General features: G+C 52.2%; 4 protein-coding genes across 7 annotated transcripts; 3 read left to right on the plus strand and 1 right to left on the minus strand.

The window, feature by feature from the left end:
• Positions 1-101302: 101302 nt before the first annotated feature.
• LKAAEAR1 (LKAAEAR motif containing 1) lies at positions 101303-116795 on the plus strand. Its single transcript, XM_090065285.1, has 4 exons — positions 101303-101362; positions 110391-110726; positions 113389-113511; positions 116155-116795. Exons 1-4 carry the CDS (start codon positions 101348-101350, stop codon positions 116215-116217), a joined length of 537 nt encoding a protein of 178 aa, XP_089921411.1. The 5' UTR covers positions 101303-101347; the 3' UTR covers positions 116218-116795.
• Positions 116796-122232: 5437 nt separating this feature from the next.
• RGS19 (regulator of G protein signaling 19) lies at positions 122233-163552 on the plus strand. Of its 2 annotated transcripts, XM_090064293.1 has the most exons (7): positions 122292-122383; positions 138959-139068; positions 145841-145987; positions 146257-146393; positions 151796-151870; positions 155063-155297; positions 156996-163552. In XM_090064293.1, the coding sequence occupies exons 3-7, from the start codon at positions 145958-145960 to the stop codon at positions 157182-157184; spliced, it is 666 nt and encodes a 221-aa protein (XP_089920419.1). In that variant the 5' UTR covers positions 122292-122383; positions 138959-139068; positions 145841-145957; the 3' UTR covers positions 157185-163552. The 2 variants fall into 2 exon arrangements, with proteins under 2 accessions (XP_089920417.1, XP_089920419.1); XM_090064291.1 differs by lacking the exon at positions 138959-139068 and having other exon boundaries at positions 122233-122383.
• Positions 163553-163686: 134 nt separating this feature from the next.
• TCEA2 (transcription elongation factor A2) lies at positions 163687-221404 on the minus strand. Of its 3 annotated transcripts, none has more exons than XM_090064288.1 (10): positions 221330-221404; positions 177746-177808; positions 176558-176663; positions 175092-175182; positions 167605-167738; positions 166299-166355; positions 165555-165709; positions 164962-165108; positions 164483-164554; positions 163687-164026 (listed from the first exon to the last, which is right to left on the minus strand). In XM_090064288.1, exons 2-10 carry the CDS (start codon positions 177797-177799, stop codon positions 163997-163999), a joined length of 846 nt encoding a protein of 281 aa, XP_089920414.1. In that variant the 5' UTR covers positions 177800-177808; positions 221330-221404; the 3' UTR covers positions 163687-163996. The 3 variants fall into 3 exon arrangements, with proteins under 3 accessions (XP_089920414.1, XP_089920415.1, XP_089920416.1); XM_090064289.1 differs by having other exon boundaries at positions 163687-163986; positions 221330-221398; XM_090064290.1 differs by lacking the exon at positions 221330-221404 and adding an exon at positions 180311-180474.
• On the plus strand, positions 213082-216593 carry SOX18 (SRY-box transcription factor 18). The gene is made up of 2 exons (XM_090020622.1): positions 213082-213494; positions 214468-216593. Exons 1-2 carry the CDS (start codon positions 213164-213166, stop codon positions 215316-215318), a joined length of 1182 nt encoding a protein of 393 aa, XP_089876748.1. The 5' UTR covers positions 213082-213163; the 3' UTR covers positions 215319-216593.
• Positions 221405-251575: the final 30171 nt, after the last annotated feature.

The raw sequence follows: 251575 nt of genomic DNA on the forward strand, positions 1-251575 counted from the left end.
AAGCTGCAACATCCATCAAAGTGTGTACAGAAAATTGTAAAAAGCTCAAAATCAAACAGGTGTGTTATCCAGTCCCAGCCAAAAATATGTACTCGTTATTTTATTTTATTTTATTTGGAACTGCCAGTCAAATGCAGATTAATACATTATTCACACAGCTGTAATCATTTGTAACAATGCCCTAGCGGAGCTCAGTCTTTTTTAATCACGACTGGTCTTGGTGTTATGCAAACAGAATCCAGTAAAAGCCTTCTTGATATGTACTTAATCTATCCTATTTTCTTTTTCTATAGCAAGCCATACTATAAACAGACCTCTTCGCCTCTCCTCATTGCAGTAACCATAGCTGCATCCTGAAAAGCTAGTTAGCCTTGGACTCTGCAGGCCTTATGACACGAGTAATAAGTGCCTGAGCCATTAATAGATCAGCCATCTCACAGTTTTGTCTCCACTGTGCAAACACTTTCCATCGGCTTAAGACACAAACCTAATATTCAGAAAGTATGTCCTTTGTGTAATCATCTCTCAGTATGACATTAGTTTCTCAGGAAAAACCCCAACGCACAGCAGAAAGGAAGGAATATCTTGGGTACAAAGAAAATGGCCTAATAAAAAGGCATGACTAGAAGCTGAAGGTAGACAGATTCAACCAGCAGATAAGGTACTTTTTATTTCATATGGAGGGCCACCGACCACTTGCCAGACAATGCAGTGGATTCTCCAGTGATTGAAACCCTTGCACCTTGAGTAGCTTCCCGAAGGAAATGCTCTATTTTCACCAAACGTTATTGGACTAGATGCAGAAATGTTCCTGAGTGAAGTTTCTTGGCCTGTATTATACGGGAGGTTGGACCACAGGATCAGAATGGTTCCTTTTGGCCTTTAATCCATGCATGTCTCCTGGAGCTATTACTCAGTGGGCACGTCTACACGTGCACATTTACTGTGCAGTAACTGAAAATTACTGCGCAGTACGGGCAGCGTCTACACATGCATGCCTGTACTGTGCTGTAAATATGATGACTTACACCGATTTGGGTGTAAATTAGATATCCGCACTATGCAGGCATCAAATGTATGCGCAGTTAGTTACTGCACAGTAGCGCATGTGAAGATGCCTTAGTGCGCAGTAACACTATATGTGTGGACTGACTTGGGACTAACTTTAGTCCCAAGTCAGTTCACACAGCATTACTGCACTTTAAACGCCTGCACATATAGACGCCAGCCTAAACCCACTTACTGCAATGTGTAGTAAATTTAATGCACAGTAAATGCACATGTAGACATGCCCAGTTATATAGATCTAGTCTACATATGCATCATCCAGTAAAGAGTTATTTAGATGTCCAGTTGTGATGCTATGGTGGGACACTACTGCTCCTTGAGCTATGCTTCACACAACCCGTGCACGAGAACTTCTCTGACAGTGGAGCAGCACGTCATGTCCACCAGCATGGTGCCACCTCTTCTAGGGTGGGCTTGACAGTTGAGTCATGGGAAAGGTTAGAAGGATGGGAGAAAAAAGGTGGGTATCAGCTTCGCAGATACAAATTCCAACAACGAGCAATTCTGTCTACTGGCAAGGGTCCTGGCTGATTGGGTTCAGAAGTGCGGTGCCGAGGGGGTTGGTGTGTCTGTGTAAGACCCTGTGTCTAGCGTTCCTTGCTTCTGTGGCTGGGTTGCATTATCTAGCAGACCCAAGGAGATTTAGCAGCGTGTTTCCTGTTTCCTTTACCAAAGGCAGTGTGGTGAAATGCCCGATCAATTCCGGGCTCCTGGTTTTCTCCGATTTAAAAAAAATCCCAATTTTTGGTTAAAAAAAAAGTAGCCCCAAGTCCTCATTTTTCTGTGACTTAAATGAAACACCACTACTATATAAATATATGGGCAGGGGCATTTTATTTTAAGAATGGAAAAATGTTGATTTGGGGTTACGGAAAAGTGGGGATTTTTTTTTAATCAGAGAAAACCAGGATCCCTGCTGATCATGCTGTAGAGCGAGCATTGAACAGCTGAGTATCCTTCCTGGGGGAATGTCCTGAGACCCCTTGGTCTATACATCAGACCTGTCCTCCGGCCGCTTTCTTGTGCTTTCCCGTTTAATTAGGGAGGCTGGAAACTGGTTTGTTTTTAAATGAAAGTGGTAATAACATCAGTCTCCAGGGCCTTAGGTGAAAGGCCAGCATTGTCTCAGTTGAGGGTTTGTAGCTGGCCTGACCCCCCATGAGCCTCGACGCTATGCAGAGGGAGACACAGACCTTCAGATCCCAAATGCCCTCACATGGATCTGAGCCCTGGAAGTGGAAAATGGCCTTTTCTGGGGTTTGGAGTCAAGCCAAGGCTGGTCAGAGCCATGGGGCTGGCCATGGTGAGGCTGTTCACAGATGGAAAAATGCTGAGCACAAATCAACCCCTCAGCTGGTGCAAAAGGAGAGCTAAACTGTTTTCACGGATGGATGTTATTTATCATAAGAAGATGGGCTCTTCATCATCTTTACGCTCCTGTCTCCCCTGAACATCACTTCAGCAAAATTCTAGCCAGAGCTTCCCAGAAGTGATTATTCTGGTGGGGTAATTATGTTTATGTTAAACTCATTAATCTCCTATGTGCTCGCCAAACTTTAAATAAAAGCAACTCAAAGTGCTTCATCATGATGGTGCATCCAGCCAGCCCTCCATTTCAAATGACAAGCAGTGCTCCAGTACCCGGCGGCAACTCATATAGCACTGAAAGTGTGTTTTTTTCCTCCAATTTCTTCTTTACTATGTCGAACACAGGAGGACTTTGTCTTCAGACCGCAGTGTTTCTGACCTGCTGGTAGGTCTGCTGCAGCCTGAAGCTTTCGTACATTTGGTGATGCAAGAATAATAAAGATATGCACTCCTGGCTGCATCTCCCCTGCCCGCACAGCCCTCCGTGAAATCAGCCCAGCCCTGACTCATTTTGTGTTGATGCCATCAGGGTCTGCCACTCCTCTGGACTTGATCCTGCACTATTCATTTTCATAGATTTCATAGACATCAGGGCTGGAAGAGACCTCAGAAGATCATCAAGTCCATCCCCTGCCCCAGGGGCAGGAAGTCAGCTGGGGTCATAGGATCCCAGCAAGATAAGCATCCAATTTGCTCTTGAAGGTGTTCAATGTAGGTGCTTGAACCACCTCCGGTGGCAGGCTGTTCCAGACCTTGGGGGCTCGGACAGTAAAGAAATTCTTCCTTTTATCCAGTCTGAAATGTTCTTGTAGTAGTTTATGACCATTCGACCTCGTCATCCCTTGGGGCGCTCTGGTGAACAGACGTTCCCCCAGATCCCGGTGGTCACCCTGATAAACTTATAGGTGGCCACCAGATCACCCCTGAGCCTGCGCTTTTCCAGGCTAAAGAGCCCCATGGCTCTCAGCCTGTCATCGTAAGGTCTGTTCTCCTGACCTCTGATCATGCGCGTGGCTCTCCTCTGGACTCTCTCAAGCTTCTCCACATCCTTTTTGAATTGTGGAGCCCAAAACTGGACGCAGTACTCCAGCTGCGGCCTCACCAAGGCTGAGTACAAGGGGAGAATGACGTCCCGGGATTTGCTTCAGAAGCATCTATGGATGCAAGCCAGCAGTTTGGTCCCTTTACTAGACGCAGCATCACATTGCAGGCTCGTGTACATCTTGTGGTCAGTGATGACCCCAGGTCTCTTTCTTCCGTAGTGCTAACCAGCGTAGCACTGCCGAGCCTATAAGGATGCTGCAGGTTTTTCTTCCCCAGGTGAGGACCCTTGCATTTTTCAGTGTTAAACACCATCAGGTTCTCGTCTGCCCAGGTCAGCCTGGATCACCCACCTGTCTTCTGGAGTGGATGCTTTGCCCCAACATTTGGACAGAGCCTTGGGGGACCCCACTGGTCACAGGGCACCACGATGAGTGACTGCCATCAATTACAATCCTCTGGTTCTGACCACGGAGCCAGTTTCCCAGCCTTCTTCCAGTCTTCGGGCACTACACCAGAGCGCCAGGAGTTTTCCAAGACCCGTGCCAGGGGCTGGGCTATGACGCTCACCAGCTCCTTGAGTGCCCTGGCTTGTAGATTGTCAGGGCTGGCTGAATCCAGCCTCTCAAGGTGTTCCTTCATGAGGTCAGCTTTGATGGAGGGCAGGGGACCTCCCCCACCCGGACCTCCCTGTCCCATAGCGGGCATGGGCGTCCCATGGGACTGATGGAAGACCGACGCAAAGTACCCATTTAATAGGTTGGCTATTTCCTGGGCGTGAGCTGTCAGTTGCCCCATCTGGTTCAACAGGGGTCCAATGTTGCCCTTGCTTTTCCTCCAGCTCCCCACATATCTGAAAAAGGACTTTTTATTGTCCTTGATGCTCGAAGCTAGTTGGAGTTCAGTTGCAGCCTTGACTTTCCTGGTTTGCTCCCTGCAGGACTGAACTAGTGCAGAATAATCCTCCTTGGAGGTGAATCCCATCCTCCATCCTTTGTAGGCCTTTCTTTTTAGCCTCAGGAGGTCTGCTAAATCCCTGGAGAGCCAGGGGGGCTGCTGTGCCCTCTTGTTGCCTTTCCTCCAAGATGGAATAGACTTAGCTTGTGCATTGAGGATCGCTCCCTTGAGGAACAACCACTCTTCTTGAACTCCCCTCTCCCTGGGGTCATGGTCCCTTAGGGCCTGACTGACAAGCCTCCTGAGCTTGTCAAAGTCGGCTTTCCTGAAGTCAAGGACTTCTGTGTTGCTGACTGACTTGCCAGCTTTACGGTGGATGGTGAAGGTGATCAGCTCGTGGTCGCTGTCACCCAGCTTCCCATCGATCACAAGGTTGCTGATTAGGTCATCCCCAATAGCCAGTACCAGGTTGAACCGCGCTTTGGCTCTTGTTGGCCCATAGACTTCTTGAGTCAGGTAGAGGTCATCCATGCATGAGAGGAAGCTTTGTGACCGCTCGGATTTTGCTGAGTGATCCTCCCACGAGATGTCCGGGTAATTGAGGTCACCCACGCAACCACGGTCCTAGAGCATGCAGCCTCAGACAGTTCCCGAGCGAACTCCTGGTCAAGCTCAGGACTTGGGTGGGAGGTCTGTAGTAGACTCCCACCTTTGTGTCCCCTGTGCCATGTTCCCCATGGATTTTGGAAGGGGACGGCCAAGAAAACAAGGTCTGAGATCCAAGATCCTCAACCCTCTCTAAGAGCTTAACTCTTCCTTACCTACAATCCAGACACTTCATTAGGTAGTTCAAAGCCAATAGGTTGTTTTATCCATTCATCAACCTGTCGGTCCCAGGTGGTTGACTTCGAGCACCCATCCCTGGATACATCGAAGCCATAGAACTAGGGGAATCATGGGGTTGGAAGAGACTTCAAGGCCTGGATCATCCAGCACCCTGCAGGAGGCCAGATCTGCTGGTCCTAAACCCCACTGGGAAGCTGCCAGTCCAACCTCTTCTTGGAGCTTCCAATAGAGAAGATCCCACAGCTTCCCTAGGCAGCTCGTGCCACCATCCAACTGTTCCTACAGAAAGGAGGGTTATCCTGATAGTTAACCTTGGCAAACTTTGTCCTGCGTTAGCCTGCCGTGTTTAAAGGTGATTGTTTTCTCCAGGCCCCTATCAAGCCAGAAAATTTGCATGGGCAAGGGTAATGGATAAGCCCCTCCAAGTGAATTAGATCTTCCAGGTATGTCCAGTGAGCATTTTTTACCCATAATCTTCAGCGTCATCTTCTCCTTTCTTTAGTGACGAGCCACATTCTGGAAATCTAAGTGATACAAACAGATAAAAAGTAATTTCAGACAACACCACCCTTCTCCATCGTCTCTGCCAAACTTCTTGGACTCGTTACCCCATTGCAGCATTGACCTAAGCATGCCACCATTCCCCTCCCTTTTTGTGCAAGACCCAGCCACACTGTGTCACCGGCTCATTATCTGACAAATTCTTTCGGAGAAGTGGTAACATCAATGCCAAAAAACACAGGGAAGCTGGGAAAAAACAGAGGCGATATTTTTCTCCCAAATTTCTTTCCAAGTTCCTTTTACAACTGGCAGGCAAATATTTCCCAAATAGAAATAGGGATTTTTTTTCAGGGGATTTTTCTTTTTTAGTATTCTTTTCAGTTTTAAAACCAGGCCTGTTTTTTCCTGCCAGAAATTCTTGAAGGGAAGAGATCAATATGGGGTTTCATCTCCGACTCCCTCCCTACTTAGTCTTTTGTAGCTTGTGCATCTCCCGGTCCTGACAGTGCCGAAAATTAGATCTCTCTATTGCTGTGCTGGTCCTCGGACTTTGCAACTGATTGCTCAGTTTTCTCCATGAGGTCTCCCCCATCCTCTCCAACAGAAGAAAACAATTTTCCATCATTTTGTTTCTTTATTTCAGGCTCTTTTTTATTGCTTTGTGCTTCCCCCTACCATGCCTGACACATTTGTGATGCTACTTCATTGCTGGGGATCTTTTCTACCAGACACACTAACTGGCTTTGGAGACGTCTTGTGGTGTGGGATAATTCCCTGGAGAAAACACACAATTCCCTTCTCACAGGGATGAGCATCTATTTGAAGATTGGATCTAGTCTACGGTCTTTTTACTTTCCCCTCAGCACAGGGCTATTCCTGCAGTGTGTCTACAGGAACACAGCCTTTGTTTTTAATGCAAAAAAACCCTTTTTACTTCATCTATCAGAGAAATAGTACCTTGAATATTATTGCTGTTGTTTTTCTACTTTTTTAGAAAAGAAATATGAAATCATTTTCTTTAGAAAAACATCTTTTTTGTTATTCCAAAACAGTGGTGAAAAACATGGAACCTCTTGGGTTTTTAATGTTTCTACCTTATTTTCCCATGGGAAGGCTCGCTCTCCTCCCTTATTCCCCACTGGGGAATTCTGCAAGAAAAGAAAAGAACCAAAGAATGAGGAAATCATAGACCGGTTTGTTTGCAGGTCCACCAGAAGCATTTGATCCTTTAAAGGGCTGAAAGGGCACTTAGCACCTTGCAGGATTGAGTCTCAAGGCAGGGTTAGTCATAACACTATTAGTTCTCCATCCCTATTCAAATCTCCTGTGAAGGCTTCTCTTGCCCAAACCCTTTCATCTTTTCCTCCCACTGCTCTAATTCAGTTCCAGAAATGTTCTGGCACTCCTTAGTGAATAAAAAATAAAGCCGTGCTGCATTTTCCCTGTTTACTTGGGATGTTGCCCCATGCGAAGTATAACATGCACAAGTATAAATTGTGGGTAAAGGCATAGAAGGGTTAGATCAGGTTCATAAAGACCTGGCTGGAAGTGAGACTTGGTTGATCTGACATGCTGGTGTTCCAAATCAGCTGGGTTTTAAGCCTTTCTCTTCATTTAAATTAATAGTCCTCGACACTGCTACAGACGCTTTCAGCCAAGGGCTTCAAGCTGTTTTGTAAATATTAGTTAATTAGGCCTCGTGACACCACATTGGAAGAGGCAGCATTGAAAAGAAACACCAAGGCAAAGGAATTCGCCCAGGGTCGTGCAGTAGGTCAGCGGAAGAGATGGAATTGAGCCCAGACGTCCTGACCCCCGGGCTTGGGCGATGTTAAGTGCCACACAGGATCCACTGCAGCTGCAGCTGTATTGATAGTATCCATCTTTTCCTCATGTGCTGAGCCCCAAAATAAGCCAAGAATTCGCAGCATTTAGCAACATCTTTCTACCTTTCCATAGGCTGGTGTTTTTTAAAGGCACTTCCATCTCCAAAACTGGATTATTAATTTTTCCTGAGACAAATCCATGCCACAAGAGCTAAAGCTGCTATTATTGAAGCCCTTGAGTGTTAATCATGGCTAAATGGCTTGTAGCTTTTGTTCAGTCCTAGGTTTTCTCAGACAGTAATAATTCTTATCACTTATGTGCGAACCTCAGGCAATGTTATTCTAATATCTTAAAATTTTCACTTTATTACTAAATGATGTACATCCACAAATATGCAGAAAAGATTAAATGAAGTAGAAGATGGTATTAGAATACTAAATGGTCTATTTCAGCAGAGGCCAACTTTTTCAGCAGGTGAGCTACAAATTAGCCCTACACCCTTCCAGAGTGGCACTCGGATCCCCTTCCCAATCGGCTGCTCTGCTTTCTCCCTTCTGCCCTGTGCTCTCTGTCCAATCGGCTGCTCTCTTTTCTACTCCTGCCCTATCCGTCACTCTGCCATTTGTCCCTTCCCTGATCTGCCCTGTGCCATACACAGAGTCGGCCTGTGCCACATGTGGTACACATGCCTCAGGCTGGTGCAGAAGTTTCCTCCCCTCCCCTTCTAACCAAAGATCAAATATACTTTCAAATGGAAAAAAAAAAAGAATCAGGGAGTAAGAAATTCAGACCTGAGCCTTACCTCACCTTGAAATTCCCACAGATCTTCATATCTGTGATTATTTTACATGTTACCAGTGCCAAAGAACGTGTGTGAGCTGAGAAATTTAGACTAAAGGTTCAGAAGAACTTTTGAACTCTGGGGGCGCGTCTACACATTCATTAATGTGCTTTAGTTACTGCACATTCTGTTTAGCACTTGCCTAACGAAGTACTAACTAAATACACAATAACTAGAGTTACCGCACAGTAGTGCTGGCACTCAGTTATTGTGTGATGCTTACTGCACATTAGCCTAATTACACTGTGCAAGAGGCTGTTAGCACGGTTTTTGACCAGCACACTATTATGCAGTGTTATTAGGCTAATGCACAGTAAGTGTCTCATGTAGATGCACCCTGAAGGTAGTTAAGCACGGAAACAGATTTCTTGGGGAAGTTAGGGAGTCTCCAGCACTGGAATATTTTAAGTGACAGAGAAACATTTGTCTGGACTCCTTTAAATGGGGATGATCCTGTCTAGAGCAGGGAGTTAGCTTTGATCAGTGATTCCCAGTATGGTTCCCGCAAGTGCCATGGCATTCCCCCGGGGTTTATTCAGACGCCCACATGCATTTTCATGATCAATAAAAGTCATTATTCCAACAAATATTTTTTACCTAAATAATTTTGTAAGAAAAGGGAAGCTGCATTTTGAAGTTGTGGATCTAATGCAATTTTAAGTAATGGATAAGATGCTTGGATTGATCTAAATTCTAAACTTTAATATACATATTGGTGCCCGCTGCTTTTTCTTTTATGTGCCCCTGGGCATGTAAATGCTGGGAACCCCTGGTTTAGATGATCTGTACAGGGTCACTTCTAGCCCAGTGTTTCTATGTCACTTCTAGCCCATGTATCATCTGCCCAGAGGTATGCTTTGGTATGTAGGAATTGCCAGACTGTATTAGATCCATGGCCCATCCATTCCAGAGACGTTGGCTAGTACCAGCTGATTCAAGAGACCCTATATACCCTGTGTGTGTGCGTGTGTGTGTATGTATACACACACATATATACACATCCCTCTCTCTCTGTATACAACATATCTGCCATGAAATTTCAGAGCTCTACAAGCAATAGATAAGGAAACTGAATACATTTATTTAAACAGTCATCTCTGAATAATCTGAACTATAATCAGACTAGTGCACTGGAGCTGGGAAACAACAAAGCACAGCAGTATGGGCAGATGCTGGGGCTGCTTAACATGCTCCAGGTAAGCAGTGAGTCACAAAGCCAAAAGCCAGGCAATCCCAGCTCCCCGAGAAGGCCTGTTATCAACCTGATCCAATTTATTTTGATACAGCCCCTTTTATACACCGTTGCTCAGAATGATTCACAGGACAAGAGACAAAAGCAACTGGAGGGGGGACTGAATTGCTTCTAACTGGCTTCCTAGAAGGATGGCATTGCTTTTGTAAAACGTCTCCAGTTCCATTTTTATAATGACTGGCTCATAGATCATGACCAGAGTGGTTTTGCAAGACAACTGGATAGGCAGAAGCCCAGCACTTCAGTCAGGCGACGTGCCTTGGCACTGCAGCACGTGAATGGTAACCTCCCCGAATGAAACCTGGTGGCAGTTCATTTTATACACACAGATTGAGCGCCTATAAGCCAAGAGGGTCTTTCCATCTCATTACCAAATGTGCTGTCACTGAAAACAGCAAGCCGTCGGGCTCTGCGAGTAGGCAGGCACTTGTGTGTCTTTATGGATGCAGAACTCTGTAGATCAAGGTTTCAAACAGCATGGCCAGGCTAAATCTCTGGGAGAAATCAGAGCAGGGCAGGATGCAGAAGCACAGCTCAGCACTCAGGGTCAGATGTTGCAGAGACAGCCTCCACCTTTCTCTGTCTCACCTAAAAAAACCCTTTTTTGTTAAAGAGATGAGCGGTGTCAGCGTTCACTTTTAGGGCTCACCTTTCAAAGAGATGGCTGAAGACGCCTCCATCATCATCATCAACATCACCAGAGCTGGCTTTTTTCTCTCGAGGGCTTAGCAGGGGTGAGTCGTTGTCCTCTGTAAGAAGCAGCAGCACGAGGGGGCGACAGCTGGGAACACAGAGGGTTGTGCACAGACGTGAATGCTCACAAGCTCCAGATGGGAGTCTCAAGACAGAATATCTTGCCTGAAGATAAGCTAAGAGATGCAGCGCAGTATGGGTAGGCTGGCTAATACCACCACCGGTGGCAGATGTGCTTGCTAGGCAGAATCCGAAAGCTTCCTTCAGTTCTCCTCTCCGATGCTCTTTCCCCTCCATGTCCTTCTCCACCTGGCAGGACGTGCCCCAGCGCCCACCTCAATCCGGCCTCCTCGGCTCTCAGCAACTTTCCTCACACCCCGTCATTCCCCGATGTCATCACATCTGTGTCTTTCTCTCAGCAAAATGCCCATCTTCCACCTTTGCATCAGTGTCCTTCCATCCCTCCTTCCTTCTCGGTGCCTAAGTCTCCACACCATATGGTCGTATCAGTCACAGCAGGCCTCTCCTTTCAATGTCATTGGCCTCTTTGTTCTGTACCTACCAAAAGTGTCTTTCCATTTTTCCCATCCTGTTTCCACCTTCTCTGACTTTGGCTCCACAGCAGCTTTTGTCATTGAATGCAGACTGCAAATCCTCAAAATCTCTGTGCCTACCATAGGGTATTCACTTTCCTAACCTTTATTGCTATGTCTTCCCGGCCACCTCCACCACTCGCCATTGCATCTGTTCCACCAGGGTTTATAGTTTTAGGGTGCTTTTCTCTAGAGGCCTCTGATGATCCCTATATCTTTCCCCCACCATCCCTGCCATGACAAGATGATGAGCTGCAGATATGGGGGTCCCAAGGTAAGCTTCACTCACTGTAATGAAGAGAAGCGGGCTTTGCACCGAGCCATGCCCAACAAGAGATGTCTGTAGAGGCCATCCTCAGAGTTGGCCAAGCTCACGATCCCCTGCCCTCCTCCCTTCACAGAGAGGGCCACCTACAAAGGACCCCTAGCCCTCTAGCTTGTTCACGTTGCTTTAAGATCAATCCCTCCAGACCTGCCCATTCAATTTGGGGGATTTTTTTTTATTTTAAACTGGCATAGTGCTCCTTCTTCCCATCCCTTCCCCCTCACCAGAGAGCCTGCAGGGCTTCTCTGGTCAATGGCTTTTTAATAACATTCTCGGCCCTGCCTTCCCAAGGGCTCTGGGTAGAAAACAATCATAATAAAATTAAACAAAACAAAATAAAATACAATAAAATAAAATAAAGGAGCAGGGGGAGAGTGAAGCAAAGCTAATGCCTTCTTCCCAGGCTTTTTACATTCTTTAATGACTCCAGACAGCAAAAGGCACTGCAGAAAAGAGGCCTGAACTACCACCATCAATTATGTCCTTGCTATCTTTTTAATAAGTCAAAAAAAAATGAGGGCATTTCTGGGAACTGGCTGTAAACAGCTTTAATTGTTATTTTTCTTTTAATTAAGTGCATTTATTCTTTTATTACTATTGTTATTCAGTAAGTACAAGGACTCCACTAGTTCAGGAACAACCTTTAAAAGATCCCAACGCATGTTGTGTTGCTCCTTTCATTTGCCTTTGCTGGTTTTCTTGTTAAAGATCATAGCAGGAAAACCCCATTAGAGTGCTCTGACTCCCAAATAAATCAAGATCATAAGGTTTATCTTGGTGTTGTTCATGAAGGGGACCTAACATATCTAGCCTTCCACAGGAGGGTGAAAGTCTTGAGTAAAAGTCTGCACAAGCCCATCGATGACGGACAGTGGATGTCTAACTGCATGCATGACTGCTGTGGGAATTGGGATGGATGGATGGATGGATGTTATAACTGACCCAGTGTGCCGCTACATGCCTACATGGTACACAGGATGGCATATAGGAGGGTTGGCATCTCAATCCAGAAACAGACCAAAAAGAAATGCTGAAATTTCACCATTACTCTGCAAACCTATTTCTTTCACCGAGACCTAGACTGTCCCTACAGGTCCAGCCTGGCAAGGGGGCAGGCAAGAACCCCGGTCACAACTTGGGGGAGACAAAAGATCCCAGCACTGTTTGCTGGAAGTTGAACTCAACCCAGTTGACCCTTGGTTCATCAGAAACCCAGGCCAATGATGCAGGCACACAGCTAGGAAATCCAGCAGGGAGCTGAGTAAGTGCAAGGCTGTTACAGCGCAGATCAATGGGAGATCTGGTTACAAGTCCATTTCAGCGGCACGGTTATTGTTATCAGCCTCCTGGCAGAAGTCAACAGGTGTGAAATGCTCTTTGCTTCCTTGCGTTTCCCTCCGCACTGCTCTCTGCTTTCCTGTTTCATTCAGAGCCAGCTCCTCTGCCCTTGTCTGGGACCCGCTTTGACAGCAGCAGCAATGGATGCACAGATCCACACAAACGGGTTCCCCTTTTCTTCCCAAAGGACAGTGATGCACAAGCCTGTGGCTGGCTCACACATATTGCTCACACTGATGGCTGGGCCAGTTTCACAGCCTTTGCACACTCAGAATTAGCTGCCTTCCCTAACCCCACCCCATGGCCTTATCCATAATATTCCCCCGTCATGCACGCAGCATCCGTTTGGCTCCATCTCAGACTGGGATGAAGGAAGACCATCTGGGATGGAGGAGAGCAATGTGAAAGGCCCCCTCAGGCTGCATTTGTATAATATGGATCTTTCCTGACTCCTGGGAGCTTCGAGATCCATCATTGGCAGGGGAAAGACCCCAAAGAGAGCCATGGGATGTTATGGGCATCACTCAGTGAGCTGAGCGGCAGGTTTCTAGGCAAAGAAATGCCCTGAGGTTCACAGGTTGAATAGGAGGGGTACACTGTTTAACCTCTCTGCGGGCAGGAAGAAGCCTGCACTTCTTGACACCACCATGGTGGTGATCACAATAACACGGAGAAAAGAGCCCAGCTCTGAACACGGACTCTGCAAGTGCTCAGATGTTACATCCTCTTTCCAGTCCCCTGGAGATGCCCACTCAGCTGATGGCCCCTGCAACCAGCAAGAAACAAGCAGGAGGAGCATCAGCCCCCCAACGCACTTGGCCAGAGAGCCATCTTTCATGGAAGTCCAGATTCCCAGGAAAGGAAAAGCAGGCTGGGTCCTATTCAGAGGCGGCAACACAAGAACGGCCAGCCGGTGAGATCTGCCCTTCTGACAGCACACGGGCTCCCTGACCCTTCCTGGAAACCTCACCCTGGGTCAGGGCTTGGGGCGTGAAGCATTCACCTTATTTCACCTTAGACCTGAACACGACTCTCTGTTTTTCAGGGCTACCTTCTTGTGAGAGGCATTGGTAGAGGAGATCCCAGCTCTTGAGGGAAATAGCTAGCGCATGTGTGTGCAGAATGCATTGAATAGGGCTCAGTATTTAGCTGCGTCTTCTGCAGCTGGGTCCTAACAGCTTATTATCTCAATGGCTTGTTGTTTGATCAGCTGCCCCTGAAGAGATGCTGTATATCACAATGCACATGGGCTCTGGGATAAGGTTGATTACTGCAACGGCTGCTTAATAAGCTAATGTTTAAGGGGACACCAACAGCTTCTACTGATGTATTTTGCAGTTTCCGCTCAGAAAGAAATCTCCCTCTTCACATCCTGCTAATGGCCTTCTCCCTGTTTATAGCTGGCACAATGGAAGCTCGTGGCATTTTTCTCCCAGCTGGGCCCACGTGGTGTGCCAGCTTCATCTGCAAGGGGATTAGCATGTGATCCAAGAACCATGTGTGTTCGCACCTCCAGGGTCATGTAGACACAAAAGGAGACATCACAGCCCAGCCGGACACTAAAGTGAGGACTTCAGCTCTTCCTTCTGCTCCTTCATCATGAACTTTCCCTGTGCATTTGTTCCAAGCACGTTAGCACTGCGCCCCCAAACCAGCAGGTTACCTGGTGCACACACTTGACTTGACCATGAGCAAGTCCGGAGGTTTCTGCTTCTCACAAATTCATGAGAAATTTGGGCAGGGCACTGAAAGCCTGACAGAAGACCACAGCTTTGCATTGCTCCTCTTTCGTCCTGTGACTCTAGGACCTGAAGTCAGTTTTATCCCCATGACAATGATACAGTCTTAATTTCTCCATGCCTGCGTGAGTTATTGGCCCAAGACAAATGCAGCGCAGGTCTCACGTGCCAAAATCCCACATCACAAGCAATTCCGCTGTTCATTTTGTCCGACAGGTTTGAAAAGAGACAACTCTTCCCTCCCCAGTCACATCAACAGCATCTACTTAGCTGCCTTCTACAAGGTGCCTTGGGCAAAGTGACGGGTGGAGAAAACCTGCGATTCAGTGAAGTCTCCAACACCTCCTGCAGCTACATGGAGGCCTGGAGGTCTCTTTGCAGGAGAAGCAGGTTGCCCTTGTCACCACCCCAGTCCCTCCGTGTATCTCCTATCAAAAAAGATTTTCCATTTTATCCAGCTTTCAAAAAATATCCGTAGGAGGATGAGATTAGCTGAAGCAGAAGGCATTGCCTCTCTCCGATTACCAGACCTCCCCTTTCACTCCTGTCTGGTTGATTCTCTGCTAATCTAAATCCCTTCCTTTTCCTGCACACCCTCGCATTGTGATTTAAATGCCTCTCACATAATGCATTCACACTGGTGCCATCTCAAACGAGCTTCCTTGGTTGGCTGCCTTGAAGTATAGCTGCTGGCATGTCAGAGGAGAAGGGCAGGAAGGTCACCAATGCTCTGGACCCTCTTCTTGCCAAATTTTCCAGTTAAAATACAAATAAATCACCTGATTTGGATAGATGGGAATTAAAAGAGGGTCATGCTAACAGATACAGGCCTCAAAGAGAATAACAAGCAGGAATTGAAATTCAAGTGGATCAAGTAGCCCAAAGCATCCGTAATGAAAGCACTTTAATGTTCTTTCTCTCTTCCTTTTTATTACTCCCCATGGTTGGCCTCAGACAAGTGAGAGGCTTGGCTTCCTCCAGTTTACTGCTAAGTCTCATTGACACCATCGTGCAATTGCAAATCAGCAGACTGTGGCTTTCTCTGATTTATTCATACATTTTTTTCCTCTTAATTTGCATTCACTTTAATAATTTTTAAACTCAATGGTGTTATCAAGGACAGAGAAGGATCTAACTGGCAGGAAGACAGAGGATTATGCTCATGAGGGTGGGGTTTTCAGGAACTCAAGTCAAAAACTGCCCTGCAAGCTCTCATCCCTTTCCATTCTCTATTACAATTTGAATACAGTGGGTTTTTATTAATCCTGCATGCTACACAGACTTCCTCTAGGGTCCTTCCATTCCGAGTTCTTCTTCATGAGACTCCAAGTCAAGGCCAAGCCAGTTCGGAAGATAAATTATTTTCTGGGCTCCTACCAAAGGCAGCAAGGAGGTGCCAAGAAGGGAGAAAAACAAACTTACTCAGTGGCACTGATGTGAACAAACACGAATTCCCCAGAAGCCTGGGTGTGAAAAGCTTTTGAGCTGAATATTTTTAAGTGACCAAGTCCAGTTTTAAGGCATTCAGGCTGCTTATTGGCAACCCCCAGCTGTAACTTCCAAATTCCCCTTAGGGAACAGCTCAGAGCTGTGAGTAACTTTCTCCTCCGACTTCCTTGCACTTTTTTTTTCTACATCCCAATGTGAAGGACAATTTTGCACCCAATAAAGGCATATACAGGCAATTAATGCAAGAGAACATTAAAGACACTGAATGCTTTTTGGGCAGCATTTCAGCCCAAAGACCTACATCAGTTTAAAACTGATGGTGGGGACGGGGCAGGGGTGGGATTGAAACTATTGCAGATCCATTGCTTCATACCACATTTTCTCTGCGAAGACCATGTAGCTCTTTAGACATTAAGTTTAAAACACTTGGTTTCACTCTTTATGACAGTGAAAATTCAGAAAACATATGCTATTCTCAGCAACCCGCTTTGTGGGACCTCTTCTGGCAGCATTAAATATTCAAGAAGTTGCAACTGTAGCAAGGTTCCCTGCAGTCAGAAATGGGAATACGAGGGATAATGAAGAAGAAAAGGCAGTTTATTGAAAAATGCCCTGTTAAATTTCTTTGGCAAGGCATTACATGTCATTTGGGTACAGCGGAGCAAGCAAAGCATGGTCCTACTTAGATCTTTTAAGAAAATTAAAACTCTATTGCTGCCCAACGTATAACTCCACTGCTCTGAAAGCCCAACCAATTATTTTTCGATATGTTTGGAGAGTTTCATAAATTCATTACAACTCCTTCAGCATTTGGATGCTGCCTATAGCTTGTGATGCTGTTGCCCCACAGCAGCATTTTGGTTAAAGCAAAGCTGTAAAGTTAAATTAAAATTGAGTTAAAGCCCAGAAATATGTTCCATTTTACTCCTTTGGGTTACAGGTGGTAATCAGAACATTTCAATTTTCCTGTTTCAATATCTTTCTCTTCTGCCAAATCCCTTGAAAAGTCCTGATCTTATCCCAGAATGGAAGCTGTGAGGTTCTGGGGGCAGATTTTGGCTTTGTATTTGGCATGTGAAAAATGTACATGCATATCTGGCTTCCCTGAGCAGTATGAACTGATCCAGTCTTTCTTCCATGGCAGTGATGGAACTAAAGAAAGTTACTATCTAGGATGCTCAAAGTCCTGCTCCACTTCAACGAGACAGATTCAATACCTGTTGCAATATGCTGATTTCTGTCCCCTGAACAAAACTTATCTGAGATGCAAGATAAGGCCTCCGGGGTTACGGTGGACAAGAAGGTGAATGAGCCAGCAGTGTGCCCTTGTTGCTAAGAAGGCTACCGGCATCCTGGGCTGCATTGGTAGGAGCGGTGCCAGCAGATGGAGGGCAGTGATTCTTCCCCTGTATTCAGCACTGGGGAGGCCACATCTGGAGTCCTGTGCCCAGCAGTGGACCCCCCGACAGCAGAAAGGGTGTGGACAAATTGGAGAGAGTCCAGTGGAGAGCAATGAAAATGTTTAGGAGGCTGGGACATATGACTTGTGAAAGGAGGCTGGGGGAACTGGTTTATATAGTCTGGGGAAGAGAAAACTGAGGGTGGATTGACTAGCAGCCTTCACCTCCCTGAAGGGGGCTGCAAAGAGGATGGAGCTGGGCTGTTCTCAGTGGGGGCAGATGACAGAAGGAGCAATGGGCTCAAGTTGCAACAAGGGAAGTTGAGGTTGGATATTAGGAAAAAACTCTCTCACTAGGAGGGTGGTGAAGCACCGGGAGAGGTGGTAGAGTCTCCATCCTTGGAGGTGTTTAAGCCTGGACTAGACAAAGTCTTGGCTTGGATGAGATAGTTGGGGATAGTCCTGCTTGGAGCAGGGGGTTGCACTAGATGTGACCCCTGAGGTCCCTTCAACCCTCATTTTCTGTGATTCTCAGACACAAAGAATCCTAAAAGTCCTGATGGAAAGGCCACTGAAACCAACAGGAGTCTTTTTCTAGATGTCATTGGGCTTTGGATCAAGCTGGAAGGGGTAATGAGTGGTTTCAATGGCATCTTTCATAGGTATATAAATATCACTGAGGACAAACTCTTGGTGGCAAGGAGTTCAGAAGGAAATTATTCTCTGCAGGGGGTCTCTCTATTCAGAATAAGCTTTTGCTTCTACTCTTTCTCCCAATTAGATGTGCCTCATGTTACTGGTCTAATGACCTTTCTAATAGATGCAGCCCTCGTGGCATAAGACACAGACATGCATTGAAACCTTTAGCTCCTGTTCTCTTGTCTCTTTTATGATGATGAGAGGCCAAACAACTTAGCAAGGGCAACTCCTTCTCTGCCTGTTGTAGATGAGGAAAATGTCATTCCACTGGAGTTTTACTGACTTGTTTTTCAGTTGTTGCTCCCCTCCCCTCACCCCAACACCCCCACACACTGCACTGATCATGAGGAGAAAAACCTAGGGTGGATATTATCCTCTGAGAGGATAAGAATAAAAATCTGGGGATGATTGCACAGACAACCACTAGATCTCTTGTTTCTCAGTGTAGTGAAAGGTCATGAGTCACTCTAGGGACACAGGACTTACGAAATGTTCATGGAGCTGAATTTGGTTTGCAACAGTGGGATCTACCACATAAGCCTCTCTCAGCTCAGCATTCACAGCAGCTCACTATCAGCTGGAGAGATGGCCAAGGAATATTTCCCTTCCCATTTTAAGATGAAACAAGAGCACATCCAAAGTCAGGCACCAGAACTGAGAGCAGAGAGACCCTTTTTCTGCACTTTCAAGTGAACTTCCCACTAGGCCCAAGCCATGTGAGGGAGGAAGCTGGCTGATGTGAATGCAGAAGGGAGGAGGGGGGTATTGGGGCAACAAGAAATCTGGGGACAGAGATGGAGACTGGTAATTGGATAGGTAGGAGAGACTGAGTCAAGGAGTAGAGGGACATACAGGGGGAACTCGGATCCAACAAAGAGCCTAGGAAGGGAAATTGGGAGTGGAAACAACCAATGCTGTCCAAAAAGAAGCAAAGCTTCTCAATCATCTGAGGCCAGCCACAATGAGTAATAAAAAGGAAGAGAGAGAGAACAGTGAAGTGCTTTCATTATGGATGCTTTGGGCTACTTGTGTCAGCCTCTGATCCACTTGAATTTCAATTCCTGCTCATTATTCTCTTTGATGCCAGTATCTATTAGCATGACCCTCTTAATTCCAATTGGAAGTGGGAAGCACTGATGGCAAGGCTCGTGTGCATCGGCATGTGTCTATCAGCATCTCACTGCCTGGTGGGGGGATACAGCTTTCCAATCCCACCATACTTCTTGTTTTCATCAGGCCTTAAAAAAACTTGAAGTGCCAAGGTAAACTGGGCAAATTTACCAGGCTGGCCCTAGAAAACTGCTTAATGCTCCATTCCCCTGGCTGTCAGCTCCATCTGTGATTGAGATGCCAACAAGGCACTCAATTAAATGAGGAGCCAACCCTCTTTGCTATTCTTCTAGACTTCCACTAAGGATCATTTGAATGGAATAAACTCCAAATGGATGACTGAAGCACTGGAGAATATAATCACAGCCTTTTGAATGGAGAATGCTATGCTGGAATGAGAAAAGAGGAGATGAAGAAGTCCCTAAGACATCCCTGAAGAGCAGGAACTGGGGGCAGAAGAAGATAAAAGTAGTAGAATTTGTCAAGCATTTGACTTATAGAAATAATTAATCTGCCTCCTGGGAAATGAGGTAACCTGAGCTGAAGTATCCTGGTGATACAAAGACTCTCTGTAGAAGTCCTCTAGGAATGGATAGAAAGGACTGTATGTTGTTTTCTTAAGGTACCCAACAGACTGTGACCAACACCAAATATTATGCTCATTCTGGCATTCCTTGGACTATAGAAAAGATCACTGGATATACTGAGCGCTCAGCTTGGAGTGTCACTTGTGTAGAAATCTATTTGGATTGCCCTTAGGAAGGGTTTTCATGGACCTTTTGGCCAAACAGACACAGAAAGTAAGCCAAAATGGCAGCTCATTGATTCACTGCAATGCAGTTGTGGTATAAGATCACAGCCCTACTCGTTACAGTAAATAGAGGGATAAAAGCTATCAGTGTACATGGTATGCGTGATTCTACTACTCAGCGATGTAGTGGCTCCAGCCAACGTCCTGGACACCAGTTTCATGGTAAATCTTTCTAGGGATAGCAAAGGATCTACAGTCTCCTTGCTCCCAGAAGATAAGGAGGGCACCCATGATAATGCTTGTTCTCCTCCCCCACACACCAGTGTGGCTGCTGGGGGTTTTACCCGCCAGTGATCGAACCCCATTGTGTTCCTTGCCTTATTTCATTCATGTTACTAAGCTCTATGGGATACCTCTGTTGCTAACAATATGAATTACATTTCTGGCAGTAAATTATTACAAAAAATGAGGGAGTCCTGCCAGTCTTGAGCCATTCAGACCCCAGTGTAGCACCATGGACAGCATCTTTTGCTCAGGGCAGAGAGGCTGCAGGGCAGCAACGTAGCTGGGCTACAAGCAGCCTGGAAGATAGAGCATGTCTTAGGACCCAGTCTAAATCCCACTTATAGTAAGTCAATGGGAATCTCTCTGTTGACTCCCCTGGGCTTTGGGTCGGACCACTTTCTTCAAGCAAAATCCTTTTTTAGTGCCACTGAAGAAAGACGCGCCTCCAAGATGTTTTTCTGACACTGTGAAAGACGACGTAGGGAAGAATTTATTATACCAAACATCAACAAAACCCATAGAAATTCTTCTGGCAGCCTTAAAAACTGAGAAGGCTCTGAGACTATCAAGAAGGAGAGCATGTGCCCTATGGCACAGGCTGCAAATAGAAAGTAGGAACGGTTCAGATGAAATGCAAAGCCAATGTGGCTAAGATGAGGATGAGGGGATACTCCTGAGAGGCAATCTCACAGCTACAAAAGAGCCAGCCCTTAAGTTTTCTGGGCTTTTTATGTTCCTAGATACAGACCTCACCTGCCATTTTGGCTTTGCACGCCTGCAGCTTGTAACAGAAGAAGCACATACACTGTGCTCTCCCTAAGAGACACTTTACTTCCTTTCTAATATTGGTCTCTCCAGTCTAATATTAACACCCAAAAAATCATTTGAGATGGAAACCTTTATGTTTCCTGTGTGGAAATAACACAGGGGGCAGGATTGATGCAGGACCAATGTGAGTGTGACTGGATGTAGGGAGAGCAAGCATGCACAATTAAAAGAGCCCAGTCTCTCTTATCAGGCATGCCGGCTGCTGCTAACTCCAGCTGGGACTTTGTAGCCCTTGTGCTTGCTCATGATGCATTGCCTCTGAAAGGTCATTTTTTTAGACTTGACACTATTTCCTGCTCCACACAAAAACAGGTCCAGAAAGAAATGCAAGAGCCACATCCCGGAGCAACGTTTTCAGTCATAGACATAAATGATTCGAAAAGAAGATTGTGTAATAAAAATATACTACATTCCTAAAATGCACGGACATGGATTTCTCACCGTTCTTTATGTTCTGCCTATTATTATTAACCATGTTTTCTAAATCCTCCCCCATTCGGTGCTGTCAATGGCTCTTCAGGTTCCAGTATTAAGTAAGGCAATAGCTTCTCTTTCAATCCACCCTTCTTGTTAGATATGGCTGAAGAGGATGTGGCTAAAACAGAGACTGTGCTAGTGTTGAATGCTTCCCGTGATTAGGTTTTGACCCCAATTGCTTTTCTCTGAAGAAAAGATGGCAGACAGACTCCATTCAATAAGCCATAGACAAAGCTTTGCTCCAAAGTGCACACACTGTTCAGCTCCATACCTTTAGCCCAGCTAAAAACAACACCATTTATTAAAAACAATGACTGGTTTCAGCTTTCATAGTAGCCAATTAGTGAACAATGATAAAGGCACTTGATCAAGCCCCCGCTATGCACCTGCTGTTCATTACAGCCTGGTCCAGCTGCTCTGAAATAGGTGGCTATGAAAGGAAAAGGGTAAAAAGAATGGGGTGAGATTTTTTTTCCCCCCTCTTTTGAAATCATGAGCACTTATCATCCAGATCCATTGCATCCAAACATGAATCTGCCATCTGAAATTCAAATCAGTTGGAACAATTATTCCAGCCCAGTTGGCCACCATCCTGTTTCTGCATAAATACAAAACTCCCAGCTTCGATGGCAACTGCATACTTGTATACAAAGGCAAAATTTGGCCCTGTGGACTACATTCACTCCCTGTCAGCTGGGTTTCTTTATACTAATCTGGTTTTACAGCCCCTTGGGATGTCCGCCCTTCCCTCACCTCACCCTGAATCAACTTTTTGCTGTTCCTATTACTCGGGAATCGTAGCAATGTTCTGCCCCCGTCTCCACTCCAGCATGCACAGTAAGATAAGGTCAAGGTCAAATATCCATGAAGGCCTTTTTTTCCCTTACCCTACGAGCCAACACTAAATCTGCAATCTCCCTAATAAAGACACCAGGCTTCCTTCTGTGTATCATACATGGAATAAGATGAATAGTTACCGCATGAATGATTGGGCCAGGTAATATTCAATGCAATGGTTCATTGCAAAGAATCCATTGATTTCAATGGATCAGGCCTACTGCAGCGTCCCCTAAGCATAACTTCTGCCTCCATAAGGGAAAACCCGAGGACGAGGCATTTGGGATCCAAACGGTACCCCTAATCTTAGCATTGTTCCTACTTGCACTGCCCCGAACTGCACAGCGCAAACATAGAGATGGAGCCTGCCCATGCTCCACGTGTGTCCTTCCCGCCAGCAGGTGCAAAAGCACCAAAGCAGCAGAAATCCTTTCAAGCAGCTCCAGGTTTTGGAGGGGTGGGGGGGCTGAGACCAGCATTCAACCCTCTGCAGAAAAGCTGAGAAGCTGATGCTGTGAAAACGGTTCTCCAGAGAGCACAACATGGGAAGCGCTTTCTATAAATAACTCCTAATTGGGTTATCCCAAGACACTCACTGGAGACCGCGTGCCTGCCAGGAGCTGGTGAGACACAACCCTGCTAAAACAGGTTTCCTCCCAGCGGTGAGCAGAGGCCCCAGGGAGGGTAGGGAGCAAACGGTGACAGCGGCGAAGAGATACGTGGCAGCTTCATCCCCAGGAAAGGAAACCAGGGCAGGCGGTTTTCTGATCTTTTGTCACTGCTTCCTCAGCCCACGCTCCGCACTTATGCTTAGTTTGACCAGAGGCCTTTATTAGTCATGCCTCTTGCTAATTAGCCCGGGCGTATTAGAGCTGGGCTTATGCAGCAAGAGGTCAGGGGGTTAGATTCAGACACATCTCTAATTAGCTCGGTCTAGCTCCACCGAGCTCAGTGGAAGTTTGGCTGACTTCAAAAAAGCCCCCCAACCTCATGAAATGCAGTGGATGGAGCCCCAAACAGGTCATGCTGGGAGTCTGAAGCTCAAACTGAGCAACACTACCTGCCGGAGAGTAAATTTGTCCAAAAATGATGGCTCAGAGGGGCTGAAACTACTCACAAAACCAACAGGGTTGAGTAGCCCCAAAACAAAACCAGACGTCTCATGGGTCAAACTCAATACACTGGGTTGGCGCCAAAGGGTTTCAGCCTGTAGTCCAGTTAGTCTCTAAGGTGCAGTTCTACCCTGCCTTTCATTGAATAAAATCTCATTTTATTCTACCTGAATCATGTGTTTTGGTTTAACTATGGAGACAAGGAAACCATCATCCCCAGCTCCATTTATAACCCCCAGTTCAAGTAGCATGGGATTGAACCGGAGCAGAAACCCATCTGGTCTTGCATGCTGCGTGTGACAGGACGCAATCCCAGATGTTTCTGAGGAAGGGGAGTGACGTCTTGCAGTGGGCAGAGATGGGATAACCTGGATGCCCCTAGATCTTAGGCAATGCCTGGAAGTGGGGAGGGGGTTGCTTCTGTGTCCCATGGTCCCCGGTCATTTTCCCACGGTCCCCGGGCTCCCCGCTGCACCCCACAAGGCCGTGTGTGCAGTGAGAGGCATGGCTGTGTTGGGCCTTTCCCTGCCACTGCCTGGACCTGTCTTTGGTTTCTAAAAAGACACTTGTGAAAAGCCTGGGCAGAGGGAACATATCATCTTGCACCAAACAGCAGGGAGGTTTTAAACGGGATCTCCCACGGAGGATGGCTCAGTCCCTGCCTCCCAGGTCTTTATTCTGTCTATCATGACCTCCTTCCCCCTGCATATTATTCAGCCCAAAGCCTGGTGGGAAGCCCTGCGAGAGAAGCCACCTGTTGTAAAGATTATTACACTAAAATGCTGTTCTGCCGCAGGCCCTGGGGGATTGTTTGTCTGTTGTCTTACAGCGCTCAGCTTCATTGGCATTTGCCTCCTGCCTGGGTTAAATTCAGAGAAAATATACTCCTTTGTAAAGGCAATGTTGGCTCCAATCCAGCGTGTGGCACACTGGACGTGATGCCTAACAAAAAACAGGTCCTGCTGCTGCGGCATCCTTTGCAGGATTGTTCTTATTTCCCGGTTAGACTCAGCTGATACAACTAATGAACCAGAAATGAGCCTCTGTGCCTTCCCCAAAGACCTCACAGCACTTGGGTAATATTAATCGTTGACATTTGGCTAATAATAATCAGGGATCCTTGATGATCTGAAAAGCAGGTCCAGCTTCTCTCTGTTCATAAAGGGAAGGAAACCAAAGCAGAAAAAAAGTGAGGGTGACTCTTCCAGGGTCACATCATCAGTGGTCACAAAGCTAGAGACAGACCCCATCACACATATCGACTAAAACCCTTTGTCTGACTACTAGACAGCACATGGCAAATATACTCAGTGGGTATATTAGTTTTCATGGACTCCGAAGGGCAGAAACCACAGGGTCTGTAGCCCTGCCTAGCACAGGGATTTCTGCTCTGAAGTCTGTAATAGGTGGACATGCCTGTGAAACCAGTATTTATTCTTATCATTACTCTGGTGCCTACATCTTGCCTGCAAGACTCAAGGTCTAGCTATCAGCACGGAGCAACAGGTGGGCGGCATGCACAGCTGCAACACACCCATGCCCAAGACAGGTGGACACAAGAGCCTGTCTCCTTTCCCAGGCACCAGAATTTTAGAAAATTAGGACTTCCCCTGTCCCATCTGAGCCGTTAACTTTTTTTTTGTATCCCTCAGGTTAACGTCCTGATGTCTTTGCGACCAGAAGGACACGCATGCTGCAGACTGCTCCCAGCTGCTAACAGCTGGGTCTTCATATCTCAGCTCATCCTGTTAATGCCATATGTTTCAGCGAGGCACAGCCTGCCTGCAACAGGACCCTCTGGCTTATGTGGGTGAATCATATTAACTGGATTTGTTGACCCCCGTGCCACAAAACTGGGCAGTGGGGAATAATTTGCTAAAATAGTAAACATGCTGCCTTCACAGAGGGGTTACCCAGAAGTAACCACAGCCCTCCCAATGCTGCAAAGAGCGGTGGAAGTCCCTATTCCCTCCAGCTCCACACTGCGCCACAACGGGGGAAGGAAGTCAGCATCACATCGTCGTCTAACACCAAGGTCCTGGCCTCACGTGGCCATTTAAGATCCTGCTTCCCTTCTTTTAATTTTGCCAAAGAAGTGATTCTACCACCCAAAGCTTTACCAGTCTGAACAGGACTGCATAGACTCCCTCGTGTCCACTCCCAGACTGCAGGATGGTGATGCTGCCTGCTCATGAACAGCTGCCATATTTCCTGCAAAGTTTCACCACTGAGCAGAACAGCTAGTTGCCTGGACCCCAGCAGCAGCCTGGCAGGCAGTTTGGGACCCTGAGAGATGAGCCAACGAGCCTCCATTATTATTTTAATGTGCAAAATGCCTTTCCAACGAGAAACGGAGTGGAAAAAAAATGTCAACATGGACTTCTGCCAGACTCACCTGGCTGCAAGGACCACAGAGGGCAAGGGTGTTTTGCAGTCTTGTGACAGATAAAGGCAGGTTTCAAGAAGTCTCCGTGGGGCAGATTTAGCAGCACACATGCACGCACGCTGGAGAACGAAGACATGTGTCCAACAGCTGTAAAACAATTGCCCCAAGGGAGCCAGCTGGGTCTCCCTGCTGTCTGCGCTCTCTGAAAATGCCAGAAAAGGAGACTAGATTCAGAACTCATGGTAGATATTTGCAACAACAAAAAAAGTGCTTTATTTGCAAGCTTTTGGGCACACTCACCCTTCTTCAGGCATAGGAGAATGCAAAGATTGTAAAATTTCTCCCTGAACTACTTTTGTCACGTTCCATTTACATGAAAAAAGAGCCAGCGAGGGACTGTGTGCAAGTGCCACTGCACAGATTCACCTGAAATGGGTTTGGGTTTTTTTTCCCTTTCCTAATGTGAAAGTCTTAATTATGTTGTTACACTTGGCCAGTAGAGTCAACAGAGATACATAGCTTTATACCAGCTGAGGCCCTGCCTTCATCTGGGTCTTCACGATTCATCAAGGTGGGAGTTTTACTGAACTTGGATGCAGGCCAGTGAAAGATGGGCGATCAGGACCTGGGAGGTGGACAAGATTCGTCTAACAGCACCGGGGGACGACAAGGCCACTTTCCCACAAATCCAGCTCATTCTCCCAACCAGTGCTGCATGTCATTGAAGAAGTAAATGCCATCGTGAGGTCAGTCAGGGAAAGGCCCCGGCTCAGAGACGAGATTCTGGGGGTGGGAGGTGCAGGAAACTGGTAGCTCTGGGAGTGGGGTGCAAAGGGTTAACATCTTCAGCAACCCTTTGCATTACCCCTGTGTAGTAGAAGCCATGCTCCTTGCTAATTAGAAGTAAGATAATTAGGAAAAAAGCATGACTCCTGGACTCGGGGACCAAATGGAGGCTGCCATCCTGGCATGTCACTGTGACCCCCTCCTGTAAAACCTCTGCATGGGGTCCTGCCTGGATGTCTGGGGGTGGGGGCAGGCTTGTAAAGGGATGTGTATGTACCTCACTCCCCTTAAAAGCAAAGGGAAGTTAGGCACTGTGAAGCCTTTAAACATTTCAGCCTTTGGGATCCTGAACTGCTGTCATGAGAGTATGTTGCAGCATGGAGGAACTTAAGACATAGCAGCGTATTATTAAATAAAGCGGGCAGCCTTCTTTTGCAGTCTAAGCCATTGCTGGGACCCACAGCAGACCCAGAAAGTCCCATGAATGAGGAGCGGAAAAGAGAAAGCTTATTAGCCAGGGAACTATCCCAGGTAGCTTTCCAAGCTCCTTTGGTGTCCAGAAAGCATGGACACTCATGCCAGATGCTGCCCACCATTTCGAAAGCAGCAGCTGCAAGAGCTGCAGGGAGCCCAGGGTGACCCCAGCCAGGCAGACCTGAGGAGCAGGTGGCAGGGGGAGAAACTATGAGGGACAGAAAGGGCAGAAGGTAAGGGACTGAGATACAATGGGACCAGCAGAGGAGGGGTCAAGGAAGTCCTTGAAGGTTGTTAAGATCTGGCTAGATAAAGCCTTGGCTGGGATGATGTAGCTGGGGCTGGGGCTGGTCCTGCTTGGAGCAGGGGGTTGGACTGGATGTGACCTCCTGCAGTCCCTTCTACCCTCATGCTCTGTAAATCTAAGCACCTGCCCTCTGATAGAAACATTTCTGAAGGGGATGAGTCAATTAGTCAGGAGATGGCCAGGTGTCAGCAGTGCTTGCTGGAAACCCACCCAGGCACAGCCACAGTTAGAAAATAATTGGCCTTTGCAACCAAAGCTAAAGGCCCTCCCCAGTCACTACCCCTGTGGTTCATAGCATAAGGGAGCAGGTCCCTGGAAATAGTTGCTGCTGCATTGTGGCTAACTGGTAGCAGGAGTGGGAAAAAAATCAAGGTGGCAGTAGGCTGGGGATCTGCCAGCACCATGTCTTTAGGGAGCAATACCCCGTCAGAGCCAGCAATCATTCAAATTGCTGCTTTCATCTGTCTCTGAATAGGCTGGGCATTTCAATAAGGCGCTTTACCCTGCTGCTGAGCTGGTATCAAACTGCATCTCAATTCTGTGGCACGCAGAGAGATGCTGAGGGAAGATTAAGGTGGGACTGGAAGCCGAAGCCTGTCAGGGCAAAAGCAGCCACTACACAACCCGCCTCGCTTGCCTGATCATTATTCTGCAGTGTCTAAACATTGCAACGTCCGTGCAAATGCAAGAATTGCAGGCTGTAGGGGCAAGAGAGGGAGTTAGCCGTGTTAGTCCGAAGTCAGGCAGGTCGCAGGGTAGACGTGCAGACTAACTGGACTTACAGGCTGAAGAGGTGGAAAATGCCTCTATACTTTGCATCGGTCCAAATGCATTGGGTCATCCATGGTTTTCCTAGACTGCAGTCTGAGACACCAGCGGCCTCCACATTGGTCCGACCGAGTCCTGCATAATATGGAGCCCTTCTGGTGCAGCCTTTGGAAGGAGACAGGTGCACAAATGGTGAGAGTCTGAGGGTCTTTTTGCAGCTAGCAAGGTTCATTCACCCCCTCCACTCCAGATGTCTTGTGTCCTCATCCTGGGCAAGCCCCTGAGGATATGCCTACATTGCAATCCGGAGGAGTGGCTGCTGTTTATGCAGAGCGACCCGAGTGAGCTTTTCACCAGCTAGTTCAGGTACTGTTAAAACTGTAGCAGCAGGAGCCTGGAGCTCAGTGCAAAATGCAAACCCTGCCCAAATAGCTCAGTATATCCTGGGGCAGGGGAACTGGCAGTAAGCATCCCACTGCCGTGACTACGCTACCAGCAGCACTGGAGCAGGCTCACTGGAAGCGTGTTGCATGCATGCCTCTGCAACTCAACGCAGACAAGCCCTGAGTCTCTCTGCATCTGCTTCCCCATCTCTAGGATACTGGCACCTCCCTACTGCAGGATGGCGTCCTCGGGAAAAATGCCTTTGAGACCATGCTTGCAGAAAAGGACAGTTTTCTTGCCATTTTCCAGTTGGTCTAATAAAAGGTATCATTTTGGGACCAAGAGTTCTACTTTTTGTATGTCTTTTTGTCTCAGACCAACACAGCTACCAAGTACACCCCTGAAACATGAAAGATGATGAATTTTAGCTGATTTGGGGTTTTAAACGTCATTGCAGAACAAGGAAGGTTTTTTTTACCTCCCTGCCTGCCACCTGCCACCTCCAGGGAAGGATTTCAACCTGATCAACTCATCAAAGAGCGACTCAACACAGCTCACAAAGACTCTCTCGTGGATCCAGAGGGACAGGCTTCCATCTTCAGCTCCCTCTGTGCAAAAATGAAGTTTATTTCCTACCTATAGGGACTTTTTACCATCTTGTACCATCTATACTTTTCCCAGAGCCTGACAGAGGGACTTTGACCCCGAAAACTTGAAAAAAAGGACAACTTTCTTGCCATTTTCCAGCTGGTCTAATAAAAGGTATCATTTTGGAACCGAGAGTTCTAGTTTTCTGTATGTCTTTGAGACCATGAGACACTCAGGTACAGCAGAGAGGACTGAGTCCTATTCCCCACAGGTCCCCAAATATACTGGGTGGGTATACTGTCCCCAGTATACCCACCCAGCTCTCACCAATAAGCAGACCACCTCTCACACTGTGGAAGCCTCCATCCAATATAAATATTGCACGTATGCAGACTTTCAGTTCCCCCTGCCGGCACAGTTAGGGCGGAAAGAAGCTAACAGACAACAGCGTGTCACCCTTCTTCTTTCTGATGTTTTCTTCAGAAGCACAGCGGTAATAAGGGGGAAAGGGTCCAAAACACAGAGTAAGTTGCTTGAGAGTCAAAAGCCCCCGACTCATTTCTTTGCTTTGCTGCAGGTGGCCTGTGTGACCTTGGCCAAGGCGCTCCATCTCCCTGTGCCTCCGTTCCTCATCCAGCAAGCAAGGATAAGGCCACTGCCCTCCCTCCTGGGACGATAACTCCACTTATGATTTTAAATGCCCCATAGCTGGGAGCCAGTGCAATCCCTAACATGGACAGAAGAACTGTATGTGCCCTGGCTGATTCCTTTCTTCGTGCATCCCAGTGCTGGAAAGGAAGCTGGGAGTTGCACTGAATCTATGAGGCAGGCACTTACAAAGGGACCAAACGTTTGCCAGTCCCTCTGGGGCAAAGGCTGCACCAACACAACCAGTCCCTTGATTATGGAGGGGCCCATTTTTGCACGGCTGTTGCTCCTGTTCAGAGCCAAGTAACGCCCCCATCCATCGCCCCTTCCTAGGTTTCACTAGGCATCTCCTCTTGGCCCTGTTGTGGGGTGCTGCCCCTTTGTCAAAACTGATATGCATCCATGATTCACCTGCTCTTCTCGTCCTCGGTGATTTTATAACAAGGCTTTATTCATTCTTTCTCCATTGATAGCTATTCAAACGTCCCCCACCCAGACACACGGGGAATAGCAGGGCAAGAGAGGATTCAACACAGGCATGACTACCGAGGCTTCGCCGCGCTCTGTCTGTGTCCTGGCTGCAGTCACGGAAGAGGATTCAGTAAATCTCTGGCCATAAACCTGCCCTCCCTTCTCTCATCAACACGTTCCCTAGATGTTTAAAGTATCGTCCATTAGAAACATCTGAGCAACCTGCTTGCTGTTCAAATGGAAACGTGAGGTTGGCGTGATTGCTTTTGTTCTCACTGAGCCTTAGCTCGTGCCCCATAGCTGTGTTCATAGATTAATGTGCAAATAAATGATGTGAAGGTCCAGGAGGGAGGTTACTCACAGGCTCAGCTGCTTTTATGCATGACTTGTGGGGGAAATATGCCCTTTGCAGTGCACCAGAGCAAGACCCTTTAAGTCCCACGTGTATGTTAGTCCTGCTGGTTTCAGTGAGATTTCACCTGGAAATCAGCCTATCATTCTTTATGAAAACCAAATGAATAATGTCCTCACCTGCAGGCAACAGCAGCTAAGGAACCACGTTGTTTGGTCAGGGTCGCACTGAGGGCATCTGGCTTCATCTTTCTTAACGAAGAAGTCCCTCCCCTGGGGCAGCCCGCGCCACACCACGCTGGAAGAGGTCTGAGCTGCTACCAATATTTGCAGGAAGTCATAACGCAGGAGAGAAGCCCTGACTGATGTCCAGCTAGCTCTGTCCCGTGCCGGTGCTTTCTGCTATAAACTGCCTGTGCCGGTGGGCGAAGGGAAGGATGGGTGAGCTTCCAAGTTCATGCTGAGTTCTCCGACACTCCATCTGCCAGGCTGAACACAGGGTCCTGGAGCTCAGAAAACAATTTAAGAAGCCAAGAAGGGGTAGAAACTGGATTATCAGAGGCCCTGGCAGCTATGCCAGGTCACCCTAGGTAAAGTTCTGGTTGAAATTACTTGAAAGGTATGTTAACAGTCCTCCCAACTGCCTGAGCACGCTTCAGCAGAGGCCCAGACAGCCCTCATCCAAGCCAGCACATTCAACATGCCACATCTCTGCAGCCCTTCTTCCTGGGACCCAAAGTATTGCACGCATACACCGTAATGGATTTAGCCTTGTCCGTACCCTACTAGGGGCATATTTAAGCAACAGCACAAGAAGATTGCATCCAGATAACAGGGGTCTAGATTGTAGCTGGGTTGGTCTAAGGACATGGGCAGACAAGGCTCTCTGGGTAAATCTGACCTCTGATTAGACTAACTCAAATAGTTTGAAAAATTCTTAGCAATCCTGCAGATATGAATACACTTCATCAGGCTGAGAAAACATCCAGATAATGCAGTTGAGAGGAAGGGAGCCTAAAGCGTCTGTCTCATGCTCCTTTACTAGGAAGTGCTGCAGTGAAGAGAAGGGCCTGATGTCTTGGGCAACAGGCCCTGCAGACTGGTCATTGTTTCCTTTATTGCCTGTACCAACTTCTTGTCTAATAGCCACTCCTCAACCCATTCCTTGGCATTAAAGTAATTTGCCCAGACTGCTTCATTATATCCAGCCCCCTTTTTGCATGGTTTCCGTCTGTTCCTCATCTCACAAACCGCACTGCGTGTTTCTGGTGACGGGCACTGTCCTTCCATTTGGGATGTGTCCCGTGAAGTCCATACTCTTCACTGGTGGCCTACAAATCGACAGCGATACAGGCAATAATAGTAAGAGTACAGCAGCATTTAGCACACATCCTCTCTCTTTCTTCCACCTCCTGATCAGTGATGAGAACATCCCACTCTTTCTATGGCAGATCTCACTGGGAGCACGTGCCAGAGCTCGCCTTTGGGGAATATTCGATATTTAGTAATCTCATCTCACTAGAGACAAGACTTGGGAGTTATACAGCAAAGGTTTCTTTAGTCTGTCTATCTCGTAGAGCAAGAAAATGATGGAGAAATGGAGGGATTTTGTGGGGTTAGCCCAGGTCTGCTGTGGTGGTGATTTTTTTGTTAATTGGATAAATTATCGTACCCATTTGGAGCAAGTTCTCATAGCACCATGAGCGGCCTATGTGCTAAACATTAATGCTGGAACATTGCTGGGATGAAGGAGCATGGACCCATCACCCAGATTTCCAGTCCTTCTCAGGGTGACGGACCCAGCCACACCCCAGCACATGCAGAAAAATATTGTGTGAGATGCTCGGCACTGGGAGAATTGCCTAGTGCTCAGTCCTGGTCACCCACAGATGAATCCACCCATGCAATTGGATCCAGACACCCCATCTTTTGTGCAGGTGCTTAGGAAAAACCTCATTGTCCCTCATGTGATTCTGTTAGCATGGGAAGAAGGAAAAGGTCAAAACAGCATTTGAGGAATGAATGCATGTGACTTGGCTTAGGTTCTGCTTGGAAGAGAAATAGCTGCATGGAGGTGTACTAATTTGATTTATTCAGATGCAGTGGAGAAAAATGTTGTGTCCCTCACTGGTTTCCTCATTTCAGCTCCAGGTATAAGAGGGATTCAAAGACATAAGATTGCAATGGATGTGGCTGCTGAACAAAACCTCTCCTCTATCAGAATAGCCCCGATATCAATAATGAAAGTCAAGTGTGAATGACTCGTAGGCTAGGGACAGAAATTACACACAAATCTCTATAAGTGATTGGAGACGAGTTCAAATGTGTAACGCAACAGAAGTTCAATGCACATAAACCACTTTCAAAATGGCCCAAACTGGGTTAAGATAAACCTGGACGGATGTAGTATGAGACTGAAATGATTTAGGTAAAATCGGTTTATTGAACTTCCGTTCCAGATCCCCTCCAAGTTCAAGTTAACTTACAGTCCTCCAGCATCCCAGGATGCTTTGCACCTCCCCTGCAACCCCATCCTCGCAGGGTGGGCGGACTAGCCTTGGCCCTAGCTGTCTGCTCCAGTTGAGTAGGGAGGTGTGCTCTAGCGCCCCCCAGCTTCTGGCCCGGGCCACTGCAGGCATGTGGCTGCATTTCAAGAATCAAAGGTGAATGTCTGTTCACTTGCTTATCGGTTCAGTCTACACTGCTTAGACTAACCTGCAAAGACTAATTTGATTCAGCCTCAGGCTTTGTGCCTGTCTGTTGCTTAGGACCATGCAGAACTCCTCCAGCTGTAAGAGGTCCTTTCAATGCCCCTTGGGCATATCAATCATAATGCAATAACATTTATTTTTTATTGCTGAACGGTCACTTGGCTTTCTACCCGGAGCAACATGTACATCAACCAATCAGGTCTGATATATCCTAATGCCTCAGCAGAGCCAAAGAGCTGGTTAACACTACCAGACTGAAAGCATTCATATCCCTGGAGGATAACACCTATAGATACAGCTGAGAAGAATTTAAAACTCAGAAACACACAGCATGCAGGGCCAGAGCGGCGCTAGACAGAAGTCCAAGCTGCTAACTCAGCCTGCAGGTGACCTTGTTGCATAGCGTCTAAGTATACAGACAATAGAGGTTCAGGGAAAGCATCTGCCCCATCTGCCAGCTCAGCCTCCATCAGCAACAAAACGCTTGCCCTTCTAACCAAAGTCCCAAGCTCTAGGTCTATAAAGAAGGCATCGCTTGCAAAGCTGCTGCAATGCATGCCAAAGAGCTATACACAGGTACGTGCGTCCTTGGAGCCTGATTATGGGTGTGCTGGAGAGCATTTCCCTGCCCAAGAGACACAGAGTAATAAGCCAGAGTCTCAGAAAGGCCTGGGATGGACTTTGTTTCCTTGTGAAAAAGCAGTGGAAATGCAAAAGTTGCCCCATCCTCCCAGAAGGAAGCAGACGAGGCATGAGAGACAATTAAAAAAGAACGTCAGAAAAGTAAATGCCTCCTCAAACACTCCACCTCTCCGGGGACAAATTAACTGCTCTCAAGGCCCACCAAGATTAAATGTATCGCACGGCACCATGAGTTACAGCAGGAAGCTAATCGCACAGAGCAGCTGGTCTTCACGCAGCGCTGCAATGCTACAGACAGCCCGATCTGTCTTTTGGGAGCAGACTGCAATGCCGCTGCTGTGCACGCCAACACGGCCTTCGCATATGTCTGAGAGATACCCATGGAGAAACCAGCAGCAGAGCCACCAAAACCAGAGCAAAGATCAAGGATGGTGCTGTCATCTACGTGTAGTTGGCAACCGCTGATCCTCTGGAGGCACGCATAAGAGATCGAGGCAGGTGCCTGATGCAGCTGCTTGTACAGAGTCCTATGAACATCACACTGAGACCTTTGATACATAAACCTAGGCAAGAGTATGGGGGAGGGCCCTAGCCCTCCATTCCTCCTGTAGACCATCGAGACAGGATCCAAAGGCCAGACTGAGTCCAGACGTTCAGTGCCTCGATGATTGTATCTTGTCAGAGAGCAACAGGTAAGAATTGCTGCCGACTGCCTGATGCCGCAGCGAGGACACGTTTCTGTCCCTGAGCCCTTCTCCAACCAAGGAGTACCCACCAGGCAATGGGTGTCTACAAATGTTTCATAAAACCCACGGAGCAGCAGTTCAGAGATGCAAAAGAGCGGGTGGTCTATATGCATATGAAGTTGAATTCTGCTCTTCACCTGTTCGTGAAGAAATCCCCCCCCGGGCAAAGGGTCTGGATGTGGGTGGGGGGAGCTGTCTGCATGTTCAGTCTCACAGATGTAACTACGCTCCTTCTAGCCTTCAGGATAATCTCTCCCATTTCCCAACCCTATGCCTGACGTGTGCATTTTCCTTCCGCATCGTGTGGCAACGACACGCCTCGCTGCTGTACAAAATAGGATTAATCAGCTCGTCTTGTAGAACATCTCAAAATAGGAATTACTTGATTACTTAGCATGAGGTGCCGCCAGTACAAACAAGGAAGCATTAAGACACCACTGTCGCAGGCCCGGGTGAGACCTCATCTGACATACTGTGTGCAATTCCAGCTACGCATGTTCAAGGGAGATGAATTGAAGTAGGGGCAGAAGAGGCCTGCTAGGATGACCTGCGGAGCATCCTCATAGCAGAGGACATTAAAAGCACTTGGCTTGCTCAGCTGAGCCAAATGAGGGCTGAGAGGAGACCCGACTGCTGTCTGCAAATGCATCAGGCATGCAAACACCAGGGAGGAAGGAGGACTGGAGGACAACGTTGGCACAAGGACAGATGACCATGCCCTGGCCACGAGCAAATTCAGCACTGGCACCTGTTGTCTCTGTGGCTGGCTGAGCACTGGTACCCGTTGTCCTTGTGATTACACCACATTTCATCACACATTTCCAGATGCAGATACACGAGCTCCTCCCTCAACAAACTCCCCCTGAAATATTGAGAACGCCTGGCCTGATTTTTAATGGCCTGACTCCCTTCTGGTGCTCTGTCAAGAGTACCCAGCATGATGGAGGTGTGTTTAATCTTGACAGAAAGTCCATTTTGATGGGGGATTTTCAGCTTCTAGCCAAGGTCTCCATTTCAAAAAGAGAGGTTCATTACAGTTACCATTTCAAAGGGCACCGTGAGGATCTTACTCTTTTGATCTGAGCTACATGCAAAAGGGGGAATTAGCTATACTGATAGGAAGGCAGATTGGCATTTTGGTGTTGGACAAGAGCTTTCCCCTAAAATTCAATTCTAATCAGAATGCCTTTGAAATCCCATCGGTGATATCTTTTATTAAGACCAACAAGATTCTTGCAAAAAAATTCTTTAATTGCAAGCTTTCGGGAACAAACACCCTTCATCAGGCATCGGAGAAAAGACTGTAAATTGTAAAAAGATTTGAAATTCAGGGCAGGCACTCCTTGTGCAACAGTATGTAGCCCATTCACTTAGCCACCTCAGGAATGACTCACCATTTGCACCTCCCGGGGCACCCGTATTTTCTTCCAGCAACACCATATAAAATGCTGAGGGAGGATGGATGAGTGGGAAAAAAAAACCCCAAAGTATCAGATCTGAAGGCCGTAAAGTTCAAGTCAAGGTTGTTCTTTTGTGTTCCTCCCTGCACACAGACAAGGCAGGAAAATAACATCACGCCTACCTTTTTGCATGACATTTCTCCATACACGAGGCGCTGAAAACAATATCTAAAAATCAGCCAAAGTCAGGCTGAAGTTCTGTTATTTGGTATAAAAGGGCCAAAGCCTGGAGTATACTTCTGAAATGATGCTGCAGACGGAAGAGAAAACCTGGTGGCTGGGCGGGATTTTCAAAAGCAGTCCAATGGCGAGCACTTTTCATCCTTCTGGTTTCATGGCTGGGGTCTCCAGGGGGTGCACGTGCACCCATGTGCACCCCCTACACATCGCCACTGGCTGGGAGTATCCGCCATGAAGCATGAAAAAGAAATGTGCCTTGGAGTGGATTCCAGCAAGCTTCTTGAGCCTTGTTTTTTAAATGCCCGGGGTTAGCAGTACTGCCCGTGGCCTTGGTCATCTTCCAGCAGTGAGGTCAGCAGGACTCTTCATGCACGGGCTTAATGCTTGCAAGACATGGGCTGAGGCTTTTGCAAGTCTCGAGGTGGTAGGTGGCTGAAAGGGAGATGGGGCAGAGGGGTGAAGGCACAATGCCACCCTACCCTGTGCAGCTAGCTGGGTTCAGGGGACTGGTGGGGCACAGGCTTCTAGCTTGGCATGGCAGGCCTTTTGGCACAAACTGCACATGCTTAGGAGCTCCCCTGTGACTCAGAGGGCAGGGGCCAGCCTGAAAACCCACCCTGACTGCAGCGATCCTTCCTCAAACCCAGATCCCTCTACTCAGGGGACTGCACCTCTGACTGCAGGTGGATGTCTACCCATCCACACTCAGGGCACTTCCAAGGGCAAGCTCTTATTCTCATTGTCTGCCTAAAGGACTAGTATTAAAGCCACCCCAACCTTGCATGAGTCCAGCTTCCTGGCCCCACCTCATATGCTCTTTAATCTTTCCTAAAAGCAGAGACATCTGCTCTTCTGCCCCCCTTGCGGGGTGCAGGCACCTCCTCGATGCCCTTCCCCTACTTGCAGCATGCTTGCATCACAGGCCTGAAGCAGCCCCTTCCCCTGCCTGTAGCCATCTCAGCCTGTTGGAGCTGGGGCCTTTTATGCCAGCCGGGGCCAAGCCCTTCCTGAGCTGCAGCTGGGGAAGTGCATGGTCTGCTCATTGACCCCTTTGGGGCTACCCAGCCCATCCCAATTTCCCGTGTAGGGTCTGAGCCCCTTCTAGTGACGGGTTTTCCCCTTGACTCGGCAGATGCTACCCGAGGCCCATTCATCCCAGCTGCTGCAGCCACGGATGAGGCTGCCACCGGCTCCGTTTGCTGCTAACCGTGCGCTGGTGCTTTAGGCAAATTCTCCGCTTTCCTCCCGTTGTTTACCAGCTTCCACGAGCAACACCCGCGTGTGGATCCCTGTTCCCCACAATCTGGCTGCCACTGCAGACCTATTAGCATCCTCCTCCAGCGTGGCATGTCGTTTTCTATAATGATGTATGTATTTAAAGAAAATGATACCTCGGGCAGAGCATTTCTGGGTGATTACCGCGCAGGGCAGGCAGTGTCATTAGACATGACTCAACTGGCATTAATTGCGTTTGCATTTGGCTGCTCACTTGGACGCTCTTTGTGCTCTCGTGATGTCTTTGAGTCGCACGTCTTCCAGGGCGCTGTCAGGTGGAGAAAGCAGGTCGACGTGTTAGGAAAAGGTCGTTGGAATAAGGGTTTCTTCTGGATGCAAAGAAGTAATGACTCGCAGCATAAATTGAGGACAGTCACCCAAAAGTGCAGCCTTGGTATGGACTGAGCTGCTATTTATTGAATCACTTGTGTGAGGCTTTTATTTCTCATATAGATGCAGTTGCAGTTGAACTTGTTCAATGACCGTGAACATGTTTATTGTGGGTGGGGTATTCAGTAGCATAATTAAGGGGGGCTGAGCAAGGTACCAGCCCTGACTCTTGACTTGGAAGGGGCACGCTACTGCTAGCCCTGCCCAGGGTTCAAAATTGCCCAGCTATGCCTCTGGGTGTTTTACATTTAAATGATTAAATCTGCAGGACCCCGGAAGTGAAGTCCGTGAATCGTTTCCCTCCTCTCACCCCAAAAACAGGAAGAGAAAGAAGGCAAATGTTAAAAGTCTAACACAAATATAAATTAAATGCACTAGTCCAACCCCAGACAGAGTTTGAGTCCAATAAGGGAGAAATGCCAGAAACCCCTGGAAGTCCATCAGGACTTTGCTGTTGCTATTGATTTTATGTGAAAAGCACTCAGCTGCTCCAGTGATGAGCAGCAATAAAAAAACCCAAAACCTGAGGGTACATAGACATGATTTACTTGCTTCCTCTCAGAGCTGTTTGCTGTAGAGCAAATTCTCTGGTAAGAGCATCAATTGCCCTAAATCTATGTCATTAGCTTCTTACCTAAAATCTATATGAAAAGGGGAAATACAGATTTGACTCCTCATAAAAGTTACATTTTTTTTCGTGGTTGCTGCATTTTTAGCAGAGGCTTTGCCTGCTGTATGGGAAACCCAAGCACCGAAGCAACAAATCAGAAGCAGTAGCTGACAAAAAACAAACAAGATGTTTTTATTGCCACAAATGAGCAGAAATGCGGAAAATCCAGCAAGGAGCACGACTGCTTTAAAATAAGGCACTGGCTGCCAAGTCCTATTTCAGTTCCAGTCACTTCAGGAGTTCGTGAGAACACAAGCAAGGCCATTTGCAGTGTTGCATAATCTCAAGCTATTTTTGCAAACTGGGAGGTGTCCTGGTTTGCTCAACTCTCCAGATCTTTTTGGCTTGTGCTTGAGGGAGACTTCAACCCCCATTAAAAAAAAGGGAAGTTCCTATGCCTTTGCATTGCAAAGGAAGACTGGAAAATATGACCAGATTGCACCCAACGGCTTGGGGAAAGGAGGCAGGTCAAGCAAACCTCATTTTTTAAATCTCCTGTTTTTTAAACTACTCCCTCTCTTTCAGAGTCTGGCTGCTGGCTCATCAGTGCTTCAGGCTGGTTCAACAGTCCTTCCACAAGAATCCATTGGTTTAACACCCATAATGCACACCCGCCTCTGTAGTGAACCACACTCAAGGGAGCCAGTGTGACATCCAGGCACCTGCGCCTCTCCAGCCTGACTAGGTGCAAGTGGTCAGCCCACTTATACCTGGATCAATGCAAGCAACTTTTGCACGAACTCAAGACTAAGGCTCCAACTCCCACCAACAGAGCCACTGTCGGAGACCTTATGGCTGCACGTCTCTTCGGGCTGACAGCACTGCCTCTATTATGTGCAACACACCGGCAGGGAGCAGGAAGTGAGGAGAGCGTGCCATGTCTTTCATGAAACTCCAGGAAAAATTGAGATACCGCATTTTCTGCTCCCCGACGTGCCTGCCGCTCACCTTCCCTTTGAGTTATTATAAGCTGCCTCGTCGATGACTGTTGAGCAAGAGCAATTTATTATCATCTGTCTCCATGCTCAGACACCGGTGTGCATGATCCCTTGCATAGGAATGGAAATGCGCGCTCTGAAATGCAGGGGCACCTGGTGGGTGCAGTGCAAGCTATGCCAAGGAGCTGCACAGAGATTAACGGAGCATGACAAACACAAAGAATTGAGATGAGGGCTGGAGCATGAGGATTGTACATAAAACCTTGGAACCAGATCCTGCCCTGGTATAAATCACAACGCTCGGCCAAAACCAAAGGAGTCGATCCACACCCACTCAAGGATTTGTCTTGGGAGCCTATACCCAATAAAAATCAAAGTACATTAGCTTCACAGAAAATAAGGGCTGGAAAGGAGGATGGGGAGGGAAGCACTGAATAGAGAAGCAGGAAGGACCGTGCTCGGTAAGGACAATAAAAAGTTACAAGGAATAAGAGAAAATTGAAGGGGTTAAAGTTCAGCTCAGGTTCTTAAATTGGCCAAGGGAAAAGGGGACTGGAGATGGTGTGATGCAAGTAATTCACCTGTGAATAGATCACGACTGACAGCTTTCTAGCATGCATCCAGGGTCCCTTTCTTTTTCCCCTTGCATTTCTTTGGATACTTTAAAAGGCACGCTGCATTATAAATCCAGGCAGATAAGCTTAGGCTCATGTATACTGAAGATGGAGAAAGCCTTTGTACTTTATCTAGTCCATCCTTTGCCAACGCAGGACAATCCCCTGTGTATTCTCTGCGGTTTCATCCAGTCCAGTTCAAAATGAATGTCACCGTCTAGTGCTTCAGAATAATGGTTTTGCTTATCTACCGCTCGTAAAAAAAAAAAAGGGCAATAAAAGGCTGAGACTCCGGCGCATCTTGAGACCATAACAAGATACAAAAGGATGGGGTCATTTGTCACCATGCTAGTTCTTCTGGTGACAGTCCATGCCTTTAGGGAAGTTATTCCTGATTTGCATGGTTTAAGTGAGCCCTGTGGGTAGCAACAAATCCTGGGCTGTATTTGTCTGTTAAATCTCAGGAGCATTTTCAAACCAAAGTCTCCAATGCAAAGATCAAAGGTTTGTATCCAGGCACGCATGCAATAGCGGTTTGCTTACATCACTCCCAGCCTGCACCCACTCGGCCTCCCCTCCGCCTGCCTAGATCTTGCTGAGCATGACAACATTAACAGATCATCATTTACATTTAGATGAACTAATATCACCATTAGGAAATGCTTCCTGTAATTCAGGCTTGCTTTGTTCTTTGCTCAGGCTCATCCCACCTGCTCTACATAATGACTCATTTGTGCCACCTCATAAAATCATAGGAAATGAGGGTGGGAAGGGAACTCAGGAGGTCACATCCAGTCCAGCCCCCTGCTCCAGGCAGGACCAGCCCCAACTACATCATCCCAGCCAAAGCTTTGTCTACCTGGGTCTTAACCTCCAAGGATGGAGACTGCACCACCCCTCTGGGAAGCCTGTTCCGGTGTTTTACTACCCTCCTAGCGAGACAGTTTTTCCTAATATCCAACCTCAGCTTCCCTTGCTGCAACCTGAGCCCATTGCTCCTTGTCCTGTCATCTGCTACCATCAGTGACAGGCATTGAAAGATGAAGGGCAACTCCACCATCCAAGCGTAGCCTGGCAGCCTTTGCAGAACTAAGAACCAGGTGTCCCTGCCTGATGGGCTGTAATGGCTCCCAGCTCCTGGCCAAAAGAGTTATTTTTAACTCTAAGCATAGGGAGTGTTTCTCTTTTCCCCTCTGCCTACCCTCCAAAGGCTGCCAACACACACACACACACACACAAACTCTGCCTCTCCATCATTGCCTGAAGGTGCACGGTCTCTCCGTCGCAGAGTCTGTGCCTGAGCAGAGTCCTCTGCTATCAAAGGCAACACACTTCACACAACCCCATTCATATCAAACTCCATCCTAAATCCTCCATCAAAGGTATCAAGGTGCATCCTAATGCTCTCATCCCTGGGAGAAGGATGTCCCAGAGCCTTCCTGAACCCTTCTGAATTGCAGCCTACGCTGATCTCGATGGCTGGTGCGTACTCCTCTCTGGCCACAGGTCAGCAAAATGTGCAAATGTTTCCCCCGCCACCCATTGCCACTGGGTCCCCTCATCAGCAACACCTGGTGGGAGGGGAATCAGCAGTGGCTTAAGTAGGGGGGGGTGCCTGCTGTGGTGGGTTGTTAACCCACAAAGTTTGGGGGACGTTGCCTTAACCCACATGCAGCAATGCTGCAGAAAGACTTGAGGGAAGAGAGCAGCCAAACCTGGTTGTGCTTTCCTTCCACTCAGCCCTTGAAGGGTCATTTTGGATGGGGCTGCCAGCACTGAAATCCCTGACACAAAAAGCCTCCTGAAGAAACCATCTAGGATACAACAGGAGCTATAATCAGATCATCTGTTCCTTTCTGAGGTCCCAACTCCGCACCGTCTACGGATTTGCTGGTGCACAGAAACAGCTGGATTTCTAATACGAGGCACTGTTAGCCCACTACGGCTCCCACTCATCTGCTGGAAATGGCAGGTACCTGCCTATTGCCATCAGTTGCAATATCTTTAATGATTTCTTAGGTCCTAACCCAGCCATTTCAGTGGGTTTTTTCCCCCTCTGAGTCCAGGAAGAATTTTTCGAATCTGGCTTTATGTCTCAGACTCTGATCCACAGAAGGAAAGGGGTAGGGGAAGAGATAAATGTACTGCAGATATATTCAGTCACACAGAGAGAGATATTAGTGCAGGCATGGTGAGTAAAACACAAGGGCAGAAATGCAGATTATTCTTGCTTCTAAAACTATCCATGCTATCGCCCTCCCTAATGGCAGAGACCGCTCTAAGCCGCTCCGTGGCTGTATTTATTTCAGCAACGTGCGCATAAAATAGATGATGGGTAGGACCATCAAAAGTGTCCCTGGTTGGCCCTAATCCAGCCTGCTGAAGTCAATATTTTCCTTAGTAACGCATCCAGGTCTGCAAGCAGTTCTTTGTATTTTAGGCCCCTCGCCACTGAGACATTACTGCTGTGGGTTATTGTGGTGGGTGGTGATACATCCAACGTGTCGCACAAACCCTTACCGTGAGCTCCCCCCCTACGGTGATGCAGCAGACGGGTCCCCGCCTCTGACGCAGTGACTGACTGTGTATCAGAAGAATATAATCACACTGCAGAGCACGGGCGGCTCCTTCTCGCAACTCGGAAAACTCCCCGGGAACCTGGGTTCGGGACTCGACCGAGGTCCGATACAAGTCAGGCCTGAAGTCTGGCAACGGAGCCATGCAGAAGAATTAAAGTCAGGGCTGTGACCCCTTCGTGTCAGAGCAATCCAGACCATTCCCCTAGAGACGCTTCATTTCTTTTGATTTACCCAAGTGCGGGAATCCTTTACTTACTTGAAAGGAGCAAAAGCATCTCTTCTGACTCTTTATTGGTGACAGGCTGAAATGGCAGCTCTGGCCCAGAAAGAAAGATTTCCGCCCACCTGGGTGCTAATTTTAAGAAACATTTTTGCAATGCTGAAACATGCAAAAAAGGACTGGTTTTCAACAAAAGGCCATGGTTAAAAATGTCCTCTCTTCTTCCTAGAGACTAGTACCATAGAAAACCCCGCCTGGATCCTGTTCGTCACCGTCCCGAGCAGATGGTCATGACATAAATCTGCTCACATTCTCACCACAGATGTGTTTTGGGTTGCCAGAAACCTCTTTCAACACCCGAGGGATCCCTTTATGGGGCTGAAACAGGGGATCAGTTGGGGGGGCATGTTGCATGGATAAAGAGCCGCGCTCGGGATTACCGGGTGTCTGTGTGTTCCCAGGGATGTATTTGGTAGCTGTGTTGGTCTGAGACAAAAAGAAATGCAAAAATCTAGACCTCTTGGTTCAGAGCTGATGCCTTTTCAGAAACCAAGTGAGAAACTGTAAAAATAAATAAAAAAAGAATGATCTTTTTCTGCAAGGTCTCGAGCTCTCATGCCCTTCATCAGGCTCAGGGAAAGTTAAAGATGGTAAAAAGCCCCTGTGGTAGGAAATGTGTTTTCGGGGCATTTCAGTTCTGGCACAACACAAACGACATGTGTGTTGGGTAAAAAATAAACCCCTTAGAAATGCAATCCTAAATCAAACCTGCTTCCTTGCACACTGCTAGGACTTATATCTGACTCCGAGCTGGGGCTGTATTCTGTGATGCTCTCCCTGGACTCTGCTCAGGCGTCCTCCTTTGCACGGTGTTTTTCCCTCGCTGGTCCCTCGAGGAGTGCAAGTCCTAGTTTGCTTTAAAAAAAACCAAAAAAACCTCCAGCCAGCTTTTCCAATTTGCCCACTGGCACTTGGTCTCTTGCTTTGCAGCTTTCTGGAAGCTTTACTGCTCATTGCACCAGTATTCATGAGTGCGACAACCCGGCGCTACTGCAGACTTGCAAAATCCCAGGGAAATTTGGTTTCTTTCTGGAAACAGCAGGAAAAAAACCCAACTTGCAAGTGATGATAAATGCCTTCGAGTGCTGGAGTGACTGACAAGCCCGGCTCCCAGCAGGGAGTTTCAGACAAAGGGAGGCACAGCCCTCCTTCCAGGAGCAGCAACATGCATTTTGCGAGTTAAATTGGGCTGATCTGATTGAAGTCAACATGGCTATGTGTTTTTATTTAGCGACCCACCGCTCCAAATTATACACCTGATGTGTCGGAAATGCCTAAATTACTCACCTATTAGAAATGAGAGTCTAAGACTGGCAAACAATCAGCAGGGTGACATCCGGGTAATTTGCTGTCACCCCCTTCAATAATTAGGAGCTTGGCAGAAAAGCAGTAAAGGACGGGATATGAAAAAAAAGGCAGAATATGGATGTATGCATATCCCAAGTAAGTCTGCTTCAGCCAGTGGAAAAGACAACCCTTTCCACAGACCTCCCTCCTCACACCAGCATGTCTGGGCAGCACATTGTCTCTTCGGCTTGCACAAAACGCGACAAGCCCTAGTGCAAGCATGAAGGCCAGGTGGAAAATCCCAGCCCCGGCCTCTCCAAAGCCTCTCCGAGCTCCCCGTATCCGACTGCGGAGCAGAGATGGAAGAAAATTGCAGTCAACTCAAATTTTCCGGCTCTTAAATGACATGGCGAGAAGTCCCCTGGAGGCCTGACCCAGAGAAAACCTCTCCGTGCTGCAGCATTTACTGGACTGCTGCCATTAGCAGGGCTCTCCCTGTGCTGGGCAGGTGGGGCTGGCTGCCTGCGGACAGGAAAAACCTCCATATCCAAGCCCTGATCGGGGAGGGGATGTGAAGGCATTCCTCTCAAGACCCAGGTGCCAGCCTGGCACTGCTCTTTGCCCCTTTCCCAGATGTGCATTGTGCTCTGCTGGCCTTTGCCCATCTCCCTATAAACACTGATGCCAATCCACTCTCCTTCCAGGCATATTTTGGCACGTCTGGGGTATCAAGCAGCATACAGATAGCCGTTCGGACCACCTCAGCCACAGTGGGTTGCTCCTGCCATGTCCAAGAGGCAGCTGACAGGCAGTGGACCATTAAACAGGCTGAGGCAGAGGTGCAACAGCTGTGCGGAGGAAGGCCTTGTATTCCCTTCTCTGGACTGGCTTCTTACCGGCATGCCAGAGAAAGCAATTTAAATGGAGACGCTTCTGGGATGATTTTGCAATGGTGTAATGGCTGGAGGGACTCACTATTCCTGCCAGGTCATTCCAGGTGTAATTCAAGCGCACACCGCCTCCAACTGTGCGTGCGACAGAGGAACCAGTGAATGCACACCTGGTGTGCACCATTGCAGATCCCACTTGGTTTAGAAGCCAGCTGAAAATGAACGTCTCTACTCTGTTCCCTGGATCCTGTTTTTCCCCTAGTTGGAAAGACTCATGCCCAGGGGCTGCACTCCTGAAGCTCCTGCTCTTTTTGCCTGCAGAGACTACTGGTTGGATCCCCTGAGTCCAAAGCCCAGTGCCCCTTTCTCTTCAAAGGAGTTTGCTCACCGAGGGCAAAGAGGAAACCTTCAGGATCTGCTGCCCGGCTTCAGAGGAAGTCTCCTGTAGACAAAAAAGCCATGCAAAGGAGAAGCATTTAGCAGAGTCCCAAGTGATCCACGTTACCATAAGCAAAAGAGCACAAGGCGCTTTCATCCCTGCTTTTTGCACAGGGCGGCAAGCTGGCAGGAAGACAGAGCTGCAAATTGGCAGTGGCATTCAAGACAGCAGTGGGAAAGACTGCAGGGATCACATTAGTGGAAGCACAGACATCTACCAAACCACGTTACATCTGCCAAAAGCGCCTGCTAGGGATCGCCAGCCTGCAGGGGCTCCTCACGGCTTCATCCTCCCAACACGAGGCCGCTCTTTCCTCCTCCTCGCTCTCCCCGCATCCAGTTCTCCTTCTCCCTCTCTTTTCCCTTCCCTCCTCTGCTCCAGTGTGCAGGCAAATTCCCTTCACCCTCGTATCGTGGCTGCAACTAATGACACAACACGGTTCCTACGGCTGTGCCTCCAAGGAGGCTAGGTATGGCGCTCTAGCATCCCACTGACAGTGGGTCAGTGCAGATTTGTGTGCAAATGCTTGCCCCATGACAGCTCTGCCAGGGGATCTCATCCTTTCATCTTTTCTATCCTTCACTGCTCTCATCAGTCCCACCATTTCTACCCATCTTGAGGCCCCTCCTGCTCCCATCTTCACGTCTCTCCTAGATCCCCAACCCTGGAACAGCTGAGCTTTCACTGTGTTTTTTGAAATAACGGCTCAGATTTGTCATTTAATTCCAAATTAAGTAGCATGAGGTCACCCTGATTTGAGGGGAACCAGGGCAGAGGGAATCATTCACGGAGGGGAAGACTTGTCCGTGCAAATCTGACATTGGCTTTACCATAAGCCAACCCGCCTTGCTCAGTCGTTACATGAGGAAACACAGCAAGGGAGATGGGATGGTGGATGTTGACATCCCCATCAACTGTGAATCAATGTGTAAGGACGTTTTACCCCCAGCATTCATCCAACTCTTAAAATAATGCCAGAACAAGCCAAGCCAACCTAGTAATGGCTAACCCAGCCCAGAAATGAGATGAGAGTGATCCAGCCAGCAAGGGGAACAGTATGGAGAAAGAAGAAGACACTAGGATTGCAGATGAAGACACAAAGGACCTATTCCACCCACTCAGCTCTCCTCAAGACACCCGGTATGGTCCACCCTTTCAAATCCCCTTGATTTTTCCTTCCTTACTCAACAATAAGAAGAATAGTCAGCACAAGCACCAATCAATCCCCATGTCATCTCTGACCCTACAGTCAGTCAACCAGGATTTAGTGGGTCACACTGTTACTGGGCACTGGTCTCTACTGGTTTCAAACTAGGCAGGGTCCCTGTGCTGTAAACCTATATACCAACAGGGCCTTTGCAATGACAACACATGCGCTGGTGGACAAGTTCAAACCAGGTCCCACGCTGTTGACTCATGTCCATTTACTCTGCTACCCAGCGGCCTTCAAGCTCTTCACGCTGGTGATGACGTTGCCTTCAGATGGCTGAACCAATATACCGAGACCATATAAGCTAAATCAATAAATAAATTAAGATTGTGTGTGGCCTGGGCTCTTGACATTTGCTGTCCTCTGCCATCTTCTTCTGTACATTGTCAGCCATGGCCGGGCAGCTCTAAGATTACTGTCCTTTGCTTCGAGGGGCATTCAAAGCACAAGAAGTCTTTTATTTCACCACTTCCATCACTGCCCGCAAAGGCTTCAACAGCAATGATTGCAGGAGTTGGTGACTTCCAAAACTATCCCTTTTAGGCATGCTGCTCCTTTACTGCTTCTGTGTTGTTCGGTCTGCTGCAGGGCTGAAGCCCTCCTGGGTCTCTCTCCTGGTCTGATTTTGATCCCAGGTACAGTGGTTTCTCCAGTGGTGCAGCTCCATTGATCTCCCTTGCACCATTCCTCATTAACATCATTCAAACTGATGACAGGGTCATTCGCTGCAAGTTCCAAAATGGCCTAATGCATTTGATGTCTCATTGCACATGGGAGATGTGGAGCTTTGCAATTCTCAGCCTCCCTATGCCAGCTGTCACGGCAAAGTAGGCTGGTATAATTGACTTTGAACCTTACCATTGCCAGAGCCATCAGCCTTTGGAAACCTCAGGTATCATCCAAGGAGAAAAAAAAACACTCACGATGATCCCACCTTGAAATCCAACACTTTCCACCCTTCAAGCGAATGCTGTGGTTGCATTCAAACACGTTTTTAAATAGAGAGGCAGGGTCAGACAGCAGGGCAGCAAAAAGCCACTTGAATATTATTTCGTATGAATTGAGAGAGTGCATCCCGAGTCTGGGCAAACTAGGAATAAAAACCAAACAAGCCAGCTGGGTTGGAAGCATCCTAAACAATGATTTAACAGATGTCTGAACTTGGCCATGAAGCTGCAGAAGTGTCAGGCAACAAATACCTCAATCAGCAGCCATTAAGGCGATGCAGAGAGAGGCTATTTGCAAATGCTTGCAGATAATTGGTGTGCTATGATTTTAATCAGGGGGGACAGCCAGGTTAATCATTAACCTGGAATTAAAGAGAGAGCAAGGACTGGTGGGAAAAATGGGAAAACAATCTATTTAAAAAGCTCCTGCTATAACCTGCCTGTTATTCTTCACTTTGTTCCTTCGTTCTTCCTCACGGAGAAGACTGGCAGGCTCCTTTTTGCCTTCGCTTTCACCCATCACCCCTCTTTGCCTTGGCAGTCTCTCTGCAAGGCATGACACCAAGTAGCTGGCGTGTGCAGCGTTGTGGTCTGCAGCTGCAGTATAATACTGCCTCCAAACTGCCTGCAGAAAGAGAAGCCAAGCCGGAGATTAGCTACAAACACTGCTCCAGAAGCCAAGTTGCTAAAAGGTGGCCTAGTGCTAGCCAGGTGTTACCTAGCAGGAAACAGAGCTGTTCGCTCGCGCTGAAGTTTATGATGCTATGAGCAGGTCAGCCCTTGGTTTCAGGGATGAGACCGCTTCTGAATCGTATGCAAGGACTTTTTAAACACACAAACAGTCCCTGCATCAGGGCTCTGCCATAGGTGACCTCTCCAGGACAGAGAAACCAGCTGTGGCAGGCTGGCTTGCATTTCCTGGCCTCCCTAGCGGTTACAATGGTCTATAAATCCCTGCCCTTGTTTACCGGGCTGTAACTCATTTGCGTGCCCATGCCCTTAGACAGTAGCAATCAATCAGATGCTATAATAGCCTGGTTAGCTAATCAGCTCACCTATTAGTCTGCCATGCTGATTTAATATCTGGCTCCCCACTGTGTGTCTGCTCTGATACATCTCAAGATCTGGGCATCCCCTGAGCCCTGCCCTGCCCCATGCAAATGTCCTCGAGATGTCTTTCTTCGTTTCAGTTTCCTGCCAGTGCAAAAATCATAACACAAGGCATAAAAAACATGGAGCATGCACGTAAATCATCTGCCTCCTCTCATCTTGAGCAAAGGTAACAGGCGTCTCTGAACGGGGGGCTGTGGGCTTTTAGAGGCTCCTGCCAACGTTGTCATCCATAGACATGAAGCCAGCTTGTTGCTTTAGATATGGAGGCTAGCTCTGTAAGGGGGTGATATATGGGGACCATTGCCGTATCCACCCCCTGGAATAATTGTTCCCATTACCTTTGCTGAGGCACTTGTGGAGGCAAAAAAACGTACTTGGGCAGAATAATGTGATCTCCTTATGTGGTACATGAATTGCACAAGCTGCCACCTGTCTGGATATGGAGACCATCATGGAGGATGTTATGCAGACGCTCATTTTCCTCTTTGGAGAGCAGGGCTTTGGAGGGGGCTGTTGATCCTTTGATGGGTTCACCAAGCAGCAAATGGTTTTGGTTTGGATGGAGAAGAGAAACAAGCAGAGAGTGCAGGGGAAGTACAAGATCAACTCTGCACAATAATGTAAGGTGCAAGGGCCCCCAAGAGCTCATTAGCACTGAGCTACGGTTACAGGCATGGCTAGAAGATAAAGAGCCCAGAAAGTGCCAGCAGCTTCCCTGACTCTCAGCATAAAACTGAGACCAGGAAAAACAGCCAGATCCTTGGACCAGCGCCCCTAGAACCTCCTAGGAAGAGGGGACAGTATCCAGTGGTTCCTAAATATTACCTAACCCTTCAAACAGTGCATGGAGATCATTACAGGGTTCCCACCTGCACACAGCAGCTGCTCAAATAATGCCAAGAAAAACAATGCTGCTGCGATTCCCCTGGCACATCCAACTCAAGGGCAGCACAGATGCTTTATCAAAATGACTTTCAAACAAGGCCTGAATTCTCTCCTGCTTTCCCCTTGTCCAGCCACGGACACCCTTAAGCAAATCAGCACCGGCTACGATGGAGCAGAGAGGTCTGGCATGCAGCTATCAGCTGCCTTTGTGTCGTCACTTGTGCCTGATCAAAATGCATTCAAAGGGCATGGGAGAAGGAAGTGTAGGAACTGCATTGGGTTGAGGTTTTGCTGCAAAGGTGGGTCATGAAACCACTCCACGGATTCAGAGTCGGGACATCGCCCAGCAAGTCAGCACGTAAAACGTGGAGGGTGAGAGCGAGAATGCACAGCTGCCTCTGGGAAAGAGAAGGTGCATTTATCAAATGGGCCCAATGATCCCGACTGCTGTTGCCAACTGAGTCTCTGCCACGGAGCAGAGAATCGGTGCCCAAGGAGCCCCTTTAAGGGGAGCAATCTGCTCACTCAACCACATAATCCCCGCTGGGCTGCATCAGTAACTCAGCTCTGGAAGCAGTGGCGGCCTTTGGGGAGGGCAAAGCAGGTGACCGCCCAGGGCCCCAAAATTTTGCAACAAATATCCGACTTGCTTATAGATCATTACAATTAAGCCTTTAAGGGGCCTCAAATGACTCTCTTGCGCAGGGCCCCAACAACCCTAAGGCCACCACTGCTGGGAGCATCTACCGGTGAGGTCCAGATCTCCCCAGAAAACTCACCTTGCCAGAGCTGGTGGCTGGGGACCAGCTGGACAATGGGATCCTTCTCCACCTCTGCCCTGACCTCAGTGCACTGGCCCTGACCTGACACAGGCACGTGTCCTATAGTCCTTGAACGGCCTCTTGTGCAAGCAATACCTCCAAGTCTGGTGCCGGCTTCACTCAATGGTGGTATTAAAGTCCTCTTTCACCAAAGGGGATCGAGGAACAGGGACTTGAGCCCACCCTGCTCCATTGGGTCCCAATCCAGGGCCCAGAAACATTATGAAGGCCAAGAAACTTCTCAGAGCAGATAGTTTCTGGACCCTTTTCTACCTAACTCCTCTGGAAGCCATCATCTTCTCCTGCCATTAGCCACCGTTCCTCCAGCCACTCTGGGCTTTGCCCCAGGAAAACTCCTCCCCAAGCCAGGTCTGCAAGTCCCAAAGATGGAGCTGGAAATTGTGAGGTTTCCAAGTCAGGAAGAGCTTGTGAGGGCTGCTTCATGGGACTTTCTCCACCACTCCCACGTGGGGTTCCCCAGCTCCATCGCAGCCGTCTCGCTGGGGTGGGTGGCGTATGTGTACGTCTAGCTCCCTCTGTTTCCTCATTTATCCCGGTATCAGCCATCACATTCAAATGACTCAATCTGGCAATTTCCTTGAGAGACATTTCCTTTCCTCCTCACTGTTTCTAAGTACAATACCAGCTGTCATTTAGTCAATGAGAAAATAACCTGGTTTCACGTCTCCCCGTGCAATTAGCAGATGTCAGATTCTGAATGCCGCACATCCAGGAGGAGGAGACCAAATACGGGTGCTAATCAGACGTAGGCAGCTGGCAGCACAGGGGAGCAAAGCGTGTTCTACTGAAGAGGCAACAAGGGCCAAGATATGATACCCCCATTAGCAAATGTTAGCTGGATCCATGAAGAGATGATTCATCCTATTTGCAAAGTTCTCCGTCAGCCAAAGGGAGGTGGTTAAGGTGTCTCTGCAGCTCCAGCGGCAGGAGTTTTGCCCCCGTTTTGGACTCCTCTAGTCCACTCTGGTTGCTGTGAGAAGAGAGTTTAATACATGCTTCCTTGTGTGCTGTGGCTATAAGAGTTGGCATGGCTTCACCATGCCTCCCAGACCAGTCCCTAGGCTGGAGGGACCTTTGCTCTTGCCAAACCCTGAGGTCCTGAATCTTCACTTGCTCCCCCCAGCCTCAGGCAAACTCATTCAACTCGACAAATGTTCACACGTAATTAAAAGGACAAAGAAACTATCCAAGTGTGCAGCACCCAGGGCCCCTCTATTAGGTGCTGTGCATACACCTGCAGAGAGACAGTCCCTGTCCCAAGGGGTTTGCCATCTATGGAGATCAGAGGAGGAAATAGCACAAGGAAAAGGGAGGTATGGAGCAAGGACAGGATTGGCCTGGGGTCAGCCAACAAGTTAACAGCAGAGTCAGGAGTACAACCCAGGGCTCCTCTTACCCACTCCAAACTCCGAAACTTTCTCCCAAGCAGAAACACACAACAGAGCTGGGTTTTGAGTTGTTTTTTGTTTGTTTTGGAAAAATATTATATATATTTCTATAGATAGATAGATTACAATGTGTGTATCTCTAGATATATCTCTCTCTCCATAAATACACAAATCTCTAGAGATACACAAATTGTCGATTGCTCAAATCACGAGCGAGACTTTATAAAGGGGGTTGTGATTTATTGATTACATGAGTTAGACACAGAGGTTCAGACACACTATTCAGAAAAACACACACAAATCATCATGCACATCACGCCCACACAGGCATACACATACACAAAACAACCATTTCATCCACACATACGCCAGATATCGTTACCAGCAATAGTTGCTCAATACCAGCCTGGGGTGGCCAGCCTAGGCTTATTGAGTAGATGCTGATGATTTGAAGACAGCAGATTTGAAGATAACAGCTGGAGCGGGGTGAACAGATGCATCTGTGCTCCGATGAAACAGCAGTAGAGAAGGAGACTTATGCAACTTGGCATTTTCAAAGTGTTCTTTTATAGGGATTGGCATCCTTTGTTTTAGTGCTTTGGGGGTTTTCCATACCCAGCTTCTGTTTTTGCAGTTGTTCTTCTTTTGTCTTCAGCTTATCTTAGCCTTGGAGTGTTTTTGCTGCTCATGTGGCAGCATTTCTCCTTCTGTTATCTCCTTCGTGCCCTCAAGCTTCAAAGGGATTCTTCAGCCATTTGTTAGTTAGTTACTGGCTGGTGAGTCACACATCTGGCGCCTTGTTGCATACATAACCAGTTACATCTTCTTCTCCCGTCTCTATGCCATTCTCTCACCATTCACCCTTTTACACGCACTCGTGCATAAAGGCTATGCAGAGTTTATTCACTTATGTCAAGCAGAAGGATACAAAATGGAGTTTTCAAGTTGCTTACAGGACAAGAGTAACATGGTTATATTTCACTTATTCCACTCTGTGTTAACTTCAGCTACATCAGTCCAGTTCATGGTACATAGATATAGATATAGATATAGATATAGATATAGATATAGATATAGATATATAAAACCGGCTGGTAACATGGTGAGTGTTGGAGGTGGAGTTATAGATGTATATCTGTATATTTATCTATAAATGTATATAGATATATATCTATAACTCCACCTCCAACACTTGTCACATGGCCCCAGGGCTGATTTGAACAAGCAGATGATGGAAGCTGCTCTCATCAGATGATGGAAGCTGCTCTCATCAGCCAGCCATAGATAGGAGCTGACCTATCTATATGGACTGAGTGACAATGCATAGGGGCCTTGGGAGTAAAGACAAGGAGTTTATGTATGTACAGCAGTGCTGCCCGTCCCAGCGTGAAGACTGACGGCCAGACCCAGAGGCAGAGCTGCAGCAATACCATCTGTTGGGATCAGCAATGCCATTCCAAAGCAACTGGATCCACATGGACTCCACAAGAGATTCACATTCAGTACTTATCCTCACACCACTAAGGAGCAGAAACCACTGCCGTACAGAGCTCCCCCGGGGGCTGCACAAGGGTCCCCCCACTCCACCCTGTGCTCAAAGACAGCACACACAGGCCTCCTCTGGCCCCATGGATGTGTCCTCAGGATTTAGAGTCCATGCACTGCACTCAACATAGCCTGGAGAAATGAGAGCATTGCACATCCCTTTGGGCAAGCACGTGCATTGGGTTCCAGAGAGCAGATTTACTACCTGCTGGGAACAGCCGATCTATCAAGAATTATGTTTGACATATGTTTGTACAGCACCAAGCACCACAGTTCTCAGGCAATTAGCTCCAATTCCTAATCAATGAGGCCCAGTCCTTGCACTTCAGACAGATTTCCCACTGCAGGCTATTTCAAGCACCACGCATTTTTATAGCTGAGCCCGTCCCTAGGTATGGGAACCCTCCACTTTTGATTACATCCATGTGTTGTAATTAATGCCTGCTGGAGAAGGTGAATGCAACCTCTGGCCTGAGCAAAACCCATTCTAAAAGACATCAGTTGAGCTTGCCTGGAAATCTATAACCCACTAAATGCTACCAGGGTCTTTGTGCAACAAAGAGGGCTGTAACAAATGATCTGTGTCAAATAGAAAGTTTCTTCTTACAAGGCCATAACTATCAATAGCCTCGGCACCTTGCAGATACATTGTGTGTGCTATCGATTCCCAGAGCCTGAAGAAAAAACAAGACATTAGTTATCCAGACATGTAAAAGGCACTGCTCCTTTAGCAAGGACAAAAAAAGCAGGGCATCCTCAGGCTAGAAGGAGAGCAAGGGGACGTATGTGGAGCGTCTGAGCCTCCCATCCTGGGAGCTTGGGGGCCTCAAGTCCCCTAGATCAAATCCTCTCCATGTTGCTTCCTGTAATTTAGGCCCACTTGTTTATGGTAATTTTTTTAAGCCTGCATGAAGCATTAAGGCTAGAAGAAATCACCATCCCACACACATCCTGCTGGGCAGCAACCAGCCGGGAAGTGACAGATGATGTAGATACAAGCATAGTTATGTCGAATTTCCCCTCATCTCCTCCCTTCCTTTCTTTGTTTTTCCTTCTCTGCTTCATTTCACACATATTTCCTTACTTTTTGCCCAGGAGATTTTTCTCCATCCTTCTTTATTGCTTTTTTTTTTTTTTTTTGGTTGTTCCTACAAGGCTGATAATATTCAGGCACCGGTGAAAAATTCCAGCCCACTGCTGTCCGGCGGCTTCAGAAATAAGTCAAAGAAGTGACCTGGCCTCATGAAAGAATATCTTTACAGCGCTGTAGAGTGGGAGCGCGGGGAAGAGACCTGGAGCCCATCTAGCCCTGCACCGATGCGAGATGCACTGCTCCGAACCTGTCCCAGAAAGAGGCCTCCTCCAGGCTCTCGGGTAAATCCTCCGTGCTATTTATTACATAGCAATAACGATCCTGATGGGTTCTCCATCAGCGAGATCAAAAGCCACGATGCGTGTGTATGTGCATGTGTCAGAGAAAGGATGTCTCCCATTATTGATCTTCCACAGCTCAGTAAACGAGGTGCGTGCCGTTTCTAAACCTGAAGCCAATAAACCGATGCATCTCCCGGCAAAGTGGGCAAGTGCCGGGAAGGCAAAAAACATGAACAATTATCGCCAATCATTTGGCTTTTTTCAGGGCTGGAGGATACAGGCCTCTCGGTGTACGCACACTTCGTCACTGGGCTGCTTTGAGAGCCGCGGCGGATATGTTGCAGCACAAAGGCTGTGGATCTGGCCTGGCAAGAATGAGGATTAGAAACTTCAGCTCAGCTTAACTTGATTAACTTGAGTTAATAACCAGCTCCTTCTCTCAAACCTTTTGTTTAGTGTTCCCGTTACAACTCTGGACCGCCTTGCTCCTTCTCCAACAGGCCAGTCTCTCTTCGCATAATTTGAAGTCCACAACCTCATCAACATCACCCTCCATGGGCTAATTACTGGCGGAGTGGATAAGTGTTTTCTGTGATGGGCTTTGAATACAGTCTCTCTCGTGTTTCACTGCCCCTCTGTTATGAGCGTTAGTCATGTCGGTCTGAAGCCAGGCAGAAAACAAGGTAGACTTGCACTGCATAGACTAACTCAATCAGCTACTGCTTACAAAAGCTGTGCATCGCTGACTTAGTTAGGCAAGGGTGAACCAAAGCTCTCAACGGGCTTACATACTGTTCTAGCATCACCTCTTACCCAGTCGGAGATACACAAACCCAACCTTTCCAACTTCTTTTCATCTTCGGGGTTTTTCCAGGATCCTTAATCACCCTCACCATCCTCCTCTGCCCCCTTTTTCATCTTTTTCATCACCTTTTCAGAGATTTTTGACCAGTGTTACACAGAGCTAGAGAGACATTTTCTGATAACAGATGGCTCCTTAATGCACTAAAAAAAGGATATAATGAGGTGCCGAGAAGACAAATTCAAAGCAGAAATAGGGTACAAATCTTTAATAGCAGGAGTAATTTACTGGCCAGGCAACTTATAGATGAGATGTGGTGGATTTACTTTTCACTCAGTCTTTAAATCAAGATTTAAAGTCTTTCTGATGAATGACTGAGCTCAAGCAGAAGTGAAGGTGCTTCAGGTAGAAGTTACTGGGTGAGGTTTTGGCTTTTGTCACCCAGGAAACCAGAATAAATGATTGAATCAGTGCCTTACCCCTGTGAATCAGTATAAATGAGTTAACCCTGCTGGCAAAAGTTAGCAGGGAACATAGTTAAATTAACCCAAGATCAACCAGTTTGACATCAAATAAAGAGCGTCCACACAACATTTGTCCTCAATGTTATTCAACAGCAAATGAAAACCTCCCCCTTTAACTAACCCAGGGCCCTCAGTGCATCAGCTTGGCCTTCATGTGTGCCTGGATTTGGATGCTTGCTCGCTCAGACAGATTTGCCTGCTTCCAGCTATTCTGCAGTGCACTTTGTTACACCTGTCGCAGAAGACCAGAGGCCGTAGCCAAAGCACAGTGCCTCTCGGACCTGCCGACTGGACTCCACGGACTTTGGAGAAGTTAGCAGTCGGTGTCAGGTCTGCTGACTAATGGAGAAAGTGCAACGTGGGACTGGAAAAGGGACTTGGAGTGAAAATCATGAAATAAGCATCAGCCCAGCAGCCTCTGAAGAGGAGATGCAAGCGTTTTCACCGTGAAAAGTCCCATGCCTGACAGTGGTGCTGGCTGCCCCTGCACCAGGTGTCATCGCCCCTGCACAAGGCAGCAGGGGCCCTGCAGGCAGAGTTGGCGGTAAGGGTGCTGGAAGGAAACCTATTTTCATAGGGTGCTTTTAATGTCATCTCTCATGCCAGGATCAAAAGCGCTGAATACTTTCACATGGGAAGCCCCTTCCCTTTCCTGATCTGCTGCTCTGCTTTCTGCTCCCTGCCCTATCTGTTGCTCTGCTGCCCTCCCCAGTCTGCCACATGCCACACACAGAGGCTGCCCCTGCCACAGATGGGTCCCCTTTACACTAGCACGCTGGAGGATGCATTGGCTTTGGGGCAATGGGGGCCGGCAGGGCTTCCCTTAGGCCTATACCCCAGATGTGCAAGTCTTCCAGCCTGCTCCATGGGAGAGATGCCTAGTAGGGGATGCGCCCTGTGGTCCAACCGGGAGCGGACCCGTGACCCCCTTTTCCCTGCCCCAGCTCTCCCCATTAGGTTTCTCTTCGCCGGTAAGCAGGTTCCTCCCTGTGTGACGAGATCATCGCCGAGTTCTTAATTTCCCTCGATGTTCCCCGAGCAAACCGTCGGGGAGGCATTCTCCGGTTCGCGCTGCTCTGCAGCTCCAGCTCCATAATTGCAAAAGAGTTCTTAATTTGCAGGAATGACAGGATATTAGACTAATATATTCTCTCTGGTATTAAGCCGACGAGCTGAAACCCTCAAAGCAATGAAGAAAGATGCCTTTTGCAGTCATGCATACCGAGGCAGTCACTTGCTCCGAAAGACTTGCTCGTTCATCTCGGCAGTCTCGATCGCGTTTGCGGTGACAGTTAAATGGATGAAGAAGCATGGCATGAAAAAAAACACAGGTTCAGCTTGAGTACTTATTGAGCTCCCCTTTGATCTGCTTTTACTCTTCTTCACCTAGAGCAGCTTTTCTTTGTTGTTGTTGTGATTGGTGTGAAGCCAGAGCCCGAAGGAGCCGACCAAGAGGAAGGCCCCGTCGTTGCCCGGGACGCTGGTCGGACAGAGGGATGCTCAGAACAACAGACCTCCGTGTAGGATAGAGACAGTCAAACGAGTTCATTTGCATCCAGTTCAAGTATCTCCATGCTAGGCTGTAGGATGCAATGTGCAGAGTCTCGACTCTGTGAAAAAAAACGAAGTGCAAAAAAACCCAGGTACAACACGGAAGAAAGCAAATGCCAACATCCCCATATCGCCGGTAGGAAAGTGAGGCACAGAGTAATGATGTGACTCATCCAGATTCACAGAGCCTGCAATTTCTGACCTCCATTTCTTGGGCTCCATGAGCCCATCATCCCATTGAGCTACCCCCACGTAATGCTGTCTTTGCATAACTGCAAGGGAGGGAGATTGACTGAAAAATATCAATTAGTTCCAGCAATCTGGTCTAATCATGAAGGCCTGGGACATACCCCAAGGTACAGTGTTTTTTATCTCACCAGAGGTGCAGCTTGGGATTATCCATGGAGAGAAGTCAGTAAAAATGACTATTGCATTCCCCAGCTGGGCTAGCTCCCTGCATGGACCCTGTATCCCCTAATAATTAGTGTGCTTTCAAAACGGAGAGGAAACTGGGAAGGAGACACAGCATGTTAACATAACGAGTGCCTTGGGACAGTATTTCGCAGACCCCAGTGGTCCCTGGAACCAAAGAAATCATGGTTTGCTTGGGAAATAATGTTTGTTCGGTGAATTAGTCTTTCAAGGCACAACTACCAACTGCTTCGCCCCCGCTTTCTGCCTCTCTCCCTGGATTTTAATGTCTTGTCAGCACAATACAATGAAAAATTATATTCCCTTTCTTGGACATATAACAGACCCTCACCCTAGATGCTGTTAATCATTCTGCAGCAGCATGGGAAGGACTGGAACAGATTTGCCCTGCCGGACCAGGCAATGAGCCTACCGAGGCTGGTATTCTCTCTTATTGTTTCAGGGAATTAAAAGCACCAACCTACTTTACGTAGCCCCTTGTGCAGTCATATACAGGGAGGGAGATGGAAGAGGGTTTCTTCCTGGAATTCATAAACCTATAAGCCTGAGGCTTGGTTAGCCATGATTTAGCACAGGGAAAGAGGAGAGGACAGTCCTTTAGCTCAGTCCTGGAAGATACAGGCTTCTCTTGTGTAGTCTCTCCACCTTTGATCTTGAGGTTAAGAAAGGGCCAGAAATACGGCCCTTCTTGATGGGTGTCTTAATTGGCCACACTGTAAAACTGGGGAGGAAATCTGTCCTTTCCACTTTTTTTCTAGATCTGCCGTGTTGAGGCATTTTGAATGAACCCAGCAATGCATTGGGTCCGTGCCAATAGCAACTGTTGGATGACATGCCCAGAGAGAAGATGACAGGAGCTGGGGGGTAATGAGTGTGGGTGGGCGAGTGTGCACGGGGGGGTGTAAAATAGAGAGAGAGAAACAGCACAAGGTATTCTGCAGGGCTTTAAATGAACCAAATGGAGCAAAATGTTCTTTTCCAGCTTATGAAAAAGATTGCTACCATTGTTCTATATTAAAGGATAAAAAATAATGTAGGGTCGGGTCAGTCCGAGGGTCAGGTCATTCAGGAATCCCGGGGAATGGCTTTATGAGTGGAGCTGAAAGGAGCCAGCCTGGGGCTTGACACGACCTCTCTCTAATGCACCAGATGTGCCTGCCCTAGGCTGGAAAACATCCTGCCACTGTTGCACGGTGGGGGGACAGAGACTGAGTCTTTCAAAGGTAGGGAGGGGATTTAGGCACCTAATTCCCCATGGAAAAAGTGCACACGAGTCCCCTGGGAAAACTCAACCCAGGTATCTAAGCGGCACTAATGAACAACCATGGCCAACCTCCTTTCTTGCAGTGCTGTCCCGGCCCCCTAAGAAGTGGTAAGTAAAGGTGGTTTTTTCTTGTGCGTTCTTCTCACTGGGGCTTATTCCATTTAACAGCTATTATTTCTGGACTGCCTCCCAATTTTCAAAGTCCCTATTTTCCAGCTCAAAAGACAAACCATCCCTTTAATAGCAACCAGGCGTGGGTAGGTATGAAGCATGTGAGAGTGATCTCCTCCCGGAGAAGTTGTGGGTCTCCGATCATCTCAACTAGCAGTGTCATTCCCAGTTTGCAATGCCACCCCTGGACTATGTGAGCAGGGCTGTATTCACCCAGCTCCTTCTGCAGGGTTTGAATTGCTTCTTTCCCACTCCAAGCTGTTTTCAGGTCTCTTAACAGATGAACAATTTGAGGAACACAACCGCTTAGAGTTAAAACATAGCCTTCAAGAAACATTTTTCTGTCTTTGACAATGGAAAAAATACCTGGTCTATGGGATTTATCCCCCTCCCCTACTGAAGGGTTAAGGGCAGTCACAGAAATTGGTTTGCTTCTAGGTAATTACCAAGGTAAAAAATTACAGAGTTGAGCAATGCCATTTAAACGAAGCTCACCAAAATTGTCCCCTGAGTGTACTATTGCTACACAGTAGTAATTACTGCTGAGTCCTGCCACTGCTGCAGAGCTGCAGATTCCCAGCACGGTCAAGAGCAGAGCAAAGCCTCTCGGCCCCAGCTGTGCTGGAAAATGTTCAAGTTTCGGGACAGACACGAAGAGCTGAAGCAAAACCCAAGAGGAGAGGCAACCCATTATCCATGCCCACAACAGGAAGAATGGATCTAGGGCCTGTGATTATAGCCCAAAATGCTTAGGACAGGACATATAGTCATGACACTTGGATATCCAGCCTATGCAAAGTGATAACAGGAGGTCCACAGTGGTGATCTTGTCTTTTGAGGACACGTGGGGTGTGCCTACATGTGCACTTCAATGCATATTCGCCTATTTTGATGCACATTAAAGCATCACTAAAAACCTTCTTTAGTTAATGCACATTAAGAGAAGCTAATGTGCCTTAAAGCGTCACTAAAAAACATGTTCTTTAGTTAATGCACATTAAGAGAGGCTAAGGTGCATTTTCCTAGTACCCCACAATGGAAGTACCAGATTTAATGTGCAGTAACTAAAGCTTGTTAATGCATGTGTAGATGCATCCATGGAGTTTGCTGGGGTTCTTCACCTTAAACACAATAAAGGTTGCCACTAGGGACAGCATTAAGGTTACACTTAAATCAAGTGTGCTGGAGCTACACACAAACACTGTTGCTGCTCCCCCAATCAAACTACAGCCATGGTTCAAAGTTAAAATGAGGTCCGAGCATCAAATTTACTTGAAGTCAGATCTCGGTTCTATCTAAATGCATTGCATCGGCCATCCTTTTTTACAGCGCTTCTGTTTAACCGAAATGTTCTTGGTTACACAATGGAGACGTTTTCCAGCAACGTGAATTAACTGTAATGATCTTTAATGGCAAAAAATTCTGTTTGGCTCAGCCAAAGTGGATTGCTTGAAAACACTTAAGTGGTAATGAGACATATCTGATCTTTGTGACCTTGGAGGCTTTTGCCTGCCTTCAGTGAATCCCAGCTACAGTTGATTCAAGCAAAAGCTGCCTTCCAAATATTATTTCCAGCTAAGTCCTTGCTGCCTGGCAGGATCACCAGATTTCTCTGTTACTTGTAGATACCGGATTTTCCCAGAAGCAACTCTGCTCTGTGATATTTTCTTCTGTGCTGGCATCTTTAATCCAGGGAGCACAGTGCATTATGTACATTGAATTAAGTCTTTTGCTGGCCCTATTAAGCTGGTAAGGGACCCTTACCAAATCTCAGAGGCCCTTGCTAGAGGAAGATCCATTGTGAGAGCTAGTAATATAAATCATAAATCTGGAGAATTCATTTGCAATGTAGTCAGCAAAGCTTCAACGATATGCAGCAACACAACAAAACTACCTGTACTTTAATAAATTGCAGAAAAAACTGAGTTGGCCCAGTATGGTAGGTTTGCTCCATGGGTCCCTGAGCCCACTGTAAACTGGGCAGATGCTTTTATCTCCACCTTTATCCACAAGCGAACTGAAGCCAGGCAGTTGTCTACACATTGCTCATGTTCTGCTGTCCTCTGAAGTTTAAGCTTCAATTTGGGTTGCCAAATTTTCAACACCCAGCAAAGACCCTGAGCACCCAAAACTGATTCACTTTCTCTGGTCGGTCAAAATCCCTGAAATTCATGTTGTGGGTGTGTAAGGCTGGCTCCGCTTCAACTGAGACCCCCTCTTCTGAATCAGAAGAGAGACACCGAAGAAAGTTTGGCCAATGGTGGAAGGCCACGGCTGTGTATTTTGGGAATAAATGGTCTCCATTTGTCAGTGTGAAATGCTCCATTTTCCCAGAATTATTTTACATTAACTGATCTGTCTTCTTCAGATTTCCTTCTGTGGAGACTTCTGAAACTTGCTGCTCTAAATCCCAGTCAAAGCAAAGCTACATTTGAAACTGCAACTCCTTTAGAAAATGGCATTTCCACTCACTATAAGATAACAGGCAGAAAGACAGATAGCAATTCCATCAACTCTGAGTCTCATCCTCCTTCTAGCACAGCCGCGTTGCCCCCGACTGAAACATCATAGCAGGTTGGCAGAACATAATTAAAGGAATTGGAAGGAGGCCAAGACACTGAGATTAATGATTTTACCTGATCTGTTTAATGACCACAAATGGTCTAGACCTCAGCTTTCCATAGCGCCCATGCACGCCCTGACGTAAGAAACCCCGAGAGCCATGAAGGGGGCATTTTGCCAAGGTGACTCAGAGTAGGAAGCCACGGTACAAGGCGTTTGTGTTAACCCTGTGGAGAGAAGCCACATACCCGTGCAGAGGGTATTTGTCACACGTGCATGATGAGTGCATACGTGTCCCTTGCAAGCGGCAGGCAGTGCTGGGTAAATAAACTGTGGCAGCTGAAAAGTATGTCTGTGTGATAAAAGTGCTTCCTGAAGGCTTTATGAAGATTAGACCAAGTGTTTTTTTGTATTTGTTTAGCTATTAAGCTATAAGTTGTTGCTAAAAGCCTAATTACAGTTTAAGATGTAGTGAGGCCTTGTATAAAGTAAGGCTTAGTAAATTTAGCAAAGCCTAGAAGTAGTAAGGCTTTGTGGCTCAGTTAAAATTATTTTATCAAAGGAATGCAAGGCTTGTATTGCTATTGGTTAGTTTATGGACAGTTAAAGAAAAAGGAATCTAAGTGGTTGTATGTTATCAGTGTCCTTCAGAAGCTATAAATTATCTAAAATATCTGGAAACCATTCAGAAGAAAGATGCAGCTCTGTGAAAAGGATTAGTTAGCTGTTGCCTGGATCAGTGGGCCCGTGGACCTCGAGGAGCCCCAAAACTGCATACCAGGGTCCTTCCCGGCACCCCTCAGACAGCGATGCTCAGGGACGCCTGACCTCGCTGAACTTTGTGGAAAGAGAAGCTTGCTGTGTATCGGGCAGCAGAGGGACTGCCGATAAGTTGCCGACGCAAATTGCTTTTGTCTGTCATCGTTTGTCTTCTTATTATGCGTAGCTGTGGTTTTTTTAAGTCAATAAATCTTTCTAACCTTTCTACCCCCAACCACACTCTCAATCTAAACCCCCCGCAGGTGACTAAAACAATAAACCCCTCCAGGTATTCCTCCTTTTGTAGGCACGGGCCATTTGAGGCAGACTTACACAGAAAATCCCCCCACCCATAGATCCCCATTACTCCGCTTTCTCATTCAGAGGAATCACGTAAAAATGATTGCTCAATCATTGTACGCTCACAGCAGCTGCTTTCTTTCAAGGGCACGGCTCTGCTTGTTTGGTATCAGTGCTGCTTGCACTTGGAAAGCGTTGCTGAGCCTTTGGCTAGGATGATCTAGTTGGGGATAGTCCTGCTTGGAGCAGGGGGTTGGACTCGATGTGACCTCCTGAGCTCCCTTCCACCCTCATTTTCGGTGATTTTGTGATTCTAAGATGAATTGAATGACAGCTTTGCTTCTACATGCATCGACATGGGGTTTAATGCAGGTTAATTACTTTAAGTTCACACGCTCAGCGGATGCAGAAAGATTTTTCTTTGTGCCCCCATCTAGAACAGATAAATTGGCCTTGGGTCCTTCAGCGAGACAAGGCTTGCCAGGGCTGGGCTTGGCTGGGTATGGAATAGGGGGGAATAGCATTTGCTGCCAGAAGCCTGGCTTCAGCAAACACAGCCTGACTTGGAACAAGCTTGAGATCTCATAGACCTAAGCCAAGGCTTTGCTCTGGCCCTAAAAGTCAGCACTGCTGGAACAAGTAGGCCATCGGTGCCAGCTGTCAGATACCCACAGGTGTTTGCCATGGTCCCTGCAACCGCGCCGCGGCTCTTCGGGGATGCAGGACACCTGCAGCGCTTGCCTGCCAGGCCGCGGCTCTGGAGATCCCCTTTGTGAGTGCCCTTGTTCTCAAGAGCCCCTTTGCCAGCCCGTCATCCCCGAGCATCCTCGCTCTCTCTCAGGCACGTGCCTTGCCAGCAGTGCTAGCACGGCAGCCAGCCGCATTCAGCACCGGGGCCCTGCTGGCTATGAACGCCGGCGGCACGCTTCGGGGCAGCTTGCCCCATCCTCCTCCTCTCCTGTTGAGTGCTGTGACCAGACACGCTCTTCTCCGACAGACCAGAAGCACTGTTCCTGAAAAGCCGCTGCTTTAGGTCAGCGCAGCGTTTCCAAGAAAACAATCGACTCCTGAGTGCCGATTCTCTCAGCATTGCTTGCAAATGGGCAGCTCTGCTGAAGCCGGGGATTGCCGTTGCAAAGCGGGACAGACAGCGCTGAGCTCGTTTCTGCCAGGCCCCCCATGAGCTCTCTGTGCCCAGGAAGTCAGCGGAGCAAAACATCTGCCCTAACAGCATCCGGCCGCCGCAAGGCTGGGAGTCACGAGAAGGAGATGCCGTTCTGGTTCTGCTTGAAGAACGACAGGATGAGAAGAGGCCAGGAGCCTGGCACCGACGAGGGTTTGCTCAGCTTGTTGGCGATGGAGGTGCGCCTTGCATTTTGGAAACAGCCAAGCTGTCCTGCTCGCTTCGTACAAATGGCACCGTATGGAGACACGAGGGATGCTGTGACCTTCTCATTCCCACCATGAGCCCTCTGCTGCCTTCAGCATCCAGCCCCCGGCTGGACTCCACTCAGCAACCCTCTGCTTACTGGTTTGGACTGGGGATTACCTCCTCCCACACAGCTGTCTGAAACCAGGGCGACCAAGCTGCTGGGAAGGGCCCTTTTCCTTTTTAATCTCTCTCCAGCCTGTCCTCGGATGCTTCCCAATGGGCTATTTCAACAGCTCCCACCGCTGCAATGCTCGCGGGGAACGGGGAAGTGTTTGCTGTCTGGGGATCGTGCAGCCAGCCAGGGTGAAATCTCACATTTGCTCTTTCTCTGCTTGCAGAAGTGTCATTAAGCCTCACCTAGGGCTCGGGCTGCTTCGGACCCTGAGGGGTTTCCTGGCTTATCAGGGTTTTCTCCACACCCGGGGCCAGCCCTGCAGCCCTTCTGGCCCTTCCCCTGCCACCTCCTGTCTCCCAGCTCTGTCGAGGCATTGCAGGCTCATCCTCCTCTCCCTTCTCCAGACCTGTATGTCCACCCCACTATCAGCGCAGTAGAGGACAAAGCTACAGCCCTTCCGATCCAGCCCCACGGGCTGCTCTTCCCCTTGCTCCAAGCTCCTGCCTGCCAGCCGGATCCCAGTGCCCACCCAGCAGACTTCAATCCTGACAGGCAATACTCATTATCTGGGCTTCTCCTTGAGCAACGGCTGCTACGCACGCTGAACTCTGCGGTGGGAAAAAACACCCAGGCGACCAGGCAATTATGATCGAGTTGGGAAGCAAACAGCTGCAAAGAACAAGGAGGTCATGGCTGGGAGCGTAGGGAGGAGGGCAAGCGAGTGACTAGCATGACTTGATGTGCCTCTAGAGAGCACTGCTGCTTTCTCTTCCCTCCCAGAGACAGGAGAAGAAAAGCCTCTGCTAAGATCAGGGAGTGCAAGCGTTCGCTATGCTGCTGCGGTATAGAGAGATCCTTTAAAAAAGAAAATCTTTTCTGGGCTTTGCTGTGCAGCAGAGTCTTGTAGGGAGGCCACAGGGACCTCCAGAGTCAGCTCGTGCTCAGGCCTCACTTTGCATCTAACTGCCCCTTGTAAATCACTCTGCTTCGGGGAAGTGTCCCTCCTCGAGGCAAATGTTGCCCCCCAGAAGCAGCCGCACTTCAGAATGGAGCAAGCTGCCCAAAAATCAAGACCAGGCAGGAAGAGAAGGAGAAGATACAGTCTCTGGCTGAAACGACCGGGGGGGTTAAAGTGGAACCACTCCACTCAGCCCAGCAAAGCTCCACGTGCCTTCGTCTGCTGGCCCGCACACGGCCGACCGCAGGACCGAGGGATCAGTTTGGAGCCTGGGGCTCGCTCGCCTGCTTTTGCAAGGAGCCAAAACTCCCCTGAGCTTTGTAATGAGCATTTGTGCCGGACATCAGAAAAATGAGACAGGCCACCAACTCAACACTCCCGGCTGTGTCACCGGCACCAAAATCTCAGCCCGTTTTCCACCACCCTGCCTCGAGCGTGCAATGCATGTGGTGATGTGGGAAGACAGGGGGGTGAACTCGATCAAAAATATAGCAGGTGCCCAGCAAGTACCGTACGTTTTAAAATGGCCCAAGCTGATCGTGGTATTTAGATTGGAAGGAACAGGACCTGTTTGTACTGCTCCAAGCACCCTGCGGTTGTAGTCCCGGGCCGGGGCTCCTTGGAGCAATTGCATGAAAAAGAACGGAAAACTAGACTTAAATGTAATTATTTTGCAACCGGCTCTGGTGGCAGCGAGCGGCGCAGGGCAGTGCCGAGGAGGAATGGTGCACGATGATCAGCTCCGTGTGTTGTCTCTGTGAAGTGTAACGCTCCATCACCGCGAAGGACTGCAGTCGCAGTCACACCTACATTATCGGGGGCACACAAGGGCCCAGGGAGGGGTACTCCACAGCACCCAGGATTTAGCTGTCAGCCTCTCCTCCTCTATCCTTCCCTTTCCCCCCTCTCCGCAGCCCATCCATCCATCCCATAATAAGGCAAGCCCATTATCCAGTCTGTTATTGGAAAAGAAAATCATTACTGTAGAGGATCAAAAAAAAATAAAATAAAATAGATTATTACTGGTCCAATTTGCCATTGCCGGAATAATTAGCTACTCCTACACAATCGTGAGTCAAGCTGCAGTGTATCGGGGCTATTGGACTGCGGAGGCACGAGCCGATGTCTGATGGTAATTGGAGGCCGATCCATTTGGAGGCCGGGGTACGGGGAGGATTGAGCATACGAGGGCGGGGAGTAAAGAGCTAGCATCCGGGGGCTTCTCCCAGCAGTGGCAGGGATGCTTTCAAGGCAGGTATTTTTTCACCAGCAGGATGATCGTTTTAAAGGAATGCAATAAAAAAAAGGAATTGTCTCCTTAGCAGCGGGAGTGGAGGGCAGGGGAGCGGACGTGACTCCCAACCGAGCGGGAAAGGGCAGGGAAAGGAGTACAGAAGGCAACAGGAGAAAAGCCCTGTTGATTTGGGGTTGAAAAGCGCATCAGCAGCTGCACCTCTCTGAGGAAGGTGCTATGGAGTGGGAAGAACATGGACCCAGGCAGGTCAGAGGCAACTGGGCTGCCACAAGGAGCCACGAGGCTCAGCGTGAGGGTCCGTCTGCTCCAGTCCGAGACATGAGCAGAGGGCTCTCGCGCGCAGATGCCAGGGGAGCTGGGCTTCCAGTAGCTGCCTGCTGGCTGTGCAATGGGCAGGGGACACCCGGTCCAAGCGCCAGGCACTGGGCAAAGGACTGTCTGCTCCTGCAGGCCTGTCCTGGGCAGGGGAAGAAGAAGAAGAAGCATCAAATGCCCTGGAGACATTCTCCAACGTCTCCTCCTGGCAGGGCAAACCCCAGGAAGCACATCCTGGCCAAAGACCAAGGCAGCTTTGTGCTCATTAGCAGGTGTAGCACAAGGGGATGGGTTTGGTTTGCAGGTGCCGGCAGACTCAAGGAGCCCCTTTGCTCCCAGAAGAGATGAAGGCTGCTGGGATCCCTAGGGTAACAGTCCCCTGTACGTCACTGCCACAAAGGATGCCTTCCCCTCTGGATCTCACTGCTCCTCCAGGGCCGACTCAGGATACCGCTGGAGGGAGCTCAGCGTCATCACCTTGCCCACGAGCCCCTCTGGCATTGCTCGCAGCCAAGCTCATTCGATGCATTTTGATGGGAGAGCAGAGCACAGGATTGCTTATAGCACATTACGTGCTCAGTGCTGTTCCCGGTGGACCCGTCAAAGTCAGAGGTCACTGATTTAGCAGCTGGGGGAATGCGTTCTCTGCATTGTTTTAATCTGAAAGGGGGCCCCAGAGACCACCTGCTGGATGCCTCCATGACACCAGCCCATTAACACTGCGATTCTTTGGATGGCTTTAATTTTAATGGAAATTGGATAGCCAAATCCTCTAGGCAACTTTGAAAATCTTAGCCTAGATCAATACATGTTCTCCCTCTGACGCACCCACGCTGCAAGATATAGATTAGGGTTTGCTCAAGTCAGTCTTTAAATTTCTCTTGCCTCTCTTTTTTCCAATCCACCGAATTGATTTATTTGCCCACCGTGGTTCAAAATACTGAATGCAAGCAAGACACTGAGATTCCACCAGCACAATTAAAGAGTCTTCTCCTCTAAGAGGATAGAGGGCTGTCATGGTTGGTCTTAATTACTGAGCTGGGGAGGGGGTGGCTTGTTTCCTGTGCTGCTGCTTCAGTCCCCCATCGTCTCCCCCTGCCCTGCTGTGGAGGCTGGTGATCTATGGCAGCAATCCTTATGATTAAGGGCCTGCCAGCACTTCTCTTATCAACCTCTCTTTGCCTGGATTCATAACTCATCTGCAAAAACACCCAGAGCACAATGTGCTGTATCAATCTGTTCCATCATATTTGAATTCAAAAGTGACAAAGGATCAGACGGGTTTTTTTTTCTTTTCCTGGATGCAGTTTGTTCTGAAAACCTGGCCGATATTCAACTGTTGTAAATCGACAGTGACTTCAAAGAACCTAAGCTCGTTTGCAAAATCCAGCCGTTGTGTTTCTTTAGCTCCAGCCATGTTCAGGCCTTTGGTCCATCAGGCAGACTATTGATTATTGGAAGATCTGAAGCTCACGGGGAGCATAAGGCAAGATCCTCAACTTGCAATACAGAGGTTGCATCAAATGTGGGGAGGGGGTGGGGGGATATCAAATGGATTTCTTAAAAGTGAAGCATAGCTAGATTGTAGCCATATTGGTCTAGAGGCAAAAGGAATTAAAGAATTTTTTTTTTTGCAAAAAACAAGTTGGTCTAATAAAAGATATCACCTCTACCATGAGTTCTGATTCCTTAGAAGTGAAGCATCTTTTATTTCATTAGCAAAGCAATTCCCATGCGTAGAGATTGACGGAGGAAAATATTAGTGCTAGCACCCAGCCAGGAGCGGCAAAGCCTGGGAATGGAAGAGTCGGTGCTGAATTGCAAATCTCTTTGTTTTGGTAGGCTTCAAACTTGTGAAACTTTACTACAGCCTCTTAGAGATACTGCTGGCCACTCCTTGGACCTCTCAGACTCCCTCCACACCAACCACCCTGACCAGGTATTCCTCTTCCTCCAGTTTTAAGAGCAGATTTGGTTAATTTGCACCAAGAGGCATGACTCCAACACCAAAGGCAAGTGGAACGAGAGGCCCTGAATCCAGATGGTATAGGAGCAGGAGGCAGCATAATAGAGCGGGGAGGTGCAAAAAAATGCTCTATGAATGTAACAGCCTGGCAGTTCAGGGAGATTCGCCCAGACCCTGCAGCATCATTCGTTTTCATCTTCCCCCTTCATGATAAAAACTATTAGGAGTCATTTAACCTAAACTGGATTTCCACTCCAAGGCAATCACAGTGAATCTCATAGAAAGGACAAGAAAGGGCAAAAACCGTGACGTGTACACATGCCCATAGAAGCTTCTTCATCTAGCCAGCAAGGCAGAAAATGTAGCTGCCTCATCTGCTTAGAACAAGTCACCCCTGGGACTTATTACCAGGGGTTGTTCCCCCCCTGAATAAACCAACAGGGATATGATGTGAATGAAACATGCCACACAAGCTGCTCCATCCCTTGACAGAGTGATGCTGCCTCCCCTGCTGCATCTGGAGCCCTGATGGAGGTGTTCAATGTACTTTTAACCAGAAAAAAAAGGGATTGGCTCTGGCTGCAGCCTGGGATGGGACCTGTGTGGTGGTGGGAACTGTGTTCTGGTAACTGGGATCACACCTGAAAGGTGTGTGGCGGGGTATGGCATAAAGCGTCGGGGTGTTGTGCTATTTTAGACTCCTAAAAGGCCTCATAGCACAGCAAGGAGGAAACCCCTCCTTGTCTTGAAAAAAAAACAAAAAAACCCAGAACTTTTAAGTATCCCTTAATGCCAGTGAAGTGAGCCCTCAAGATAAGACTCCTGCTTTTCCCCCACAATCACACAGCAGTCATCCTAACCCAATGAACCAAAGGAGAAAGAACAAAATAGCTTATAATTGATGTAAACACTGGAGGAGAGGAGCTGAAAGCAGCTAAGCACCTCCAGCTCCTATTAAAGTCGATGGCGATGGAAGATGCTCAAAGTTGCTCTCTGAATTGGGCCCATCAGTGTCATGACGGCTGCTGAGCGGAGATGGTTCCTTGAAAGGAATTAACGTGCAGTCATGCACCTAATAGGGCTGGCGGAGTCCATCAAAACCGGGGTATTAATGGAGCTCCTTGCAGGGACGACAAACCCCTTCTGCACTTCCCTCCCTTGTGTTGACCTGTGGTGGGTGATGCAGACAATTAGGCCACTTTGCAAATGGATACATTAGCTGTCAGGAATGATTCACTCTGGCTCTGTGTTGTAAATGGAAGCGCCAAGGGGCCAGCCACTTCCCGACCGCAGGAGATGCCGACTCTTCGGTGCTACGTGCTCTCCGTGCCGAAAGCTGGAAGATACACCCCTGTTGCAAACCAGCCCACGGGACATTTCCAGGGGAAGCTTGTCCCCTTTCCCACCCATCCCTGCTTGTGTTTTCCAAACCAACTTCTAAACCCCTGGGCCTGGGCTGTTTCTGCACTTGAGAAGCACCACACTTGCGTGCACAAATTCTCAGAGACTTGCACTCACCAATGGCTACATCTGCGTGTGCATATGTACTACAGAGGCCTCGGCTTCTGGTGCCCACACACCACCTGGCAGAAGCCAGCACGCACCTGTCCTCCCCTTTGGGCACACGCCGTATGAACAAGCCCGTGCTACTTGCACGGCACCGACCTTGCCCCAGCTTGGGTAACAGTGAGAGTGCTCTGAGCACCTTGCACAGGCTTAAATATTGGAAATGACCTTGGAAGTTGGCCCTCCAGCTAGACTTAGTATTGTACCTTCTCCAAACTTTTTTGTTTCTAAGGCAAACCCCAGCTACTTGCTCTCCTAAGACGCAGGACACTGCCAATCTGCAAGATGCACTGACTCGTATCATACGTTTCCTGTCTTGTCCTTGGCGGCCAACAATGTGCAGAGCTGATTCTTCAAGCCCTTCCTGCTATTCATTTTACCTGCACAACTTACAAGCTAATAGATCCCTTTTTTCTATCAGCCAGCCACTGGCATAAAGCACAGGACAGAGAACCCATTAAAACAAGGCAGCAGGAAGGCAATATTTTCATGCCCCTCTTGTGACACAGGCCGTGTAATAGAGAAGAACGCTTTCCGAGTGGAGAGGTTAATCGCAGCTGTAAACCAGAGGAAACTTGATGGGGGGAAGAAAAGCACTGGAGCAACTTGAAGTGGATTCACTGGATTTTTAAATTATTCACCAGTCTTGAAGGCAATCAAGACTTCTTTCCTGGTGGTATTGTTCCACCCCTCACCATGTCTTAGAAAGGGGGAAAAGGACTGGACTGAACGTTTATGCATCAGTTTATTCCACCGTGGGGCTTCCTTAAGCCCTAAACTTATGAGACAAGGAGTCAGTGCCTCCTGCAGCAATTAGCAATGTCCTGAGGCCGCCTACCTGGACCAAGAAGACACCGGATTTGCAACAATGCTGTCAAAACACAAGTGCTGCTTTCTGCCTTTATTAATCGCAGTGGCTCTTACAAACACTCAAGATCAGCAGAGGCCAAATTATATCAGTGTCTAATCCTGGCCTGTCCTCAGCACTTGACTAACACCAAGTTCCTGGCAAAGTAGATGCTGGGGTCAGGGATTTTTTAAGGGCCTGGGCTGTATTTGCATGAGATCAACCATCTCCATTTCTCACCCTTCAGTGAGGTCTGTCCTTCTTTGTAAAGAGACGCAGTCATCCAAACTGAGGATGCAAACAGTGCCATGTGACTATTGACACAGAGCATAATTCAGGGCCCATCCATTGGCTGGTTTGTAATTTGTGATGGGTTGCTACACCTCTGCCAAAATGAACTGACTTGGGAAGGCAGCGATGGGTTCAGGGGGGAAACAAAAGGCCCAGCCTCTGCTCACCCAGCTTTGGGGCTGTCTCTTGTGGCTACAGGAGCTAATTGCCCCTTTGCAGCGTTCACAGATCCAGCAGAAGCTGCAGCCGTGGTGTACAAGGATGTCTCTTGTAATATGTGGTAGCTTTGTAATAAAGACACTCTTATTGCTTTGTCTTCCAGGCTGCACTGCGCACCTCTGCGGGTCCTCATCTTTATGACTCAGAGTCTGAGCCCTTGTGACAGCTTCATTGCTTTTCCTTAGGCCCTTTCAAATGCAACCCGGGTTACTTTCTGTAAAGGGAAAGGAAGAGCAAAGATCCAGATCGCCGGCCAGTGTAAACTGGAGTCACTCTGCTGCAGTGGTACTCCATTTACACTAGCTGAGAGCCTCTACTTGGCCAACCAAGACTTGATGGTCGTTGGCAACTTCAGTGTAACAGCCACAGACCTTCTGTATCCTACAGTTCATCTTGAAACAAGCCCCCGGGCAACCTTACTGAAATGGCAATTATTGTGCAGGCCCACAAATCGCTGCTGCATGGCAAAACGTGACCAGGAAAACGAGCTCGTAGGCTGTTTCCTTTGGCCATGTGCACGTGTGCATGAATGTGTGCGTGTGCACGTGTGCATGAATGTGTGTATGGGGAGGGAGGGGTGCATGCACAAATATATGTCTATATGTGCGTGTGCATGAATGTGTGTGTGGGTGTGTGCATGCACAAACATATGTGTGTGTGGGGGTTTTAAATGGCTGTTCCCTAAATGCTCCACAGCAGGCCCAGCTCCTGGCTTTTGCTCTAGGGTTAGGACTTTGATTTACTGAGCAAGGCTGAGAAGCAGGCTGCAGAAGCGAAGCCTCCCCATTCCCAGCCAGCTGAATTTCACTGACTCCACAAATGATGGCCATAAATGTCCCACTCCAGAGAAGCCGGTGAGCTTGTGACCCCGTTGGCCCCTTACCTGAAAACATGCAGGAACCAGTATTTTCTGATGGCTTTTAAATGACCACGTTGGATACAATGAATCAGAAACCTCCAGCCTGGATGGAAAATGCCTTGTCATGCCCTAGAACAAGGTTATTTTTAACCAGAGAACAGATCCCTATGGGACGTTTGTACATTGGGTAACTTGGTCCACACCAGCAGTGAAAGCACTGCGACACCAGCACTGGCAGGGGAGCAAGTAGAAGAGAAAACGAAAGCTTGGAATTAAAGATTTTTTTTAATATGTTTTATTTTTTTGCAAAAAAATCTAGTTGGTCTAAGAAAAGTGATCACCTCGACCACAAGTCCTGATTGCTGTTGCCTCTGGACCCATACGGCTACAACCTGGATACCTTGTCCTGCCTCTGCCTGTGATGCTGGAGCAGCCAGTATGTGACGGTGGGGCAGGCGCTCAGCTCTCAGACCCACACGCACCAAGCTGTATTCCCTCACTGAGGAAAGTACGTCAAGACATCAATTGCTTGGATAACTGCACTGCAGCAGACAGAGAGGCGAACTCCGTGATACATCAGGTTGTTGGCCGGAAACCAAATGCAAACAAAAATGGCTTTTAAAAGGAAAAAAAAAACAATTATACACAAAACACCTTTCAGTTTTCCAGGTGTGTTTGCAAAATAGCCTTCCCTGTCCTTCGTTCTCCCCTCTGTGCCAACGTTTCTGCAAACCACGGGGGACTTTTGCTCAGAGTTTGGTACCGCGGCTTTGTGGCATTCTTTTTGGCACGCTTTGCAAACGCAACGAGTCAGAGAAAGGGGGAAATTATATTAATATGGCTCCAGAAAAAGCTTATGGGCATTCTGCTTATTAGATCTGACCTTTCAGCATGGCATGTTCCCTCTCTGCCTGCCATTTCGAAGGAGGGACACAAAATCTTTGATGGCTTGCTTCCTTAATGCCCCTTTCAGCAGTGGATTTCCAGGCAATGGGAATCGGGCAATTGTTCAAATCAGGCACAGATTTTGGAGTCTATTCTCAACGCCGCCACATTACCCAAAAGCTTGAGCTGCAAGCGGTCTGGGTGACGCGGGCACGGGAGCTGTATGTTAAGAGGTGGCAGGTCACATATTTAGGGTGTGCCCCTAAAGGATTGTGTATCAAGGGGAAGTGTGATCACTAGTATCCCGGGGCCAGCTTGTGAGCATGAAAAAGTGCTTCGGAGCACTGTCTCACCATCTCCCCCATCCCTACATCTCCCATCTTGTCAGGGAAATAAATGCGGCCAGTTTCCAGCTGAATGACGTGATTCACAATGGGCCTGGACTGTCTGTCCTAATGGGCAAAGCAGGACATGTGGATTTTGACAGCCCAGTAGACTGAGGGAGGCCAACATGCCAAGAGTGGCTTGAGCATATTTGTCTGTGTGATTTTCCAGGCAGGCTCAGAGCAGCTTTGCTATCCATCTGCAGAGGCAGCAAAATATCTGAACAGATCAAAAAACAGCCTGACTCGGGTGGAGGGTGCGGGGAGACGCACCAGGGAACCATCACAGTTAATCATCAGCTTTAATGGCCTCACATCTGCAGCTGCTTGCACTGAAAACCTCGAGGCAGAACGAAATACAGTGATTTCCTTCCCAGCCCTCATACAGCCAGCTGCCTCCCCCTCTTCTGTAGCTGCGTGATTCTGTTAACATGCTAATAATAATAGTTCACTGCTGCACACAGAATGATCTGGATAGACTGACATTGCATCTTTTGGTCTATGCAGCATTTCCACTGATAGCTTTGCCCTTAGGTCACCTCTGGTCCAAAACGAAGCAGTGTCCGCGCTCCGTTTGAACCAGGGCCTTCATACGTAGACATCTCCAGCCACAAGTGCGGGAAAGAGGAGGGCCAGACTGGCAGACACTGAATATATTGATATTCTTACAAAAGTACAGGAAACCAAAGGGAGAAATCATTCACGACAGTAATAACAGCACAGAAAATCCAGTGACGCTCATGAAGGACATTGAACACACACACACACACACAGAGAGAGAGAGAGAGATACATATATACACGCACATATATATATACATACATGTATGCATATATATATTTGTATATGTGTGGGGGGTTGGGGGGTGGGTAGGCAGGTGTGTGTACATACACACACACTGGATATATATAGATATATAGATATCTATATTATATAGATGTATCTATCTAACTATATTAGATATATCTATCTATACATATCTACCTATATGTCTATATATATCTATATATTTGTATATCTATACATATATCTATATAGGTCTATAGATATATAGATCTAGCTCTATCTATATCTATAGAGATATCTATCTATCTGTCTCAGATAGATAGATAGATAGATAGATATGAAACAAAGTAAAGCTATACCTGCATTGGCATGAGCAGATTCAACAGAAAGTAACTTTCAATTCACATGTGGACATTCAAGACATAGCACATGTCTCACAGCTCACAGTCTGGGGTGCTAGCAGGAACAGTGTGGATAGCACTGGATTTTCTGAGCTGTTATTACTATCACAGACAATTTCTCCCTCTGGTCTCTTGTACTTTTGTAAGATTTTGCTGGGGGACAGATTTGCCACTAAAAGGAAGAGAGGCTTGTGCTGCTTTTCCCTCAGCTACCCTTCTGTTTCCGAATGCAAATGGCATTGGCTGGTAAGGGACTGGCATCAGAGGTTACAGGTGCAAACAGCTGGTGCATTATATAGGGCCATGAACCCACACCCCTGCAAAGCCCATAGGTTTCCAGAAGAGACACTGCTGTGCTTCACCTCCTGCACTCCAGTGGCTATGGGCTGAAATGCTATGGCCTGCGTTACATAGAACAGACCACATGACTACACCAGTCTTTTCAGTCTTTAAAATCAAATAACCCATAAATCCACCACGCTGCCACCAGGGTCCATGTGCTTGAGTCAGTATTTTTAGGAAAGACAGAGATGGCTGCCTAGTTATCTTTGCCCTTTAATGCAGCCTTTCCCAAAGCTTCTGATCCCAAGGGATCATTGTCAACCCTTGAAAAAGTTCCTTGTAGACAAGCTATCACACTTAACGTTGAAAACTCCCAGGCAATAAGGTGGAAAAGTTCAGTGGGCCGTATCCAGCCTGAGGGCTGTGCATTTAACTACCCTGCTTTAGCACAAATGCAAGTAGGCGGCTAATTTGCTTGGCTTTGGGGAGGATAGGAGAAGAGGGGTTATTCCTTCCTGCCCAGCCAGCCAGACTTGGGTTTCTCCTCTGCCGCTGCAGGCCTCTGAATTCTCTGCCAAGCTCGTTTGTAGGCCAAAGGGAAATGGGTGCGAAACATCAGAATTGGAAGGTGACAGTGGAAGTTCAAATCTGATTGTGAGTCCAGATCCAAATTCTCCAGATAGCCCCATCTCCATGCTGGGCTGAACTTACCCAGCCCAAAGGATGGATTCAGAAAGCAGAGCTGGATGGGAGTTTGATGGCTTGGGCTCGTCTTTAATAGGTGGAGGAAAGAAGGGGCCCTGCTCACCTCCGGTGCAAGCAGCTGCAATCCATTGTGATGGTGCAGAATGGACTAAAAAAGAAGTAGCAAGTTGCTGTCACACCATCCCTTCTCTCTTTCCACCCATCCCTGGACTTGGGCAGAGGAAGAGGAGCTGCCTTGTCTATTCAGCACAAGCTGGTTTCTTTGTCCTTGGTGCATCTTAGTTACTCAAGCTCCGCTGGACCAGAATGAGCTACGCTCTCACAACAAGCAGCCATGGCAAGGCTGTCCAAGCAAATCATTGGTTTCTGGGTACAGAAAAATGAAGGCACAATTGTAGCATGTGCTCCCCGGCAAAATACCACTGTGGCCATCTTGGGACTCACTGACTGTGGTGAAATGAAGAAACAAGATTTGCAAAAGTAATTGCATTTGGCAAATGGTCCTGGAATAAATTATTCGCAGAATCCCATTCCATCATCTGCAGAGCCGGCGTGGGCATTTCACATGGTCGTGATACATCAGAAGAAACAATCCAAACACGTGTAAGTTATTCACAATGAGTAATTCAACCACCTAAATTCTACTGGAGCAGAGAGCGGGGCTATTGAAGGCAGGTAAGGGGCTTGGCAAAAAACAAAGCCCTTTGCTATGAGTTTTGCAATCTTTAGATATTACTGTTTACTCTACCAATGAATGACTATAGCAAAGATGCATATTGATTTGCCTGAAAGGGCATGAATTATATTTAAACAACATTTTGGCAAAACCGGGCAACGTTCCATACACTTTTTATGCGAGGAAAGAAAGAACATTTCATTTATCAGTTTATCTTGCACAAAACAAACAAAAAGTCTAGCTGTTAGAGATCCTTGTAATGCTAAAGGGACATTAAAGAAAAACCTGAGGTACAACCTGGGCTAATTTTCTGGACCATTTAATTTTTATGAATACTAATGACAGTGATTTTTTTTTCTTCGACCTTTAAGAGCAGAGAACGTGTTGTAATGACACTTGTAGACACTGCCGTGACTTACAACAGTTGCCCTTTGCAATGTTGTATGGCAGGGGTTTACCATCATGCTTCCGGTTGCAGGGCTGACTCCTCAAATTACTGCTAAATGAATACCGGCACTACAAGCAAGGAACGGACGTCGCTCAAGAGCTACCATTGAGATCGCTGCTGGGTTTGTTTGCTTGGTTGCGTTTTTTCCTTGCTCAGCTAGTATGAAGACGCTTCTTCTTCTCTGGTTTGCACGAGTACAACACGAGGGGCTTCACAAAGCTAAGCCTGCTCTTCCCCTTGCACAGAGGGAAGGGAGGGACAGAGAGGTGCAACGACTTCCCGAAGTCGCCGGGCAGCCCAGGCCAGGATGGAGCCTTCTGTTCTGTGCCGCGGTGCTTCACGCCGGCGTGTCAGGTACTGAGCACCGGGGAAAGGCATTATGCTCTCGTGCAAGGGACCGTTCAGTGCCAGCTGAAGAGGTCAGGGCCCAGCCAGCTCGTGGTTCCCCAATGCATGCAGCTCCTGGAGCTGCTGTACAGGAGGCTAGGGGTGTCTGTAGCTGGGGGGGATGCATCTGGGCGCTCTGCAGCCTGAAAAACAAGTTCTCTCTCTTCTCTGTGCTCTCCCCAGCACACGGCAGCCCCATTATCCTGGACGAGAAACCAGTATCAGGCCTTCATGTGCCATGTCCTGCAGCTTCACCTGCTAAGGCAGCAGCACTAACCACGGGAGCTTTGTCTTCCTGACTTACGGAGTTAATAAGTGCACGCAAGGTGTTGATACAGATCTCTGGGGTTTACAGAGAATTGCCAGGCTCTTTGCTAGCAGTACGTTGGTCCCTCTCCCTGTGTTATGCGCCGTGCCTGCTACCTCTTTGGGGCAGAGACTGGCTTGCTACTCCCTGTCCATACAGCACCAAGCACCACTTGTGCCTGGCAGTCCTGCAACAACAGGTTTCTTTTAAGCATCATGATTGTTAGCAATGCCCCACCTTGGATTTCTCTCCCTGGAGGTCAGGCTCTCGCTTCTTTTCTGTCTGGGGTGGATTAAGGAGTCCCCAGGATTTCGCCCTAGAGTCCCAAAGGGGTGGGTCTAAAGTGGCCTCAGCCTTAGAGCCACATAGGCAGACAAGTGAAAGTATTAAGTCCTGCTACCCTGCAGGTTTCTTCATCTGCTTCCTCCCCAGGGAACCCAAGGAAGGAAATTAAATGTATAAAAAGATTTGCTAACCTGGAGCTAGAAAGTTATTTATTGACATCAAGGTGTTGAGAAGGATTGGGGGATCTGGGAGCAATGGGGAAATAAGAGTCCTGAAAGCCGGCTGAAGAAAGCTTTTTTCTGAAGTGCTGTAGAAGGGACCCCTGGGATTTCAGCTTCTTTAATCAACCCTTATTACAGATTTAATTAGGCGTAATACATACAGATAGCTAGATAGCACACGTTTGGAAAATGACAGCAAAATAAAGTCAATGAACTAAGCCTGGCTTAGCTGACAACTCGGCTATGTAGTGGAACTGAACTTCCAGAGAGGATACTTAACGCATGATATGATATTGCTTTCCGCGGATAAAACAAAGAGTTGTATATAGTGACAGCAAGTGATAGATGGCAGCTTTACCACACCAAATACCAATAGATTTCTTTGTCCATGTAGCTTAAATTGAAAAAGAAAGCCCCTTGCAGCAGAGTAATGGCTGATTTACAGCTGTGCGGTGCCCAATCTATTACATTTCGGTTCATATTTCAGCAGAGTTTCTTTATCCCTGGAAATATTGAGGGCTTTTTCAATGAGGATGGATAGCCAGACTCCATTTCTTCCTGGGGAATTCCTATGTGGACCAGATGAGGCATAAAAGAAAGAAACCTGTGCTGAAATCCAGCCTTCCCCACAGCTAGCAGAGCTACCGGCAGAAGGGAGCTGCTGAATACAGACGGGACCCAGGGCTCTGTATCAGGGTATTTCAGTTGGCTTCCACCAGGGAATTGAACTCACAGACCCAGATGTGTTCACAGGAGCCTCCGGGCATGGACCCCAGCCACGAAACAGCTGAGGAAACCCTGCTGTGCTCCAGAGAGCACTAACAGGAAGCTCAGCTTTTATTTTGTTTCAGCATCCGCAGGAAACCCATGTTGATCTGCAGAAAGGACGATCACCTGGGCCAGGTAGACTGTCCGTGGGCAAGCCATGCTGCTCTGGGTCAGACCAGAACGGTCATCCAGCCTGGCATAAGGAAAGGTGGGCATATGCCATCCACCCATCGTCATCAGACCAACCCTGCAGGTTCATCAATGACCTGGAAGATGGCATCGAGTGCACCTTCAGCAAGTTTGCAGCTCTGGGCAGATACGCTGGAGGGTTGGGCGAGGATTCAGAGAGACCTCGACAAATTGGAGGATTGGACCAAAAGAAATCTCATGGGGTTCAACAAGGACAAGTGCAAAGTCCTGCACTGAGGAGGGGGCAATCCCATGCACAGGGACAGGCCAGGGGCTGACTGGCTGTGCAGCAGCTCTGCAGAAAAGGACCTGGGGGTGGCAGGGGACAATAAGATGGATATAAGCCAGCAGTGTGCCCTTGGCGCCAAGAAGGCTACCGGCATCCTGGGCTGCATCGGTAGGAGCGTTGCCAGGAGGTTGAGGGCAGCGATTCTTCCCCTCTATTCAGCACTGGCGAGGCCACATCTGGAGTCCTGTGTCCAGCTGTGGGCCCCCACTGCAGAAAGGATGTGGACACATTGGAGAGAGTCCAGTGGAGGGAAATGAAAATGGTTCAGGGGCTGGAGTACATGACTTGAGGGAGAGGCTGGGGGAACTGGGCTGATTTTGTCTGGAGAAGAGAAGACTGAGGGGGATTGAATAGCAGCCTTCACCTCCCTGCAAGGGGGCTGTGAAGAGGATGGAGCTGGGCTGGTCTCAGTGGGGGCAGATGACAGAAGGAGCAATGGGCTCAAGCTGCAGCAAGGGAAGTTGAGGTTGGATATTAGGAAAAATTTTCTCACGAGCATGGTGAAACACTGGAACAGGCTCCCCAGAGAGGTGGTGGCATCTCCATCCTTGGAGGTGTTTAATACAAAGCCTTGGCTGGGATGATGTGGCTGGGGCTGGGGCTGGGGCTGGGGCTGGGGCTGGGGCTGGTCCTGCTTGGAGCAGGGGGTTGGACTGGATGTGACCTCCTGAGCTCCCTTCAACCCTCATCGTCTGTGGTTCTGGGCATCTCAATCCACACGTGCTGCTTCCAGTGATGCGTAGCCAAGCTACACTCCCAGGTTTGAGGGAAGAGAGGACTGGAGAAAGAGGTCTATTTATGAAGCGACAGGTTAAATAGCAGCCTGGCAGGAAGGGCTATGTAGCAAGTGGCCTCAGAACCTGACTCAGAGGACGCTTTAACTCAGACACAGAGACCTCTGCCCATCTATGACACAGCTGCATTCATTTGAAGGCCAGAAGGTGCATTTTGATGCTCTAGTCTGCCAGTCAAATCTGCCCCCGCCTCAGGCCAATGAACTGGTGCCTTGTCATCTCTTGGCCTTGCCATCCATGGGTCTCGAGCAAAAATAAGCTTCAAATGGCACTCATGCAAAGGTTAGCACCCAGTCCCACGTGCAATGCACCTAGCTGATCAACTTCAGCTCACCGTTGACATGAATTCACAGGCAAAGAGGTCACTGAACTTGAAACAGCTGCAGGTTTATGAGCACTAGCTTTATCTTTTTTTTCCCTCGTGATGCCATTTCCCAGGGGTATTACAAGAAGAGATATTCTGGGTCCAGAAATCCAGCCTCCGTCTCATCATAAAATCCTTTCCATCAAAAAGCAGCAAATGGAGGGGGTGTGGGGGCATTACACAGATTATGCCAACTTTCCACAGACAGTTTCTGAGAAGGCCTGATCTAGCAAAAGAAAATAAAGACACACAGAGGACAGCCAACGTTGCCCAAAGAACAGACCCAACAGAAGTGGAAACAGCTTTATTTCCCCCACCAAAAAAAAGGCTTCTGAAATAATTACTCCCAGAGCTCATCATCTGGGTAGCACAAAGGATTTTACCAGCAGTGCTTCCATTAAAGAGCGCTGTAACACATGGAAATGAGGAAGCTAGACCATTTCGCTTTCACAGCCTCAAGCTACCCTCAACGGTGGATTCATTGCTCTCGAGAGTAATCAAAGGACACGCATGTTGGGTAGTTCTTCACTCTCGCTCTTCGATAGATCCAATTAAGAGGGAATATATGTGATTTCTTTAAAGACTACAGTCTCTGGCTGGCCGTGAGCTGCTGGACAAATGGACAGCCAGTTGGTTTTCTCTGTCACTAGCTCACTCTTTGCTGGTTCACCGCCTTCCTGAGCTCAGCTCCAGCATCTCCACCCCATTGCAAACCCCTGTTTCTCGTGGATGTGAAGTCTGATGGATATGTTGGGATATCTCCAAGCAGACTGCTCTGATCAGCTTGAGGAATCCTCCGTACCCCAGGCAAGAGCCCTGGCACTGTTCATGCCCCTGCCAAGGGCCTGACATGGACACAGACCCAAGGTGCCAGGGGGCCGCTCAGTGCAAAGCTAGGCAGACACCTTCCTTCTTTATCAGGGCTGAAAGGAAAACTGGAGCAGCACGAAGCAGCCAGGTAACTGCATCCAGGTGTGATCATAGGGGCCTTGTGCACCATGTACTGACGGGGATGTCAGGAGGCAGGAAGGCAATGCAGGTACCCCCCACGATACCAGAAAGACATCGACCCAGCATGCAGGAAGGGCACTGGTGTTTCCCAAGAGAGGACCTGAAGCCCAGGAATTCACGTCCCAAAATTGCAGAAAGCAGCCAGATAAAGCCCCTCCATGCCCCCTGCTCTGCATATTCGCCGCGGCCGCTCTGCGGATGTCAGACCTGGCATCTCAGCTCTGGGCAGCACCTTCCTTCCCAAGCCCTCCAGGAAGGGTCCCGTTTGGAGAAATCGGGTTTGCAAAGAGCTCCACGTGCCAGCTGCTTTGCAGAGAAGCTGCATGTGAACGCTCCTGTTAGGCATATGGCAGCAGCACTGAGGACACCTAATAGCGATGCCCTGCACATGCATGACTGCCAAAAAGCCTGTGCTGTGAGCTGGAGCGAGGCCTGATCCTCCCTGCCTCACCCACAGCACCAACACTGGCAGCTGCACTGGCACATGTGAAGTACAAGCATTTGGCTCCGGTAGCATCCTCCCCTCCCATCTCACACAAGCCTGATAATAGGGCTGAAGGGGCACGGCCGCAGCTTCACGCCCAGCCAGTGCTTATGCCTTCTGGCCTGTCCATACCATGGTGCTCTTAGCTAGATTTAATTAAACCAGTGCCAGCTCCCATGAGGGCATGCTGGTTTCTGTTCAAAAGTCAATTATTTTGGTTCGCTTGCATTGATTCCCCCTCAAACCCAGCCCAACTGCAAATCAGATTAGTTTGCATGGAAGGAAAGAGGCTACCTCCTTGAGTCTGCAACTGGATAAATCAGTGCCGCTCCCTTGTCAGCCCAAGTCCACGGTGCCTCTGCCGCTCCCCCCGGCCTTCCTGCATTTGTGCGTGGACGCATTTTAGCTCCTGCAGCCGTCATCCCCAGCAGAGATGCAACACTTCTGCTCCAGGACACAGTCCGTGTGCAACACTGGCGTGCACCCTGAAGTGAGAAATCATAGGCGGACATGCACAACCCTTTGTCGCCCAGCCAGCGGGCTGAGCTCAGCCTCCAAGGCTTGACCCCGAGTCTATGAAGAGCAATCACCTCCCAGCCCATCGCGGGTGAAGCTCCACCCTAGCAGGATGGGCATGAGCTGCCAGGCTTCATACCCTAATGATGATGGGAGACAGAGCTGACGTTCCCCCTGCACACACCTGCCACCACAGCTGAGGAGACCTGGGGAAGAGGAGATGTGACACCCAGATGGGGCCACCCCGACCTGTACAGAGATGTTGTTCAAATCCCCGGGACTTCTGGTGCATTTTCCCTCCGCTCCGACTTCCCACCCATTCACAGAGCACAGCACTGGCTTCTCTACTATTGATTAAACCTGGCCTGTGCTTTCAGCCCACACAGCCCTGCCCATCTCTCCCCCCTCCTTTCCCTTCCTTCTCATGCTATGTCAAATTTAATTAAAATTCCTAAATCATCTAATTCTTTTGCTGAGTGCATTATCCTCAGCCTGCCCTTCTGCCTGCTTCTTTTCAAGCTCATTTCATTAAAAGCCTTCCTACCAATTAATGGATCCACATTTTGGATGCGTTACCACGCCACGCTGCTGTTTGTGCAGGCCCAGCCATGCGTGCATCCAGCCGACACAAGGCATATGCCCCAGGCAGGCCAGACTCTCAAGGTATAAATAGGGTCTCTGGCATGAGAGGCGCTTTCTGTCTGCTCTCTGGCCTGTATTTCTCTGAGCATGGTGGCTTGATTGTAATGAGAACGGGAAGACTGAGGCCTCGGTGTGCAATGCTGCAGGCATGTCCGCGGCTCTCTTGAAAGCATGCGTGTTGTGCTAACGACCCTGGTGCCCTAGCACCGTGCTGGGACGGGGGGTCTGCTGGTGGGGACAGGTCTTTAAGTGGGTGTAAACTGGCTCCACCAGTGACCTCCGGGGAAGCAGAAGCTGCTTCCCCCCAAAGGCATGAGGCGGTCATCTCTGCCTGGCAAATCTGGCTGCTTGCGGACAGGGGCACAGGAAGGTGGACCAGCCAGGTGAGCCTGCATTAGACGTGACAGCTGCCTGAAGAGCCAGCGCTGGAGAGCAGAGCAAGCCTGTGCTGATCCGAGCCAAACCAAGGGTGCATTTGAGCTGAGTTCACTTGAAGAGGTGATTTTGCATAGACCTAGGTGTGGCGGAGGTCAGGATCAGGACCCTGTCTCTGGCAGCTCTCTTCCACCCCCTTGGCTGCAGCTTCTGGCATTTCTTTCCCGACAGAAAGAAACCAAACCTTGCTTTTCCCACCCCGCCGGGGAGATGCAATGGGAAGGTGTTGCCTCCTGCAGACGCCCAGGCGTACTGCAGGGAGCTGGGCTGATCGTCTGGGCAAACGCAGAGGCTCTGGCAGCAAGAGGCATCTCTGTGCAAACGTGCAAAGCCTTTCTCTAGGGTGACCGTGCAAGAGCCAGCGCTGTACAGAGAAGCACCAGAAGCCTGGCCTCATCCCAGGCAGTCGGCAGGCAGCAAGCTTCATGACAACCAGGCGCTGGCAGAGCGCGGCGATGGAGAGCAGCTCCTGAACGCAGGATGTGCGCACTATTGAGCCCAGCCCCATCGGGTGATGGCCAGCAGAGTCGGGCACAGGCGTCTAGCTGTCAAATAAAACACTCCCTGCTTTCGTGCAGCCTCGAAGGCAAAACACGCTGGGCACTTTCATTACAGAGAAACAAAAATTAAAAAGATAAATAAAGTGGGGGAAGGAGGGGGGATTTTCATGGCAAGGGAAAGGGTTTGCATTCTGGGAGCAGGAATTTTCCATTTATAGGCACAGACTATCAAGCCAAGCTTTCCCACAGCTACCAATGCTCTCGGTCAGAGGTGAGGTGCACTGTTTGCTTCGCTGGACCGTGCATTTTCTCCCTGAATTGCAGCTGATCTCAGCCCTGGGGCCTGCAGGTCCATCTATCTGGCACAACTCAGCCCCACAGAGAGGGCTCAGCTAATGCTGAACCCGTTAGCATCTGAACCACAAGCAGCTTGACTGCTGGACTGATTAGTGGAGCATGGGGCTAACAGCATATTCCCATGGAGCCAGGAAGTCACCGTCCAGTGCTGAGCCGTCACGGGCCCCACGCGTCCTCCAGAACGGAGCAAACGCTCGCGGAAAAATAGCAGGAAAACCGCGCGCTGCGAGACGGAGACGTGACGCCGCACCTGAGCCGAATACTGTGCAGGGTGGGAGCTTGGCAGATGGGCTCAGACAGCTTCAGCCAGGAGAAGCGGAGGGGGAAAGAACTGAAAACGTTGCTGTCAGTTGGGTTAAATGCCAAAATGCTTCCATTAGACTTTTTAAACCGGAAACGTTGGATTATCCCCAGAAAGGCCATTTTTTAAATAAAAAATTGACTATTTTTTTCATAGTTTCTAGGGTCGGAAGGGACCTGAGCAAAACATCTAGTCCGACCTTTCAAAGAAAAGGGTTTGATTTAAGAAAAGGAAACGGTGAAGTAACCCCAGAGCACAAGAAACCAACTCCCCTCCAGGCAAGAACTTGGGCTGCCCCAAAATGAGTTTTTTCCTTTTGTCCCTTTTGCAAATTCTCCCACTTCATCCCAAAGGGAAATTTTTTTCCTGGTGTTTCAGCTCAAAACCCCATTATTGACTCTGATGGACTGAGCAGAGGTGTTGAGCACACGGCCTGTCTTGGACAGAGGTGCTCCAGGTTAGGAGGGCAGCGATGGGTGCAGACTTGGGACTGCACGTGCAGGGGGCTGCGGCGGGCGGGCAGGGACCAACCTCATCCTGCAGAAGCAAAGCAAGCCCTGGATGTGCTGCGGCACTGCATCCGAAATCAGACACATCAAACCTCCCTGAGCCACAAGAAAGCCCCACAACACTTGCACCGGCCTTTTGCTGTGCTCTGAAGGCCACTGGGGAAGGCATATGGGGATACAGGGCTGGGGGCAGAGCCAGGCAGCAAAATCCAAGTGTAAATATCCACCCTACGTACAACCCCACACGCCGCTGCCTGCAGACGACTCTGCTGCTCCAGAAACACCAGCCGACAGCTTTGCTGGCAAGAGCCGCTGGCTCAGCAGCTGGAAGAGCTTGGGGAGCGAGCGCGTTTCCTGCGGCCACTGCGTCATGTTCAGCGCGTTGTGACAGCTCCTCGGGATCCGACCGGAGCCACCCGTGACCGGATGAGCCTGGACTACACAGACCACCAGCACCTCCCTGCTGGTGGGCCACGGCCCCGCTGCGTTGCTCGCCTGACAGCAGCCCTAGCTGGGCGTCGGGCCAGAAGGCAACGGCAAAGCCTGGAAGCCGAGGGATTGAACGAGAAAGGCAGAAACCTGGATGCTGCCTGCTGCTCCCTCCGGGCCAGCCTGATCCTTAAAGAGAAGCAAAGCCCCTGATGATGGTGGGGAGCAGCACAGCTTACCGCAACGTCACTCTTCCACCTTCAGCGGTTGTCCCCGTGGGGACATGGGAGACCCCCCCTACACCTCCCCAGGCCGGCTACCTGCCCCTACGCAGACCCCAGCCCAGTCTGCACTTGTTTGAAGCAGAGCATGGTTAACTACCAGCACTGACCCAGTGCCTTCAGTAGCTTTGACCGCCTGTTGCTTTTTCCCCCCATCGCCCATTCCCATAGATTTAGAGATGTCCTCATTTATTCCTCAGCACTCAGAGGTTTGTTCTCTCCAGCACGCTCCAAGCCAGAATACAAGGCCATGCTCTTAAGTCTTTTCTCTTCCATCACCCCCTGTTTCATCGTCATTGAAATATGGCCACTGAATCAGCACACAGCATTGCAAAGCCCGTTGCGTTCCCTGCGGACAGAGAGTGAACTTGAACTCTCAGAAGAGCGCCTAGATACATTTTTGCTGCCAGTTGCTTTCCATTTATTGCTTTCTGTTTATTTTTTCAAGCTAAAATAAGCAGAGGGGAAAACAGACCTATAAACCAGCCCGTCAGGCAGTGGATTCCCATAAAGCCTCCCCGGGGAGTACGCTACGGCCGAGACAACAAGACATGCTGTGTGTCCAGCACCAACAGCACAAACCCGCTACCACTTCCCTACCCACTTACAGCTACCATTAGCAGTCTGGTGGACTAGGCAAAATAAGGAAAGGTGATACCCCCACACCGTCAACTTCTTATGCCCACCAGATCTAGCGTAGCAGAAAAGCTCCCAGCAGAGGTGGTGCATGCGACTTTTTCTGAAGGGGATCTTTATGAGCGCCGGTGATGTTCAGGGTCCATGGACGTGGTGCTGTGCCTTCAGGGTACGATTGCCTGACGTGGGCTCCGAGGATGGAGCACCGCTTCATTTTCATCTTTAGCACCAGATCCTCATTATTTTTGCATTTCATCCATATTTTCGAGCAGGTCAGCTGGACCGCTGTCATGGCTTTTTGTGCAAATCAGCACACCTAGGGAAAATGCATGCAGTTGCAGCAAGCATGCACACATTTAGACAGGGGTACGTCTGAAGATCTAGCCCCCAAATCTCTCTTTTAGCACTGGGCTTCGCTGTATGTCTCCCACCGGCCAAGATACCTTTCCAGATATGCTGCCTTTTGGGTTTGAGAGATGTTTCCTATTTATATAGGAGCATAATCTCATCCTGAACCTAAAGCAAATGTAACAGCCACCGCCACTCTTTCACCTGCCTATTTGTTCCTAAATATCCAACAGTCACAGGCACAAGAAACCAAAGCATCCTAGCAAATGCCTGCATGATGAATGAATGGCAAAGGTCCTCTGTTACCTCGCTCGCCCTTCATAGAAGGATTTTAAGCATGGGCCGAAGCACATCACACCAAACTCCTGCCTCTAGTTACGGCTGACGTTCAGTCAAAGGAGGGTGGGGAAAAAACCAGAGGTGTTCATAGGGGAGAAACAATTCTGATACTCAAGCAAAGGGTCAAAGAGGAAAAGCTTCTGCATCCAAGGCTGTAAAGGGGTCCATGTGCAATTTCCTCAGGAAAAGGGAAAATCTGGAAAGAGCCACCTGTGTTGCACGCATCCCGGCACCCATCTGCGACAGGGCAAGCCCCCGTGCCTCACACACCACCACCCTCCCCGCAAGGCTTTGGGACCTGCAGCTGCAGGGGCTCCAGGGGATTTTCTGGCTGTTACACATCAGGCGCGGTGTTCACAGCGAGGGCTGGAACAGCTGCGAGAGCCACGGTCAGTTTATTTAAGCTTAGCAATGCGTGCACGGCAGGCTGGCGTCTCCCAGCAACTGCGTCATCGTGCAAGCAGCACCGCGCAGCGCCCAGGCGGGGCCTGAGCAGGGTTTGCACAGTCATAGATAGCGAGGGTTGGGAGGGACCTCAGGAGGTCACACCTAGTGCAACCCCCTGCTCCAAGCAGGACCAGCCCCAACTACATCATCCCAGCCAGGGCTTGGTCTACCTGGGTCTTAAACACCTCCAAGGATGGAGACTGCACCACCTCTCCGGGTAACCTGTTCCAGTGCTTCACTACCCTCCTAGTGAGAGAGTTTTTCCTAATATCTAACCTCAACTTTCCTTGCTGCAACTTGAGCCCATTGCTCCTTGTCCTGTCACCTGCCGCCACTGAGAGCAGTCCAGCTCCATCCCCTTTGCAGCCCCCCTGCAGGGAGTTGAAGGCTGCTATCAAATCCCTCTTCAGTCTTCTCTTCTTCAGACTAAATCAGCCCAGTTCCCTCAGCCTCTCCTCACCAGTCCTGCCCCCCAGCCCCACAACCATTTTCACTGCCCTCCACTGGGCTCTCTCCAATTTGCCCACATCCTTTCTGCACTGGGAGGCCCAAAACTGGACACAGGACTCCAGATATGGTCTCGCCAGTGCCAAGACGTGGTCTCACTAGCGCTGAATAGAGGGAAAAGCAGTCAGTGTGGTAGAGGCGATATCTTTTATTAGACCAACTAGACAGTTGCAAAAAAAAAAAAATCTTTATTTGCAAGCGTTTGGGCTCATGCACCCTTCCTCAGGCAAAGAAAAATTTTCCACCAGCAAAGTTCTCCTTTGCCCGAGGAAGGGCACGTGAGCCCAAAAGCTTGCAAATAAAGAAAAAATGTTTGCAACGGTCTAGTTGGTCTAATAAAAGATATCACCTCTACCACACTGACTGCTTTTATTTCTAGACCAACATGGCTACAACTTTTATCCCTGAACAGAGGGAAAGAATCTCTTCCTTTGATCTGCTGGCTACACTCCTACTAATGCAGCCCAGGTTGCTGTTTGCTTCTTGGCACTCTTTGCAACAAGGGCACGCAGTGCTGTGTTCACCCCAGTGCTGGGTCCATTCTCTAGACGCATTCCTAGGTGGGATAAATGGATGGCCTGTCTACTGTTATGCTGCAACTTGGATCCACGCAGCTGGGCAGGAGAAGAGATTGGGCTCTGAGCCCTGCTGCCAGGATCTGAGCAGCTGTGTGCGAGAAGTTTGGGGGTTTGTGTAGTTTGGAAGTGGAGAGCGGAGGAAGGTAATATCCCTCACACATGCAGGGTGCAAATACTAAGGCAGGCCGAGCTGAGAGCTATCCTGGCAGCCGCCCAGGGGATTTACCTCCCAGAAGAAAGTCAGCACCCAGTTTGTGCCTCCCTTGCTCAGCTGCCATCAGAGAGGTCGGTGCAGGGCTGCTTGTGTGGGCACCGGGGGTAAGTTGGATGCCCTCCCCCTGGCACACAATCAAGCCCATGGGGAAGTGCTCTCAGTTGCACATCAGCATTTTGTGCACTTTTGGGGAAGAGGATAGATGGTAATAGCAGAGCTCCAGGCACAGCGCTGTACTGTCAGGCTGTTTAGCTGGAGCTGCAGGGCAGTCCCAGGCTCTCTGCCGTCTTTGGCAGGACATCAGATCATACTGGACCTTCACTATAAGGTGACAGACTGGCAGCACGTATCACGTACCAGGCTGTTGCAACCTCCCTTGAGTTAATCTACGGCTTTTTCTGCATCGCGTCTCCTGCAGCCAGCCGGGGCGAGCAGACTATCAGCAACAGGAGAGGCTTTGCCCTATCCCAGGACCATCAGATCATGGTAGTTGAAGACCCCTGTTTTCTTCAGCAAGAGCCTATTTAAAGGATAAACCGTAATCTTTTTGCAGGTTATTTTGCTTATTTTGCATCTGCAGAGGCAGCAAGACAATCACACAGGAAACCTGGGTGCCCTTCTTTAGAGTGGGACCCTTCACCTTTCCTGAAAGGAGCCTCTTGCTGACTCTTCTGCCAAATTCATGGCAAAAGACAGCTATGTGCCGCTCGCCTCCTTGGTGTCAGACCGAAAGTGCGACCATGCCCCTCAGGCCACTTAAGGCTCATGATAGATAAAGGGAATGAAATTTCTTTGGACTGTGATCAGACACATGGTAGGTCCCCAACCTCATCATTAGCACCGAGCAAACAAATCCACCGTGGAGAAGCTCAAATTGCTGCTGTCTTGCTGACAACCTTCCTGCAGTTTTGCAGTCAAGCAGAAATGGCTTAACTGGGAGAGCATCAGAGATTTCTCAGGATCCTACGCTGCCCTGAGTAAAGAGTTTATCTGAAGGCTAGCTCAGGAGAGGAGCAGGGGATAAAGGACTGCCCCCCCCCCCGGAAAATTGGGGATTGGGGGAAGGTCTGAGATGGAAATGAAGAGAGGAATGGCAGGCCGTGCGTTCAAGGAGCACCGCGACGAGAAGGCCAGGGGAGAAGGGGCAGCTGATGGAGAGGCAGGTGGATCAAGGGTGCTAGGTTTAAGGATGGGAGCACCAGGAGCCAGGGGAGCAGACAGACGAGCCCCAAGTTGGCCCTGATTGTTGCCTGCATGGCTGGGTCGCGCCCAGGATGGAGAGCAACTGAGGCGTGCTTGCATTGTGAGGGGGAAGAGCCAGAGGAGAGGGAAGCTAAGGGAACAAGTGAGGGAGGGGGATGAACGTGGGCATGAGAGACCTTAGTTCAGGGTCGAGTGGGAGCGTCAGGAGAGCAGAAGCCTCTGCATCTGGGGCTGCAAATGGGACGTAAGCCACGGCTGGCCCAGCCTGCTTATATCGGCCGCCTGCAAAAGTGCAGACTCACCCGTGGGCCGCGGCTGGCAAAAAACAGGGCAGCCCTACCAGCCAGGCTGGGCCTTAGGAACAAGAAATGAGCCACAGGACTGCCACGCATTGGCTTTCCTTGCTGGCATCACTGGGGAAGGACACTCCAGCACTGCTTAGGACACCTGAGCTCAGCTCACTCCCTCAAGCACAAGGTATTTAGGGACAAAAGATGCACGGAGCTGCCTAAACACCTGCATATGCCTATGTGGTTTCTCAGTTCCCAAGTGGGGGGGGACAGCGCTTCCCGAATGCCTCGGGTGCTGTGAAGGGAAGTACATGGAGGATTGTGAGGAGCTCATGATGGGGTCCATGGATGCTGCATCAGCACCGAGAAGGGAGCAGGGAAATGATGGGGTCCATGGATGCTGCATCAGCACCGAGAAGGGAGCAGGGAAATGATGGGGTCCATGGATGCTGCATCAGCACCGAGAAGGGAGCAGGGAAATGATGGGGTCCATGGATGCTGGATGCTGGAGCAGCACCGAGAAGGGGGCACGGAGACGATGGTGGATAGAAGCTGCTTGAGCGCTGCTTCTCAGGGCACACCCCACAAGCAGCAGCCACAGCCCCTGGGTTTCTTTGAGCAGGGAGGGGGGACATTTCCATGGCCAAGCACTATTTAATTAAGGGCCCGGATGACCAGCAGATGGCAGGCCAAACTCGCTTATGGGTGGCTCCCTCCCTCCAGCATCTGACACGGTGAATAAATAACTGGGAACATGAATCCTAACCTATCACCTCCAAAGGAAGCCAAAGCATCTGTGCATTTGGAGGACGAGAAGAACAGAGACCCTTTGTGCTTCTCCACGAAGCAGCTCGGAAAGCCGTTTCTGCCATCAAGGCCGATGCATATCACATACATGCAGGCGCACTTGACTCCTGCACCGGGGGAACGACAGGGCTGGGCTTGTAGACAACCATTTTGCTGTGCTATCCTGTCCAATAAAACCGTGAGCGTGCAGAGAAACAGCGCAGACAGCATTTCTGATCATCCCCCATAGTGCTCCAGGCCCTGGGAGATAGCTTGAAATATTGTGCCGGCTATAATTAGAAGTTAGGCTTGCTTTCCAGGAGGGTTGTGTCTTCTTCCCTAAGAATATTCAGACTGGCTTGTGGTTACATATTTTCAACACGACGTACAGGGAGTTTGCCAGGCAACACCCACTAACTGCTCAAGGGAGTGATATGCTCATTCCCACTTCCATGGGAACTGGAGGGACTAGTTGCTACCTGATCGCATCAGCCTTTCTCAGCATAAAGCCACAGGCACGGAGAGGATGCAGAAATTTCAAGGCCAGCAGAGACCATTACAGTCGTCTCATCTGACCACCTGTGTAGCACCCACCAGTTCCTCTACCTTGCAATTATCCCATGGCTCCACGCTCTCCCTAAAAGCGACTCAATCCGCTGAATTGAAATCCTGAAATCCCAAGGACCTCATGAATTTCTTTGCTGAAGCTTTCGACAGAGCTCCAAGTCAAGCAAGCTCCAAGTGAGTCCATACAAGGAAACATTTGCAAAACACAACAAAAATAGCCTGCATCACTACACGTTAGCATCACATTGAGGAGTGTCCAGGCCCTGCAATAATAAATAAAGCCCTCCTGCTATACCACAGCATTTGTCCAAGGCACTACACAAATGCCGATTAATCCTCACAACACCCGAGGATGCCTCAACGGACCCCGTTCTTGCAAATGGAGGCAGCAAAAAAATGACATGACTGAGGTCTCACAGTGAGTCAGTAGCAGAGCTTGGATTATAACCCCAGTCTAACCCCTCTGCTCATTTCTCCAGTAATTTCAAGGTCCAGTAAAACATAGATTTTAGAGTCACTGGAGCCTTAGACCAATGTGTCTAATCCAAGGGTCTTCTTAACACAGAATTGCACTTATTTCCTTTACATAAAATATCTTCTGTCTTGGCTTCCTCCAAGAATCTGCCGCTCCTCAATCTTTTAAATCTAGCTTTAGTGGCCAGAAGTCTTGGGACAGTTTTGCTTATTGCTTAGACCTCCTCAGGGACAGCGTATGATGGAGGCTACTGCATCACTAGCATTACATAGGTGTGTATCCTGCCCTGCCCGGTCACTGTAGGGGATGGTCTTCCATAGGAGCCATGCCTTTGCACAAGACAGCCTCTCCCCATCCTGTATAGTTGAGCTGGAACTATTTGATGAAGGAGGAGTTTTTAGCTGACTGAGCAATCCTTTAAGTTTCCACAGTAGGGAATAAAAACAGAATAGGATCACCAGCAGATACAACCCCAGACTGCTTTTTAAAGAAGCTCCTTGGCTTCTGCAAATGTCACCATCACCCCTAAATACATACCATGGGCATTTCCAGCCTGATCCTGCAGAAAACTGGATCCTGCACATTTCTATGCTCCTTCTGATTTAAGAAGCTGCCTAAAATTCTGCAAGATCCAGGCCTGTTCACTAACCTGCAGGTTTGCTTTTCCGTCGATGTTATATTCAGGCGCGAAATGCAATCGCACGCATGCAAAGACACATAGACCGTAAACTTCCGTATTTCCCCATGGGTTGAAGGAGCCCAAGTGTGGATGCTCCATAAAAACGTGGCAAATATTCAAAGCAGCGGCTGGTAAAACTAAATAGCCCATGCTGGACCCTAGTTTTTTAATCTGTAACGACACGAGAGCGCTCCGCATTTGTGCTCTCGTGGAATTACCCTGCCAAGAGCGAGCGCCGTCTGGCAATCAACGTGCTGTCAAACAGATGTCGAGCTAGGTTCTGATCTCAGGAAAGCTGCAGTGAACCTGGTGGATCTCCAGAGCTTTTGCCCCAGCAGAATGGAGATCAGAAACCAACCAGTGAGTTTGCAGTACCTCTATCCTGTTTCACAGCACTACCCGAACTACAAAGTGAGAGGCTGATACCACGGCAGCTCATCGCATACCAGAAAAGTCATTTGATCAACACATCATGGGGTCTCAGCAATCGGAGGCTCTGCTAGAGAGGCAGAGGGTTATATCCCCCAAATTGAGGCCTTTCAGCTGGGAGAGTGCTGCTTCCAAACCTGGAGAGAGCCATTCCCAGGCCCAGTGGCAGGAACGCCCCAGCCAGTTGTGACACCGCGTCCAGTCGGAGCTGGCTATGCAGACAACACCGTGGGTGCATACACACGTACTGAGTCAACTTAAAATAAGGCATCTTAGCTAAGTTGACTTAACTAAGTCAATTTAAGTTAAGCCATATTGGAGCATACACACATACAGCTCCTTGACACAGTGGCAACTATCTTCTGAGCTAAGTTGATTTAACTAATGGGACTCAAAATAATACACCTCAGAGGCGTATTATTTTGAACCACCTTTAAGTCAATTCTGCCGGGTGTGTATACGCTCTGACAGTTAAGTCGACTTAGAAAAAGTTAAGTCAGCTTAACTGTCAGAAAGTTAATATATGGGTATACACCCAGTGGCAAATATATTGTCCTTTGCAGGCACTAAGAATCAAATGGGGAATCAGTGCAGAGCCCTAAACCAGGGTGATGCATTCAGCATGGCAGCAAATGCATTCTGCACCAGCAAGGACCTGCAAATCATCCGTCGGCCAGCCCCGAGATACGTGACAAAGACCCACAGGAGCATTCAGTTATTTAATTTCCACCTGAACACTTAACACTGCACTTCAAATCAGGCCTGGTTTATGTCAGAGCAGAAGCTCTCCATTGCAAGCCCTGAGCCCATAACCCTTTGGCCCAAAGACAGCATTGCAAAAGCATTACCAAATGAGCCATAGCAACAGCTGGAAAATGATTACCCCCTCCATCATTTTTATGAACTTGGTGCACTGCTGTGCTCCACTCCCAAAGAATGAGGATGGAGACGGGGTCCGGTTCTACAAGGCAGGGCGGGGGGCACGCGGGCCTTAAAGGGCCACTGTCACCATTTTATCTCTCTAACTGATTTACCTCCTGTGCTATCCTCTAGTGGAGAAAGAGGTTTCTGTCTTCGAAATATGTACTTTAATCTTTTAAAGCTTATCATGTTCCCTAATTAATTTCTTTCAATTGCTCCTATTTTTGGAAGATCGTGTTTCATGCTCCCTCTGCTGGCTTTGCGGTAACACTCAGCTAGCAAAACAGACTCCGATAAGGAGGAAAATCCTGGGGGAAATCACGTGATCCGGCCATGAGTTTCTACAGGGTAAGTCCAAGGTGCAAAATAAATAACGGTAACCAGTCAGATCACAGATGAAGGATTGCAGCTGAAGAATAATAGTCGCTTCTTTGTTTGCTGGATTCTGCATTTAAAAAGAAACTTTTTTTTGGTACTAAGGCGACTTTTTTTTAATTTCAGAAGGAAAAGCAGCACGCCCAGAATCCAAGTCCATGATAAAGGGATTTCTGTTTATTTTCGATGATGGCTGTGAGCTGTCGTCGGACGAGCAGTCTCGGTTTGCCCTCTGATGTCTCAGTAGTCAAGTGGCGCGCTGATAATTGCAGCCGCCACAAACTGTGGACAGTAAGCTTTGAATGGCTCATTCAGTCATTGCCTCCAAAACAGATGCAATCACAGACACTGACGTTTCAGTGAATGTCAACGTTTATTGCAGAAAAATTCAAAAGGCAGGAAAAAAACTCCTTTGGTCTCCTATATCCTTACCGCTGCCGTTTCTCCAGGCCACCGTGTTCTGGAACGGTGGACCGCTTTCTGCCATCTCGAGCCAGTGGGGCCAGACAAGCCTAACCAAGAGTTTAAACTAATTTGAAAAGTTTCTTGACGTGCATCAGGAAACAAGAAGGTGAAGTGGAAATCACGACGTGCCACATGCGGTCACAAAAATAATGGTCCATTTTTGTCCCCTGGTTTGTGCTCCCATCTGTTGATTGGGCCCAGCTGGCTGAGGAGGTGCAGCGCTGGTCTGGCACTCCAGAGCCCTTGATGCCACTCCTGGGCCTGCCGCTGCCCCTTGGCCAGGTCACCTGGCCACCTATAACAAAGGGAATAACAGAGCTGAAACCCTTTGCAGCGCCCCTTGCAGCTGTTGGTGAAAAGCAGCAGATCAGCGTCAGACATTAGGATTAACAGCTCTCTCTCTCTCCTCAGGAAGGATCTGGGAGCGCTGCACTCTTTCTTGGCATAAGGACCACATCACGCCGCAACCCTCCGTAATACTTTCTAACCTCTCGAGTTAATCCTTCTGTAGTTTCAATTAGATCAGTTCGTCTTTGCCTCCTGATCTAAACCATTGTGCAATGATCATTGGCATCCTATGAGCATCCTCTCCCCTCCCTCCCCTGGGGATGGCTGTATCTCTCTAGCGAGCAAAACAATCTCCATGTGGGATCATTCATTACATTTAGGGTGAAATAATCATCCTCCCCTGAAGTCATTGGGAAAGCTCACCTTGATTTCAGCGGGGCCAGGACCTGCCCGGTATTGTGCAAAGCTTCCAGGGGGCTGGTGCTTACTATCATAGGATGGGAAGGCTGGAAGGGACCGCCCCAAGCATCCAGTCCAGCTCCCTGACTCCAAGCAGGGTCAGCTGTGACTATACTATCCCAGCAAAGTGCCTGTCCAAACTACGCCTGAAAACTTCCAAGGATGGAGATACCACAACTTCTCCAGGCAGCCCGTTCCAATGCTTGACCACCCTCCGAGTCAGAAAGCTCCTCCTCATCTCCCACCTAAATCTCCTCTGCTAGCTCCTTGTCCTGTCTCCTGGGGCCACAAGGGAAAAACCCATCTCCATCTCTTCTATAATCACCCAAGGAGAAGATGCAAGACAAGCGTAAACAGGTCACCCAGAGAGGTGGTGGAGTCTCCGTCCTTGAAGGTGTTTAAGACCCAGGTAGACAAAGCCTTGGCTGGGATGATGGAGTTGGGGCTGGTCCTGCTTTGAGCAGGGGGTTGCACTAGATGTGCCCCCAAGGTCCCTTCCAGCTCTCCTTTTCTCTGACTGTATTATTACTATAACCCAGAGGCATTGATGCATGAAGGCAAACCTGGAGGCCAAGACCTCAGACTTCAACTGTAGGGAAGAATGAAAAAACTAGGGCAGACAGACATGGTAAAGCCATTTATTGTGCTAAGAGGCCGTTCCTGCCAGCAGCTGGTAATTTATGCATCTGTGCAGATCCTGTGCTATTTGTACTTCCATCAAGAGTCGTAGTCATTCTAGATGCCATAATAAATGCCTGTCAGTTTTAGGCAATTGTTTAAAAAAGTGGATGTTTTCACACTGCACATAAATTATCTAGCAAGAACAAGCAGCGCTGATCTAGCTCCTTGGGAAACTATGTAGAGCTCGAATTCCTCGCCGCGCGGCCGAATGCTTCGGTGAAACGGCCTTTTGGAAACCCTCCCCTCCGCGAGCCGCTTGCCCGAGTGACAGGCACCATGCAGCGCAGAAAGGAAGCCCTTTCCAGGGGTGTTCATTTAGTTGGGCACCCAGGTAAACTGGAAGGGTGGAGCGAGAACCAGTGTTTCAGCAATGCCTTCACGGGATAAAACAACATCTCTTTGCTGCCAGGCACAATCCAGGGGCAATCCTGCTCACACTTCCCCTTTGCCATTAGGTCCGAATGCTAATGGGGAAACCACCATTCGCTCTGGCTCACCTCTAATGCACTGTTGGCTGCCACCTCCTGCTTCATTCGTAGCTGCTGTAACTCCCCGATTTCAGGGGCAGCATGCACATAGGCTCCATTTCCGGGGCCTCCACGGAAACACAAGCCCCAGCTTTGCAAGCACTTCTGTTTGCGTGCAAAGACAGGTCTTCGTTTGGCCTCCGTGTTTTGCTGGGGGCTTTTGGAAATGAGGCCTTCCCTGTTTACTAGCTGCAAAAAAATAATCCGGTATAAAGATATCAAGTGTCCCTTTTACCGTCTTTAATTTTCCCTGAGCCTGATGAAGGGCACACAAGCCAAAAAGCTTGCAAAAAAAAGACTTTCTTTTTTTTTTTTTTTGCAATTTCTTAGCTGGTCTAATAAAAGGCATCGTCTCTGAACCAAGAGTGCTAGATTTTTGCATTCCTCTGCATGTATCGCATTTGGCCTGCCGTGCCAGGTTACCGAGTGGAGAGAAGGCACGTGAGAGCAGAAATTGAGCCAGGGAGGCACATGTCACTGGCGTCCTTCAGATTTATGCCAGGAGTTGCTGAGAGCAGCATGGCCCTGGCGTTAGGAGCATTCAATAAACCTCCGCATCTCTCTTATGGCACACACCTGCCAGGTAAGTCATATCACAATGGCTAGAAGAGCTCTCGAAGGCAAGGGAAAGCGCTGGGAGTTTCCATCTGTGCAAACACAATGCCTGGGGAACAAAGAGGGGCAGTGAGTGAAAGGATGGGCCCTTGTAAGCATTCTTGCTGCAAGCACTTCCAGCACAAGACATTGAGAGAGGGCTTTGAAGCATCCCTAATCACATAAGGGGCAGGGAAGAACCACAGCTCCCTTCTCACACACGGCATCAGGAAACCTGGTATTAAACACAGAATTATGAGGTCCCCTTTTGGCTGGGATTTTTAGTTCACCGGTCCATGCTCACAATAAAAATATTAACAAGCCTTGGGGCACAGGGCCGGTTGCTTACCGCAGCCTTAAATCACACATACAAGTGTCCCTTTGCTGACATGCGACATCCAGCCCCTCGTTGCATACTATTGTGACCTGCACCCGTCACGTACTCAGCACTATGGACTTCTCCGTTTCAGATGCTGGAAGCGTCTTATAGAGCCCATATTCAACACACCAGCGGAGCAATGGGCTGAAGTGGGGTCAAAGTCAGTGCAACCCTCTGACAACCCTCCGCTCTCAAACTGTGCTGTCCTAAATGCAGTAAGACCACATGCAGCAATTCCTTTGTGCTCACAAGACAAAGAACAAGCTTTGTCTTGTGAACACAAAGACATAAGTGTTTCTATGTGCTCATTAGGCCATAGGAAAGTAGGGTTGGAAGGGACCTCAGCAGGTCATCCAGCTCTCTGCTCCAGGCGGGATCGGCCCAGACTAAACCATCCCAGCCACGTACCTGTCCAGCCTGCCCTTGAAAAAGTTTCCAAGCATGGAAAATCCACTTCTCCAGGTAATCTCTTGCAATGCCTGGCCACCGTCATAAAAACTCCTCCTCATCTCCCACCTAGCTTTCCCCGGCTGCAACTTCAAGCTGTTGCTCCTCATTGTATCTCCTACAGCCAGAGAAAAGCTGTATCCCCTCCATAATCGCCCTTCAGGTATTTGCAAACTGTTATCCAGCCTTCTTTTCTCTAAATTAAATAAACCTCATTCTTACAGCCTCTCCTAATCCCCTAATCATCTTTGTCGCCTTGTGCTGGACTCATCCCAAACCATTTGCAACTTTCTTGAAGTGCAGGGCCCAAAACCGGACACAGTTCTCCAGCTGAAGCCTCCCCTGTGTTCCCTTGGGTCACCTTTTCGGTGACATTTTTACTCAATGCTGGGGTAGGAAAATTCCTCGTGAAACAAGATCCCAGATGAGGGTTTATTTTAAATTAATGGAAGGGATGCTACTGAGACATACAAGGTACCCTCTTAAGTATCATCCTAGCAATAATCAAGAGAAATCTTTCGACTGGTATTAATATGACAAAATAGGCAAGTCATTAACATAGAAGGGGACGAAATTAAGTGACTCAGCAGGATGTTATGAAAACTATTAAAATACTCTCAAAAAATCAATGGAATAAAAGAAAAATGTTCTCCTATACGGGCATTTTCCTGCTAAAAACTATTAATAAACATAGCACACTGCATCCACCTCTCAAGGTCAAACCAATCTTTTGACTAATGGAAGCACTTATGAGATTCTCCAGAAATGCATTTTACACCTAAATGTGCCCTTTAATAAGTGCTCTTTTACATCTGCTCAGATAACACTGGTAGTTGTACATTTGCCTTCTCCAGAGTTTATTACAGACTTTTGGGCATTTAGCCGAAGGCTAAAAAAGGAGCGGGGACGTTAAGGGAGTACGAACAGAGTTTCTGAAAGTATTTGTCCTTCTGGAAAAAAAAAAACCCTGGACTCAAGGAGGAGTGTTCTGCATCACTTGGTTGCTGAAATTTCAGTCTTGCTTTTCCTAGTATGGGAAGCACTTCGCTGACATAAAAAAAAATTGTAATTCCCAGGTAATACGAGTCATTTGCCTGAAACTGCAACACGCAAAGGAAAATGAAATGGCTGGGAGTGGCTCAAAGGGAACCCAAGCTCTGATGAGTACAGGCAAGCTTATTACTCGGATAACTTCATTGATGTTAATGGAGAAAGATATACAGTCGGTCCCCTGTCCTCATCAGATAGCCAGAAATACCACCTGCAGCCAAACCCTACACACGGGAGCCACTAATGGATCCTAGAAGACTAATAGATGGCCGTAGACCAAAGTGGATTATATCCCTAACCGTGGAGGAGATGGATTTTGAGCAACAATTAAAATAACCCTGGCCGTGTGAAAGTAACCCTGGGTTGGACTGCTGCAGGGAGAGGCCCTTGCGCCAGGGGCAGATCCAGGGGTGCCCTGGTGCACCTGCATTGCCCTTGGATGCCTGCTCCGCCCAAAATTCAGCCAAATTCAACCTGGCAGTCAGGCAGCACTGACTTCAAGCCTCATTATAATCTACCTTCACCCCACGGGTGTGGGCAACCCTCCTTCTTTCTAATGGTCTTGATGCAAACTGCCCTTCGCTCCGTGGCTGTGCTCTCTGCTAGTCGCTCCTGGTCACACGGCTCCTACTTCACAACCCGGCAGACGGGTTTTTAACTCCTTCCAGTGACATTGCATCTGCTTCTGCTTGCACCTGGACCTGGAGAGTTTTTAAACGGGGGGGGGGGGGTGATGATGTGCCTCCGCAGGGGCACCTCCAGCCAAGGGGCCGTCATGCAGCCAGCGGGGGGGGGAAGGCTCTGGGAAGGAGGGCGGCAGAGCTGGGCCCCGAGCCCCCGAAACCGGCTGCGCCGCCCCCACCCGCGATGCAGAGCCCGAGCGCCCGCAGAGCGCATGCTCGGCAGGGAAGGGGGCGGGGCTTCCCGGCCAGGGTTGCCCGGCAGCGCGGTAGCCACGGCAACGTTGGTACACAGCGCGGCGCGAGGGAGACGGGGATGCTGCAAGGGCGGGTAAGAGCGTCCCCCACCCCCGGGGCCAGGACCCGCTGCACCCCGCTGCTGCACCCCTGAAGGCTGCTGCACCCCAGGGCTGCTATTGCACCCCCATGGGACCCTGCTGCACCCCCCTGCTGCACCCCTGAAGGCTGCTGCACCCCCAGGGCTCCTATTGCACCCCCATGGGACCCTGCTGCACCCCCCTGCTGCACCCCTGAAGGCTGCTGCACCCCCAGGGCTCCTATTGCACCCCCATGGGACCCTGCTGCACCCCCCTGCTGCACCCCTGAAGGCTGCTGCACCCCCAGGGCTCCTATTGCACCCCCATGGGACCCTGCTGCACCCCCCGCTGCACCCCCCTGCTGCACCCCTGAAGGCTGCTGCACCCCCTGGGCTCCAATTGCACCCCCATGGGACCCTGCTGCACCCCCCTGCTGCGCCCCTGAAGGCTGCTGCACCCCCAGGGCTCCTATTGCACCCCCATGGGACCCTGCTGCACCCCCCGCTGCACCCCCCTGAAGGCTGCTGCACCCCCAGGGCTCCTATTGCACCCACATGGGACCCTGCTGCACCCCCCCAAGGCTCCTGCTGCACCTCCCATATGACCCCCTGCTGCACCCCCCGGCCCCGGGCCTCTACTGCAGCTCTCCCCACAACCCGACTCTGCCCCCTTGCAGGGCTCTCCCAAGGCTGGGCCCAGAGGCCACCAAGATGGGCAGGGCACGCATCAGGAGCTAGGCGGGCAGGGCACTGCTTTGGCAGTGGTGTCTCCACCTGCCAGCCTTGTCTTCTGCTTCCCTGGAGCCCCCCTTGCAAGCTGTCCCGGCTGGGGCAGCCCAGCAGACTTGCATGGGGGCCGGTGGCTCAGCTTGCTGGTGAGAACGGCTTCCTGTGGAGCCAGGGGCAAGGCGCAAAGCAGGAAAAGGAAAAAGGCAGGGGGAGAAGAGTCCCAAAGTCACTTTTCCTCTTCCTTTTGGAAGCAAAGTGTGTTTTGATTAGCTCCGGGCAAGACTTCTCCCAAGATGGGTCTCTGGGACTTAGATCCAAGGTGCCGCATGCACCAGGTTCAAGAGAGCCGTAGTTTGCAGTGCACGCCCCACTGGGGTTTTTCTTGGGGTGAACAGCTGAAGTTATGTATAGCATCCTAGAAACCAAAGGGACTCCAAACTTCATAGGATGAGGGGGAGAAGGAGGAGAGACAGAGGAACTAGCTCCACTGGTGCCTGCATTTTAAAAGCTCAGACAGCACAGCTGAACACTGGCAATGTGGGCAGCTTTCCACCAAGCTGCAGGTCCTGGAATCATGTCATTGCCTGAGTCACAGCTTGCATTTAAAGTAAGTCCATAACCCTCATAAGTTGAAGGCTTAAAGAAAACGTGAACAGCAAAGGGCTGCAAAGCAGATGGCGAGTAGAAGGAATTCAAAACCTGGGAGCTACAGCTAAACAAGGGCACAAGAAGCCTGCCCGAGGAAAACTGCAGGGAAAGATGCCCGTGGGGGGAAAGGATGTCTTTCCAGGGAATGTCTCACCAGGGGAAGTTGAATCTTGGGGAGTGAGGAGTTAAATGGAGATTCCCCCAAGCTACTCCTGAAGCTGCTACGTTTTGCCCGGCACATCCCTCTCTCAGGGGTTGGCTCTCTTTAAAAGCAGTTGCATTTTAAGCCAGTCTCTGGAGCGTGGCGGGACCGGACTCGTGAATGCTAGGAACTGGCGGTTGTGTCTCAAGGTGAAGCTAGTGCCTTTAGAAACGACACGTGAGCCCTCTAAAACCGTACTCTCCAGTCCACCAAACTGGGTTCAGTCCCAGCGATTTTTCACCGGGTGCTATAGCACTGCACAAAAGAAATGTCCCTACCTGTTTCATCCAACAGCTGGGCTCATCCTTACAGGTTCCCTGTGCTAAGGAAGGGTCTTTGGCTACGTGCAGCCCCGAGGGCGCCATCAGATCATCTGAAAGCTCACTTCTAATTCTGTGCTCCTATATATTACTACTGATTAATGCCCCTCAAAACTTGGGTGCCGACGTGGGTTGGCCAACTCTATTTGAATCTATTCCGGGAGGTTTCATCACATGATGTAATGACACTAATGACTTCACATCAGGAAGGCAAACGCACATGACTATTACACTTTAAAAGCCCGCTGGACAACTGTATAAATCTGATTCAATGTTTAATATTTATTTTAATGAATGCCCTGTCATTTATCTCCCGGGTGACTCTCAGCGGTCTCCTGGAGATTTATCTCTAATTCCTGGAGACTCCAGGGCAATCCTGGAGAGTTGGCAACCCTATGCCTGCACAGAGGATGAGCTCATTGGAAAAACTAACCCTAGGTGGGGCCAGATTTAGTGAAGTTGCTGAGGCACAGAGCTCCCACAAAGCCAGCAGTGCTGCAAAGGCCGGGTTGTGGAAGTGTGTTTTCGCTGCAGTGGACCCAGGTGAGGGCACTTGCAGGTGGGTGCTTGGTTTAGTGAAGTGCAACTACACTTGTGCATGCTACAGAGCTGCTCTGTGGCCGAACTGGTGTAGCACCATCCACGCGGAGTCTGCAGGAACCCAAGCCGGGCAATGGGAATTCTGGTTGTCTATCATGGTCCTTATCCTGGCACTAAATGTTTCTGCCCTAAAACTGTTTTGTGGTGTCTGGGGGGGCGAACTGCACTGTCCTTCCTGAGTCCGCAAGTAGAAGCATTCCCAACTTGCCAGCCGAGCAGACCCCCCACAACCCACCCACGCACCCCTTGATCCTCCCTTCTGTCCATCCCATCCATTAGGGCAGGGGTGGGCAAAATGCGGCCTGGGGGGCAGATGTGGCCCACCAAGCCATTTTATCCAGTCCATGGGGCCCCTAAAAAAAATTAGAAAATTAATATTTATCTGCCCTGAGCTGCCTGTCATGCAGTCCTCGATGGCTTGCTGAAACTCCCTCTGCCCAAAATAATTGCCCACCCCTGCATTAGGGGCATGGATCCAGGTCAGGAGAAAATCTTGTAGAAATCACTTCAGCCAAAGAGCTTCCTGTTCCCCTCCAGTCTGAGGCCTCCAAGTGATGCTTTTTTACCTGCAGAATGGCAGCTTGCTGTTTGATTTTTACCAACAGGAAAACCAATGTTCTTTTATCCAGGACCACAGGCGTACACACTAGTGACCTTCTCTAAAGAAAGTGGCCACACATTCAACCTCACGGTGTGGCCATTACATAGGGAGAGAAGCATATACTTTAAACCTCAGTGGGCCTATTTCTGCCACCAAGTCAAAACCAGAAAATTAAAATGCAGAATTGCAGACTGTGCTTGTATACTAAGCTCTGTTGCCTTTCTTTATTTGGTCATAGTTTATTAGGAGTTCAAAGGGCCTACAGAGCAGGCTTAGGAAATGCACTGCTATCGTTGCTATTATTTGTGCCGTCCATCCTATTGCCTAAGTATTTTATCCTCCTGAATTTTCAAAGCGCTTCCTTGCTAACCTACATATATACATGCATGCACATACATACACATTATATATAGATATATAGAGAGATATACATACATAATATATCTATATCTAGCTATCTAGATAGCTAGATATAGATAGATATAGATATATCTAGATAGATAGATACACACACACATTGGTGGCAGCATTCCCCGAAGTCAAGGATGACATCCGTCAGGTTTGATGGCCCCTGAAGTGACTGAGGAGCCCGATTCTGGATGCATACGTTCTTCGGCAATGGGGGCATGTTGTTGCATGGAGGAGTGGGCTTCGCAGCCCTGGGCTGGTCTCCTTCTCCTTCCTCTGCTGCCGCCGTTCTGCCTTGGATTCAAGTCATTGGGCCTCGAAGTGGTGCACGCCTTGGTGGACCAGGTGGTGCCACGATAAACGGTCAGCAGCTTGCTCCTCCCAGCCACTGGTGTCAATGCCTCCGTGCTTGAGGGCGACCTTGAGCGTATCTTTGTACCGTTTCCTTTGGCCGCCCTTTGAGTGCTGGCCAACAGAGAGCTGGGAGAAGAAAATCTGGCGAGGGAGGTGGTTCTTGGACATCCAGACACAGCGGCCCATCCACTGGAGTTGATTTCTCAAGAGCAAGGCTGCAATGCTGGTGGATGCAGCTTCATGGAGGACGCTCACGCTGGTCCGGCAGTCCTCCCGTTGGATCCCCAGGTTTCGATGCAAGCACTGCTGGTAAAAGCCCTTGAGGGTCTTAATGTGGCATCAGCAGGTGGTCCAGGTTTCATTGCGGTAGAGGAGGGTGGTCAGCACACCCGCCTTGTAAATGAGGACCTTCCTCGACTTCCAAAGGCCTCTGTTTTCAAAGACCAATAGCACTACTTTTCTAAAAAGAATAATACAGTCTTTTGGGCCATTAACTTGAGGACTCTCAGGGTGAAAGTTGATTTTTTATTTGATCCTATGACACATTCCTCCAGCATACAGGTGGTTCTTAAATGAAGGCAAACGTTGAGCACCCCTATGTATTGCTGTGATTGGCCCAAGAAAATACCAAAACAAATTGGTCCACATGAAATCTAGGTAAAAGATGTTATATTTCCCATATTTCTGCTTGATGGCATCTCAGCAGCCTGGAGATGAAAGCCTTTGTTTCATTGCACATCTCTTAGACCCCACTACTCCTACCCCCGACCCATGATCATAGCATTTGAACTAACAGTTTATGCATCATCCTTGAACTTTCAGGGTAATTCATTCTCTAAAAAAATGAGTGCGCTTTAATTCAAAGGTATTAAAGCAAACTAGTTTTTTTCCAGTTTAAAAATAGTTAATAGTTAAAGTGGGTTTGAATAACCACGAACACTAATGCCATGCATTAAAACTGTTTGGATTAAACAGCTCTGTAAACAACTAGGTGCATGTAAAGCTTAATTAGCCTCATATCAGAACAAACCTAGGAAACAACATTCAGAATTAGACCTCAGTCTTTTGATTAAAAACAGACACAGGTACATTTTGTGAACTCCCTGCACACAACAGATATGCAAATATATATGCAAAATACATGTGGGCCTCTGCATGCATAATCGGTATGCACAGTTACCGGGACTGTCGCTACAACTGTACTAACTGACTATGCAAATGGTCTGTTGGAAACTGAAAGTGATTGTACATCCAGAAACAGGTTTTACATATGCAGTCAGTGGAACTGCAGCTATGTGCGTGTGAAACCTCATAACCTAGCCCGCAACGTTTAAAAAAACATATTCAGTGAGGCATAGAGGTTTAGCCACGTGACTTCCACGAAGGCAAAACGGTTCTGTGCAACCATGGCTGAGCCTGCACGCCACCACGACAATGTAGGGCAAAGAAACAAGCCTCGTTGAACCTTGTTACGTGCCACTGGTTGGGCAAGCGAAAGGCTTGAATTCTGCAGGACTTGCTTATTCCCCCAGCTCTACCTGCTTGTTTTTCAAGCATTGCACCAGTGAGTCAAAGAGGACTCAGAGTGGGTGGGTACTTTACCAAATTGCTTGGTAAGGCTTCAAAAGTTTCAGTTCCTGCACAGGGTTTTGTAAGAACAAACACCCTGAAGCAATGAGTTACAAGGCAGTTTGCTCGTCTTTGGGCACGAGCCATAAAGACTTCCAATAACAGCTGCGCAAACAGTTTATCGTAACGCACCCGGCTCCTCTGGCACCAGAAGCTAAATCTAGTGCTGGGAGCAAATGACATATGAACAGGAAAAAGACATGGGTCTGTACGTGTCTGAAATCCCAGTTGCAGCATCCACTGCGATCCTGAAATAATACCACTTCCTCTTTCTCATCGGTGGCATCCTGAGCGATTTCCTGCCAGGGTTTTGTAAGAGCAGCAGCAAATAAAAGCAACCGTCTCTGAGACAAAGCCATGCTCTGCATTTGCTTAGGCCCTTCTCTTTACCATCTGGTTCAAAACCACAAGGTAAACAATCAGACATTTTCAAAGCCGTTTCCCTTGAAGTCAGGGTAGTTTATCTCAGTAGTCCAGATCTCTCCCCGCAATTTCTTTTTCTTGTATGACTACAGTCACTATAAACAGAGCACAAGCTCTCTAGCCAAAAAACACAATGTCCCTGTGGCAGCATATATGTAACAGCACACATATAGCTGTTAGCCAAAATGTTCCTGCACCCACCGCAGCTAATTTTCCAGCTGAAATAATTCAGTAAGTCTAATGACTTCAAACAAGTCCTATTTACATCTTCATGGGCTGGGTTTTCTTGCATGCACACCAGCCTCTGGCTTCTTCACTATTCAGTCCATCCAGGAAGCGCACACAGCAACTGCAGATGCTTCCTCAGCCTGACGAAGGGCGTTTATACCCGGCAGCTGGCAAAGAAGAATTGTTCCAACTATTTGAGTTGGTTTAATCAAAGAGATCACATTTACCCAAAGGGCCTCGTCCGCCTATGTCCTTAGACCACCACGGCTACAACCTGCGCCCGTTCAAACAAGATGGGTGTTTCCTACCATGGGATTGCCTTTCACCTTTGGCTGTTGTGAAGTCCCCCACACCAAAGTCACTGCCAACTGCAAATGAATACAGTGTAATTTTCCACACCCCATATAACTCTCCTACTACCGCAGATATGCAAGCCCTTGCTTCTTCAGGGTTTATAGCCAAAGTGAGAAGGGATGCTAAATGGCTTCTGGGGTTCAAGAAACTGAAATCTGCCTAGCTTGTCTGCTTTTGACTCCCAGACTCTCCCAAACAGACTCCCTTAAACTCAGATTCTCTTTCATATTTAAATTGTCACCCATCTGCTGTGCATGGGGCTGCTCAGCGCACAGCTGAATTTAGCCCACTTAGCAGGACTGTGCTGAGCCTTTTCTTGGAAGAACGAGATCTGTCCACTCATGAGCCTGCCGCGGCATCTCCACCTGCCTTGCCACAGCTCGAGACAAGCAAAGCAATAATAGCAGGAAGAAAAATAGCCCCTACCCTACTACAGCCCTAATCCTTCTCCCATGCCCGTTTGCATGCATGTGGAATCAGGTGAAATTCCTCACTTGCACTTCAGTTTCTTGGCAGAGAGCAACCTAAAACGAGCCCCGCTGACCCCAGCGCGTCGCCTATGTGCTATTTAATAGCTCTGCTCTTTGAGTAGCGGCTTAGTTTCCTGCCTGTTTAATTCAAAGCAAACTGTACCGAGTCTCTTTATCGACCATATTTCTTATTGAATCAGCCTGCAGCTCTGCAAGCAGGAGGGGAAGCCGGGGGGGTGTTAGCCGAGGCAGCGCTGTGGGGCCCCGAGCCAGGCTTGCTCCTGACCAACATTGTTTCCTGTGGTAAGGAGAGTTTCTGGTTACCGCAGACTGGCATGTATCAGTGCAGAAATCCCGGGCCCGGAGAAAGAAATGGGCACTGAGCAGCATTGCCTTTGCTTAAGTGTCCCAGAGCTGTGTGAAACGCACCGGTTTACATTCGCACGGGTTGCTAAAAGCCTTTTGCACCACTGGCTCGCACGAGAGTTGATGCCGGCTCCTTCCTCCGTCTCACTACTTCCCTTTATATGCTGCGTTCCCAGCAGCATCCACATTTTGCCTGCTTGTGGATAAAATCCCTGCCTGGAGTTGCCTTCCCACCCTGACATCCTGTACAGGTCCAGCTGGGCTCTGGACCGAATTAGACTAAACGTGACACCAGTTGTGCTCTGGCTTGACCATGAAGCGTTTGCACAAGCAGTGCTTCACTTTGGGACGGGCTGGGTTCACAGCACCGTTCAAGAGCTGTCATTTTACTCCGAGGTTGGTGAAACAGCCCAGCTTTGAATGTCTTTGGTGGCGACAGCACATGAAATGTGAGGACCTGGGGTTTAGAGCAGAGAGTCTCTGCACCAGCCTCCCCACCTGCTCTGCTAATGCTATGGATATCCATCAGCAATGACAAGTGGTTAACGCAGACACAGCCGCATTTTAATCCCAGCTCCATCCCTCGTCATCTCAAGCAAGTCAATTAACCTTTCTAGGCCTCTGTGAAATGGGGATCGTGACACCTGCCTACCTCACAGTGGTGTTTAAGGATCAATTAGTTAATGTTTGCAGACTGGGTTGAATGAACACGGTGCTTTATGAGCGATAGATTTCTTCCCAGTTAACGTCCCTAAATTCATAGCAGACCACAGTCCTTTCACCTTACAAAGGCTTCCCTTCGCGGCATGAAAGCCATCATCCTTAGCCAAGGAAGGATCTCAGAAGGACGTGAGCCTCGGGTGTGCTGCAAAGCTCCTTGGGCCTCCCATATATCCAAGCTGAGCACAGCCCCAGGCCCTTGAGGCCAGGACTGGTCTGAAAACATGCTTTTGATAGCACATTACACTGCACTTAAAAACTGAGCTTCAAATAGTTGATGCTGGAAAACAATCGTCTGAGCATTTCTAAACAGCACCCCAAATAGGCTTTTAAGAGCCTCCAAGGAAAACCGGCATCAGGCGAGATGGCTTTCTATTAGCAAGGAGGAGGTTTCTAAGACATGCTTTGGATCAAAGCACTGGACATTTTACTCTGCAAGTGCCCACCACTAACTTAGAGCGGCCAACACCATGTCTGAATCTTCTCCCTGGGTTTGGAGGACAGCAATACAGCACTACACTAACACCGATTGTGCAAAGATGTGTGCAAAGGAGGACTGGAGCTTTATTACCATGATTTATATTGCAGTGGGCCCCACCAGGATGCACCTGACATGAGGGCTGCATTTCATTAAGTGCAGGGCAGTCACATGAAGAGAAGCAGTCCTTGTCACCAAGACCTTGGAGAAGACAGACATAGGATAAGTGGGGAGACGGAGGCACAGGGAGGTGATGGGAAGATACTAGGGGCAAGGAGCAAATCAGCAGCAGACCCAGCTCTCCCGAAGGTCAGTGCTGTGTTCAATGGGCCATGCTAGGTGTCCCATTGATAGCTCTACATGGTACCAGCTAAGAAACTGGTGCCCGAGTCCTGCACTCAGCCTAACCCACCCTGGGCCGGACGGGACTTTCAGTCCCTTCCTCACATGCATAAGGTATCCCAAAGCACTCCTGCCCGTACACACTCTTACAGCTGTTTTCTCTTTCTTTAGACAGCATCAGACGGAGCGAGGATGACCGCAAAGGGCGCAGATGCTCACAAAAAGAAAATTCCCCCTGCCCCCAGGAAGAATTTGCTCCCATTTGATGCAACCGGCATGTCCCCGCAGCAGCGCTCATGGTACCTGGCTTTCGTGGAGCCCACCGAGGAAATAGTGAAATCCATACTGGCCTCTCCTGTCACTGCAATGGAGAAAATGGCCCCAGAGTACATCAAGCGTAGCGGCGACGTAGAGCAAAAAAAGCAGGCCGGGGTCATCGGACTGCTCAAGGCCGCAGAGGCCAGGAACCGCCTCCGAAACCTGAGGCTCCGGTTTCAGGACTTGAGAGTAAGTTCACTTCAGGGCATTCACCATCCGAGCTGGCTGGACTGGGATGCCACAGCTCCCTTCTGCACCCTACACCAACTTGGCCCATTGCATAGGGGTGGAAGGGACCTCAGGAAGTCACATCTAGTCCAACCCCCCACTCTCTACTGTAGCGCTCTGACTGTGCCTATGTGCCCATTCCCCCCCCTCACCCCCCCCCCCCCCCCGTCATCCCTGCATTATCCCATTAGATTCAAGAAAAGGAATCCGTGCATTTAGGACCCATGGGTAAAACAAAGAAGTCCAAATCCTTTTGCTAAACGTTGGCTAGGAGCTGCACCGTTGTGTGCATGTGCACTGGTGCGTCTAACGTTAAAAGACAGCTACCCCAGTGGTGTGTGTGGCTGTCAAAGTGGTACGTGCAAATCACCCGTGATGGATCCGTAGCTGGCAATTTGCTTCTGCAATTACTACAGCTTAGTGCACGCAGAGGTGGTAATTGGCTGCACAAATCTTTTGGAACCCTCTTGCTAATTCTCATCAGAGGATTCGAATCCTGGAAGGAGGAAAGGGTGCGCGTTTCTCTACATTACCCAATTCGGGGTGAAAAACATCACGTCTCTAAGGACAGGTTCTCATAGTGCTGAAAATCATGAGGGCTTCAGGCTCCTGGATCCCTTAAACGCTTAGCAAACCCCATCCTAAAACCCTGTCATACCTGCCGGCACGTTTCTTCTCATGGCATTTACTACAGTAGCCCTTCCTGCTTACAGCTGCCGACGGGAGTTTCTCTGCTCATTCCCTGGGAGAAAAGCAACTCTGGAAAAGTTACTTATTTTAGACCCTACAGCTTCAAGGGAGATATTTTTCCCTAATCCCAAACTAAATGATATCATACTTGGCTAGGCCTGTAACCATGGCACTGGAGTTATTTATGACTCTGGGATTAATGCTATAGTTAGCAACCTTGGAACAGGGTTTCTTCTATGCTACTGTCCAACTGCTTCCCTCCCCCAGCCCAGGGCTACTCAGGAAAGCAGGACAGCATGTCTCCAGGGGGTCTTGAACTTGCAGTAAACAGCATCAGCCTCTGCTGGTTTCCAGTGCCTGTGTACAGAGGCACATCTTCTAGCACAACAAAGGCCTTGGCACTGAGTCTGATGGATCTAATGTTGTTGGGCAGCTTGTTTTTTGTTGAATTTTTTTTAAGTGAATGTTAGTGGCCATGAGTGGGCCTGGATTAATGGTTCAGCTTCCCCACACGCCGCTCCCCGGCCCTGACCTCAGGAGACCAGCTCCCGGGCAGAGAGTGGAGTTCAGTCTTTGTGTTTTGGACACACTGCTAAGGCTGCTTCAAGGGAGTCTCTTGGTAGTGATGGCTTGTCTGGGAACTAGACTGACAGTCCCCATACAGAGCCCTCAGTGGAGATGCCAAAGGGACCCCAGCCAAGCAGACAAGAGCAGAGGCTGATGAGAAAGCCGCTTGATGCTAAATCCAACGTTGGACGTGTGCTCATGATGCCACGGTGCTAAATGCAACATTGGATGTGTGCTCACAATGCCGCATGATGCTAAATCCAACAGTGGATGTGTGCTCATGATGCTAAAGCCAATGTTGGACATATGCTCACAATGCCGCATGATGCTAAATCCAACATGATGGGTGCTCATGATGTCAGTGATGCTAAATCCAACAGTGGATGTGTGCTCATGATGCTAAATCCAACATTGGACGTGTTTTCACGATGTCACATGAAGGTAATTCCAACAGTGGATGTGTGCTGACGATGCCGTGTGATGCTAAATCCAACGTTGGACGTGTGCTCACAATGTCACATGATGCTAAATCCAATGTTGGATGTGTGCTACAAGTGTTAGTGAAGTGTCAGGTCTCTCCCTTCTCCCTCAGTCATCTCTAAGGCTTGAAGCCACAGAGCAAGGCTGGGATGATCTAGTTGGGGCTGGTCTTGCTTTGAGCAGGGCATGGGATTAAATGTCCTCCTGAGGCCCCTTCCAACCTAACTTTGCAATGACATTTTCTGTGATGCTATGAAAAGCAGGAAAAGGCCAGCCAAAAAGACATTTAAAATAGAATGAGAACAGAGAGAACCCAAAGTGAAAACACAGAGGCAAGGACAAGCAATCGAGAGCAAGGAGGACAGAAACTAGACAGGACGAGGGTAACACCATGGGCCACCAGACCAGAGCACTGATTCAAGGTGCCCAAAGGCTGCCTGTCCATCTGAAGAGATGGTTTGAGCAGTCCGAGGGATCGAGTGGTTGGAGGACACGTTTGGGATAGCAGTGGGATTGTCTGGCCGTGGGAGGTGACTTTCCCTTCCCCGCATCACTTGCATGCTCTCACTCCAGGTAAAATGCCATCATGTCAGTTCAATTCCACAGCATGGGTCAACTCATTCAGGCCTAAAAGGCCTCAAACCCAACCTGCACAGCAGACAGGTCCTGCAACCCCATTTGGTTCCCTGACCCCAGGAATAACATCAGACTCTGCCTGATTAATTTAAAGAACAGCGGGACCAACGGACAGGGGAGGGATAGTGCAACTCCTGTTGGGAAAAGAGCAGGAAGGGGGTTGCACTGGGGACATGCTAGACCCACCTTGCTACAACCAACACAATTGCGTACATCCTCGTTTTGCCTTGCTTTGTTTTTTTGAACACAGGCACAGGAGATCAATCACCTGATATCCTGCCAGAAAACTGCCCGCGGGGCACTGAGGCTGGAGGCGTTTCTCCCGCCCCGCAAGAACATGCAGAAACTCGCCGATTGCTTGGACACGGTTCAGGTATGTCCAGGCGTGTGCCAGCACCTCCACTATTGTATCCCTCCATTTCTAATTGAAGGGGTGGAGACTTATCTGGCAAGTTCCTCTCCAAATACCTCTGGTGAGCCGTGGGCAACTGAATTGAAGACTGTAAGTAGGAAGAACCAGAGGGCTTGATGCAAGATTTAGCTAAGCATCAGGCCTAATGGGTTATATTGGTCCAGGGCAGGGAATCTGCTCCCAGTTTTGCCCCCGACTCACCTGGTGACCTTGGGCCCATCACTTAACCTGTCTTTGCTGCAGGTTGTTGTGTTACCTATGGCACGTCCGTGTGCTTCACCATCCACATCTTTCCCATGAAGCATGAGAATCACAGTATCATAGAAAATGGGGGTTGGTAGGGACCTCGAGAGGTCACATCTAGTGCAGCCCCCTGCTCCAAGCAGGATCAGCCCCAACTGCATCATCCCAGCCAAAGCTTTGTCTACCCAGGTCTTAAAAACCTCCAAGGATGGAGAATCTACCACCCCTCTGGCTAGCCTGTCCCAGTGCTTTACTACCCTCCTAGTGAAAAAGTTTTTCCTAATATCTAACCTCAACTTCCCTTGCTGCCACTTGAGCCCATTGCTCCTTCTGTCATCTGCCCCCACTGAGAGCAGTCCAGCTCCATCCTCTTTGCAGCCCCCCTGCAGGGAGTTGAAGGCTGCTATCAAATCCCCCCTCGGTCTTCTCTTCTCCAGACTAAATAAACCCAGTTCCCTCAGTCTCTTCTCACCAGGGATGTGCCCCAGACCCCCAAACCATTCCCACAGCCCTCTGCTGGACTCTCTCTCAAACTTGTCCACCTACTTTCTGTAGTGGGGGGCCCACAACTGGACACAGGACTCCAGACGTGGCCTCCCCAGTGCTGAATAGAGGGGAAGAATCACTTCCTTCGATCTGCTGGCAATGCTCCTCCCAGTGCAACCCAGGATGCCAGTAGCCTTCCTGGCGACAAGGGTACGTTGCCAGCTCATTCAGCTTATTTTCCACTTTAACCCCCAGGTCCTTTTCTGCAGAGCTGCTGCTTAGCCAGTTGGCAAGCCATAAAGCTGTGGTGTCCTATGGTCTTTTGACACTAAGGCTCCCCAGAAACTTCCCACAAGGCTCTCCCCCATCTCTCAGGCACTAGGTTTTTAACATGCAAAACCACTTACTCCCCTGAACCGTCAACACCCCCCTAGCAGTGACTGCAGCATAGCTGGTGTACAGTATATGGCTAGTGAGAAAAGGTTCTTTCGGTAGATGTGAGCTCTTTTATTAGACTGACTAAATAGTTGGGAAAATTGTTCTTTGCAAGCTTTTGGGCACAAACACCCTTCTCCAGGCATAGGAAGAGTCTGTTCAACAGTCCTATGGCTAGGGCGGCATTTGGGAGCCCCTTGGCAGAGAAAAGTACCATTAACATCACTGTTTCCAGAGTGAGGGTGCCCAGTATGGCTCAAATGAGCTAGCAGACTAATCCATGATAAAGCATCTTTTCCAATTCCCCACCTAATTATGGCAGCAGAAGCAAGGAGGCCCTGCATGAAGCCTCTTTGCTGCTAGCAGCCTGTTCCTTCCTCCTTATTCAAGACCATTTCCTTGACAGTGACAGCTAGCATACAAGGCTGTGAGGCTGGGCTCCTCTGACTTCCCTGCCTGGGCTCCCTCCCCCTCCGCCAGCATTTGTAAACACGTCTTTCTGCTTCACTCCTGACTGCCGGGAGCAGATTCCTGAGATGCAGATACAGGCGAAGCCTTGGAGCACCGGGGAAGGCAGATAGGCTCCCAGCTGTAACAAGATGCAACTGGATTACTGTGCAGACAGCATGCAAACACTGGGGAATGGCGCTACTAGCAAAGCAGCCCCTTGCCTTTTCAGGCACCGGTACCAATTTCTCCATCTCGGGCCATCTCAGTGGTCCCAAGGGGCTCTTCCCTCCTCCGATTCATTTGCAAGCAGTGCCCTGCAGTGTACAGTGCAAGCTCTGTAGGGTTCACACCTCAAGTGATGCACAAAAAGGGTCTCTAGAAATGCTCCTTCCAGACATGGGATGAGGCACGGTGGAGAAAGAGAGAGAGGAAGCGCTCATCTCCGCTGTGCTCTGCTTTGGTGCATAAGGCAATGTGTAGGGCTGCCACTGTGACATCTTCCCCCCATGCTACCAGCATTACCAAGCGAAGCAGAGTGATGTCCCATGGTTACATCTACATTCAGCTGCCATCAGTGTGGGCACCTCTATAGCTCCAGCTGTGCTGCCAGGGGTGACATGCACACTGGAAAGGCACCAGCTGCTGAACGGACCATGCCAGATGTGCAACTCCTCTCCGTGCCCCGCACCAGTCACCGGGGTGGTAGCAAGAGCCCCAGTGTGCTCAGCACAGGTGGAATAACAGCCAGCAGAAAGGAGGGCTCTGCTACTGGAGAGGGGCTTGGCGTACACGTTCAAAGCTTTGCTGGCAAACCTGGATTTCCGCCAGCCGAACTTTGCCGTGGAGTCTCAGCCTGCGGCCATTTTCATTTCTTCCCCGGCAACTAACCTCTCCCTTGCTTGCAAATGGGACAGGTGGGACCCCAACGGTTCTGCAGGAAGCACCGTGCTGTGGTGCCACCTGTTTTTGCTTGTTCTCTTTGTTTTTCAGAGAAGCAGGGTGGAGGAAATACTAGAAGATAAAACTGGGGAAATATTCATTCGCAGACCTTGAAACTTGGAAGGACCGCGTGAGGAGGTGGCTGAGCAGGGAACGGGCCCTGAAGGGGGGAGGCAGTCATCTCAGCTGCTGGTAACTGCTACCTAATAAACTATTTTGGTTTCTTCTCATGTGCATCCAAAACATGCAACGTGTGGCGTGCTTGGGAATGAGGGGGTTCAGCGCCGGAGGCCGGTTTCCAGGCTCTTTTCGCACAGGTGTCAATCCAAACCTATCCCGCTGAATTTGATCCGGCTGTGTGTGGGTGTCGCTGAGGTTAGACCCCGACACTGTGACTTCCCCTGCCCTGAGGTGCTCACATGAGCAGTTGCAACAGGAGACCCTTTAGTGTGAAGCCAAGTGCTGCTTGACGCACTGATTCGCCACTTTTCCTGCTCCTGGGTGAGAAACCTCAAAACCACATGCAGCCATTTCATGCAACAGCTGCTGGGCTTCATCGTCATATGTGTACAACATCGTACAACTTCGTGCCACACCGCTGCTGGCTCTCCCTGCTGGACTTGACCTTGCCCTCAGCCTCCCTGGCCAGTAGAAGGGACAAGACTCGTAGGTATGCTTAGATCTCTCCCCAGAACGCCCTGTAGAAATCAGTATTTCAAATAAAAGATGAGAGAGACAACAAAAGCATTGTGGCTTTATTCTTATTGCTCCTTTTGAGAAGGCTCCTGCGAGCTTAGGAGCATCTTGCTGCCTCCATCATACTTGCCACCCACAAGAGTTGGGGCATTTGAGGAAACAGTGGATTTAGCGACATGATCAGAGCAAGGGAAATAATGGGGAGAGATTGCCTTTTTTATTGAAATAGGGCTGAAAACAAAATGAAAGTGCATTGTGACAAAGCTGTGCTTCAACTGGCTTGTGCAACCAGCATTACTTTTCCCTCCCTGCTTGCACCAAAGATTTCCTTCCCTTGACATGCGTCATGAGTTCCCCTCCCTAACCCCAGGGAAGACATTCACTGCTGCAGAGAGATCCCCCATCACATCCCAGCTCCCAGTTGCTCCCTACAGCCCCACTGGGGCCACTTGGAGGCACTTGGACAGAGATGGACCAAAAACATGCTGCTGTCTGGGTGATGAGACTCCCTGCGTTGGTCTTCAGATATGCCACTGTCAGGGTGTGTTGGCCACCAAGGTGGCCCATCACAGCTGAATTTAGGCCAAATTGATCTTTATTGAGCAAAGTCCAATAAGCCACCTTTCCCAAAAAGGCATGGTTGCTTACTAGCCCCAAAATGAATGGGTCTACCATCCCCATCCTCATCTTCGTCACTGCCCATGGACCTGACTTCCAGCTCCTCTGCAGCTTTGTACGCAGCACTGGAAGTGTTCGCTATTCGGCTACCACTGGCAGTAAAAGCCATCACAGCCTGAAAAATAACACCGGGACGTGAGACGGCCTTTCTCCTATCTGTATTCCTGACATCCACTGTCCAGTGCTATTTCCAGCTGATTTGCGTTTTGCAAACAGCCTATCATTTTGGTAACTCCTCAGTCTGGATGGCAATTCTTCGGCAAGTGACACTGTAGTAGTAATTCCTGTGAGATCGTATGGCGGTGTTGGTTGTGTTACTGCTCAGCAATGACCATAAACTTCAGTTGTATCTGCTAGGGGGATGTTCCTGCAATGCCACATGCAGGATTTGAGGGCCACAGCCTCATGCTATGTTCTTAGCCTCCTTGTTCATATGCCAATGACCAGTCTTTCTTTCCAGGACTTTTACTACACCTATTTTTTTTGCGAGGCTCAGTCAGCATTGGAAGGGAAAAAAATTGTTTAGTGCTTGCAAAGCTCTGCTAGACATAATAGAGAGGCCTCTGGGGACAGATTTATCCTGCCTTTAGCTAGGCAACCACCCTGTTTAATCCCCTCCGCACTATCACTGCTTTGAGATCCACACTCCAGATCCTCCAGCTGTTCCTTTCTTTACAAGTCTGAGGGCCTGAGGATAAATCCTGGACCAGTAGTTAGTGTCATTCATCCTGGGAAAAGGGGTGAATTGCCCTCCTCTATTCAAAGGAGGCTAAAAATAGGGATGAAACTGGAGTGAAAAATGGGTGAACTCATCAAATATCCCAGCCAGTAGTATCACACCTTTGGGAGCAGATCCCAAACACAGAAACAGGGTAGCGAGTCTGGATTTTACTCTACCATCTAAAGCCGCTGATAAAAATCAGCACTGTTGCTTCCATTTGGGTTGCATTCATGTATGGTGATTACCAGCAGAAGGCCAAATCCGAAAGCCTTGGTTCCATTTTTCACCCAAATTTAACTCAACTCAAGATCCTTTGGCTTCAGTGAGTGCTTTACCTGAGAGAGGAGGGAGAGGGCATTGCCTGAGTGAAGGGCCCTTTTTTCCAAAAGGGGCAGGATCTTTCACCCTTGGCAAGCAAGCAATCATCAGGATGAACCGTGAGCAACTCCACAGGGGACGTGGAGTTTAACTCTGCAAATAAACAGTGCAGAGAGCAGACGAAGTGTCCTTTGTAATTATTAAGTTGCTTCTTCCCTTGGACAGTGCACAGCCCAGACCCGGAGAGCTCTTGGAGGGGCACATCCATCAGCAGTTCGGGGGCCTGCTTCTCCACCAAATGCCGGCTTGCAGATGCAATGGAGAAAAGGACTGGAAAGCACTGAAAGGGGCTTCCCTCCCCCATGAGATCCTGCCAGGAGGCAGTCAGATTCCTCCTACATACAGAGGGGCTTGCGGGTGCTTTCACTGTATGGGGACAGTCCATGGGCAGATCTGGGATTTTGAGAAGGGAGAGACACACATGGCATGGGACATCATCGTGCATCATAAAAAACACATTTTTCTCCTGTTAAAATGAAACTAGACACTTTACTCATATGCCAGGGGGCTAGGACTACATTATTCCGTTTATCAAAGCAAAAACAAATATAATGATCGGTATGTGCATTCATTTGCTAGTTTAAAGGTTGGGGTTTTTTTTTAAAAATGCCACAAATTAGGCAAAACATAGTCAAACTACCAGTTTCAAGAGATATTTCCTCATTAGTCCTGTAGTCATTATGGTTAGATGTACATCTCTACTTCAGGTTCATAAAGCAAAATCTAGCCGTCTTGAGCATGTGAACAGTGCCTCCATAATTCACCATCAGTCATTTCCACACCTGAGTGAATATGACCACCCCTGAGTTAAGGTTTTTAGGGAGAGCTAAAAACAATCTGCAGGGCTGTGAAATAAGAGAGACGTTTCCAGGAGCGGCCAACAGACAGCCAAGTTGCAGAAGAAAGGCTAGCTGGCAAAAGGAAACACCAAGACCATTAAAAAGGAGGCGAGGTCATTCCCACCCATGGAGTGGAGAGAGATTAGGAGGAATCAAGGAGGTGATAATGAGCCATGAAGTCAAGAAAGCCACACGATGCTAAATCCAAGGTGGACATGTGCTTGTGATGCCGCACGATGACTCTCTCAGCACTGTTTGAATAGAAATGCCGTTGCCTCTCCCAGGCACTTGGTTTTAAAGTTTGGGAAAACAGGAATGAAAGGGCAGGGAGGGCGACTGCGCCCGCCCCTGCTTGCAGCACCTCTCTCTGCAGCTCTCAAAGCATCCCCAAAAGTATGGTAGCGTAGTTTCCCCCCTCAGCTACACTCAGAGTGATGCCATAGGGACTCCGTTGACACAAATACATACAAGTAACAGGCTCAGATCTAGTCTCAGGCCTCACAGCATGCAAGCTCCTCCAGGCATGCACTTTCTGCTGCCTCCCTCACGTTCAGGAGGGAAACCCAAAATGGATCGGGCTCTATCCTTGGCCCCAGACACCTCTGGGAACCCCCACACAGTAGCCCTGGTCATCAGTCAACTTTCCCCAGGCACCCCTGGAAAGCCATGGCCTTTCCCTAACCAGGGGCTTGGATAGCATCAGGCCCTGCCCACAAGAGGGTCGAAGCCAAACAACACCATGAGCAACCTATGTCAGGAGCATATCAAGGCTGATTTGGACTCTGGTTTAAGCATCTTAGCATTTACACCTTGGCAGCTGCTGGCTCCACTCAGGGACCTGGGCATTCAGTTCAATCCCGGCTGGCACAGGTGATAACGCCGTTGTCAACTCCGGCTGCTGCAGCTGTCTCCAAAACGTGGCACATGGGCAGAAACCATCCGGCGTTGCTAGAGGGCATGGGGAAGTTTGCGTCCCACGAATGCATTTCACCAGGGCAACAAGGTTCTTGGGGTCAATCCCACCTCGTTTATTAGACCGACTAAAATTTTGATCGGTCCAGTACAAGATACGGGATGTATTCACCTGAAGAACCTTGTCTGCCTGTGTGCTTAGACCAGCACGGCTACAACCCACACCCATTTCGCCAGGGAAGGCGCAGCAGGGTGTTGCCTGCCATGCCCAGGACCATGCCCAGAGGCCAGGAACCATGGACCACCATGGGATGAGCAACCGCCCTCAAGGTTCGGCCTCTTACAAGAGGCCCAAGAAAGCAAGGCTCTTCTACTGGTGGAGTTGGGTGACACCTTCCGGATGCAGGCAATATTGCAAGCCAAGGCAATCCGACCAGGTGATGCCTTCTCCATCAGTAGTTAGGATGTTGTGGGGGATGGGATGGGATGGGAGGAGGATGGGTTCCAGTTGCTGTGCAGATCCTCACCTCAACCCCCGTTCAGCCGGATGCACGGGGCAACGGGACAGCACAGCTATGGCCGAGTCCTGCTCTGCTCCAAATAAGCAGGGATCCGAAACCAGGACTGTGCCAGTGGCATGCATTTAATAACATGGAAATTCCCGGCAAACATCACCTATCGCATGCGGGGATCTCCAAACTCCTTCATACCTTTTAAGTGGAGAGAAATATGGAGACTAAACAGGGAAGTTGGGAAGATTTGGATAAGAGAGGGATGAAAGGGTGCGGGATTTCTTTTCAAGGTTTACCAAGGAGTTGTGTAAAATCAGGATTAAAGGTGGCCTGTTTCTAAACGGTCCGGTGATCACTCCAGAGATGCCACCGATGATTCCCGGAGTCGTGAGGCATGGCTCATGTGTAATAAAACCGTTTGCAGACAGCAAGATTGTCGCGTCCCTCCTTGATCCTTTTCCAGAGCACGCTGAGATTAAGTTTGGCTTTTCCCAGAAGTTACTACCAGCTGTCCAAATGGGCCGGGGCTTTTTATGGGAGGGCAGAGGGTGTGGGGAAAGAGCCTGGCGAAACATCAAAGCCAAATCCGATCAGGCCTCCTGGTTATTCAACGTGGCATTTGTAATTGCTACAGAGATGTGTCTCCTCCTGCAAACTATAGATGTTTAAAGGAGGAGATAATAAGGACAAGCTGTCTGTGGCATGCAGGGGGCAGATGGAGCGGAGAGTTATTCATCCGTAGTGCTACTTGGTGTGTCAGCTGGAAGCTAATGCCCCTGCCTGCATCTTGCTCTGTCTTTTTTTTGAAAGGAGACGGTTTAAAAAGGAGTCAAACAACAGCGGTCCGCATCCTTTGTAGCAATATTTGGAGCGCTGCATCCGATCGGGGCTACCCGGAGCGGGAAGGCGCAGGCCCGGGGGCTTGGAGGAGATAACAGACATTTCCTGGAGATGTTGAAGACATTTCAGACCTCCCAGCTAAATTCAGTCCTACAGCAAATCCCGGGACTTGAGTCCTGACTGAATTGCGGGGGGGAAGGGACAAGACTGACATCTGCCCCGCCGAGACAGAGCCGGCGTCACAGATTTGAGGGGAAGTTTCGATGGCCGAGGCCTCGTCCTGCACCTCCACGCGCCGGCCCGCGGGCGACGGGGTCCTGCGGGAAGAAACACGCTCGTGTGTGCAAAGCGGGGGGAGCCCCTAGGTGGGAACCACCCGGCAACGCGCAGCGGGGCAGGGACGGGGCTGGGGCGGCCGCCTGTCCTCGAGCCCGAGGGACGCGGCGTGTGTTGCAAGCGCAACGCCGGGGACCGGCTCCCAAGCCCCGGACGTCTCCTGACCCCGCGGGCCGGGGCGCCCCCGGGGCCGGCGGGAGCCGCAGCGGCTCGGGGCCGGGGGACGCGTGCGCAGCGCCGCCCCTGCTCGCCTGCTCCGCGCCTCCCTCCCTGCCGGGGCGCCGGAGCGCCGGAGCCGGAGCGGAGCGGAGCCGGCGGAGCCTGGGGCCCGGAGCCCGCCGCGGGGTCGCAACTCGGATGCGCGGCTCGTGAGTGGCGGGCGGCGGGGCCGGGCATCGCCCGCCCCCGCCGGGGAGGATGCCCCGGGCTGCGGGCGGCAGAGGCGGGAGCCCCCCGAGGCGCGGGCAAGGGGCGGCCGGGCGGGGCGCCGCGCGCGGGGCCTGGGGTGCCCACCTCACGGGGCGCGCCGGGGGGACTCCCTCGGGCAGCTCCCCGGCCTTGGCGCGGCGCCACGGCCCGATCTCAGACGCGGCGGGCGAGGGGAGGGAGCCCCGTGCCCATCCCGCTGACCGGCGGCGTGGCCTGGGCGTGGGGGGCGCGGGCATCCCCGCCCGGGCCGTCTCCCCGGCAATGCCTCCACGCCGGCGCGGGATACAAGGCGTCGTGGGTGGGGGTCCCGTGTTGCCGGAGCCCGGGGCACGGCCTGCGGACGTCGAGGGGGTAGGCCACGTCCCGGGCGACACGTGCCTGTCCGTCCCCGCGTGGCCTCTCGTGACACCTGCGCTCTCGCGTGGGTCTGGGGGCGCTTGTCCAGCGGGACCGGGTGGACAGCCGGGGCCGCTGAGACCCGCCGCGTTGGGTGGCAAAACAGCCTCTAAAACCCACCTTGGAGAGGGGGGCTCTTGGAACAAGAGCCGGTCTCTCCTGCGCCTAGAGCCAGGGCTCCGGCAGGTTTCGGAGGTGCCTCGCCTGTGTGCACCCACCCCGATCCCTCCCTCCTCTCTCCGCGCCAGCCTGCCACGGCCCTGTCAGCCTTCTCGTGGTGCAGGCTGGCTGTAGAGAAGGGAAAATCCTCCAAGCTCAGGCCACGAGCATTTGCTGAGGGGTCATAAGCTATTCCTTTCCCTTCCCACTTGCTGTTTTTTTGTCCTCGCAGGCTCTTGTGACACAGAATCAATACGTACAACCCCCGAGCATCTCAAAAACCCCAGCAGCGCGTGGTGTTTGTTAACTTATTGGCAGAGGGGTTGATTCTGGACAAAGGCCCCAAATAAAACGTAGGAGACAGTCCCCAAGTTTTCTTCCGGTCACCATTGCTACCTGTTTCTGCTGGGGTCCGGCGTCACTCACCCCTTGCTGGATCCCTGCATGGTCCAGAGGGAACTCCTGCCCCACAATAGTCATTAGCATTTCCCTTCACTTGCCTAATGGCTTTTGCCTGTTCATTTGCAACTTTCAAAAGGCTTTGAGGCAATATTTTTAAAGCCAGTTATTTAAATGCTTTGTGTGAATAGTTTAAAAAGCATACTGGGTAGTGGCTGGGGGGAGGGTGGCTAGGAAGGAAAAGAGCTCATCTCATGATGAAACGGACAGTGGCTCAAGAGGGGCGAGGAGGAGATGGTAACATTGGGTGAAACTTGCCTAAATGTTCCGGGGTGTGGGAAGCGAGTGAGGTTAAACCCAGAAGCCAGCTCCGAGCAGACTGAACTTACAGGGATCTTTGCAATCTCACTACAGCCTGTTCCCAGGAGACCTGAGGCCTGACGTATCTTGAACCAACTCAGCCACCCCCCACCTTAGCATGGGCTGAAAAAAAGATCTGGTTTGGAGGCGCGCGTTATTGCTCAGTGCACATTTCGAGTAAAAACGAGTGCGTGTTATTGCTCAGTGCACGTTATCGCTTAGTGCACGTCCAGTTTGGAGGTACGCGTTAAGAGAAAAAACGAGGCACCCGTAATAGCTCTGAGTCTTGTCTAAGCCTTCCCCTCTGGGTTACCTGTTGGGTGATTACCGGTCTGTCACTCAGGTAGTTTTCCTAGGGGTGAAGCACTCTCCAGCAGGGTTTTGTCTGTGCCTGGCACTTCACTCCGAAGGGGTGACAGCTTGTTTTCGCATCAGGTCTTCTGCCAGTCCGTGTCAGGCCATCACATTGGCCCTCGTGAGTTTGCGCGCGTGTGTTAGCTCCATGCACGCACTAGGACCCTTGAAACCCGGGCTGGCCTCCTTGAACCCAGATTTCCTAGAGACGTCAGCCTGCCTGCCACGGTTAGCACTGCTAACTGCTCTTCTCCAAGAAGTCTTGCAAGCTGATTGCTGCCACCGTGTCTGGAGAGCAGACTGAGTCGTGGGAAGGAGATCCCACGGCTGTAGTGGCCGGGACCAGGCCCCTGTCACTGGGGTCTGTGGGACACATCCAGCTAGGTCCCTCCAGAAACGGATCTTCCTCCAGTTCGAATCATCGTCCTGCTTTGCAGGAAACCTGCACTTTGGAGAAGGGCATTTCTGGCTGTGAAAGAACAAAAGTCATTGTGGCATATCGCTAATTTTCTTCATCAAACCAGGCTTTGCAATGGGACTGTTTCATCCGGTCTCGGCTTACTGTAGCAGAGGTGTGATGGGGCAATCCGTATCCCATTCTGCTCTGATTAGTGCTGTCATCCCCTGGACAAGTCCAGGGGCCCCAATCCTGCAGAGACTGAAATACGCACCCCGGCCTACAGAAATGGGACCTCACCCTTGGTGAGCTTGGGGCTTTCTGCATGGCCTTTCAGGTTGCAGAGCTGTGAGCGAGTTCACTTGTGTGCCCCGTTACAATACAGCCTGGAAGTTGGGAGTGGGGGCTGCGAGGCCAGGACCGGCGGGCTAAGGAAAAATCACAGTTAGGAAAAGCAGCTTGACTTGGGCGGGTTCAATTCAGACTCCCCAAAGTCTGCCATCGTCTAAAAAGCCACCTCGAAAAACTGAGCACAGGCTTCCAGGATGAAAGCACTTTTTGGAAATCGGGAAGACGTCTCCCAAGTCTCCCCTGTGGTTTTCAGCGGGGAAGCTCTTCCTTCCTTCCAATGTAGGTCACAGAGCGAGGGAGGGAGGGATGGGGTAGGGGGATTTCACTTCTTCCCTGCTGCAATGGGAAAGAAGCTTTCGTTGTTCAATGGCTTTAATTATATAGGACAGATTTGCTCGGTGCCAGACAGGCGGGTACAGGAAAAGGCAGCTTCCTCCAGAGGTGAATCTGGAAGGGATGAACCAGAGGTGGGGGTTCACTGGACCCTTGGCGAGCCCCGTTCTCTTCTGTTTCCACCTGCCGTCCAACCCCCACATGTAAAACTTCGCGATGCCCCTGGATTGCAGTTGGAGCTGCCTCCAGCTACCCAGCGCGTGGGGTACAGATGTTTCACAGCCGAGCTGTTATTTCCAGGCGGCGCCGGCTTTGCTACCTATAGCCCTTCCAGACAGAAAACTCCTCCTGGCACTTGCTTCCTCGTGAAGGCGTCCTGTCACGGTTACAGATGGTAATGGACTTAGCTCTGAATGGCAGAGGTGGGTTTGAGTCTTTCCCTGCCTTGCAAAAAGCAAAGGTGTCATTAATCTAAGGCTCCGGGGGGAGGAGGAAAGAGAAACCTTCTGAGATGCTGTTGAATCAGACTCACAGAAATAAACATCAGTATAAGCGACCTCAAGAAAGTGCCTATCGGTGATTGCCTAATACCTCACCTTTCCAGCCGCCCCCTCCGTGGAGACAGCTCTGATTCCTGTGGTTTGACCTTTAAGGTGCTTTGCTAACGTGCTTTGGCATTGGGGAGCTACTTGTGTGTTTTCAGAGCCATCTCTGCAAAACTCTGTTGTACCAGCTTCATGCTTCATAACCCCAGAACGACACACGAGGGGCCCGGTTCCAGCGCCGCGATGGTGGTGCTGGTGGCAGGGTGAGGCAGGAGGACCTTTGGAGGGGCCCTGAGCTGTGTTGAGGACCAGGGCTCTAAGGAAAGGAAACCAGATGGCAGGCAAGGCATTTGTGGGTGAGCAAACCTTCAGTGGGTGCAGATGCTCTGCTGTTACCTGGCAGATCAGAGGGGAAAGTCAGGCCAGGAGTTATTTCTTTTTCTCCCTTCCCTTTCCTCATGCACAGACATGAAATCTGCTGGTTTCTTAAACTGTTTCCTCCAGCAGAAGGCAAACGCCCATCAGATTTTGGCTCTGCAGCATGGCAGAAGAGCATCTGTGGATGTGATCTCTGCAAAGGCAAGGGCAGCTTGAAGCTAGTCCTCCGAGAGCTACTGTTCCCAAGCAGCACCTGGGTGAGAGCTGGCTTTCCCCAGGGACTTAGCGCTGGTGAAAGGTATGGTGGTGACAGTGCTGGGGCACTGTCCTCGGACCAGGTGCAGCACAGGCAGTGTGAGCAACTCCAGCGTGCCTGAAGCCTGGTCAAACCCCTGTGTCCGCCTGAAGTTCCCTCCATGGCCTGTCCAGCCCTTGGCTTCAACAGCTGCAGGGTTTGCGGGCAGCACCAGTCACGCAACCCCACAGGAGCTGAGCACATGCACCGAGACCCAGGCAGGACAGAAAAAGGCTCTCTGAGCTGCCTGCCGATAACGAGATGATTTTAAGGCATCCTTTAGCAGGTAGTGACTTCTAGGCAGGCTTGGGTTTGCATAGGCAGGTCCTTAGGATGAAAAGCCCCACGTGCGCGTCCCCTAGTCTGCATCGGAAAGGAAGTTGCAGTCCGAGAGGCAACGAGGGCCCAGTTGCCTGGCTTGTCAGCACCGCATTTTCGTCAGCAGTGGGAAGACTTCAGCGTGACGCGGCTGGTGTTTCCTTCCTCTTCTGGAGGCTGGCGGCTGCTGCCTTTGCAGCACTCTCAAACCCTGCTCCCTGCCAGCAGTCCCAAGCTGAACCCAGCAGCTCATTTGCCACCCTCCCAAGTGTTTAAAATAAGTGTGCCACGTCTGCGCCGACCTGTTTGGTGTGATAGCGTGAGATGAGGACGGGGTCCGCGGTTCCCCCATGTCTGCAGCTGGAAGGGAGGTGACTTGTTCCTCTCTGTGCTTGGGAAGAGCACGTGAATAGTGATGGCACAGGGGGCATGTAGGTCCATATCGTGCATGGAGGAGAGGCTCCTGTGGGTCCCTGCAAACTCAGGAGGGTGTGAAGAAGAGTGACTGTGTGGGCAAGACCCTGGACTGGCATTCAGGGACCTGCCCTTAGGTTTCTGGCCTGACCTCAAGCAACCCGCTGATGTCCCTTACTCCTTGGCTTCCCCTCTGCAAACGCAGCAAATACTTCCCAACTTACATGGGGTGCTGCAGTGGTGGGAGCCATGTGCGTATCCAGCTAGATCAGCTTGCTGGCCTGGTGCACTCGCCTTCTAGGGGCAGAGGAGGCAGACGCGGTTCCTTGTGCTGCCTGCATGTGAAATTCCAGCGTGCCACCGCCTCTGAGCCACGAGGCTAGCTGGTGCGCGATAACCGACAAATTTGCCTGATTTAGCTTCCCTCCTTAGGAACAGCAGTGGCCCAGCCTGGCACTTCCTCTTGCCAGGGTCCTGCCTCTGGCAGCTGCAGCTGCTTCTGGGGAAGAACCAGAGACAGGAAAGGAGCCTCCTCCTAACTCCCAGGAATGAGAAGCTGGGTCAGCGCTCTGAGGTTTTGCAGTTAGTCCCAAACTATTCCTGTTCTTGATACTGTATGTTGGATGGTTTGGTCACACGTCCAGGCTCCCCCAGCTCTTGCAGAGCTTTTGGCCTCGGTGACCTCCAGCGGCATGGAGTTCCCCAAGCTCTTGTGTTGCCTGCAAAAAGCCTCTCCTTGTCTCAGTTGTGATGTGCCCCCTTTTGCTGCCTTTGTCCTGTATTATGAGAGCGAGCAGGCTCCCTTTTCCCAGTCTGTCTTTTTTCTGCAAAGGGATATGCCTGGAAGTGGTTCTCATTCCGGTGTGGGTGACCGAGATGCATTTGAGCACAGATTTGCTGGCGCAGGCCCCAATATTCACATCAACCCTCGCCCTGTTGGTGCCATTCCCAGCCTGGAAACCTGTTCACACAAAGCAAACTCAGGGTGCAGGACAGGTGGACGCTGCTCCTGTACACACATCCTGCATGCTTTCCTCAGACGGAAGAGGCTGCGAACAAGATGGCCAAATGTCCATTTGCGGCCCATCTAAGTCTGTCCCTCCTTTTCAAAGAGCATCTCTCCAGGCCGCGCACAAAGCTTTATTGGATCCTTGCCTTGCCTCGTCTCTCTAAGTCTTTAAGTGCTAACCTGACGTAGGCATGTTTCAGTAGGTGCCTTGGCTGATTGAACAACCAAGCTGCTTTCCTGGATGTTTTGAAAAGTTTCCAGAACTGCAGCCATGGCTCAGTCCCTGTAACTGGAACTGGGGTTACATAGGAAGCACCAAACCACAGCGCATGGAGTGGGCAAGTAACAGCTGCCTTGTAGTGCCCACGCTGGCCAGGGAAGAGGAATGGAGTGAAATTGCTCTTTCCCTTGCCCTACACTCTCCGGGTCTGCACAGTGCCCGGTGCAGGAGCGTTTAATCCTTCAGAAGCTGGAGCAGGATCTGCCTGTCTGTGCTGGGGCCTGAGCTGGCTAGCAAGGGGGTCCTGAAGCAAGAGTACCAGCCCTGGAGGCTCCAGAAAGGTGCTAGCGCAGCACCCGATGCCCGAGAAGGCCGGGCCATATGGCCACCTTGGGGACCCTTTTAATGGGATGTTCTCTGAGCCCGGGGCAGGCTGTTCTAATTCCCTTTTATCCCTGTGCTGATGAAAGGGAAACGCTCCTAATGAGTCTCATCCCCTGAAATGAAGTCTCCAGAGGCCAAGGCCCTTGGCTGCCTGGGAGGGCAGGCCCTGATCGGCCTTGCTGCCCACGGTGCAGCATGAAAGTCGAGCGTGGCATCTTCTCCATCGCCTGATACGCTGATGCTGCCGGGACCCTGGCAAGGTATTGGGGGTCTTGTTTGAGATGTGCAAGGCTGGGTTTGACTTTCTGCTACATGTGCTAGGGGGGAATTTAAGCCTCCCTCAAAGGCACTGGTGTTGGCTGTGGCCCAGGCTGGGGGCTGGGCTGGGCTGTGCTCATGCTCCTGCTGGGGCAAAGCCAGAGGTTCCTGGCTAGAGGGTCTTGCCCCTCTGCTTAGGGTCAGAGCGATGATATATTAGAGATCCAGAAGGACTTTTACCCCATGGTCTGCTTGGTACGGATTTGGGGGGTGCCTTTCTCTATAGAGTATATTAGCAACCTTTTGCAGAACCAGGACGTTGGCCACCATCGTCCCCCTGGCTTACCTGCGGCGGGTCAGGGTGTAATGTCTTGTGTTGTGTCAGGGCTAACAGGAGTTTGATGAAGAGTTTAGATTATTGATTTAGGTAGGATGGTTTGGATAGGGCTGATCCTGCTGCAGGCAGGGGGTTGGACCAAATGTGACCTCTGGTCCCTTCCAGCCCCACTTCTCTGTGATTCCCAGGCAGGGCTGATATATTAATAGTGAAGGATTCAGTGGGTGGCTGCTCAGGGATGGGTTGTATCGGGCAGCAAGGGAAAGGACTTAGAGCTGCCATGCTCACCCAAATGGCCTCTGCCGTACTCCTGATTGTGGCTTCCCAGCATCTCTTCCCCCAAGATTGCACCCAGGGTCTGCTTAGTGCATGCACCAGGAATGCTTTTCCTGCCATGACCCATGCAACGAGAGAAATGCAGCACCCAGAGCACCGTGCTGTACTTTGGTCTTTCCTTTGAGGTAGCTTGTCTTTGCCATGGTTTGCTGAGAACAGGGCATGTGGTTGCAACTCTGGTTAACCCCTGCTGCTTTGTGTCAGTGGGGTCCAAGTGTCACCAAGTTAAAGATGATTTCATATAATTGGTTACTTCTGTAGCTGAGAAGTTTTGGGTTTACTGTACAACCCCAGCTAACTGAAAGGCAACCTGAGCAGAGAAGGGTCCGGTTTTGGGCCCCCCACTGCAGAAAGGATGTGGACAAGTTGAATCCGGTGGTTTCAATGGTTGGGAGGTTGGGGGACAGGACTAGTGAGGAGAGGCTGAGGGAACTGGGCTGATTTAGTCTGCAGAAGAGAAGACCGAGGGGGATTGAATAGCAGCCTTCACCTCCCTGCAGGGGGGCTGCAAAGAGGACGGAGCTGGGCTGGTCTCAGGGGGGGCAGACGACGGGACAAGGAGCAATGGGCTCAGGTTGCAGCAAGGGGAGTTGAGGTTGGATATTAGAAAAAACTTCCTCACTCGGAGGGTGGTGAAGCACTGGGACAGGTTACTCAGAGAGATTGTGAAGTCTCCATCCTTGGAGGTTTTTGAGACTCCTTATATCCTCCTAGACAAAGGGGGATCTAGTTGGGGCTGGTCCTGCTTGGACCAGGGGGTTGGACTAGATGTGACCTCCTAAGGTCTCTCCCAACCCTCCTCCTAATTTTTTCTGATTGCAAGGGGGAGGATATCCAAACAATGGCTGGACCTACTGAACAAGACAGGGTAGATCTTGCACCTTGAAGACAATATCAACCATGTGTGTAACATAAGCTTTTGTCGGCAGAGGGGTGGCTTCACCAGATGTTGCCCTGCCTGACTTTAGACTGACGCAGCTAACTCCCTCTCTGTGGCACTATTGACCCAGGGTCAGAAGGGATCTCCAGGGCATGGGCATGTTCCCGGGGTCTTAGGAGCTGGGTGCTAGCCGTGTCCCCTTACCCGAGCCCCTGGAAAACGGCCAAGAGCCTTGACAGCCATTCTTCCTGGGCCATCGAGGCTTCTCGCCTCCTGTTCTGACCTGAGCATCTCTCCATTTCCAAACGTGCATCTGCTCTCGCTGCTTGCAGGCAGAAATCCTCCTGCTTCCAACCTCTCTGCTGCTTTCCGGGGAGGTCGCGGTGATGTTGGCAGAGGGAGATCTGCCTGCATGAGGGGAACGAGCAGATGAGCGTTGTTTCTTCACCATTTTGCACTTCCCCTTAGTAACACAGGCCAATGAAGCATCTCTGGTGTGTGCAGAACTGAGGAGCTGTACACAAAGAGCTCCATCTTTTTAGAGAAGCAATGGCTTTTCCTCCTGGGTTGTTCTCCCACCTAGAAGCTAAGTGTCTAGGACAGTGGTTTGCAACCTGTAATCCACCTAGCCCTGGGGATCCACTGACTATGTCTAAGGCGTCTGCAAAAGATGGCTGTGATCAAATGTATGCAAATACTTTCACTCACAATGCAATGGGGTCTGCAGCTCCCTTCAAAATGTTTAGGGGCTGCAAATGAAAATAAAAAGATTGAAAACCACTAGTCTAGGAGACCAGAGGCCTGGAAAAATAAGCTGGAAGTGCTCCCAGGAAGTCCTGTCCTCCAACCCCCATGCTCAAGGCAGGATCGACCCTGCAGCTACACTTCTAGTTCCCATTGAGCCTGCCTCTTGGTTTGCAATCCTCAGGCTTCCCAAGGCCTGGAGACAATAGGGGGTTTTCCTCGACTTCTCTTCCCCCCCCCGTCCCCAATCTCTCCGTGCCCTTACCACTGGTTCACTTGCATGCATCTCCAAGCCCCGCTCTTCTCTGTCCTCAGGGGCTTCAGGACAAGAGACGGCAGGCAGCATCGCCGCAAGCTTTCAGACTTCCTGCCTGAGTCATTTGTGGCAGGCCCCCCTCTCATCGCTTCCCCCACCGGGGCCTCGAGAGAGCCCTGTCGTAGCGGGATGCTCACTGCTCTGTTCACCAGGGCAGGTCTGAAGTGTCCTTTTTCTGAGGAAGACTCTGGTGGCTTCCACCTTTGGGGGACTTCCTCTTGGTCGCTTTCTGTCCGCGTGTGTTTTGCAATGAACCCTCCCAGGGTGGATAAGGGCAGCTCCTGCTCAACACCCCTCCCTGCCCATAGTCACTCCATTCATAGACCTTGAAGCCAGCAGGAACGGCGAGACATTGTGGCCGGACGCTCAACCCCACCGCAGGCTGTTCGTGCAGTTGCCCCTGCAACCCAGGTTTAGCTTGTGCATCTCTTTCGGGCACAGTTTGAGGACCTTGAGTGCAGGCCGAGACAGCCCTTCAGTCCCACGTTTGGGCTCTCAAAAGGAGGGTCCCGCACTTCCGTGGGTTAACATTTCCACCCCCTGCACCAGAGCACCCTCCATAGACACTCCCAAAGCTCGAGCAAAGTTGCCATAGGGCTGGGCAGTCCAAACTGCTGGCACCTGAGCAGTCACATCTGTAAAGAGGGCCCAAGCCTCCCTCCAACCACGGTACAAGAGTGCTCAGAGCTTGGTCCCACGGTGGCATCGGACTGCCATGTTCATCGGGATGTTTCTCTGCTGCCATTTTGTTCACGGGAAAGGAATCCAAGAGGCAGCATCAGACGCCAGGGAGGGTTTATCGCAGGACCGGGGAATTGGAGATTGCCCCAGGCTCAGCACCAGAAAGGCCAGGCAGCCTCCGGACAGGTGGTAGCCAGCGTACCTTGGCTGGGATTATCCCTTTCTCTGCCAGAGCAATGGGTGCCTATTTATCTTGCCTTAAGAGTGTGGACAGGAGTTAAAGGGGGCAGGGTTTTCCCACTAAGCAATGCCTTCTTTTTCTGGCTGGTAGATGGCCAATGTGTGACGGCTGGGGCCTGAATAAAAGAGGGGTAGACTGCATCTGGGCTTCATCAGCTGGTGGGTAGAAAGAGGCAGATGGGCAGGTCAGACTGCAGATGGGGAGTCCTGTCCACATGGTCATTCGTCCAGTCGCAGGGTTGCTCCATGGCGCTCCACAAGGACACCCCCAAGCACTGCTCGTGCTTTGGCCCCCTGCTCAGCCAGGCATCCCAGGCAGATGTGCTGGAAATTCAGTGGACATTGAGCTGTCAGCCCCTTGGGGCACCTTTTGAAAACCCCAAGCGGAGAAGACTAGCAGGTTTCCAAGGAAATAAGCGCCCGGAAAAAGTCACGGCCCCACATCAGCCTTGAAAGCCAGAAGAGAGCGAGCATCGATTTTTATCGGGGAGAGCCGCGACCCCTCCATGGTTCCAGCTGAAAAGACTTTATCAAGCCGGCCTCCTTGGAGAAAGCCTGCGCTTTGCCAGCACGTCTGTGGTTTCTGGCCTTCTCGTTTGATGTCAGCATTTCCCAGTGACACGCGAGGGCCCTTTCTTAAACATTCATCTGGGTTTGATTCTCCCTCGGGTGGCTCCGTTCCTCCAAAGGTGGGCTGAGTCATCTCCTTGCCTTTCATCCTGCGAGGAGTTTGCATAACACAAATCGTTCCTAATGAATTTTTTCCCCCTCTCCTCGCTGGGCAGAAAGGGGAGGAGGGGGCAGGATTTCACCCGGGGTCCGGCAGATCCACTCTTCCCCCAAATCATGAGCATTGTAGGCAGCCCGAAGCGGGTGTGCCTGAGGTCTCTCCTCCCAGCGCTGATTCGTTCCAGTACTGGAAAATATAAAATCAAAGCAGGTGTTGTCTGCCCCGCTTTGTTCCTCGAGGGATGGATGGGCCACGCTGAGCGATTGCTACAGTGAGCTGCATTGCACAAATCCCCCGGGCGCTGATGGCGGGCGGGAGCTTTCTATACGTATCGCGCTGCTCAGTGCACAGGGGCTTGCGGTGAAGCCAAGCCCGTATGGGAAGCAGCAATACGCCAGCCTTGGCGACTTGCATCTCCAGCTCGGGAAGCATCAGTCTCTGCTGTGTGAGCGAGGGGAATTGTAAAGTTCACTCACTGGGGAAGGCAGATGGGACTGATTGTGTCGAGCTGTCACAGTCCCCTCCGCACTGAATAGTCTGGGCCTTCCCGGTTGGTTTTCATGGTTTTTCTCCATTTTTTCCCCACTGGCTGGGTGCATGGTGTCAGGGTCTTCTCCGCCAAGGAGCTCAGGCATGCCTTTGGTTCGTTCATTATTTGTTTAGCCTCTCTGCTCGCTATTGATTATTCATCTATTATGGAGCATTAACAGTCACGTAATAGATGGCTGTCTGGCCCGCTTGGCGAGCTCTTCCATAAAGATGCTGTTTGATCTTCAGCACTTGCCTTATTAAATCTTGGTTACTGCTTGGGCTATTTTTATGCTACCCAAATAACAAACTAGCTGCCTTTTGGCGAGAGAGGAATGGGTGTGGGGTAGGAGCTTTGCAATGTGGAACGAGGCTGCAGTGCATGGGTCTAGCACGTGGCAACCGTCTCCTGAGACTTCCCCAGTGCAGGGGATGGGACTTCAACCAAAACCGACTTCAGCTTTGTGGCCGTGCTTGGAGCGCAGTGTATTTTAGGGGCTTTGCATCTAACCCGGTGTCGTCTTGCAAGCATGAATCGGGATAACCAAATGGGTCCAGAGACCCAGTGCCATTAATGAATGAATAACCCGTATTTTGCTGCAGAAGCCCAACAGGTCCCCAGAGGCAAGCAGAGCCAGGCCGAGAAATTTTTACAACCTGGTCGGGGAAGTCTTCCCTTGTCCGGTTGGGCTTCCTCCGAGACCCCCACCTCGGCCACAGCAGCTTGGCCAGACACCCACCCCAGTGGCTTTGTATGCCCCCCTTATAAGATTTTGCTGGGCTTTTACTTTACAGCGATTGCCATTCCCCTCCTCCCTCCCCGACAACTTCGAGAAGTTTGATGCTTCTGTTTGTTGCCGCTGTAGCTAAAAAGAGCTCCGATCCTTGGCATTTTATATAACCCTTTATGGCTGTGGACAGATTTAGGGCAAGGCAGCCGATTACAACTGGCTTCTCCATCTCCCTCCCCCCACCATGACTTCGTTCCTACAAGTGCAGAATGGCACGCGGATACATCACAAGTGCCTTTCTGGGTGGCGAGCGAGACTTTGCAGGGAGCGGCATTCCTTTCCAGGCTGGGGAAGTCGCAGCACGAGTCTAACATGCTGCTAAATCCCAGCCGGTCCAAGCACCACAGGGCCATCCCCTGCTGGGATGTTGTCTATCCTCATCAGCCCTTTGCAAGGCTTGAAATACCCCCTGTTTCTCAGTACTTTCAGGTCTCCAATGCAACCTGGGGGTTGCCAGCACAGCTAATAGATGCAGGAGAGGGGCTGGGTTAGGGTTAGGGCCTGTTGCCACAGCTGGATGCAACATCTGCTCGCCCTCCTGCTGAGCTAGGGGAACTGCAGCACTGCGAACGAGGATGGCCCTTGTTCATGGCCACGGCAGTGGAGGTTGCTGGTTCCCGGTGTGTGGCGGGCGCGTGGGTGGGCAACAGCCACGTAACCCCCAGCCCGGCTCCTCTCTGCACAGCATGCGTGCCTATATTTCGTGGGCTAGCTGTCCATCCCACCGGTCCCCAGGGGGTCTCAGCACTGTCTCATGGGACGGGTCCCTGGCAGGATGAGGCCCCCCTGGACTCTGCCCCTCCGCTGCCGTTTCTAGCTCATTCCCTGCCGTTGTGCTGAATCACGGATCCAGCAAGGAGCAGGAAGGTGCCTTGGTAAGAGGCTGCACCCGCAGAGAAGAGCTGTGACACATGTAAACGCTGAGGCAGAGACGGCTGCCGGCAGCACTGTTGAGTCAGGGACCCGGGCGGCGAAGGCACACGAGTTTTTTGGGACCGGAGGACGCGCGGCTGCCGCGGGGGATGTCTAGACAGCAGGCAGAGACACGGGTGAGCTGGGGACCCCCGACCCACTCGGATCTGGCCGGGGCTGCCTCCCCAGGGAGCGCGGCCTCTGCGCTGACTCACCCGCGGCGCCCGGCCCTGCCCTCGAGTCATCGTGTGTTTTTTTTAAATAGACCTCGGAAGAAGCAAAAAGCAACGCTGCCGCCAATAATAGCACGGACGACTTCCTGCCCGGGTGGCAGGTGGCAGGAGCAGCCTGTGAGACAGCCGTGGGCACACCGAGAAGGGACAGGTGTCTCTGCGAGCTGGGGCAGGGAGCCCTGATTTTGCAGCTTTCCCCCTCGCTGGTGCATGGACAGCATCTGTATACGCTCCCTCTGTGGGCCAGGATGCCTGCACACCCTGCACCCAGCAAGCTTGGCGCCCACTTGCTCTCTTTTTCCATGCCCAGTGACCTCTGGGAGGTGGCTGCATGACCGCCTCTGCTCCAGTTCGAGCCTGGGAGGTGCAGAGTAGTTGCCACGTGGCTTCGGGAAGCACAATCAGGATTGGGCCCTAGCCGAGTCACCCACATCCCAGGTCCCTTAGGTGACGCACCGAGGCAGGGAGGTGCTGCGTGGGGAAGAAGTATGGTGCGGGCAGGGCGTACCGGCGGGGTTGTCGTGCCACCGGCACAAATCCCAGTGCCACGTGCAGGGTAGGCAGCGTGGCTGGCGTGAGCGAGCTGGAAGCCGTGGGCAGCACCTCTCCCGGTGGCCGTCTGCAGACGGATGCCAGATCTCCCACGGGAGGCTGTTTTGGGGGCAGAGACGAGGGAGTCGCCATGGGGGGCACATGGGTCCCATGCGGGAATTAGGGCACGGCCTTTCATTGGTGGGGAACGTGCCCAGGCTTCTTTGGAGCTGGAGCCCGCAGGGCAGGAGGAGAGACACGCTGCATTAAGGGACCACATCAAATGCCCCAGCAAATGTGACACACAGCTGGCCCACTTCCTCCGCCGACTTTCTTGGGGGCTGCGAAATGCAGCCCACACGGGCTTCCACATCGCTGGTGGGCGCAGCTCGAGAAGGCGGCTTTGGTTTTACAGTGGCATGCATCGGCACCAGTCCTGTCCCCCTGTCCCCACAGGCCAAGGCCAGGTGTGGGTCTAGGGGATGGGGGAGACCTCTAGTTTCATCCAAAGAGTCCGAGGATTTGCTCATGGTCGTGGTCTCTGCGCTCAGAGTGACAGTCCAAATGGTGCCTCCTCCACCTGGTCCATGCCACCAAGGCTTTTGGCACAACTCAGGTCCCCCCCTGCAAAGCTTGGCCTGTACCCACATCCAGCACCCCCCCCCGCAATGGCACTGCCCCTCTGCCAAGCAGAGCCAAGCTTGCGCGTCCAAGAGCCGGCAGGAGCTGTGCGCCGACACTCCCGCCGCCTTTCCGGGCACAGGCTGCACGGCTGCTGGAGGGGACCTGCCAGGAGCCCAGGGACGTGCATCACTTCTGGAGGCCTGGCCGTGGCAGCTGCTGTGTGCCCTGGGGGCAGGTGTGTCCTGTCCATCTTTAGTCTTTTTTTGCAACCCTTTAAGTAGCAGGAGCACAGCAAGGCTTCCCCTTTGTGCAGGACATCAGCTCCATGCTCTTCTTTCCCCTCCCCACAAAAGCAGCCTGCGAGAGGGTTTGGCTGCAGTGCTTGGGACTTGCCATTTGGCTTCAACCGGAGAAGGTTTTGGGGGCAGGGTAGCATGGGAGGGAGGAGGAGGCCTTCTTCAGCAGATGTCTTTGATCATCAGCAGAAGCAGCGAGGGAAACCCTGGGGCACCAGGTGGAAAGGTACTTAGACTCCAGCTTGGGATGCACTCGCAGAAATACCCGCTCTGTCCCCACCCCCCGGAGAAGCCCGCTGCTTTCTGTGCTTTCCCAGGCCTGTCCAGTGCAGGAGCAGTGGGTGGTGGGGTCTTCCACCCCCATCCCAGGCTTGGTCCTGGGAGCCAGGGGACATTACATTCCTGCTCTGTGCGATGGGGGTGGGAAATGCAGCCCCCCCGGCCCATGGCCACGGCTGCTGGGCCCTTCTCTCTCCTGCGCCGAGAACATCCTCCTGCATCTCCGCTGCTTGTTGTCAGGGGCGGGTGGGCAGGGATGGGATGCTCCCAGGCTCCGGGGCCCTGGGAAACAAAAGCATCTGGAGCAAGCAAGAGGGGCAGGGGCCGTCACCAGAAAGCTGTCGGCGTGCAAAGAGGAACCCCTGGCTTTCCGGTGCCGAGGGCGAGAATGACTTTGCAAAAGGAACCCTCGGTGCTGGATCGTGCGCGTGCCCGGGCGCAGGACACATCACTTAGCCCCGTGCCTCTGTCAGGGGCAGGGAACCGCCATGGGGCTGAGAAACCTTGAGGGAGGCTCTCTGAGCTGAGGCACGGGTGACCCTCTGGCTTTCGTCGCCTGTTGAGATCCTGACTCCCGCCCTGCCCCACCCCCAGCGCCATGCTTTCCCCATCCTGCCGCTTGGCACCCGTGTCTTTACCAAGACATCTTGCCTCTAGTGGCCTCGGAGCCATCCAGTAGAGATGCCACCTCTTCCCTGGGGTTGACTCCAAGGAAAGTGGCTGTACTCCTACCAGGATTCCTCCCGTTTGCCACTCTTTAGCCATCAAAAACCTCACACTATTCCAGGCCCTTCCCTTATGTAGCTGGATTCTGTATCCAATGGGTAGGTACTACAGATACGTATCACTGAGGCACCCCTGCGGGCGCTTTCAGTGGCTGGCCTTGCAGTGACTCACGAAAGAGGAAGGTCTGGCCTTGCTAGCAATTGCTGCTCCCCGCCCGGTGGCTGGAGCCGTGGGGAAGTCATGCATGTTGGGCAAGATGGTTATCTGGTTATGTCAGACAGCGCGGGGGCCATCTCCGCTGCATGCAGCAGCGCGAGCAGCAGCAACGCCGGAAGTGGGAAGTCACTGCGATAGGCAGATGCTGTGGGGTATATTTGGTACCCTCACCCAATCGTCTGCCAGGGGGCTGGGGGAGCCAAGCTGGCGCCAAAGCCTTCCTGGGAGAAGGGGAAACCGGTGCATTCGTGTGTCCAGGAGGGGACAGTGGTTTTCCCCCCATGCCTGAGTGATGGGAAGGCAGGCTCCATATCTTCTAGACCCCATCGGTCCCTCCCGTGCATAGAGGGACCAGCCTGCTCGCCTCACCTGGCGTGGGAAGGCTGCCCAGTGGGGACAGGCTCGTTGACAAAGCTTTCCCAAAAAAGGTCTGAACCCTTCACTTGCTTCTGCCACTTCCCTCGCCACTCCCTTTCCTGTGAGAGAGAGGATGTGCTCAGTTTTCTCTCTCTCTCTCTCTCTCTCTCTCTGTCTCTCTCTTCAGACCTGCCCCATCACTTAAATGCTTCCCTTAAGCGGAGAGGCTGGCACGGGGACCTTGCTCGGGAAGGGAGTCCAGGATGGCTAGACGGAAGGTTTCCACCCACAGACCAGGTACCATCAGCCCGGCTTTGCTAAGTGGCTTCTCCCCCAGGGCCCGAGGTGCCCGGTTGTGGCAGGCTGGGCTCAGCACATGCTGGGGGGAGCGGGGCAAGCTTTCTGCCACCTCCGCAATTCCCCGATGATGGGGTTGACAGGATGCAGAACAGCAGCTCTGCGTTGTCCCCACCCCTGGTCGCGGCCGACTCCCACGCTGCCTGAGGTTTCCCTCCCTGCAGAGGGGAAATCCGCTGGTGAACAGCTTTGCCGCCACCTTGCAAGGCCCCGAGAGGCTAAGACTCAAGCTTTGCTGCCTGCAGCGACAAGGGAAGTAGGCGCTGCCAGGGCAGAGCCTGCTCCTAGCACTGGGCCGCCCAGCAGTAGGGTCTGCAGCGGTGTTGCAACCTGCGGCTGGAGGAGAGGGGCTGGTGTGTCTTGTGGGCAGTCCCCAGAAGCCCCTGATCCACCTTGAGAGAAGTCAGGCAACACCCTTAGCTATTTGGGCCAAAAGGCTCGGTGCCCCCGATGCATCAGTGCATCCCCGTTCTGGTTCAGTGTCCCCAGAGAAACCCCGCTGTGTGGGCTGACCCTGGCTGGGTTCCCCCTGCCCAGTGCATGAAGTTAGCCCCAAACTTTCTGCCCTTCCTGGCTGCCTATCTGGGGCCTGTGGCCAACACCAGAGATTCCCCCCAGCCCTCTCCAGCCCCACAGCAATACTTCAATCCACTTCTGCTCCGCCTGTTTTCTAGCTTCTCATTAGGAGTCCCGAATCGGCACCAGGGAGTGCTGCAGACAGCGGGGGGCGGCATTTTGGGTGCTCTTCTGTACAGATCTAGGCACTCGCTTACGTGGTATGTAAACGGGGCAGGGGGAAGGGGTGGATTTTATTCTGGGCCCACATCGTTTCCTCTGGAGCAGACGGGGAAGTGGTGATTGTGTTGACACTTGGCCCCTGGGTGTTTTTCTGTGCCGAAGCATCGTTGGGTCGTAAAGGGAAGGGTAGCTCCGCGGCCCCGTTCGGATGGCGTAAGCGGGGCGTGGGGTTACATCACAGGACATTGTGCGGCGCTAGGTTGGGAGCGGGGCCTACTCGTGTGGATCTCCATTGCAAAGGGAGAGTTTTCCTCCTTTTTGTCGGCTGCTCTTGGCGGGGAAAAAATCCACTCCCCGCTTTTTGGCGGAGCTTTTCCCTCTCCGTCGATCAAATAGCTCAATACCAGAATCAGGTTCCCTCCTGATGCAATGGAGATTTGTCTCTTGCCTCGCTTCTGTCCGCATGAGTCCTTGGCGTCAGGGCGGCGTGGAAGCGTGGGATCCCCGTTTGTTGTTTAGCGAAGCTCACGGAGACGCATTTCCCACCGGTAGTAGTTAGCTTGGAGAACCCAAAGGCCAGGTCTTTCTAGCATTTAAATGTCACAAAGGATCAAAGCTGAGGCCTTGCATGCTCCCAAAGTTCATTCCAATGCGGTTGTTGTTGTTTTTCTGCCGATAACCCCGTTTCCTTCCTCGGCACTGGCCAGGACACATGAGTTGGAGATACAGCTCCAAGGTCAGATGTCACAGCGTTTGCTCACTGGGTAACACCCTTGTTCTTGTAGAAGGATGCCTGCCTGGCCATTCGTCTGCCTCCTAAGGCCCCTTTGCAAATGGATCGGGTGCACACCTTGCAAAGGCAACAGGGCCCCTAAGGTCCTGCTGTGTCATGGCTCAGGCACCCAGGGCCTTGGGGGATCTTTTTGGCGTGACCCTGCCCAAGACCAAGACTGAAGCACACACCTGGAAACCTGTTGCAGAAGTACATGCGTGTGCACCCCTTCCTCAGGTGTTGGGGGTCCTGGCCCAGGCTAACAAGACCAAGAAAGAAAGCTCTCTCTTGCACATTAAAGCATGCAACTCGCTGCCATCAGATGTGGGCGCTGACCGTTTAACCAGATTCACACAAGGATTGGAGAAATTTTTGGAGGAAAGGAGCATCGGTAGCTACCGAACGTGGGAGCGAGGAGTACAGTTTCCTAGATCTTACAAGCTCTCCGGCGTGGTGTGGTCAAGGTGGCCCTACGGGCAGGCCGGGTGGTGGGCAGCGATGGGGAAGGCCTTGTGATTTTCCTGACCGTGTTGTGCTTGGGCACAGCGGCCCCTTTAAGGGCAGTTCGGTTCTCTCCGCTTGGGAAATCTCCCCTGTTAAAGTCTTCCTCTTTTCAAAGCTGTGCACACACGCGGTCCTCTTCCTTCCAGCTCTGCTGGGCCCTCGAGGCAGAGCGCTGGTCGCTGCCCGAGCTGAACTTCCTTCTTCGTGTGCCGTCAGCCCAGCCTCCCTATCTGAATTCCCCGGGCTCTGGACGCAGCCGGTGCCTGCCCGTCCTCTCCCCTCTCACCAGCGCTCCCACAAACCTCTTGCACACTGTGCACAGGTGATTGCCATGTGAGGAACCAGCTCCTCTCCACCCGCAGTGCCCAAGTCGGTGGCACCCCCTTGGAGCCAGGAGTGCTGCCACCACCGCTGCCACCAGCTCCGTGTGCAGAAGGCACCCCAGGCACTAACCATTAGGATGCGACCCGGTGCCTTGTTGCTGCTATTTTTCCCCCCAGCTCCCCTACATCTCTCTGTTCCCCCATCTTTATGCCCTGGGACACAGATCCTTCCCAGCAAGCCAGCATCCTTCAGGATTTAAAGTGGGGCCCTGTGAGAGTGAACCAGTGCCGTGTCCCCTCTTGGCTTGAAGGGTCACTTCTGAGCAGCAGAGTGGATGGTGCCCCCCTGAAACACATGCATCGTGGCTCAGGAAGAGAGGCTGAGCCAGCCGTAAGGGTTCGGGTGTCTGTCAGCCCCCAAACTCTGCTTTGTCTTATTGCCAGGGGGCTCCCCCCGGTCCATGGAGCCATCAAAGGGTTTCAGCCCCGATTAGCTTGTCACAGGCTGATCCATTTGCTGCTTTAGGTTCTTGCCTGTGTTCAGGACACGGGGAAGGCCCTGACAGCCCACAGGAAAGATTTTACCTGCAGAGCTGGCAGGCTCTCCCTTCCCCTGATAAATGAGCGCATTTGGGGTCTAAAATGCCATCCTTTGGAAGCTGTAGAGGCAGCAAGCAATGAGGGATGCTTGTTTGCAGGTGTCGCCTTGGGCATCCATCGGGATTATAGGGGTCAAGCGTGCTGGGACGGCCCCGGGGAGTTTCCTTCTGGATGCTGGAGCGGAGAAGGGGCAGCAGAAGGATCAGTCCAGAGATGCCCTGTTTAAATGCTCTTCCCTTTTGCATCCACCCTCTGCCTTTGTGGAAGGTGGGGGACCTAGTGGACCCGACTCAGCCTTGGTTAGCTGGTGGTGCAGGTTATCCCGGAGGTTGGTCCTACAACCCCTAGGCTCTTAGTCGTTTGGGGTGTGAGCATCCTTCTCCCCCCTGCTTCTCTCCCTCTGCCAATAGCTTCCAATTCTCTGCACCCTCCTCAGTGCCAGCTCCTTGCCCTGGCCCTCACAGGCACCCCAGGACATGGATGGCAGAGCTGCAGGCCTAGGTCAGCAAGCCCCTTTGGGCGTTGCAAATGCCGGGCAATCCGGGCTTCCTCGTGTTTATGCTCTTCCCTCTGCTTCATCCCCCGTTTGCTGTAATTAGAGGCTGTAGCACTGCATGCCTGCTGGCAGCTGCTGCCCTGTTGGGCAGCGAGGATTTGTATGGATGGATAATTACTTTTCTGCATAGCGCCGGAGTCTGGAGGTTGTTGTGCAGCTTGCTTCTTGCATGGAGCAAGGCGTATGTCAGGCCGTGTCCTGTCTGTCCAGGCTTGGCTTTGTCTCTGTGTTCGGAGCATCGAGAGTGATTGGGTCTGGGCTCCTGCCTGGAGTGGATTCATTTTCTGTTCGGTGTCAGTGCCATGACACGTGCCTTTTGGAAGCAGAAGCAGTACCCGGCCAGCCCCCGATGAGCAAACCAGCCCCCAAAATGCCTTTCCAAAGTCACCTGGCTGCAAAAGCACCTCTGAGGTTGCTGCCGCCTGGGGTAACGGCATCCCGGGCACCCTGCCAGGGCTGACACAGATCAGGAGGAGCGTTTGGGGAGAGGAGCGCAGCCACTCTGTTATCTCAGCCAGATGCACTGGGCCAGCAGAGCCTTGCAGGCACTTAGATGAGAAGTGCATAAATATCACTGCTAAAAACAGAACCAAAATTGGGATCATCCTTTGTGAAGGGGGAGGGAGGAGTGGGGGGGGCGGGTTCTCCCTGGTGTGCAGCATGTGGTGCCCAGTGTCCACGTGCAAAGGTCCTTGCTGCCGGAAAATGTGCTGGGGGCCAGCTCTCCCATATGTGTGAGCTGCTGGGAAAAGACTAGTGTCCAGATGCTGGGAAACATCTGCATGGTGGCAGGCACAGGAGAACGGCTTTGCCTCATGTCGCTAGGCTGGCTTGTGGGTCAGGCTCCCCATACCACCCAGAGACTCTCCATGCCCTTTTGGGGGGTGCACTGAGCCCAGGTCTTTGCTCAGCCCTTTTCCAAGTCCCCCGGGACAGCCTATGTGGAAGGGTGACGGGAGGGCGTAGGCAGCATGGATGAGTGAAAAGGGCCGGGGTGTCTGGAAAGGGGGCTGCTATTCTCAACTCTGCCACTGCCCTGCTGCATGACCTTGGGCAAGTCACTTTATCTCTCCCCACGCTTTTCCACCTGTAAGACCTTTGGGTGGGTGAGGGGGTTGCACCCTACATGGGACCTTGTATCCCTGGGTTGCTCCTGTTATACAACTAGGAGCAAAGCCAGCATGCAGGAACCCAGGCCTAGGTCTCCAGCGAGGTTGAATAGCTTCTGCAGCCCTCCCCATGTACAGCAGAAGTGCAGGAAAATGGCTAACCCAGCCAGCTCCTCTTCTGCTGCCATCTAGCAACGCGCCGTGCTGCCGGCCCTGTGCTGGCAGCCGCGTCCTAGGAGCCGCCAGAGGGAGGCAGAACTGGAAGCTTGGATGGTGGACACCTAGATCCGGATCATCTGGGAGGGTGGGGGCATTGCACCGCTTTGGCAACTGAAGCCTTGGCCTCCGGGACTCTCCTCTTTTTGCCCCTGCCCAATGCATAAAATGACATAAAATACTGGCTGAAGGGCGGACACCCCTAGTTTCCCACCTGTACAGCACCAGCATCCCTCCCTCTGCCCACAAAGGTGTGGGCCGAGCCTCTGGGCCGGATGCACGCGCTAAGAAGTAGTTAACTAGGCTACTGTCAATAGCCGTTGCTAGACTTCAGAGCAAACAGGGCTGAGAGTCTTCTTCTTGGAGCGATTTGTTTCCAGCTGTTCTCTGCGAGCTCAGGCCGGCATCACGGAGCTGGGCCCGCTCGGTTCTTGCAACAACAAATCCCTTTGCCATCATGGGGCTTCGTTCGAATACAGGCTTGGGGAGTGTGGTTGCATACCTGCTAGGGGCTGGCATCACCTCGTGACCGGCTGGGTCTTGAGGGCTGAGCCATCTAAGTCAGTCTCTCCCTAGCTCTAGCAACCTGGTCCATGCATTGGCCATGGTCCTCCATCCTTTCAGCCAAGTGTTTTTCCCTGAAAAACTCTCCTTCCAAGCAGGCAGGGGCTCCTCAGCTAGCCAGTTATGCAGCCCAGTTCTCCTTGCTGCCTTGCAACAGGAGGGGATTTCTTCTGCTCCTTGCGCATCCTTGGTCCCCAGTGCCTCCCAGTTTGAGCTCCTGTGCCCGTTCCCTTCATCCCATCTACTGACCCAGGATTAACTGATTGAGCCCAGCTCTGTTCTGGTGGCAAGGACACAAGAAAACCTCCCCCTGCACTCAGAGGGTGCCATCTAACCATCCTCCTCCTGCGTCGTGGCTTCTTCCTGACCCCTCAGCCAGCAGGTCCCTTCTGGGTGCCCCGGGCTGCCTGGATGCGGGGGGGTGGCTTTGCACTGTCGGGACCGAGGCAGGAGCAAGCCCGTGACTACAGCAGGAGTGGGATTGTGCAAGCAAATTCCAAGCCGAGCCCTTGATCATAATATTTGGTGTAACCGCCAGTGCATCCTGCCTGTGAGACCCTCTTCTCCAAACAAGGGGCCCCTGTCAGCAGAGTCTGGTGTGGGGACAGATAAGGAAGCATGTCGTGTTTTGTTTGGGGTTTTCTAAGTGGCTTTATCCAGGTGGAAGTCAGAAATGCCCCTTTTCCCAGCCAAGAATCCTTCTCCTCGCAGCGCTGGCTCTGAAAAGGCCACAGATGTGTGGGAGGCATTTTGGAGTCGGCCGTGGGCGTTGTGTTTCACTGACATGTTTGCTGCACCGCTTGGCCGGGCTCCTTGCACTGTGCAATGCCAGAGAGGTTTTGGGGTGCCAGCAGCTGTGCCCGAGACACAGCGGCTGCGTTAGGGCCAGGGCAGAGCCCGGCTGCCACCCTTCCCTAGCCAGGGTGGCAGGAGGAACAGACACACTCGGGGCAAGGACCTGCTCTCATCGCTGTGTCCTCCTCAGCTCTGCCCAGGCAGGGGCCCGGTTCATTGAATCCATGCTTGGGAACTCCCAGGCGCAAACCAGTGCGAGCTGGGAAGAGACAAAGCAAGGCTGGAAGTCCCCAGAGCTGTGCCTGCCCTGGGTTCAGGTGCTCGGGGTGTCCTAGCTGTCCCTAGTATGGTCGCGGCGTGTGGAGGAGCGCAGGGAATCAGCCAGGTGCCAGGATGCCTGGGCAGAGCTTAGCAATTCACTGCAATGCAGGGGGAACAGGAGGGACTCCCTCGAATGCCCGTGGGCCTCCAGCCTGCACGAGAGACTTGCCCTGAAAGTGATTGAATCCTGAACCATGCTTCTTGCTTCCCCCAGGCTCCATCCAGTAGGCAGCAGGGGCCCTAGCCGGGGCACGCGTCCACGGGGCAGGTCACTGGCACCCGGGAGGCCGGGAGAGCATCCGAGGGCCAGCGGGAAAAGCAGCAGCCATCCATGCCGACCGTGTATGAGGCTGGGAAGCAGGTGAGTGGGAGATGAAGAAAGCAGACCTCTGGCATGGTGTAGTAGGAGCACCCTCGGGTTGCCCCAGATCCGTCTGGCACTCTGCTGCCAGCCTCCAGGTCCTGGGGATGAGAAGGGAAGCAAAAAGGAAAGGCTGGGCCAGGGCAGATGCTTTCTTCCGTCGTCGTGGTCCGAGGGGACCCGAGCCGGGTGGTGAGGTGGACATCCCAGGTGTGGCCTGGGCTGGGCGCTGTGCTAATTCACGCGCCCCGCGCTCTTCCCCTCTGCAGTACACAGGACCCGAGTCCACCGAGAGACCCCGTCCGATGTCCCGGCATGAGACGTCTCCGACAACGGTGCAACCGGCCGGCCACCACCGCCCCAACGCCTGCTGCTTCTGCTGGTGCTGCTGCTGCAGCTGCTCATGGTACGTCCTCGCGCCGCTCTCAGGATCGGGGTGCTAGGCTGTCCCCACCCGCAGCCTCTCCTGAGGGTGTCAGCTGTCTGGGGCAGGGGCCAGTCTTTATACTCCACGTTTATGCAGCGCCTAGCTCAGGCAGGGCTCCACGGTGCCCCCAAAGCGAGCAGAAGAGAGCCAGCTTCCTGCTGAGCTCTGCACCCCTGGATGCTTGTGGCTCTGTGGATTCCCCTCCGCAGCAGCCTTTTCTTTTAAAAGCAACCAAAAAAAAAAAGCAAAAACCCAACCCCGCTGTGCAGCTGCTGCCAGCAGGCACTTCCTGCGGGCACGTGGGACCAGCGGCACGTCCGGGCTGCCAGCGCATCCGCGTGCTCGCACTGGGTTTATAGTTGGGAAGCAGCTTCGATGCGGTGTTTAAAAACCGACTGTAAACACCCTGCTGAGCAGATGGGCCGGTGTTTGCATCGCGTGTTCGGAGCTCCTGCGAGCAGCCTCCCCATGCGTGTGAGGAGCAGAGAGATGGGCTACCACGCAGAGACTTTGCAGAGTTTGTCCTGAGACTCTGCAGTTAGTACCTGGATGAGCAGACCTAACAGCAGCATTTTCTTCAGACTGGCATGGTGAGGGGCTTGCAGCTGGGAGGCTCGTGGGGGCACAGGGCAGCACAAGCTCTTCTGAAACCCATTAAATCCAGGCCTGGCTGCGTGTCACCCCCACTAGATTGTCCCCCCGGAGCTATTGAGGCTATGGACAGGCAGACAGACCTTGATCCTGCTCTAAAAGGGGTGCCTGGGGGCTCACAGCAGCTGTTGCACTGGAGCTGCTACATCAGCATGATGTTGTAGCAACACCAGCAAGCTAAAATTGTCCAGTTTCAATCCAGGGTGAAACCAGGCTAAGGCTGCAATGGTTTTGTCACCTTGTACCACCCTCGGGGCAGGCAGATGTAGCAGCTCCATCACCACAGCTTCTAGGGCGTTGTTTGATATTGGTGCAGCTGTCCTGATTGCACAGTACCCATTCCTTTAGAGATGGGGGTCTTTTGCTCCCCGTTAGCCAAGGCAACGGGGAAAATAAATGTTCCCTCCTGGCCAGAGCCTGATGCTTGCAGGCTGGGAACTGTTTTGAAACCCTGTAAACATCTGGAAGAGCAGCTGCAGGCAGCTGCTGCATAGCTGTGTGCAGCAGTGACCCGCTCCTGAGCGAGACACCCTTTGTTTCTGGCATCGCGCGGCGTTTCAGCTCTGAACACCAGGCACGAGGTTAGGCCACTTGCGAGGAGGTGGCGAGGGGCTGAAGGCCTCTTCTGTGGGGTGGACAGAGCGCTTGTTCAGCGGACTGGATGGAGGGAGGGAAGCTAGCCTGGAAGGACGGACGCTGCAGGTCCTGTCCGTGCAGTGTTGGCCCGGGTGCCTGTGTCAGGGAGCTTCATAGGCAAACCCATGACTGGAGCCGCTAGCAAATGCCAGGGATGAGCTTGGACTGCTGAAGTGCAAAGGGTCGTGAGCCATGCATGGTGCCACCTGCCCCTGTCTCCTGATGCTAAAAGCCAAGGTATCTACTCCTACAGAGACAGGCTGCACTTATCTCAGGTGCTCCATCCGGGTCTGTCCTCACTGGCTCGTGGTGCAAGCTGGTGGCCTGTGCACAGCCACTTCCAGCAGGGCAGTGGGAAGAGGGGAGAAATGCAAGCAGAAAGCTCCCAGGTCCATCACACAGACCCCGCTTCTTCATCCAGACACCAGACCCCGTGGTCCAAGTGGCAGCGAGTTGCCACCCCCCAAAAAACCATCACTTTGTTCTGCCTCTGGTAGCTGCAAGAAGACCCCACCGGAGCTAAACTACTCAGCTGAATCACAGGCATCCCAGCATCTGTGTTCGTCAGCCATGGCATAGCTACTGTGGCCTGCCAGGCTTTGCAAGCTAAGCAGGACAGGGCTGGGGGATTTGGATAAGGGGCTTCTGCAGAATATATAGTCTCTTGAGGAGATGGCATTGATTTGGTAATCAATGCCACCACCCTGCGTGGTGGTGGGAGCACTGGCCCAGGACAAGATCCGGCATCTTTTTGGAAACATAGGAGTGTCGAAGCGCAGCAGATGCCACCTTGGCCGGTTGCATTGGATTTCTCCTCCCCTGCACGTCTGTTCTGCAGGGCAGTTGCATGCGATGTTGAACTGCCGGGCTTCACACAGACAGGGCCACGTTTCAGCTGTGGGCAAAAGCAATCCCATTGTGCCAAGGGCTGCAAAACTCATCGCCACCAGATGCAGGGGGAAGCTGAGCGTTCAGCCAGATTTGCAAAGGGACTGGACATGTGCTGGGAGGAAAGGAGCAGGGGAGTGAGGGGCACAGCCTCTACATCAGACCTTCCTGGACCTGAAATGCTGGAGGCTGCAAGGGAGAGAGGAACAAAGCTTGGTCAGACCCAGCCACTGTGAGACAGGAGACTGGGCTGGATGGACCTATGATCCAACCTAGTACGTGGCAGATCTTATGTTCTCCATACCCTTCGTTGCTAGAGAAGCCGTGGGAAATGGCAGCTGCATTTTTTTTGATGTATATTCGTTTGTAATAAAGCCAAATAATTCAGCTGAGAGCACAAAAGGGCAAAACCTGCATTGGGCTGAGCAAGTGCTGAGAGACAGGACGCACCTCACATGTCGGAGAGCACGGGCATCGGTGATGTATAGGCACGCAGGTGCCTGGCGGCCCTGGTCCCAGCCTTCTTCTCAGGGAAAGGGGGCCTGGAGGAAACAAGTGTCTTGTCACCAGGCTTGTTCCCTCAAGCCCACCCTGACACCCTCCTTTGGCCCGGGGGAGGAAGAAGGCCCGGCGTTAATCTGGTCCGAGCAGAGCTGGGAGAGTGTCACAAGCAGGAAGCTGTCTTCCTGCTGCGGTTGGACGTGGGCGTCCGAGTCGAGAGGCCTGAGGGAAGCGGGCAGTGGACAGCTCGGGGGCTGGCGAGGAGCAGGGGAGCTTTGGAGAAAATAAGAGGGGGAAGCCTAAAAAAAAAAAAAAAAAGCAGAGAGCAGGATGGAAAACACCCGGTTAGGAGCAGCCCTGTCACGTCCCCAGCGAGACGCGCCCAGACCGGCTTGCAGGTTCCAGTGTGTGCGAGCGTGCGAGTGCACGTGTCTGTCCTCGAGTCTGCAGCTTTTAGCATCCCTTAGTTTAGCCCTTGCCAGAAATGCCCAAACTTGGGCAGCGTTCAGGCTGACAGGGAGCCGGTCTTCCTGCGAGAAGGAGTAGGGCTCAGTGGTTAAGGCACAGCCAAAGGCATCGAGAGTGCTGACCGCAGCTCGGCCGCCAGCTTCCCGTGTATGGGGCCAGCCTGGGTGTGCCTCAGTTTCCCTATCTGTAGCCCAGAGGTGATGATCCCGAGTGATTTCTCAAGGCTCATTAGGAACCGATCAGCTGTCAGCCCAGTCCTTAGAGGAGCAGGATGCAACTTGCCTTCTGAGGCCCCGTGTACCCAGGGGGCACAAAGCACACAGCTCTGCACGAGTATTTTTTACCAGTGGCAGCTTGCTGCATCGTCCGGTCCCATTCATGGAGAGCAGCCCTGACTTCTGACCAGTATATCTGCAGCCCAGAGATTTGGGGGGTAGGAGTCAGATGAGCACTGCAGTCCCTAGCTCCTTGCTCAACCCAGGGGGATGTGGGGGTGTAAAATAAAGGCCAGAGATGCAGCCTGGGTCTTTCCTGCTGTGGTCTGAGCAGCACATTTCTGCCTGGCTCCTGCCTAGCATCTGGTCCCCACGTCCATCCCCGTGGCGTCGGCTTTGTCCTTGCTGCAGTCTCAGGAGATCCCTCTCTCTCTGCCTGGAGGCTTCCAGCACGGAGACCCCCCCGAAGCTGCGTTACCGCCAGCGGCTCCACGCTCAGTTGCTTTCTTTCCCTCGAGCTGGTGATTTCAGATCTGAGTCAGCCTCGAAGCAGAGCTCCCTCCTTCCCCCGCTACACACGCTCACTGCCCCCGGAAGCTGCCAGGGCTCAGCTCGCTTCGGAGAGCTGCAGGATTTCGTCTTCTCCTTCATTAATTCAGATGCCGGCAGCGAGGTCCAGGGCTCCTCGGGTTTGGTCTGAGGCAGTACTGGCCCCTGCTGACTGGCTCCAGCTATTACTGCTGCGTGTTTTTTCTCATTCTGCTGTCAGCATTGGGGCTCCGGACACCGATTCCCCTCTGTTTCATGCCCTTCCTCTTCCTCGGTGGCTCTTCTTCCTGCAAGCGGGATCAGAGGTGGTGCAGTCCCCTGGAGAGAGGATGCAAGAGCCGGGGGGCTCGCGCGGCTCGTACTTTGCTGTGCATGCAGGTGTCTGCCCCTGGCTTTGAGGGGGCTCCTGCAAGGGAACAGCCTCTCTGGTGGAGACTGGAGGGGCCACGATTAGGACCTGGAAGGGTTTGGAAGCCTCCTCTCCCAGTTTGTGAACTGGGAGCAGGATTCTGGCTCTGCTAGGCAGGGAAAGCTGGGATTGAAGCACATCGTGTCAGTAGCTGATGGAAGCTCCCCTTTCTGGCTGGGCTAGGACTTGCTCTTGGCGCAAGCATTATCAACCCACCCAGCCGGAAGTGGGAGGGAGCCCCCTTTACCGGTAGAGTCAGACCCGAATGCATAACCCCCCTGCTAGCCCCGTCTCTGCTCCGCGGCCGGGTGAAATGTCAGCAGAAAGGAGGAACGCTTGGAAATGAGTTGCCTGCCTGCAGAGCAGCTCGCTCACCTTTCCATTTGCACTGGCCACTGGGGTCCTCCATCCTCACCATCTACTTTTTGGAGCCTCTCGACTGCAAAGCCAGGGGCTGCTGAGCCAGCCTGGACCAGCACGGCCATCTGGGAGACCAGCGTCCATTTAAATGCACGTAGCACTTAGGAGCGGGGCAGGAAAGATGCAGCTAGACTGCTGGTCCAAGGGGGAGAAAAGGCAGGTGGGTTGGGCTGTCTGGTGCAGGTTTGATGCACGGAGGAGCAGGGCAGAGGGAAAGGCAGCTTTGAAGGTCTGTGCATGTCTGCCGCAGCCTGAGCTCATGGGGAGTGAGTCACAGAAATGGCATGTATGAACGTGCTCCAGGTGCTTCAGCTGGCCTTCCCCTACCGCCCAGGTGCTGCAAAGCAGATGCGACATGTGGCTGGTGGGCCAGGCAGGGGTTTATCTGTGCTGCTGCCAGAGTCCGAGCCACCTTTGCCAGCTGCTTTCCTACCAGGAAGACAAAGAAATGCAAGGAGAGCAGCAGGGCTCCCATCCTGCCCCATCAAGGGTCCCAAGCATCCGGGGCTTAGCTTTAAAAGGACAGTCCGGGCAATGCCGGCAGCCACTGAGCAGATGCCGTGGGGAGAACGAGGTCCGGTTCTGGTGGGAATGGGTACAGGCCCGCCTGCAACGTGGTTACTACCTCTCCGTCTGCCCCCCAGGAACGAAGACCGGGAGCGAGCCTGGAGGGCATCTCGTGGCACCAAACTGGAGACCATACCCAACTGTGAAACTTGGTGAGTTGCTGGGACCCTGGGTCTTCCCCTGCGCGGGCATAGCTGGTGGTGGCACTCTTGGCCGCTGTGCCAGCGTGCTGTGGGGCAAGCCGAGCTGCCCAGTGCTCGTCTCTCCTGCCCTCCAAGACACGGCCTGCGTCTGCCCACACCGTGACCCAGAGACGCGCACAGCCGTGCTGCCATCATGTGCTCATGCCCCTTGGCAGTGGGTACTATGGAGGCAACTAGGAGTGAGGACTCCTGGATGCTCCTCCCTGCTCTGTCACAGCAGCCAGGTGACTTGCTCTGTGTGACCATGGGGAAGTCACCTGGCTGCTACAGGCTTCCCGGCCTGAATTGCACTCATTCACAAAGGGGCTTTGTCAGACTCAATGCCATTGTGTTCGAAAGCACAATGGGCCGCCTGTGCCCCAGCCTGGGGAGAGGCCACACAGCATCCCCCTCCCAAGCCATCTCTCCTGCACTGGGTTTTGGGTTTCCCCATCCTGCCTTCCTGCTGCTCCTGCCCTCGAGCTAAGCCTGGGGGGAGTTACAAAGGAAATGCACTGAGCAGGGCCCCCATTGCAGGCAGGGATCGAAGCTGGAGCAAAGAGGCAAGCTGTGAGCAAAAGGGAGGGGAACAACAGAAGAGGCTAACACTTTGCAAGCCCAACGTCCCACCCACCCTCCGTGCCAGCCCAGCTCAACCCTGATCTTTCTCCGTCACAGTCCTCCTTCATGCTGTGCAGGCCCCTGGGACCATGACAGCACGGCTGGCATTGGTCCCCTTCTCAAGGGCACGTCGAGTACTTTGGGAAAGTCCTGCCCATGCCCACGAGCTGCGTGGCTGGCATTTCCATCCCCAAACGATGCTTCCTTTCTCCATTGAGAGTCCTGTCGGATCCGGCTTTGCCCTGTGCCCTAGAGATGCCCCCTCCCTGGGCTGTCAGGGCAGGGGTGCCCTGCTGCCGTGTCAGTCCCGCATTTCCCACACTGGATCTGACAGCTAAATGTAGCCAGCAGGGATCTAAATATACCTCAAGCCACAAGGTCACCGAATACCAAGCCCGGAGGGGGGTGGCAGGCCCTGCTGCTGTGGGAGCCGTGGCCGTATAAGGGTTTCGTAATTAGTCGAGGGACCGATTGTCTTGGCTGGACGGAGGCAAGGGCAGGCGAGATGCTGTCAGGCAGTAACTGCCCTCGTCCCTGCTTCCCGAGGGCAGGATCCAGCTCTGCTTGAAGATGCCTGCATCCTTCGCAGCCTGCTGGGCTGTGGGATCTCTGGGGAGGCCAGCGCTTGCCCACACCCTGACCAGCCGCCCATGACTCACTCCTTTGAGTCCTGCTGTTCCTCCGCAGCAGTAGGAATGGAGCCCACAAGTCAGACAAGGATCCTGAAGGTCATTTTATTGCCAGATCTGAGACCCGCCACCGGCTTGGACCAACCCCCAGAATTTGCCAACCGTAACTGCAGGATGTGGCAGGCTCTGGTCCTGGGTGGATCCAGCATCTGGCACCCGGGGTCCAGCACTGATTAGTGCCCTTAGAAGTAAATAAGTAGCTCATTAAAACCACAGAACTGGTTTTCTTGTGGTCTTTGTATCCCCGTGAGGAGGCGATAAGCCTGCAGTGATGCTGCAGACCCACCGCTGCTCTCTGGTGCGGAGGTTTTAAATGCGTGTCTGACCAGGTCAGGTATCCACATCACATGCCCTCACACAGCAAGAGCTGGGGACTTTCCACTTCCCAGAATTTTTCATCTGGGGTCTACTGTGATGTTTCATTAGGGGGGTTTTTTGGCAAGGATGGAGACTTGTTTTGTTATTTAGATCTTTGTTTCAACTAGAAAAGTTAGGTCTGTTGCACTACGAAGGCATCACACAACCATCCTACAAGTCATACATCATAGACCTCATACAATGTCATTAAATCTATGAACCATAGAAAATGAGGGTGGGAAGGGCCCTCAAGAGGTCACATCTCATCCAACTCCCTGCTGCAAGCAGGACCATCGTTTTCAGGCAAATTGTTGAAAGATTTTGATTGGCGACTATTGCAGAAGGACCCGTTCCAGCTTGTCTGAAACTTCCCCCACTTCCCTCCCCCTTCTTCTTTTAAGGCACAAACTATGTGCCAAGTTTCACATGGCATCCAGACTCAGGACAGACCCTTGACTTCCATCTCCCGGCAGCTGTTTTTCCATGAATTTCGTGCTGGCTGTAAAAATGTCACCTATCTCCAAGCACATCAGCTTGCAATCTGTCCAAAAAGATAAGGCAGGGGTTTCCCAGCTGGAGCGCACACTGGGATTACCGCTCCAGCACCCTGGGACAGGAGCGACCTCTCGGCAGGGGAGTTTACTCCAGACGCATCCCAGCTCACAGCATGGAAAGGAAACAGCCAGGCGCAATGAATGCGCCTCGGACGTATTGTCCCGAGCTGACGTTCTGCAAAAGCTGACCTGGGTTTTATTGCAGCTTCCCAAGCTCCGGGCCAGATCAGATGCACTCCCTTCCCAAGCTTGTGGGAGGACGAGGGTGGGGTTCTTCGTTCCCAGCCTGAATGGCAAAAAGCGGCTGCCCCGTTATGTCTGTGCGCATCCCCATGAAATCCAGACCAGCCTTGGGACAGCGCCGATACACATGAACACCAACACCCTGCTGCAAACTAGTGAGATGCGACTCGTGTCCAATGGGAAGCGATAGCACTAACAGGAAATATTAACCCCTCGGCACTGGCAGGAAACACTGCTTTATATACCCACTGCCTTCCTATCCCACAATGCCTTGCAGCTTTGGATGAGTCAAAGCATTAGGTCTGACCTGATGCTCCCAGATTTTGTCGCCCAGCTGTTAACTCTTCTGTGACAGGAGGAGACAGGTGGGCAGGCTGTCCTAGAGATTGCAGGAAAAGAGAAGCTTAGCCCTGGACAAGTCACCAGCTACGGGCAGGCAGGATTTGGCTCATAGAAATCATAGGAAATGAGGGTGGGAAGGGAGCTCAGGAGGTCACATCTGGTGCAACCCCCTGCTCCAAGCAGGACCAGCCCCAGCTACATCATCCCAGCCAAGGCTTTGTGTAGCTGGGTCTTAAAGGATGGAGGCTGCACCACCTCTCTGGGTAACTCGTTCCAGTGCTCACAATAATCTTCTCTTTTGTTCCCTCCTCCTCCTTTTCTTTGCTTGTGATGTCCCTTTGCTGTGGCCTGACCAGCACCAAACCGACTCCCGAGGAGGTCCGGGGCTGGTCCCAGTCGTTCGACAAGCTGATGAAGAACCCGGCCGGCCGGAACGTGTTCCGGGAATTCTTACGGACTGAGTACAGCGAGGAAAACATGCTCTTTTGGTTAGCATGCGAGGAACTCAAAAACGAGTGCAACAAGCACACCATCGACGAGAAAGCCCGGATGATCTACGAGGACTACGTCTCCATCCTCTCCCCCAAGGAGGTATGGTGCTCCCAGCATGCCCCTAGTCTCGGGGCTCAGTGAGATCTCAGGCAGGGTGTGTGAGCTTCACACTAAGCTCCATGCTCCCTCTTCAGCCTTGGGTAGGCCAGTATATATATATTTATTTTAAATGAGACCCGTGAACCCATGCATCTGCTCCTGGAAGGGGCTGTTGGTAGTCCCAAAGTGCCCCAGCATTGCCAGGTCCCCATGACCCCCAACTCCTGGGCACATGGCTGACTTCCCCCTTGAGATGCCAGGCCTTATCTCTACTGAGACCTGGATCCTACACCCCTCCTCTGCCTGCACAACTCCCTTAGGATGGAAGGCATCAAGCTCAAACCTCGTGCACAAAAGGTGTGAAATGAAAACGAATGACATGGGCCGTTGGCAGTGCTTCCATTATGCGCAGATAAATGACGCCAGTTGGGCTGGCCTCCAAAGAGCTCCACAGGGGTTAATAGTGGCACTCGTTTGCTGTTGCTAGATCTGGTCCCTAAGTAGGGTAAAGCAACCACAGCCCAGGACCCTCTTGCATTGCATTTGGCATAGTTTATCCCTCTTCTCCCTGGGTCCAGAGCTCAGGCTGTAGCTTGGGGTTCGAGTGCCAGCAGCTTTTGTCTGCAGCACTGTTGTGCTCAAGACTGGGGTAGCCAGACACCCCACATCCCGGCTTTCCAGGTGTCAGGATCCTGCCGTGGAAACCCCCGGGGACCTCAGGCTGGGCCGGCAGGACCCAGCCCTGAGGCAGCTTTTTGCCTTACCATGTTATTTTAAAAGAAAAGTCACCCTCCCTGCTCAGACTCTTGGCTTTTAAAGACGAATACGCACAAGGCCGTCTGGACTGGCTCCCCCCTCTCCTAGCCAACAGCATCTCACATGCCGTGTAGCCAGTGCCGCATGTGCACACAACCCTCCAGCCCTTGTTCCTCAGTGAAAGGAGGTGTAAACCCCATGGAGAAAGGGAGCTTTGCAGTGCTGTGACAGATGGCCGGGGCACTGGAGACCTGGGACTGTGGCCTCCTAAAGCAGAAGGATGTTTCTCCCTGCCTGAATGTAACACCTGAACACGAGGTAGAAAGATGTCCCCAGAGAGCCTGGGATGGGGATGCTTAGCATACTGCTGGCTTCTGCCTCAAGAGGGCACTGGGAAGCCAACCCTGAGGGATGCTAGCATGGCAACGATCAACGGCAGCTTGAGAAGGGTCTCTTTGGATGCATCTACATGTGCATTAAGGCACTTTTCCTAATGCGCATTAAACTTAGTACCTCCAATATGAGGTACTAAATCAATATGCATTAGGCTGCCTTAATGCGCCGTATTGCAAGCACACACTTTTTAGGTGATGCTGAATGCACAGTAGCCTATTTTACTGCGCATTAGCATAATAGCACATTTTTTACGTGCTGCTTTAATGCACAGCAAAATAGGTTACTGCGCATTAAAAGCGCACATGTAGATGTGCCCTTTGGTGCCAGTCAGGCAGCTAAACCCCTTGAAGGGTCCTCAGCCAAGCGAGCAGGGACAGGCAGATGGAAGGGGCTGGATGGAAGCAGCTCAGCCTCTTCCTGCCTGGATGCGGGAGGCTCGTGCCATGCAGCTGGGCCAGGGGTTTTGGGGCTGGGGCGGTGCCCCGTGCGTCAGGGAAGGGTGGCGGTTGCACCAGCTAACGGCCTTGTCCTCTCCCCACCGCGCAGGTGAGCCTGGATTCCCGGGTGCGCGAGGTCATCAACAGGAAGATGCAGGAGCCCTCATCGCACACCTTCGACGACGCGCAGCTGCAGATCTACACCCTCATGCACAGAGACTCCTACCCCCGCTTCCTGAACTCTGCCATATACAAATCGCTGCTCCAGAGCGTCTCCCGGTCATCCTCAGAGTCCTAAGGCCCCCGCACCCTCTGCCCCCGACGCCAGCGGCCCATGGAAGACCCACAAACAATTTTCTTTTGTATGCCGGTGGACCGGGGCGTGGGGGACCCCGTCTCACTTCCCCCATGTTGTAGGGAAGCCTTGGGGACCAGGAGGGCTACAGCCCCTTTGCCCTCGTTCCTCATGCTCACCATCCACCTCCAGTTTTTAGCTTTAGCTACGACCATCACCCTGGTTTCCCGACCACTAGGATGTATCATACCCCTGCCCCCTTCCACGTCCCCTCCATCTTCTTCCTCCCATCCCGTCCTCGGTGACCTTCCTGGTGTTGCCTTTTGGAACTGGGGCAGTGCCGTCGTGGGATCGTCCAACTCAGGCCTCACTCTTACTACTGAATCCCGGTCGTCTGGAGCAAGCACGAGGGCGCAGGCGGGAGGTGGCCGCGGGAGAAGAGACTTGAGGGACTGAAGTCAGGCCTGGCCTCTCCCCCGCCCACCCCAAAGCCCCACTCATAGGTCTGAAGAGGTCACTTTATCCCACTCCTCACTGGCTGGTCCCCATCTCTCCCCGTCTCCCATTTGAAATGTGTTGCTTTTCTTTTTTTTTTTTCTTTTTTTTTTTTACATTTGATTTTCAACACTTCGTAGTCAACTTTCATTGTGGGACGCGATGGGACACGTGCCACCGGCCCCGGGTGGCGGCACCCTGCTCCGTGGCGGGAGCTGCGTCCTGTTCAGGGCAGGCGAGGCGTGAAGGACCCATGTCCCCCGTTCCAACATTTAACCTCCCACCGCGATCACAGCCCTTCTGCGTGAGCTTCCCAGGCCAACAGTCAAGCTCGCTTCCCAGCCGGAGCTGCCTGGCACTGATGGGGAGAAGGAAACTGCACTGTGATACCGGAGGGCTCCCATTCCCCTCCCGTTTTCCATGCCTGGAGGACGGTCTCATGGGGATGGACCCTGCCACACCCCAGGCCGCGAGCCACGCAGCAGGCCTCCGCTGATGGAGGGCAGTTTGCTGTCAGGGCCCCTGCCTGGCTGGGAGGGGATGCCCAGGGAGCAGGCTGGGAATTTCCCCAGTGGGCCCTTTTTTCCCCTCCCCAATTTAGATGAGAAACCCAAAGTTTGCCACCAGCTAGGATGTTCAGTTCGTGCAGGTGCCTGGCTTCTTAGCATGTCCCCAGGCAGGGGGCCAAAGCTTCAGGTGGTGCAGGGAAGCCTTAAAAAACCAGCAAAGAGAAAACTGGGGAATCCTGTTCTGGGGGAAATCCTGGTTTGGGATGTTGGGTTCGTGGTGGACCCGGATGCCTGGGTTGCGTCCGGCTGTGCTTGTAATACAGCAGCAAAAAAATACATCTCATGGGAGGGCCGTGGGAAGCCCAGCTTGAGAAAACATGGAGCAAAAGGGGGGAAAGGCTGGGCAGCAGGGAGCCGAGCAGCAGGTTGAGCGGGGGGGCGGGGAGCAGACCCGGCAGCACCCTTCTGTGATTGGGGGTTGAGGGCAAAACAGAAGCCAAAGAAACCCCTGAGCCCCTCTATAGGATGTGGGTCGCTTATTCCTCTCATCACTCGTGGAAGCAGTGGTTGGAAGACAAGCTGGTGCACTGCCTTCCTCACCAGCCCCTGCCTTTCCAGCTGAAGGAAATCCCATGCAGGGTGGTTTGGGACTCGCCTGAAGTCCAGAAAGGCCTTGGCAAAGTGTCATGATTGCTGAGCGCGTCCCCATCCCGATTCAAACCCAGTGTCAGCCTCCCCTACCCACCTTCACACAGAGCCCGTGCCGAGATGGCCGTAAGGCGTAAGGAGCAGGACATGCACCACTTCCAAACCGATGGCAACCCTCCACCTCGCACCTCGTGCCCCACGAAGGATGCTTGTGCAGCTGCGTGATCCAGGCTGTGAGTTGAAAGATGTGGTGGGGTACAATCCCTGCCAGAGATCTGCAGCTCTTTGGGTTAAAAACAGGGCCAGGAGGGGATGGGGGACCAACCCTAGTGCGCACGGCCGGGTCTCTTTCAGTATTAATGGGTAAGGGTACTTAGGGAGCAATACCCCAGTACGCTCCAGTACGCCAGCTCCAGGCATGACTTCTTACCGTCATGCTACTGCCATGTCTGGGACTCCTATTGCCAAATAGTGTATCTTTGTAAATAAAGGGACCCTCCTTCCCCCAGCAGCGTGGCGGCCTGGTTCGGTGTTGAGTGTATTTGCAGCGGTCTCTCTCGCGAGTGTTCCCACGGGACGGGAAACACGGCGGGTGGCGAATCTATAATATATGTATATTTTTGTAACGCATGAGGACTTGTTTACTTGAGCTGCCTGCTGTAGCTCCCATAGCTAGGACATTTCTACCAACAGCCATTGCCCTTCACTGTGAAAACACAGCCAGCCCCATGACACAGCCAGCTGGACGGCCAACCCCCAAACACACAAACACATGCAAATTTGGCCCAAAGCTGTTCTGTACCTCCCTACCATCTTGAAAGTCTCTGTTGCGATGTAAAAGGATGATGATAGTCTTTACTGTCTGTACTGTCTTTACCAAAAAAAAAAACAAAAAAAAAACTCATGGTTTTAATATTTATCTTCCCCTTCACTTCCCTCCAAAAAAAAAAAAGAAGAAGAATTTAGGGACATTGGTTCTTTTTATTGAAGATATTTTTTAAACAAACCAGAGAAAAGAGAAAAAAAAACCTGTCTCCTCTCTTGTATTCTTTGTTTCGCGGGACCAGGTGTGTTGCAGTAAGGTTAGTTCCTTTTCCACAAGCTGGACGTACAATGCCAAAAAGAAACCTATTCTTAAGGAGGAGGAGACCAGGCTGGTTTAGGTAGGAACGCTGTCACCTCCATCCTACAGCGGATAGAGACGCGCGGGCGACGCTCCCCTCCCAGCAGGGCCAACTGCCTCTGCTTTGCAAGAAGCTGCAGGGATTGTGCTGGTGGGTGAAGGGAAGCTGGAGACCCCCAGGCCAAACCCTGCGAGATTCCCATCGTGATAGCCTGGACTCAGTATTACCAACTCTCGTGATTTTTGGCGTCATTCTTAAAGTCTACTGTTCAGGAATGTGAAAAACTTCACCCCCTCTTTCATATATAAGATGGGTGGGGTTGGTGGAGCTGCCTGCACACCCATCCCCAGTCAAGTTGGCAATACTGTGAACTATCATCGGCAGGCATGGCTTCATGTGCCGGGGTCAGTAGCACACCAACACTGCTGGCTGATCCAAGTCGGGCATCAGCACATGCATTGGCAGGGGAAGGCCCCAGGTGCTTTTGTCTGTCCCGAATCGTCAGGAAGGCGGTGTTGGGATTCCTGCCTGCCAGCCCTGCTGAAGGAGGAAATCAGGCCATTGCAAGAATGACTGCATGCAGAGTTTAGGTGGAGGGGAGGATAGCCAGGGGACATCTGAGCAGAAAAGCCAGAGGCGGATGCATGTCAAGAGCGCGCGGTGTATGCTAAAAGGCTACCGCCAAAAGCAGCTGCATTTGTGGCCTGTACCCCGGGGGCAGAAGCAATTTGGGGTCCAGAGAGGGAATGTGGCAGCACTTTTTCAACCCAAGAGAAGAAAATAAAAGTGTTCCGTGTAGTGGAAACAGCCTCTGCAGGGTCTCCCCCGTGCAGGAGATGGAAATAAATTCCCCCAGCCCTTTATGGCACCTGACTGGTTTCCCACGGGCAGCCCTGCTTGGCTTCTCTAGGATCTGTGTACACACATCAAGACAGACTGAATTCGGCTCCGACATGCCTTCATGGGCTGGAAGGACTCCATGCTGGGTGTCGGAGAAAACAGCCCTCTGCTCCAGTAGCATTTCTGGGAGATCGAGTGAAAGCCCCGTATGGACCTACAGAGGGAAAGTGTGAATATGCCCAGCTTTGCCGAGCCAGCCTGCCCACATGTGGATGTCATGTCCGGAGGGCTCCTGGTCCTATATTGGAGGCAGGAGGCTTAGAAGGATGCTGAGCTGTCTATGCCCCCTCCCTGCCCACCGAAACACTTGGCTTCTGCAGGACAGTGATGATCACAAAGGCCTCTGGAAAGCACAGGGCCCCAAGCAGCATCGGTCTGCATTGCCTTCAGCCTCGCTGCCTCTGCCGATTGCAGCTCCGTTATAGTGAGCTAACCTGTCTGGTCTCATGCTCATTATTAACCATGCGTTTCAGCATCTTACGAGTGAGTCACGCAATGCCCCTGGCTGCTGGAATGCTTTTAATTGATGGCTTTCCCTACATGCAGCCCTATCTGTGTGGGCTTGGTCATATCCCAGACGTTAAGAGAAAATGACACAAGCCCAATGCCAAGGTTTTCTTTTGGATCACGGGCTTGGAAGGGATCCGGCTGATTAGGGCATAGACAGCTCCACCAATCTGCCACCCATCAGAGCCAATCCCTTCGGAGGTGGGAAGGGGAATGCCTACACAGAAGCAAATTTCTAGCTCACAAATCTCAACTGCGTGGTTAGCAGCCTCGGTTACTCGCACCTGGGAACCGTGCCCATCTCACAGCACAGCCTTGGGAGGCACGAGGGGCCATGCAACAGCAGCTGGCATCTAGTAAGCTCACTCTGTCTTCAGGGTGTTGGCTGCAAAGTGCCCACGCGCCTCTGTGAGACGCCAACAGCTAGGATGACGGTGCCACCGCTGCTCTGGTGCCAGGTCGTCTGCAGGGAGCGACGCGTCTCCTGCAATCTTCTTGTTCTCAGGGGACTTGGCTGTCTCCCATGAGGTGTGGGCCCTGAGCCAGCAATCCTCCCACATGCTACCGGCTGGGGAAAGCCGTGAAGAGGAGCTTTCCTTGCGACTACACGAGCCACTCAGGAGAGCTCCAAGCAGTGAGAAACGTGCTACATGTCCCAGGCTCCAATATCCATCTGGTCCCACCGGCTGGAGGAAGAGCCATGGGGCTTCTCCCTCTCAGTGCAGGGAGGTCGCCGTCCAAGGGGGTGAGTGGATTGCAAAGACCTTTTGCAAATGAGATCTGATCTGGAACATCTGATCTGAAAGTCTGCTGGAACAGCCCCATGAGTTCAAGGGACTTGTTCCAAAGCTGTCCTAACCTTGATAGGAAGCACCCACCCTCCCACACCTTTCCTCCCCGTTCAATGTGCAGACACCACAAGAGGACCAGGCCAAGTTCTCTGCTTTACTGCAGGGAAGCCCCGGTGCACCAGGTTCCTATCCCCGAGGTCCCCAGTGCCATCGTGTCTGTAGCACAGTCTTGGAGCTTGAACCATCACCAGCTCCATTCTTCCTCAGCTCGCTGCTTCTGGGTGCTGCTTCCTGGGGTTAATCTGGAGATACTGAATGTGCTAAAGGCTTACAAGCACTTGGCAGAATTGGGTGCTAAGACTTATGATTGTCCCTGGTAGCTCACCTCCCTCTCCGCATCCAGCCTGACCCACGGTTTTGCTTCTGAAGCCGAGCTGAAGAAAAACCATGGAGCAATAAAGGGAATGACCAGGTTCTCACAGGGCTTCAACACCCAGAGCTTCTCATCAGCCTCAGCTGGGAATTTGTGTGTGTCACGATCTCCAGAAAATCTCGTTTTCTCCCTGAGCCCTGAGGGCAGACAGTGGGGGCTGCAGGCCTGTACAGAAGGGCAAAGCCCCTGTGCGCATGGAGGTCATTGCAGAACTCCTTCCTCTCCCTGCTTTGAGGTTCAATCAATCGCAGACGCAGCACTGGCCTTCCCATCCTGAGATGCGGTGCCTGGCTCCGTTCCCTGGGCAGACTCTGCTGGCTAGAGGGTCCTCTGTGACTTTGCAGGTTAGAGGAATCTACCTATGTTACAGGTTCGCCTGAATGACAAGCCGGTCTCTCCACCTACTGCTTTCATGGGTTATCAGAACTCTTTTCCCCTCTCCATCAGAAAGCAAAACATGATAGCATCTTCACTGCAACATCAATGACTTCACAAACTACATGACCTTTATTTGTCTTTACAGCAACCCTCCCGCCCAATGCTTTCACATACCAGACAAGAGCACAGGCATCTCACAAATGCAGTGCCCTCAGCCACACTGGTATCACTTCTGAGTAACACGGCTGACTTCCAGCTGAACTCTGAGGCCGGAGACCTGCCCCTGCTCTCCCCACGTCCCACTGCATGTAATCAACTGGTCTAAATCCTGCAGTGGGCACTTGAGCAAAGCCTCCATTAGCCACAGCTGCAATTTTGCTTGGGAAGCAGCTGTAGGATCTGGCCCAGTGGTTTCCGATTCTTTGAACCAATCAAAAACAAAAGTCTGTGCATTTCCAATGACAGAGACATCTCCAGGAAAGGGCAATGTCGGTAAAACTGCCTGGGCATTTTGTACAGCTGATTTGGAGCCTAGATCAGAGAGCTGAGGCTGAAACCCCTAACCCCATTTTTGATCAAGGTTCAGATGCTCACTGGGTCTGACTATCCCACCAGCAAAAGCCCGTACAGCCAGAAGCCACAGCACCCCAGCAGCTCCCATCTCTGACACTAAACTCTGGTGCAGCTAATGCCAAGTGCAGCAAGCAGCAAACTCAGAACTGGCAAAAAAAATAATGTTTAATACTGTTTGGAAAGAATGGCAATGCTTTTCTTTGATGAGAAAATAAAAGACAAAAGGGGGTAGTGAACTCTCCTGCTAAATGCCTGCCCCGCTGGGGGCCGCTCGCCACTGCCGCACAGAAAGGGGCCAGGCCTCCCTCGGACAATGCGCTTGGTGCGTGACACAAAGGAAACTCACTTGGGATACGATACACAATTGCCGGAGAAGCTGGAGAATGCACGGTTTGTTCTGGACCGCGTTCGGCTGCCGCGGTCGGGTTCCAAGATGTCTCAGCAGAACTGCAAGAGATCAGACTTGCTGCGAATGAGGCCACGCCGGCTGCCATGAAAGAGCCCTAGATCAAGGGGTTGCCAGCAAAGGGGAGGGGATCTGAAGCTGGCAGCACATGCTGCTCCTGGAGAAGAGGGTGCCTTCCCTCTCCATTAGCAGAGGACTTCCCCAGCCCCTGGAGCCACTGTTTTGATCCCATAGCTGGGGAAGCTGGCAACCACAGCATGTGAGTGATGCTCAGCAGGCAACACGGTGCTCAGAGCAGAAGCCAGACTCCTGGGTTCTTATCCCAGACTCACTGGCACATTAGGCTAGTCACTATCTTGGGTTCCCCTGGTTTCTATCCTGTGTGCAACAGCACGGCGAGGGCCAGCCAGCATCTGGAATGTGCCTTGGAGGAAGGCAGCTGCATGCTCATTGCCAAGAGGATGCACAGCAACTACAAGAGCCATCCCCCACAATACCTGCCCTGCTCAGTATGAACGATGGCTGCGGCTGCCCTACCTTCCAGCGGTTCCCACACTCGTTACACACGACAAAGGTGGTCATGGGCTCGTCGGAGCTGCGTGTCTGCACCTGTGTGTGAGAGGCAGGGAGGTGAGAGTCCATGTTGTACCCACCCCTGCCAGAAAGATTTGCATGGGGGCAGGTGGGGAGAGGTGTTGGCTTGGTAGCTATCAGGAGGCCCCAGGTTTACTTGTCAGAAAGCAGATGGGATGGTAAGGAAGAGGTTTCCTGGGACCTCATCTGGCAGGCTGCATGGAGGATCGGGCAGGTGGGAGAGCAGCCTTTCAGGAGCCAACAGTCATAGCACCCCAGAGGTTGCCCTGCTCATCTGCAGCACGTGAGCCGGGGTACAGGGCCTGGCTCCGAGAAACGCCATGGGTCTCTGGAGGGAGGCTGAGCACAGGCAGTTTCCCCTGGCCTCACCTGGACCAGGGAGGGTCCTGCCCCCAGCACTCTGGCAAGGCTGCAGGACTGACCTGAGTGTAAGTGCAGTTCTTCTTCTTGCATTTGCCGCAAGTGAAGAGGTCGGTCTGAGTGCCACCCGTCTTGGCCATCTGGTGCTCCCGGATCGCCTCTTTCGTCATAGCCTTCCTGATCTCCTTCAGCTCATTACTGGCCATTTCCTTCCAAGGAGGTAACACAGCTACATCAGTCCTGCTTCACCGCCCACAGCCACCACCCTACTGCAGCACAGGGAGGCAATGGCTGGCAGGGAAGACCAAGGGGACGGGTAACAGCCCGTGACATGTCCCACTGCTAGGGCACCCACTCATGTCTAGCCCAGGCCACCTGTGGCCAATGGGACATGAGCTCAGCCTAAATCAGAGTAGACAACTGTCCCCACCATAAAGCCCACCAGCAACTGGCCCTGCTGGAAGCTTTAACAGAGAGGCCTGGTATTGAAGCACCTGAGGATTAGGGCAGGGAAACATACTGCTGCTACTCACTGCTACACAGAAGGCTTCAGCTTGTAGAGCTTCCACAGTGAAAATGTAATTCCCCAAACATGATATTTGGCCCTGAAAGATGCATGCAGGTTGGAGTCCTAAGACTGGTGTCTCTGACCCACCTCCGAGGTCATCACAGCAATCTGCTCCGGGGTGATTGCCCCACACAGCACATTCTTCCTCAGCTCGGGGTTCTTGGAGTCCTTCAGGTTGGAGATGCGGCTCCTCACCCGGTTTTTGTACTTCATGTCAGTGTTCTTGACATCTTGGTATATACGTGTCAGGGCTGTTAAGGAGCTAGACAGGGAACAGAATCAGCCCTGCCACCGCCCAATGCTCTCAAAGCACATTCCAACCAGTAATGAATTAAGCTGCAAGGCTTTAATGAGGCAAGGGAGGGTTACTGTGACCAGTGACTAGACGAGGGCTGCACAGGTAGGGCTCTGGCTTCCACTTGTTCTGCAGGCTGATCCTCACTGAGGCATTAGCCTTGCCACACTGCCCAGCAGCAGCACCGCAGTCATGCTGTCTTTGGTGGAAGTGGGCTGCTACATGGTTCCCCTGGCCTGGATATCAGCAAATTCCTTCGAGGGGTTGAAAGTGTGGGGAAGTCTCCGGAGGGAAGCCTGGACATGGCGGCAGGAGGCAACATCCCAAGAGGATGAGGAACCAAGCCAAGGCAAGTGCCTCGCCAAGGCGTCAAAGAGAAACGACTGACATCGATCACACCAGTACGGGCTTTGCTCTGAGCTGCCAACCCCAACTCTGAGCCCCCAAGAGCAGAAGCACTGCGCTGACAGGTACAGGCTAAAGCTGCTCACCTCTGCTAGCAGCCTCTGACCTATCCCCCAACACTGCAAGGATATATTCTTCAATCTGGGCGGCGAGATGCTCGCAGTCCGCCCCGATGGCGACGTGGTCACCTGTAAAATTACAGGAACAAGGAGCACAAACACCGGTCACTTTCGATCAGCCATGGGAGCCCCCAGCCCTGAGGTCAGAGACTCTGGGAGCCCAGGGCGATTGATTTGGAGGCACACGGCTCCTCCCTTCATCACACAGAGGGCGCAGCCTTTGAAAGACAACTGTGATCGAACGCAGCAGTCCCTCACCAACCTCAGCGGAGGGCTGCGCATGGCAATGCAATGCTGAGCTTGGCCTGCAGAGGCAGCAACATGCATTGCTATGGGCACCATCCCTGCGGGGCCCGATTCTAGCCTTACTGTGGTGTAAATCAGGAGCCACACTTGGCTCAGTGGAGTTTTATGGCATTAAACCTGGTGCAGCCAGAAACAGTCCTAGTGCCTCTTCTTGACCAAACCGCCCTGCACCCCCATTCACCTGCCCTCCTCTTGCTTTTTACTGGCCATGGCTGGAGCAAAGCAGCTGGTCAAATCAAAGCAAACCACTTCAGGGGAGGGATATTAAGCAAGCTAAGTGATGCAACAAGGGCATGTGTCTAGCTGTGGGACATGGCACGTGACTGGTGAGCAGCAGGGGACGTGCAGCCTGAGCATGAAACCCCATTAGGCCGAGGAGATGAGGGACAAGGGAGGGATGAGCAGAGGCTGCAGGGGAGACTTCTCCAGGCTGGACAGCAGGTTTATTGGAAAACAGATGCATGTGCCTAATGCTTCAAATACGCAGTACTGAGCCCCCACCAGGCATCAGCTGGGGAAGCAAGAGGGAAACCAAGAGACAGATTTCTCCCAGAGCCCTTCCAGATGTTCGGCCTTTGGAAGACTCTGCTCCAACCCAGCTGCATTCCCTAGAAGTCCTGCCCCAAGGGCAGGATATAAGCAGCATCGGTGTGGCCACTAGCAACCCAGCGTGCTGAGACCCAGCCCTGCTTTCCTCAAGGGCAGAAAGGGCTGTCAGCCAAGGTTTAAAGCAATCAGACAAGGCTGTGTTGGGCACGAAGCAAATGCTTTGGTGCAATGAGGTGAGAGGCAGCAGATTCCCAGTGGCGGGTGGATGTCGGCCTTCTCCAGACTGCCCCCTTGAAAAGGCCACAGCGTTATGTAGGGGACTAAGGACTGCAGTGCTGCTCCATGAGGACTGTCCTGACTGTCCCCTAGGCCCAGATCAGTCCTGCAACAGGCATGGAGGTCCAAAGTGCCTTCCCACTGGCAGCCAGCATGATCTTTGAGGCCAGGCCTCTGGGTTACTCACTGTCACTCTGCAGAGCAGAAGTCAGCATCTCTCTGCATTTGTTGCGGACAGCATCACAGGTGACAGGCACCGGAGGGAAGGTGGTGATTTTGGGGGTGGTCGGTGTCTTCGGCGCATCCTGCCTTTTGTTGGAGCTAAAAGAGAAACTTCACCTGTCAGAAAGTCTCAGTTCAGGGCAAGGCAGTGTAGGGAGCAGTGGGCATGGGGTCAAGTGGCCTGTTAATCACAACATAGAGCCAGTCAGGAAAAACCCAACACAAAGATGCTTGTCAGTGGCTGTCCCCCAAATTTTCACACAGTGTTGACCTGAATCTGAGCACAGCTCTCCCCTAGCCAGATGCGGCTGTTGAAGCCAGTGGGTACTGGCCAGCTTGGCTGGTAGTTTAAGGGGCAGGATACAATATCATCCATGTTAAGAGATTTAATCCACAGAACACATTAAACCGTTCTACTCCTGGATGTCAACAGGAAAAAGACACTCGCAAAGCCAAAGGACACTGCTGACTGCCCACATTTACATCCAGACGCAGAGTTTGGCTCTGGTGTTTTGGAAGATGGACATGGTATTTTGCGGTGACAGACAAGAGTTGCCTGGAGCATGTCTGGGGCGATGCCGTTACGCTGGACAATCAACCAGTGAACAAAAGGCATCTGCTTCTCAAAAACAGTTTGAGAGAAGGTGTTTCATAGAGATGTTTCTGAGGAAGGAGCTGGGACCGCATGATCCTGGTACCTCCAGCACGGGGAGAACAAGAGAGAACTTCAGAGCGACTTTCCTCACCCCCCACCATCAACTCAATCCAGGACCCAGCCCCGTAACTATGAGTTTCCTGGTTAAACTCTGCACGCAGAGGGCCTGGCTCCAATTAGCGAGGGCATTTATCATGATAATCTGCAACCCTCCCCCCCACACTGAATATTCACACGTGTCACTTGGGGGAGTTTTTTCCTATTTAGGAATGAGCAATGTTAGAATGGGTCTCGAGTTATATTGCCTGGTTAGGATTTCAAGAATAGGACCAACGTGGCATTTTTTTTTTATTTATTGTTTTTTTGCTCTTGGCAGAAGGGAGAAGGATCCCTAGTTTTACTTGGAGGGTAAACACCATAAAACGTGCCGCAAAGCAGTTAAGCAGGTCATTAAAGTGAAGCAGTTTGTTAAAATACGTATTACCGTCTACTCTTGGCAGTCTGAAAGCAGAACAGGGCAAGGACAGGCCAAGCCGTACTCAGGCTAGGAATATTTAGGTACACCCATCATGTTTTACACTACTTCTATGCCTCACTTCACCCAGTTATCCCATTAGTCACTTCAGCAAAATGCAGCGCCTGTAAAAAAAACCTCTCGCCCTTCAAATAAGCCTAGTGCTTGTTGCATGAGTGGGGTGACGTTAGCCGGGTGACCTCAGTGACTGCCTAGTGAACCCCTCCACTGAGGAGGCCGTGCCAGCAGAGCCGCGGACCCCACTGCCACTCTCACCAGCTCAAGGTCTAAGCCAGCGATTCTCAACTGGAATCCTGGAAACCCTTGTGGTGCGGCCAGATTCTTTGACAAGGGCTCTGAGGTGTGAGGAGATAAAGCACAGAGCGCCGAGGAGATAAGCAGGGTGTGAGGAGATAAGCAGACAAGCTAAGCTGCTAACCACAGGCTTAGGCTTGCCCTGCCCGGATGATTCACTGCCCAGCTCCTCTGCAAGGTGAACCATGTAATATATAACTGAGTTTCTGTGGACTGAGTGGCACCCATTTCAAGAGTGATGGAGAGGGGGCTCAATTCCAATGAGGGGGGCCTCCAGTCCAAAAAGACTGAGAACCCCTGGTCTAAGCACCCGGGCAGGGGAGCAAGGCCAAGCCCTCAGCCATTCTGTGCTGTGGCTTCCCACGAAAGGGACAGTCCCCACACCAGCAATTTCAGCAGGGCTGCACGCGTACAACGAAATCGTATAAGAAAGGGGCTCTCCCCAGAGCCCAACTGGAGAAATTTAAATCCAGCAGTGGGAAACGCAACCCTGCTCCCCACCTGCCTGCCAAGCTGGCACCCAGAGGGAAGGGGCACGCAGCAGGGCTTCTGCACCCCTAGATGCTGCGGCAGGAGGCTCCGACCAGAGCAACCAGGGCATCTAGGTGGCAGGGCAGGAAGGGAGGAGTGTGCAACTGCCAATGCACCACATCAAGGAGAGCAGTCCCTGCGTTAGCCCCATGCCCTGTTATATGCTGTGCATCGTACGATATGTGCCCCCACTCAGATCCCTGCTTCAGAGACTGAAGGAGAAGAAGTGAAGTTCCCTCATCATTAGCTTGACTCGGCTTCTGTCTGGTGGTTTTTCCCCAGCAATATTAAAATCCTGCCAGGGACCTTCCCCAGAAAGCCTGGCTCCTAATGGGGGTCTTATCCAAAGGCCAGGCAGTGGAATGATTCAGTTGAATGCTCATCTTTCAGGCCTCTGCCTCCCCAGTTGACCTGCCAGCAAGAGCTGGAAAAGCAGTGATATTTTATATGGATACATATCCATTGGAGCACAGCCCAAGGACATTAATTCACTCCCAACAGGCCAGCTGCCAGCATCAGGGGGAATGAGTTTTTGGTTCCTATTGACCAAGGCTGAATTGAAGACAATGATCTGGAAGCAAAGGCCCAGGTATTTCATACCCAAGCCACTTAGCCCCACATATTTCCAGACAGGTTCTTTGCCCCATTCAACCCTCCTTGCAACTGTCAGGCAGTACAAACCACTGCAGGTCACTTAAGATTTCCACAGCAGACAGTGAGCTGGCTCCCATACCTCTCATTTGAGCCTCCATGGACAGGTCAGCCACGGGGAAGAAGAAGGGTCAAAGACCAAGGCAGTCCCTAGCCAAAAAGGTCCATTGTCGCTGGAACGATCTCTTCTGACTTGTTCTCAGGCAGTAATGCCTTTGACCTGACAATAGATGGCTGTTCTGTAGTCTAAGGATTGAGGGGGCAACACACTATTGGATTGGATTTGTACTAACAATACTGATGTACCCTAATGTCAGCCTCAGCAGCTGTCCAGTCATTTTCATAGATCAGCAGCAGAAGAGAAACACAAAAGACTCCAGGAGAGTTTGATCCTCTTGTGTCTACGTGCGACTAAACTAGCAACCCCGGCACAGGACAGCTGCACCATTTTGGAGTTACCTTTTCAGTGTTGATAATTCAGAATAATAATAAAAACCTACGTGCATCTCCCAGCCTGGCAAGACCTTTCAGTCCACTTGAATCTTCTAGGACGGCTTTGCAGCATGGAGGGGGGTGAAGTTTCTTGGGTGCATATTTCCCCCGCTAGCTGCCCAAACATTACCCAGGTGCTAGCTAAAGCATCCCTCACACAACAAACCAAATACTTAAGTAAGGAGAGGCTCTGCTAAAATGTTTGCAATCCTGCAGCCTAGATCTAGGAAAAAGTGCTCTATAAAATCATCTGGGAAACATATTAGGCCAAAGGTACTCAGGTTTCAACTTGGCATTTGGTTTTTCATCTGCAGCATTTGTGTGTGGGGTGTGGAGAGGGGGCTGTAAAATGTGATGTGCAGATGATTTCACCAAAGGACAAGATGTAGAGACAGTTTAAGCATACGCAGAGCACAACTGGAGTGTACAGTTACCGCTAGTGCAGCTGCATGCCACGCATATGCGTGCAAGAGTGGTAAATGTGCCTATCTAGTGCCTGATTGCATGCCTAGTGTTTTTCCGACTCTGGCTCCACATGACTGAAACCCCAATTTGCATATCCCATCACAAAGACGGACATTTGCAATCTCAGCTGTGCCCACAATTGGCTACAGGTGGGAAATCTGGTCATTTTTTGTAAATACAGCCCTATTTATTTGACCTTAGACAGCTGCATCCTGCACATGGCTGCAGAGAGGGACTCTTCTGAAGTCCGTGGAATTAGAAACGTCTCTCCCAGATCTAAAAAAACATATCATTAGTTAGGCTGTGGTTCGCACGGTCAAATTTTAAAAAGCCATTTTCTCCCCTTGTCCTAAGCCGGCTGCTGCAAAGCTGGTCCCAGCTCTAGGCAGCCTTGCCCTGGCTGCATGAGCTGGTTGGTTAGCACCATATGGATGTGAACTATGGACTAGCGCACCCTTGGTGAGGGCTTTCACCATTGAGTTACTGGCTACTCTGGGATTAGTGTGGTCTTGTTTTTCACCAGAAACATGAAGGATCTTAGGGTCTTCCACATGCAAGCAGGGAACAAGAAAACAACTCAAAGAGCCTCCATGGAAAAGGAAACCTCATCTCCTGCTCAGCTTCAAAAAAGATCTACTTGTACCTTCCCTAAGCTCCATAACCCTTCCCTAACCGTCCTGAAGCTATGTAACCCCCCACAATTCCTTAGAACAGTAACCCAGTTTGTGGGCAGTAAAAACAGAGGTTCCTCGGGTGATGACCACTGGCTGCTTGGGTAAAGAATAGCCGAGACGCTGAACAATGTTTTGTTCTTACATTTTAAACCTTAGCCAAACTGAGCAGGATCCCAGCCAATTGCTCTTGGACTAAACTTAATAGATTTCATGGCCATTACACAGGTTACTTAGGGAGCGTGCTTAGAAGGGCTGGGAAAGAAGCCTCACACTCATCACTGAGCAGTGCTGGGTCAAGTCTTGCGCTTCACATCGTTCCAGTCAAATCAGAGACAGGGAGCTTAGGAATATTATCCGAAAGGAGAATAAAAACACCGTGCATTGAAAAAGAAGTGATAACAAAATGGTGTCAGGGTGATGGGCAGATGTTATGAACAAAGCTCAGACAGCAGTGGAAAAGTAATGGATAGAAAAGCAGAAACCACATTCAGGCAGATGCATCCACCCACTTAGAAGGGCTTAATGAGCATCCTCGCAAAAGGAAAAACTCCCTGCTGCCAAGCATGTCCCTGGTAAAGAGTAGCATAGCCGCAGTACAAAATACAGCCACACAGCAGAACTGTGCATTTTGGCATTACAGTACTGCTCTGTGTAATTGTACTAGGGCTACCTGCCCCCCGCATGGCAGATCATTTCATCTCATCTGGCAGGAGTAACAAACTCCAGCCCCACAGATGTGCTAGATCCAGCCACATCGACATTAGTTCTCTAGTGGATGCAAGAGGAATTTCCCATCTGTGCTGCAGAAAGCAAGCCCAGGCCAAGAGCTTTCCAACTTGTTTTCCCTGACAGGAGAGTGAGGTTCGGCCAAAAATCTGTCAGGCTAAGTGGCTGAAGTAGGAGCATTTCAACACTGACTGACCTCTGCGGTACTTTGATAGCATCCTCATCAAACACGCATCGTCGTGCACTGCTCAGCCCTACTGTCTGACTAGTTTGGTCTCAGCCTGCGCTCCAGTGGGGAGCCTGGGGCTGCTCTTTGCCAATAAGATATCTCAATTTGTCAAGGAAGATTAGTTTATTTTGCAGGGCTGGAACGTGGAGGCTCTGCTCTGCAAACGGCAGTACTGCACCAAGGACTGAGAACGGGAGCTGGACACCAGACTCCCAGCGTGCAACTGGAATCCTGCTACTTTCCTGGACTCGTCTTTCCCCTTCTGTAACATGCACGTGAGACCTCGCCCCCAAGAGGATGTTGGAGGTTTAATGTCTGCACAGCATTTGAAGAGAAAAAGGAAAGCAGTAAGTGCAGCATCTCCCAGCCATTCCAGGAGCCTGGAGAGCCTGTCATGAGTAATCTGCTGGGCTTTGGTTGCTAGGTTAAAAACAGGCAAGCATGCTGTTGCTTCCCTGACCATCACTGAAAAGGATATCCTCAGCTGAAGCTACCACAGGCCACTTACTCCAAACTGTCCCTTCCTAGCAGGCTAGGACAACTTTGCTTACCTCACCATGCTCTTTCTGCACTGTTGAGGTGCTCTAGGCAAATGACTTTGGCATCACAAGAATTTCCTGAGCAAACTCCTCAAGCCAGAGGTTTCCACTTTACTTATGAGCTAAGGTGCTTTAATTCCAGCACAGCATCAGCCAAGCAGTTTGCTCATCTATTCCCCTTCAAGGACAGAAGTGAACTCAGGTTAACCATCTGCCTATAAGGCCATCTCCATTTTATAGATGGAGCAGTGGGATCAGAACTAAAGAGATGTGAGGTGGCTCAGACAGGGTTGAGGCAGGGGTTCTGGGTCACAAACCTGCTGATACCACATCTTGGCTATGACTGGATCTGAACTAGGAGCTGTCCAAAGGGCCATGCCAGTACCAGTTTTAGGCTACACTACCACTTGGTTTAAGCCCTCAGCTCCAGAGAGAGGAATTGTTACTAAAAGCAGTGCAATGAGTGTGTTAAAAGGTCTTTCTCCAGAGCATTCAGTGCAAGTTGACACAGCTGGAGGATAACCAAGGAGCAAGTTAAAATTCTGCAACCCAGTCACAGCATCAGGATCTTTCTCCATGTCAGGTCTGTACCAAGTTGCAAGGGTATGAAAACATCTGAGTTAACGGACCAGGTCCTGTGACGGCTATTAGCAAAAACCAAAGTGCAAAGGGGAGAATCTCAGAGAGATGGACCAAAACAGGGAGAGGTGTAGATGAGCATGGGAAAGAGCCTGCAATCTAGAGACAAGTATGGACTCAAGTGAGGGTTTCACCCACAGAGAATATGTTAATCCTCATGAAACTGGCTAATCCTGAGGTTCCACACCTTACAGAACAGCCAGGTCCCTGAGGTCTTTGGGGACATCCAAGCTACAAGGAAGCATGTGTCTTCTCTCAGAGAAGCATGGCTGAGGCTCGAGAGTGAGGTTTCTCTAAACCCGTAACTTCGCTGCTCTCTCCTTGCATGCCTCCCTGATTGTCTATAACAGCAGGTGCCAGCTAGGAACAGACCCACTCCTTGAAGAAGGAATGAGCCAGGAGCAGACTGGCTAGATGGGTGGGCATGTCAGGCCACTGTGGGCTGGGGAAGTGGCAGGGACATCTCTCCAGGTCTTGCTGGGAGGTGGTGATAAAGGGAGGAGGCACTCTTGCTAGGAGGATCTGCATATACACGGCTCCCATGTGTCAGCTTATAATGTGAAGGCTACGCATAATCTTCACCCTCCTACCAGACACAAAGGGTTAAAAGTAAGCAGAAGAGAGAGAAGTATAAATATGCAAACACAAGAAAAACAAAATGCAAAGGAACGTTTTATTAATAGAGAAAGAAACCAGTATTAAACAGAAGGGAATGAGGACATATGAAGGTGACATAAGTCATGAATAAGAAAGCAAAAAAAACTCACTACAGCCACTCTGTTTTGTAGATGTTTATTTGTCCATCACAGTTGTTATTTGCCTTTATTAAAACGCCATATGAATCTCCAGGAAGCCTGGACTCCTGGCAGGTCTGATGAGACCCAACCAGTTGCACAGGCCAGAGATTCCCAGCCCGAAAAGCATGTTCATGATCAAATGTTAACAAAGGGAGCCAATGGCAAACCAAAAACAAACAAAAAAATGTACAAAGATATCATTTTTTGGCAAAAGGGAAGCATTACCTTTGGTCTCTTGAGTTGCCGCTTTCCTTTGAGGAAGAAGTTGGCAAGGAAAGGTTCTTCTTCTTCTCCTCACTTTTCTCCTCTGATGCATCTGTCCCCAGTAAGAAGAAGGAATGAAAAAGACACTTAGATGCTACAGAGGGTTTAGGACAGGTCTCTACACAACAACCCTACCTATCCTAAATACGACTAACATAGAGAACCAAGTCATCATAGCTTAACATACCTTGCAATGAGCCCATAGCCACCTTCCTATGAGCCTCTATGTGGAAAGGGTTCTAGCACACCTCCTTTCTGCCTAGCCAGGGGAAAGAACCGGTTTCCTTCACTCCCCAAAGAGATTAGCTTCCTCATAAGGGAGCTCCATTTGAGCCAGTTTCCCTCCTAGCAGAGCCCTTGTTGCTGAATGCACAGACTGGAGAACAATGTTTCAGAAGTCTCTCTGACATTTGAAAATGGGACTTAAATTGTGTTGTGTTGAAGAGTGCTTAAGAGGGCCAGCACCTCTCAAGGAAGGTCTTGGCAGCCCTGGATACACTGTCTTAAGGGAACTATTTCTCTTTTAAGTTAGCTCAGTACTGTTGAAAGACATGATGGACCCAGAGGCAAGAGTTTGATTTTATCACAGCATGGGTCCAGCTGAGGAATCAGCAAGGACAAGTTCTTCTAATGGCCTCACCATTAGGTCTCAGCCCTGCCACGCAACAGCCAGCCATAGGCATGAAAGGAGTTTGTGTGGCCTATTTAGTTTTGGCACAAAGCATCTGCACTCAGTTTTCTGAGATGAGCTGCTGGGGCTAGTTTCACTTCACGCAGAGCCTGAGCAGACCGTGGTCCCACTGAACAGAGAGGGCACAAAGCGTTTGCACCAGCAGTTTTTCGCTTCAGTGAAAGGTCCCTGCTCTAAATTTCACCAGGCCTAGCTCTGATGGCAACTTCCTGAAATATCAAGAGACATTACAAGGCTCCTAGGATGTAGAGGAGCTTGATCTCATCAACAGGATTTTACAAAAGATTCCCTCTCCCCCACCGACAATCATGGGAAATAGTTCCAGCATGTCCTGATACTACTCCAGAGGCCCTAAAACTTTATACGTAAGAGTACAGTATTCCTGTCCCAGTGCCATACTAATGCTTCTTATCTGCAACCTTGCTAAACAAGGTGTAGTTTAGGATACATGAACTAAAAGCAATCTGGTGCTTTAATTCCACGTCTCAGGCAAGGAGTTTTTCCTAGAAATAGGAACTCACTCTTATTGTTCACTGCAACTCCTGATGTAAGGCATGAAATGCTCGAGATAGAGAGTGCTGCTTTAGGATTCAAGAGTCGCTGGTCTGCTAAAACTTCTTATCACTAATGATGGAGACAGAGGACCCCTAGTATAATAAACAGCCTGCAGGACATGATAGCTGCTGGAGCTGCCTCCTGGTAAACTGAATTCAACCAGACAAGCCCATTCTCTTACCGAGAAGCTTTTTCCAGGACTTGATGAGCGATTTGGCAAGTGATATCACTTCTTCATCAGTGCTCTGCTTCCGCAAGGCATTCACAGACATCCCGATCCGGGTGGACTGCAAACCAATGGTCAAGAAGTGAACCATTCATAAACTAAGAAGCAGCTGGCTCGTAGTACTACAAGGAGAGATCAGCTGGTCCTCAGTGGAAACACAACGGTGCAGATCAGGGCACACAAATCCCTGGGCCACCACACCATGAACATGCCTTTCCAGCTTGCTCTGCTCAGCTGTTGCTGTAGAAAAGTAAACCAGCTGGCTGATTTAAGTTAGCCAAAGGCTCCTTTATAACTGATTACTATAATACATGCAGTCTCCGTGATACCTTTCGTCTTGCCTTGCACAACTAGATGTAACCGAAAGCAGAGCAGGTTTTGAAAGAAAATTCCTCTGAGTCCTGGAACATTAAAACCAGGACAAAAATGATAAACAGACACACAGCTGTGAAGCAGAACACTTCCAGCCGCTAAGCAGAGCGGCCGTGGTGGCTAAAAGGATTTGAAAATAAAGGGATATTAAGCAGCTTAATTGGAGCATGATTCTTTAAAGACCTTTTCTGGTTTCAGCACAGAGCTAAAGCTCTTAACTTTTCACAATTGCTTAACCTTGTTTCACATGCTGAATAGTGCAGAGCACAGAAAGCTTCCCCCTAGAATCATGCACCAATGCAACATTCCCCTGACTCAGTCATGGCTTCACCTCCTGGCACACACATCTTGCCCCTCTGCTGAGCCCTGCTTCAGCCCATGCCTCCCCACTCAAAACCAAAGTCAATGCTCTGTCTTATTAAGTAGAACAAAGAGGTTTTTAAGATACAGCTACCTCTGGCCTCATGTTTGCTACTGCAGTCCCTTTTTCCTCTCTCTCTACTTAGCCCCTAACAGTGATTTTGGAAAAAGTGATGATTTCACCAAACACCTTGACACAGATTTTGGAAGCATCTAATTATGAAGATGAATAGTAACCGTATCACCCAGTATGGTAAGGCATTGTAAATACAATGTTAGAGCAGTTTAGTGCATCTTTTAATGAGGGAGAAGAGAAAGAGAAGCCCTATATTAACCTTACTTGAAAGAAACCTGCATCTATTCCATCTAAATCTGGATTTTTATTGTCTGCTCCCTAGCTGCATGATTTACCTGCAATAAATCCAGAGTCATGGGCATACTTTTCAGCTCCTTCAGTAAATCCATTGCACCGTCCTACGAAGGAGAAAAGACATCTCTCGGTTACTAAAACTAGCGAGTCACTTCTGGTATTGCCAAAGACAAAACAGATCGATGCAACCCTTTAAAATCACCTCACTGGAGCCAAAGCAAATAATATCCCTCTTTAGTATGTCAGGGAGCCAACCAACTAACCCTGGGCCTGATGTTTTAGCTCCCGCTAATTCCAGTCCCCATCATACAGAGGGCTTAACGAAGGCACTGGAATGAAGCAAAGCAGAGACAAGCATCTTTATGCAGAACATCCAGCCTGGCATACAAGCACATTTGTACTGTGCCCTTATAACAAAACTTTCTGAGCAAGGATAACTTCATAACAATGTGCTTGTAACAAGGGTTGCTCCTTTAGCAAGTATTCTCTTCTGACCTTTTCCTGTAGCAATAATTCAGCAATGCTTGCCAAGCTATTGCATCAGAGGTTCTCAAAGCACTTTGCAACCACACATGTGGGATATAAAGCTGCTGTCCATTGCAGCACTTATGTCGCTTGTAGGACACAAAGCCTGAAGCAGCTGCTACCCGTAAACTGTCCCTTTGAGAGCCCTCCAAGCACAGCACTAAAGCAACAGCGAAGTCAGAGGTCACTTGGAAAATATCACATAAAACAGAGCTGGCCAGTCTGTGGCATAAGTGCTACCAGTGGCACAGTCAGCAGAGAGACTGGGCAGGGGGGCAGACCACACAGCAGCAGATAGCGCAGGGAGCAGAAAACCAAGCAACAGATCGGGTAGGAGAAGGGGATCAGAATGGCACTCAGGGAGGATGCAGGGCTTCATTCATGGCACGCCTGCCAAAAATGTTGGCCCTGACTGTCATAAAGCAGTCACGTGTAAGCTTTGTTGAGTCCAGAACACGCAGCTACCAGCTCCATCAGCCTGCACGAGCTTTAACCCCCGTTACAAACCATCACACACGGGAGGAACAGAGACATTAGCAATGCTTCACTTCTGCAGCATCATCCTCCATGCAAAACTACAGCCTGGAAGGTGCGAGTCTCCCGTCGTTTCCCATCCCCTTCCAAGAGGGCAGGCCTTCTAGCATTCATGTTTAACAGCTCATTCACAACACTAATCACTCCCAACCAACTTGCAACACAAGATCTAGGCTGTGACTGCAGCAGTGTGGAGCAGCCTGCCTCCCCCTCCATGCTAAGAGTTTCCGATTCCTCTTGGGAAGAGCTCCAGCTGCCAGTGATCCTGCAGGACAGAGGCTGAGAGAGCTAAATCAAAGTGGAGTTGAGGCTTTCAAGGCACGCATACAGGGCAAACCCACCGGCAGAAGCCTTCCAGTTTGGCAAATCTCCGGCCCTTTCATTTTTCCGGCATTCAGAGATAGGAGGTCAATTAAACCCAGCCTTCGCGTCGCATGCAGTGGCCCAGTTCCTGGCCCCAAAAGGGGACTCTGCCATTCGCTCCGATGGCGGCAGACTGGGCCCCAGGACGCATTGAAGACATGGGCGCTCTTATGGGACAGGAAGAGCCGACGCGGAACACGGAGGCCCCAGGGCAGGCTCTGAATGTACCGCGAGGCCTGTGACCACAGCAACCCAAGGGGTTTAGTGGCCGCCGGACAGACACTCCCTGCTCCACAGGGCTTGGGAGGGTAGCACAGGCTGCTGAGGTGCCGGCTCACTGGGCAGGTGGAGGTCAGGGGGTCACCCCGGAGGGCAGCGGCTGGCAGTGGGGGACCGGCTGGGGTGCCCTCAGAGGCATGGGCACCCCAGTAAGATGGTGGGGGGGAAGGACACAGACCACAGGCCACCAGCAGGGGTTGCCATGGAGATGCAGTGAGAGGGAGGTACCCCAGGGAGGAGCAGAGCTGCAGGGGGTTGCCATGGGGACACAAAGGAGGATACCCCATGGTGGGGCAGGGCTCAAGGGTTGCCATGGAGACAGTGGGGATGCCCCATGGGAGACAGGGCTGCAGGGGGAGGAGATAACCCATGGGGGGGGGCCACCCCAGGGGTTGCCATAGAGACAGAGGTACCCCTCATGGTGGGGCAGGGCTCAGGGGACAGGGATAGCCTATGAGGGGGACCCCAGGGATTGCCATGGAGACACTAGGAAGGTAACCCACAATAGGGCAGGGCTCAGGGGGATCGGATAGTCCATGGGGGGGAAGACCCCAGAGGTTGCCATGGATATATCAGGGTACCCCATGATAGGACAGAGCTAAGGGGGCAGGGACAGCCCATGGGGGGGGACCCCAAGGGTTGCCATGGAGATAGCAGGTACCCCCATGGTGGGGCAGGGCTTAGGGGGCAGGGATAGCCCATGGGGGGGACCCCAGGGGTTGCCATGGAAACGCAAGGGGGTACCCCAGGGGCGGCCATGGAGATGAAGTGAGGGAAGGGAAGGGGAGGTGCCATAGAGACACAAGGAGGGGATACCCCCATGGGGTCCGGAGCCCCCCCATGACGCGAGGGGGGGACGACACCCCTAGGGGCCAGGTTGCCATGGAGACGCGGCCTGGACTCACCGCGCTCTTCTTGGCCACCATCTTATCGAGGCGCTTGGCGATGCGCACGATCTCCTCCTCCCCGCCCATGGCGCCGGGGCGCCGCGGGCTGCCTCCCCCCGCCCAAGCACCGGCCGGGCCCCCCCCTCCACGCCGCCGCCGCCGCCGCCGCCGCCGCCGCCGCCCTCCTCAGCGCGGCCCGGCCCGGCCTGCGGCGCGCGGGGCACGACGGGAGCCGCAGGCGCCCCCCCCCCCCGTGGACTACCGCCCCCAGCAGGCAGCGCACCAGCCGCGGAGCACGCTGGGACGTGCGGCCCTCGTCCCGCCCGCCCCGCGCTCTGCGGGCGGGGCCGGACTACAACTCCCAGCAGCCCGCGCGCCGGCCCCAGCCTAAAGGCTGCAGGGCTGTGGTGCAAAGCAGCTCCCTAGTGCATCCTCTGCCCAGCCCTGACCCCTTCTCTTCCCCGCTCTCCATCTAGTTCAGTGATGCTCATCAGCACCCAGAGGAGCCTTGAGCTCCTTCCATGCCAGCCCCAGTCTGTGGACAAAAGTGATTCACAAGAAAACCCAAGAGATTTCCACCCAGACCCCCTAAGCAGGGACTTTGCCTCCAAGAAACATTTCTCTGATATTTGTCTGTAACCCAAACAAGCCCACAGCACCCAAAGGAGCTTTGCACTCCTTCCATACCTGGCCTAATCTGCAGGAAAACGTGATGATTCACAAGAAAAACCTGGAGATGTCCACCCAGACCCCACCACCGCCACCACCCACGTGGGGTCTTTACCCCGAGAAACAATTCTCTGATAGTTTTCTGTAGCCCGAACCAGAGGGAGAACCATGAGCCAGCGTTTCCCGAGCTGCCTCCCGGCTGAGAGCCCTCAATCGGTTTGGTTTTGGAGCAGAGACGCAGGGCCTGCTCTTGAAGGAGCCAGGGGTTGTCGGACGAAACAAGCAGGTAGTAAGTTTAAAACTAAAAAGGCGAGGAAGTTGGTTCCCGCAAGGGTGGGACTCGTTGTCGCCGGATGTGGTGGGAGCTGGCAGTTCAGCCAGGGGCACCCAGGGATCAGACACATTCTTGGAGGAAAGGGGCATCCGTAGCTATGGAGCGTGGGAGTGAGGGGCTTGGCCTCTGCATCCAAGCTTTAAATGCTGGGGGCTGCAAGGGAGAGAGGAACAGGGCAGGGGAAACCAGTATGCTTTCCATTTCACCTCCGCTCTCTGCTGCTGTGATGCAGGAAGGGTCTGACCCAGTCCATAGCAATGCCTAATGTTCTTATAATCCTGGCTATAATCTCTCTGTCCTTTGCCAGGCTTTGCAAAGCAGAGTCAAGTCCAAGGCAAATTCTCTGCAAAGCAGGCAGCTGTTGTGGGGAAGGGTTCCCAGATGTTTGGGCTGGCGCGGGCTGTTTTGCCACACAGATGCTGCCCTCCTTTGGACGGCATTTCTTTCATATAATAGAAATTATTATACTTTGGTTCCAGATGCCGAGGGTTGGCATTTGGGCTTTGTTGAGAGCCTGCCTAATTGCAGAGCAATCCTATACCTGGCTGGCATGCAGCAGCCATGACCATGCATGAATGGGAAACAGATGCCAGCAAGCTCACCCACCTTGGACACTCAAACTGTTGTACTGGGCACAGCAGGCTCTAAAGCTTCCAGACCCTGAAGTGCAGGTGCCTTCTCCAGCTTTTGGTCACAAGGGTCATTAGATCCCTCACGCTCCCCCTTAATTTAAGTGCATTCTCTCACAGAACCCCAACCATGCGAGTATCCTGGGGTTTATATAACCTTTCAGGGACAAGCACAAAGGCTTTGCAAAGAGGGTTCTGAAATCACCATTGTTCTTTACTTAGGACAGGCATGAAGCATATGGGTCATCAAGCCCCATCGCTTGCAATCACAGGCACATGTGCAATAAATATTTGTGCAAAATGAGACAGAGGAACACCTGCTCCAGCCCTTCCCAAACACCTCAGCCACAGATAACAATGCTAGGCACTTTAGTCCCAATCTATAGCATGCCAGAGGGAAAGAGGAGAGAGAAGAAAGGCACTGCCAGTGCCTTGGGCCTCTAGCACAGTAGGGGATTTGTTAGGTAAAATGTCTAGAGGATCCTAAGGAGTGCACCATGCCCTGTGCTACAGAGGCAGGGAAACAGTGATCCTGCAGGAAATTCTTCCTTAGCCCCATATCTGGCAACCAGTTTGATCCTAAGTTCATAAGCAAGGCACTCTGGAGGATATGCAGCATGCCTCAGGCAAACCTCCAACACTTCGGAGGAAGTTAGAAAACCCCAGCCATCAACCAATGCGTTCATGTAGGAGGAGGGCAGCAAAGGGGCAACTAAATGGGAGATGAAATTCAGCAGAGGTAAGCGTAAAGTGATGCACATGGGCAAAAATAACCCAAACTACATCTACACTCTGATGGGCTCTACATGAGCTGTTACCACACAGGGAAGATCTGGGAGTCATCCTGGGCAGTTCACTGAGAACATCAGCTCAGTGCTCAGCAGCAGCACACAAAAATATTAGGGAGTATTAGGAAGAGAATTGTAAGCTAAATGCAAAGTATCACTATACCCCTTTATAAATCCATGGTGTGCCCGCAGCTTGAACACTCAGCCCTGTTTTAGTCCCCATGCCTCAAAAAGGGTATTGACCAACTAGAGGAGGTCCAGAGAAGAGCAAAAGGATGATGAGTGGTATGGAGGGGCTCCCATATGAGGAGTGACTAAAGAGGCCAGGCCTATTCAGGTTGAAAAAGAGACACGGGAGGGGGGAACATAATAAGGGTTTACAAAATACTAAAAATGGTGATGAGAACGTAAATAGGGAGTCATTACTTATTATCCCTCTCAATACAAGAACTAGGACTCATGCTTAGTAGGCAGTAAGTTTAAACCTAACAAAAGGAAGTGCTCTCGGAGTATGTAATTAAAGTGCAGAGCTCATTGGCATCTGATGCAGTGGACGCTGACAGTTCAGGCAGATTCACAAAGGGCCTGGACACATTCTTGGAGGAAAGAGGCATCAGTAGATATGGAGCACAGGAGTTCAGGGAAAAGCCTCTGAATCAAAACTTCCTGGACCTTAAATGCTGGAGGCTGCAAGTGGGAGAGGAATGTGAGGGATAACCCTGATCACTCCCTGTTTGTTCTGCCTTTCAGCATCCAGTCTCTGCCAATCTGGAGACTGGGCAAGACGGACCTCTTGCCTGACCCTGTAAACATGCCCCAAACTAATTCATTCCCTGTAAACAGTAGTTCTTATGTCTTCCTGGCCCCTACAAATGATCAGCAAAAGCCCTGAAGCATGTGAGGGAAATACAGCACCCTATGGTGCAATGGGCATGTGAATACTTCCAGAGGAAGGAGAAGGGCCTTCTCAAGTACCACCCCAAAGTGACTGAAGCTCCTTGCCCCACTGCCTTGTTCAAGAAGCTGTCCCAAAACCTTGCTCCTCTGATGGTGGGAAGCCTCCTTTTCACTTCCAATCTAAATGCATCTGTGCCCAGTTTATATTCAGCTGCAGCCTATATGGCTGCTGTCCCTTAAACTGTAGCAGCTCTTCCCTGGGATTCACCCCCAAATGTATTTATGGATGGGGTCACATCCCCTCTCACCCTCTGTTTCACTGGGATCAATGAGCCAAACACATTAAATCTCTTCTCTTGGGACAGGTTCTCCATTCCCCTCATCTCCCCACCAGGCACCAAGTCCCATTTCAACTCATTTTGTGTTCATCCTGGCAATCAGAATGGCAGTAAGATGCTAAACGAGGCCTCCCTGGTGCCTGGCATTGTGGCATTACTAGGTTTCTAGCTCCGCTTAGATTGCATTAGTCTCTCATAGCTGCACCACAGGGATGGCACGTGGTCATCCTGTGACTGACCGAGATGCCCAGCACTTCCCTTCCTCTGTTGCTCCAGCGAGCCCCTGGATTTACAGCAACAATCCTAACTTCAGTCCCCGAGTGCAGACTGCATGTTGTACTACCCAGCTCCACAGCATTGCTATCCCTCCAGTCTGCTACTGAAGTATTCCTGTAAAATCACCCTGTCTTTGCCTTCCTCTGGCCTGTCATTGTGTAGCAAGGCGAGCAATGAAAATCTGGAACCGCGCAGGGCTCAGGGTGGATCTGAAGAGCTCTCCCTGCATGGAGCATGCCCCAAACTAATTCATTCCCTGCAGTTCCTTGCTACTGGAATTGCCCTTTCATGTGCCAGTTGTTTGGATAATCCCAGGGTTAGGATTACTGAGTCCCTTCTCTCTCAGGTCTGCTAGTTGCCATTACCCTGCCCACACACTCCTATGACATTCCCTACAATTCCCTTCCTATGCATCTTCTTCCTAATTAGAAATGCAAGTGTGTTCATGTAAGTATGTAGCATGTTGGGGTTGTATCTAGATTATATCCCTAATCCCATTTTGAATGCCTGGTGGCACCACTTCTTCCCTCCTAGCACTCTATTCCTGTATCTGAAAAGCCCTTTGCTGTCCATGTAAAGCAGGAGAGAGCCCTAATCCCTTAGCAAACAATGTGGACCCACCCTTCAGCTCATCTTTCCCTATAGCATGCATCTGCATGCAGAAAGGCAAGACTGGCCTGGCCCTAGCACAGCCCTACAAAGATCCCTCTTCCCTGGAGCTGGTTGAATAAAGAACAGTCACCCCAAGCACCCTGCTTTTTATAACCTTCCTGGCTCCTGTGTCAGGAGACCTCATCAGACCCAACAGGTGAGCAAACCTGCACCAGGTATCTGTTGCTAGGCACTCTTCCCCTGATTACCCTATTCTCCTGGGAAGGAATCAGCCTATTGTTCAGAGTAATTATCTTTCAGTGAGGGAGCACCTAAATCCTTGGCTTTCTGTTGTGAGCCCTTGGGAATCCCAGTCTGACACAGCGACAGATGGGAACAGAGGAGACAAACACCTGCATCCAAACTGAAGGCTGCCGCATGCCACAAGCTGCATGTGGGCCAATTTCCCCCTCTTATTGCAGCCTGCCAGTTGGATGATTGCACCCTCAAATGCTATGCCCATAGGGAGACAAGGTTCTTTGAGTAAATCTGATATCTTTTATTAAACCAACTCAAATGCCCATTTGTTTCTGCAGCCATTCAGCGTGCACCCCATGGCAGTAGGTGCCCACTGCATCCACCAAGCATCAGTCGCATGCATATTTTTGCACAGACCTGTAACACAAATCTGGTAGGAAACTTGAATTTAAAGGATTTTTTTTTAAATTAAAAAAAAATAAAAAACAACTTGGCTAAAGTTGTTTGTTTTTTTTTCTTTAACGTATAAAATAATCTTGGTGGACTGATAAAGTAGCAAGGCATTGTTGCTCCATTTCATCACATCAGAAAGCACGGGTTCATGCAGTCACGTGTGCACTGTTGCAATATCTGCATACACAGATGAGGAGCTTGGTGAGACAGACTGCTACCTAGTCTTCTGCCTGTGCAACTCCCAGGTGCATTTGGCATACGTATCACACATACCCAGATTTTTCCAGGGTCCTGCTCTTTGGGTGCTTTGAAACCAGTCCTTAAACATCTAAAGCTAAATATCTATCCCTTGGTGGTTAGATTAGGCCAACCATTTGGTGTAATCAGAGAAACTCCCAGGGCTCCGGATGGGATGTCAGATCAAGCAGCAGTGCTTGTTTTGAACTGGACATAGAAGCAGCGAGACAATTTGACGGGCAGGTCGTTCCTGGTAGAGCGGCGTACACAATGTACCTTCTGGGATCGCAAAGTAAATGGCTGAATAGGAAGGGCGTTGTAAGTAATAGCATAATTGAGCCCCAGAGGCGTACCCCAGAAGGTGAGCTTAGCAGCAGTGATTCAGGCAAGCCATGAGATGGCAATGTCGAGCCGTGGATAGAGGACTCCTGCCTGGATGCTGGCCAGGAAGCTGGTCCAGTGGGCTCCAGTTAGCAACCATGTAAAATTCCCCCTTATGAGACTGATTTTCAAAGGCGTTGGCATCTCCAGCTGATCCCCCATAGGATGTGCCTGCTGCACAGTCCTTGCAGCTGAATAGGCCCCGTTGCATCTCTGCCCTGCAGGAGAAATGCAACGGGACCCATTTAAATGGCAGTCTGTGCACAGCCCCGTGGCGTGCTGGAAGCACTGGTCCAGGCATCAGGAGCCAGCGGGAACTAACCCCGGCAGTGACCCTGAGTTCCTCTGTGGCTTTGGGCTGAGTCACTCGCGCCCGGCGGTCTGAGGTTGGGGGGACACTCGCATTCCCAAAGTGGCTGCTGCAAACTGCTGAACACCCACAGCTCCCATGGTCGTGGGGGTGAAAACCTAAGCAAGGCATTGGGGTCCTGCAGGAGGGGAGGGAGCCTATGCCTGCGGTCCAGGGACGGGGCCCTTGCTCCAGATGCCCTCATCCGCACGGACGTTTGGACCCACCTTGGACCCTCCTGGCTCCGACCCATCCCTGCAAAGCAGGGCCCTGTCCAAACCGCAGCTTGGAGACTTCTCAGCCCCTGGAGCATTTCCATCCCTTGGCAGGATTTGGGATCTCAAAGGGGGAAGGTCATTTCGGGGGGAGGCTGTGCCTGCAAGGGAGGGGAAGAGAACACCCCCAGCAGGGCAGGAGACCCTGGGGGATAAGTCAGAGCCTTTCCACCCTCGCGACCCTGAAATCGGGCAGCTCCTGGCCTGTGGGAGGTCCTGACACCCCCAGCCTTGACTTCGGAGGAGCCTAGGAGAGGGGCGGCTGCCACTGTAAATGTGGTTTGTATCATCGCAGCTCGAACATGGCTCATAACCACAAGTATGGCCTGTGACGTTGCTCGGATTCCAGAGCGCTCAGTCACTCCACGCCGGAGGAGTCGAGCACTTGCGCCCCACGCCATCCCCTGCTCAGAGCTGCAAAACCCTGCGGCCTCCCCCAGTCTGCACCCGCACCGCCGCTGGGACCCGCTTCCCTCCTCCCCAGTCCGGTCCCCACGGCTGCAAAATGAGGAGGGAGCCAGGAGAGGCATCACCCACGGGAAAACTCAAGGTGCACCCTCCCCTGGGCAATCGGTCAGGGGCTGCATGCATCCTGGCCTGGCTCGGAAACCAGCCCTGCCCCTCTGCAACCGTCGCACGCTGCTGGGAGCCAAACTGGAGGGCTCGGAGCTCGCTGCTCCACCCAAGAGCTTTATTCTGGCAAAGAGTTAGCAGAGCAGGACCGTCCTCAGAGGGAACGGGGCTGCTGGACGACCTTGGCTAGGAAGCTGCCGCAGCAGCGACCCTGGCGTCGCTCTGCCCAGCCCCGCGAGTCCCCAGCCGATGGCCAGAGTATTCTCCCTGAGCCTGGGTGGAGGTAGCAGAGAGGAAACCCCACCTCCACAGGAGCCAACCTGCTGCAGCAGGAATTCCCAGAGAAATTCCCGGCTGGGCTGATCTGTCAGCGGATCCCTGAACTCTCCTTTACCCCGTGCAAAAGCAGCGCGCCGACGTGCTGACAGCCGGAGGCTGCCCAGGGAATGGGCTCGGGGGAGAGGGGCTAGTGTTCCTAGTCACCCCTGTTGCCCCCTTTATTCCGCAAGTCCGTGGGGCCGGGCTTTGCCGCTCCTTTGCAAGGGAGAACATAAAAACCCATTGCACGAGTGACTCGGCTCAGCGGAGCGGACCTCGGCGCAGGTCTGCTGGGGAGGAGTGAGCCCCCGCTGACTTACAGGTGCTGCGTTCAGATGAGCTCCTTGGAGCTTTGGGTTTTCTTGGTCCTGAGACTTATGGCCAAAATCTGGGATGCAAATACCAGCAAGACCAGAATTGGGGGGAGGGAGAGAAAATCCATGGGTTTTCTTGGTCCTGAGACTTACGGCCAAAATCTGGGATGCAAATACCAGGGAGAGAAAATCCACGCCCAGAGATGCGTGAATTCAGGCCGTCCGCGGCGCCCTCGGCATGTCTGTAAAGTGACTCTCGCGCAACACTGCACCGAGCTGCGAGCTGGGTAGAAGGAGCACTCCTAAATTTCCAGGGTGCCGGGGTGGGGAAGGCTGAGCCAGGCCATTTGAGAGAGGCTGGCCGTGCAGTCCTGCTAGGCTTGAAGCGGGTGCGAGGGAGGACTCCGTACCAGGCAGCGTGGCGAGGAGGCACGTGGATGCCCAGCACAAAGCCTCGCCCTCCTCTCCCTCGCAACGGAGCAAACCAGGAGGAATTAGCTGGGGGTGCTGCTTGGGAAACCACGCGATCCCGTTCAGCCGAGATCTTTGGGGCTCCCAACCAGCGATGATCTCTCTGGAGGCCTTCAAGAGCCCTTCGTCCTCAAGTCCCAAGCGCTTCAGACAGGGAGGGGAAAAGGAGAGAGAGATGCACAAACGGCAGAGCTCTCCTCGGGGCATATGCCAGCTCCCTCTCCGCGCCAGACTTTGTGAACCAGTAGCACTTCGAGTATTGACATCCTCCAAGGAACCGGCTCTGGGGTCTGCATTGCGGGAGCAAATGCCGGCTCCAAACAGCCTGAACCTGGGGGCATTGGGGCTCCAGCTCCCACGGACTGAAGCTCTTGACCGAACCATGCCCAAAACTATGGGAAAGCTTGGATCCAAATGTGAAAGTGGATTCTGCCACTCAGGACCCAGGACTGATCCTGCCTCGGGCAGGGGGCTGCACTTGGCCTCGGGAGGGCCCTGCCAGCCCCACTTCTCTAGGACCTTGCTGCATCTTGTGATAGCTCCCCCTTTTCCAAGGGAGCCTGGATACCCCCAGTCCAACCAGTGGACCGTATCCTAAACCAGCAGCGCTTTGCAGAGATGTCGCAGCCCTTCACAGAAGTCGTCCCTCAAGTCATTCATTTTCCATTAAGCTCCATTGCGGAGTTAAACAAAACAAAACAAACTTGTAGACAGTCAGTCCTTTTCTGCTCGATTCTTGAAGAGAAATAAGCACCGGCCTCGCTCGCCAGACCGGCCTGAGGACGGACGGTCTGTTTTGGGGGATCTGTCATTAGACCCAGCCCGCATGGGGATGATAAAGGGACAAATCCGGCCTGCCGCCCCTCTCTGCAGGCAGGTGACAGGAGGTTGAGATGGGAAACCCTGCCAGACTCAATTCAGGGCCTCGCTGAGCCTGGAGCTTGGCCCTGCGGCTTTGCGGAGGCTTTTCCAAGACGCTCGGGGTGTTTCTGAAATCTCCGTCTTGGAGCGATTTGACTTCTGGTGGCGGCCGTTCAGCCACAGAACGAGGCGGGCAGGAACGGGAGCTAGGCATACACCTCTTGCAGTGGCCATGGTGCTTTGCAGAGGCCTGGGGCCAGATCCGGAGTAATGCAGTGGGGCTTGGGGCTAACGTGTGTGTGTGTGTGTGTGTGTGTCTCCATTCCCTCTCCCGCTCTTTTCATTTGCCTCCATAAAAAACATAGGAAGTCAGAGCCATTCATTTGGCTCTTTGTGTTCCCCCAGCCCCCTGCAGCCTTTCTCCTCTCCGCGAGCCCGGCATCCTTGACCCTGAGAAGTCCGGTGTTAATACACTTCCCTTTTGGCCCGTGGAAAGCGCAGCCCTGAAATGGAGCCTCGATAACGTCTGCGGTGGGAAGGCCGGGGCTCCCGAACTCTCACACAGGCTTTCCCATTGAGCACTTCCTATATCGTCCCCGCACACTGAAGGGATCTGCAGGGCAGGGACGGCGCGGAGGTGCTCCCGAACAGCTCTGCCCCGTTGGAGGGTGGGTTGTCTCCTTCGGGGTCCCATGCATTGCTCTGCCAGGATGGCGATGCCCTCGAGAGGTGGAGATGCACAGGGAAGTTCCTTCACTTCAAGTGCCAGTGTCCTCAGTGCCGGACTCCTGCATGCCACTGCAAAGCCCTGTCCCGGTGTTGCGTGGTGCGTAGCGGTGCCGGGAGCTGGGCTCTGATGTCTTTTCCCACGCCACGCTGCAAGCCACGGCGGTGTGGGACCCGTACTTGGAGCATCCTCTGATAGACAGAGTTGGGGCATGCGGGCAGGGGGCTGTGCAACGGGGGGATGAAGCAGAGGTGCATTAGAGGCAGTCCAGTCCAGGGATGGACTGGCTGGACCGAGGAAATCAGCAGGTGTGGAACCATGTTGACCCTGCAGGTCCCAACTCCTGTGCATTGCTCAAGCTGCACGTGACACCGCAGCTGTCCCCCATGCATTAGTCTAGCCAGCCCTGCCCGGCCCAGGGGTTCAGGATCGTAAGGTGCCACAGAAAAGCTGCATGAGTGCCTCGTGGCAAGCTAATAATTCGTAGATGAGCTCATGGAGTGTGATGGTCCACGGCTTGGCAGGGCAAGCACCGGGATCACTGAAAAGCTGTGTGTAGAAGAGGGGGGGTCTCAGGGCTGGAGTGGGGTGCGAAGGCTGAAGAGGAAGTCAGAGCCACACATGCCATGTGGGTCTTGAGGGCTGGGAGAGATTGGGGTCCAGGTAGGGAAGTATGAGCTGGGATGGGGGCAGGGCCAGGTGGTGGGTGCGTGGCTTGAATGGAGGTACAGCAGCAGAGCTGGGGCAATGAAGTGGGCATGCTCCCCTCTGCACTGCACCTTTCTATCGCTTCTCAGCGCTTTCTTCACCCCAGCTTGTGCCAGGACCTGTGTTTCAAGCCCCTTGTTGCAAGAGCTGATTTTTCTGGATCTGCAAGAGCTTCTGGAGAACTGCAGGAACTCCCCAGCTGCAGCCAAGGCCTGAATGCACTAACCCTGCAGTGCAGCGGACAGCATCCCCCTCCCTGGCCCTTATTGTATCCGAGCGGCCGTATCTGCCCCAGATACAGTCCGTGTCCAGCTTATCACTCCATCAGCCACAGTGCAGACAGCTCAGCTGCTCCACCGCCGGGCCCCGAGCCCTGATCTCATCAGCCCACCGCACACTTGTAACTCAAACAATAACCTCCTTCCCTGACCTACACAATTCCCAGAAATGCACAGCCTCCCGCTAAAGCCTCCCTGGGGACCAGCATGCCAGCCGGCCTGTCGGCACCAGCATGAACAGTCGCTGCCAGGCCCCGGCAACTGGAGTCCGCCGTGTCCCTGAGCGGGGCTGGCTTTGTGCATTTCTCACAGCCTTCTGCAAAACAAGGGTGTGGGAGTGCATTGGGTGCGGTGAGCGCGGGGGGGGGGGGGAAATCGGGAAAGCAGTCCTGCATTTGACCCTTTAGCTTCCCGAGAAGAGCTGCTGGCTGGGCACTTGCTAGCAGCCGCATTGCAGTAGCTTTAGCCTTTGCAGGAGGACATCGTGCGTGCAGAGAGGATGCTCCGGGCATCCCTGCACTGTCTCAATGTGCTTATAGCGCTGGGGAAGCAGAGAAGCAGAAGCGGCAGGGGCTCTGACGGCACAGACATCGGCCTGGGCACCTGCTCAGCACGTGTTTTAGCAGCACTTAGCCCTAATGCCAGGGAGATGGGCTGGGCATAACTGACTAGACACTTGGGTAGATTAGCCTGCATTCAATGAGGCTCTCCCTGCCTTTCCTAGCGGCTGTGTGGTCAGCTGCTGGCTGCCCTCCAAAGCAGCTCTGGGGAGGGAAGTACCAATTTATCTTCCTAGGACAGGTGGTACAATTGGTCTCCCAGCACCGGGGGATACAGGGGAGGTAGGCAAGCACTGAGAGCAGTGCTGGGGGCCAGGACGGGGACAGGGAGATGGTGGAGGACACAGCCACTAGCCTCTACACCTGCCGTGCAGGCAGACCTGGGCACATGCATGGGTGAACTGGGCAACCGCCTGGGGCCTGGACAGAAAGGGGGCTCAAAAATCGGGGGGCGGGGAAATTTACAATTGCAAAAAAAAGTCTTAATATTGTGCCTATACAGAACTGGCAATTTCACCAATTGAGAATGAACTATTTAAGGATATCAGACTTCTGCAACAACAATCATTCTCTCTGGCGATACTAAAAGTTACCCCGGGGCCGCCAGGAGTCTCGGTACGGCACTGCGTGTGGGTCTTGCACGGCCCGTGTGCCCTCTGCACCTCTCCAACAGCTGCCTCCAAGCCCTGCTCCTCGAGGGGTGCCTCCTTCCCCCCCATGCCGGATGGCTGGAGCCTTCCTTCCATACACAGCGCTGGATCAGGCGAGCTGCTGGTGACAGAAGAGGGTCCTTCCATCCAAATGTGCATGGACAGTTCCCTAGCACAGCATCCTACCACCGAAGCCGGGCTATTCTGGGTCTAAACATCCCACCCTAGGCCGTATCCCTGAATCCGACAAGGTCCTTTTAGCCGAGGGGAACCAGCCCCAGCTGCCAGGAGGGAAGCTCAGGGCACCAGGCCCCTTCTTGGGGCTTGCTGCCTCCTAGAACATCCTCCTGAAGGACGCATTGTTCACAAAAGCACACGGGGAAAGCGGAGGAAGACAGACTCGCTGGCTGCTTTGGGCTTCCTGCTTCCTCCCCCGCGGGCGTCGTTATGACATCATTGTCCGAGGGGAACGCAGGGCCCGGGGCCCGTTTCATCCCCCTGATGGGACCGGAGGCTCTTGTGACCCGCAGCTGGGTTTTTTGCACCCTCACACCTGGTCCGTGAATCTTTGCAGGTTTCTACTTGCATCTCTTGCCGTCTTTCACCCAGAGCAAAACAGGTGGGGTTGTGCAGAGGTTGTGCATCCTCTGCCTGGTGGGATGTGAGCCTCAAGCTGCTGGGTCCAAGAGTGGCAGGTTGGTCCCTTAGCCACCAACCAAGCCACTGGGCTCCAGGGAGTGTGTTTAGTGCTATGGTACAGGGCTGACATGGAGAGGGGACTTGGTTGTGGTGTCTTCATTAGATGATGGGGTATGTTTTGGTCCCTAAAGGGCATTTCTCCCTTCAAAGGGCACTAAAAAGCACTGGGGATATCCCTTCTCTGCATCCAGCTGCAGAACAAGCTGTGGGAACAGACTAAGCTGAAGGGTGGCATTGCTTGCCCAGCTCTCTCCAAGGGGATAGGGTGGGACTCCGTCTCTTCAGACACCCTGGGACAGGACAGCGCCAGCGCGTCCCCTACGTAGGGCAGTGTCCTCAGGGAACAGTGACTCAGGCTGGAGTGAATCACCAGGAAAAGCAGGAATAGGACAGGGGAGTCCTTACTTCGAGGCACCGAGTCTGCCTGGTAACGTGCTTCCCCTGGCCCTTCCCAGACTCTCGGTGAAGACCGGAGTCGGGCCAGGACAGATGCGATAATTACTTCTGGGCCACGGCACAGCGGGTCACAGGAAGCTGCCGCACTGATCTAGGTGGGGAAGCCTTTGGTTCGGGGCAGCCTCCAGCTCATTCCCAGAACACAGGAAGAGCGAGGGAGCCAGTCACCACCGGCAGCCCATGCCAAGAGAGCCCACCCTTGGGAAAGCAGGCGAGGAAGGCCTCTCCCGTGACCCAGTGAGCTCTCACCAGCGCCAAAGCTCGGCTGCTTTGCATAGGAGCCCTGGGCCTGAGCTGTCAGCATCACCCCAGACTTCACCCAGCTCTGTGAAGAAACAATGCATTGCAGACTCGAACCACGGCATTGCAGAGCCATGGCACTGCCGAACCGAACCGTGGCATTGCAAGACCGTGGCATTGCCGAACCGAACCGTGGCATTGCAGGACCGTGACATTGCCAAACCAAACCGTGGCATTGCAGGACCAAACCGTGGCATTGCAGGACCGAACCGTGGCATTGCAGGACCGTGGCATTGCAGGACCGAACCGTGGCATTGCAGGACCGTGACATTGCAGGACCGAACCGTGGCATTAGCCCTCGGCACTTGAGAGCTAGAGTCCAGGTCTGCAGGGCAGTGCTTAGAGCTAAGGCAGCTAGGCAGAGAGCATGGAGGGAGTAGGTTTACCAAGGTGCTTGCAAATGCAGAGAGGCGTCTAGAGAGATGTGCAAGAGTGCCTGAGCAAGAGAGGGGCCTAGCCTCCCATGGACATGTCACGTGCTGAGGCAAATCCCCCGGGGCACCCGTCAGCACCTTTTAGCCACTTAAAGAGCTTCTAAAACAGGGGCACTGGGAGAGTTTGGCATCACTTTGCTGGGGTCTTTCTTTGCAAGGTGGCTGCAGAGAGAACTCCAAAACACTCTGTGCTGCCCATCCAGAGAGACCCTGCGACAGACGGGACTACAGCCCCCTCGCTCACGGCGTCCGTAGAGCCGGCCCCCTCCCGGTCTCAGCTCAGGGGGTGCAAGAGCATATTCCCCACCCGCAGCCTTCAAGACGGGTGCGATCTGGAAATCACATGCCGCCGGGGATCGCTTCTGCAGGGGGGGAATTGCACGATGGGGTCTCGGACTGGTCTGGGAAAGGCTTGGTCTGGTGCGGCTCCACTTCCACCCCCTTCCCGCGCCGCCTCCTCCGCTTTGTGCTCTCATGGCACCGTTTCAAGGCTTCGCCACGGCGTGAACCCAAAGCACCACAGAGAGGGAGCAAAGCACTTCCTTCCCGCTCCCCTCGTCGTTTCCTGCCCACCCGGCGCTTATCGGGATGGAAATGCGAAGACAGCCGCTAGGCCGGCTCCTGGACCGTCTGCTGCCAAACCGAAGCTTCCCAGATGGGAAAAGGCCGAACGAACCGCGCAAGGCGGGTTGTGCCGGGCTCCCAGCCCCGCGTGCAGACACTCATGGGGCTCGGGGAGCTGCAGCGTTTCGGCTGAGCAAAGCCACTCAGCAGCTCTCAGTTCTCGGTGGGATGTCCTGAAGTGCAAAGCCTGCATTTGAATCAAGGCCGCAGCTGTGTTTAATCAGCGTCGGGATAGGAACAGCTCTCCCCTGCCTGTCCGCCCAGGATGCCAGCTGTGTACGGGATGGACTGGAGCAGGAACACCCTCGTCTACCGCACCTGACAACGCACAAGCCAAGACACGAAACCAACTCAGACAACCCCGCACGGGGACGAAACACAGACGCAGAGATGCTCAGGCCAGAACAGACTACTCTAATCACCGCTCGCATAACACTGGCCTCCACACTTCCCTGAATTAATTCCTGGTTCACGTCCAATAGCTGCGGTTGAAATAGAGCAGGTCTTTTACAGGGGGAAAAAAACATCCAGGCTTGATTTTAAAAAGTCCAGGGATGGGGAATCCACCACCGCCCCTGGTAAACTGCTGGCATGGTTAATTAATTCCCTTCATTGTTAAAAATGTGCACTTGCTACGTACTTCAGGCCTCAGCTTGCCTGCCTGGATCTATGTCAGCTGGAGTGATGTCTTATCCGATGTCTCTTCCCCATTTTGGCATGCAAGCACTTAGCCCTTCTCATTGACGAGCTAAGCAAATTGAGCTCCTTGGGTGTTGTTACACATGGTTTCCAACCGTGCAATCCCTCTTGTGGCTCTTCTCCAAACCCTCTGCCATTTTCCAGCATCTTTTTAGCTACACGTAGACACCAGCATTGGAGCAGTACCCATTGCAGAAGGGGGAAGTGGAGCACCTCCCTGCTCTTCCCTTGTGTTCCCCTATTCATAAAGGGTCGTCTCGGGAAGGCGGATCATGGGCTTCTGTCCTGACAAGAACCAGGGGGCAATAAAGGCAACTAAAAAGGTGATAAATTGAGAACAGGACCTCATTTTCTCAGTGGCCTGTAATTAGGCGGTAGGACACTGCTGCAGAAGCCACCAAGGCCAAGAGCCCAGTGAGTTTCGAAAAGGCAGTGGGCACTTACACAGAAGGAAGAATACCCAGTGCTGCCGCTCTGACTGCTAACAAACATTTTGAAGACTGTGTAACATCTCAGCCATGAAGCTAACTACTAGATTGAACCCAAGGTCCGGCCCAGTCTGGCAATGCCTGGGTTCCTACATCAAGAATGATCCAGTTGCCTACCCACACGTGCATTTACTGCCCAGTAGCTTCCTGCATAGTAAGCAGTTTTTAGGTTGGTGTCTACACGCGCAGGTGTTACAGCGCAGTAACACTGCATGTGTGGACTGACTTGGGACTAACTAAAGTCAGTCCACACACACAGTGTTACTGCGCAGTAAAGCATCTACATGTGCCTTACTGCACAGTAACTACTGGGTGTAAATTTGCTACCTGCATCGTGCAGGCAGCACATTTGTGCCCAAATCGGCATAAATCACCCTAGTTACTGCACAGTATGGATGTGAACATGTAGACATGCACCTGTATATTACTGCACTGTAACCTAAATTACTGTGCAATAACTGTGCATGTGTAGATGCGCCCAGGTATGACCAGGAGCTGCATTTGCTTGTAGCAGACACGGCCCACGTAGCTGGAAATGAAGCCTTGTTGTTTTCACAGACGGTTTTTGCAGAACATGGCTTTGCAAATGCACCACCCCTTGTGCGAATTGTGAACGCAAATCAGGTAATGGCATATGTAAGCCCCCTCCTTACTGGTATTTTCTTGAATGGGTGCCCAAATTGCAGGTACTGTCCTGGCACTTGTTGCACAACTTAGGCAACAGCGCGTGCATGAACGTTGCACAGACCGTTGCACACCCACACTTTCTGCACCCCTGGGCTGTTTACTGCTTCGCATGCAAGGAACCAAGTCCTCAAACTTCAGGCTTGTCACTGCTGTACCAGCATCTCCCCACCACCCACGTACCAGCCAAGAGCACCTCCTTGCTCCTACAAATCAACACAGGGCTCTGATGCATTCATCTGGGCACTGGCACACCGGCAAACCTGCCTTTTGCACTCGCTTGCCTAAACTTACCGGAAACATCTTCCCCGCCCAGCTCCTATCATAGCCGTGCAGCTAGATTTTGAGGCAGTCAAAACCCCCTTGTTATATATTTCTGCCTCAGAACCATTTTCACTGTTGGATTTCTCTTTCCAAAGGAAAAAAAACACACACCCCCATATTTCACAGAGTATAGCTTGATGCGGTATATAAGCTGACCCCATTTTTCTGATCCAAAATGTTAGGTTGATTTATACATCTAATCTATGAAATTGCTAACTTTTTGGATCAGAAACGTGGAGTCAATTTATACCGGTGCAACTTATACCGGTGATGCAATTTATACCCCACGCACCCTCATTGTGGGCCAGGTACCCAGGGGGTGGACACATATCACAGCGCCACTCGTAGGGGACAGGGCCAGCCTCGGTGGTCCCATCTCCTGTGAGCAGCTCTGCTTGGGCCGTGCCAGGCGAGTGCTGAGCCTGGGCCTGCCTGCTGCAAGCAGTGCTGCTGAGCCTGGCACCGCTCACAGGGGACGGTGATATGGTGTATAAGTCGAGGTTGGATTTTAAGAGTTAAAAATTGGGTTTCACAACTCGACTTGTACACCATGAAATACAGTAACAATCAGCCAAAGGCTGACATGGATTTTGCCTACTCTCTCCTGCCTTGGGCTGCCTGAAGGGTGCTGCATAGACCAGTAACAGTGCAGGGCTCCTTCTCCCATCATTGTTGACTCCACAATGAAAAGTGTTTATATTACCGCGTCCCGGAGCCCTTGCCAATCGCACATGTGTCCTGAGCTGATAGCAGCAAGCTTTGGCAAGACTGTCGCTCCATCAGATAAGAGTTTTAACCTGACTTCTCCTGCCGTAACATGCCGTGGAGATGAAGGGTGGTGCTGGTGCTTAGTTCCTTTTGCTCTTCATAAGCATTTCAAGCACAGGCCAAATGCAAAGAAGAGGAACCTTTCTCAGTTGGGGCAGGAATTGAAGCTTATAAAGGAGGCTGCATCCAGGACCGGCATCAAAAGGGATCTTTAAAAATCCCAGTAAGGCGATATAAGGGCAGAGGTGCATCTCGAATGCTAAGCATTGGGCCAACAGAGCATCCTCCTGGATGGCCAGTCCCAGAGGAAGGCCCGTAGTGTTCAGATCTGCCGAGTGACATGAAAAGCAATGCTCTGCACCTCTTATGTCCATCACCTGCTGCCCGCTGGACCAGGACACGGGAGTGAGCTGAGGGCTGTGCATCTTTTGCTTTTCTTTACATGGATCTTAGCAAAGTGAAGTGAGATCCCTCCTGCCCGCTGGCTCCTGGCAGCCCGCTGCCAGCCCAGAGCCTCGCGGTCTGTGCCCATCCCCATCGGGGTAGAAGCAGAGCAGGCTGCTTCCCAGAGGGGTCTGCTTTATGAGACAACTAGGTTCAGCAACCAACCTCCTGCCCTCTTTCCTCTTGCTCTTTCCTTCCCTGCAGCCAAGAAGGCATTCACACCCATCCCCTGCAGAGGCAAATAGCTGCATCTCCCCCAAAACATGCTCACACCAAAATCTGCCCCCAAGTAACTTCTTCCCTTGCAGCTCCTTGCAGCTAACCAGCTCCTCCTGCCCTGCCAACCTTCCTGGGAAGGTCCTGTGCTGCATGCTGCCGCACATTCAGGGCCCATCTCCCACTCGCTGGTGCAACGTAGCAACACACATGCGGCGGATGCTGCAAACAGAGACCAAACCTGGGCAGCGAGGGGAAGAGGGGGGCTGCTGACTGGGGAGGGAAGGCCTAGCCAAGTACTTGGGGCAGCATGGACCGCGGACCTCGTTGGGGGCACCCATCCGAGCTGCCAGCTCCTCTCTTCCCTCCAGATTTTCTCCTGACCGTCCATGGGAGCCTGCGGGGGGTGGTGGGAGGAAGCCTGCATCAAACGTGGCACCCACTTATCACGGGAGGCATCGCTGCTGCCTGCCAGGCTCAGCACCGAAAAGGAAAAGTGCTTCTCCGCTGGAGCTTCTCGCCCAGGGCTGCGGCTGCCAAGGTCCAAAAATAAAAAAGGAGTCATCGGGGCTTTTTTTTCCACCCCCCGCCTCTCTCGCAGGAAAGCAGCACTCTATCAAAATGGACCCGATCCGTCCTGCCTCCCAGCACGGAGAGCACCCGTGATAAAAATCCAAGCAATCCCGTGTCGTGCCCCATCCCCCCCACCTCCGCACACCGCGCTGGCTGCAGAGATACAGCCGGGACAAGCTGTAGGCTTCCTCCTGGCCTTTTCCTTTCTGCTGACTTCCCCTCCCAGCCCTCTGGCGATGGGAATAGGCAGGGGTCGTGGCAGAGGAAGCTGGGAGGGGACCACCAGCCTTTCCTTTCCCCTTCTGCAGCCATCGGGTGTCACACAATAATATTTTGCAGCTCGCAGTCCTCCAGATTCCCTCCACGGGGCTGTACCGGCAGCCGGCTGGCATCCCAGGGCTTGCCACTCAAACGGCACCTGAGCAGTGGGCATGGGATTGAATTTTATCCAGGGAGGGATTCACCCCTGGGAGGTCGAGGTCAAAGGTCTGCCTGCGAGCAGGATGAACTCCCTGCAGGGGGGCTGCAAAGAGGATGGAGCTGGACTGCTCTCAGTGGGGCAGGTGGCGGGACAAGAAGCAATGGGCTCGAGCTGCAGCAAGGTCAAGTTGAGGTTGGGTATTAGGAAAAACTCTCTCACTAAGGGGGTGGTGAAGCACTGGGATGGGTTACCTGGACAAGTGGTGGAGTCTCCATCCTTGGAGGTTTTCAAGACCCGGCTAAACAAATTTTAGCTGGGATGAGATAGATGGGGCTGGTCCTGCTTTGAGCAGGGGGTTGGACTAGATGACCTCCCTCCCAGCCCTCATTTTCTATGAAGCTATACATTCATAGATGTTAGGGGCCAGAAGGGATCCTCGGATCCATGCTTAATGCATGTCTGTTGCCGTACGAAGGAGTGACGTGACTGGCATCGCACCCATCCACCTTTGGGTGCCCAGCCTGGCTGAGCAGCTGGGGCTGCGAGTCCACAGCCTAAGCCACACACTTTGATGGCTCCCTATCATGTCCCAGCCCCCAGGAGGTGTTCTGGGGATATCATCCTCCTTGCTGAGGCACAGAGACATGATACAGACCCCTGAAAAAAAAAAATCACTGAGACTATTGCAGTGCCAGACACAGAACCCGTTCTCTGAAGCCCTTGCAACCACTGGCCTTCCCTTGCCCACGCTCCGGGGAGATCTCCAGCCTGATCCTCGCAACCTGCCGTAGACGAGCTGCTATGTGGAAGCTGCAGCCCAGGAAAAGGAGCCCTGCTTGATGCTAAATCTGTGAGGCACCTGCGCTGCACACCCGCAGACTCTTACCAGGTGAGCAATTTGCAGCACGCTCCATCACGCTGCAAGGAAAGACCATGACACGGGGCTGCTGCGCAATACGCTGTCCAGAGCAGCTTGGGCGCGTGGCCCGTTAACTCGTGATTCTTTCTCTGGTGCTGCGGAGGAGACTGGCTGGGCCTTTGCCTTGCACAGACCCACGTTTTGGAGGAGCAAATCCCTTCCTGGCCCCCTGCCTCCATCGGCCGATCCTGGGGGGCAGGCGACAAGACGACTCTGTGTACGGGGGGTGCTTCAAAATGCTCTTAGTAGTCTCAAGCCATGACGGCGATGGCACAAACCTTCCTCCCCGCTGCGGGTGAGTCTGTAAAGCCTCAATTAAGTTCAGCAATTTTCTCTTTCTTAATCATATACGGTCACAGCCTTTTGCTTTCCAACAGCCGGGAGCCCCCTCCCTGGGCAACACCACAAGAGTCACGTTCCCAGTTTTGCACAGCAGCGTGCAGGCTATAGCGCTGCACAGACTGAACGTGCCACGTGATACCGTGCGAACGGTGCTCCCGGGAGATTCGGAGGTCCCTCGCCGCCGAACCAGCCGGGGACCCACGAAACAAGCAGAGGGCGATCCCAAGCCAAATCGCAACGAGGAAACCAGACAAAGCCGAGGAAACCAGACTGAAAACCCTCAGTGGGGCTCAGTAAAAGGGCTGCAGGCCCAACTGGGAAAGTAAGGGAACGACTTAGTGCACACGCGGAGAGCAGCCATCTGCAAGGGCTGGTGAGGTAATGGTCTGTTATAACTGAAAACACGTCCAGGACCACAGCAGCTTTGAGGAACAGAAAACCTTTCCCAGATGTAGATGTCCTATGCTATTATATCAGATACTTCGGAGCGGGGTGGCGTTCCCTACCCCTCTGCTGCAAGCTGACGGCGTGCTAGCAGTGGGAGCCACATGCAGACAACCTGCACCGGGCGCCTGAGAAAGGCTCCGGCCCCAAGCAGCCGGCGGCTACCTGGAGGTCTCTCTCCTCCGAGTGGGGTTTCCATCTAAAATGGCTTTAACGCCCCATTTTTAGAAAGCCGGTGATGCCAATGAAAGCAGCTGCTCAGACCTTTCTAACATCTGCCCTGCCCCGCCCCCCACGCCTGGCTGCTTGGTGCATTCTCCAGCTAGTTTGATCCCACGTGCTCTGTACATGGAGCTGCAAGCCCAGCGAGCTTGCCTGCCAGGGCGGCCTTTGTACCGGAGGTTTTCATCCTCGAAACCTGGAACCTCGAAATCCAGAACGTGGTGAGGTTTGCAGTGCAACATCCCCGGGGGGGGCACCCCCCCGCTGAGCACCGTGCTGGGAGACTTGGGTCCCATTGTGAAGCTGATTCTGGCAGAGGATTTGCACATGCAACAGGAGTCCAAAAACAGCAGGCTGGATTTACACATGCAGTTGCCACTGGGTGTATACACAAGTAGTGACCCATTGAGCCCAGATGCAGGTAGGGACAAACTCCCCTCCCACTCGACATGCCTGACTCGATGAAATAAATCTGACCTTGGCAGGACAGGGGGAAGCCCTCTGACATCAGGGCAGGTGGAAAACCTTTCATAGACCGCTCTTCTCAGCCATCATAACAGTGCAGGTCTTTTCTTGCCCAGGCTGCTTTCTCCCCGCTGTTGCACTCTGGCACGCTTCTTGCTTGCAGACAGACATGCTGGGAACATCATCTTTGAACCCTTTATGCCTTCCCCTTCCATTGACTTGGCCTATCCAGTTTCTCCCATTGCTGCTGTGAGTGGCTTTACTGGAACCCGGGGGATGTTTCCTTATAGAGGGGGAGGCGGCAGAGATGGTGCAGCCCAGATGCCCTCCTTAACCCATTCTGGACCATGAGAAACCACTCTACCCCATGACAAAAGGGTTATCCTGCAGCCCAGAACGGTGCCTTGGGAGAGGCATCACTGTTTGTCTCACTTCCCTCATTTTAAAGCACCACCGTTTTCTGGGAGGCGGCAGGGAGCCTTTCCGATGGCAGTTTCATAGCAAGCATCCAGAAAGGAAACATGGTGAGGAGGGGACGCGGTGCCCAGGAGAGCAAGTTTTGCACAAAAGCGGGGGGGTGCACTTTTCCTGCCAGCCACGTGACCCCCTGACAATACCAGGCAGGGAGCCATTGCTGTCCAAAGAGGGAAACTGGTTATGACCCCGTGCTCTGGATTACAAAAAGTATGAAAGCACTGTGGGAAAACAGCCCGTGGCAGGACGCTACCTTCCTGCAGATCAGGTGGGATGAGGATTGCACATGCATGAGCTTATGGACACGGACAGGCGTGTGCACCAGCGTGCAACAGCTTGCGAAAAAGACGCACGTTGCGTGGGAAATTCTTCGTGGTCAAAGCCTCCTTGGGTTACAGGAACAAGCCTGCATCTTCCCCCAGCAGCTTCAGCACATGAGACCACGTGCTCTGGTGTCCCCTGCGACAGCCAGCCCCGCCGGGCGAATGGGGCATTGCCCAGAACGAGACGCACGCTCAGTCCCGCAGGCAGGGCCGACGAAGCTTTGCATGCACACATCAGGGCACAGGCTCTCCACAAGCTCTTCCAGAAAACGTTGCACTCAGAGGTGGCTTTTCCCCTTGAGCTTTGCCTCAGATAAATCCCGCTGGCCAAGCTCCTGGTGGATGATTGGGCTGAGCTCTGCTGAACGGATCAGCGCAAAAGACCAGAAGAGGATTTCCCAGCTGATTTTGCACTTCTCTTTCTGCAATTCCTGCACACCAAGAGCAGACCAACAGACCTATAGCAAACTAGGTGGAGGGGCTCAGACGGCTTAAGGAATTCAGGACCAAAGCCCCTTGTGCATCTTTTGTCCGGATACCAATGAACGATGTTTTCTGCCCCCCCCCCCTCCCCAAAACAAGATAGAAGTCCAGACTAGAAAGTAGGCATCTGAAACGTCCCACTGCCGGCCAGATGCTCGGTCTCGAGCGCATGTGATGTTATGCATCGACTTTATTTCCTTGCTGTAATCAAGACAAGAAATTGTGCCGATTGGAGTTTTTGAGTGGCGGCCAGTTCTGTTTCTTGATGGCTTTCCTGCAATCTGTGTTCATGTATTTGGCATGCGAGCGGCTCGGCATTGAGGTAATTCGTTAACGTTGAAACAAAAATGTGTTTATGGGTGTCTGGAAATAGTTGGTAGAAGCGTCATACTTTCCCTGCTCAAACCTGGGGCTGTTATGCGATGAGCCCTGAGTCACGGTGTAAACGCGAACCCACGCACCGCCCGATCGGGGCGCACACCGGGATGCCACTCGGAGCCCCGAGCTTCCCCCTCCCAGCACGGTCGGACCCGTTCAGGCACCCCCGCGCCCCCGATCTACATAAACCACCTGCAGTTGTCCACTGTCCTGGGCACTTTCACATTGGGAATCAGGGAGCTTGACACAAGAACTCATTCTGCACACGACAGGTGGGATTTTCACAAGCATGGGGTGTCCATAAGATCATGGGGAAGCAGGGCTGGATGGGACCTTGCAAGGCCATCTAGTCCTGCTCAAGGCAGGATCATCCCTGAATAAGCCATCCCGGCCAAGTCTCTGCCCAACCTGCCCTGGAAAACTTCTGAGCACGGCGATCCTCCAGTTTCTCTAGGTGGCCTGTTACACGGCTTGACCACCCTCAGCGCCAGAAAGTTGGACCTACTCCATTCCCACTCAAGACTCGGGGGGGTCCCATCACTGACTTCAGTGGAAACCGAGTAAGGAGTCAATCTGGAAGCAGTTTGCAAATCCCGTTCTGCACAAGAAACATTCACGTGGCACTCGCCAGGCAGGGACATGTGCCCACGCCTCACGCACGGCCCTTCTGTTTTCCTTCCTGCACCAGCCAGTTACAGGCATGGGGTCAGACTGGGAAACGCAGCCTCCCGCCTGTGCACCGGCGTGCAGATGCCCCTCTGCGTGCGCTGGCGGCAGGCTCGCAGAGGAAATCCCCCACCTCCGAGCTGGCCGGAGCTCGTCAATGCATGCACAATTGCCCACGCACGCCAGACAGCGCGCTCACCCGCACGGGGGGTCTCTGACACTATCCACGCCCTGTGTAACACCCACGTGCACCTGTGCTATGTCACTGATAAATGGCCCAAGTGTCCCGTCACGTGCGTGGAGCTCAGCCCAAGGACATCAGGGCATGTCTCTCGGTACTGAGACTCATGCCACACGTGATGGAGTTTGCAAAATGGACATGTTTCCTCTGAGAGATTTCTCTGTCTAGGTAAATCTGAGATGCAGAAGAGCTGACGGGGAAGATGCAGGTGAAAGTGAAAGGGATGGTGGCCAGACTTGTGGCAGCACCCGCAGTGGGGGCTAAAGAGGAGCACTGGGGTCTCATCTGCTCAGACAACCGGCCTTTCTCACCACAGCTCGAATCCTGCGTTAGCGAGGGTGTCCTCTGTTTATTCAAAGGCAGAAAAAGAAAAAACTTTCCTGGGAACTAGTGCCAGTTTCTGCACTTGGACAGCTGGCTTTGGCACAGCACAAGCTGGGGCCTGTGGTGTGGTTTGAACTCGTAGGTGAAGAGCTGAGCTGTTGCTATTAGCTTTAAATGCGATCGTGCTCTTAAAACAAACAGCGAGTGTGCCTGCCGGGGGGGAGAGGGCTGAGTGGCTCAGCTAGTTAGAAGGAGCCTTTTCAGCTTTGTCACTGAGTCAAATCAGGCCTAGATTGGTAGCCAGCACAACCATGACTCACGTGACATCTATTCGGGATCTTCTTCCAGTGCTGACTGGACAGGGCCTCACGTTAGAAACCATCACCATCACATTTGGCAAGGCTCGATCCTTTGCTGGCAACCTCATTGGAAAGACCAGTGACAGAAAGACTCAGCTTGTCTCCCCCCGTAACACATGGCTTCATCAGGCCAGGGCTGCAACAGCATGGGGGATATATATATATATATTAGGCACTGCTGCCTTGTATAAGATTAAGGCCTCCAGGCAGCAGGGGTTGGCGACCCATCACCTTTCCAAACCAAGAAATTCCCCCAGCACAAAATAGGCAAGCAATAAGAAGGGGGAAATCCCAAGAAAGAAATGCAGAGAGCAGGGTATGCTTGCAGGGTATGCTTGCAGCCACCCCTCCCAGCCCATTGAAGTCAAGAGAAAGACTCCTGGTGACAATGGGGAGTTAGGATCAGTCCCTCCGTGCGAATAGGGATGGGGTGGGAGGAAGAACACTACAGATTCCACTTTCCTTGAACATCAAAAGTGCTAAACACCCAACACAGGGTGTGACTGTTTCTCTAGCTGATCATCTTAGCCCATGCTGAAGCAAGCAGGCGAAGCTGGGAACTGGATGGAAAATTTGACCCTAAAGGCAGAGGGATCAAATACAGCTCTGGTGTTATTCCATCCGTAGCAAGTGCCTTCCCCTGGGAGTGAATTTGGGTACCCAGAGCCAGCTGCTTTGGCTGTGTTACATCTTCTTAAAGTCCTTTGGAAATGTCTGTCTTAGAAAGTAAGTACCTGTCGCTGATCCTGACCCAGGGGACTGCTGTGTGCTTTGGGACTGGAGCAACCAGTGCTTGTTTCTCTAGTGCTTCAATACAGGGGAGAGAAGGGGTGCGGGTCTAGGGGTGCTGGGGAGGGAGGAGCTGGGTGCATGGAAGGCCCTGCTGACACACAGCAAAAGCACAGCTCGGCAAACCCACTAGCCTGGACATCAGCACGTGGGCACGCATCTCATCTCACCTCCCCGCTACAAAACTCATCCTCCGTGATACCCATTGCTTTATGCCACACACCCAAATGCCAAAGTCAGGTTTGCTGATGCTGTCAAAGGCCAGTGGTTTCTCATGGCACCGATCAGTCAGAGATGCATTGTGGGTGATCCTATGACCAGATTTGGGCCCAATGTCCTGCCTAAATACAAACTCCCCTAATGAACTGTAATGCCGTTGCCATCACGTCCGTAGCTATGAATGACCCCAGGATCACGTGTGAATAGATGCATAAGGTGGTGGTTGATGGAAGTCAATCGTCGTGGTGCCCTGTGACCAGTGGGGTCCCTCAAGGCTCTGTCCTGGGACCCATCCTGTTCAACATCTTCATTAACGATGTGGACATTGGAATCAGGAGCGGACTGGCCAAGTTCACCGATGACACCAAACTTCGGGGCAAAGCATCCACACCTGAGGACAGGCGGGCGATCCAGGCTGACCTGGACAGGCTCAGCAAATGGGCAGACGAGAACCTCATGGCGTTCAACACCGAAAAATGCAAGGTCCTCCACCTTGGGAGGAAAAACCTGCAGCACCCTTACAGGCTCGGCAGTGCTACGCTGGCTAGCACTACAGAAGAAAGAGACTTGGGGGTCATCATTGACCACAAGATGTACACGAGCCTGCAATGCGATGCTGCGGCTAGTAAAGGGACCAAACCACTGGCTTGCATCCATAGATGCTTCTCGAGCAAATCCCGGGACGTCATTCTCCCCTTGTACTCAGTCTTGGTGAGGCCGCAGCTGGAGTACTGCATCCAGTTTTGGGCTCCACAATTCAAAAAGGATGTGGGGAAACTTGAAAGAGTCCAGAGGAGAGCCACGCGCATGATCACGCGCTTATCTTGCTGACCCCAGCTGACTTCCCGCCCTTGGGGCAGGGGGCTGGACTCGATGATCTTCCGAGGTCCCTTCCAGCCCGAATGTCTATGAAATCTATGAAATAGCTCTGTTGGATTAGCTGCACCCCCTAGCCAGCTGCTGCTGGGCCTTGCCAATAAGTCTGGGGAAACAGGCCTGTTTGCCATTGAAGTTACCGCAGCTCAGGCATCTGTGCTGTCTGTCTGCTCCTCCTTTACCCCAATGCAAAACCCACGACAGCAATGCAACGACATGGCCCCCGCTGGAGCCCGGGAGCAAGCCGCCTTCCCTCTCCCTGCCTCCAATTCTGCATCTGAAAAGTGAGGGTAAATGATATAGACCTTTCACGGGGCAGGGCAGCCCTGTCTGCCTCTCTTCGCCTCTGGCCCCTGTAGCCGAGAGGGTAACGCTAACCCACCAGAGCTATGCCTGTGACCCGTTCGCAGAGCGAGTTCCCCAAGCACAACGTAATACAGAAAAGCAGCAGAGGGATCAGCTCATCTCTCGGCCTCTTCGGTCCCTCGACGATGCCCCCCAGCCCGTTTTGCACAGAGGCGCGGGAGCCCCCGTGGAAAAAGCCGAAGTTATTTTTAACCCAGTGGGGACCTCGACCGCAGCGCTGCCTTCAGAAGTCATCCGAGGAGCGGGGGCATCGGAGAAGGAAGAAAGCAAAAAAAGGAGAGAGAGAAAACTTTTGTGTTTGAGGCGCGCTAAGCCACCAAGTCGGCCTCTCCGGCCAAACTTCCTCTGCTAGGTGTGGTGCTGGGACAGGAGGCAGCAGTCTATAAAGGGAAACCAGGGGGGTGGGGAGACAAGCAGAGAAAGCCAAGATCCCGGTAATAATGAAAAAAAAAGAGCCCGTGCGGAGTGACGGGGGCTGGGCCTGGGGCCAGATCATCAGACGCCAGCCCTGGTGAGGAGGGTGATGGGAGAGGTCACCCAGCTGGCTTTTACAATGATCTTATCTCTGCCCAGGAATATCCAACATTTCCTCCCCGTGCGCCGCTGCAAATACAAACTGTGAGAAGCCGGAGCGCCCGGTCGCCCACCCTCCCTTCCCCTCGCTGGCTTTGCCTCTCCAGCGCTGCGGTCCCCCACCGGCCACTTCCAGCCCGGCTTTTTTTAACTTCGGCGTCTCGTACGTGGGAGGTGCTGTGTGCGGATCTATATCCAGAGGCGCAGGGCTCGGGTGCGGAGGGGAGGAGGTCACTCTTTTTTCCCAGTGAAAGTTAAGTGGCCCAAAGAGCGATGCCGCTATTGTTGAGCTGTGTTTAGGTCACACCCCAAGCTCCGCGTCTGCCCAGCGCCGATGATTTACCTCTGGGGGCCGGAAGCTGGCCCCGGGAAGGGCAAAAGTCAGGGTAGGCATGACATTGCCCACGTAGCTGTGCCTGATGGACAGGCAGAGGTCAGCCTGGGTCCCGCAGCACCTCACCTGGGCTCTGCTTCGAGCAACACCACGGCTCTGAAGCCACGTGCAGCCTCCCCCTGCTTTTTCTGCCCGTCTCAAGAGTTACTTTCCCCATCTCCATATGCCTCTTTCTTCCCTCCCCTCCCCATAATATTCACTTTAAAAAAAAAAAAAACCCCAAAAAACCATGCTGAAGTCACTGATATAACTATATAACGCGGACGCGTTTTGCAAAGCGGAGGGGGAACTCATGCAACAGGTCGGCCTAGGGCGCTCCACCTCTCAACCCTGCACCTTTTGGAGAATATGGCAAAGCTTCATACACCAGTCTGACTCCCTCCTGCCCCACTCAACCCCGACGCTCTTCCTGCTCATTCCTCCCATACATTAAAAGGCAAAATCAGACTGAAAGCTGCCCGCGGAAAGCACGCACCCCGTGGCACGAGACTCCCCGGACAGCCCCGCGGAGCCCGGGAACGATGGCCCTCAAGCGCTCAGCACCTGCACTGGGGCCAGAGTTTCAAAGGCAACTGCGTCCAGCTCCCCTGAGCCAAGTCCTGCTGAAAACCGCAGGCGTTATTTCCAAGCCCCTCTCCGAAAGCAGAGGAGACGGCCTGCGGGGAAGGAGCTGTGCCATGCAGCAAGACACCGCAGTGTCCTGCTTCACTCCAGGGACATAAATGTGAGCAGATGTTTCTCCCCGCAGAGACAGTACACCCCCTTCCCCCCCAAACAGCAAACACCAGGCAAAAGCAGTAGCTCCACACACTCTCCGCAGGGAGGCAAGACCTGGAGCCAGCTGAAACTCCTGGAGCTGGTGTGTGCTGCCAAACGATCCCCATAAACACAGCGCTGCAGAGCGACACCCCCCGCCGAGACAGCAGCCCGGGGGGATCTCGACAGCTCACGGCATCCCTCCACGTGGGTTTCCCTGGAAAGCCGCAGGGCTTGGGGTGGCTAATAAAAAATGGGTTTTGCAACAGACTCGGGATATAAAGCCCTGAACCCGCAGAAGGTGGGACTGCGGCAGGAAAAGGTTGTAAAGCCCAAGGCTGGTGGTATTGCAGCAGCATCCTGGCCGCAGCCGTCACAGGGAGATTACTGCACGAACCAGCGTCTGGAGAACCCCCCTACAAGCCCGTGGGGGCTGGTGCCCAGCAGGTCTGAGCGTGATGGTGATGCTCCCCCAAGGGCAGGAGGCAGCGAGGAGCACTCCACCCTATGCCATCCAGTCTTTAGCGGCTGCTCCTCTGCCCCAGCCCCAAGGCCGATGCAAAGACGTGTTAAAACCTGAGCTGAAAGGCTGCCACGGTCACTGAGTAGGGTTGACTGAGCCAAGGGAACTGCTTCCCAGCGCCGAGCAGAGCAGTGCAGGGTATGGTAGGTACGTTTAGCCCCTGAAACCTCCCTCTTGCACCACGCTGTCCAGCTCCCTGCACCTCTCCACCCCAAAGGACAACATTACCCTACTCAACAGGGCATGGGAGAAGACATGAAAGAAGGGGACCTTTACTGTGCCTGGTAACGTCCCACCTGGAGCCAGCCCAGCATGCACACGCAGCTCCACCACAGCAAGCGCTGAGCCTCAAAGCCCCTCCCGGTGCCTCCGTCCACCACCCCGTGACCGTGGGACAGGAGCCCCAGGAAGCAAGCAGGGCAAGGCCGAGCCACCCCCTAAGACCAGACGCCTCGGGACACTTCCCCAGCTCCTGCAGAATTTAAGCTTCCCATTTGTAAAGAGATAACAAGTTTCAGGCCCGTCTGGGCATTCAGGAAACTTTCTGCCCCCGAGCTAATGCCACGCCGCCCGCCTGAGTCTGCCGAAACAACGGAGCCTGCATTAGCTCCGAGACACCGGCCACCCAATCCCCTTAGTCGCGGCGGGACGTTGGCTTGGCCATGACGATAAAAGAACCGAGAAGGGTTTCGCTGCCGGCGGCATTCATGGAGCCAGCCGGCTCTTTGGGAATTGGGTGTGGAGGCTGGGACGGCGCAAGAGGCTTCTGCCTCCTCTGTCCCCACTTCCACATCTTCCTTCTGCCTTCTCTTGTGCCTGCAACCCGGTCGGACTTGATCCCGCGCGCTCGCAGGCAAGGAGCTGTATGCTATTGGCTTCTCGGGGGGGAGGTTTTGCAGTCACTCATTCATTGTGCTTTAAGCCCCCCAAAACTTCCCACAGGACAGTTCTCATTGTTGCCTGCAGAACTGAATGGGGAAAGGAGGGGGAAGGCAGTTATCTCGGGTACTGGTGCAACAGTTGGCCCTGACCCTACGTGGCTTCGACCCATAGGAACTTTGTTCTGGTCTCGAATACCTGCCGCAGGAGGCCCCGGCTCAAGCTGCATTGTTGTGTCCTGCACGGTCCATTTTGCACGAGACAATCAGTGCTGGGCTGTCAGGGTGGGGAGATTGTTTTGAGCTGGGGCTTGGCCCAAGACCTCTCCCTGGCTATTAATACTGATGAATATACGGACATGTTTACCGTGCATCTAGACGTGGAAATTTCCCAGCGGGCCGCAGCCTTGAAATTTATCGTGGCTGAAATGGCTCCTGACCTGATGCCATTGTAACATGTAAAGCCGTGGCACGCTGCCCAGCACGGGAGTTACCCAGAGACAATAACCCCGCCGTGGTCCGACTCGGGGCTGCGAGGAGTGAAATCCGTGCGCCGGCGCACGGGCCCTGCAGCACAGCTAATGTATCTCAGGTGTTGTGACCCACCGGTGCCAGCCACAGGTGCCCGTGAAGCTAAATGCAGACGTGGCGAAACGCTCTGCTCCAGAATTAGCAGCGCGCCCAGTGCAGGCGGGGCTGAGCCTTGCACGGCTCTACGGCAAGGGGCTTTACTACGATGACCACGCACCCCCAGAGAAGGGCCACGGCTGCCATTGCCACAATACACCTTGGGATTGCTCTGAAACATCTCCACGGGTCACTGGAAGGGTTTCCCCTCTCCGACCCGTTACCAGAGGAGGCACGAACATTTCTTTCCCTGCATCCTTCCAGCGCAGGGCTCTCTGGCTGGCTGGCCGGCTGCTTTGGGAAGTGCTCAGCAAAACCCCGAGCAGGGATGTGGGATAACACATGCCGCTGGAGACTGCAGAACGGAGAAAAGGGGGAAGCTGGGAGAGCGGGGGGATACTAGGACTCTTCCACCTCTAAAGGCCCTGCTATGCAGTCATATGACAGCTAGCTAGACACCAGCTCTGGAGTTGTTACCCATTTCCAAGTGCTCGCTGCACTTTTCTAGCTGGACAGCCATTTTTACCGGGCAGTCGTTACTTTGCCCATGCGGCTGCTCCAAATGCATCGCATGCTCCACCCGTCCAGCGGATCATAAACGTAACGTGTCGCAGGGGCCTTAAAGCAGCACCCCGAGGAGCTCAAGTAGATCCCGCTTGGACAGCCACAGCCACTGCACGGCAAAGACCGGGGTGCCAGGTGCTGGGCCCCCTCTGGGCCCTCCGGCCTCTTCCTAGAGGGGTCGATGCAGACACAAGCTTCCCAGCTCCCAGTTCCCAGGCAGGGGACGAAGCCCAAAGCCGAAGCAGGGAGAGAGCCCACTTTGCAAGCCGAAAGCGCCATCTAGGGGCACCGAAACTGCAGTCTGGCGCGCGGGGGGCCGGCATCCACGTGCCAGGGCGAGTGTCCAGGGGAGAGGCTGGAGTGAGCAGGAGGAAGCATCCTGGGGGGAGCATCTGTGCAAGTGGGGATGGGAGGCGTTGCCCCCGCCTTGCCTCCCCAGGGTCTTGCAAGCTCCTCGGGCTCCAGGGCTTGCAAGCCGCTACGGTGAGGGATCGCCACCCCGCCCTGCAGCCCCCCGCTCCTGCCTCTTCCTTGGGGCCGCGAAGACACTTGTTCCTTCTGCCTCGCCCCCGCTGCAAACCTGCCACGGCCAGGAGCCCAAGGGAGCTCCCCGCCCCCCCAGGTGCCCCCTGCACCCCCAGCCCCTGCCTCTTCCTTGGGGAGGGGAGTTGGCTCCTCACTTCTGCATCCCCTGCTTATGCAAAGCGCCCAGGGGCTCTCCCCACCCCTCCTTGCACCCTTAGTGGTGGGGGGGGGGTCAGCTTGCTGCCTGGGGGCTCGGCTCATGCTCCCCATCCCCCAGGGGCTCTCCCCACCCCTCCTTGCACCCTTAGTGGTGGGGGGGGGGTCAGCTTGCTGCCTGGGGGCTCGGCTCACGCTCCCCCATCCCCCAGGGGCTCTCCCCACCCCTCCTTGCACCCTTAGCGGGGGGGGGGGTCAGCTTGCTGCCTGGGGGCTCGGCTCATGCTCCCCATCCCCCAGGGGCTCTCCCCACCCCTCCTTGCACCCTTCGCGGGGGGGGGGGGGGCAGCTTGCTGCCTGGGGGCTCGGCTCATGCTCCCCATCCCCCAGGGGGGGGGGGGCTCTCCCCACCTCCCCCATCCTTGCACCCTTAGCGGGGGGGGGGGCTTGCAGCTTGCTGCCTGGGGGGGGGGGGGGGTCTCGGCTCATGCTCCCCCATCCCCCAGGGGCTCTCCCCACCCCTCCTTGCACCCTTAGCGGGGGGGGGGGGTCAGCTTGCAGCTTGCTGCCTGGGGGCTCGGCTCATGCTCCCCATCCCCCAGGGGCTCTCCCCACCCCTCCTTGCACCCTTAGCGGGGGGGGGGGCAGCTTGCTGCCTGGGGGCTCGGCTCACGCTCCCACACCGCCGCTGCAAGCCCGGTGCGGCAGGGCGCCCGCGGGGCCGCCTCGCAGCCGGGGTGGGGGGGCCGGCCCGCCCCGCCCCTGCCCGGGGCTGGGGGGCGCGGCCCGGGCCGGCCCCTCGGGGGGGTGGGGGGGGGCGGGCGCCGCCCCCGGGCCGGGCTATATGAGGCGGCGGCGCGGGCGGGAGCGGAGCTGCGGGCGGCGAGGTGAGGCGCGGCGCGGCGCGGCGCGGCGGCGGCATGAATGGGCCCGAGCGCCGGTTCCGCGCAGACGAGCCGCCGCGCGCCAGGCCCGGCCGCGCCTGGGCCGAGCCCGCGCTCCGCGCCGCCTTCGCGCCCGCCAGCCGCACGCCCAGCCCGGCCCGCTCGCCGCCCAGCCCGGCCCGCTCGCCCAGCCCCGACGCCGGCTATGGCTACAGCCCGCCCGCCGCCCGCGCCGACGGCAAGCCCGGCGAGGACTCCCGCATCCGCCGGCCCATGAACGCCTTCATGGTGTGGGCCAAGGACGAGCGCAAGCGCCTGGCGCAGCAGAACCCCGACCTGCACAACGCCGTGCTCAGCAAGATGCTGGGTGAGTGCCCCCGAGGGCCCTGGTCCTGCTTCCGGCTCCGGCGGGGGGAGAGCGGGGCTGCGGGGTGCTCCTAACCCTAGTCCCAGCTTTCAACCCAAGCGGGAGGAGAGCGGGGCTGCGGGGTGCTCCTAACCCTAGTCCAAACTTGAAACTGAAGCGGGAGGAGAGCAGAGGCTGCAGGGCAACACCCCAGGGTGCTCCTAACCCTAGTCCGAACTTGAAACTGAAGCGGGAGGAGAGCAGAGGCTGCGGGGCAACACCCAAGGGTGCCCCAACCCTAGTCCAAACTTTAAACTGAAGCGGGAGGAGAGCAGAGGCTGCAGGGCAACACCCCAGGGTGCTCCTAACCCTAGTCCGAACTTGAAACTGAAGCGGGAGGAGAGCAGAGGCTGCAGGGCAACACCCCAGGGTGCTCCTAACCCTAATCCTAACTTTAAACTGAAGCAGGATGAGAGCAGAGGCTGCGGGGCAACACCCAAAGGTGCTTCTAACCCTAGTCCGAACTTGAAACTGAAGTGGGATGAGAGCAGAGGCTGCAGGGCAACACCCAAAGGTGCTTCTAACCCTAGTCTGAACTTGAAACTGAAGTGGGATGAGAGCAGAGGCTGCGGGGCAACACCCTAGGGTGCCCCTACCCTAGTCTGAACTTGAAACTGAAGTGGGATGAGAGCAGAGGCTGCAGGGCAACACCCAAAGGTGCTTCTAACCCTAGTCTGAACTTGAAACCCAAGTGGGATGAGAGCACAGGCTGCAGGGCAACACCCAAGGATGCCCCTAACCCTAATCCTAACTTTTAAACTGAAGTGGGATGAGAGCAGAGGCTGCAGGGCAACACCCAAGGGTGCTCCTAACCCTAACTCTGAACTCGGTGGGGACAAGAGGAGATGCCGCAGGGCAGCCCACCCCGCCCCGCAACAAGTTCGGTGGGGCCGAGCTGTTGTAACGGGGTGTCGTGTGCGTGTTCCCCTTCCAGGCCAGTCGTGGAAAGCCCTGAGCACCAGCGACAAGCGCCCCTTCGTGGAGGAGGCAGAGAGGCTGAGGCTTCAGCATCTGCAAGATCACCCCAACTACAAGTACCGCCCAAGGAGAAAGAAGCAAGCCAAGAAAATCAAGAGGATGGAACCCAATATCCTTCTCCATAACCTTTCCCAGCCTTGCAGTGACAGCTTCGGCATGAATCATCACAGTGGCAGCCAGCCTGCCCACCACCAGCCTCCCCCACTTAACCACTTCAGAGAACTCCACTCCATGGGGTCAGATATTGAAAACTATGGCTTGCCAACTCCTGAGATGTCTCCCTTGGATGTCTTGGAACAGACCGAGCCAGCGTTTTTCCCTCCTCACATGCAGGAGGACTGCAGCATGATGCCCTTTAGAGGCTACCACCCCCATCACCAGATGGAGTTTCCCCAAGACAAGTCCATTGGGCGGGACATGGCGATGCCGTACGCTCAGACCCCATCGCATTTGACCGATGCTATGAGGACTCCCCACCCATCTAGCATATACTACAACCAAATATGCTCTGGACCTCAGAATGGCCTTTCGACCCATCTGGGCCAGCTGTCACCCCCTCCTGAGTCCCACCACCTTGACAGTGTAGATCACTTGAATCAAACTGAGCTTTGGACAGATGTTGACCGCAATGAGTTTGACCAGTATTTGAACATGAGCAGGACTCGTCCTGAACCTTCAGGACTCCCTTACCATGTCTCCCTGTCCAAAGTGACTCCTAGAAGTATCTCCTGTGAGGAGAGCAGTTTGATATCTGCATTGTCCGACGCCAGCAGTGCCGTCTACTATAGCCCCTGCATCACAGGTTAGACTTGTCCCGCTGTACAATGTGTTTGCCCAGGAGAACCTCGGGCCTACCAGAGCAGTCTCCTTTTAAAAAGAAAATCCATCTTCTTTTAACCATGAGCTCCATAATATTTAGAGCATCTCATTAAGTGCATCGCTTTTAAAAAAAAAAACCAAAAAAACCAAAAAAAACCCAGAAACCATGCCGAAGTCACTGATATACCATATAACTATATAACACAGATACGTTTTCCAAAGTGGAGGGGGAACTCATGCAACAGGTCAGCCTAGGGCGCTCCACCTCTTAACCCTGCACCTTTTGGAGAATACAGCAGAGCTTCACACACATTGTTTTCAGCAGAACATAGCTGTCACTTCCAACGTCAGGTAGTTCTTCCCTCTTTTTAGACACCCAACAGTGAATCGCATCTAAAGCAGTCATGATCAGAGTTGCCCAGCATGGACTGCCTCTGTGTTTAAATGAAGGGCAGGCTCAATTGCGTGGAAATTTGGGGGAATGTCTCACAGTCGTTTTCAAGATTGGGCACCTGCTTGTGACATGCTTTAATACGGTTTTCACTGTATTATCAGCAATATGCTTCAATTGGGCAACAAGACTATATTTTTACTAAGCATTTTTATATAGAAAATGATATTTAATGTGTCTGGGGTTTTTTATTAGACTTTTTTAAAAAAAATAAATAAACCAAAGGATATCCATGAGATCTAAAGCATTTATGTAGCAAAGCTGGATTTGATTTTTTTTTTTTTTTTTTAAGGAAAAAGTTTTTGAGAAAGGGAATTGCAGTGTAAATGATGTAGAACAATTGACTGGAATTTTTTGTACCGGAGAATGTATGTCTGCAAACACTTCTATTATCTAGATCTGTGCGGCGAGCAAGTGATCTTATCCTGGCTAATTCAAACATCTTCCTCTGATTATTTCCATCTTGTGTGCTTGTTGTGTGAACGTACATTTTCCTCAAATATATGTTTTCCCAACCGTTGCCAGATTTTTGTATCAATTGATTCATGCTTTGACAGCCTAGCAATTGTATTCATTTTCAAAACTGTCGCCCGCCAGCACTGTCGACCATGTAAAAGCTCTCCAAATAAAGATAAATGACAGGCGGCCGGGGCTCCCAGAGCGCTCCCGGATCCAGCCCTCGCTGCTGGGTCTTTCGATACACGCCCTGTCCTCGGCTCTTCCTCTGTAAGTGTAAGAGACGTGTTCTTCTGGAAAAGCATCTGTTCTTGGAGAAAAGGCATTCAATAAAACATGTGATATCCTTCTCTTGACATGCGTGTGCCCGTGTGTGGTTCTTGCTTGGCTAGCGGGGCTCTCCAGACCCCGTCCTGCCGGGATATCCCGGAGGGGACACCCGTGGGAGTCCAGGCAGCTCACTGGACAGGGCTCGTAAAAGCTGCAGATGGAAAAGGCCCGTCCCCTGCCAGGACAGGCTTCTCCCTTGCAACACTTTTCCTAGTGCTTTGTTCCCTCCGGTTATGAAATGTTCCAAGCAACGGGATTTCCGCTAGGACCCTTCTCACCCATTACTACTCTTTTTCCAGAGGGCCAGTTTACGTGCTCTTTTCCTTTGTTTAACCCATTCCCAGGCCCTGGTGAGACACCCTAGGTAACCCCATCCCTCTAGGGTCCCTTATCCCGTCCACATGGCTCAGGTTGAATTCCTGGCGGGGGGGGTTGCTTTTGTTTCGTGTTTTGTGGGGGCTCGCTGCAGCATTTGGACCAGAACATTTAACAAAAGACAAAAATGGCAGTCTGTTCCCTAACACACCCTCAGCATCCGTTCATTGAACGGCCGTGATTTAAACCAGATTGATATTGCCAAAAAAGTCTGTTTAAAAAAAAAAAAGATGACGAGAAGGAGATTGTTGCTGCCGCTGCTCCTGGCAGGAAACTGCCCTTCAGTGGGAGATGGGCATTTGAACAAATGACACTCATTTCCACGCCTCTCCCAAATTAAACTCAAGACTTAATTGGCCCACTTTTGTATGTGAATCAGTAATTTAAAAAAAAAACAAACTTTATTTTTTGTTTTTTGGGCTTGTTGTTTGGGGGTGTTTTGCTCTTGCTAATGCATCCCCATGCAATTACCAACATGGACTTTGCTGTGTTTCCATATACAGTATGCAAGCAGGGGGAAGACATGGAAAAATGACATCATTGCCCACACGGGGGAACTGGCTTCGGGCCACGAATGGTGTGCTTGCATGTGCCAGAGTCGCTGGCCGCAACAAACAAACAAAACACGAACAGAGAAGCATCCTGTGTGTCTGCAGATGACTATGAAAGGAAACAACCCTCAACAAGCTGCAGCCGGGACGAGTCCCCATGGCAGCCTGGAAGGAAGGAGTCAAGGCCTGACTTCTTTTCCAGCTCACAGCTCCCAGGTACCTTGCCTAGGACCATGCAATCGCTTCCTGCACGCTTCAACACCCCCTCTCCCATCGGCCTCCGAGCAGAGCGGGGCGAGGTAAGCGAGCGATTAGATCACAGAGGAAGTGTTGGTTGCTTTCTGCAGCACAGCTCCCCGTCTTTGCCCTGGCCGTCCCTCCCCAGTTCTCCTAGGATCTCAGAGGAAAATGAGAGCAACGCAGGAATCTCCTCTTCCCTGGCTGCGATTCATTCTCCCCACCCCCTGCTTTCTGCTGATCAATTGCTGAAGGCAGGGCTGGCAATAAAGGGCAGCATTTCCAGGGCCTAAGTGACTGAGGCACATTTTAAAGTTTCCTCTGCATCCTTCCTACAGGGAGACAGCTTCCCATGCCAGCATACCCCAATTTGGAGCAAGAGGAGATGCCTCTAGAGCAGCGTTTCTCAACCCATGGGTTGCAACCCAAAAGTGGGTGGTAAGAATATGTGAAAGAGTCATGAACATGTTTTAAAAATGGATTCTCCTTTAAAAGGAAAAAAATGTGGGAACCTGTGGCTTTTCCCTTGCAGGCTGGCAGAGCTCCAGCCTGCAAGAGCTGTTTGCCCCCCCCCCCCCCCACACACACACACACACACACACACACAGGGGTCCTGGAGACAGGGCGGGATGAGGGCCACTGAGTCGGAACTGGCCATCGATGCTTACAAATGGGTCCTGGTACATAAAAGGTTGAGAACTGCTGCTGTAGAGGATACATGACACTTCCTGGCCCCTTCAAACCTGGCTTCTCAACTGAGGCTGCTAACTGACCCCCAAGAGGCAAAAGGCCAGTTTGCAAACCTCCAAGTCACTGCGAGAGATGGACCTGCCGGCCCACGTGCTGCTCTGTGCACAGGTGAGCAAGGTGCTTTTCATCACTGATGGGCAGTTCAAGATTTATTTGCTTTGTATCTGCACAAATACACCTGGCAGCACTTTGTCAGCTGATGGATGGGCCTGGCTCAGCAGAGCAAGATTGCACCAGAGGGACAGGCAGTGCTGCTTCACTCAGGCCATTGTTTTTAGTGGGAAGGGGTCTCCAGTGGCTGCTTGGCTCCAGATCTTGCTCTAAACAGATGGACAACCCCCCTGGCTCTGAACATACACACTCACCCAGCCCCTCCCTGACACACCAAATCAATATGTGCGCACCCCTGGACAGCTGCAGCCCTCGATACAGATCGGATCTGGATCTGTCTCTCTTTCTATGGGGCTCACCCTAGAGAAAGCAGGCTGAGAAGCTATTTGAAGCAACTACAAGCAGAGGTGGAGATGTGACAATCTGACCCTCTTCCCCTGCTCTGAAGGCCCAGGGCTTTTAATTCCTTGGCTATGGCCCCCCTCAAGGTTAACGACCTGACAGGGACCTGCTCTCTGTTAAACATTTCTGCAGCAGTGCATTAGCCTGCGTCATGTGCATTTCTATTTTACTGGCCATTTGAGATGGAACGTGTTCAAATCACGACTGCACCGCTGCAAAAATACTTAACAGCGATGCAGCCCCTGAGCGCTCCACTCATGGCAGCTGAAAGGCACTTGAAACAGAGCCGCAGAACGGCTCCGTTCCCACCCTTGGAGCCATCTCATAAACTCCCAGTCAGACCTGGATCAGTGAAACATCATTGGCTTCAAAGGAATTATGGTCGCCTGAGTCTTAAGCATTGAAAATTGCCCCTCCTGGATGGATGCTAATGAACCATTAGAGCTACTTCTGCCTTGATCCAAGAGTTGTACGTTGCTTTTCTTAACTAAGACTTATTGTGCACAGTGATCTACTTGTCTGGTTGTTAAGGCCTTTTGGTGCCCACCTGCATCCAGTCCTTTTGCTAACCAAGTCAATGAGCAACCGAAGGCATCATTTAACCTTCATAATGAGTGGGCACTTCTTCACCCTCAGCTGCATCTCCTTCCCAATGGACAGATGCTTTCTTAGTGAAATTTTGGGGGGATGGGAGGTTTCCTTCTGGTAGCTTGTTCTGCTCTCACAGGGGTGTCTCCTCCATATTTATTGACCGTGACATTGTAGATAATAGTGCACAGAAGGAAGCTGGGCCAGTTTGCAATCAGCAAGACCACGATTTCCTAGAACATGATCCCACTCCAATCTCTATAACTTCAGGAGAAGTTAGATCTAGACCTAGCCATCTAGCCTGTAGGTCAAGATATAACCTACCCCAAACTCTGTTTCCTTCTAGTTGACTTCTCACTGCACAATCCTAGATTGTCTTGGTCATCCCATAATGCCATGAGCTAGAATATAACCAGGTATATAACAAACTCCTTACTGCCTATTTATAGGCTGAAGGACACCTTCATGAAGTGCAGCCTTGATCTTACAGTTCAAAGAATTAACAAGTAAACAGCCTACTAATCTGAAGCCTATCTGGATCCCTTGATATTTAGAAATATTGCATCTCCTCCATAACAAAACCCAAGAGCCATATTGGCAAAGGAGCCCTCCCCAGCCCCTGACTCCATCTCTTGTGTGGGGCCACATCCTGCTTTTGTCAGCAAGCTCCTACTTAGTGCATAAGACCTAAAGCCCTTTGGTGGGGGAAGAAAACATTTTCCTAAGTACAATTATTATTATCTGATTGTGCTGTTTTCCATGCACAAGTTCACATGTGCCCAGAATCTCAGATGTGCAAACTGGTTCCTACAAGCAAATCAGGAGTTTTGCATGCATTTAAATGCTCCTGTTCAGGATAGTACCACAAAATCGTATTCATGCAGACTGGTGAGGGCTCTTTGACAGTTTTGTCCTTCGCTCTTAGATGAAGGAGGTGGCGCAGATTTCCAGAGCTCCATAGTGGCAGCTTCCCCACTCCAGTACTTTTGGAGATAAGCAGGACACATAATATTTATACAGCCACGGAGTCCCAGAGCATTTTTTTTTAATAAACACTTATATATAAAACATAGAAAAAGTGCATGCCATGTGCTGGAGTGACTGTGCAGTTGGTGTTTCTCTCTGGTTTAAGTGCCATCTTTGCATTTTGCAATGACTTCGGTATCGGGACACTTGTAGGATGACTGAGACAATGCTGTGGATGGACCCACGCCTCAAAATACTTTCAGATCTCGTGACTGCTTCAGTACCTTGCTGGATTTGCAGACTCTCCTAGCCAGAAATTCCTGACATAGGGAGGTTCTCCATTTGCCTAAAGGTGATCTGACCAAGTCGTCCGTTGGACGGCGTTGGTTAGCGCATCCCACGAGGAAGCATTCAAGAAGATGAACCACCTAACCACAACCTTAAAACACCGCAGGAAAAGGAAGAGCCTTGCTTGCTTAGGTCCCTGTCTCACTGCTGCAATAACTGCTGACTTCAAGGCTAGCAGTCCTGGCCAAGATGCCTGTACCCATTCCTCCAGTGGACCACTGAGGAACAAGAGTCCACTACAGTAACACGCAACATCTAAGACCCAGGGTCTGCAAGCCAGCGAGCCCTAGGCAGCCCCAAAATCCGCTGATCTCAAACCTCCTGAGCCAATAAACACGTTAGCTTGTTGTTACAACGCTAAGCAAAACCCTGATCATCACAACCAACGTAAATAAAGCCCCCTTTTGCTTTTGCTTTCTTTTTAAATCTCTTACCAGTAGAAGGACGCCTGTACCTCCACTTTCCTGCCTTTGTTTTTTAACATCAGCAGTCGGCCGAGCGTGCAGGCAGCATGTGTGGGTGGAACCCGCAGGATCGGAGGCTTGCATCTATACAGTAGTTCCTCAAATAGCTACAGCCAGCCCTAAATTAGACCACCTTGGTGTCTAACCGATCGCACACCATGTGCTTCATGAGTTAAAAGCACCATCCTTCAAAACCACGTTATTTTTGCCTAAACTTGGCATTTGGATTTTAAACAAAGCGAGTTGTGTCCTCGTGAATTTTATTGGAATACTTCGCACAGCCCCCTGTTGCGCTGGGGAGAAGGGAGGGGAGCAATTGGCCGTGGCTTAGCCGCCAATAATCATTCTTAAGATTTTCTGACTTGGCATTCGAGGTGTACTCTCAACTTCTACTTTAACCTGGGAGTCAGTTGATCTCCCTGGGTCAGCTCCCTGTCTGGAGTAGAAGTATCTCAGTGGGTGCTGAGGATGATTATGCCTGGCTACACGAGGGCTGGTCGCTCAGGTTAAGGCTGACAGCCTTCCCAAATCAATGCACAGAGCTTATAAGGAATTGTGGGTTTACTTGATGAGGACTTACCAGCACCGGGGACAGACAGAGCGTGGAAAGATTATAGTGATGGTGGCTTGCATGGCATCCAGCTCTCTTTTCCCTTTATCTTCTGAACCTGCTGGGTCATTAAAATGAAACAATTAGCAGGATGAGGGCTGTCCTCCACGGCTGTTGCGGGAATAACTCCAAGCACCTGGAGATGGGGGACGGCAGTGTTAACGAATGGCCTGTGACACCACTCCATAGCACCCCTTGATGCTAACAGCTCATCTACCATGGACCTGTGTGGGTTTTGGCATTAGCATGTGCAGAAAAGGAAACGCTGCCGAGGCAGTCAGCCCTGCCCCACTTTGCTTAATCAGTCTGATAATTGCATCAGCGTGCTTGCTCCGCATTAATCCACCTTCTTTTCGGATCTGTTCATGGTTTAGTCTCTTTCAGACTTGAGCTCAGTGGTTTAGTTCAGTTAAAGGCAATATGAAATCAGAAACCAGTGTGGTCTGGATGGCTGTTTGGGTAGATGAGCCCCGAGGACTCTTGGGTTATCCCCTAATCCCAACCGGCCCACAATTAGCATGCCTGCAGAGGCCCCGCTAGCCTCTGGAGGAAATCTGGCTGGGTATCAATCATTTTCTTTCAACAAACAATGGAGACTCCAGACCCTTTGAAAAGGCCGGGGTGGATATCAGCCGGTCAACCTCCAGCCTGACGAAGTCTCCATAGTAAGTCTGTATTCTTCACCAGTCTAACAAACAAGACAACGAAGCGGTGGAGCTTTGTCCCATCTGGGTGAGAAGTCAGCAGGTTTGTAGCCCTGCTAAGCTAGCGCTCCAACAGCCTGACGAACCCCCCACTAAAAAATAGCCCAGGCAAAGCTTTGCTGTCAGGTCACAGCGTGGTCACCCACAGAGGTGGGGGAGTCAGGAAAAGAAGGAAGAGTTCCCAAGCTTTCTCATCCCTTCGTATGAAACCCTGACTCTCCTGATGGAGCCCATACACACAGTTCTCCTTTCTGGTTTGCTTAACCTCTGCAGGACACCATGGCAGGATGGAGGGGTAGGGCACTTCCCGCTTTCCTCGAGAACAGGATGTTCTGTTATAACCATGTCTTTGGAGCTGGAAACTTGAGTTCCCACTTGAAAGGGTTTTCGTTCCAGTCAACAACCTGCTATTGAGAGGCTGCTTGAAACCACTGGGGGATGGATGGCGCAGCTGGGCTTCAACCGGCAGCTGAGTCCCTTGAGGATACAGCGGAAGATGCCCCGATGTTTATTGTTGCAACTGTTCCTGCCATGCAGGAGGCTGGAGGCTTGGTCACAATGGTTGTGGAAACACAAGGGGGTATGGGGAAGCATCCCCAGATATGTGGGTCCTGAAGTCTCTTCCAACCCGCATTGCCCACGAGACAAAGAAATGGGTTGCTGTGTTCCCTTGTCTCAGCTCCCAGGGGGTGAAACCCTGCTCCCCTGGGAGTCTGCAGGGTGGTCACTATGCAGGATTTGATCCTAAGTGAATAATTGCCATCAGCCAAAGCAGCCACTGCACGCAGGTCCACATGGGGCCTGCAGCAGAGATGAAGCAGGTTTGAGCCCTCACTCCACCCAGCCCTGCCTTCTCCACCTGCAATGCTCTTGGCTGCAGATCCCTTCTTGGAGGGGCTGAGAGCCTGCAGACCACTTCTCCCACCGTGGCCACTCAAGGGCAGCAAGGAGCTTGCAACTAAAGCTGGGCCCATGTGAGAAACCTGGCATCTCCCCACATTCAGCCCTTCCTTTCGCTTCCCTGTGCCCCCAGCCTCAGGTTTGCAGCTTGGAGCATTATCCCCTTGGGGAGAGAGAGCTGAGCAACCGCTTTCAGTTCTGCCTGTTGTAAGCTAGGAAATTCCTGCTGTTCCCACCTCCTAATTTGGGATGCAGCATTTTGCACAGTCTGCCCGTGTCCAAAGCACTGGAGATTCATGCCCAGCAGCTTGCTTGGAAGAGATACAAGGGCCATGCTGAAGACGAACCTCTTCCTTTGGTCACCTTTAGCTTCTTAATGATGCCTTCCTCCCCCTACCTGTGCTTTTTATTTCTGCTTGGGGTACAGGGATTTCTCCACTCCCCTCCTGCTGCTCAGGGCTCCCTTCCCTGCACAGGGTTGCAATCCTTCCAGTGCTGGCATGCCGGCACATTGGATCACGGCTGAATTTCTGCATCCAGAAAACGTGCAGCCAAGGCGGACACAACGCAGCCGTGTCAGGTACAGAAAGAGTTTCCCGTTGTCTCTGGCCCAAGGAGGTGCAGCTAGCAAGCAGGTTAGCTGGTCGTGCACTTCCAACACAGCTGGTCCGGGTTTCCTGGCAAATGGGACTTCATTGGGGTTACTCTGCCTGGGACTTTAACCCCATAAGCCTTGCCGTCTACTGTTCGTTTCGAAGTCTTGTTTAAAACCAGGACAATTAACGTGTCGCTTAATGCCTTTGCTAACTGGTCTGCTAATCTAGTCTAGGCAGGGTCACAAAGGGCTTAGTTTCCCCTGCAAAGCAGGCACGGTGCATGCTCCTAGCGCGGCAGGGGTGGCCTGGTGTCTGCTCCCAGGACCTCTGGCAGCAGAGGCAGGTGGATGTAGACCCAGCCCCAGACTGGGATAGGAGCAGGAATGCGCTGCCCTGGGGACACGTATATCCTTGCAGCACCCACGGTTTGGCAGATCCGGCGCGTGTCCCCGTCGGTCCCTCCTTGCTTCCAGCCCCGGCTGGAACCAGTGGGAGACGGCAACGCCAGAAACTCATGGGAGGATGTTCTTCTCTTTAAAAAAAGAAAAATGCATTCCCTTCCCCGCCTCCCCGTCCCTTTTCTGGCAGTGCTGGAATCCAGGAAACAATACACGAACTTTTTATTTCGTTGAGTAACTCTTGAGTGGTGGTCAGGTGTTAAATGGAAATGGAAATGGACTTTGCTGAAATAGTTTGGGGATGATTTCACTGCTGTTACGGCTCAGGCTGGGGCTGTTACCGCGCAGCCCCTTCCGATTTTTATGACTTAATCTCTCCAAAGCTCAGTGCCTGACGGTTTAATACTGCGAGAGGCGGAGCAAGGGACTCTTAACAGATCGTTACTGGAGAAATATGGAGAAGGTATTTGACAGGTATATTTAAGAAGTGACAGATCCATCCTGTCGACTTTTCGAGGGACAGGGGGTCAGGGGGAAGCGGGGGGCTGGGAAGGAAACTTATTTGGCTTAATGGGCAGGTGGTATCTGTTCTGAGTCCCGTAATTACCGTTTGGAGCAGATTCATGAGCTCGCTCTTTCTTCCCCCTCCATTGCTCCAGCTTCTGAGCTCATTGAATGCTTGGGTTGGTTTCTGTAAAGGCTCTTGGCACACACAGCGACACGTGTGCACAAGCTGGTACGTCACGCCCGCGGAGATGCCCGGATGAGGGAGAACGTGCCACCCCCTCCAGCATCGTGGGGAATGCAGCTGTCTCGGGGTGGGAGCAGGGGCCCAGAGCAAAGCAGACCCCGAATGAGGGTACGGCAGGCTGCCCCCACCGGCCTGCAGGCTCTGGCGGGGAGCCGGTGGGCTTTGCTCTCGTGTCCATGGGGAGGCATAGCGGGGCAAGGCCTCGGGAAGGAACCTGCATGCGTTTTTCGACAAGCTGGAGATAATCCCGGGGAGTTCTGCAGGGCTGGTTTCTATCCAACACCACAAACACCCCCCGCACAGATCAAAGGATGGAGCTGTTGGTCACTACCACCACTCATGAGCTGGGACCCACGTACTGCAGAGACCCATGACCGGCCAGGGTCTTGGCAGGGTCTGCCCTATTAGTCCCAAACACAATTCAAGACCCTGGGCTTCGTCTTTAAGGTCCAGCATGGGGCTGGGCCGACGTTAGGGCCTGGCTTTCTGTCTACAGCAGCAGCAGTCCCCGTTGTTACAGGGGACAGGAACAGCTCCATGTCCTGAGGGTGCTAATCCAGAACTCACGGCGTGTGGGTTCAGCTCCTTTCTCTGCCACAGACTGCCTAGGCTGCCCTTGGTCCAGTCACCTACATCATGGCTGTGCTGTCCCCACGCAGATTGCAAGGCCACCTCTGAGAAACAAGCTCCCCCCGATGACTTCCACGCCGCAGGCCTGGAAACGTTACAGATCGCTTCCCAGAGCACGAACTCGGGAGCTCAGTCTCTGCGCCAGCCCTGAGCTGATGGAGCGAGTGAATGTGGGTTGGGGAGAGACCGGGCTGACCAAGGGAGACGGAGAGGGTGGCACGGGCTGGCCTGCTTCGGAAGGTGAGGGGGAGCGGTTTTTGGCAGCACCTTCTTATTTTAATATTTTATTCTGTTTCAGTCGTGTTTTGTCTTGCACTTTAAGCCGCCTTGAGCCTTGCTGGGGAAGGGCGGCGAAGACATCTCACCAATATAAACTCGCACGGCATTTTACCTTGCAGGCAGCGCTTGACGACAGGCAGCGAAAGGGCAAGGCTTGCGGGACTGCTGGTGGGGAAGACACGGGCCTCTTTCTTGCTTTTCCATCCCCCTCCCCAGCCAAATAGGGAGAAAGAGAAGAGCATCGCAAAGAGCTGGAGATGCTCGGATACGATGTTCGCACGAGCCACAGGCGTACCCGGGACGCACGGGACTACCTGCAGACGCCGTGTCCTTGAGACGTCTCTATGTTGTCTGTGCCTGAAGCCCTTCCTGCGAATAGCCATTTGTGCTCAGGGCTTGGCAGTAGCACTTGGACGAAGGCATTAGAAACCCCGTTGGAAAAAACCAGATATGGTTAGATGAAATTCCTGCCTGGGTGAGATCTGGCCAGAGCGGGGAAAGAGAAGGGTGGGAACATGGGACGAGCCCCCGGGGATGGAGACCTGGAGAAGCACGGAGGAAGGTTTTGCACGCCGTAGCCAAAGCGGAGATGCACCATAGCGTCCGTGAGAAAAATTTGTGTCTTCCACCACTCTGGGACTGATTACCGACTTCCTGCTCTCCGCACGGCTGTGCCGTGTGGGTCTGTGCATCCTCGGCGCATGGAGGGGGGTGGGGGTGTGCAGGGGGAGAGGACTCGGCGAGCCAGGCCTTGCTCCCCACCCCACGCGTGTGGGAACAGGTTCAGAGCCGCTGCGGGAGGGGGAACGCAATCCACGCCGCAAAACGGCAGGGGAGCTTCGCTGCGGTTACGGTCGCCCCAGGGCTACTGCCGAGTCCAGGACCGCCGGGTGCATCTGCAGAGTTTTTGGCGCTACGGTGCGGCCCTCCCAAGATCCCCTCATTAGCAGAGCCCCCTGCTTGGCCCCAGCAAAAAACCCAAAAAAACTTCATTTAAACCCTTCCCTAAGGAGTTGGAAGGAAGAGGCAAGAAACTGGAGAGAAAAAAGGGGCTGCAGGACCCCTTTTGCTCCTCATTGTCAAAGTCACTCGTGCCCCTTTTTGCCTCTGCTTCGCCACACTTTCTCTGCAGGGTTGGAGCTGGTGGCACAGCCAGCTACGTGTCCCGTGTGTGTACGTGCACATGTGGACACATGCTCGTGAGCATGGCTGTGTGTGTGGGAGTGTATCCCAGTGTAACGGGCAGGTGAGTGAAGGAGAAAGCCTGGCTCTACAGGGATGGAGAAGGGGCACCACACGGGCATGGAGCATGTTTTCAGGTCGCATCTGCACACGCGGCGTCTTGCCTGTTGTGCAAGTCGGCTCTTCTGGGAGCAGTCGCTGCCGCTTGTGTGTCAATACGGACGTGCAGCGAGGGGGGGGGCGCGTGTGCGTGTGCGTGTGTTCTGCTGGAGGTTGATTGGTCAGGTTTATAGACGATCTGGTTTTTTTACGGCATTATAGAGCGCACGATGACATCAGCCAAATATTAAAACAGCATGTGCCAGGCGGACCTTCCAGGGGAATATGCAGATTTGGATTGGAAGTTGCTCAAGGGTGAAAAACCAAAGGAAAAAGCTGTGGAAAATGGGGCCTTTTGGTTGGGACTCTGCCATCTCCTTGCCCCTTCCCTCGTGCTCATCCCCCGTGGGCAGAGAAGGGCTAATCGAGGAGCGCTCAGCACCGAGCAACAGCGCTGGAGCATGGTGGTTTCCTGGGACGCCCATGCCAGCTTGAGTCATCGTGACTCAGGGAGCGCCGGGGAAGGAGGGGAAAAGTGGGGGCCTGTTAAAGCAACAGTTAAGTTATCAGAATTGGGACATGAGAAGGGGAATTATGGACACAAGTCCCACGGACGTTCAAAGAGCTGTCCAAAGGGACGTTCGGGTCTGACCGTGTAGATTTGACATTCAAATCTGCCCGCGTACCTTGGACGATCTCAGCCGTTGCCGGTTTGCCGGTGGTGTAGTACAAAGTCCCCCAGATGGCTGACGTCCGACCTTTTTTTTTCTTTCTTCTTCCACCTTCTGTCTGACCCCGCAACTGAGCTCTTCAGAAAAGTGCCCCGGGATTTTGAAAGCAAGTGTAGACATCTCCAAATCGATGGGAGACTGCCAGGAAAACCCGCTGCGCTGCGGGAAACGGTGCTGGCCGGTCCCCAGGAGGTGCTCCGCTCCCTGCCTTTCCACCCATCGGGGTAGATTTGGGACGGGATGGTTTTTGAGCTGAAACCCGCCGATTCATTCAAACCAAAATGACTTGTGGGGAAACGAATGCACAGGCTCAAAGGTTCATTAGAAGCAAGTTTCAGGCCTTTGGTTCAAACAAACCATTCAGAAATGGGACAAAGGGCAGGCTCGACGAGGTGTAACAAGTGCAAAGAGCCGGGAATGAGAGCGTGGTTTCAAACGGAGGTGTGCGCTTTGACTGGAGGTGAAATCTGGTTCACAAAAGATTTCCACTTTTTCTTCCCACTCCAGGCAGGAAAGAGGTCAAAAGCTCAACATTGCTCAGAGGCGAGGAGAGTCTTTTCCCGCCCTGGCCTAGCAGGAGGGGAGGTGAAGGCTGCCAGAGGTGCCCACGTGAGGATGGGAGAGAAAACTGGGATCCTGGCTACTGGTGGCCACTACCTTGCAGCAACCATGTGCTCCAGTCGGGACGTCGCCAAGCAATTCCCCGACACCCAGCCCCACTACACCCCTCCAAGCCCCCACGTAGGCTGGTTGGGCCTCTCCACGGTCAGCCCCAGCAGCTGTCCTCAAGCACTCCCGGTACCTGGGACACCTCTGAAAGGCTTCCCCAGCTTATTTCCATCCTGCCTCTCGGGAACGGGCTGGGGGAGGCGTGCACAGGAACATCACGCCTGCAGCGTGCTGCTGCTGCGGGGTAGACACGTCCCACCCGTCCTCTGGCTCTGCCTGCTCCGACATCCCGGCCAAATCCTGCTGCTTTCTGTCTGCTTAAACTCCCCCTTTTAGTTTGACTTGGATCCGTTTGTGAGACGATGCCCGGTTTGGTCGCTCCACGCGCAGTCCCGGGGGCCGGGAACGAGTTGAGTTTGGAGGGAGAGGCGGTGGCGGGCAGGAGGGTGGTCTGCGGCGGGCTGGCGCCGGAAGGGGAACGCAGCAGACCCCGCTTGAGGCTGGCCAAGGAGGGCAGCCCTTTTGGCTGCTGCTCATTGCTGTCCAGATTTGCTTTTTCGCAATCAGCCCAGTCCTGGAGACGCGCCATTATCTGTGCATGAGTCAAGGCTTAATTAGAAGTGCTTCATTATTTCCCCCCCCCCACTCGCCCTCCATACTGCTGTTACCTTGTGATGGCGCATGTCCAGGGCTGCAGTCGATGGGCCAGTCTCCTCCCAACGGGCTTTTCAGCCAGGGCCATGAACGCTTCCCTTGCCATCGGAGGAGGGTTCAGCTCAGCCGCTCTCTGCCTCTCCACCCAGAGCCCCCATTACGCTCTCTCCCCAGCCAGATAGGGGCTTATTACCTGGAGAGCTAGTAACAAAAAAAAAATAAAGCCATAAAACACACATTGAAAATGAGCAGAGACCTCCGTGCTACAAGGCTGCTCTTGCTGAAATAACAGAAGTAGGGGCAGCGCGAGGGGTCAAACTCTCTGCAAGCATCATCCGCAGCAGAGCTACATGGCCAGAGGGGAGTTTGACCCGCTCGATTGCAACCAGGAGAGGCTTGGCAGAGCAATAAGCCAGCCAAGAGCCCTTCCACGTGTCCTGGAGGGACTCAGCCGCTCTGTGGCCAGCAATACCCAGGTCTCAGGTTGATAAAGATGGGCAAGCTTTCCCCCTGCCTCCAGCCCCCCACAGACCCGAAAGCCATGTGTGCGGCGACCCCAGGCTCGGTTCAAAGAGTTGGGCCCAAGCCAAACCCTTGGGTCAATAAGGGCAGCTGCCAGGGTTTCTCCAAGTCCGACTGTTGCCTACGAGCTTGGGGCCGTCTTTATCATCACACTGGCAACCAGCAACTCCCCGACCTGCCCCAGCTGCGTACCGAACCATGTAGCCCCGTGGCTGACCCCTGCCCACACTTTGTGCTACTTTTCCAACACGACGTCCCCCTACAAGCCTTCTGGACCCGATTCTCAGCGGCACGGAGACCTCCAGCTGAAGTCAGCCCTATACGCTAGGAGTCAGGGTTCACCCCCGTCGGGATGACTCGAAGGTTTAGATTGAAACCTTTCCTTCCTTTTGTGCTCGTTTGCCTCGCGGGGGTAAATCCTGGCAGGGAATTTAATCACATCCCTCTCCTGCCGGAGCAGAAACGTCACAGACTGTCTGAGGCCCATCAGGAAAGTCAGGCCAGGCCGCACGGGGGCCATTCTGGGAACTAGTCCAGCCATCAGTAGAGGAGCCTGCCTAAAAATGACTCTCCTGGCTCCTCTCCACGCTCCGACCATCCCATATGGAACGAATGTACATTTTCCATCAATTGTTTGTATTTTTCATAAAAAAGAAAAAAAAAAAAGGGCTGTGCGTATATGTGAAATGTCGGCGACAGGAGACCAGCCCCATCGTGGAGGGAGAAGTACTGGCTGGCGTTCAAGATACTCAAGCATATGGTATGAAACAATAAATTTTAAGTGTGTTTTGACATATTTGGTGGTCTCTGCCTTGCTTGTAATGAATGTGGGTCCATGTTGCAGAACAACCGCACAGCTTGAGGGGACTGGCAGGCTTTGCAGAGGGGCAGCCTGCGGCGAGCAAAGCAAGGGGTGCTGGAGGGGGCACGGGATGCCCCGTGGGTAGAGAAGACGGGCAAGCGCTGGGAGACCTGGGGGATAACAGACCAGGCATGAGTGTGTTGACAGAAGCCCAGCGTTTCGGTAGCAGGACCGTCGAGGTGCATTGGCGGCGCTGCGTGCGAGCGCGGGGGGGACAACTGAGAACCCGGCAGGTCCGGAGCAATGTGCATTAGGCATCAGTGCGGCCGCCGAATCCTTGAGCCAGCGTCAGACTTCCTTGACTTCCAGACGCATCGTTTTCAGCTTGCCTCCCTTTGTGCAAATGGAAAGAAACAGGTCTGCTCCTGACCAGGCCCCCGGAGCCACAGCCGCTGAAACGGGGCAAAACCCCGCGCCGGAAATCTGCCCGTTATCGGATGCAGGGTGTGCCGGGCTGAGACCGGCTCCGGTCTTTCAGCTCCAATCAGAGCCAGGGCTCTTGGACATCCTCGGCCAGAAGACGGACAGAAAGGAAAAGAAACGGAGATGGAGAGTTACGCATCCCTACGCACACCTCATTGCTTTGCTGGACTCCCCAACATTTAATGCAAAGCTTGGTCAGAAAGATGGACAGGAGAGTGGAGTTTGGCTCTGTTTTCTCTTCCATTCAGAACATTCAAAAACTATTAACTGTGGTGGGGGTAAAAAAAAAAGCAGCTGGTTTCAATATTGTGCTCTTCCAATTGTTTTTTTTTTCTTTTTTTTTTTTCTTTTTTTTGTGCTTTTCTCAAGCACTTTAAGTGACATGGCTACATGTATTTGATTAAAAAGCTGTAATTCAACGAGTACATTTTCCTGTACTGTAAAACTGCTTAAAAATGCAGGGCTTGCTCATGGCAATCTGTAGAGCTTGTACTACTGCAGCCAGACGAGGAGCAAAGGATGGACAGATAATGAGAGAGACCGAAATGTCTGGCTTCTCCGAAAACTGCCCTTCGCACTCCAATTTTAAAAATGAACGTCCTTCTGCCCTCTTGATCCCTGTGAGTTTGCACAGCCAAAATTTACTAGCGGGAAAATCTGTAGAAACCTACTTCCAAAATTACATCCCCTATCTGGGAAAAGAGAGTTTCCACTAGAGATGCTTACAGGCTCATCCAATCAGGGAATGGAAACAGTGCCGTTTGATTAATTTGCCCAATCGCAGCTAACCACCGGAGCTTGATTTTCAGATATGCACATTCAATCCATTAAGTAACAAATTTGGGTAGAAATTTGAGCAGCTGGTAAACGCAAGGGAATCCTGAGCTGCCGCAAGATATCTCCAGGTTGGAAAAGGTTGAAGCCAATGAATGAAATAGTCTGGAACAGAGAGAGGCGGGGGATGAATTTTTCAGAAGCTTAAATGCAAAGAGCGGTCTCAAACCTCTGATCCAGATACCCTAAACCACCTCCACTTCCCCATGGGCATCCCATTTGTATCTATCACTCAAGGCAAAACTCAGGCGAAGCGTAAAGATTCAGTAAATACTTCCTGCAAACTCAAACCGCCTGTGCTCAGCGGAGATCCAGAGAGTTATTAACAAGAATTACTTTTACTAGGCACCCTTCTGGAAGCCAGCAAACGAGATCATATAAAACGGGGACGAATCCAAACCGTCGCCCTGAACTTGAAGCGAGCATCCCAAAAACAACTAAGAATGAGACGCAGCCAAAATCCTAGGCCTGGCTTCTCGGGACGGACACGTGCCCGCGCACGCTCACTGGGGACCTTAGAATTGGTGATTTCGCCAATGCCACCGGGTTGCCTTTGTTCTGGTTGTAACGTAGAACCACAGACAATGAGGGTGGAAGGGACCCCAGGGGGCCACAGCTAGTCCAACCCCCTGCTCAGAGCAGGAGCAGCCCCAACTACATCATCCCAGCCAGGGCTTTGTCTACCCGGGTCTTCAGCACCTCTGAGGATGGAGACTGCACCGCCTCTCTGGGTACCCGTCCCAGTGCTTCACCACTCTCCCCATGAGAAAGTTTCTCCTACTATCCAACCTCAACTTCCTTGCTGCAGCCTGAGCCCATTGCTCCTTGTCCTGTCGTCTGCCCCCACTGAGAAAGGTCCAGCTCCACCCTCTTTGGACACACATATGGTGCACATTGGATGCACCGTATGCACATTGCACCCATCTCGAAACAAGGAGCATTTGTGAGCTCCAAAATCACCACTTCTGGAACGCCGTCTCCAAGCATCTCTCTATTCCCTAGAAGCAAATGCACCAAAACTTAGCATGGAAACGCTGAACCTGAATGAAACAGCCAGGAAGAACCAGAAACCTCCCGGAAAGCTCAGTTCTTATAAGACTTCAATGTCCAAGGCAAAGATTTGCCCACATTCAGAGTAGTTATATCAGGGGTCAGCAATGTTTTTGGGCAGAGTGCCAACCCCCCCCACTGCAACCTCAACTTGGCAGACGTTGGTGTGCTGGCGGGGAAGCTGCAAGGGGCCTAACCCTTGTGTCAGAGCAGCCCCAACCCCTTCCCCGCCACCTGCCAAGGCACACGTCACAGCAAAATGCCTTCGTGCACCATGCGTGCTGGGGGTTGCCTACCCCCTGGTTTATATAATACCGTGAGCGAGCGCTCTTGCCTTACAGACGGTAAAGTTGTCGTTTAAGCTCAGAGTCCCCCGGTGAGCCGAGATTTACTGGACCAGAGGAAAGGCGAGGAACAGAAAACTCCGCTTTTCAAAAGCGTTTGCTCATTTTGCCCCATTTGCTCTGATTTTCAGGAAGTGCCAAGAGCCCACGGCCCTGCCCCAAGTCCGTGGGAGCTGCAGGCTCTCTGGAAATCTGCCCCAAAGTGCCTCAAGTCGGACACCTGCACTTGTGACTAATTTGGAGCACTCTTCCCGGCTGGCTGTTGCAAGGGCACGGGAGGAAGCAAGGAAGTAGAGCTCAAAGACTTTTCCACCCCAGTGTTTCCTGTCCAAGAAAGCCAGGCATTGGTGCTCAGTTCTGGAGGGCTTCACCCAGTTCGGCCAGTCCGCCGTGAATGCTGGAGAGGCCTCTGGTTTATGCACATCCTCTCATTCATCCCAGTTGGGAGGCTCAGGAGTTAGTTACCCGGGAGCAATAGGGCCGTGCTGGTGCCTGCAGGCAACCCGTGTCGTGCCCATGAAATTCCTCCACTCATGATCCCAATCCTAAACCAAACGCACCAAGAACAATGCTGCTGCTGTAGGTCTGGTGGAGCCTGGAGCCTCCTGTCAGACACCGGAAAGGGCAAGATTTCCACAGCCTGCGTCGGGTTGCTGAACTTGGCAAGATCTGGGCTAGTGATGGATGCCCAAAATGACAGCCGTGGGGAGTGTCTCCATTCAAGGGTCAAGGTGGGGGGTCAGAAGGGAGGGGAAGTCAACGGAGATTGACTGACAAAGCAGCACCGACCCCAGAGTTATCCGAGGTTGCCTTGGGCTGCGTTAGCAAGGGGTCCACGTATCAGGACTGGAGTCCACTGGAAGAGTTTGTGCACCACCTGCATGCGTTGTATGTGTTGGACGAGCTTCGGCATCATCCTTTCCTGTCTCCAAGTGTAGCCTGCTCTACGGCCTAAACTGAGGGTTGAGCAGAGCTGACCACAGCCAGGACGCTCTCGGCGGCAGCGCTGCAAATCTCAGCCAATGTTTTTCCCGAATGAGCCATTCTTTGGCTAAAAGCCAGTGCTGAGGGCATGACGCAGACCACAAAAGCCAGGAAATCCAACCGTCCCGCCTGCCGCAGAAACGGGAGGAAGACCCAGAGCTATTTGGTCATTACTCGTCCGTGCATGGGCCCCGGGGTTGTCTTTGGGGGTGCTGCCCACCACCCCACTGTCCACGTCCGCCTGCCTGCAAACCCATCCCAGCGCGGCATGAAAATGCTCCATCACCACCCTGCCACGCAACTCATTTGTGCTGAAGAGCAAACTGCGACGGCCTCTGCACGTCTCCCGTGGGGTGAAGCCGAAGGCCCTGAAGGAGCAGCCGGTTTTGTTCCCGCAGCTTGGCCTGTAGCTGCGTGGATTTCCCGGACCCCCCGAGGCCTGGAACGGACCGCGAGAGCGATGCCGGATGCACGGCTGACACGAGATCCACCCTGGACAAGCTATGCATCCTCCACTAGAGTTTGGGTATTAGCAAAGATTTTGAAAGGGAAGCCAGATTAATTGGTTTCTTCCTCCCGCAAAAAATCTAGGGAAGAAGGCAACCCTATGGCTGCAGGGGGCTGAGCAAGAAACCCTGGATTTAAGCACACAGAAACAAGGGGAGCAGTCAGTTCCCAACCCGAACTTGGGGGTCCTTCGCCTAGGCTGCGGCCAGAGAAACACCCTGAAGGATTCCCTTTCTTTTGTGTGTCCCAGCTCCCTCTCGCTCCCTCCCCCATCTCACCACATTGTTTTCAAGCTCTCCCCTGCCTTTCATTGACAACCTTTAGGAACCTCTTGTTATGTTACCCAGCAGCGGGGTCCTGAATGCACGCGGCTTCCCGGCGCGCTGCCTTTTCCTTGGCTCTCTCCTGCTCAGGGATCACCTGCAGTTCATTTGATTTATGAACGGAGAATTTTTTAAACTCCGTTTCCTTTTCATTGTTGTTTCAGTTGCTGCTGGCGCTTCCTCCCCGCTTTGAATAACTCCAGCCACGCTGAAAATGATGAGAATCGGCGGGAATAAACACTCACACTGCATCAGGGAACCACGGCCCGGAGGTGGGCGCCATCACCCGCCGCCCCTAACGCATCAGGAACCCGCCTGGCTCGAAATTCAGGTGAGCGACCTGAACAGCACACTAGCCCGGGGCGCTCGTGCCCCAGATCTAAAGATATTCCCAGTGACGCGCCGGCTGAGCTGGAATTCAAAGCAGAGACACGGCCCCTAACTCCCTTCGGCTCTCAGCAGAGCCGTGTTCCTCAGAGCACCTCCTGGTTCATGCCAGCGCACCTCTCCTTCCTGGGGCCGTGGTCTCCCAGCTCATCAGAGCCTCTGGGATCAGCCTGTCCCTCCTGCGGGCAGGCCAAGGTGCAGGAGTGCAGCGCGTTGGTGTCTGGCGCAGGCGATGTGGTACCGTGGCTCAGAACAAGATAGCAGCGCGTGGGGAAGGTCATATGCCAGCCTCAGGCTCTCCCCCCACGCAGATATGCACATTCTTTGCACACACACATGCGCACGCTTTGCATACACACATGCACGCTCTTTGCACATGCACACATGCATACCTTTTGGGCAGAAGGTCATATGCCAGCCTCGGGCTCCCCCCACATGCGCACATGCACACTCTTTGCACACACACACAAATGCATACTCTTTGTGGGGAAGGTTATATGCCGGCCTCAGGCTCCCCCCACATGCGCACATGCACACTCTTTGCACACACACACACATGCATACTCTTTGTGAGGAAGGTCATATGCCAGCCTCGGGCTCCCCCCACATGCGCACATGCACACTGTTTGCACACACACACACATGCATACTCTTTGTGAGGAAGGTCATATGCTGGCCTCGGGCTCCCCCCCACATGCGTACATGCACACTCTTTGCATACACACGCACATGCTCACTCTTTGCACACACGCACACATGCATGCTCTTTGGGGACCTTGGAATTGGAGATTTCTCTAATGAACGGGAGGGAGAGGTACCCATGGGCTTTAGCTCTAGCTGCACCACTTCAGTGCCCTGCTCAGTCATTCCAGCTTTCCCAGAAAACACTGGCTGAATAGGCCTGGGCACTGATGTTTTCTGCCTACCCCCAGGGCAGAGGCTGTGGCACGTCCCTCCGGCACCCAGCCACCACGTCTCAAAGGCCCCGTCAGTGTTATTTGTACTGAGACGTCAGGGAGGTGGGCAAGGATCGAGCTCTGCCCTGGTCCGAGGCCGACGTACGCCTTGCCCTTGTCACAGCCAGATGCGCAGCCCCGCTGGGATCTTCGGAGACCGTGCAGCACTGGACATTATAAGTCACGATGCCGCCACCCCAGCCCCTGCGGGGGCTGCTCCTCCCACCCCGCCAGGTGCAGGGAGGGGCAGATCGCCAGATGAGTTTTCCTTGCTCGTTCCCAGCAGCCCCTCGTGCCCGGATGTCTGTCTGTCTGTCCAGGGGCGAGTCAGATTTCCTCCCTGTCTGGTGACACCGAAGGCGGGGGAGGCAGGAACGAGCTCTCCATATGCCGACGGACGGTGCAGGGACAGGCCTGGCCTTTGCTTTCTCATGGGGAAGGCTCCGGCGGACCCCCTTCTTGCCCAGCTTCCACCCCCTGCCCCTCCACAGCTTGGTCCTCACAATGCTTCACCCCACCGGACACAACAGCGTGCGTCGGCACACCCCCGGAGACGTCCCCCGGCTGCAGCCTGGGAACCACCATCCCACTGCCCCGAGGCAGGTCGAGGTCAGCAAGAGAGCCATAACTCACTTGTCGCCAAAGAGCACCCTGGGGCCTCTCCGGAGCGGATCGTCCTGCCCCGAAAGCACGAGACCCTTACTAGAGAGTGGGGCAGGGGATCGCTGTTGGCAGTACGGGGGCAAGGACACTCGGCGGAGCCCTTCCACGTCCCGACAAGCGCGTGGCCGCGACGCGCCCTCCCTGGGGGACCGAGCAGGGTGGCCTGAAACCTGCTCTCAGGCCGGTCAGGCTCAGCACTGCCTTCCACCCCGGAGGGGCGCATCCCCCGGCCCCCCCATTGTCCCTGCCCCCCTTCCCAAAGCACGGCTCCTCCAAGCCCCTGCTGCGGCCACTCCGGGGGCTGGTTAGAAAACAGGAAGCTGCCCCCAGCGTGATGCAGCGGAAATGAGACAAATGAGCTGGAGCGGCAGCAAGGAAGCAGGCGGAAGCTGGCAGGATATTTGGAACGACCTGCGAATTCTTGAGCTTATCTCTGCGCCGCAGAGGGCCACAATTCCTTCAAAAACAGAGCGCAGCTGGAGGGAGCGGGCTGGGCGGCCTCCTCCCCAGAGCCCAGCCCCGGCGTGGCGGACGGCGCTGCCCGGAGTCGGGCTCGGCGTTCAGCAGGACCCCTGCTCCCCTCCAGGCATCACCTGGGGCAGGAAGAGGAGCAGGAGGTGGACAGACTCCAGCTCCAGAGCCTCTTATTTGCACTGGGGACTGGGTATCTCGTGCCACTTATAAGGAGAGGCTGGGGGAACTGGGCTGATCGAGGCTGCGGAGGAGAAGACCGAGGCGGGATTTGATAGCGGCCTTCACCTCCCTTTGCCAAAAAGGAATGAGCTGGGCTGTTCTCAGTGGTGACGGATGACAGAAGGAGCAATGGGCTCAAGTTGCAGCAAGGGAAGTTGAGGTTGGATACTAGGAAAGCTCTCATAACGAGGGTGGTGATGCACTGGAGACGTGGTGGACTCTCCATCTTTGGGGGTGTTTAACACAAAGCCCTGGCTGGGATGATGTAGTGGGGCTGGTCCTGCTTGGAGCCGGGGGTTGGACTGGATGTGACCCCCCGAGCTCCCTTCCACCCTCGTTATCTGTGAGCCTAAGGTCTGTAGCTGTGCTTCCCCATGGGGCTAGAGGAGCACAGGACCTGGAGCAAAGCTCAGCTGCCTGCAGGACCCTCCCAGAAACCCCCTTCTAGCCGAGCTTCTAGAGGGAAGTACGTACTTGAGCAAGAACGTACTTGCTCAGGCCGCGAGGAGAAAGCGAGTGAAGTGTCCTCATCGCAGACCCGCCAAGAGGATGGAAAACATCCGTCACACCACGGCCTGGCCTGCTCAGAGACTTCAGACAGGTGCCCGTAGCATGAAACACCCGTCTGGTCTATCTGAGTTCTTTGCAACAGGGAAAAAAATGTCTCTGGTCAAAAAAAGGAGTGAAAACTAGGAGCTGGCATTTTCCAAGAGGTGCCTCAAGTCTCATGAGGGGTCTAAAAAAGGTTGACAGGCGGGTATGGCCCTTCGTGATCCTCATGCGCACCATCACAAGTGACAGGGGAGGACGGAAGACCCTCAGTGCACCTTTTGCTCTGAAAGAGCTGGGTTGCAGCCTCTGGAGAGGACAGGTGAGGAGAAGCCTGTGCAGATCAGGGCAATGCAATGCTGCTTCTTGCCCTTGCAAAGGGACTCGTCCTCCGGACTGGAAGAGCTGAGAAGACGCAGCGACGGGCAGGGCTTGCTGGCCACTTGCCTCCGCACTTCAGGGAGGTCCTCCTCACCATGGGTGCCCTTCATCCCAGCAGAGGTTCACATGGGACGAACAGTGGGCCAGAACAGACGCCCGTGTCCATAACCTCCGCACATTTGGATGGGATAAGCTGCTAGATCTTTAAAAGGCTCCTGGTTGCCATTTCAACTCGCAGCTGATGCTAAATCAACTGGAGAGACTTTCTGCATCTTCTCACCAGCACCAGGACTCCATTTTCCACCATAGGGCCCATATTTGACCACATCCTTCAGGGCCAACTTCAGGTAGACCCACCTTGGGACTGAAGAAGAAGAACAACAACAGGACTGAACAAACAGGAGGAAAACCAGAGCCAGGGCGTCCGGCCAGGGCTCCCTTTCCCCTGATGCCACCTGCACGCGGGGCCAAAATAAAACCCCTCGGCGCACAGCAATACCAATACACGCAGAGCAGCAGCAGACACACACCCACCCCCTCCTGCCCCCAGATGCAGAGCTCCCCTGGGGCCGCCCCCCCGCCCCGCAACCTGCCGAGTGACCCTTGGGGGTTGTGAATAAGCCTCTCTCTCCCTTTATAGTCTTGACCCGAGATTTAATTAGCATCCAGTTTCCTCTCAACATGAAAAATCGCTTCCCCCAACAGGTGGTTTCGACCCTGCCGGGGCCGGGGGAGAGCTGGAAAATGGGGGGAAGAGTTTGTTGTTTATTTTGGTATTTACAAAGCCCAGGTTTTTCCTGGTCCCGGGCATGGGAAGAGGGACAGGATGTGGCCTTCCTCCGTCGCCTCAGAAATCACACAATACCCGCGGCACAATAACGCACGGGGCGATTTACATGGGGGGGACATGGCACCTCGCGGAGCCCCAACACGCGCACCTGGTGCCCGCGCGCACATATATTTAGCGTCTCGGGCGGCGGAAGCATGTCCACATCCCCCCAAAAGTCATTCTCAGCTGCGTCGCATCCTTTTCACACACACACACGCTCGCCCAAAAAAAAAAAATCAGGCTACACACTTCCTCTGTCAAAAACAAACTCCGGAGCAAAGAGCGAGAGGCAGAGGCATGGTGGGAGAGGAGGGAGGGCCTATTTTGGCCGTCTCCATCTCCAGCTGCCCTCAAACCAACCCAGGGGCTGGCGCTTGGTGCAGGCTCTGTCTACATTGCAGTCAGGCAACCCAAGATAGTTTTAATTAGCTCGCTTAGGTAACGAGGCCTTGAAGCCTCACCTGCCCGTGCTTCGGCAGGGGCTGCCACCAGAAGGTGTAATAATAAGTGGCCACGTGGACCAGGACTGCGCTACATGCTCCATTGCTAGGGGGTCTCTCCTCCAGAAAGGACTTTGAACAAGTTCTCGCCGCGTGCAAAAGTCAAACAGAGGAAAAGGCAACTAGTTTCAGGTTTCATTGCTGCTTGGAGGAGTTGGGAGGTTCTGCTAAGGTTCAGGAACACGTCTAGCAACCCCGGACCCAGTAGGATTATGTCGGTGATGATTTATGGTGTGGCATTAGCACAATCCAGGGCGTGGACAGACTGACACATACCCCGATATAATTTATATCTGCTTTGTATGCCCCTGTGAGTTACCCTGGGATTGGGAACAGACTTCAGCATCTCACCACGGGGTGGCCGGAGAGCCGGGAATAGTCTGCCTACAGGAAAGAGCTATCCCAGGAGGGACATGACTTAAACTGGTGCAACTTTCAACGATCACTGTCCACGGATTGAAGCAAAGATCCCCAGGTCAAGGGATTAGCCTCACCCGTTCGCGACGCACCAGTGGGGATGTACCATCGGTCCAGCACCTTGCTTTGCATTTGCTGAATAGCGAACTATAGGTTCTCCTGAATGCCAGGCTACAGCAGTGCAGGATCTCAGATGCACAATGCTCGGGGAATCCCAGCTGCCTCACTTCACTCTGCTTGCTAAATACTCCACAAAGACCAGCTCAGAAACAGCCACCGTGTACGGCCCCCAAACACACACCCCGATACAGCAATGGGGAGAAGGGAGGGGATATTCTGACCGGGCCACCAGGACACACAGCTGCTGTGAATTTTAATGCCCACCCAGACAGCACCTCGGGGGTCCCAGAGCTCATTCGAGAGGAGAGTTTTCAAGGCAGGAACTGGGGGAGCTGGTCGCGTATCCCTCAGTCCTCCCCGTGCTTCCAAAAAACACCCACCGGGCCCCATCCCGCAGACTGCAAGGACCAGCGACTTCCCGAACGGCAGGTGCAGGCTGGCTGCGGTTCCTGGTGCATCTCAGCCCCCGTGCAAGAAGCACGCCGACTGAATGGGGCTGCCTGGATGTTGTGAGACATAAAGGAGGGTGACACGCGGCCTCCCGCCCTCCCCATCACGCGGCACAGCCACCTGGGACCCAGGCATGTGCTTTTATCCGCATGCCGTCCTGCCGACGGCTGGATACCGTTCCCCATCTGGCATCAGCCACTTCCAGCCGAATGAAACGGGGGACGCGGAGGGGAGGAGGAAAACCCGCTCTTGGCAGTTTAATAAGTTCAGCGTTACGAGCTGGGGAAAGACTGTGGAACACACACATGGTAACACAGGATTAATTTTTGCTTTAGTCTCGGGAATTATGTTTTCATTAATCCTAATTTTTCCAGATGTTTTGCTCCCGACACCATTGGCTTCAAAAGCCTCCGTGGCTGCAAAGGCCGACAAAGTCATGAGAACCGGGTTGCTTTTTTTGGGGGGGAAAGATTCAAAGCATAAATTGCTCCCATTTTCTTGGGCCGTTTGCGACTGCGTGTGTCTTACACAATGTGCTAACAAGATGGCAAGGCTCTCTTGGGCTGTGCAATGCAAGTGTGACGTCTTTGCCTTCTTCCTGGTTCGGGCCTGGCATGGAGGGTTTTGTTGGAAGATTGGCCACCTGCCCGTCATTCGTGACGGTTATAACCAGGCGATCTGGGCCAGAAACAGCCAGTTGCTTTGAAATGTATTCATTCACCCTGCAGCCATCAATCACTCTGCCAATGAGGCATTAAGAAACAGATATTTTTTATGTAGGGCCCACGGTGCTAGAGGATTTGAGTGTTTAGCTTCACGCTAATAAGGATAAGAACAAATTGGAAGGAATGAAGGCAAGGGCTATAAGGACGATTTGAGGTCTGGAAAACTTTCCTCACGGTGACAGACTAAAGGGGCTGAATCCGTCTCGCTTCTCCATACATCCAGCAGTCCGGAGGCACAGCTATGGCTGGCATAGACATTGTGACCATCCCGGCTGCACCCTTTGCTGCTGGCACAACGTTCAATACAGGCTGCAAAACTCGCCGTAAATCCGCCGCTCCGCTAGATGAGTCACGTGTGAAAATACATGCTGACATCTTTTTATCATGGGAGGTTTTGCTATAACGTGGTAAATGAGACCACCTCCGAGCACCTGCAGTGCTCCCCCCAGCAAACCAGGTGTGGCTGCGGGAGAGCAGGGCCATGGCCAGGCTGCGGAGGTTGGAGGCAGAGCCACGGACCAGCGATCAGACCTTGAGGACTGAGTTAGGCAGGGGCTTCGTCAGCCTCAGAAGCAATGCAAGATCAGGAAGGTGCAACGGGAAAGCAACCACAGCCTCAGCACCTCCCTGCACCCCCTACGCTCACACAGGATGGGAGTTTGATGCCTCGTGCCGGCACCGGTGGCTCACAGCCTCTCCTGCTCTCTCCCAGCGGCCCTGCATGCATTTGGAGGTTTGCACGAAGGATTCAACACTGCCTGTTCAACCTCAGCATGGCCAACAAACCAAAAAAGCCATTTTTCCTCCACTGCTTAGTTTCCCTCCTCTTTGCCCCAATGCAGGTAACGCCACCCACCCAGAGCAAAGCCGCAGGAGCCCAGACCAATGTACGGAGGAATGCATCAAACATGTAGAGAGGATACATGCTCCCGGAGACCAGTGCGCTCCTTGTAATCAAGCAACAGCCTGATTTCCAGCGCTCGGGGTAAACTCAGAGCGGTGGAGAAAGCAAGAGACTCCACGTAGATCTCAGAACAACGAAAAAGCCCGAGGAGGATGAAGTTGCATCTCGCTGGCAGCGCAAAGACCAGGACCGGAGGATTCGTGACAAAGCCTTCGCTTCTCTTCTTCTGGTGAATCACAGCAGGTGCTAGAGGCAGCTTGTCAACCAGAACCGGTTTCACCTGAGCAGGAGGAGGATGGTTTGGGAGAGGAGTGAGCTGAGTGCTGTGTGTCCTCTCATCACTCCTTGCGATGGCCAAGCCTTTGCCAGGGCCCAGCTGGGGCATGTCTCTAGGTAGGCACTTATTTGCCTTCTGTGTTTCAAGCCCTTCCATAATGAGCAGCACCTCCCCAAGTGACCCTGCAGACGGGTCCTGCATGCTGGCCTCTTGCGCGCGCAAAGCTGAGCCTCTGGCCGCAGCTGAAGTAGGACGGCGCATCTCTTAGGTGCATCTGAGAACCGTTTGGCTCATCCAGGTTTTCAGAGCATCAGCTCTTCTATCCTCGGCTCATGCCTTCCCCTAGACAAGCCCACAGGCTGTCTCTGCAGACACTCGGGCACCTGGCAGTGCCCCAGGGCGTGCGCTTCTGGCTGAAAGCGCAGCTCCTTACCTTTCAGCTGAAGGGATGAGACTGCAGCCCCTGTCTCGTCCTTCACCGCGTCTCCTCTTCTCTCCCTACAGCTGGAATTGTGCTCCAGGCTCCTGGCGTGAGCCGGTCCCAGGATGCACAGAGCCCGCCAGGAGAAGCCTCTTGGCCACACGGAGGGGAGGCAAGCCCCCTAAAATGATAGTGGAAAACGGGCCATTGAAAAGGATGTGCGTTTGAAAAGGAAGAAGGGAGCTCCTTCCCCCCCAGAGCCCACTACACCCTGAAACCTTTCCCTTGAAACTGGGCCTTGGTTTCAATGCAAAGCAGACTCCAACCACCCGGGGAACAAGGCCCTTTCTGATGGGAATTGACCTGCTCACCCCTCTTTCCACCACTGCCAGTGGCCGCAGGCTGGCTGGGAGCATCTCAGGGGGTGCTTGTACACGTTACGTGTCCAGCCAAAGCCCTTGTCAGCAGCAGGTTTCGCTGTGGTGCCAGCTCCCCTACCGCTGTGAGCGGCTGGGCAGCAGTTTAGAAGCCCTGGGTGCAGAGTAGGGGGGCCATCAGGGACTAAATGCCCCAAGTATGGGGGTGAGGGAAAGGGAAGACTAACCTGGTGCTCCATGCAGCTGCCAGCACTGGTGCATTGCCAGCACCCTGCTTAGCTACAATATCCCATCCCCACCAGCGCTCATGGAGACAGCTCTGCCCGGACAATGCCAGGCTGCTGCGCCAAAGCACCTAGGTGTGCCCCGATGCCCAGCCTGCTACAAGAATAGCCAGGGAGAGGATGGCCATTAACCACTTTTGGATCCACCAATTGTTCCCCATCTCTCGGACTGCATCGTCCAGCGGGAACAGCACCGAGCGGTGGCCCGGAGCCAGCAGCCGCAGCCACGGGGTTCGGATCAGGAACAGCAGAAAAATATCTTCTCTCTGAAGCAAATATTTCCCATTGATTGTGCCTTTTGCTCTTGTGGTGCACAGGGTTTTGTATTTTTTCCCTCAGACATTTACTGGCAAAACGTCACTTTGAAAAAACAGCAACCCAGAAACTTCAGGGTTGTCGCTTTGGCTGCTTTTGGCTATGTTTTTCCTCAATCGTTAATTGTCCTCTGTTTCCAGCCAACACAAACCTACGGGGCAATTATTTGCAGGCTCATTTCAGGGTTTATGGGGCTTCATAAAGTCCATGGAGATGCAGCAGAGTGGACGTGGCACCCAGAATGGCTCCTACGTATCTGCCCCCGAGGGCAACCAGCATGCCCAGCTGAAGCTGAATCTCTGCTGGAGGGATGGGCTGGAAACCCGGCAAAGCCTTGGGACACTGGGGCTGGGATTAGGGTACACTCGGGGCCTTCTCCAGCCGAGCAGAGACCTTTGCCTCTGCACAAAGGAGCAGCTCCATTCAGCTAGCAGCACTGGGCAACCGCTATCCTCTTCATGGAGGGAGACAGGACCCACTCTGCACACACGTGTGATAAATCTCTCCTAGCTCACTGTCCAGACTTGCCTTTAAACGTCCCCAGCAAGCTTCCCCTGGGCAAGTCGCTCTGTCCATGAGCTCTCGTAGTCATCATGAGCCTTTGCTGTGCTGAGAGCAGCCTTTTGTTTTCAGTGGCTCAGTTCATTCAGGTGCCCAAACTCCTGGGCTTTCTCCTGGAGCTCTGCTGGAGCCCGAGGGGCTGGAGGGCAAGCTCCCCGCACGCAGAGCCACCGCCAGTCGTGCTAGAGCTATTTATGAGATGTTTCCCAGGCCCATTTTTCCCCAAATTCTCATCATCCCTCCGGCAAGACCCTGCCCCGTGATGCATGCTCACCTACGTCCCTGCAATTACAGGGGTCTCCATCCTTCCATGACCTGGGGAAAGGTAGAGAAATGATAGTGAAGAGGATGCAATGAGGGTTAGGCATAAGGAAAGCTTTTGGCTCAAGGGAGAAAGCTGGGAACAAGCCAGGAAGACGTCACCCTCCCTAGGGTGCCCAACACCTCTTCCCCCTCCCGTGGCTGAGAATTGCCGCCCAGAGGAGATTCACGGGAGGAAACACGGCCCCACAGCAAAGCGTGGGGTAAAATACAGCTCTGTCCTTGCAGTGGGAGGGTGGGAAAATCTCCCCCACATAGCTGTTCCCAACTGGGGGCCAGGTTTGTCTCCCACAGAAGAGGCTCCCCGCAGACACGAGGCCATGTGTGTGGCAAAGGATGGGGCTGGCTGGGTTTGGAGAGGTCAGCCAGGCTGCCACCCTTCGCTCAGGGCATGACGTGGTCCTCGGAGCTGAGGTTAGCAGGCACCCTCCTTGCCGAAGGCGCCTGCAACCCATCTGGCTTCTGCAGAGACAACGCCACCGGTGCTCGCCTGGGCACCCAACACCAAACCTCGCCAGCCCTCACTGTGGGAGCAACAACCCCCTGGGGGGGTCCGAGAGCCGGCCCGGAGCCAGCGGGGCTGCACCGGGGAAGAGCGTGACGGCTCACACGGCCACCATACCCCCTCCGCCTAGCGCCATGCCACCCCCAGCAACCACCCAGGGTGAGGCAGGGAAGCTGCTGCTCTAATAATTACAACCAGGCCCCCATGCCTGGGGTTGGCTTTGTTCATTGTAAGAAGGAAACATCATGGTTCAAAGCCAACGGAGGAATCCTGCTTCCCCGGGCTTTGCTTGGAGAACAATGGGCCCCTGTGCGGGGGTGAGGATGACCACAGGGCCCGGCTGCGAGGCGAGGAGGGTGACCAGCTCAAATGCAACCCTCAAATGCAGCCAGCAGGCCTTCTCCAGCCACACGCATGCAAAACTGCGCTCAAATTCTGTATGGGCGTAGTGGGTGGTGGTATAGGGATGGAGATGGGTACATGGGTGCGTGGTTGCACAGTGCAAACAGTGTAACGGGTTTTTGAGTGTGCTTCGAGCTGCCAAGTGCCACTTTGCAAAGTGTTAGAGGTGGAGTTTTATATATATATATATATATATATATAAGTTATGTGTGGTGTCCACACAATTTACTTTTTTGCAAAAATATTTATTTCTAATATATATAATTAGAAATAAAAATTTTTTCCACCCCCCAAAAAAAAATTGTGTGTGGACGCCCTTAATTCAGCGCAAATGGCCTAACTGGGCATTAGTACATACCAGCCCCTGCACTAAGCCATTTGCAAACAGCCAAGCTGTGCAGATGTGGCCGTAGACAAATCCCTCGGTTTGCAACCCTGAGCCAGTCCCCAGTTGGTTTCAGGTCCCCCCCATGCAGTTATCTGGGTTTCATTGAACCCACTGGGGACCACACCTTGCTTCCAGCTGTGCCATCATGGGTGACGACCAAGGAAAAAACATTTTACAGGTGCTTGGGTGACTTTGGAGCCTAAATCCCACTGGCTTTCGGTGGCATTTGAGCTCCACAGGCCCAGGCTGCACTGCACCATTTTGCTGGTGGAGTTTGGTGGGTCGGGAGTGCAAACAAAGCCCAGCCCAGAAGCACCCTGACAGATGATAGAGGCACGGTGACGAATTTCAGACACCTTCACCCAAAACAGTCTTCCTCCACATGCTTGGATGGGCATGGCTCCCCCATGGGGCACCCCGCTGGCAGGGCCGGAGCAGCAAGGACTTTCACAGCGGGGCCAAGCCATCGTGGTGCCTAGCTGGGTCACATTCATCCAGTAGCCATGCCACCTTTAGCATGGGCTGGACAACCCTTTATGCAGCCCCTTGGGGAGCCCACCCACAAGCTCCCAGGGCAGCCGGCCTCCGAAGGAGGCACCACTCAGCCCCAGCATGCGGAGGCCGGACCAGCACACAAGGAGTTTGGCAAGGGCAGGAGATCTTGGCACTTCTCAATTTCCTTAGCAGCCATTTGGGCCAAGATCCCTTCATGGGAAGGGCTGGGAAAGGCCGGTCCCAGCGCCAGCCGGGGCTGCCCGCCAGCCCTGCATCCCCCCGACGGTACGGCCTGCCAAGGAAGGCTGGGAGCGGGCCAGCCCCGCGCACCGTGGCACACAATCTGGTCAGCAGATGGCAAGGAGCCGTGTCGACATGGAGGGACTTGGAAACCCAGCAGCAGGGCCATAAACGGGGGGAGGTCCTTTCCCACAAAGGGACCCCCTCACTAGGATTTAGCCCAGTGCTGCCTACAGCTCACAGGACCACGGTGCCAAGCAAAGCCTCACCCCCTCCAATCTGCAGCCTCCTCTGCATTCGGGCTGGCATGGCTCTGCTGATGCCCCCTCCCACACCCCTCTCTGCCAAATCCCCGCTCCCTTAATACTCATCCACAGCAGGGATAAGGGCTGGGGCCAACTCACCTCTTCCCTCCGGTAGCTTCTGAACGGGGCACCCGAGCAGGTTTGCTGGGCCATGCTCAGCTGCACCAGGCAGGGTCCTTTGTGGGGCTGGTGCTGGACATCAGCCAAACCCCCTTTGCACCCCAGGCAGGTGTCAGCTACAGGAGGCCCCTGCCCCAGCCCCGGTGCTCTCCATCTCGCCAGCATCCTCCTGGCAGAGGGCACCGGGCTTCCCCTCCTGTTGAGCTAAGGCCAGGGTGAGCTCTGCGGGGAAGGTAGGAGCTGGAAGACACGGGTTGAGAAGCCACAGCCTGCCTGGCCCCTCGCCACCCGGCGCCATACCAGGCTTCAGGCCCCCAAACTCCTGCAGCGACCAGCCGTGGTCTCCTGGGCTCCCGCCACAACAGCAGAGAGGCCACGAACGAGGCATAATGACAAACGAAGGGCCCTGCCGAAGGAAGTGGCTCGGCTGACGTTTTCCAGCGCTGAGCACATCTGGGATCTCCATCACGCTACCCTCTGACTCCGTGCACAGGTGGATGCGCACACGCACATGTATCTGCTCAGGGCCTGCACGGCTGTACTGTGTGCACCAACACACAGCCGTGGAGGTGGGCACTGACACACGTGGAATACAACCACCATGGCACACCATGCTGAGGGACAGCTTCGGACAGGCGCCTGCTGCCCCAGGAGGACGGACACCAAACACGCCTGTGCCCAGACACTTGTGCGCACACCCTGATCCCTTGTGTGCATGAAGTCACTCCTGCATACACATCCACCCGTGCACTCATATGTACCCATGCACACACACAGTTGTGTGTGTATAAGTGAAGATGTGCACAGATTCACTTAACACCCACACACCTTCACTCCTTTATGCATATATTCACATGCGCTCGCACACACACACACAATCTTCCCACATGCATGTGCACATACCCCTTTCACTCCTGCACACACACACACCCTTCGATCCTGCATACAATGTCTACACACCCTTTCACCTCTGCACACATACACAATGTATGTACGCACACCCCAACTACTTCCTACATGTATGTGCATGCAAACAGCCCTGCACACACACGTGTACACACTTCCCACATGCAAGCATGCATGAACACACACTCCTGCATACACATGCATACACACAACTTCCTACATACATGGGCGTGCACACACATGCACATGTATGCACACACACATCATGCCAGGAAGTGCCTGTGCTTTCCCCACCTGCCAGCGGGTAGCAGGCAGGGCTGGGACAACCTGGTGGGTTGACCAGGAGCCTGGCCAATGCCAGCTGCACCACAAGGGCAGGGGGAGCCATGATGGCATCTTCAGAGGCCACCCCAGCACAGCCCCAGTGCATGGCACTGCCCACAGGAAGTTCGCTCACTCCCATGTGCTCAGGCCCGGGCCGCCTCGCTGCTATTTTTATGTGCCTTTGCCGGCCAGTTTCCTTTTTCCGGCTGTTTTGCTGCAATTCCCCGTTGCTGCGACCTCGCTTTCCCCCTCCTCCCTGTCACCTTTTCCTTCGCTCCTTCCTTCCTCTCCATGCAATCCCTCTCCGGCTGCACCGGCCTGGGGCTGACACGAAAGCACGGCGCACCAATAAACAGCCAGCAGCTCACGGGCGACGTGGGGCCAGAGGCACCCAGCGGCAGAGAGGTGCCATGCTTCCCTGTTCAGGCAGGTGACAGCCCCTGTGTCTGGCTACACCTCCTCCCGGTTGGCCACCGATGCCACAGACAGGCTGCCTGGTCCCTGGAGGAAGGCATCCAAGCTCACAGCCATCCCGCAGCCCACAGGGCACAACCAGCCTGACCTGCCGGACAGCAGGGCATCTGCTTGAGAGGGACACACATGGATGGACAGACAGATCTAGCCCCCTCCCTCTTCTCACACACCCCAGGGCTGCCCGAGTCTCTGCCCCACTGGCATTCCCACCCGGAGCTGCCCGCTCCCGTCTTATCCCCCGGCTGCCTCTCTGTTGGAGCCAGGGCAGTTGGCGTGGCCCCAGGCTTTGCACACACCCAGGGATGCTGAGTTCAGGTCCAGCCAAGGCCCGACACCCATTCCTGGGACAAAGAAAGGCAGGAGCAGCTCCCTTTCCTGCAGCCCCCTGCAATTGTGGAAGGTGCCAACAGCAGCGTGGGACCTCACTCCATCTCCTGGGCAGGCCTCAGAGGTGGATTAAGACTTTTTGGGGGCCCTGGGCAAGAGGAGGATTGGGGGCCCCTAACTGGTAGAGGCCCCATTGGCCCATGCATTAACCACGCTCAGAGTGAGTCAGAGCATCCTGGACGTGGTCCCAGCACACCACGATCCTGCCCCCTGCTCTGCCCAGCCTCACTGAGACCGGTCGTGGTCTGGACCCCACAGCCTGGGCCCAGCGCTTGGCAAAAGGGCTGGTTCACCCTTCAACCCACTCCATCCAAGTGCCCGCTTTTGGTCCAAGCCGTGCCTGCAAACTGCACGTGAACAGGGTGGCAAAGACTCCCCTGGCCCTGCAAGAAGTAGTGGCCTGGGGCAAAGCACTGCGACACCCTGGAAGCCCTTGTCTTTCCCCCAGGACCAGGACTAAAACCTGGGGCGCCCGTGCCAGCGAGCAGAGGACTGCGCGTTACATGGCGCCTGGCCCCAAACAGGAAGAGCGCTCGTGGGCGAGGACGGCGTGAATCACGCTTCCCCCATCGCCTCCCCGCCAGCACCGAACCGAGCTGGGCTGGGACCTCAGCCGACCCCGGGAGCCTTGCCAAGCTGCTCGCCGGCTATTTTCAGAAGCCCGCAGGGGGCACGCGTGTGTGTGTTTGTTGTCCCCTCTCCAACCTGGCCGGACTGCAGTTCTCACATTTGATCTTTTGTTTAGGGAAAAGGACCCAAAGGCAGACGGCCCCGACCTCGCCGCTCCCCCAGCATGGGCACTAGCCGAGCCAGCTGCTGTTTGTCGTCTGCAGCGAGGCCATCCCGCCCTGCTGGCCCCCAGTGAGGGAGACGAGGCTGAAACGGGGCACCTTGAGAAACCCAGTTACCGAGACGCTCCCAGGGGCTTCTCCGGCTGGGACTTTGGAGCCAGGGGGCATCGGCTGACCATACCCAAAAGCACAGGGACCGTCCCAGTGCGGCCCTGCCATCTCCCAGCTGGCGCACAGCTGCAGTCCATTTACCCCTGGCATGGGGGGTGGGAAGCCCAGTGCTGCCCCTTGACCTCTTTCCCCCAGCAGCGGAGGGAGCCTCTTACCCACCCACTCTCCAACAAGCCCCTGGCTAAGGGACTGCAACCCCAGCGCTTGGACCGTGCTCGGCAGCGCGGCCTACCACTGCCATCTAGTGCCCAGCACACATGAAATGAGCAGACACCCCTGCCCAGCTGAGGGGGAGCTTGTCCAGTGGGTCAGTGCCTCCGTCTCATGCTGGACAGCCAGACAACCCCTCTGCCCCCGCAGGGCGAAAAGGGCCAGCCGTGCCCTCACAGACAGGCAGAGCCCCCTGCTCTGCTTTTGCAAAGCAAACACTGCAGTGGGAGCTGGGGAGGTCTGTGGGGGCTGGGTGCTCACATCTGCCCTCTGCCACCGACTCTGCAAGCGACCACAGGCAAGTTTGCTAGCCTCT

This window comes from Crocodylus siamensis, chromosome 10, assembly GCF_052110815.1.
Source record: "Crocodylus siamensis isolate JL-2025a chromosome 10, ASM5211081v1, whole genome shotgun sequence".
Taxonomy (NCBI): domain Eukaryota; kingdom Metazoa; phylum Chordata; order Crocodylia; family Crocodylidae; genus Crocodylus; species Crocodylus siamensis.

Excerpts from the sequence above, each read along its gene's own strand:
- LKAAEAR1 (XM_090065285.1), top strand. Across the intron at positions 110,727-113,388 it reads TCCGGTTTCAGGACTTGAGA|GCACAGGAGATCAATCACCT; the intron begins GTAAGTTCACTT and ends TTTTGAACACAG. Across the intron at positions 113,512-116,154 it reads ATTGCTTGGACACGGTTCAG|AGAAGCAGGGTGGAGGAAAT; the intron begins GTATGTCCAGGC and ends TTTGTTTTTCAG.
- RGS19 (XM_090064291.1), top strand. The coding sequence starts at position 145,958 with ATGCCGACCGTGTATGAGGCTGGGAAGCAG. Across the intron at positions 145,988-146,256 it reads TGTATGAGGCTGGGAAGCAG|TACACAGGACCCGAGTCCAC; the intron begins GTGAGTGGGAGA and ends TCCCCTCTGCAG. Across the intron at positions 155,298-156,995 it reads CCATCCTCTCCCCCAAGGAG|GTGAGCCTGGATTCCCGGGT; the intron begins GTATGGTGCTCC and ends CCCACCGCGCAG.
- TCEA2 (XM_090064290.1), bottom strand. The coding sequence starts at position 180,379 with ATGGGCGGGGAGGAGGAGATCGTGCGCATCGCCAAGCGCCTCGATAAG. Across the intron at positions 166,356-167,604 it reads TTCTGCTCTGCAGAGTGACA|GTGACCACGTCGCCATCGGG; the intron begins GTGAGTAACCCA and ends GTAATTTTACAG. Across the intron at positions 165,710-166,298 it reads CGCCGCCCAGATTGAAGAAT|GTATATACCAAGATGTCAAG; the intron begins ATATCCTTGCAG and ends CAGCCCTGACAC.
- SOX18 (XM_090020622.1), top strand. The coding sequence starts at position 213,164 with ATGAATGGGCCCGAGCGCCGGTTCCGCGCAGACGAGCCGCCGCGCGCC. Across the intron at positions 213,495-214,467 it reads CGTGCTCAGCAAGATGCTGG|GCCAGTCGTGGAAAGCCCTG; the intron begins GTGAGTGCCCCC and ends TTCCCCTTCCAG.